General features: G+C 43.9%; 1 protein-coding gene across 2 annotated transcripts; it reads right to left on the reverse strand.

The window, feature by feature from the left end:
- Positions 1–32,244: 32,244 nt before the first annotated feature.
- On the reverse strand, positions 32,245–173,516 carry TRABD2A (TraB domain containing 2A). Of its 2 annotated transcripts, XM_040362331.1 has the most exons (7): positions 173,119–173,512; positions 136,932–137,492; positions 63,018–63,170; positions 61,614–61,788; positions 54,296–54,386; positions 50,954–51,208; positions 32,245–33,442 (listed from the first exon to the last, which is right to left on the reverse strand). In XM_040362331.1, the coding sequence occupies exons 1-7, from the start codon at positions 173,221–173,223 to the stop codon at positions 33,265–33,267; spliced, it is 1,518 nt and encodes a 505-aa protein (XP_040218265.1). In that variant the 5' UTR covers positions 173,224–173,512; the 3' UTR covers positions 32,245–33,264. The 2 variants fall into 2 exon arrangements, with proteins under 2 accessions (XP_040218265.1, XP_040218274.1); XM_040362340.1 differs by lacking the exons at positions 32,245–33,442; positions 50,954–51,208; positions 54,296–54,386 and having other exon boundaries at positions 61,603–61,788; positions 173,119–173,516.
- Positions 173,517–288,358: the final 114,842 nt, after the last annotated feature.

Genomic DNA, 288,358 nt, shown 5'->3' on the forward strand with positions numbered 1-288,358 from the left:
TAAGCTTTGACAATAAAACTTGGAAGCTGATTGGTTTCTATGCAGAGCTGCACCAGATTTTGCACTCTGGTACAATTTCCCCCTGTGTGTAGCCTCCAAGAATCAAAATAGTAGTTGCTGTCAGTTTTTTCAGGCTGATCTGAATGCTCCATGTACCTCCATGGAGCGTCAGATGTCAGCGGTGACATGTCCGCTGACACCCGATCGGCCCCGATCCCATTCTCTCCGCTAAAATGTGACGGACCCAAACCCTATTTTGCATCCGTCTGGCGGATTGGATTGGCTGAAAACGGACGGTTAGTTTTCATCCGATTTCCCCCCCCCCCCTCCCCATAGAGGAGAGCGGAGATCTGACTGGCCTCTCTGCACAGTGTGCAGTGACAGACCTGTCCTCTGCCGGCTCAGCAGGGACCAATGCAGCAATCCCCGCTGAGCAAGCGGATATCCAAAAATGGATCTTCCCGGGATCCGCATGTGTGAAAGAGGCCTGAAACTAAAGAGGATTGATAGATCTGTTTAACCACTTGGACCATATTGCTGGTCAAAGACCAGAGCACTTTTTGAGATTCGGTCGTGCGACGTGGCTCTCAAACAAAATTGGTGTCATTTTTTGCCCACAAATAGAGCTTTCTTTTGGTGGTATTTGATCACCCCTGCGGTTTTTAGTTTTTGCGCTATAAACCAAAATAGAGCGAAATTTAAAAAAAAAATTATATTGTTTACTTTTTGCTATAATACCCCCCCCCCCCAAAATTTTTATATATATATATATATATATATATATATATATATATATATATATATATATATATATATATATATATATATATATATATATATATATATACAATTTTTTCGGTACTGCGACATTATGGCGGACATTTCGTACTCTTTTGGGACCATTGCCATTTTTATAGCGATCAGTGCTATTAAAATGCATTGGATTACTATAAAAATGCCACCGGCAGGGAAAGGGTTAACACTAGGGGGTGGGAAAGGGGATAAGTATGTTCCCTGGGTGTGTTCTAACTGTAGGGGGGGGGTGGACTCACTAGGGGAAATGACTGATCGATGTTCATACATTGTATGAACAGACGATCAGGCATTTCTCCCCTGACAGGACCTGTGTGTTTACACACAGAGCTCCCGGTCCCCACTCTGTAACGGGCGATCGCGGGAGCCCGGCGGCGATCGCGCCCGCTGGGGACGGGAGTCGGGGGCGCGCGTCCCTATTGGCTGCTGGGCGAGGTGACGTATAGCTACGTGCTCTTGCCCAGCAGAGCCGACCTGCCGCCGTATAACTGTGGGGGCTGGTCGGCAAGCAGTTAAACCCATTTTTGATGAAAAGAGAACAAATGTTGATTATTTGATTTTTTTTGTTTTTCCTAATATTTTGGTAAATCTCTGCACAAGAATAACGAGCAGCCCCAGTGTTCCAACTTGGAGTAGACTCATACTAAAAGTTTAGCTGACTAATTGAGATTAATTGGTACAGTATGCAAAAAAGCAATATGTAACAAAGTAGTTTAGTATATATTTACTAAATGGGTGTAACAGGGCACTTCCACATGACCGTGCCTAGACATTCTGGTATTCTAGATGCACCATATCTGGAATATTCATGCCACTCTTTCTTCTGATTACATTGGTGTCCTCGGGGTCAGTTCTAGAAACAGGAATAACTACTATGGGGCAGTAGATGAAAAAGTGGGCTAGAGAGCAGCTGCAGGAAGCTTATTTAAAGTTCTATGAAATTCACAGATTTGTCTCGCATTGTATGAAGGAAAGGGTTGCTTGAGTCTGTTCACATTGCCCAACCATTTCATGTAATGGTATGAAAACCATGTCCTGTATTTCAAGCAAAGCTGTCTTTTTTTTGTTCATGCTTGCCCACCATTTACGTCTGTTGCGCAACCCTTATGAAAAGTAGTGGTGAGTCTTGGCACTACAGATAATGGGCAGATGTCTCCCAGCTTTTCACTTTCGGAAAGACATCTGTGGCTAGCCAAATATTGTTCAAATTAGTTGCATACATGGCAAAATTGTAATAGAGGCAGTACAGTAAAAAACACTGTCTAGCATTTGAATGATCTTAGTTTATTACGCAATTATGCTACATCGGAAGTTGTTAAGTCTTCTAGTATAAGGGGTCAGATAAAATGATTGCATTTGCTACAGATACAACTGTGACTCAAGTCTGAAAAAGCCCTGTTATTATGGAAGACTTCATGCAGAAGGAGCTTTGTGATATACGGCTACTTTGGAATGTCAGTGCTTCTCAAAATTTGTAAATTGAAAATTCCACCCAAGGTTCACAGTTATTACTGACCTAGAGTCATTTAGTTTTAGGAATTGACTATAGAGGCTTAGTGAAATATAGCTGCAATTTCCGTCCACTTAGGAGTGCTTAGAGCATTTATATTGTAGTTCCATATACAGTCATGCATAATGGATTAGGGCTGCCTCTCAAGCATTGTTCCTTGGTGTTCTTCTCTTATTTTGGCCTCCGATTGGGTATTATCTAGACCTAAACTGTCTTGGAATACATTTTCTGTAACAATTCAGCCTCTGCGGTCAGCAGTACTTAGCAAGGGATGTTGCAATCAGTAGTATGGAGATTCATGTATATATGATGAATGGTTATAATTTTGAACATAAAATGTAAGTTTTTTTCCACACAATTCTTCCAGTGTAAACAGAAGTGTACTTTTGTTAAGGAACTTGTAAATAAACTATTTTGAAAGAAATGTGCCTGGAATCTGCATCATAATAAAAATGTGTGTTTTTTGCCCAGCATTTATAATGTTCATAAACATAATGAAAAACCAACATAGCTGACAAAATACACCCCCTATTGAAACTCTTAATTGAAAATGACTTTAATTATACAAACACAACTTATGAGATTTTAGGATTTGGCTTAAATCTACGTTAACCATGAACATGTTTAAAGTGATTTCTAAAACCAGTATTTTAAAATGTACAGCTTTTTAATCAATTGCCTGGTAATGCTGCTATGAAGGCATATGTTCAGGCAGTTCCTGTTGTAGGGCCACCAAACTCTGTTACTGTTTCCCATGTGTGTTTCTGTGTTGTCACACAGATTTCTGATGGAGGCTACAAGTGGCTACAAGTTTTAACACACATTACACTGGCATGGTCACCATTCAGGAAACCCACCCTGAGAAATACCATGCAGTTATCACTGGAGTTCATGCATGCAGATATGAAGTGGCTGTAAATAGGCTGCAAGAGATTAGCAACACTGAAATGCAAAGGATCAAAAAGGTAAAACGGAATAATAAAACATGGAAATTGTTTGATACATTGTGCTTCTAGAAAAGTTAGGGGTCAATTCAGAAATGTTTACTGCATGCCATAATGTGGTCACGTGACTCATTTGACTAACTTTTGTTGTCAATTTTTATTCAGTTTTCTGAGTCCAAAGAAAGGTAAACCTTACAATCCATGAGTTAACATATACATCATGTAATGACACAGAATCATGGATGATATATTTGTACATCTACATAAGCAATGACCTAGATTACAAACGACAACCAAGTCTGGAAGCACCATCTTAACCCATCAGGCACCCCATTGGGAACTTATTGTGTCCTGGTAGGGGGATAGCACCTACCGGCCCTATTCCAGAGTAACGATCTCAAGTGGTAGATGTGCTTATGTGTATAACAGGTAAACAATGTACAAGAGCTTTTGGAAACTAAGGATAATTTACATCGACATTTAAGTAATGGTGTGTAATATTAGGTATAAACCAGAACGTGTAGCACTGATCCTCCTCTAGGTCCCTGGTAGGGGACGCAAGGAGGAGGGGGAAGGAGGGAGAGGGATGGGTATAGAGATGAAGGGAGGGTAGACAGGAAGAAGGCTGTTGGGTAATAGTTTAAGGAACTATAGTATAGTCAACAACTAGACCCCAACGCAGAAGGCTCAGTCTGTTGCAGGAGGGGGGGTATGTTTGTAGAAACTCTTCTAAAGAAAGAGACCTACTTTGGTAAGTAGTGCTTGGGTGTAAAGTCATGGGCAAGGTGAGGCTCTATGATCAGATAACCAAAATTGCCAGTGGCGATAGAATTTACCTAGTGTCAGCTGTGTCTTTGCGAATAAGAATTCCATTAATGGGTGATCATTTAGGATATCAATGATATTACTAAGAGGGTACAGAAGGTTGTCTTCAGAAGCGGGTAATCGATAAACGAGCAGCAATGAGTATGTGTGTGATGGGGTGGAATTCCAGGGGCCAATCTAAGAGGCCTAGTCCGAAGAGAGCCATCTGCAGGGTTATTTTGACAGGTAGGTTAGTAACTTCTTGGATGAGGGTTGATATGCCCGTCCATAGACTGGCTATGGACGGGCATTCCCACCAAATATAAAATATGTGTCATCCATGCCACAATTTCTCCAACGTTTTCTGGAGTGAGACGAGGTAATTCGAGACATTCTTACAGTGTAGTACCATTTATAGAGAATTTTCATCAGTTTCCCAATGAGATATGATTTTAGAGAAAGTGGAAGATGAGCGGCTAGCTCGGTACCAGAGGGGGGAAGGGACTTGTATTTGCAATTTGGACTCCCAATAGGCTATAGCTGGGGCGGTCACTTCTTGCTTTGGTTTTGTTAGTCCATAAAGGTGAGATATGCCACAGAGTTTGTTGAGAGGGGGGGGGGGGGGGTTGAAAAACTGCAGAAGGTCTTTGGTCCAGGTGTTTTGCGAGATTGTGATGGAGGTGAGTATATGGCGTATTCTCAAGTGTGTATATATAGAAAAGTCCTTGTTTGGAATGGCAAATTGATCTTGAGAGAAGTTGGTTATGTTGGTATATCACCTATCTTCTGTAGGCCTTGTGAGGACCACGACTGTAGTGGTAAGTTTGGTGACAGGAGCGATGAGGCTGCTATTGGCAGTTGATGAAGAGCTTGGGTGTGTATACCTCCTGCCGTTTTGTAGAACCGATTTTCCACACAGTTATTGTTGCGTTGACTGTTGGGAGGAAGGATCGTGGTGGATGGTGTTCCAACCATATGGCAGCTAATAAGTGTGAGGGGATATGGGCAAGATTTGCAGCATCTATCAGAGTCCAGGTTTGCGATGAGAAGTCCCATAGCTTTTTGGTCTGATCCAAGCTTGCAGCTTTGTAATATGATCTGAGGTCAGGAACTCCTAGACCAGCATACTTTGTAGGGATATTGAGTAAAGAAGCTTTAATACATGGTTTAAGTGAAGCCCATATGAATCTATTGATCCTTTGGAGCAAGGCAATGTCTGATTGTAAAACGGACACTGGCAGGGTCCTGAAGAAATATAGGACATGTGGCAAAAGAAAAATTTTGTACAAGGCAATTCATCCTGCCCAGGAAACATTCATGGAGAGGTGTGATTTAGCAATTTCCTGCAGTTTCTGACTTAAAAGAGAAATATTAGTTTGCAGTAGTAAGCTAGAAGGGGATGTCCGTTGAATACCCAGGTATGTCATGGAAGAGTTGGGGGGGGGGGAAGGAGATAAGGAAGTAATATTTTGATCTTGGTTGTGGGGGATAGTGAGATCCCTAGCATAGCTGACTTGGAGTGGTTTAGTTTATACATAGATACCTGGCTAAATTGTTGTAGAAGGTCACAGAGTGGGGGAAGGGACTCCAAAGGATTAGTGAGGGATATGATTATATCGTTGGCATAAAGGCCAATCTTATGGGCTACTTGATCAACCACGTGTCCAGCAATACCTGTCTTCATTCTAATTGCTTGTGCCAGCGGTTCAATCACTAGCGCGAAAATTGAGGGGGATAAGGGGCACCCCTGTCTGGTCCCATTGGGAAGGGGGAGGATAACATACCTGTTGTTAGGACTTTGGCACTTGGTGTAGAGTAGAGGCCAAAGATGGCTTGTCGAAAAGGGCCATGGATGCTAAACTTCTGCAAGACTAGGTCCAGGTATAGCCAATTGACCCTGATAAATGCCTTCTCTGCGTCCAAAGAGATCAGCAGAGAAAGCATCCGACAGTGCTCTTCCCAGTGGCTCAGGTCTATGAACCTTCTAGTGAAATCCGAAGCTTGCCTGGAAGGGATGAAACCTACTTGATCTGGATGCACTAAGTTGGGCATATAAAGGGTGAGGCGTGTGGCTAAGAGTTTTGTGTAAAGTTTGAGATCGGAGTTGAGCAGAGATATGGGATGATAATTGGCAGGGTCATGGGGAGGTTTGCCAGGTTTATGGATGGTGGTTATCACAGCTTCAAGGGATTCTGATGGGATCTCTCCAGTAGTTTAACTATTAAAGGTATTGCATAGGTGGGGTACAATTTTGATCCGCATATGTCTTGTAATATTCATTAATAAAACCATCCGGCCCTGGAGCTTTGTGTGAAGGGAGTTCTCTCATGGCTTTAGGGATCTCTTGATGGGAGAATGGCTGTGTTGGAGATATCGAGGACAATTGAAGAGGGGCAAGGAAATCTTGTATTGGCTGCTGAGTGGGAATGGGATCAGTTGGGGAGAGTGAGAGGTTGTATAATTTTGAGTAAAATGCACTAAATTAATTTGCTATATCTTTTGGGTTTGTTAATTTTATGACCTTTTTAATTTAGAAGGAATGGGGTTTTGTTTTGCACCACTCCTTCTTCTTCTTCTTCTTCTTTTTTTTTTTATTTATTTATTTATTTATATATTGCTGGGCCAGAAGTTGTTTCCCTGGGAGTACCGGGTGAGGCGAAGGTGCCTGAGATAAAAATCGTGACCTTTTTGGAGGTAAGAGCTAAGTTCATTTCTCAGTTAGAGTTCTTCTGCCCTGGCTAGGGTGGGGTTTTGTTTATTTAGGGACTCGATCATTTGGATACGTTGGAGGAAGGAGTTTATTGTGAGCTTTTTCTTTTCCTGGGCTCCCAGCTGCAGGTATATTCCTCTATGATAGATTTGTGGGCATTCCAGAGAGTAGCTGGGTTAGTAACAGAGCTAGTGTTAGTGGCAAAGAAAGACGATATTTCGGATCGGACCAGTTCTCAAGCCTCCGGTATGCTAAGAATTGCGGCGTTCAAATGCCATGGGGAGTGTCTGGGGGTAGAGGAGGACAAGGATATGGTAATGGATACTGGGGCGTGGTCGGACCACGTGATAAGTCCAATTGTGGATTTGGTAACTTTTTGAAGTAAGAGGTCAAGAACAGGTCGATCCTGGAATATGATTTTTGAGTGTTCAAATAGAAAGAGTAATCCCTCTCAGTACCGTGCCGACACCTCCATAGATTATAGAGATCTTCCAGAGAAATTATTGAGGAAAGGGCTGTGGACTTCCTACGTTTGGCGTTGGACGAATCCATCTGGTTGTCTATAACTTCATTAAAGTCGCCACAGATAATGGTCTGATCTTTAGGATAATGTTGCATTTTATGGAGAATAGATTTATAGAAAGATTTTTGATGGACGTTGACATAGATATTGACTATTATAAAAGGTTGGTTGTTTGAAAGTGGCTGACAGGATCAGATACCTACCTGCAGGATCTTGGTCAAGGTGGGTGAGGTTAAAAGATTGAGAAACGTGCTGCGATCATCACCCCCCTTGCCTTCCTGTCAGCTCGTGCCTGAAAGCAGTGGGGGAGTAGTTTGTGTGAGCATTTGGGAGCATTATGTTCAGAGAAATGGGTTTCTTGAGAGCATAGTACGTCTGCCTTTTTGTGATAAAGCTTCTCGCCATAAGAGTGATCTTTTAAAGGGGCTGTTGAGACCTTTAGCATTTAATACAATTGTGAGCATCATTGCTTCAATTGGAGGTGGTCCAGGAACAGACGATTTAGCGGTACCGAGTGGGTTAGACCCTGACTATGAGATAGAATAGGAAATGGGGGAGGGGATAGAGAAGGATTAGAGCTGCAAAGATGGTACTGTACACAGTATGTGTAGGCAGATCAGGACCCGCCATATCTGAAAGGGTCACGGTCACACAATGCCAAATCCACTCAAATACTTAAGTAATCTGACAGGACAAGCAATATAGTGACGTGGTATAAAAAGAAAAAAAAAATGATTAACGTGACTATCAAAACCAGGGGATGTGCTTGGCACATCAAAAACGGTGAAGCGAAGGGATAATAAAACTTCCACTCTTAGGCTTACGCTGTCATTAGCAAAAGTTGTAGGGCGACCTGCGTTTAAGACATGGTTTGTGGGACCCAGGGTTTGGTAATGCTAGACGAAGGCTTCAAATTGGGGGTGGGAGAAGGTGCCTGCGAGGCTATTCCCCAATTATGGAGCTGCTTGAGGCCATCCTTGGGTGTTAGAATAGCAACTTGTTAATTGCGATAGGTTACAAGTAGTTTTGTGGGGTGTCCCCATTTGTAAACGATCTTTCGTTCACTTAGTACGGAGGTGACCAGAGCAAAGTCTTTGCGTGCTTGGGAGGTAGCAGCCAAGATGTCGTTGTAAAGAGACACTTTATTAAAGGGGTCTGGGAGTGAGCGCAAGGATCTTGCCGCGCGCATGATCTCTTCTTTGACATGAAAGAAGTGTACTCTTGCTAGAATGTCTCTGGGGACGGAGGCTGGGAGGTGTTGTGGTTTGAATCCTGGGAGCGTGGTCTATGAGCATGTCTTTTGTTGTCAATGACTGAACAAGCTTGCGGAAGAGTTGGTGCAGATACGGTATTATCTCAGTAGCTGCTAGAGATTCAGAGACCCTCCTTATTTTAATATTATTTCTTCGTCCCCGATCTTTGAGATCTGCGACTTTTAAGCAAAGTATACGGATAGCACTAGCTTGTTCTTCCTGTATATCCACTATGGCATTGTGGGCTGAAGTGGCTGCAGAGAGGTACTGCTCAATATGATCAGTGCGTTGCTCTAAAGAGTTAACCTTATCTTGTATCTGATTAATAGACCTCTTTTAATTCGAGATTTTCCTAGCTTGTGACGGAAAATATTAATTATATGAAGACAGGAGGCGAGTATCTTGCATTAAAGCGGTTGTAAACCGCATAAACTTTTTTTTTTTCCCCCAAACCTGCAATGCAAAAGGCATAATAGGCTAGTATGCACCGCATACTAGCCTATTATGAAATACTTACCTCGGAACGAGGTGTGTACCACTTACCTGGTCCACGCCGAGCAGGATGTCATCTTGCTCCGGCGTGTCTTCCGGGTATCGCCGCTCCAGCGCTGTGATTGGCTGGAGCGGCGATGACGTCACTCCCGCGCGTGCACGCGGGAGATTTAAAATCGGCAGGGTCCGGCGATGCCGGTCCTTCAGCCGTGGATTCCCCCCTGCGCATGCGCCGCCCGCATTGCGGGGGTAATATCTCCTAAACCGTGCAGGTTTAGGAGATATTCCCCTTACCTACAGGTAAGCCTTGTTGTAGGCTTACCTGTAGGTAAAAGTCCAAATAGTGGGTTTACAACCACTTTAATCTTTCTTTTTAATGCCCATAGCAGAACATTTTTACATATTTTAAGTAAATCATAAAACTTTTCCACATGAAATGATGGAAGAAACTACATTTCCCAGCAGCTGTGTAAGCCACACCCCTCAGGTGGCCTGAACATATATATAGGACTGTCCTGGTGTATTTCCTCCTCTTTCTTGAAACGAATGCCAGAAACAGGATAAACTAGAGAAAGAACTCCACACATGACTCTTCGGCCAGCCGGCCAAACCTGTCTGGACGTCGGCCAAGGTGGTAAACGGACGACAACCATGTCGTTATACTCTCCCGGTTGGAGTTATTAACAGAAACTTCGTCCCAACGGGGGACCCAGGAATCAATTTGTTAAGCGCCCACAGGAGCCTGGTATGGGGGTTCAGTATCCTGAAAAGAGAAATAAATATCCGTAATAGGGTGGGTTGGGAGGGAAGATACTCGCCTCCTGTCTTCATATAATTAATATTTTCCGTCACAAGCTAGGAAAATCTCGAATTATATATCAGACAGGAGGCTCATATCTTGCTAGTTTAAAGCTATATATATATATAAATACGTCATGTAACACAAACATAACTCGGTTATAAATGCACATTATCTAATACACCCCCACGTAAATTGTGGAGCAGTAGGGATCACACAGTACATACGAGGTAAGGACAGATAAGGAGACATGATCCTCCGGTCTAAAATAAAATTGACGAAAGGTCGACTCTGATGACCAATCGGCCGCTAATAGGAGGTCTGACAAGGAACCCCCTGACGTAACCACCTTAGTGGCCATCGCCCCCCTGGTCGAGTGAGCGCCAAAGAGGGATACATCTATACCCGACATCTCCATCACCAATCTTACCCATCTGGCTAAAGTGGCTGAAGACACCGGATGGTGCGGTTGTACATATGAGACTAATAACTGAAAAGTCTGGAGAACGTAAGGTCGAAGTGCGCGATTCGTATGTCTGCAGACAGCGGACCACGCAAAGTCGCGGATGCGATTGGAAGAGTGGGTAAAAAACCGAGTGTAGTTTGGTTTTGGTCCTGCGTACTACTGAGAACCTAACCCCTTCTGGCGAGAATTGTCGCCTAGAAATATCCAAAGCTCTCACATCTGAGATTCTTTTTATGGAAACTAAACATAATAGCGTAGTGAGTTTTAGAGATAGACTCTTTAAGGACAGCCGATCGTTGTCTTCCCAAGAAGAAAACAATTGAAGGACTTTGGACACGTCCCAAGTCGATTGGTATCGTGGGCGAGGAGGACGTTTATATTTAACGCCGCGGAGTAAGCGACATACCAGTGGGTGTTTGCCCATAGGTACAGAATTTACTGGACAATGGTATGCCGAAATAGCAGATCTATAGACATTGAGGGAACTATATGATTTTCCCTTTTCGTATGACTCCGCTAAGAAGTTTACTACCGAGGAGACAGGGGCTTGAATGGGATTAACCTGCCGTTGATCACACCAACGGACCCATAACCCCCAGGCAGATCGATATGCCGATCTAGTCCCTGGGGCCAAGGCGAGGAGGTCTCTAGCCGATTGTGAAAGGTCTGTACCCGATTCTGGCACCCCGAAACCAACCAAGCAAGGAGAGGTAGTTTGCCTTCCAGCAGCAATGGGTGTAGACCCTTGGTCGGATTCGTCAACGGGTGTGTTGAGTGGGGGAGGAGCCTGGGGTAGTCGATCGACATCCCCAGAATCAGAGGAAACCACGGTTGTGTCGGCCACCAAGGAGTGATCAGCGCAACCGTCGCCCACTGATTGATTACGTGAAGGAGAAGCCTGGTGATCAGTGTGAAAGGGGGAAACGCATAATGTATCCCCTCGGGCCACAATTGAAGAAATGCGTCCACTGCTGCTGCTTCCGGATCCGGTCTCCAGCTGTAAAAGCGGAGTAGTTGTTGGTTGAGTCTTGAAGCGAAAAGGTCCGTGTGAAATGGACCCCAGAGATCTTGTATTGTTAGGAAAACCGATCTGTCCAATGTCCAGTCGCTGGCGTCGGACAGATAGCGGGAATTCCAGTCTGCCACATAGTTGGACACCCCTGAAATGTATTCTGCCACTGGGATAATGTCGCGGGATAGACAGAAAGTCCAGAATTCGGACGCGATGTCCGCTAGTATCTTGGATTTCGTGCCCCCTAGACGGTTGATATATTGCACCGCCGCCACATTGCCCATGCGTAAAAGAACGCAACAGTTGGACCTCTGAGAGAGAAAACTCCTGATGGCGAAGAATGCCGCCAGTAGTTCTAGCGCATTGATGTGGAGGGAAGATTCGTCCACGGACCATGTCCCTCCTGTGGTGTCCTGGCCACAACAAGCTCCCCAGCCCTGTCGGCTCGCATCGGATTCTAAGATGACGTCCGGCCGAGAACTGAAGATAGTCTTGCCGTTCCATTCGATGGCATGTTGGAGCCACCACCGCAATTCCTCTTCCGATTCCGAACAAAGGGAGACTTTGTCCGAATAACGGAGTCCTTGCCGTAGATGGAGGGCTTTGAGGCGTTGTAAGGCCCGATAATGTAATGGAGCTGGGAAGATTGCCTGAATGGAGGCTGATAATAGTCCGACTATGCATGAGAGGACTCTCCGTGATATCTGACCTTTGCGCAAAACTGCTCTGATTTCTTTTCGAATCAGAGTCAGTTTGGACTTTGGTAAGCGTAGGACTGCTTGTCTGGTGTCCACAGAGAAACCTAAAAACTCCATCTCTTGAGCTGGAAAAAGTATAGACTTTTTGTGGTTGATGAGGAAACCCAGTTCCTCCAAGAGTGACACTGTCCAACTTTTGTGTAGTTCGGCTTGTGTTTTTGAATGGGCCATGATTAGGAGGTCGTCCAGATAAATTATCAGACGTACTCCCCTGCATCGTAGAGCAGCCACTACTGGCTTCATTATTTTGGTGAAGCACCATGGGGCCGAAGATAGGCCGAAGGGTAGACAGGTAAACTGCCACATATGATCCCTCCATTGGAATCTTAGAAATTTTTGGGAAGAATAGTGCATTGGAATCGTTGGATACGCATCCTTCAGATCTATTTTGACTAGCCAATCTCCCTTGGTTAGAAGGTCTCTCAATAGATGTATTCCCTCCATTTTCAAGTGACGATATGTCACGTATTGGTTTAGTTCTTTTAAATGTATTATCGGTCGGTAGCCGCCATCCTTCTTCTTTACCAAGAAGAGGTTGCTTACGAACCCGGGGGATAAAGGATCTACCTCTATCACGGCTTGTTTCGAAACGAGTTCCTGTAATTCTTCGTCTATGAGACGTACATTTTGTTCTGAAAAATGTATGGGATATGGCTGAACCGACATGACTGGTTGTGATACGAAGTCTATGTGGTAGCCTGCTACTGAAGATAGTATCCAAGCGTCTGCTGTAATCGTGTACCAGACGTGGATAAAATGTCTCAGTCTGCCCCCTACAGGTATATGAGAATGGTAATTCATTGATACACTTACCAGTGGGTAGACGGGATCTGGGGAAACCTCTGCCACCGTGTCCTCTCCATGGGCGTCCTCTAGGAGGGAAAAATGGAGCCGGTTGTGCCACCGGAACGGAGTACTGCTGCTGCATGGGCGAGTAAGATTGAGCGGTTGCCTTAGGATAGGCCCTGTAATAGTTGCTTCGACCGGCAGATCTGCCTCTCCCTCTGCCGGCCCTATTAAAAACCTTTGGACAAAGCCCAAACCTCCTTTAAAGAAGTCAGGCTCTGGGCCTAACTATTAAATAGGCCTACAAACCTATTAATGTTTTTCATTAAGTCGTCTCCGAATAGGAGGCCTTCTGCTGAGGGACCTGGTTCCGACTACGCTAAATGTGAGAGTTGCGGGTCGAGTCTCATCAGGATCGACCTGCGTCGTTCAATAGCGCAGGTCGTGTTGGCTGAGCCTAACAGGCAGATGGCACGTTGTGCCCACCCTCTTAATTGTATTAAATCCACTGAACCTTCAGTGGCGGCTGCCTGCTCCGAGAGGTTCAATATTTTGGTCAAGGGGCCTAAGAGATCTAGAATACGATCTTGATACCATAAAACAATTTTCTGTATTGATGAGAGAATATAACATTCCAAATAAGACATTTTATAAATATCTTCAGGTGCGCCATGCCATCCAATCACAATTTGCCTCACAGACACTTATATGGACTCCGGCTCTTCTTAGATTAATTAAGGCAAGAACAGCGAAAGGCCTAATTTCAGTACTATACATCACTCTGGGGGTGAAAGCAATAAGCCGAGCGGGCCCCAATAAGAGCAGAGAAGGATGGGAAAGGGACGTCGGGACAGTAACCCCTGAACAGTGGGACAAGATCTTGCATCGAGGAGCTTTGGTCTCAATAGCTCCAGCGCAGAGACTGTCCCACCTGTTATTGCACAGGGTGTATTATACTCCCCAAAAATTGTTCAAGCTAGGGTGGAGGCAAAACAATGAATGCCCAAGATGTGGAGGTAAAGGTGATTTCCTACACATGGTCTGGAGGTGCCCAAAGCTCTACAGCTATTGGGTGGAGATAACTGAGAAGATTAATAGGGTTTTTGGGTCTTCCCTCGACCCAGTGGCGTTGACCTGCCTGCTTGGATGCATGGAGGTCAATCAAGTCCCACCCGGCAACCTGGAAGCAATATTAAGATGCCTATTCCAGGCACGCAAGATAATAGCTCAAAAATGGCAAGCACATGTCCCCCCGTCCGTAGAGAATTGGGTAGCGACCATTAACCTAACCATTTCCAGTGAGAGAGTGTCCTTTACCAGACAAGGGAACTATGGGAAATTTGTGAGACTCTGGGGACCCTGGATGAGGGCTGTGGGAGATCCCTCATAAAGGGACCTAGCGGTGGAGATGCCCTGGCCCATTGGGATATCACCTCCTCTGGTAACAAGGGATAACTACAGTTTAACTGCCCAACCGTCTCCTTTGGGGTGACTTCTGGGGGAGGGGCCTAGATAGAAGGCTCGTCAGCCAGACTTTTCTTGTCAATGACTCATAGAGGCAGGGAGGTTATTAGACTGACCCATGTCCTTAGCAAGGAAACAACGAGGGTGGCACGCTCCCTAGGATTGGGGGAGGGAGATACAAGGGAATAGACACAGGGGGGAAGAGTAGAAGGCAGTTAGCTCTTTTCTGTTTTTTCTCTGTATTTTTCTTTTTTCTCTTTTTTTTATTCTCTTTTTCTTTGTGGGTTAATTGCAATTGTATACTCTCTCCTCATGGCACAAGGTCGCTGTTTTTTATACAATTATTACCATGTAACAATGTTCACTAAACCTGTCAATTACTGAATAAGAAAAGCAAATAAAAATAAATGATATAAAAAAAAAAGAATACGATCTTGGATTGATCTAAAAGAGCGTTCTATGCCCTTTTTGGTATACTTGCCCGATTTGGTCAGGTACTTGAGAAGCACCGGGTCAATTTCAGGTGTTGATGCCACCTTTTTAGGAATAAATGGTCTGGGGCATTCCGCCCTCAGCTTATTCCTATTTGCCCTGTCCAAGCTCCTTCTTGTCCAGTGTTCCACGTATTGGGACACTTGTGGGAGGGGTGCCCAGTCCCCGGATCTGGGATGTGATATACTTTCCGGATTAAAAAATGGCTCCCCTAGTCCAAAATCGTTTCAGATGGTAATTCCGGATTGGCTTCAGTCTCAGTAGCCATTTGCCCAGCCTCCTCCAGATCGGATTCAGAATCCTCTGATGCTATGATCAGCGATCCTTCAGATGCTTCATCATCTGAGTCCTCATTAAATGAGTCCGGTTTAGCCCGGTGGACAGGTTTAAATTTCTTTTGGGGAATCTCCTTGGATATCAAGGGTCGCTCACTGTTAGGATGGCTGGGGCGGCAGGCCGAGGAGGGTCCTGCCTCATGCATTAATTCTACTTCCCCTGCCGGGGAGTCGGAATAAGCAGTCAGATGCTTACGTTTGTAAAGGGCCTTGCCCTTTTTTACCACCTCAGGTTGAGTAGTGTGAGGGTTAATATTAGAAGCCAGAGCAGCCTGGATAGAGCTACTTATGAGCCCTTGTATTTGTGCAGCAGTTAGCAGCTGCAGGTTCTCAGGGGTTAAGGCTGGACCTGTTAAAGCATTTTGGGGCACTCTAGATTCTTCTGCCATTCTAGTTAAGTACTAGGAAACAAACGGCTGAATAATTATATATAATAATAATTACAGCAATAGCAGTCAATTCCGTCTATGCACCGTTCTAAACAGACCACTCTAGAATACCAAGGAAAACAGACCACTCTAGAAAAAACGAGTGCTCCGCACTGATAAATTATATATATTCTATAGTAATAGTAATCGGTTCCTATACCGCTCTCCTCACCGCTCGGCAGCAGACTGGCGTTGCGGTGAGGAGGAGGTGACTGTAGGCTGTGATTTGACCGATAACTCGCGAGAGTTCGACGAGAGTGCAGCGATTGGCTGCAGCATTGAAGGACGGTAAGGAGAGAAGCGCGCTTTTTAGAATACGCCCCCTTCCCCCGCCGCCAGACACGCGAGATTACGGCCTGCGGCGGGAAGGAGGACTAGAAGGGGGGAAGAACAATGGCGCCCGCAGACAGCGACACAGAAGAAAAGGAAAACGGGAGAACAGCGCGAATTAGACTCGCGCCGCGTCCCGACTTCAAAAGGTACCACAGTACAGCAGAGGCATGAAGGTTAAATGAAAGAAAAATTTAAAGAAATGAAAGGTCAAATAATAAGGAATCAAATATAAATAAGATAAAAACGCACAGCAGACCTGCAGATAGTGAAATACTATACACAATGCCTCAGTTATTCAACATTACAAGAAAGTAACAGAAGCAAACAACACATATCAATACTTATCTCTGCCATGAGCAGAAAGAAAGAGGAGGAAATACACCAGGACAGTCCTATATATATGTTCAGGCCACCTGAGGGGTGTGGCTTACGCTGCTGGGACTGCTGGGAAATGTAGTTTCTTCCATCATTTCATGTGGAAAAGTTTTATGATTTACTTAAAGCGGATGTGCCACTAAAAAAATATATTAAAAGCCAGCAGATACAAATACTGCAGCTGCTGACTTTTAATATAAGGACACTTACCTGTCCTGGAGTCCAGCGGTGATCGCAGCAGATGACGAGCCGATCGCTCGTCACCCTGCTGCTCCCCCCTCCATCCACGGTGAGGGAACCAGGAAGTGAAGCGCTCCGGCTTCACTGCCCGGTTCCCTACGGCGCATGCGCGAGTCGCGCTGCGCCCGCCGATTGGCTCCCGCTGTGTGCTGGGAGCCGAGTGTTCCCAGCATACAACGGGGGACGGACGGGAAACGAGGAAAAAACCCGTCTTTTGCCCGTATCGTAGTCTGTAGACCGGTATCTGCACCCCCCTGAAAGGTGTCAAATGTGACACCGGAGGGGGGGAGGGTGCCGATCAGCGGGACTCCACTTTAGAGTGGAGATCCGCTTTAAAATATGTAAAAATGTTCTGCTATGGGCATTTAAAAGAAAGATTAATGCAAGATATGAGCCTCCTGTCTGATATATAATTCTCTATGCAGGTCTGACTGTAGGGACATCAGCATGGCTTTAAGAGAGTGCTCAGAGGCTGGGTTATCTGTTGTGTGGTAAGCTGCCAAGGAGTATGGAGCAGACTGATCAGGGATAGAACTACAGGTCTCAGCACCATGTTGTTTCTTAGTGGGAGGCTGTTTGTCAGGGGATTATGCAGGGAAATCTGCCAGCCTCTTACCTCTATGTCCCGGAGAGGTGGATTGATTCTCCAGCTGGTCCATGTCATCCTCTGCCTCAAGGCATGAGAAGAGCGCTGTAGCAAGGTGATCTGACAGCCGCTCCGAAATTCCTCGCTCCCCGCCGGCGCCATTTTGCTGTGCGGACTTCATCATGTAGAAGTCTAGAAGCCTGCGGGGGTCCCTCTGGCTTTGGTTTCCTCCGGGTCATAATCCGAGTACCGACCTCCGTTCTGGAGGGCATCTGTTCAGCGGCAGGCGGCTGGTATTGCTCAGCTGTATAGTGGAGGAGCGGAGCAACGGTCTCAGGCAGCCATCCTTATCAATGGCCAGGCCAACCCCCCCTCATTTATTGTATGGGTAAATAAAGTCCAATTCACAAAAAATAAATATGCAGTATTTACTGCAAAATAAAAAATGTGTGCGTAAATATCGTTTAACACGTTCCCTACCCAGTCATTGTAAAATAACGTCAGCGGGAACCCTCCTTCCCTCAGAGTGGACGTCATATGATGTCCGTGCATTCCTGGGCGGCTAGGGGGTGCGCGCTCACCCCCGCTGAATTGCTCGGGGCACAGTGCGCCTACCCGGTGGCTGCGATGTCCGCCGGGCACCCGCGATTGCCCGCAATCACGGCAGGACCATGGATCTGTGTGTGTAAACAGTGGTGAGGAGACCGATGTGTGTTCCCAGTACAGAGGAACACACATCGGTCTCCTCCCCTTAGGAGTCCCCCTCCCCCTATAGTTCGAACACACTTTAGGGAACATATTAACCCCTTCCTCGCCCCTAGTGTTAACCCCTTCTCTGCCAGTCACATTTACACAGTAATCAGTGCAGTTTTGTAGCACTAATCGCTGTATAAATGGGAATGGTCCCAAAAATGTTTTAAAAGTGTCCGATATGTCCGCTGCAATGTCATGGTCATAATAAAAATCGCAGATCGGCGTCATTACTAGTAAAAAAAACTAAATTAAAAAATGCCATAATTCTATTCCCTATTTTGTAGATGCTAGAACTTTTGTGCAAACCGATCAAATACGCTTATTGCGTTTTTTTTTGGTTTTTTTTTTACCAAAAATATGTAGAAGAATACGTATCGGTCTAAACTGAGGAACAAAATCGTTTTAAAAAAAAAAAAAATATTAAATTAAAAAGTAAAAGATAGTTTTTTTTTTTTTTAAATTGTCGCTCTTCTGTTTTATAGCGCAAACAATAAAAACCGCAGAGGTGATCAAATACCAAAAAAAGGCGTCAATTTTGTTTGGGAGCCACGTCGCACAATTGTCTTTCAAAGTGCGACAGCGCTGAAAACTAAAAATTGGTCTGGGCAGAAAGGGGGTGGAAATGCCCTGTATTGAAGTGGTTAAAAACCATCCGGTAAAGTCCAATTCAGAAACGGAACAGAGTAAAAAAATGCGTTTGAGAAAAAAAGGCATAGAGTTCTCCCCCAATACCAAGCCTTTTTGGGTCTGGTATGGATTTTAAGGGGAACCCCATGCCAAAATGAAAAAAATAAGACGTCCGGGCACCTCAAAATCCATACCAGACCCTTATCTGAGCACGTAGGTCAGGAAAGGGGGAGTCGCGAGCACCCCCCCCCCAAACCATACCAGGCATTATCCCCTTAATAAGGACCTCATCCCGACAACCCTTACCGGTGGTTGTGGGTGTCTGTGGGCAGGGGACTTATCGGAAGCTGGAAGCCCCCAGATCCCCCAGATGTTAAGTATAGGGTACATTGTCCCCTCTACTGACCCAAAAAGAAAACGCACATAGTTTTGGACAATTCCATTATTAACAATATGTCAAAAATAGGTAAAAAATGTGCAACCAAAAAATGTGCAAACAAACAGTGTACTGATGTAGAAATGTAAAAATATAAAATTATTGACCCAATTGGTAAATAAATACAAATGATACCAAAACAAATTGGTCCAAATTGAAAAAACAGCTGATGGTGATTTGCTATAATCACGGGGAAAAGGCAAAACTTCATACAATATTTTAGCCGTTGGCACACATTTTAAACAGAGGGGCAGCTTACCAGATCAGGTGGACCTCTATTACGGAGATCTTAGAAGCTCAGCAAACCCGGGGTCACTCCAGGGAATCCACGGTAGCTAGGCACTGATCCAGTAGTGTATCCGTTTTTTTCTCCAGGCTTCCAAGGGCTGAAATTATCAGAGGGGACATTAGGCCTATCAGGGTCATCAACTATTTTATTGAAAAAATCCTTTGCATTAATAAGCATATTGTCAGGGACGACTAAACAGCATGTTATACGTAATGACGACTGTGTCAAAAAGGATTCATGCGGCGACATGACTGTGTTTGCAGATATGTGGCTAGAATGTCTTCATATGAAGTTCTAGGTCCTGGCAACCTGAAGACACTGGCGTGCTGCCTGTATTTCCGGTGCCACTCTCCTGATGTTACCTATAAATAGCGTGGTGTGTGACGTCTGGGGTATTGCCTTCTATCCCTGTTGATGCCTTGTGAGGAGAAACGCAGCGTCGGGCGGAGCAATAATACCTGACTTCACCACGCCCCAGCTGATCGGCCCTAGCCGCTACTGGATGTTTTACCTGCTTTTAAACTATTCTGCCAAAAAAGTTTTTATCTGATGTCAGTAACCCGCTTTGTCAATAAAAGGGCTTTGATTGTTTAAATCTTACTGCACCATGAAGCCTTTTTTTTCTCTTCCTTTAATATCTCTGCACATCACGCTATCCCATTGGGAGTGGAGACTGCCTATAACAGGATTAGCTGCAGCCCTTGGAAGCCTGGAGAAAAAAACGGATACACTACTGGATCAGTGCCTAGCTACCGTGGATTCCCTGGAGTGACCCCGGGTTTGCTGAGCTTCTAAGACATGGGTCTTCAAACTACGGCCCTCCAGTTGTTCAGGAACTACAATTCCCATCATGCCTAGTCATGTCTGTGAATGTCAAAGTTTTACAAAGCCTTATGGGATGTGTAGTTCCGCAACAGCTGGAGGGCCGTAGTTTGAGGATCCCTGTTCTAAGATCTCTGTAATAGAGGTCCACCTGATCTGGTAAGCGGCCCCTCTGTTTAAATGTGTGCCAAAGGCTGAAATATTGGATGAAGTTTTGCCTTTTCCCCGTGATTATAGCAAATCACCATCAGCTGTTTTTTCAATTTGGACTAATTTGTTTTGGTTTCATTTGTATTTATTTACCAATTGGGTCAATAATTTTATATTTTTACATCAGTACACTTTGCACATTTTTTGGTTGCGCATTTTTTACCTATTTTTGACATGTATTTATAGCTGTTTATTCCAGCTATCTTTGCAGCACCAGTCAACTGATGATACCACCCCTTGTGACGTCACCGACCAAGCATGCACCAGGTGCTGTTGATGGGTGGCTCCGCCCCTTACCTATTTAAGAACTGTCACTGTGGCGCAGGCAGACCGTGGGAATGGAGCTCTTTTTTTTTTGTTTTTTTCTTTTGTTTTTTCGGGTCGGCGGTGGTGGCGGATGTTGTGATTGACAATGGATCTACATTTTATTTTTTTTAAGTAATTGTCAAACTACCCCCTGTTTTCACGGTTACACATTTTGGTGAATAGGTAGGGGTACATACTCCATTCACATGGGGGGGGGGCTGGAATCTGGGGCACCTCTTGTTGAGGGCATGTGGACTGGTATGATTTTAGAATGGGAGAGCTTGCATGTCATACCCCCCACTCCCCTTTCCTGACCTGCCGGGCTGCATGCTCGGATAAGGGTCTGGTATGCTTTGGGGCCCCATTATGACTTTTTTCATAATTGCCGGCATGTTTTTACATTCAGGGGGGGGGAGAGAACATCGTCAATTAAGGGTGAAGTGGCCGGCTACCCAGCCCACACCTTGGCAACAAGCTCAATGTGATAATTTACTGCATTAAATTATGTGGTAATTACCGCTAAATCGAACAAACACCACATTCGGTATTTACGGCAAAATTCTTAGTCAATTGCACTTTCAAAACTGATTTACCGCATGTGCTATTTTACCACATATTTGCGGTTCTTTATCTCTTAGAGAATTAACCCCTTAAGCTGCCCATGCATTAGTCAGTTTTTTGTGGACAGAGGATTTCTCACGCTTTGTCATTGTATTCTGAAAGCAGGGAGACCTCCCTGCCGTCAGAATACACAGATCAGTGCTGCAGTATATAGCGCTGATTGAGCAGCCACAGGCTGGTTGAATAGAAGTTGATGGTAGATCAACTTCTGTTCAATTCCAGTGGCCATACATGGAACAGGATTCAGCCAGTCCCTGCTGAATCGGCCTAATTTTGATCCATGGGTGATGGCCAGTTTAAATCAGCATTTTACATCTATTTTTAGGAAGATCTATACATTAAAAGCACCTTTTTACATGTTTCTTCATAAATTGTGAAACAGTATTTCAATTCAGCAGGTGCAATTTCCTAAAACCTATATTTATATTAAGTTGCCATTGGCTTCTATGTGCTTGTATGACTGTTGTTGGGTAATTAGAGTGTAAGCTTCTCTTGACAATAACTGAGGTAAATGGTTATGTGTACTCTGTAAAGTACTGCATCACATGTCAGTGCTAAAAAGAAGAGCGACAATTTTGAAAAAAAACAATAAATGTTTACTTTTTGCTATAATAAATATCCCCCCCAAAAAATAATATATATAATTCCTCAGTTTTGGTCGATATGTATTCTTCTACATATTTTTGGTAAAAAAAATCACAATAAGCGTATATTGATTGGTTTGCGCAAAAGTTATAGCGGCTACAAAATAGAGGATAGATTTATAGCTTTTTTTTTATTTTTTTTATTAGTAATGGCAGTGATTTTTATTATGACTGCGATATTGCGGCGGACACTTTTGACACTATTTTGGGACCATTCACATTTATACAGCGAACAGTGCTATAAATATGCACTGATTATTGTGTAAATGTGACTGTCAGGGAAGGGGTTAACACTAGGGGCGATCAAGGGGTTAAATGTTAATCCTAGTGAGTGATTCTAACTGTGGGGGGAGGTGACCGATCTGTGTCCTTATGTAAAAGGGACGCAACATCGGTCTCCTCTCCCTGACAGGACGTGGATTTCTGTGTTTACACACAGAGATCCACGGTCCTGCTGAGTTACTGGACAATCGCGGGTGCCCAGTAACATGCATCGGGTTCCCAGTAACGTGGCGGGTGCGCGCCCCTAGTGGCTCTGCAAGGCGAGGACGTCATATGATGTCCTCCCAGAACGAGAGGATTATCGTGCCACCGTCAATTGACGGTGGCCGGTAGTAAAGCGGTTAAACAATGCTTGATTGTGCCCCAGGCATAAAGGTGATATTCATCCCAAAAGAACCTTTATTATATTGCAGCTTACTGATTCCTTCCTAGGTGTCATGACTGCATTAGTTTTATTTTGTAGGCCTTCTTTCCTTTTATTTTCATCTGGTGAACCAGCCAGTAAGCCTGGCGTTTTTTGTTTTTCCACAGAAGCTATCCTGCAGATGTATCAGTTAAGAATGAAACAAACCATGTGTTACTGACAAGGATGCTCATCTTTTAGTAATGCAAAACCCTCATCCTAAAAGAAACAATGGTATCTGTAACTGCTTGTGTAATTGCAGTATAAGCTGGAGTTTGGCTTAAGTTTGTTAGTGTAGCTAAATATGCTAGTCCATGTAACACTCCCCTCCACCCAGAATAGCAATGCTGCTGTCTTCTATGCCCCTGTGCTTCTTCATCCAGAGTGGTATTCTAATACCCGATGTGTGTGCCTGGTCAGATCAACAAGTGCAAACAGAGGGGGGAAAGGCCTTTTAAAAAACAAATGTAGCCAACACATCTGAGAATTGGTAAGCTGCAATATTACATTTTGGGTTTAATACCACTTTAAGGTTTACTTCATACCTATGCCTGCTTAATGTGAAACACTAAAAGTAAAATATTCCTTTAAATTTCGTACCTGGGGGGGGGGGGTGTTTAGTAGTATGCCTGTGAAATAGCGCATGTTTCCCGAGCTTAGAACTGTCTCTGCACAAAGTGTAATTTCTGAAGGAAAAAAAGTCATTTAAAAATCACTCGCGGCTATAATGAATTGTTGGCTCCCGGCAATTCAGAGAAAATTCATTCATAAAACAAAACAAAACGTGGGGGTCCCCCCAAATTCAATTACCAGGCCCTTCAGGTCTGGTATGGATATTAAGGGGGAACCCCGCCGTCAATTATAAAAAAGACGTGGAGTTCCCCCCAAATATCCATTCCAAACCCTTCAGGTCTGGTGTGGATTTTAAGGGGAACTCCACCCCAAATTAAAAAAAAATGGCGTGGAGTTCCCCCAAAAATCCACACCAGACCCCTTATTCGAGCACGCAACCTGGCCGGCCGCAGAAAAGAGGGGGGGACGAGAGAGTGCCTCCCCCCTCCTGAACTGTACCAGGCCACATGCCCTCAACATGGGGAGGATGTCCCCATGTTGATGGGGACAAGGGCCTCATCCCCACAACCCTGGCCGGTGGTTGTGGGGGTATGCAGGCGGGGGGCTTATCAGAATCTGGAAGACCCCTTTAACAATGGGGACGCCCAGATCCCGGCCCCCCCCTATGTGAATTGGTAATGGGGTACATTGTACCTCTACCAATTCACTAAGGAAGTGTAAATAATAGTAAAAAAACACACACACCGTGGAAAAGTCCTTTATTAAAAAAGAAAAAAAAATCCAGCGGTGGTAATCCACTCTCGATCTCCGCTCCAACGTTGTCGTTATCCAGCGACGGGTGATCTCCTCTCCGCCGGGGTCCAGTGATGAGAAGATCTATCCAGGTCTGGGATCCAGAGCGTACGCATCGCCGGCCGCCTGTCTCCATCGGAGACAGCCCGGCGAATGACGCGGCTTGAGCCAGTGACAGCTCTTATATAGGTGAGGCGGGGCCACTCGTCACGTGACCCCGCCCCCTCTGACGCAAGGGAAAGCCTGGGCTTCCCCAGTGACTTAGAGGGTGTGTCAGAGGGGGACGGGTCATGTGACATCTGACCCCGCCTCACCTATATAAGAGCTGTCACTGGCTCAAGCCGCGTCATTCGCTGGGCTTTCTCCGGTGAAGACAGGCGGCCGGCGATGCATGTGCTCTGGATCCCAGACCTGGATGGATCTTCTCATCGCTGGACCCCGGCGGAGAGGAGATCACCCGTCGCTGGATACAGACAACGTTGGAGTGGGGATCAAGAGTGGATTACCACCGCTGGATTTTTTTTTTTAAATAAGGGACTTTCTCCATGGTGTGTGTGTTTTTATACTATTATTTACACTTCCTTAGTGAATTGGTAGATGTACAATGTACCCCATTACTAATTCACAGGGGGGGGGGCTGGGATCTGGGGGTTCCCTTTGTAAAGGGGTCTTCCAGATTCTGATAAGCCCCCCACCTGCAGACCCCCAGAACCACCGGCCAGGGTTGTGGGGATGAGGCCCTTGTCCCCATCAACATGGGGACATCCTCCCCATGTTGAAGGCATGTGGCCTGGTACGGTTCAGGGGGGGGAGCGCTCTCTCGTCTGCAGCCGGCCAGGTTACGTGCTCAGATAAGGTGTCTGGTGTGGATTTTTGGGGGAACTCCACGCCATTTTTTTTTTATTTGGGGTGGAGTTTCCCTTAAAATCCACACCAGACCTAAAGGGTCTGGAATGGACATTTGGGGGGGACCCCACGTCATTTTTTTTAAATTGACGGAGGGGTTCCCCCTTAATATCCATACCAGACCTGAAGGGCCTGTTAATTGAATTTGGGGGGACCCCCACGCTTTTTTTTTCATGAATGAATGTTCTCTAAATTGCCGGGAGCCGACAATTCATTATAGCCGCGAGTGATTTTTAAATTCCTTCAGAAATTACACTTTGTGCAGAGACAGTTTTAAGCACGGGAAACATGCACTATTTCACAGGCAATACTAGACAATGCAATGCAAAAAAAGTTTTAAAAACGGCTGTTTTTTTCGGGAGCAGTGAATTTAATAATGCTTAAAGTGAAACAATAAAAGTGAAATATTCCTTTAAATTTCGTATCTAGGGGGGGCTAGGTACGAAATTTAAAGGAATATTTCACTTTTATTGTTTCACTTTAAGCATTATTAAATTCAGTGCTCCCGAAAAAACAGCCGTTTTTAAAACGTTTTTGCATTGATACATGTCCCCTGGAGCAGGACCCAGGTCCCCAAACACTTTTTAGGACAATAACTTGCATATTAGCCTTTAAAATTAGCACTTTAGATTTCTCCCATAGACTTTAACAGGATGTTCCGCGGCTTTTTCGAATTCGCTGCGAACACCCCAAATTGTTCGGTGTTCGCCGAACAGGCAATGTTCGAGTCGAAAAATGGTGGGAGAGGGATTGAGGCTAAAGGTATATCATATAAATTCATATATTAGCCATGTGTGGTTCAGCCCCTAACTGCACAAAATATTTCAACCCAAGATGATTGAAAAAAGAAGGGGGCTACAGAACCACACTTTATATATAGTGTATCAAAAAAAATATATATTTTATTGTATAATCAATATGGTTGGTGAATAAATACAAACAGGAGGCTAAAAAGGTGTAATGAAGCCTGGGTAAAATTTAATATCCAGGTCTACACTAAATACACACATAACAAGGACATAAATAACATAACATATAACTGTGAACAAAGTCCAGACGCCAGGTAATTGGGGAGGGGGGCTTTTTACTCACTACGGAAAATCCTGTGTGAACACCAAAAGCTGTATAAGGAGAAAAAAACACCTCCTTTCTTTTTTCAATCATCTTGGGTTGAAATATTTTGTAAATGTTCGAGTCGAACATAAGTTCAACTCGAACTCTAAGCTTATTCCTACTGGAAAGGTCTTGGCAGGTGTAGGCAATGTAAAATAGCCCATGCTGCAGTACTTAGAGTGAGCAGACTCAGACTGCTGTAAGGCTAAACATGAGCATACTGCATCAGTAAGTGTATCAATGATATCCTTAAGAGCAAAGTTAGAGACCAACTTAGGAGGAAAGAACAAAGGGGCTTTTTTTTATTTTATCTATAGTCTTCAAGAACATTGATCCTGCCCATAAATGTCAGTGTTTGCTGCTGTTAAGGGTGAAGTCGTCTACCAGGCACTGTAGGCTGCTGAACACAGAACGGGTTCAAGGATCGCTCACTGTAATAGGGGGAAACAGGTGCTGACCAAGAAGCATGCCAAGAGGAAGCAGGGTGGTGTGTGCTTCTTGCAGTGGAGCCACTGAAACCCAGGCTGTACAGTTGCATTCTGTGTTGCCTGATGGAGTCAAGAAAATGGCTCCAATTTAAAAAAGCTGGTGCTCCAGCTCCATGGCTGTGACACAACGTGTCACAACCCAAGCTCTGCATTGGCACTCCCATTCCATAACTGCAACAAAACATTCATAGTGTTGCCTGCTGCGCTCCACTGTAGCTACTCCTGTATTGAGATGCTAGCACACTGGGGTTGATTTACTAAACCTGGAGAGTGCAAAATCTGGTGCAGCTCTGTACAGAAACCAATCGGCTTCCGTTTTTTTTTCTTGTAAAAGAATATTTGAATAAGCTGATGTTAAAAGTTGTTTGGCTACCATACACAGTTGAACTAGAGGCGAAGCTTTAAGCACTTACTGTGGCAGATTTCTTCAACTTCTGGGCAGGATAAGGACTAGCCCCATTCTGGCTTTACCCTCAACGATGGACATACTTCCCAAGCAGATTTCAGGGACAGGGCTCCACCTCCTGGCAGTCCTCAGTCCCGGACCTGTAAAGCACCATGCAGCTAATGCAATACCATGCACCAAATTGAGCTCCCTCTGTAGGATCCAGTGCCCAAAACAACTTTTAAGGGCTGGCCCTGTGTCTTTGTTCAGGTGGGGTCTGGGTATGGCACCCCAAGACTCAGATGAGGAGTCAACCATTCTGCAATGCTGTTTGAGAGCCACAAAAATGATGGTGGAGCTAGGAACATGATGGAAGAATCTTGAGAAAAAAAAACACAGCATGAGGTAGGCTTCTCTCAGTAGCGTGAAGACATCTATCACCTAAGGGCGCTAGTAAAAAATAAGGCTTGCTAGGAGTGGGATGAGAGGTATGTCCCTGAAGCTTATTTGACAATGTCCAATCACTTGATGGTAGATCGAAACCAATGACTAAGATCCTATGTACATATAATAGGTGTTTTTTTTTTTATCTTTTTTTTTTTTGCTAAGAACTAGTGTCTTAGTTGGAAGACCTTCCCTCTAATAGTTTTCTGGGGGAAATCCAAAATTTGGGATTTACTTTTACTTTCAGTGATAACCGTAATCGGGACAAGTAGAGAGGGTGAATCTCCCCAACGGTTACACAGACAGCAATAAATACCTAATAGGTGTCCTAATCCATCTCCACTGTCCAAAAATGCCTTTAGTTATACCTTAAGTTTTCATTTCCACACAAGGTTCTCTCCACTACAGCTAAAACAGTGACTTTGCATAGTCACTTTTGTCCCATTGGAAGGTTTTCCTTCACTTACTTTTCTGGGGAAAAACTAAAATTTGGGATTTTCTTTTGCTTTCACTTTTAATGATTATGGTAAAAAGGATAAATAGGTGAATCTCCTTAACGGGGCACAAACCGCAATAAAACCTGACAGGTGCTCTAATCAATCTCCATCTTTTGAAGAGTGATCTATGTACATTACAAGCATTTTAACAAACTTTGCTGCAGATTCCTACCTTTTTGTTGTTCTGAAGAAATCCTTGTGTTTGTCTGTGTCCATGTGGGAAAGTGAGTCTAATGTGAGTGGTTTCATAATTATCAATCAGCTGCAGCACCTGCAGAGCACCAATGATAGAAATTGTTGGGCATGCATCCCTTTAGCTGTGATTTGCTATTAGTATTTCACAAAAAAATATATTTTTGTTGCAGGGGATGCCTCTGGGAAAATCAGTGTGCCAATCACACAAGCAGGAAATTATGGGCCAGATCCACAGCCAGCGGGCTTAACTTAAATGTTCCTATTTAAGTTACACTGCCGCAAAATTTCTACCTAAGTGCCCGATCCACAAAGCACTTACCTAGAAATTTGCAGCTGTGTAACTTAAATCCGTCCGGCACAAGGCGTGCCCAATCTAATGGGGCGAGTCCCATTTAAATTAGGCGCGCTCCCGCGCCGGACGTACTGCGCATGCTCCCGACGCTATTTTCCCGACGTGCTTTGCGCGGATTTGCGTTGCGCCGAGTTTCGAGAATCGGGACGGGTGTAAAAGAAAAAAGAGTTGCGGTGGGAAAAAAAAAAGAATTAAAAAAAAATTTGACAGCGACGCGGGAAAGAAGGGTCTACTTTTACATGGTGTACTAAGTTTACACTTTGTAAAAACAGCCCTAATTTTGCGACGGCAAACTAACACTTACGGAAAAAAAACGAAGGGAAAAAGCTTTGTGGATTTCCGTAAGTGCTAATTTGCATACCCGACGCGGAATTTCGACGAGAAATGCCCCCAGCGGCGGCCGAGGTACTGCATCCTAAGATCCGACAGTGTAAAACTATTACACCTGCCGGATCTTAGGAATATCTAAGCGTAACTGATTCTGTGAATCAGCCGCATAGATAGAAACAGGGATACGACAGCGTATCAGTAGATACGCCTGCGTATCCCTTTTGTGGATCTGGCCCTATGTTTCTAGAGGGGGGGGGGGGGCATACTGTACATGCTCTGTGTACCGAATGACTCCATTGCAGTTTACAGAAAATTGGAGCTGCTGCATATTGAAAAGGAAAGGTAATTTTCGTTAACATTCAACCACGTTATGACTTGTGTCGCAGTTGTATTCGCTCTACTATTTTTTATTTCTTTATTTTCCCCACAAAAGTGGAGTTACCCTTTAAGCATTCACCCGTGTGATGACTGTGTTTTGTCTCCATGGGAACATTTTTAAATATAGCCAAAAGCAAAACGGTATGCCCATGTGAACGAGGCCTAACTGTATGAATTCTATAACTTTCTCATTGACAAACTAGGCCCAGATATTTCCAAAGCAGAAACACTATAACTCCTGTCCAAAGGAAGCCCACAGGCTCAGTATTTGGGTCTATAAAGCTTATACAGGGAGTGCAGAATTATTAGGCAAATGAGTATTTTGACCACATCATCCTCTTTATGCATGTTGTCTTACTCCAAGCTGTATAGGCTCGAACGCCTGCTACCAATTAAGCATATTAGGTGATGTACATCTCTGTAATGAGAAGGTGTGTGGTCTAATGACATCAACACCCTATATCAGGTGTGCAGAATTATTAGTCAACTTCCTTTCCTTTGGCAAAATGGGTCAAAAGAAGGACTTGACAGGCTCAGAAAAGTCAAATAGTGAGATATCTTGCAGAGGGATGCAGGACTCTTAAAATTGCAAAGCTTCTGAAGCGTGATCATCAAACAATCAAGCGTTTCATTCAAAATAGTCAACAGGGTCGCAAGAAGCGTGTGGAAAAACCAAGGCGCAAAATAACTGCCCATGAACTGAGAAAAGTCAAGCGTGCAGCTGCTAAGATGCCACTTGCCACCAGTTTGGCCATATTTCAGAGCTGCAACATCACTGGAGTGCCCAAAAGCACAAGGTGTGCAATACTCAGAGACATGGCCAAGGTAAGAAAGGCTGAAAGACGACCACCACTGAACAAGACACACAAGCTGAAACGTCAAGACTGGGCCAAGAAATATCTCAAGACTGATTTTTCTAAGGTTTTATGGACTGATGAAATGAGAGCGAGTCTTGATGGGCCAGATGGATGGGCCCGTGGCTGGATTGGTAAAGGGCAGAGAGCTCCAGTCCGACTCAGACGCCAGCAAGGTGGAGGTGGAGTACTGGTTTGGGCTGGTATCATCAAAGATGAGCTTGTGGGGCCTTTTCGGGTTGAGGATGGAGTCAAGCTCAACTCCCAGTCCTACTGCCAGTTTCTGGAAGACACCTTCTTCAAGCAGTGGTACAGGAAGAAGTCTGCATCCTTCAAGAAAAACATGATTTTCATGCAGGACAATGCTCCATCACACGCGTCCAAGTACTCCACAACGTGGCTGGCAAAAAAGGGTATAAAAGAAGAAAAACTAATGACATGGCCTCCTTGTTCACCTGATCTGAACCCCATTGAGAACCTGTGATCCATCATCAAATGTGAGATTTACAAGGAGGGAAAACAGTACACCTCTCTGAACAGTGTCTGGGAGGCTGTGGTTGCTGCTGCATGCAATGTTGATGGTGAACAGATCAAAACACTGACAGAATCCATGGATGGCAGGCTTTTGAGTGTCCTTGCAAAGAAAGGTGGCTATATTGGTCACTTATTTGTTTTTGTTTTGTTTTTGAATGTCAGAAATGTATATTTGTGAATGTTGAGATGTTATATTGGTTTCACTGGTAAAAATAAATAATTGAAATGGGTATATATTTTTTTTTTGTTAAGTTGCCTAATAATTATGCACAGTAATAGTCACCTGCACACACAGATATCCCCCTAAAATAGCTAACACTAAAAACAAACTAAAAACTACTTCCAAAAATATTCAGCTTTGATATTAATGAGTTTTTTGGGTTCATTGAGAACATGGTTGTTGTTCAATAATAAAATGAATCCTCAAAAATACAACTTGCCTAATAATTCTGCACTACCTGTAAATATTCAAATTAATTACAATAACATGATAGTGCAGCACATCTCGAGGTCCCTTTCACAATTATGTGTTCTATTAACACCTAAAAAAACATGCATGGAACCTTAAAGTGGAGGTTCGCCCACACCTAGAAAAATTAAGTCAGCAGCTACAAATACTGCAGCTGCTGACTTTTCATATATGGACATTTACCTGTCCAGGGAGCCCATGATGTCGGTACCCCAGCCGATCTTCAGATCGACTGTCGGGTGCAGCTGCTGCCATTGCCGATAAGGGAACAGGTTACCTACTGCACTTGCGCGAAGCATGCTGTACTTTCCAATTGGCCCAGCGGCAGAGGGTAAGGGGAGCCGAACTTCTGAGAGACAGCACTGCGACCACCTCCCCCGGAAAGGGACCTGTCAAAACAAAAACAGGTAAACCCCCCGAAAGGTGCCAAATCTGGCATCAGAGAGGGGGAGGCGATGAACAAGCGGAAGTTTCACTTTTGGGTGGAACTCCGCTTTAATGTACGTTAGTAGCTCATTCTAAATGAATGAGCTGCCTTAAAGCGGATCTTCACTCAATCTGAAAACCACAAACCAAAAACACTATTTAATTAATTTGTAATATTCAAAGCAAATTCCACCACCCCTTCATTCATTCATGTCTCCATGCTTTATTTTGTTGAGAAATCACTTTGAAAAACACGCCACTGGCCATCTTGAGTAAGGGCAAATGTTTCATGTAGCAATAACTTCCTGGAATCCATCTGCCAATGCATACAGGAGGGTGTGCTTATCTGAGAAAATACCTCTTCCCCTCCTGAAGTCTCCTGGGTAGCATGCCATCATTTGCCTAGGCAAGAAACCAGGAAGTAACTAAAATGTAAAAAAATAAATAAAATGTAATATACCTTTATATCTATTTACTGATGATAGCAGCATGAGGATTTAAAATGATCAACGTTGATTCGGGCGCAAAGTTCCTTTTTAATGCAGCACACATTTACACATGAAGTACATGTTAAATTTCATGTGGGAGATCACAGCCCTATCTTGAGCATCAGTACAATTTAATGAAGCTCCATAGATTCTGCATATAGCTAGTTAACATCATGTAACTCAATTAACATAATGTAATTCAAATTTTTACTCTTCCTAAATAATGTGACAACATTATTTAGGAAGAGTAAAAATTTGAATTCAACTGCTTCATTGTTATCACCTTTTTATGTTTCCCCATTCTTTCAAATCTGGTTTGGAAGCAATGGCTTCTACGTATAAGATTGTATTGCCAGTATTTCTAGAAAAGCAGGAAAAAAAAAAAAAAAAACGTTTTTCCATACATGATTTCACAATTCATTTAGTGCCTCTCAACCTCTCCAATAGCGTGAGCTGCATGGCAGCCATCCTGAAGTCAGGAACACTGTTAAAATCTACATTTCATTTGCTAGCAAAATAGAGTGATTTTATTTCAGATAGAACACAAAGCTGTGATATAATACATTTTGTTCATTGAAAATAATTTACAAAACAGTCAATCATATGTTCCAGTTTAGTAACTGCAGATCAGTAAATGAAGCACTAGGGCCCATTGAATACTTCCAATCCTGGTGTTACCAGCAACAGGAACACTAAAATAGTGCAGAGAAAATACTCTCCTGGTTCTACTATGTCGAGACTTTGCTCGTCTGGCCAAAAAGGGAGAGACAAGGTGGAAACAGGTGAGTGTGTATCTGCCCTGTAAAGGGATCCTGTCACCATCACAGAAGGATCACAAGTGTTACCAGACCCTAAACCCGAATGTGACAATTTTATGTTTAGTAACAACAAATGAAAATAGATCACATAAGTTTAAAAGTGTCACCTATTTCCCCACATTTTTTAAATATATTCATATAATTTTCTTTGCACAGAACTAGAACCGACGTATTGCCTCCGAATAAGGAAAATTAGGCATTTTCTCAACCTGCAATAGCACATCAGTACCACATGGTGGCAGAATTCTCATAGGGAACTGCCTGCAAACAAAACGAGCTCCCTTTATTTACAGTAAAAGTACCCTAGGTCTTAACGTTTTTTTTTCTCTGTGTAATGTATCATAGACTGTTATAGAAATAAAGTGATCCGTTAAATTAAAAAAAAAAATCTTATTAGAAAACAAAATAATATTACTCACATTTTATAAATCTAAGGTACATTTTACATTTCCCAAGTGCATTATGGGATTAATATGGAATCATTCTTCTTAAAAAGAAGAGAAAAATTACATATACTTTTCAAATAAAAGGCAAGGTTTTCCAAGTACATGATTTTAAAGGTCCAGTACAAGGTAAAACTGTTAGGGCATGGCCACCTGAGAAAGTTACTTGCATGCCATTAGATTTGCTTGAAAACACCTAATCATCCATTAACAAGCTTGCCCTTTCGTGTCAGTTTGTGTATTGGCTGTATTGTTTCTCATCCTCATTGCACTATTAAAAGTTGCTGTAAATGCCAAAGTAAAAACAACAGATGAGGTAGCAGTGGTGAAATGGCTGAATTGCTGCTTGTTGTGTGTATAGAGTGCACAAGTCCTCTGGGTTGTGGCTCCACTGTACTGTATCCATTCTTAATTCCGATTTGTGGAGGCGGATCTGTAACGCTGAAAAATAAGATTAGAAAAATGTAAATTCAACTGGCCAATAAACAGTCAGGAAATGATAACGGAAACTATCATGGTTTGGGGTTGTGTGTATATAAAAAAAAAATCATAATTTCACAAATAACATATATAATATATGACAGGTTCTCTTTACATAGCCTATAACCATTGCAAGTTTGCTAAAAAAAATTCAGCTGGCTGACTTGTAGAAGTGATTTTTAGTCTATTTACAGAGCTCTACTGCCAGTGATGTAATTCATAAAGTGACGCTATACAATATTCTTATTCTGCAAAAGAATCCATATCTGTATTAATTGTACTGGGGACAGGCAGCTCCCGCAGTCCCATTATAAGTCACTGATCACAGCCTTTACAAGTATAAAATATATATATATATATATATATATATATATATATATATATATATATATATATATATTCCAGTATAAACCATTGTAGATGCTATAACTTTCACACAAACCAGTCAATATACACCCATTTGTTTTTTATTTTCCACCAAAGACATGTAGCAGAATGCATTTTGGCCTAAGTTTATAAAATATATATATATATTATTGGATATGTTTTCAGGGCTTGACAAATTTGCATGGAATCTAGGTGCCAGCTAAAAAAGTTAGGAGCCAGGAATGCGCCCCGTCCTGCCAAGCTAGCGTGCAGAAGCCAACGCATACCTGAGTAGCGCCCGCATATTAAAGCAGTGTTCAAACCACACATGTGAGGTATCGCCACAATCGTTAGAGCTAGAGCAATAATTTTAGCCCTAGACCTCCTCTGTAACTCAAAATATGCAACCAGTAGAATTTTTTAAACGTCCCCTATGGAGATTTTAAAGGGTAAAAGTTTGTCGCCATTCCACGAGCGGGCGCAATTTTGAAGCGTGACATGTTGGGTATCAATTTACTCGGCGTTACATTATCTTTCACAATATAAAAAAAATTGGGCTAACTTTACTGTTGTCTTATTTTTTAATTAAAAAAACTTGTATTTTTTCCCAAAAAAGTGCGCTTGTAAGACCACTGCGCAAATACGGTGTGACAGAAAGTATTGCAACGACTGACATTTTATTCTCTAGGGTGTTAGAATAAAAAATATATATAATGTTTGGGGGTTCTAAGTAAAGGGAAGGAGAGGGGCGGACAGTGAAAACAGGCCATTAGCATTGCTGGTTGTCTTGTCATACCAACGGCCACCACAAGAGGGCGCCCCATTCCAGAAGGAAGCATAGGACTGCAGAAGACCGCAAAGTGGGCCACAATTACTGGCCGGTGCGGCCCAACGTGATCGCGTGGGGGGGGGGGGGGGTGTGGGTGTGCACGGAGACAGGATACCTCAGCTGTGCCGCACCAGGTCGCTAATTCTAGTCGCAAATGCCACCTGGCGCCCGGGGTTTGTCAAACTCTGTGGGCCAGATTCAGATATGAGATACGACGGCGTATCTCCGGATACGCCGTCGTATCTCTGAGTGTGGGCCGTCGTATCTATGCGACTGATTCAGAGAATCAGTTACGCATAGATTTCCCTAAGATCCGACCGGTGTAAGTGTCTTACACCGTCGAATCTTAGGCTGCATATTTACGCTGGCCGCTAGGTGGCGCTTCCGTATATTTACGCAAGGAATATGCTAATTAGGTATATATGCCGATTCAGAAACGTACGTCCGGCCGGCGCATTTCTTTTACGTCGTTTACGTTAGGCTTTTTTTGGCGTATAGTTACCCCTGCTATATGAGGCGTAGCTAATGTTAAGTATGGACGTCGTTCCCGCGTCGAGTTTGAAAAATTTTACGTCGTTTGCGTAAGTCGTTCGCGAATAGGGCTGGACGTCATTTACGTTCACGTCGAAACCAATACGTCCTTGCGGCGTAATTTGGAGCAATGCACACTGGGATATTCCACTGACGGCGCATGCGCCGTTCGTAAAATACGTCAAATACGCAGGGTCACAGTTAATATACATAAAACACGCCAACATCATCTTCATTTGAATTAGGCGGGCTTACGCCGGATCAAATACGTTACGCCGCCGTAACTAAGGGCGCAAGTTCTTTCTGAATACGAAACTTGCGCCCAAATTTACGCCGCCGGCACATAGACCATTCTATCTGAATCTAGCCCTGTATGTTTTATAGCAGAAAGTAAAAACTGTTTTTTTTTTTTTTTTATTGGTCTTTTTTTCGTCTGTATAATTAAAAAAAAAAAAAAGTGGTGATCAGATACCACCAGGAAAGCTCTATTTGTGTGAAATTTTTTATTTATTTCAGGTAGTGCAGTGCTGAATAGCAAAAAATGACCTGGTCATGAAGGGTGTTAAACCTTCCAGAGCTCAAGTGGTTAAAGTTCTCTGTGAGTTCCCTTACCTTTTCTTTTCTCCCCCATTTCCATTAATAGGAACAAGCACACTATAAATCCCAAAGTCCATATTCCCTAGTCAATTTTGGGAGTGAGCAAGAAAGGGTGGCAACATTCTTACAGTGGGACCATAGAAAACAAACATACCGTAATCATCCTCTATCAGGAATTCAGATCACAGCAGCAAAAAAAAAAAAAGAATTTGGAGAATTGGAGGAGGACGAAAGTTATAGAAGGTACTTTTTAAGTTAAAAATACATACTTGAATACCATTTTTCTTTCAAACCAGAGTTTAGTGGTTAAACATTGAGAAATTTGCATATTTTGCAAAGATGTACTACATATGGGTTTTTATTTTGCCCTGACATTTAAAGTTTTTAGTCTTAAGTCATCATATATGTAGTTTAGTGGTTGACCAAATGATATATTATTATGTTTGACTATCCTAAATTTTACTGATTTCATCACAAATACCTGTATGTGGAAATGTGATGTTCCTTGAAGCGCTTTTTTAGTTCTTGCTGCAGTGTTTTGAAAAGCGGCAGATACTTTTTTGGTTCAATAAATGGACAGCTGCAATTGACACCCAGGTATTATGTCACAAAACACACACACATGGCTATACACACAGCCATAATAGATTTAGCTGCTTTTCTGTTGGGGCATTTCACACCTTAGTGCTGAAGGTTTTCTGTTTGCTTTACCTGTTTGTCTCCTTTAGACTTTGCTAATGTGTAGCAATGACACCTACAGTCTGGTTGCAGGGTCAGTAGTAAAAAAATAAATAATGGAGTGATATATATTTTTGATCAGTGATTGCATGAAAAAAATCCAACAGGCTAGTTGTATTAAAGTTGATCATTGGAACGACTTCAGTACAACCAGCCCTACCCATAGATTGATTGGACCTTGACCAGTCCCTGCTCAACCAGCAGAGATCCATTCTATCTATTCTGTTTCAAAGAGATCTTTGTTTTGAATACTATGGGGTTGATTTACTAAAGGAAAATTGTCTGTGCACTTCAAATGCAGTTGCTCTAGATCTGAGGGGAACATGCAAGGCAAATGTAAAAAAAACAGCAATTGTGCTTGCACATAATTGGATGATAGAAATCACAAATTTCAGAGCTTCCCCTCAGATCTTGCACAACTGCACTTGCACTACACTTCAAATGCACTTGCAAATGCACAGAATAATTGCCTTTAGTAAATCAACCCATATGGCTCTTGGCCTTCACTATATTATTACACATTGGGGTTGATTTATTAAAGGCAAAAATACTGCACAAGTGCAGTTGCTCTCGATCTTAGTAAAAGAGGGGAAGCTGATTTATATCATCCAATCATGTGCAAGCAAAAAATAGGATTTTTTGTACTCACCGTAAAATCCTTTTCTCTGAGTCCATGGACGGACTGATGATGATTTCAGAGACAAGAGATTTTTACCACCTGGACAGTATTTCCCCTGGAAAACCCGAGTGTGGAACTGGGCATACAGTACCGCCTCAAAGGAGGCTACCCACAGGCCCCGGACCAGCGAGTGTCCGGAGAGAAGACCGATTGCGTGATACCAATACCTTCACCGCAGACTGAAGAGTGTGCAATTTCTCCAGGGGAAGAAGGACCTTTGCCACCGAGGAGTCCAGATCAACCCTAGATACTCCAACGCTGAGTCGGAACCTAGCATGCCCAGGATTTGAACCCTGGGTCGCACACATGGAAGGCAGGCTTGCTGCCACTGAGCTACACCTTCTGGCCTAAACATTTAACACCCACCCGAATCTTCGGAGGGTCTGAATGGGAATAACACATCCACTAGGTCTGAGACAGAAGCTGCTCTCAGAAGAAAGTTGTCCAAGTAGCCAATGAGGCAAAGCCTCGCTGTCCAAACAAAGTTAAGTGCGAGCTCCTAGCTGGTGCTGACGCCAGATCAAAAGGGAGAGCCACAGGCTGACAGAGACCCTCTCTCATCATGAAGCACAGAAAAAACACTGCACAAAACGGGACATGCAGTCCCCCGAATGAAGCGCAGCTACCACCGAACAAATGGATTCCATGCAGAACTACCCGACGTTCACAAAGGTATTCAGGGCCTGAGGCCCATAGAAAACCCCAAACCTCTCGTCCTGCAGGAAAGGTAAAATTACACCGCAGTTTAGAAAGTCCCACACTGCCCAAGGCAGACCGACGGGCCGGGAGAGGAAGACACGAAGAAAGAACTTTGTTCTGTGTATAGGAGGAAACCCTATCTAGTACTCCGAAGAGACCACCTCGCAGACCCACTGGTCGGAGAGCAGGGAGGTTTCACCGAATTGTGAACCTGCAAGCCGCCCCTCCCACCTAGAGACAGGGAGGGAAGGCTACATACATTGGCAGGATTTAGGTGACGCCGTGATCGACTGGGCCTTTAACGGCCTGGGAGGGTTGCCCCTAAACAATACACACACTTTGAGCTAGATTCACGTAGCTCAGCGTATAGTTTGGCCGGCGTAGCGCATCTCATATGTGCTGCGCCGACGTAAAATAGGGCGCCCAGACCAATATTAACAAAGATCTGGCGCCGTACGTTGCGCCGGCGTAGGGTAAATAGGCAGGCGTAAGCCCGCCTAATTCAAATGTGGAAGGTAGTGGGCGTGTTGTATACAAAGTAGCCGTAACCCCATGTAAATGTTTTTACTAACGATCCGCGCATGCGCGCGCATGCTCAGGGTCACGTCGCATATACTCCCTAAGATACGTCGGCTCAATGCTTTCGACGTGAACGTAACCTACGCACATCCCCATTCACGTACCACTTACGTAAACAACGTAAAATTCGACGGCTGTTCCGACGTCCATACTTTATCATTGGCTGCGCTTCATATAGTAGGGGTAATGTTACGCCGGACATAAGCCTTACGTAAACGGCGTAGCGGGCGCAAGTACGTTCGTGAATCGGCGCATCTAAGTCATTTACATATTCTACGCGTAAATCTACGGAAGCGCTCCTAGCAGCCAGCGTAAATATGCACCCTAGATACGACGGCGTACTGACACTTACGTCGGTCGGAGGAAGCTAGAATTCAGGCTTATCTAGCTACCAGAATGGCACGCATAGATATGACGGCGCATCTTTCTACTTACGCGGTGTATCTATAGATACGCCGACGTAAGAGCTACATGAATCTAGCTCATAGTGTGCATGTATAATATGTAGGTGTATGCACACATGCCTTTGGAGGAAACCGGAGTACCCGGAGGAAACTCATGCAGACACAGGGAGCGACAATGCAAGCTCCAGGCAGATTGGCGTCAGTGGTCGGATTCGAACCAATGACTCTCTTGCTGCCAAGTAATGGAGTTAACCACTACACCACCGTGTGCATAAAACCATTCTGAAACAGGTTTGATTGAACCTAATTGTAATGGTTTCTTAAACCCTCTTAGGTATGTTATATGGAGGATGGTTTTGAAGTTGTCCTCTTGTTATCGGGTTATTCTTATTATCTATTAAAAGAGAGGGGGGATGATAGGGGTTATTCTGCCTCTTAGGGCACAGAGTGATCCCATTAGGGGTGTCGGGGGGTGGAGTTTACCCTAGGCATCTATCCTCCTTATAGATCTAAACAAACAATCTATTATATTTTTTTAAATTTCATGGGTCTGGATTGGATTATACGGATTATAGTATCTCTGGAGGTTGGGGAGGACAATTGGGTTGGATTTTGTTTTCTTCAATATATTTATTCTTTTTTGTTATTCACAATTTCTTTTACGTTTTAATGGTACTTTGTTTCAATGTGGAATGGAAGGGCAGGAAATGAACTAAATGTACCTTGTTGTTTTTGACTGTATGCCACAATGTAATAATTTTAATTGATGTTCATTACATTGTACTGATTTATTTTTTCTGAAAATAAACTTAAACTTGAATGAAAAAAAAACAAAAAAACATTCTGAAACAGAAGCCCTGGATAACAAGGGCGCAGCATTCAATGAAGCATCACAGACCTATATGAGGCTCTGGACCAGCTGGTCCGCTAGCCTAATAACTTCAGGAGAGAGTCGGTGCTCCTCCACTGTCTGGTGCAAAATGCCCACTCCGAGAGTGACTGAGACCCCAGAGTAGTGGCCACAATAGACCGCAAGTTAGACCCCAGCATGGTAAACATGGAACGGGTCAGTCAGTCAGTCAGATCAATACAAGCAGGGGTTCCCGCAATAGGGAGAGTGGTCACCTATACATGACACCCGGAGGGTCCACCACCGGAGAAGAAGCCCACCTTTTGAAAAGGCTCTCCTCAAAGGGGCACTGAACTGCCCGGCGGTGAGGGACTACAAAAGCCCTCAGCGGCTTTTCTCATTCCGCCTCTTAGAAATTATCAAAGAAGGGCAGAGAAGGAAAAAACCTACACAGAGCGGTCTGATTTGTGTGATCCAAAAAAGACAGAGCCCTCGGCGGAAACCCAGCTGCACTATCCAGCTTAAAGCGGAAGTAAACCCATCAATGTAACACTTAAAAAAACTGTTAACATTCCCGGCATGCCGGGAATGCTAACTGCACATTGGTTGTGCTCTCAACCAAACTGTCAAACCATCCAATGGCTGGTGTCATAACTGATCACATGTGCAGCTTCATGGCAGTTGAAGGTTGAACAAAGGCCAAGATGGCAGCTTCCTTGGCTGAAAAAGATAGGAGGGTTTACAACCGCTTTAAGAGAGTCCCTTGCAGCAGTGAGAAGCGCACCCATAAATGCCTTATCCTGCTTTTTTTTTTTACTACCCAGGTACCTGGTCCATGGCTCCATAACAGAGCATTCCCCATGGGATAACGGGGGAAGGGGGCACTCTTTTACCACCCGTCCGCAGTCCACCCCCACCCTGTCACAAATGTGTCCAGGACTAACAATAAAACCTCTGTAGGAATCCCAGGTGCTAACACCTGCTGCCACCACCAGCATGTTGGGGAAGGACATAGATACTGACTCCAAATATTAATAACATTTACATAGTGTGTATGTATAATATGCACACCTGTCCTTAAAAATAAACAGAAGCTCCTAGAGCCCTATTCAGGGCCTCTCACCCACTTGCTGTGCTGACCAGGGCTACCCAGGGGACTCTCAGCACACAGCGTGTGAGAGGAAAAGAACCGTGAGGTAACTGTGCGGCATTTGCAGGGACCTGTGTGCGCCGTATACAGCACTAGGGGGTCAATGGGAGTTTTCAATGTAATTGAAAAACCTCCCAAAAAAAATGGCACCAGCGCTGGCCAAATGGCGGCAAAATGCTGCGTTTAAACAGGAAAAGCCTCCTAGGGCTTTTTAACAGTGAAAAACCCCTCACAGGAAAGCCCCATACAAAAAAAGAAAAAACACAGGCCAGATAACACAGTCCCCACAGGAAGGCCTCCCCCTGACAGCGGCAATGTTAGCAAGGGAAAAGGAGCAGGTAGGGGAGGAGAAAAGGACCCCCGAACCCCAGGAATGCCCAGCCGTACCAACCCACCGAAGCGGGAGGGACTGTACTTACCTGTCCGAGCGAGGACTCGCTGACGCATTCCTGACAGAACTACAACCACAATGGAGGTAGCTGTCGGCCCGGTCCACTGTGAGTGAGACAACACCACAGCCCAAAGCTCACTGGCCACCCCAGGAATCATGGGGTATGGCGTGGCAGACCCAGCCTCTTTGCAAAGGTGTGCCCACGCTTGCTGGTCGGACTGAGTAGACTACAAGGATCTATATTATCCAGCCTGTCTCTCAGCCGACAGTTGAAAGAAGATTCTTCAAGAAAAAGTAAAATAAAATAAAATTTCTCCTTAGGGCGCTGGGCCCAAAGGGAGCCATATGTCCTTCTCCTTACTAGGCAGAACGAAACTGGGGCTGCATGTTGCAGTGAGGAGGGTTATGTCTGGAGGGACCCCCCCTGGGCGGGGCTGTTCAACTCTGTTAATGTAACATGTATTTCATTATCTAACATGTTTCTGCCTAGTCCTCTCCTGTAAACAGGGAACATAACCCACTTGTCAAGATTAAAGGAGCTCTGTCCGTCCATGGAAGATAAGAGAAATGCTGTTTTTGTTTTACTTTCCTTGCATGTGATTGAGTATTCTTTGCAATATGAAGCTTTAAGCTCTGGAACAACTGCACTTACAGTGCACAGTATATTTGTCTCTAGTAAATACACCTCATTGTTTTATTTTAGGGACAGATGGGGCTTTGGTTCAGTAGTAAATTTGTGTGAATTTCTTTTTTTTTTGTCAGGGTTTTTTTTTTTAAGAAATTGTGAAAAATATGGAAAAAATTCAATTCTTCTGTAATCTTTACTATCGCAAGATTTCCATAATTTGTGAATTCCAGTAATCAACCTCCTCAGAAATTACCGCCAGAATATTTTTTTTTCATATAAGTGTGATTTTCATTTAACATAGTGGAAATGGTAAGTATTTAAATAAAATTTCCATTTTACTTTACCAGAGCTTTATCTCCCTTCTCATGCTACACTGTGACGTATGCAGGGGGGGGGGGGGGATTTGATCACTTAAATTCCAAATATATAAATAATTTTTCACCATGTGAGAAATAAGTGTTGTAACGGCTACCCACTGGTAGTGAGGGGTATCGGCCGTTGGAGACGTCCTTTTCCCTGGCAAGCTGCGATACTTCCTCCCCGGTGTTGGCCTTGCACCCTTGGACCCAAAGGGATGCCACCCTTTGTAACTGCTTGGCCCATTCCATGTGGGAGTCCACAGCCATCTTCTTGGACTCCCGGAAGCGCCGGCGGTAGGCTTCTGGCGTTACGGCATATCGGGTTAGCAGCGCCTTTTTAACTTGCTGGTATTGTAAAATATCCTCTGGAGCGAGAGCCCGAAAGGCTTCATTGGCTTTGCCCGACAATTTCCCCGACAAAATAGTGACCCATTGGTCTGGTGGGACCTGGTGTAGTGAGCACTGCCTCTCAAAGTCCGCCAAATATCCATCGATTTCCTCCTCACTTTCTACAAAAGCTTTGAATGCAGTGAACGGTATTTTCTTTCCTGTAGCAGCAGGTGGGGGGGGTAGGAACTGCAGGTGTAATGGGCTGTCTCGCTCTTACCAGTTCCAGTTCTTGTCCCCTCTTTGTTTGTATTTCTTCCCTTGCCTCCCGGAACAGCTGGTTGATAAGTTCCACGGACGTTTCTGGATACAAGGATAATCTCCGCTGTACAATCCCAGTAATTACATCTTCTTTGCTGACCGGTGCAAGGGGCTCCGTTCCTTCCATGGATCCATCCATTTCGTCCAGCTCCAGCAGGTCAGCTATCAGCTCCCTCCGTGGTCTGTTGCTGGCGCTCCTACCACGAATCTCCAATAGATCTTTCAGTGTGGATCTTTTCAGCCTGGCGTACTGCGACTCCATTCAGCACTTGCTCTTTGGATAAAAGGACCATCCCACTGCTACCAACCAATGTAACGGCTACCCACTGGTAGTGAGGGGTATCGGCCGTTGGAGACGTCCTTTTTGCTGACAAGTTATGATATGCAGGTACCGCCGGTATATCCCATCGAACGCCCTTCCAAGAAACGAGACAGGCTACGTTTGCAGAGTCAAGTAGACTGACTTTATTTGGCATATTTCACCTGCTTATATCTGGTTACAACTGTTACAAGAACAATGACAGTTTCCGCCCTCCCCTTTTCCCAGTAGGGGGCTTCAACACAGACCCCCTGAAACAATGACATCTCCTTGAATTAATCACTTGGCCAGTTTCTAGCCGCTTCGGCACCTCACCCCACTTAACATTTCCTGGCCAGGCACATAGAATTCAATTAACCTTTAAAACAATTGTCACTCACACATAATCCCCATCAGCATACACCTCACAGGGTGTATGCTGATTTACCTGCACACAAAAGAGGGTTCATTAGGTATGCGAAGGGAACATTAGCATTCCAGCAATGAAAGAGACTTGTCCAATTAACCCTTTGAGCTCAGCATACAATGTGGTACATCCACTTGTGACAAGCCATGCAGTTCCTTGTAGTCCCCCTGCACGAAGATTATAACTGTCTCGGCAGCATGCCTGTGTCCGTTACAAGTGTGTTGTTGCCACATCCCTATTATATAGGAAAAAAGGAGACCCCCCTCCGATTATTGAAAAATCTCTCCGGTACCCCAGATTTTTCAATAATCAGAGAGTATTTACAATACTATTCTATGCTTGCTCTGTCTTTTTGTCATGTTTTATGTTTTTTTTTGTCTTTTGATTTGTTATTGGTTTATATTGATCATTACATGTTTGGATGATCAAATTTTATGTGTAGTAATAAATACTTTTTACGTTTTTGCCTTTAACCACTTAAGACCCGGACCAAAATGCAGCTAAAGGACCTGGCCAGGTTTTGCGATTCTGCACTGCGTCGCTTTAACAGGCAATTGAGAGGTCGTGCGATGTGGCTCCCAAACAAAATTGGCGTCCTTTTTTTCCCACAAATAGAGCTTTCTTTTGGTGGTATTTGATCACCTCTGCGGTTTTTATTTTTTGCACTATAAACAAAAATAGAGCGACAATTTTGAAAAAAATGCAATATTTTTTACTTTTTGCTATAATAAATATCCCCCCAAAATATATAAAAAACATTTTTTTCCTCAGTTTAGGCCGATACGTATTCTTCTACCTATTTTTGGTAAAAAAAATCGCAAGAAGCGTTTATTGTTTGGTTTGCGCAAAATTTATAGCGTTTACAAAATAGGGGATAGTTTTATTACATTTTTATAATTTTTTTTTTTTTTTACTACTAATGGCGGCGATCAGCGATTTATTTTGTGACTGCGAGATTATGGCGGACACTTCGGACAATTTTGACACATTTTTGGGACCATTGTCATTTTCACAGCAAAAAATGCATTGTTTTCTGTGAAAATGACAATTGCAGTTATGGAGTTAACAACAGGGGGTGCTGATGGGGTTATGTGTGACCTGAAGTGTGTTTACAACTGTAGGGGGGTGTGGCTGTAGGTGTAACATCATCGATTGTGTCCCCCTATAAAAGGGATCACATGTGCCCAGCTGTGCCATTCTGCCGACGTATATGTGCAGGAGGCGGTCCTTAAGTGGTTAAAGTCCCAACCAGGGGGGGAGGTCTCCTTTTTCCTCTCACTTAAAATCCAAATGACATTGCGTTCATTTATGTAAATATTTGATGAAGTAAATACAAATGTCATTCAGATCATTCAACTTCATTGTTATGATCTAGGGACTATAAAAAAGTGTGTGTGTGTGTGTGTGTATATATACAGGACAGTTTCCACTCAGAACAGGCCTCGCCTTGGTTGACCAAAGATGTTGAGTACACGTGCTCAGCGTCATATCCAGAGGTTGTTTTTGGGAAATGGACGTATGAGTGCTGCCAGGATTGCTGCAGAGGTTGAAGCGGTGGGGGTCAGCTTGTCAGTGCTTAGACCATACTCCACACGCTGCATCAAACTTGGTCTGCATGGCTGTCTTTCTAAAAGGAAGTCTCTTCTAAAGATGATGCACAAGAAAGCCCGCAAATAGTTTGCTGAAGGCAAGCAGACTAAGGACATGGATTACTGGAACCATGTCTTGTGGTCTGATGAGACCAAGATAAACTTATTGGATTCAGATGGTGTCAAGCAAGTGTGGCGGCAACCAGGTGAGGAGTACAAAGACAAGTGTGTCTTACCTACAGTCAACCATGGTGGTGGGAGTGTCATTTTCTGGGTCTACGTGAGTGCTCCTGGCACTGGGGAGCTACAGTATATTGAGAGAACCATGAATGCCAACATGTACTGTGACATACTGAAGCAGAGCATGATCCACTCTCTTCAGAGACTGGGCTGGAGGGCAGTATTCCAACATGATAATGACCCCAAACACCTCTAAGATGACCACTGCCTTTCTAAGAAACAGAGGGTAAAGGTGATGGACTGGCCAAGCATGTCTCTAGACATAAACTCTATTTAGCATCTGTGGGTATCCTCAAACGGAAGGTGGAAGAGCGCAAGATCTCTAACATCCACCAGCTCCCTGATTTCATCATGGAGGAGTGGAAGAGGACTGCAGTGGCAACCTGTGAAGCTCTGGTGAATTCCGTGCCCAAGAGGGCTGAGGCAGTGCTGGAAAATAATGGTGGCCACACAAAATATTGACACTTTGGACCTAATTTGGACATTTTCACTTAGGGGTGTACTCAGTTGTGTTGCCAGCAGTTTAGACATTAATGGCTATATGTGGAGTTATTTTGAGGGGACAGCATTTTTTTTTCCTTCATATCTTTATTGAAACATTTTTCCATGAAGGGGGCAACAAATTTACACTGTTATACAAGCTGTACACTCACTACTTTACATTGTAGCAAAGTGTAATTTTGTCAGTGTGTCTTTGGCCATTTTTCTGAAAATATGAATAACACAAAAACTTTTCTTTCACTTATGGATAGTATTTGGTTGAATCCATTTATTATCAATCAACTGTGTTTACTCTTTTTGAACCAGAATAGCAAAAGAAACTACTCAAATGACCCTGATCAAAGGTTTACCCCAGTTCTTAATACCATGTATTGCCCCCTTTAACATCAATGACAGCTTGAAGTCATTTGTGGTATTTGTGGATGAGGCTCTTTATCTTCTCAGATGGTAAAGCTGCCCATTCCTCTTGGCAAAAAGCCTCCAGTTCCTGTAAATTCTTGGGCTGTCTTGCATGTTTAAGATCTCCCCAGAGTGGCTCAATGATATTGAGGTCAGGAGACTGAGATGGCCACTCCAGAACCTTCACTTTATTCTGCTGTAGCCAATGACGGGTCGATTTGGCCTTGTATTTTGGATTATTGTCATGTTGGAATGTACAAGTACGTCCCATGCACAGCTTCCTGGCTGATGAATGCAAATGTTCCTCCAGTATTTTTGATAACATACTGCATTCATCTTGCCAACAATTTTGACCAAATTTCCTGTGCCGTTGTAGATCACACATCCCCAAAACATCAGCGATCCACCTCCGTACCTTTCATCATAGGCCTTGTTGACTCCTCTCCAAATGTAGCGTTTATGGTTGTGGCCAAAAGCTCAAGTTTTAAAATGTCGCTGGGGACGAATATATTTTATATATTTTCTATTGGGGAATATTTTCTAGATTAAATCCCTGACATTTTAAAGTGACATATGTAAGAGATTGTAAGACCAGTACATGTTGATACAGGTTGCTGCTGGTCTTGTGTGATGTTCATCAGATTGAAGCAATATATTGCATATTGTTGAATTCTCTACTGTATATTGTTGAATTCTGCCATTGTATAGCCTGCAGCAAGGAATAATTTAAATAGAGATCTCAGGGTACACGACATGTGAGTTATTCATTGAGCTGCATTTGTCTCGAGCTAGCCAGTTTATTTTGTTTTAATAAATAATTATAATTTAAAAAAAGTTATCAAAACCCATCTAAAGCAAAAACTAAAAATTAGATACAGTGCCTTGAAAAATTATTCATACCCCTTGAAATGTTCCACATTTTGTTATCTTACTACCAACAACGTAAATGTATTTTATTGGGATGTAATAGACCAAACCAAAGTGGCACATGATTGTGAAGTGGAAGGAAAATGATAAATGGTCTTTCAATTTTTTTTACAAATAAATATCTGAAAAGTGTGGTGTGCATTTATATTCAGCCCCCCTGATTCAATACCTTGTAGAACCACCTTTCAATTACAGCTGCAAGTCTTTTTGGGGCTGTCTCTGCCAGCTGTGCACATCTAGAGTGACATTTTTGCCCATTCTTTTTTGTAAAATTAGATGGAGAGCGTCTGTGAACAGCAATTTTCAAGTCTTGCCACAGATTCTCAATTGGATTTAGGTCTGGACTTTGACTGGGCCATTCTAACACATGAATATGCTTTGATGTAAACCATTCTATTGTAGCTCTGGCTGTATGTTTAGGGTTGTTGTCTTGCTGGAAGGTGAACCTCTGCCCCGGTCTCAAGTCTTTTGCAGACTTGAACAGGTTTTCTTCTAAGATTGCTCTGCATTTGGCTCCATCCATCTTCCCATCAACTCTGACCAGCTTCCCTATTCCTGCTGAAGAAAAGCATCCCCACAACATGATGCTGCCACCACCATGTTTCACGGTGGCAATAGTGTGTTCAGGCCAGGGTGATGTGGTTAGGTGGATGGCCATGTCTTGGTAGGTTTACAGTTGTGCCATACTCTTTCCATTTTCAGATGATGGATTGAACAGTGCGCTGTGAGATGTTCAAAGCATGGAACATTTTTTTATAACCTAACCCTGCTTTAAACTTCTCCACAACTTTATCTTTGACCTATCTGGTGGGTTCCCTTGGCCTGCATGTTGCTGGTTGTTTACTAAAGTTCTCTAAAAAAAACTCTGAGGGTGCCACAGAACAGCTTTATTTATACTAAAATTCAATTACACACAGGTGAAGGCAATTGGTTCCTACTAGATTTTCATTAGGGATATCAGAGTAAAGGGGGCTGAATACAAATGCACGTCTCACTTTTCAGATATTTATTTGTAAAAAAGTTGAAAAACATTCATCTTCCACTTCACAATTATGTGCCACTTTGTGTTGGCCTATCACATAAAATCCCTCCCAAAAATACATTTACATTTTTGGTTGTAACATGACATAATGTAATGGGGTATGAATACTTTTTCAAGGCACTGTATATTGCAGCTTTCCAGTCCTTTTTTCAGGATTTTCCTTTATTTTCACCTGGTAATCCTACCAGTAACACACTCCCTGTCTGAGGGTGACAACACCCTCTCACTGTACCCTAATATATGGAGCGGCAAAGGTGTCAACCTAGACTGCTCTCCCGATTTGGCCTATAAACGTGTCCCCCTGTTCATCTTCATTACATAGGGGATGGGGCATTTGTAGGTTACAGAAGATGGTCTTGGAAGAAAAATAACCTTGTGTGAGATCGCACACAAAGTGACACCACATTTCTGGCAGGATAAATATGTATTTTTTGTGCTTTAAGAAAAATATACATAGCTGAAAAAAAATAAAAAATACTAATACCACATCTTGGGGACTGGTAAGCTGAAAAATATTATATATGTTATTCTGTTTTAAATCTGAATTTCAGACACAAAGCAAACTTTAAATACATATGTGGGAACTGTATTCTTCCATAGGATCGGTATTTCTGTCCATCCAGCCCTGAGATTTACGTACCCTTGTCACACAGCACAACCTGCCTAAAAACCTGACATTTCTTAACACAGCTAGGTCAACTCACTGCCTCTAGCTTGTAATTGGACAGTTAATAAGCAGCAAGAAACGGACATCTCTATCTTTTCTCCTCCTGTCAGCACAAGTGAATGTAGGAAACTGGATTGGCACCTAGTACTGTACCTCCTGTCTCAGTCTGTTTTGCTGTACAGCAGCGGTCCCAAATCTTTTTGGCACCAGGGACCAGTTTCACTGCAGCCAATTTTCCCAGGGACCGGGAGGCGTTGGCTGGTGGAGGGATCAGGGGATGGGATATTCACGGAGTTGGTCCTCAACCACTCTTTACAGCACATTTACATTAATGCAACGGATCAACTCTGTAAAGGGGGCTGCACTGTAATAGGGGGGCTTTGATGTAAAGTGGGACTGCACTGCAAAGGGGGTGCTGTAATGTAAAGAGGGAACTGTGATGCAAAGGGGACTGCTTTGTAAACTAGGGGGACTAATATAAAAGGAGGCTGCACTGTAAAGGGGGGGGCACTGTGATATAAAGGGAACTGCACTGTTATAATTACAGGGCCCCTCTACTGTGCAGTCCCCTTTATATTACAAAGCCCCTAGTAATCACAGCCTCCTCCATCACAGTGCCCCTGCGGTCTGCCCCCCCCTTCCTCGCTAACATCACACTTCCCAATTCTAATCTCTGCCTCCCCTGCACAGGACTCCTACCTTTGGCAGGACAGTGGCTGTGATCAGTCTATGTGTCATCTCCTGGCTCCCCGCCCTCCCGACTATGTCATCCTATCAGCAGGGCAGGGGGTGGGGGGAGCTCTCCGTTCTGATCTGCTGCTCCTCCCGTCCCCTGCCCTGCTAATAGAATGACATCATCGGCCGGGCGAGCAGAGGAGCCAAGAGGACACACAGGCATAGCCGCACAGCAAGCCTGTGACAACCCTGTGTGGACCGGGGTCACCGCTCATCTCCTGCTGTGTGGCCTTGTCATCAACAGGCTGCGGACAGGCACTGGTCTGTGGCCCGGGGGTTGGGGACCCCTGCTGTACTGGAAATTACAAGAGGCTAAAAAACAGTCAAATTCTGGTATTTAAAGTGGAGTTCCACCCATAAATATAACATTACATCAGTAGTTTTAAAAAAATGTCATTAATCCTTTAAAAAAAAAAAAATTTTTTTTAGATGCCTTCAAAGTGTTGTTGCTAGGCAGAATAGTTAATCTTCCCTCTTCCTGCACCTAGGTGCTTAAGCTTCCTAAGCTACACCGCACAGACTCCTGGGAATGTAGTGGGTGTAACTTTCCAGGAGTCTGTGCACTCCCTAGTCTCGAAGAATCATGTGACTTAGGTTTCAGATCAGGTTTCAGCACCTGTACTGTCCATTACACTGCTTGTGCAGCACTGAGCATGTGCGAGATCTGCAAGGCTGAAATCCAGGAAGTAATACAGTCTGGCTTCATGATGCCCACACTTGAGATGGCCCCAGTCAATTTCTATTTTATAAAGTGTCTAAATGCTGTAACAACCTAACAAAACGGACCTTAGTTTACAGACTAACTTTACTAGAATACATTAAGCTTGTGTATTACAGGGGTATTTATATATAAAAAGTTAAATTGTGTCCGGAACTCCGCTTTAAGCTAGATGCATTTAACAAACAATAATCATTTTTTTAAATGCATAACTGCGTTCATTGGTGTTTTTTAAATGTCCCACTTTACATGGGTTTATACAGCCGCTTGCACCAATACCATTACATATCTCCATTAGCAAAACCAGATAGTAGACTCATACCTACTAGCAGCCAAACAAAATGATATGCTAAGTAATTTAGGCCCCTGGTGCTGTATGAAAGTAAAGGCAAAATATTTAATCTCCCTCATTTTTATTTATCATGCACTTCTAATCTTGTATAAGTAATATTGTTATACCTTTTATCCTTCACCAACCCACCTTTCTTGAATGCGAACCCAGAGATCGCTGAAGTGGCGCTTATTTTCTTTCCGATGCTTTTTTTTTTTGTATTTTCTTTTAGTTTTATCCATTGGATGTGCATTGTCAGACATTGTCAGATCAGGTAACCGCTCCTTGTCTCTTTGTCTCTTTATTGGCTGCTTTAATTTGGAGCTTCTTGTAGAAGATGGAAGTCCTGATGATATTGGTGCAGGTGATAACTTTGAGGAGGATGGCCCCTTTTTACTTTTACCACTGCAAAAATACATTTTAAAATGTAACACTAAAAAAACAACAACAAACAGTCTTGTTGCCTATGGTTAATAAAGGATGAGATCTTATTGGTCACTATGGGTAACAACATTGTTACCACGTTCTTTTCTCTACTTTTCTTGCAAATATCCTCAACATTGTATGTTAAAGTATGTTGATGGCACTTCAAACTATTGAGGTCAGGTGTTTTCATAGAAGGTGTATGCTATAGAATACAAAGAGGAAACACCTTTGAGATGAACTGGAATGTTGATCACAAGTCAGGTCTTGTGTCCATCATCACTACTTGACCTCACAAATGCTCCTTTGGCTAAATGGGCACAAATTCCCACCAACACATTTTTATAATCTTGTGGCAAGCCTTCCCACAGAAAGGCTCTGAAAAAGTTCTGATTTAGTATAGTTAGTAAGACTAGCCCACAGATGATCTCAAGCTGTGAAATACCAAGATTTGCACATTGCTAGTGCATGTCAAGTTATATCCCATAAAACGATGGGTTTTTCATTTCAGTCATTTTCAATTGCAACAAACTGTGCTTTTAAAAACTGCAAGGTCACAGAGGGGTTCCTGCTTAATTGACCAAAATTCAAGCTATGGGTGGCCCCAAGGGCACCACATAGCTGGATTAACTTCAATCTAAAAATTGAAGGAACCAGGTAGAAAATTCCCAGCTAAACAGTGATTGCTTCCAATCAGATGCAGTCACTGTTCAAGCATTCTGAAAGCCACAGGCACTCCGGCTGGTCAGAATATACCAGCCAGATAGGGATATTCTTCCATCCATGCTGTTTAGTGGGGATGGGAAAATGTATTGTTTCTCGCTTTTAACCAATGGGTTGAGGCTGAGTAAAATATATCTTGATGTGTATGGCTAGCTTTGGACAGTGGTCATTAAATCATGTTCTATTTTTCCTCACGTTCTGCCCTTGTGACAGTGGCCATTGCAAGTAATAAAGAGAGTAAACCTCCCCAGTGAAGATGCTTCAAGGGGCTGCCTAACACGCTAGAATAGACCAAAAATGAGACCTGTTGTTTTTTTTCTGGTGCAGCACACTGTAGCGTACAGTAGTGTGTTAACATATGTTGTAGTGTGCTGCAACACAATGAATTGTACTACAGCACATTAACACATGTAACGTTCACAACCACAGTGCAGTGGTGTAGATGGCTATTAACCCCTTTGCACCAGTGCCTCCTGGCCCTTTAAGAGATTTCAGAAGCTGGGAGGTGGGGTTTATGATCATGTGATCACCCTAATTGGCTGTTGCAGCGATCGTATGATCAGAAAGCTCCCGATTGCTTTCCGTTAGCCACCAGTACCTTTGCCCGGAGCGCGCAGGGCTCTCAGCACAGCTGTGTCTGCTTATTGTTATGCAGGTATGCGACCGATTGGTACGGAGGCCCACTCGCCAGGAGGCTGTATATTTGGGTACTGTCGGCACTTAGGGGTTAAACAAATACACTTTGATCATAGGAAATGATAGAAGATTAACTAAACCCAAAAATACATATTTTGTATACTGAAGCTAACCAATCTTTAGATGTGGTGGGCCGTGTACAGACGACCAAACATGTACGATGAAAGCGGTCCGCCGGACCGTTTTCACCGTACATGTCTGGCCGGGGATTTCTGTACGATGGCTGTACTAACCATCGTACAGAAATCCACGCGTAAACAATACGCGGGGCGTGGCCGCGCCGTCGCCGCGACGATGACGCGGTGACGTGGGCGGGCCTGCCAGTTAAATGCTTCCACGCATGCGTCGAAGTCATTCGACGCATGCGAGGGATGGCGGGCGCTCGGACATGTACGGTAGGTCTGTACAGACGACCGAACATGTCCGAGCGGGCAGGATTCCAGCGGACTGTTTTAAAACAAGTCCAGGAATATTTGCCCGCTGGGAAAAGGCCCGGCGGGCAAATGTTTGTTGGAATCCTGCACGCTCGGGCCTACACACGACCGAACATGTCTGCTGAAACTGGCCCGTGGACCAGTTTCAGCAGACATGTTTGGTCGTGTGTACGGGGCCGTGGTTGCATCAGTTTCCTTATTTTAGTCTCAGGCTTTTCTTCCTTTTATTGCTTTGTGTTTACTTTGTGTTTACTAGGCTACTAAATGACAGATTCTTATTTGGTCAATGGCACCACTGCCTCTGTTTTTACTTTCTAGCAGTGCCAGTGAGCTGTAATTTGCTATGGTAGTAGCAACGAGACAGCATAGTTGTGGTAGCTCATTGGACATTGCTCATAAGAATTAAATGGGATCCACATCCGTGGACAACATGATTGATGTTGGATTTTTGTTAGGGAAAATTGTTTGTTTATTATTTTTTAAAGAATAGTGTGGGTGTTTTTATATACTATGTAAAAAATGTTTAACATGAGTAACATGAAGTAAATTGTACATCTTATTCATTCACCTGAGGATGGGGGCAGACCCCCACATCCCTTTTGGGAGACAGGATATGGGGATGAATGCTTTGTCCCCATCTACATACGGTAAGGACAAGGTGCCTTGCAAGGGGGAGAGGCTTGGCTTCCCCCCTGCAATGTACCCTTTCCGATGTTAAGGACATTAAGCTCATATGGTTTAGCAGTAGTGACGGGTGCATGCCACCCCCTCTTCCTTTCCAGTTTCAACGCCACCCCCACCCCACCTTGCAAGGTTCCCTCCCTATGTTGAGCATTGTAGATCTATATCAATCACAATGAGCACTGGACAATAGGCCTGACACCACAACAATGCTTGCCCCCCCCCCACAACGTCCATCACAAATAATAACTCCCCAGCACTGCTGGAATGTAAAAAACAGCACCAGGGTACCTGGGTGATATCATTGACCCAATATGGTCATGGCCATATTGGGTAAATTATGTTATCCAGGATTCCTTCTGGCTTCTTTACATTTTAAACAGAAACCGGCAATAATCTGTCATTTAGAAGTGGTATTCATACTGTCTCTAAACAACAGGCTTCTGGATGCATCAGCTTGAGAATTGGGTGGGCAAACTGGCCAAGTATAGACAATTTGTCTGCCCACTTGTCTGCATAATAACTTGGATCCTACCTTGTGATTGACCGCCCGGCAGGAGTGTGATGTACATCATAGCCATATCTTCTTAGCACCTCAATGACGGTGTTGTTTCCTATAAAATGCCCTATTCAAAAATTTAGAGGGTTTTTTGATTTTTTGTTTGTAAAAACATAAAACATTTGCTGTTACAACTTACATATATTTAACAATAACACGAAAGAATGGACATTGCTGCTGTCAAACAATAATGAAAGAATAATTCCATCAAATAAGTTTTGGGCAAAAATTTACACTGCTCTTCAACCCCTATAATAAATGAGTAATTTTTTTTGTTCTGAGGCCCCATATACACGAGAGGATTTATCTGCGGATACGGTCCACCGGACCGTTTCCGCGGATAAATCCTCTCGAGGATTTTGATCCGATGGAGTGTATTCACCATCGGATCGAAATCCGCGCCTAAATCCCATCGCGATGACGTGTCGCGCCGTCGCCGCGATGATGACGCGGCGACGCTGTCATATAAGGAATTCCATGCATGCGTCGAATCATTACGACGCATGCGGGGGATTGATTCGGACGGATTGATCCGGTGAGTCTGTACAGACCAGCGGATCAATCCGTTGGGATGGATTCAAGTGGATAGATTTGAAAGCATGTCTTCAAATTTTTATCCGCTGGAAATCCATCCCAGGGGATAAAAATCCGCGGAAAAAAACAGATCCGCTGGATCGTACACACCAGGGGATCTATCCGCTGGAGCCGGTCCGCGGATCAATTCCAGCGGATGGATCCTCTCGTGTGTATGGGGCCTGAGTTGTAAATAAAATACAAATTTGCAAATGATAGCAATCAGAAACCAGCTGCTATTTGTCTAGTCCATATACTGATTTGGTTGTGTTGGATGACATTGCTATTCCCTTTTCCAGATTTTACAGACATGATTAATTTTATTTTTAAACTGTTTAGTATCCTGGTATATTTAAAAGAAAAAAAAAGTATGATTGTAGAGTCCATTCCCTGGAGTTCATTGATGGACACAGGAATCGGAGACATTTCGGTTATACTGCCACCTACAGGGGGATCTCGACACTGGCAAATAAAAAACAGTTACTAGCCTGGTATAACCCATCCCATTACAAGTATGCATCAATTTTGTAACAAGCAGTGCCAAGTGTAAGACCATAAACACAAAAGCGTGGGACCTGTGTCCCTCAAAGAAGGCCAGGAAAAGGATTTTATGGTAAATACAAAAATCTTATTTTCTTTCTTGTTCCTTGGGTAACACAGGATTCAGAGACATTTGGGACATTCAAAGGCAGACCAAACGAGGGTTGGGCAACATAGCAAACAAAATACCAACATGCCAACTTTAAAACAACAGAATAAAACTCTAAACTACCTGCAACTCTGAAGGGACTTCTGCTGCCTGAATGACATAGTAAAATGTAGAGAACGAATGAACAGAAGACCAGATAGCAGCCTGGCAAATCTGGGAAATCTGCCTGATGCTGAAAGCCTCAGAAGCACTCACAGATCTATAACAGTGTGCTTTGATAGGGTGGAACCTAATCTTCAAGACCATAGGTTTAAATAATACTCTATTTGGAATGACAAAATGAGGTTTAGTTTTCCTAATAGAAGTAGTGGCTACAAGGTGGACACTTAAAGTATGACCTACATCCAGACAATGAAGGGAAATCTCCTTCTAATGTACTGCAGCCAGAGGAATGGAAGCAGAATGTTCTGGCTGAGGGGAATCCACCTTGCAATGGAAAGAGGCTCTAGGCCTTAACACCAACTTGTCTCTACGTAAAACACGTAAAAAATTCTGTACAAGACAAGGCCACCAGTTCAGCCACGCACATCACAGAGCTGACAGGGAAAGTAAAGGTAGAAATGGAAATATCCTGTGACAGTATGAGATGCTGTCACTGTGAAGTTGGTCCTTTGGGGGACACAGGGTGCGCACATTGGCTCAGTGCAGAACTGCAGAGCATAGATGTGGACTAGAGAAAACTGCTTTTGTAGCTTTCTCCAGGTTTTGGTATTCCTGCATGGGGCTCTGTAGTTTGGAGATTACATAGTGTTTTCGGTGGGATGGTATCTCCAACTCTGTGTCCAGGTTTGTGGAGGACCAGCAGGGTGTTTTCTCAAGTGAGCACAGCCCTTATAATGAAGGTATAGGAATGTCTCTTGGCTTGCAGCTGGAGACCGCTCCATCCAAGGGAGATAGGAGGTCTCAAGGTGTCAGAGGCTGCAGGTGGCAGTGAGAGCACGCGTGTGTCTGCAAGAGACAGGTAACGGCCTAAGGACTAAAGCCAGAGTGAAGCTGTTGGCTTCGAAGAACCTACGGTCTAAGGATCAGCATAAAGAGCAGACTGCTATATACACTCTACATCAGCACTTTTTTTAATGTGACCCTGCCGAATCAGCGTTTGAAACTGACCACTTCTTAATAAATTAGATACTCGGTTGCAAAACCTTTGGAAGGTTTATCAGGTCTTGGAGTAGCTGGTGCATTGGGAAAGTCTTAAAGCCTCCAAGGGATCCCAGAGTAGTAAGAGCACTAATAGAAGCTATAAGCATCTAAATGAAGAAATCATAAACAGGAAGGCAACGAGCTTCGTATCAATAAGAGCCAAAATAGTAAAATAGTGTCACTATGGTAGTTGCCTGCGACACCTGAGGGGCAATATCATTTGGCAAGGATTTTTTGAGACTTAACAGATCAGAGCCAATACAGCAGAAGGCTCAAACGTTGCTAAAGTTACAGTTAGATAGAATAATAATAATGGATAATTATTAATAATTAATACCCTTATAATCTCTGTGGTTATGATCTGCAATCAAAATTGCAAATTGACCCATAAAACCCTGCATAACTGCAATGAATGTGCCTTTTAGAGCTGCATAATGAGAATTCCCTTAACCAGCATGTTGTAAAGTCTTGACTGAATTAAAATATCTTGAGACAAATGGTTAAAAAAAATGGGTTAAACCTTTCTCAGCAGAAAAAAGGCGTCCATCCTAGAACACTAGCAAAAACTGTTGCATTCTGGGAATGGGCGGGGGGTATAACAGGCTTGTAATGTATTTTTTTTGTTTGCCAATGTATAAGTCCTCCTGTAGGTGGCAGTATAACCCTAAATGTACAGTATGGTAGCTGCGCTGTGAGGGATGGAATGGGAAGGGGAAGTGAAAAGGAAATGAGGAGTAAAGGGATCTTGGGTGAACTAAACAGTGAAAGAAAAAAAGAGGGTATCTGATGATACTACAATGAACAATACAGATGAAAGTGAACAAACACCTATAATCCTGTAAAGATTTAACAGTGAAAATACATAGTAAAATAGCTACTACATATACAAACACCAAAACTAGCATAAAATAAGTGAAAAAAAAGTGCAAAACTATCAAAAATCACACATGTGATAAAGTCCTGTCCATGAATAAGGATCAGATCTAGCAGTCCAGTAATTCCTCCACAGAACAGTGTCTAGATGAAACACCTCCACCCAAGATGCAACGTGCAAAAATGAAATCTTTAGTGATGACACCTCTGAGTGTGCTTAGCAGCTCACCTCACGGCTGTTTGTCCAAACAGCTAACAGAGTTCACTTTCATCTGTATTGTTCATTGTAGTATAATCAGATACCCACTTTTTTTCTTTCACTGTTTAGTTCACCCACGATCCCTTTACTCCTCATCCCCTTTCACTTCCCCTTCCCGTTCCCTCCCCCACAGCGCAGCTACCATACTTTACATTATTATCACTTTTTCTGTAAGGATCAGATCCACAGGTGCTGCTGCAGTCCCCCCCCCCGTCCATCAGACAGCGCCGGAGTTCTCCATTTCTATAACCCTAAGGCCTCATGCACATTGGACGTTTTTACAACAGCTGTTTTTGGCAGTAGACATTTTTTTCTACTGTCAATAAACTTTCCATCATGTTATCCTATGTGTCCATGCACACATAGGCTGTTATCAGCAGTTTTGGGCAGTGGTGTTTTTGAGCAGTAAAAAACAAAACAAAACTAGTGGGTTCTGAAAGACGTTTTTCAGCTGTAAAAACGCTCCAACGCTGATAAAACGTCAATAAACGCTGATAAACCCTCAAAGACGTCACTCACCGGCATTTAACGTTTTTGATCCATTGAAAAAGAAAAAAATATGTTTTTTTCTTCAACCAAAAAACGCTAACGCTAATAAACGCTAAAAAAACGCTATTGAAAAAACTTTGAAAAAATCTTAAAAACTCACTGCAAAGCTACTGGCGTTTGTATAACGTTATTTTAACGTCCAGTGTGCATGAGGCCTTAATGTTTTGTGTCCTCCAATGAACGGGAAAGAAATTACCTTTTTACTAAACTTTTGTAAAGCTTACATAATTGCTACATTTTGTAATGTAATGCTATTATAATTAACTTTACAATTCAGTCATCAGGCAAGTAAAATTTACTGAAATTGGAAAAAGATGTTAAAGTTACTGCTTTTTAACCACTTAAGGACCACCCACTGTATATATACGTCCTCTTTTTAAACATGGATATCTCAGTAACGGCAGCAGCTGCTGCCACAACTGAGATATCCATGTTTTCAGCTGGCGGCCGTGTAAACGATAACGGCGGTCTCCGCGGTGGATTCGCCGCGAGATCGCCGTTATCGGTGGCGGGAGAGGGGCCCCCCCCCTCCCGCCGCTTTTCCGCGCCCTCCGCCGCTTACCGGAGCCGTCGGTAGCGGCGGAGGAGATCCGATGCTGCCGCCTTGTGTGTGAGGACTTGAGTGAGGGCAAGATGGCCCCCACCCGTCCTCATAGCTCTGCTGGGCGGAAGTGACGTCAAAACGTCAGTCCCGCCCAGCCTCTTAAAGAGACAATTTTTTTTCTGTCATTTTTTTAAATGACAAATTTTCCTTTTTTTTTTTTTTTTTTTGCATTTAAGCCTAAATATGAGATCTGAGGTCTTTTTGACCCCAGATCTCATATTTAAGAGGACCTGTCATGCTTTTTTCTATTACAAGGGATGTTTACATTCCTTGTAATAGGAATAAAAGTGATCATTTTTTTTTTTTTTTATATTTTAGTGTAAAAAATAATAAAATCAATAAAATTAAATAAGAAAACAAAAAAAATTTTTTTTAAAGCGCCCTGTCCTGACGAGCTCGCGCGCAGAAGCGAACGCATACGCAAGTAGCGTCCGCATATGAAAACGGTGTTCAAATCACACAAGTGAGGTATCGCCGCGATCGTTAGAGCGAGAGCAATAATTATAGCCCTAGAGCTACTCTGTAGCTCAAAAAATGCAACTTATAGAATTTTTTAAACGTCGCCTATCTAGATTTTTAAGGGTAAAAGTTTGACGCCATGCCACGAGCGGGCGCAATTTTAAAGCGTGACATGTTGGGTATCATTTTACTCGGCGTAACATTATCTTTCACAATATATAAAACAATTGGGCCAAATTTGTTGTTGTCTTATTTTTTAATTCAAAAAAGTGAATTTTTTCCAAAAAAAGTGCGCTTGTAAGACTGCTGCGCAAATACGGTGTGACAAAAAGTATTGCAATGACCGCCATTTTATTCTCTAGGGTGTTAGAAAAAAAATATATAATGTTTGGGGGTTTTAAGTAATTTTCTAGCAGAAAACAATGTTTTAGTCTTGCAAACACCAAATCTGAAAAACACCTGTGGTCTTTAAGTGGTTAACCATGGCAACTTCAGGTGTTCTGTACACTGTGTATACAATATAAATTTCCTGGTTATTTGATTGACACATTACTTTTTCTAGATTTTTATCTCTTGTTACAACACTGGGGCTGATCATATGAATTTAGTTAGCATACTGCTCCACTCAGTACTCATAAAGAAGAAAATAATTGCCAGTATCTACATAGAAATAAACACAAATTTGTAAACTTTTTAAATGTATATAATGAAATTAGAGATGATTGTGTGTTTTTTTCTCCAAAAGATGAGTTTTACTTTACCCCAAAGTTTTTTTTTTTTGTGTGTGCTGAAGTAACACTAATCGTAAGGCTGAGCCCTTGCTCCGTCGGACCAGTTTCAGCAGACATGTTCGGTCGTGTGTAGAGCCGACCGGACAATTTTCCGGCCGACCGGACAGGTTTCCAGCGGACAACTGTTTCTTAGCATGCTAAACATGTCCGCTGGAAGCCTGTCCGCCGGACATGTCCGATGGTCAGTACGACTCATCGGACATGTCCGCTGGCCCGAGAACCCGCTCATCGCGTCAAAGTGATTCGACGCATGCGTGGAAGCATTAAACTTCCGGGTTCGCGCACGTCGCCGCGTCATCGTCGCCGTCACGTCGCCACCGCGTATTCTGTCCGCGCAGAATTTGGTCTGATGGTGTGTACAGCCATCAGACCAAATGATCCCAGCGGACATGTCCGATGAAAACGGCCCGTGGACCGTTTTCATCGGACATGTTGGGTCGTCTGTACGAGGCTTTAAAGTCATACTAAATTCTGATATTTATTTTTTTATCATTGAAGTACAGTGGGAATAGAAAAGAATCACCCCCTTTGAAATCAATTTTTTTGATTTTCCAACTTGTCCAATAACTGTCTTCCCTGATGAGTCTTAGCTGCTGGTGTCTGTGGGTTCATGATAGACATTAGCTCTTTGTCATCTATGAGCACCTTTTGAGGTTCCATTTGTTTGGAATAAGCAGTGCACATGAATTGGGGTTATGTGCACCACTCTATGCACACATCAAACCCCATAGTCAGCGGTCCATCTCGTGAGGAAGACAGGGTGGCTACATACAGTGGGACCATGGAGAACGAATAAAGCCACAGTAAGTTGGATCACAAAAAAAAAGGAATCTGGAGAATTGGCAGTGGCTGAGAGCAATAGAAGGTACTTTCTGAGTTAAGAATACTGTACATACAGTATGTATTCTTAGGCAACCACTATTATTTCTTGGTTAAACTCACACTGGAGGTGTCTGCAGCTTGCTCACTCCAACATCCGCAATCTACTTTCCAAAGTAATCAATAAAACCCAGGCAGTAAAAATCGGTATTTCATATCTAGATACTATTACTTTTTTTTGCACAGGTGCACAGAAGGTACACTTTAGTTTCTATAGTTTGATTTTATTCCTCTGTGCTGTTTCTTCCATTATTGTACTATTCAAATCTACAATATATTCAGCAAAATAGGTGCAGTTAGTTATCTACTACAATATTATTAAACATTCATATAATGTGATAGGATATAGTTTACTGACTTCTCAACCACACACTTTTCTATAGGGTACAAAAGATGCACATGAGATGATGTCACAGTTCAACTATACAATACAATATAAAATGATTACTTCTCACCAGCTCCAAATGCAAAGAAAAAGCTTTTCTCTGGAAACTCCTCTAGCAGGTTTTTCACTCTCCTCCCCATTCGCTCATTCCTCTTATATATAAGCTCTTGTCGAAAATAGATATCAATCTCCTTTGCAGTTATTCGGTCATGAGGTGGCAATGAAGAATTTAAAATATGAGGCACCTACAAAAACATTTTACAGTGATGGTGTTAGCACAACCACAAGACACACAAAAAACTAACAAAAATGAAAATGCAGGCCACCAATCTTCCACTATTTACTTATTATAGTGCCATCAATTTACACAGCGCTTGGAGGGGTGGTCTGTGCTAATGGAGGGATGGGGGGTGGTCTGTGCTAATGGAGGAGGGGGGTGGTCTGTGCTAATGGAGGGGGCTGGTCTGTACTAATGGAGGGGGTGGTTTGTGGGGGTTCTGTACTAATGGAGGAGGTGTTTGTCCTGGGGTATCTGTACTAATGGAGGGGGGAGGTTTGTGGGGGGTGGTCTGTACTAATGGAGGGGGGGTGGTTTGTGGGGGTTCTGTACCACAGGAGGGGGATGTCTGTACTAATGGAGGGGGGAGGTTTGTGGGGGGGTATGTCTTAATGGAGGAGGGTGGCTTGTCCTGGGGGGCCTGTACTAATGGTGGGGGCTCAGGTGGGGTCTGTACTGAGGGAGGGGGGTGACACCAACCCTAGTAACACCACTGCAGCCGCAGGCTCTCCCCCTCCCTCTCCCCCCCGCGATGCTGTACTAGTGAGCAGCGCTTGCCAGCACAGCTGCCCACTATGTTTCTTCCCCCGCCTTCATATCGGATCTTGGGTGGGAGTTCCCACACTTTTTCCCCAGGACTTGACCCCTGATTTGAACCAACAACCCAAGTGCTGCTAGGGTCCTCATTGACAATGGCATTACTGCATTTAGCTACATTTAACCAGCTGAGGTCCCAAAAAACATTAAGAGGCTGCTGGTATGAAAGCCGACCACAGCTGTAAGATGCCAGAAGGTAGAGCTCTAGGATACTTCCAGACAATCTTTTCTGTTTAATTTAAAAATGCCACTTGTTGACAGAGCTCAATAGCTAAAGCTTATATTTTCATACACAAATGACTGACTCATTCCTATTTGTTTAAAAATAAAAATGACTCCAAACCATTATAATTCTCTTTTAATCTGTCAGTTTGTGGTTACAAAACTGTTTGACTGTGGAATTTGTTTTTGAATTTTGCAGTTTGCATGCAATTAGCACATAGCATAGTTAATTGTTTAACTGTTTTTTAAATAGGAAAACTACTACATTTTACAATGCTGATGGGCCACATACATCTTTACCTCTCCCCTGGCATACAAAGGATTGGTAAAATAATGCATAAATACAGTGTTGTATATATATAGCATATAGTAACATACCGGTACTTGCGAAGAATCATGGTTAAAAATTATGGAATTCAGATCTCCACAATTGTAATGTTTAATGAGGTCCTCTGTTGTGTATGGAGCTTGGAGGCTGCCTGCTCTACGGCTCTCCTGTTGTAAGAGGGTCTGGTTTAGGGCAAATATAACCTGTAAAATAAAACAAACTATTCTGTAAAATTAAGTAACTAATTAGTTTGAAAGAAATATCTATAACATGTAAAAATATTACATTTTTATTAATTTTAAACAAAGTACAACATATAAAAAGTAGTACTGTGAACAATGTTTTTCCATTTATTTATTATAGGTATTTAAATAGTGCGCACAATCTGCACAGCGCTTTATATCTATATTCTACATTTACATCAATCCCTGCCCTCAAGGAGTTTATAATCGAAGGTCTCTAATGTCGGGTACACACAGAACGGTATTTTTTCGTTCGATGAAAAAAAAAAACTACAGCTCGCCACACTAACACATATGATGTTAGTGCTGTAATCACCCCACTGAGCTATTGTGTTCCCACCAGAACACTGTGATCAGTGCCCACAGCCATTGGCTGCAAGCAATGATTGAATGCTGGTTTTGCAATATGCTCGTTTAACAGAAGCCAGTCATGAGACCGGGCTTCTGCTGGAAGAGGAGCAGTACACACGGTCTGGAAGTTGGCCAGTTCCTGCCAAACTGACCAATTTTTGTCTGTGTGTATCCAGCTTAATTCACATTCATACATACAAGGGCCAATTTAGGCTCCATTCACATTAATGCTTTTTGCAGAAATGCAGGACATTTTTTTAACATGGGTTCCTATGGAACATGTTCATATCAATGCACTTTTGTGCCTCTGAGTTTTTGTGAAGAGTCAGGAACTTTTTTAAATGCAAATGCCTTTTTGCTTTTTTTTGTTCAATAGATATGAAGAAGCTGCAGAAAAACATGTAGTGCGTCTTTACAGTGATTTTGCTTTGATTTTCGTTTTTAAATCTGCCCAACAACTAATTTCCCCCCATAAAGAGCATGAAAAAAGTAAAATCGCGGTACAACCGTGGTATAAAAACACAGAAAGCATAGCAAAAAGCAGTGCAGAAACGCTCAAAAGCAACATGCATACATGTGAATCGAGCGTTAGGCCCCTTTCAAACATGTTGTTTCGTCAGGTCCGTCTGTCCGTTTTTCAGGCAGACCTGATTGGACAATCCATTCAACTCTATGGAGAGACGGTTGTCAGCTGTGACATGTCTGCTGACATCCGCCCCGGTCTGGCAAATCCAGATGGATAGAAACCTTATTTTCCATCTGTCTGGCAGGTGGAATCGGATGAAAACGGACCGGTGGATCAGTTTTCATCCGATCTCCAATATAAGACAGTGGGACTCTGACAGGTCCATCTCTGCACAGTGAGCAGAGAGGGACCTGTCATCCGCCTGCTCAGCGGGGATCAATGGATCGATCCCCGCTGAGCAAGCAGAGTCTGACAAAAAACAGATGTGCCCTGTGTGAAAGGGGCCATAGACAGGAGTCTTGGAGTGTGGAAGGAAACCCACACAGGCACAGGGAGAACATGTAAATTCCAGGCAGGTAATACTGTGGTTGGGATTCAAACCAATGACCCCAGTGCTAGCCACTTAGCCACATATTCAAGCTGACACATCGAAGCACAAACTGCTGCACAGTCAAATGTCTTCAATTTCTAAAAGTCTGTACATAATTCAAAAGAAGACAACAGCCTTGTGTTCCAGACATGCACTAAAAGCATTTTGATTTCTGGAGCTTGGCTCAACACACATCGGAATTTACTGAATATTCAGCTTTTCTTGTCTCCATAACATCTAAAAATGTACTCCAGTGACTTTGTGTGCTGACACTGAAGTAGTGCCCATTCATAAGTTCTGTACACCCAGATGTGTGCCTCCAGCTTTGAACACATTTGACAGTAAGCCTAGGTTCACACTGACAGCAGGAATGAAATCAGTGTTGCCAACCTACCAGATTGAAATTACTGACATGGCACCCAAAATTCACTGACACCACCAAGTTATTGCTGGCATTTCCAAAGTTACACTGTGCAAGCTAAAATGCTGTTTTTTATTTTCCTTGAATGTCCCCCTCTGATCTACACTGACTGCACTTCCAAGTGCATTTTCAAGTGCCCTTTGCACTTGTAGTGCAAAGTGGATTTGCCTTTAGTAAATAACCCCCATTATGTCTATACTATCTTTAACACTGGTAGCACAGAAGACACTTGTGTAGTGGAATAAAGACCATCTGTTGCTTTATACTTTGCAACCAATTTTTTTCTAAGATCATGCATTTGATGGACCTGTTTGATCGAAATGAAATGTTAAAAACATTTAGCATCCTGGCACTTGAAACTAAACAATAAATACTATTTCCCTACTTAGTTTTGAGAAAACACAGAGATTAACTTTCCAAACCATAATCTAATAAATGGATTTACTTGACATGCTGAGTTGAAAATGGAGAAACAGAGCGGCTAGGACAATTGATTGAACAGATGTGAGTGTTTTTGTTGTCAAGGTCTAGATACCGGTGGGTGAGGATTGGCTAATTTAGTTGCATAATACTATAAGTCTTTCATATGCAGATCACTTCTTTGATCCCATGTGGATAAAAGGGCAACGCAGGGGGGTCTTTTGTCTTAAAAAAAAAGAATTCAATGTCTGATCTCCCACCCCCTTGAGATAATGTGGGGCTTCACTACTATCATTGCATAGGGAACATGACAGCTGCAGAAATACAGCCAAAGAGCATTCAAGATTGTTTCCTTTACCAGACAGTTCACACATTTCCTTCTGAAAGGTCAACCAAAACTGTGCTGTATGTTGCGGACAAGGGTTGGCACATTGGAACTGGCTCTGTGGCAGAACATATTTTTTTATATCTGTTTTGTAAATGGAAAAAATAACTGTTGATTTTGCCAGAAATTGTGTGAGCTGATAATTTCCTGTGCTCTGTCCATGTGCACAAGTTGGGGTTATGGAGATGAGAAGGAGGAAGGAGATGAGGAGAGGTCTATGTTCCTTGTAATACATCCGAAATTAGGTAGGCAGGCGGACATCATGTGCTTTGGAGTTTCAAAGCCCAAAATGCACTTTGTCCTTTCAAAGAGAAAGATAGAAGCATCCATATTTGTGCACATCAACAGTAAAGCTAGCCATACACCAGTGGGATTTCATTTAAAATGTTCATTTTAAGAATACTCATTTGATTTTCTAATGGTTAGTGGGGTCATGCGCATGCACAACTCAGTGTACATATGATGCCAGCATCTGCTGGCTGCCAGGACAAATATACCCCCCTTGAGAAAGTCACGTGACTAGTTGTGCAACGCATTGGGAGGAGTCGTGACATCACTTACGGTGTCTGGTAAACCAGGAAGTAAGCAGTGAGGAGGCAAGCTCTTGATGTCTTCTTGATACATAGAATTATACAAGATGTTGTAAATGTGAGTGGGCAATTTTAAATAAAACTACTATTTTGAAGCAGTATTGCGCTATGATTGTCTCTTGTATTTTGAGTAATCTTTAAGGAGCAGATTTTACAGTATGCTACAAGGACTGCAGGCGATCCTGTATATAGTGCGTGTTTTCTTATGATCTTGGAAGATCTTCATACTTAAGGTGTGACTTGGCCCATGGGATCTCCCCCTGAGGTGAGCAGGCAATTCACCAAGAAGTGGGGTGGTAGTGAACATTTCACTGGATTTCTGCTGCATGGCACAACTTGTAACAGGAAAAAAATCACTCCCTCCCTCAGGTCCCTCCACTGGTTGCCTGTAAAAATAGAATCTTGTTTAAAGCACTCTGCCTGACGCACAAATGTGTACAAGGAAGTGCACCCCAATATTTATGTGATAAATTAAAAGGCCATAACCCCAATCGCGTTCTCCAATCTACCAACCAAATTTTACTTTAAATACCCAAGGCCCGCTACAAGTCCAAAGGAGAACGAAGATTTGAAGTCCAAGGACCTCGACTGTGGATCGCATTACCAACCAATATCCGATCGGAAGTAAAACAACAGGCCTTCAGAAAAAAACTCAAAACCCACCAAATCTCAAGGCAAAAAAATAGAAGGAAATGGATACCAAGCGCCTTGAGGTGATTCAGTTCGCATGTGTAGCTCTATACTTATACTCTATAAGTTTTTCACTCACTCACTCAGAGCAAGTTTACCCCAAGAAGTGGTCTCTTGTCTCATATATTAAAAGCTAGCCGGGACAGTTATACTGTGGCAGGTTAGGTCGGCTGCGCGAACTGCCGTAGGTGTACGTCAGGCTTGTACACGGCTTTCTGTGGGCGCGCTCCGATTGCCCAGCTGGGGAGCAGTGGCGGCCCGTCCAAAGGGACGCACGGGCGCCGCCCCCCCTCCCACAGTCACAAAAAAACAAACAAAAAAAAACGGGCCCTTTAAGAACTTTTATTCGGCTAAAATGTCATTTTGACATTTTAGCCGCAGTTCTGGCGGCCGTCTATAGAGGGCGCTGCAGCGCCACCCCCTCTCGCAAATAACACACATTCGTGCATAAATGCACAAATGTATGTTATTGTTGGTTGCCAGCGCTGCCTGGTCTATTCAGATAACCGGATGCGGGACGCCGGTTACCCGAATAGCGGCAGCTGGTTGGCTGAGGGGAACTGCCTATCAAAGCCAGCGGCTCTGATAGGCTTTTCTCCGGCTCTCAGCTGTCTATACTCTGAGCGCAGGCAATCTGCGCTCATTGTATAAGACAAACGGCCGTTTCAGCCAATCAGGTTCCCGGATTCTGGTTATCAGGAACCTGATTGGCTGAAGCTTCACCACAGCGGCAGAAGACATCGAGGGAGCACATGGAATCCTCAGGTAAGTGCTTTTTACAGGGAAAGGGGCACAGTGACATCATGGGGCACAGTGGTGACAAAGGGCACAGAGGTGACAATTGGCACAGTGGCATCATGGGGCACAGTGGTGACAAAGGGCACAGAGGTGACAATTGGCACAGTGGCATCATGGGGCACAGTGGTGAGTGACAATGGGCACAGTGGCATCATGGGGCACAGTGGTGACAATGGGCACAGTGGCATCATGGGGCACAGTGGTGACAATGGGCACAGTGGCATCATGGGGCACAGTGGTGACAATGGGCACAGTGGCATCATGGGGCACAGTGGTGACAATTAAAGGGCACAGTGGTGACAATTGGCACAGTGGCAACAGTTGAGGGGCACAGTGGCTGCGTTTGATGGCATGGCACAGTGGTGACAATTGATGGCACAGTGACTGCGTTTGATGGTATGGCACAGTGGTGACAATTGATGGCACAGTGGCTGCGTTTGATGGCATGGCACAGTGGTGACAATTGATGGCACAGTTGCTGTGTTGCATGGCACAGTGGTGACAATTGATGGCACAGTGGCTGCGTTTGATGGCATGGCACAGTGGTGACAATTGATGGCACAGTGGTTGCGTTTGATGGCATGGCACAGTGGTGACAATTGATGGCACAGTGGCTGCGTTTGATGGCATGGCACAGTGGTGACAATTGATGGCACAGTGGCTGCGTTTGATGGCATGGCACAGTGGTGACAATTGATGGCACAGTTGCTGTTTGATGGCATGGCACAGTGGTGACAATTGTTGGCACAGTTGCTGTGTTTGATGGCATGGCACAGTGGTGACAATTGATGGCACAGTTGCTGTGTTTGATGGCATGTCACAGTGGTGACAATTGATGGCACAGTGGCTGCGTTTGATGGCATGGCACAGTGGTGACAATTGATGGCACAGTTGCTGTTTGATGGCATGGCACAGTGGTGACAATTGATGGCACAGTGGCTGCGTTTGATGGCATGGCACAGTGGTGACAATTGATGGCACAGTTGCTGTGTTTGATGGCATGGCACAGTGGTGACAATTGATGGCACAGTGGCTGCATTTGGTGGCATGGCACAGTGGCTGCGTTTGATGGCACAGTGGCTGCATGTGATGGGCACAGTGAGGCTGCAATTTTTTTTTTTTCGTTTGCGCCCCCCCAAAAATTTTGAGCACCAGCCGCCACTGCTGGGGAGCCAATCAGCGGGTCCAACTCGATGTCCTCCTAAGCCCACGATCGGTCCCTGCAGAGACAAAACTGGGATCTGTCAAAGTAAACAAGGCAGATCTCAGTTCTGTCAGGGGATGACACAGAGATTCGGTCTTTCTGCTATACAGGAAGATGGATCTGTGTTGTCCCATGCAGCCCATCCCCCATACAGTTAGTAAACATACTCAGGGGAAACATTTAACCCCTTGATCGCCCCTGATGCTAACCCTCCCCTGCCAATGCCATTAGCACAATGTCAGTGCATATTTTTAGCACCGATCACTGTAATAATGTCACTGGTTCCCAAAAGTGTCAAAAATGTCAGTTAGCTGTCCGTTCTGTCCACTGCAATGTTGCAGTCAGCTAAAGTAACACAGTGCCATACCGCAAAAAAGGGCCTGGTCATTAAGGGAGTAAATCCTTTCGGGGCTGAAGTGGTTAAAATTTGTTTGGGACTTTATTTAAATTTTTCACGTAAGTGAGGTTTTCTGCCATATGTCACATACTGTATAAAGTCATTCATGAGCACTAGTTATTGACGGTAATTAGCAGTGTGTTATTCAAATATTTTTTCTTGCATAGGTTTATGTTTCACAGGTTGAATTAGCACACCATTATTTGACTTTATAGTATCATTGTAGGTGTGAGATCATTATTCCAATGGTTGCAGCTGTGCATATATTAAAGGGGGGGGGGGGGGTAAAGTGGCGCTCACTCAAATTAATCTAATATAATATATAACCAATGTTCAAGTGTACATAAATATATCCTTGGTGCATGTAAAAAAAGGCAAATAAAGTGCAATATTAATTCAGTCCCTTCTGTGCAAATACACAAATACAAATAAGGTGCAAGAATCAAGCAAAACAATGTGCAAACAATAATGTGCAAAAAAATATTGATAAATATGTGCATTAAAAACATTTAGTGCAAAACCAAGCAATTTTCAAAAAACAGCTGTGCATAGGTTTTATTTGATTCTTCTTACTGAGTTCACAATACTCACATTATTTACGCATAGTAGCGCTTAAGTAACATACATATACATTGTTAAAAGAAAGCCAGTTCCATCTGCAGTTTGCGAGAAGCCATGTGGGGGACACAGCAAACGTGGAAGAAGGTGCTCTGGTCAGTTTACTTTTTGGCCTAAAAGCAAAACGCTATGTGTGGCAGAAAACTAACACTGCATATCGCCCTGAACATTCCATCACCACCGTGAAACATGGTGGGGGCAGTATCATGGTGTGGGGATGCTTTTCTTCAGCAGGGATAGGGAAGCTGGTCAGAGTTGATGGGAAAATGGATGGCGCCAAATCCAGGGCAATCTTAGAAGAAAACCTGTAATGCCGCGTACACACGATTGGAATTTCCGAAAATAAAACCTTTTCCAGACTGAATTCTGTCTCAAACTTGTGTTGCATACACATGGTCACACAAATGTTGTCGGAAATTTCCGAACGTCAAGAATGTGGCGACGTACAACACTACGATGAGCCGAGAAAAATAAAGTTCAATGATTCAGAGCATGCGCAGGATTTTTGTACATCGGAATTGCATACAGAAGATTGGAATTTCCGACAAGAACTTTTGCCATCTGAAAATTTGAGAACCAGCTCTCAAATTTTTTCTGCGTGAAATTCCGACAGAAAATGTCCGATGGGGCCTACAAACGGTTGGGATATCCGACCAAAAGCTCACATCGAACATTTCTTGTCAGAAGTTCCGATCATGTGTACGCGGCATTAGAGTCTGCAAAAGACTTGAGGTTCACCTTCCAGAAGGACAACGACCTAAAACATCCAGCCAGTGCTATAATGAAATCATTTAGATCAAAGCATATTCATGTGTTAGAATGGCCCAGTCAAAGTCTAGATCTAAATCCAATTGAGAATCTGTGGCAAGACTTGAAATTGCTGTTCACAGACGCTCTCCATCCAATCTGTCAGAGCTTGAGCTATTTTGCAAAGCTGGTAGAGACATACCCTATAAGACTTGAGAGAATCACCTTATTTAATAAGCTCTGGGCAATTTTAATTGCAAAGTGCAACTTTCATGCAAAGTAAATAGCCTTTTTGCCTTCAATAAATCAACCCCATTGAATGACTAGACACTGCATTATCTAAATATTATCTAAATATTTGTGGTCACTACGCATTTGTTTGATAATCCAGCTATATCAATTCATTCTCTACATTTTAGTATTGTGCAGGTTGAATACCTTTTCTATGAAATAATAATATGTAAACAAAGGAGAAGATCAAAATTTAGTTAGGCCAAGGCCATAAATCCACACGTACAAAAACACCCACCTTAATTTGTTCTTTAATATGATGTTACTGCATTAATTAGTTTGCCTCTTTGAAACAAAAACAGTGCCAATTTTCAGTGTTTATTTGGCTGACATTTTCTTTCTAATATCGCCTGTTTGCCAAGTAATTAATAGTCTCAGAACCGTAGATTGTCCAAGGAATTTCTGCAGCAACACAAAAGAATGATTCTTTACATGCAATGCCAAAAATCAGACCCTGTACAAATTTGGCTAGCAATGTAATATGTATGAAAATGTAACCCACACCATTTTTATGTGGCTGCAATATTTGTTTTTCACATTACCAGAGATACAAAGCTTTTTTTTTTTATTATTTTATGGTAAAGGTCAGCCTTTCTCAGCCCTTTTAACCTACAGGGTAACTTGTAATACATTTTAGACCTTGGGAATAAAATCAATTCATCGGGAGTCCGTGGTAAGAATGTTTTTCTTTACAGTGATGGTCAGAAGGCCACCCTTATAAATTTATATAAATAAAAAAATCACTGGTGCCCCTGCCACGTGGTGTTGGCTCTGGAACGATGCAGGCACCATCACATGAGAGGTCAATCAACCACAGCTCAGGGAACCCTCTGAAGGAACCTTAGATGAGAATGGCTGGTATAGAGCAGCAGTCCCCAACCTTTTTTGGCACCAGGGACCGGTGTAATGGAGCCAATTTCCCTATAGCCCGAGGGGGGGGGGGGCATGTTTGCTTTGTTTGGTGGATGGGTCAGGGTATGGGATATTCACACAGTCTGTCATCAACCTACTTTAAACCACAACCCCCATTTATATCAGTGTCCTCAGTTCCCCTTTACATTACAGTGCCCCTTTACAGTGCAGTCCTCTTTACATCATCATACCCCTGGTATAGAGTATCTTGTCTTGGCCAACTACTGATGTAAAAGCACTTCCATTCTGCTAATCCTTATACTTGATGTTCATGGCAGCGCATCCCTTATCCAATTTTGCCATCCAACTTTATTTGCACCTTGCTGATAGTGTAGTGCTAAAATAATTAATAATAAATAATAATGGTGGTTTGCGAAAAAACAGAAAAAAATCAATAAAGTAAAACTTACCATACTGCAGATCCAGATGCAAGTTCATCTACTGTCTCTCTCTCTCTCTCTCTCTTACTCTCTTTCTTCTGCAAGCAATTTGGGAAGAATGTGGTAACACCACCAATCTAAGCTGGAGTCTCCTGCAGATGAAAGAGACACAGCTGATGAACTGCCTTCTGAATCTGCAAATGGCAAATATTACAAACACAAACCTCAGCATCATTTGCCACAAATTTTGGTAACTGCTTACCAGGCTTTGCTTTAACCAGCCTTCCCCTGATTTTAGTTTTTCTAAAATCTCAATGTCACAGACTTCAAAAACGTTTGGACTGCCAGTCAAACATTATTTATTTAGTATTTAGGTTCTAGATCTATTCTTGCCCTGTGTATTACACAATAGTGAAGTAAAATAGTGACAAGATGGCTTATAGGGGCTAGTGACATTAATCACTTGCCAACCCGCCGAAGTGCATATTCTGCAACATGGTGGCTCATACAGGCACCGTAACATACCTGCACATCACAGCTTTATTCAGGTTCAGGGAGCGTGCACAAGCCCCGCCTGCCAGCTCTGCTGTAATTGAACACAGCGGGACTTAGTATGCCCCAGCCAATGATCGGCTGTGTCTGATCACAACCCAGCGCCCTGTGTTGACAATCAACACAGGGCTTTGTACAGAGGGAATGATCTTGCTGCAACAAAGATACATTTTAGTAAAAATCAGCACACATTACACTTTGTTAGGCACACATTTAACCCTTTGATCAGCCAATATGTTAACCCCTTCCCAGCCAGTGTCATTAGTACAGTGACAGTGTATATTATTAGCACTGATCACTGTATTAAAGTGTAAGTTCACCTTTACAGAAAAATCTGTAAGGTGAACTTACACAGGTCCCCCTACTCGCCCCCCCCCCGGTCCCGCTGAACTGTACCACCGCAATCTTTGGTTCTAAGCCCTGGTATATCCGTGTCAAAAGCCTGGGGCTAGAAATCCTCTCTCCATCCTCGCGTCTTCTGCATAGCTCACAGGACAGGCTATGCGGCTGCTGATTGGTCGGCACCGCCTATGTGACTGACCAATTAGAATGCTCCAGAGGACTGCTCTCAGCTCAGAGGACTTCTAAGCCCCAGACTCCTGACGCGGATATACCGGGTCTTAGAAATGGAGATTGCGGCGGTACAGGTCAGTGGGACCGGGGGTGGGGGGTGAGGAGGGGGACCTGTGTAAATTCACCTTACAGAATTTTAATGTCACAGAAGATGTCAGTGGCAGTTAGTCAGTTACCACAAAGCGTTAGATTGCCTACTATCACAGTCCCACTTTAAGTTGTTAATCACCACCATTACTAGTATAAAAAAAATAAGTAAATCAAAATTCCAGTGTATATATACCATCGCTTGTAGCCGCTTTAACTTTAACACAAACTTCTAGTCATTATCCTTTGTCCTCTTTTATTAACTAAAAGTTTTGCCCACAGACCTATCACTCAACTGGGTAATTTAATTTTTTTGAACCATTCTCCATACATGCTAAAATGTCAACAATATACAGCAACTAACGCCTAATACTAGCTACCACCTAACTTTGTCTGCAGTTACACTGCAGACAAAATTAATATAAAATAGCAAAACCTTGTGTGAAAAAAGCATATATTTTTGGACAGAGAACAGTGGTGGGTTGGAAATCTCTCTAAGGGCCCTTTCACACTGGTGCGTTCTTGCCGCGTTTTTGCCGCGTTTTCGCGGTAAAAATAGTGCTATTAAAACGCTCCCCATGCCCCTCTCCATTGAAATGAATTAAAAACACAGTAAAATCGCGGTAAAAACGCGGTAAAATCGCTCCGTTTTTTAAGCGGTTTTTACTTCATTCCAATGGAGGGGGCATGGGGAGCGTTTTATAAGCGTTTTAATAGCGCTATTTTTACAGCGAAAACGCGGCAAAAACGTACCAGTGTGAAAGGGCCCTAACAATGGAATAGTCAAAAGCAAATACACATTTTTAGTAGCATGAGAAAGGGCTTAAAACTTTTAACACTGTTTTATTCATGTTTGTAGCTATTTGCGCTAGTGACTGACAGCTGCACAGCACTTTTTTTAAATGCTCTGCAGTGTTAGGAAGTCAGGGTAAATCTCCCCAATGAGGCCAAAGGTAGAATTAAAGACCCAAAAGAAATGTTCAATTTCCCATGTTCTATCCAGAACTAAAAAAGCAAAGGATAAACAAAGTCCTTACCAGCCAATCAGCTTTTAGCTCTCATGTTTGTAAAATGCAAACCTACAACCTACGGGGGCACTCTTTATGTCTAGAGGAAAAGAGATTTTATCTCCAAATACAGAAAAGTTTCTTCACAGTAAGGCCTCATTCACACTACGGGCCATACGGGTCCGTCTGTCACGGACCTGAACGACCGCTCTATGCATCGCTATGGAGCATCGGATGTCAGCGGAGACATGTCCGCTGACATCCAACCCGATCCGATCTGCTAAAAACAGACGTCCCCATCCGTCCATGCGGATCGGATCGAGTAAGATCTGATGAAAACGGACATGCTGTCCGTTTTCATCAGATCCCTCAATAGGGATGCAGCGGTGCCAAACAAACACCTCCCCGCTCAGTGAGCAGAGAGGAGCTTGTCATCCGTCGGCTCAGCGGAGATCTGCGGACTGATCTCCCGCTGAGCTGATGGGAGCAGGCAGACTGCGTAGCGACGGAGTCCGCCTGTGTGAATGAGGCCTAAGAGCTGGGAAAATGAGGAATATACTCCCTCCAGAGGTGGTTCTGGCCAGCTCAGTAGATTGCTTTAAGAAAGGCCTGGCCTAGATACTTTCCTAAATGTACATAATATAACTGGGTACTAACATTTATAGGTAAAGTTGATCAAGGGAAAAATACGATTGCCTCTCGGGGGATCAGGAAGGAATTTTTTCCCCTGCTGTAGCAAATTGGATCATGCTCTGCTGGCGTTTTTTGCCTTCCTCTGGATCAACTGTGGGTATAGAATTGGGTATATGGGATTGTATAATATTTTTTTTCATGGTTGAACTAAATGGACTTGTGTCTTTTTTCAACCTGACTAACTATGTTACTATGTATCTCTAAAAAAATCTTTACTTGGTTTTGAGGGCAGAATTAAAACATACAATTATATTTTCAAAGACTGTTTACAAAGTGCACTAGTAGAATATTTTAAACATTATATAATGTTGAGTAAATCAAGAAATCTGATAAAGATGCTAAATGTTTAGATATTCAAGTACTATGGGCCAGATTCACAGAAAAAGTACGCCGGAGTATCTGCTGATACTTTCAAATTTGCCGCGTCGTATCTTTATTTGTAATTCACAAACAAAGATACGACGGCGTTTGGCTAAGATCCAACAGGCGTACGGCTTCGTACACCTTCGGATCTTAGGATGCAATACTTCGGCGACCGCTGGGTGGAGTTTGCGTCGTTTTCCGCGTCGGGTATGCAAATTAGTTGTTTACGGCGATCCACGAAGGTATGTGCGTTCGTCGCATTCTCTTACTTCGTCGCTAGTCGGTTTTTCCCTTCGCAAACTAAGCCTGCTATTTCATGGCTTAGATTTAGACCAGCCATGTTAAAGTATGGCCGTCGTTCCCGCGTCGAATTTCAAATTTTTTTTTTTGCGTAAGACGTCCGGGAATACGAAAGGACGCAACGCGCGTCGCCGTTCAAAAAACACGGTGGGGCGCCGTAATTTCGCGCAAAGCACGGCGGGAAATTTCCTAACGGAGCATGCGCAGAACGTTCGGTGCAGGAACGCGCCTAATTTAAATGGTACACGCCCCATTTGAATTAGGCGGGCTTGCGCCGAATGCATTTACGTTACACCGCCGCAAGTTTACAGGCAAGTGCTTTGTGAATCAAGCACTTGCGCTGAAAACTTGCGGTGGTGTAACGTAAACAAGATACGTTACGCCGCAGCGCAGGTACCTGAATCTGGCCCAATGTTTCCTTTGCAATTATCAGTCTCATCAGTACTGTTTTTCTTTAATTTGTTGCATCTTATTTTGCTTTAAACACCACCAGCATGATGCATCATTAGCCACTTATTACTAGGTGAAATCTTGGCACAGGAGTCACAAGTTTCCAGATCAAGTGTTCTTCATTTAGAGAACAGCAAAACACTTACAAAAATTGACTTTTATAACTACAAAATGAGCAAATAGCTGCTGATTACTCCTAAGCTAAGTATTAATTGTCTCGCAAAGACATAACAAGTTGTTTACAACTCTCTGCTATGTGAGGTATAAAGATATTTAAAAAAATAAGTGCACCTTCGTCCTCTCATATGTTATCCTGGATTAGCACTCTTTATTCGCCCCCTTCGGCATAAGTTAAAATCAACAGGACCTTATCACCTTCATGTAGGATTCACAATGGAACCCAACATTGCTGTCATTTGTCACCCCTTATTTTCCTTTTACCTAACCTAACCTAACCTTACCTAACCTAACCAGTCTGAAATTTAATGCAGAAATTTAAGTTATGTGGTGAACTTTTAAACTTCCATAAAAAACTATAAAAAATTTGAGGTACTTAATCCCACCCTCACCAGTGCGTCACTGCTGAAGCTTCAATCTAACTTTCCTTTTAGATAGGCACCATCTCACATATGCTATTTAGGCATCCGATTGCCAAATGACTTGTCACTGCTTTATCCCTTGAGCTATACACTGCTCCTTTCCTCATTTAGAAGGGATCTCTCCCCTTGGTCATCAAAACGGTTTTCTTGGATGGGCAGGTGTAACGTCATCAGATTATTTTGCCTCGGCTGCTATACCTTATACAAACTGTACAAATGTAAAACTATATTATGCTGCTACACACCTAATGAGAGTAATAGACTGGTACCGCCACACCGCCGACAAACAATGGGTATGCAGGAGTTCTTATATACCGTGCTGACTGTTTTACCCTTGTGCCCATCACTCCCTTCTCCTGCCTTATTTAAACACCCTACCATTGCTTCCACATGGAGCAAATGTATGAAATCTTTTGATACTTACAGTATTTCACCATCTCCTTCTCCTCTCTTCCTAATGTTAGGGAATCCTAATTTTCCTCCTGGTCGAGATGACGCATCATTTTAGGGAATTCGGCATGAACACATATGCAGTGCCCATCATTATATATCAGCGCACAAGTGCTACACACCTTCCCAAATGTCCTCTAAAGGAAAGTTTACCTCCCTGGGTCTCTAACAAACTCTTCAGCTATACACATTTTTTTATACCTAAGGCAAGCCGCTTTTTAAGAGATCTCACACCCTTTGAACAAGAGCATAGAGGTTCTGGACCACATCATAATCTCTCTTGGGCGTTACAATTAATTCTGCAGGAGGCCTTACAGGCTACTCTTCCCTTCTTGGATCAATGGGAAACAGATCTCCAAATCAAACTGACACCAGAAGAACGCTCTAAGATACATGCATTGTCCTAAAAGTTATCCATTAGCAACAAATATCAAAAGCTGGGATGAAAAATTGTTTCAAGATGGTACCATACCCCCTACAAATTACAAGCTATGTACCCCTCTATCCCCACAACTTGCTGGAGATATGGCAAAACACCTAGACATTTTCTACACATTATTTTGGCCTTGTCCAATTATCTAACCCTTTTGGGTGCAGATTCACAATATTGCTCTAAAATTTACTGATAGAGTAGACCTGGACTTAACCAACCATCTTAATTTCTTCTGCATCATATTAAAATCCCTCTTAAGGCCTACAAAAAGTAGTTATTTGTCATTCACTCAATGCCGCCCATTCATGTGCAACCCCAATTCCTAAAAAGTTGGGACGTTGTGTGACATCTGCATAAAAACAATTTTGAAATTGATGGCAGCAAGAGGTCTCAAAAAAATCTGACAAAGTGGTACTCACAAGGAAGAGCTGGTTACAACTAGTTAGGTTAATTGGCAAGTTAATAACATGATTGGGTAAAAAAAAATAGTATTTTAGAGAGTCAGAGTGTCTCAGAAGTAAAGATGGGCAGAGAGGTTCACCAATCTGTGAAAAGCTGCATCTAAAAATTGTCCACTGATTCCAAAATAATGTTTCTCAACATAAAACTGTAAAGACTTTAAGAGGAACTGTAGTCTGCTCACATAATCTGTAATTATAAAATCTTTGCCAATCTGAAGCTTCCCTCCAACCACTTTAATATTATTTCATATATACTGTGAGTCTGTACTTGCCAAATATGCTGCAGAAATCTCCCTGCAAGTCTGGCTGCAGCCATTTTAACTGTGGGCAGCTGTAGCTGCTGCCTATTCACTTCCTAGATTTACACAGACACACATAGGCACACACACACACACACAAATACACATATATACAGACACACACATGCATACACATATATACACACACACGTATACAGACAGACAGACTCACACCTCTGCTTGCCTGCACATTTCTCATCGCTGGATGAATACACATGGATCTTTGCAGTTTCCTGTTATCTCTGACCTCATCCATCCCCCTTCCCTTGCTGGCAAACTCTCACGAGAGTTAGAGAGAGAGCTGTGCATGATGTCATAAGCCTGGGATTTTTTTTTACCAGACAAGAGACAGGAAGTGGGCTGTATAAGGTATTCACTGACAGAAAAAAAAAAATGTTTTACTATCCAAAGTTAAAACAACAAGGGCAGAAGATTTATTAGGTTGAAAATTTAAAAAATTACTGAAGGTCCACTTTAAATGTATCATCTACAGTACATAATATCATCAAAAGATACAGAAAATCTGGAGAAATCTATGTGCTCAAGGGACAAGGCCGAAACTCCAGAATGGATGCCTGTGATTTTAGGCCAGCAGACAGCATTGCATTAAAACAGGCATGATTCTGTGATGGAAATCACTGCATGGGCTCAGGAATACTTCCAAAAATCACTGTCTGTGAACACAGTTGGCCACGCTGTCCAAACATGCAAGCTAAAGCTCTATCATGCAAAGTAGAAGCCATATGTGAACATGATACAGAAACGCCTCCATCTTCTCTGGGCCAAAGCTTATTTAAAGTGGTTGTAAAGCCTAAACATTTTTTACTTTAATGCATTCCTTGCATTAAAGTGGATGTAAACCGATTCATGAAATTTTAGCTGGGCACATATATCTGCAGTGTTTTGTTATCTCTCTTCAAAACACTATGTCCCATAGCCGTCTCCTGCTCCGTTCTTCTGTTTATCAGCCTGATAACTCCTGACAAGTTCTCCGTCACATATGATAAATGCAGCCAGAGTTTTTGTTGGGCAGGATTCTATAAATAGATTAGCAGAGCCCTGAATGATTCAACAAACAGAACTGAAAACCTCTACCTATGAGGAGAGGGTGTGTGTGCCATCCCTCCAATAAGCTGGTATGGCTGTATGCCCAGGCTTCACTACAGTGCTAACCAGGAAGAGATAATCTCCTAACACGATGTGCACTTTCTAAACAGTATATAAAGCTGAAGACAGCAGATATACATGTAAAACTTATGTAGGGAGATTTGTTTCATCCCTGTGCATCATCTTAAGTTCACCTCACTGGGTAAATCTGAAGTTCACTTCACTGGATATTTGTGGGGGTTTATATCCTTTAATGTTACAAAAAGTTTAGGTGTCAGCACCCTCCCCCTCCCCTCACCCCTTCTGAGGCATCATTCGATCCAGCACCATGCAACTCTGCAGCTCTTCTCTCCCCTCACTTCCAGGTCTCGCTGGCTTTGCTGGGGCATCGAGGGCCATTAGTGCTATCAATCAAAGCCAGTGAAGAGGGAGTGGGGGGCAGGGCCGAGTCTCAGGTTCCCATGGGGGCACTGTACAGAGACGAGGGGCCAGAAGCGCTGGCGGGGGATTGCAATTCCATTGCACAGAGCAGGTATGTATAGACATGTTTGTGTTTTTAATTTTTTTTAATTTACACTTGCAATCACTTTAAAATGGTACCGTATTTTCCGGCGTATAAGACGACCCGGCGTATAAGACAACCCCCTAATTTTCCAGGAAAAATTTTGATTTTGGGATATACTCACTGTATAAGACTACCCCCTTCTTACTGTCTTTCTGGAAGCTGAGGGGGAGCCAGAACCGCTGACAGAAACAGGCTTTTTCAAATCTCACTGTGCCATTACATTACTCACTGTGCCATTACATTACTCACTGTGCCATTACATTACTCACTGTGCCATTACATTACATGCCCAGACTGTGCCATTACATTACTCACTGTGCCATTACATTACATGCCCAGACTGTGCCATTACATTACTCACTGTGCCATTACATGCCCAGACTGTGCCATTACATTACTCACTGTGCCATTACATTACATGCCCAGACTGTGCCATTACATTACTCACTGTGCCATTACATTACATGCCCAGACTGTGCCATTACATTACTCACTGTGCCATTACATTACATGCCCAGACTGTGCCATTACATTACATGCCCAGACTGTGCCACTGTGCAATTACATGCCCCCACATTGCCATTGTGCCATTACATGCCCCCACATTGCCATCACTTGCCCCCACTGTGCCTGAACTTGTTGCCCCCCCCAGTGCATTAACACTCACTTTTTTCCCCAGCGCTGACAGTCCCCCATGCTGCGATCGCGATCGTGAATGATTTCAAAGCCGCGCCTTCACTGCAGAGTGTTCTGTGATAGGATGAACAAAAATCTTCCCAGCAGCGCCTCTGTTATGTTTCCCGCCTATCACGGACGTCTTCTCATCTCGTCCGAGGATGAGAAGGCATCTGTGATAGGAGGAACAAAGAACAGAGGCGTTGCTGGGAAGATTTTTGTTCATCCTATCACAGAACACTCTGCAGTGAAGGCGCGGCTTTGAAATCATTCTCGATCGCGATCGCAGCATGGGACACTGTCAGCGCTGGGGAAAAAAGTGAGTACTTAGACTGTACCCGGCGTATAAGACGACCCCCGACTTTGGATGCATTTTTTTGCATCCAGAAAGTCGTCTTATACGCCGGAAAATACGGTATATTGCAAGGTGGAAAACTCTTCTGTGATTAAATGAAATCTGATTTTTTTTCAGCTACAGGCACAGCGTCCTCTGGACTAAAGAGTAAAGGGACTTGTCGGCCTGTTCAAAAGCCTGCATCTCTGATGGTATGGGGATACTTTAGTGTGTATGGAATGGCAGCTTGCACATCTGGAAAGGCACCATCAATGCTGAGGATATATCCAGGTTTTAGAGCAGCATATACTGCCATCTAGACAACGTCTTTGTCAGGGAAGGCAACATTCCTCTCCTGAATCTCCAGCAACTGGTCGCCTCAGTTCCCAGATGTTTACAGAGTGTTGTTTAAAGAAGAGGAGATGTTACACCATAGTAAACATGGCCTGCCCTGACTTTTTTTTAAACATGTTGCTGCCATTATTTGCAAATTGACCTTATTTTGTTTCTTAAAATTGTACATTTTCTCAGTTTAAACATTTGATATATTTTCTATTTCCTATTGTGAACAAAATAAGTGTTAATGAGATTTGCACACAAATCATTGCATTCTGTTTGTGGATTTTAGACAGTGTCCCAAGTGGGGGAGTAATACCAGCGAACTGGAAATCTACCCCCATCTATACAGCAATGGATCTTGAGAGTGGAAGACATCAAACGTATAGAGGAACTATCGTGCATGTTGAAGGGTAGGCAAAAGCAATGCAGAAAAACCTGGTTTTACTGGAATGAGTATTCTTTCCCAGAAGAATGCAAATTAATCTTAGCAGGTTAATGTGGCTTTCTCTGGTCCCTCCTTCTTATTCCTTAGTCCCCTTCATTCTAGGGTAGATGATTCTGCCGCCCCCTCTGCCTGACGCATTCTTCCTTTCTCTTCTTTACAATCCACCTTCTTTATAATCTCTTTTCTTTCCTAGTTTCTATTCTACCTCTCATTTTCTTCATCAAACATGGTTAAAAGTATATTTATGTTATCTCCTAGGGCTTGAATTGTCATAGCCACTCTGCAAGAATTATATTACATGTTCTTACAACTATGACATTCTAATGTACCTGGAAAATTATGTGTTGGTCTGATTAGTGCCATGACATTGTTATTATATATTATTACATTTTAATGTTTTCTACTGCCTCCATGGCCACCTCATTCTATTTGTCACTTTTCCTTGCACACACTTACTGTTCTCACTTACATTGATTCTTACTGTCTAAATGATCTCCCTTTTCCATGTAACGGTATTCATTTTTATTGACACATGTGTTTCATAATTCTTTTATTTATTTTTTTAAGTGTATTTTGTGCGTGTACTCGAGAGAGGAGCCGGACTGCAGGAGTTGGGAGAAGGCAGGCCTCCCCCAGAGGCAATCTGCCACCTTTCTCCATGCCCCGGGTGGCAATGGTGGGTGTGTGAGGGGGTCTTCCCACACAGCCCGCCCTACCTGCTCCGCTTTAAATCCCAACGGGGCAGAGGGACTCCGTATAAGGGAGTGAGAGGATCTAGCCTGCTCAACCAGCCCCATTAGTCCTTCGCCTCTCTTTTTAGAGACCGCGTGGTCAAAGTGCGTGCATGTTAACCCAATTTCGAGTCCGTGTAAGTGTGGTGGTTTTTGTGGGAGGGGGGTGGGCGTACTAAGCGCAGGCTTACCTCGCATAGCACACCCACCGGGAGCCGGGCTGAGACCACCAAACTCAATTCACATGTAGCTGAGACCGGGATCCGAACCCCTAGCTGCAGAGGTGAATGGCTTGTCACCGCAGTGCCAATCGCGTTGAGCCACCGCAGCTCCCCGTGTTTCATACTTCTAATGCTGAAAATGCTTTTCTGTGTCTTCTTTGTATTTTCCAAAAAATGTATAAATAAATAAACAAGTGCACTTACCTTTGCTCCTTCAAAATATCTTTTTGCTGCTTTTGTCCCTAACATGTTTACTTGTCTGTCATTTTTTTGGTTTTGGCTAGAAATTATCTTTCAAAGTACATTTACTATGCCCATTTAGCTACTTTTTAGGCTTTTTTTTTTTTGTGCATGTTATTAAAACAGTAGGAAGCTGCCTTGTGCTTGCCATATACTGGACAGCCCAAAAGCTGCACTCACACAGAGCATGGTGGTCGAGCCTGCAGCCATCTGACGCACCCCCTGCATGTTGATCCAATCAACAGCTTGGGGAACATAAGCAATGTTGATTGGAGAACTGTACAGAACACTGTGGGGCTGCTGGGAGGGTGTAGCAGATCAACTCTCCAGCAGTTCAACATATGCCCTTCAAAGAAGCATGAGCATTGTTGATTGAAGTACTGTGCCAGACTGATAATGACTGCATACGCTGAGCTCTGTGTGAGAGCAGCAATCAGGCTTTCTTGAGTGTTTCCAGCAGAGGGCAGCTTCTTACTGTCTTAATTAATCACAATCATAACTAACAAGGTTTCGATTTGGCTTCAAAAGAAATGTAGGAGTTGAGTCCTTTAGATAGTGAGCATTCTGTTAATGTGCTCTCCTACCAGTCATCGGTCTGCTTACTAGAGCTGGCCATTCACCTTTAGTTTTTTCTATGTTTAGCTAGCGGGCTTAAAGCAGAGTTCTACCTTCCGTTTCTACACATACTGTAGCTGATGACTTTTAACATTAGGACACTTACCTGTCCTGGAGTCCAGCGATGTCAGAACCGCAGTTGATGTTTTCATCGCCTTTCGGCTTCATGGCTGGGTCTCTACTGCGCATGTGTGAAGCGCACTGCGCTCTCCTACTTGCTCAACAGCAGGGGAAGGAGGAGAAGGCCAGACTTCTGACGTACCTTGCCTCGGTGAAGTCCGACGGAAGCGGGCACAGGGTACCTGTTGAAAAAAGGTACCCGCTTGCCCTCCCCTTCCCGAAATATGCCAAATGTGGCACCAGAGGGGGAGGAGACAGATAAGCGGAAGTTCCACTTTTGGGTGGAACTCTGCTTTAATGAATCCCCCCCCCCCCCCAATTGGACACTTTATATTGACAGCAGCACCTGCTGCTGTCAGAATACACTAATCAGAGGCTGCAGCTGTTTGTTGAGGAAAATTTTCCAACATTTTCTTTTCACAGAAGTTAAACAAACAATTGACTTCTGTTGAGTGAAGATGGCCACACGCTAATTGAAATTCAGCCTTGCTGGAACAACCAAATTTTGAACAGTGTATGGTCAGCTTATGTCATTTGTTTGTACAATGACTTGGAATTGCCCTTCTCAGAGATTGCATTTAACATGGACTATATTGTTTCATTTATATAATGATGGTCCAGAACTACTTTAACAATTAAAGTAGTGATGTATTTTATAATTCTTCCCAGTACTCATATGTAATACTTCCAGTGAGCCCTTGAGGGTTTCCAGTAGCTATAAATCTGAGCATAATATGAGCTTAATGAGCGTCTACCTTAGTGCTTTAATAAAAACACAAGCTTCTACATTTAAGAACATGGAATAGAGACATGGGTACTGAACTGACAAAGGAAATACTCAAAATGCAGTATTTACATATACACCATATTACCAAAAGTATTGGGACGCCTGACTTCACACGCACATGAACTTTAATTGCATCCCAGTCTTAGTCGGTAGGGTTCAATATTGAGTTGGCCCACTCTTTGCAGCTATAACAGCTTCAACCTTTCTGGGAAGTCTGTCCACAAGGTTTAGGAGTGTGTCTATAGGAATGTTTGACCATTCTTCCAGAAGCGCATTTGTGAGGTCAGGCACTGATGTTTGATGAGAAGGCGTGGCTTTCAGTCTCCGCTCTAATTCATACCAAAGGTGTTCTATTGGGTTAAGTTCAAGTATCTGTGCAGGCCAGTCAAGTTCTTCCACTCCAAAAATATTCATCCACGTCTTTATGGGAAATCCCTGGTGATCCTGCTAGTCCCTTTGTTTCCTACTAAAAAAATGACTACACTAAGCAGGAGAGAACACTGTGGTCAGTTCCCTATGCTGAGAACTCAGTATGCTTTCCTCCAATGATCAGACTTGTCCTGACACGCCCCTGCTGCACAGCCATTCGCTGGGAAGCTCAGTGTGCTGCTGCTTCTCCTCCTCCCAACTCTTATGCAGCTGAGAACAGAGGAATGTGATCACTTAAAAAAAGGGAAAACATTTTCTTTGCCTTTCGTTTCTATTTTAAACTGAATGAGTTGCTTTACAAAGTGATCGTGTACAATTACTTTGACTTCCTGCAAATAGGGTTGAAGAAAATTTTGTCCATGGCAGCAGGCTGTGAAAGAGGACACAGAGTAGCTAAAATCACTTTTTTATTTGAAAGGACAGTTGTGACTCTCCGACTCTGAAATGAACAGGGTTTAGCACAATTAGGGTTTATTTAAACAATTATGGACAGTCCTCTGGGCTGGTATGGCAATTCAAAGATAGGGTTAAAAATGAAAAAAAGAATTGTATGATTTTGGAAAGCATGGGTCAATACACAGTAAAAACTGCAAAACGTAGTCATCCGTGTATGTTATTTATTCAGCTCTTATTAATTGAGCCTTGTGTAATATGCAGTAGGTGGGCTGTGCTAATTTTAGACTGAATGATTATATAGCGGAATATTTTAGCGATGGTGTAAATTCTGACAGTAGTAACCCATCAAATGATTTCAAAGCATTTTTCTTGGTCATGGCTGTATTTTGTGGGAAAGGTTCTTGATTTTTATTTTAATATATGATAAAAATCCAACAATGGCAGTGCTGCACTGGAGCATTGGACTTGTTCTCATATGTCATAGCATGCTGATAACAGAGAAGCCCAAATGCAAACAGAGGGAGAACACAAAAAGCACCAACATGTGAGGCCCCATACACACGATAGAATTTATCCGCGAATACGGTCCAGCGGACCGTTTCCGCGGATAAACCCTCTCGAGGATTTCAGCAGATTTTAATGCGATGGAGTGTACTCACCATCGCATTGAAATCCGCGCCGAAATCCTCTGGCGATGACGTGTCGCGCCGTCGCCGCGATTATGACGCGGCGACGTGCGCGACGCTGTCATATAAGGAATTCCACGCATGCGTCGAATCATTACGACACATGCGGGGGATCCCTTCGGACGGATGGATCCGGTGAGTCTATACAGACCAGCGGATCCATCCGTTGGGATGGACTCCAGCAGATGAATATGGATCGGATCTATCCGCTGAAACCCATTTGCTGGGATTTATCTGCGGATGGATTCTATGGTGTGTACGGGGCCTGAGTGTTTTTACCAGGAGGTGCAGGTTGCTATGGAGGATGTAAAGAACACTTAAGCCCTGTACACACGATCGGATATCTGATGGAATCTAATCCGATGGATTTTTTCGTCGGATATCCGATGAAGCTGATTTTCATCAGTCTTGCCAACACACCATCAGGCAAAAATCCGACCGTGCCAAAACACGGTGAAATAAAACACTACGACGAGCCGCAAAAAATTAAGTTCAATGCTTCCGAGCATGCGTTGACTTGATTCTGAGCATGCATGGATTTTTCTCCGATGGAGTCCCACACAGACGATTAGATTTTTTTATCGTTTTTTTATCCATAGGAAAAATTTAAAACATGTTCTATTTTTTAACACCGATGGAAAAAAGACTGATGGGGCCCACACACGATCGGTTTGTCCGATGAAAAGAGTCCATTGGTCCGTTTTCATCGGACAAACCGATCGTGTGTACACGGCTTAACCGTTATCGTACAGTACTTGAGTCTGAAAAAACACTGCTACTACCTGTGTCTAACTATTGACACCCACTGCAATATGTTACCACACAAAAAAACACATTACAATGCCAAAACATACAATCCATATAGTAATATGTTGTAATTATGTTATATTATGATATGGATATTGGATATGCTGAAAGAGTATAAAGGAACTAGTAGAAGCCCACTTCCTTGCACACTAAAATACCAGTAAAAATCAAGCTGATAAGAGTAACACACAACTTTTCAAAGATTAAGCCCCATGCACACTGGACATTTTTACAGCTGCTCCTAGGAGCGTCTGGTGTTTTTATTCCTGCTTCTAAACTCCCCTGCATGTTAGCCCATGTGTCCATGCATGTGTTTAGCAGCATTCAGTGGCAGGAGAGTTTAGAGGCAGGAAGAAAAAAGTTTGAGCAGAAAAAACTCTTGTTAAAAAAATACAGATGTTGTGCGCTGCCATCACAAAATGTGTTCCCACATACAGTGCAATCGGTAAAGAAAAAAGCTGTGAAAGTTCTGCCCGAAAGGGAGCTGAATCATTCAATCAACTGAAAAACAAAGAATAGTGACTTCCTTAAATATTGGGTAACAAACTCTTGTGCTATAAACATTGATACATTGAAAAATACATAAACGCGTATTAGGAAAATAAATAGTCCCAACAGTCCACGCATAAAATGCTCTAGTGCAGTGTTTCTCAATTCCAGTCCTCAGGCCCCCCCAACAGGTCAGGTTTTCAGGATTTCCCTCAGATGAAAAGGCTGTGGTGATTACTAAGGCAGTGAAACTGATCAAATCACCTGTGCAAAATAATGGAAATCCTGAAAACCTGACCTGTTGAGGGGGCCTGAGGACTGGAATTGAGAAACACTGCTCTAGTGCCAGGGTCAGCAACCAGTGTTTGGGGGAGTCTATTCTACAATTGTCTTGTTCAATTTCCTTGAAATCTACCTACAACTATGTAGTACAGTTGAACCGCGGATTACGAGCATAATCCGTTCCAGGAGTATGCTCGTAATCTAAAGTACTCGCATATCAAAGCGAGTTTTCCCATTGAAATCAATGGAAATGAAAATTATTTGTTCCGCATTGACTTCAATTGGGTGCAATACTGAATCTGGGTAGGGGGCGCCAGAGAGCGCCGAAAAGGCCAGAGGACACTTTGGCTCGTTTCCTGCGCCCCCGTACCTCTGGACAAATGAGGTAGTGCAGGCCAACGTTCGGCTTTTCTCGGCTCCTGCGCCCCCATACCTCAGGCCAAATGAGGTATTGCAGGCCTATTTTCGGCTTTGCTCGGCTTCTGTGCCCCCATACCTCAGGCCAAATGAGGTACTGCATGCCAGTTTAGCTTGAATTCTGCTTGTCTTGCGAGTCAACACTTGCAAACCGAGTCAGAATTTTGTTTTAAAGGTTGCTCGCAAATCAAAATGCTCTCAAACCAAGTTACACTTAAACCGAGGTTCCACTGTACAAGGGCCTGCCTCATACAAATTTAAAGTGTTTAGATTTGACTTCATATTATGTTTTTTGTCAATCTAAAGGAAAATTGTACAAGAAAATTGTATGGCCAGCCGGAAAAAATAAAACTATCACAAACAAGATGGAACAAATGTCGCCCTATAGTGTGAGTTACACAAGAAGCATATAGGAGCAATCAATTACACATTATCACACAGTGCTCTAAATATGAATTATTAATCACTACTACATGCTACTTGTGTAGCTCAGATCATAGGAAGCTGATTATTTTACTGGAAGTGATTTTGGTAGCGCGTAACTAAGCTTCTATAAATATCCCTTGTGCTCCTGCACTTCATCTCTATTTCTATTACCCCACAGTGCCAGATTTTCCACAATCCTTATGAGTAGAACTGAAGCCTATCATCGCGTTTCTATATTGTGTGAACATCCTCTCTGAAATCTACACTGTAAAATCCTGGGATCACTTTCCCTGCATTTCTGTGGACGTTAGGACTATTCCAAAACTGAATATTCTGGCAAACATAGGGATTTAGTCAGTGGGTCAGCCAGCTGCACAAGATAAATGCCAAGATGAAAATTATAACTACTCAGCAGTTAAGCTGTATCCTCTGGGTGAGCTAGAATGTGAAAATGAAATGATATAGCAAAGGCAAACTCATTTTTTCATATTCAAATTAGTCTGTTAGCTATTTTTTTTTTCTTATCACAGCAACTGCACTATAAATGATGCCAGCAGCTAACTGCCTTATCGTTGTCTATCTGTGATGCATTGGCTTCGTTTCCGTGTGTTCAGGAGCTAAATCAAGCCTGTGTAAAATGAAGAATTACAGTACTTTGGTACTTTTCCTGCTTGATTAATTGCATATTCATCAGTGTTAACGATCTCTGGCAATTTGGAACTAAAAGCAGATATGCATTCCAAGTACCTCACGCATCTTTCTCTACCTTCAGATTGTACAGTCTATTGAAGTTATTTATAAAATGTCAGCCTGTTCCTAGGCCAATGTGCCTCAGATACACGTCTTATTTACACCAGAGGCATCTTTGAAAAAGCAGTTACTTCTTCAAGAAAAGCTGATGATACTGCAGAATATAGGACAATCTGGACGGCAAGGTCTGTTCTGAGGGCGGACAATTATTAACAACTTGGAAGTCACATTGAAAAAAGTGGTGACATTAAAATAACTATTTGAGGTCGGGTTCACATTAGCACAGCAAGGGGTCCGGTGCGTCCCTGTTGTCCATTTCAGCGGTGAATCAGGTCTGAATGTTTGCCTGAATTTAGACCTGAAACAAAGCTAAAGATGCACTGGTCTTCCAGTGCAGACCATGGCCGCCCCTGGGGTGTGTGAACCAGCTCCATTGAGAGCAGGTCACAATCTTCTGTCATGCGAATTGGATGCGGAAAACCCTCATTCAATTTGCATAAATGGGAACCCAGCCTTAGGAGGAGCAATCACCAAGAAGTTTTTTTTTTTTTTATGTAGAGAGATCAAAGTGATAAAGTATAAATTAAAGAAGTCCACCTTGTTTTTTTTTTTTATAAAAATAAAAAAGACCAATAGTAAATGCAACCATTCTCCAAAGAAGCAAAAATGCGCCAAATTCAGATTTGACAGCAGCCAGCAGAACCCCAGATTCTAGTAGCAGGGGCTGGGGGCGGTTTGAGGGTGGTGGTGGGGGTAGGAGATGTGGACTTTGACCATGTTTCATGTTACAACCTAAATATGAGTTTAACTTGAAATGTGGTCCAAAAGGTGCAGCTTAATTTTTTAAGTTTTCTGATCAGAAAAAGCGAAAGTAGCAAGCATTCCACTGAACAACCAGAGCTGTTTACTTGAACAAAAAAAAGTCAAATGATGTCTAAACCCAAGAACAAAATTGTATCTCGCCAATCCTTAAGATGCAGTGGCTACATTTGTTTTAAAGGAGAAGTATGGGTTTGGGGGTTATTGCTGTTTTGTACTGTCCCCCGCGATTGAACATCTCAGATTGCTCGGTTCTCTTGGCTCCCCGAACGGAGTGCTGTTGCCTGTCAGTCAGCAGCTCGCCTGCTCTGCTCCTCCACGCTCACTGGAGCGCTAAGCTGTGAAGAAGTGGGGAGAGGTTGTCTCGCTGAGACAGCTATCAGTCCAGGCACCTGGCAGATCCATAAATCAAGAAAGGAAGGGACTGTGGTGCTGTTCTATGGAGAAACCAGAAGTACTGGAAGTGACATATTTGCGTAACAAGCTGGTCCCATCTTACGCGTTTTGTCATTCGGACGTCATCTGAGGCGAAACACATAAGTCAGGACCAACTTGTTAAAGGTGCCTCAGATGACGTCTGAATGAAGAAACGCATAAGCCGAGACCAACTTGTTAAAGGCGCCTCAGATGATGTCCGAATGACGAAACGCAAATACATCACTTCCGGTACTTCTGGTTTTCACTACATGGACTGTGGAAAGCACGCTCAGCTTACAGAGAGCATTGCTTCCTTGTCCTACTTTTGGTCAATAGAGCACTGGAGCTCTTTGATTTTTAAGAAAATATTTTATGGATAAAAGCATAGCCTTACAAGAGTACGCTATGGGGATCTTTTTATTATATTAATTCACATGTGGATACCTGGTTGGAGTCCACACCGCAGAGGGGGATCTAGTAGGAAGTTTTACATTCTTATATTCGTGGATGGATTTTCTTCCTCGGCTGTGAGGTGGATGCCGTGAACGAGAGACACCATGCTTTGGAGTGGATTTCTACTACATGCTTTTACCCCTGCAGGGGTGAAGCACTCTGGTGAGTGCAAGCACTTAAGGGGAGCATGGAAAAGTCACCTCAAGCAATTCATTTCACAAATTATTGGCATAGACTGTCATGATTTGGATGAAGCACATTCACTTTTGGAATTTTCATGGACAATTGCATAGTTGATTTATTTATTTATTTATTTATTAATTTGAAAGGGACATTATTCTGAGCTGTAGCACCACTCACTTTATAAATAACTTTAGATTTTTTTTCTAGCACTTTACTAGCACCAGTCACTTTGTTTGATATAACAGTGCCATTTATGTTATATGGTTGAAGTAATCCATTTATGGATATTTGCTAGTGATTTGTCACTTTATACCAGTGTTTCTCAACTCCAGTCCTCGGGGCGCACCAACAGGTCTTGTTTTCAGGCTTTCCATTATTGTGCACAGGTGATTTTATCAGTTTCACTGCCTTAGTAATTACCACAGCAGTTTGACCTGAGGGAAATCCTGAAAACATGACCTGTTGGTGCGCCCCGAGGACTGGAGTTGAGAAACACTGCTTTATACATCAGGAGTTTGGTTGAAATAGCACTTTAGTAATTTATTACTTGATATACGGTATATGCTTTCTCCATAGAACAGCGCCATATTCCCTTCCTTTCTTGATTTATTTACTGGATTTCACCTGGGTGAAATCTTCATATAGGGAGGCAGCAGTTTCACTATCCTAAGCGCGGAATTTATTATACACCTGGCAGATCCTGAATCCCAGTCGGGATGATGTAGTACCCAGACTCATATTGGTGACATCAGCAGAGGGCGGACTTCAGCCCACTCTCTGCTGAAAACGGGTCACAGGAGTGCAAAACAAGTTGCACTCCTGTTACCCAGAGGAAAAGCTCAGCCAAATTAGCTCAGCTTCTCCTTTAACTTTTCAGTCTAAGGCATATAGATTACTCAATTTTCCTTCATAGAATGCATTAAGGTGAAAAACCTTTAAGCCTAAAAAAGGCACTATCAACATACAATAAAAATCAATGTACCCTCCAAATAAATGAAAACCCAAAAAATAGACACAAAACAAAATCCCATTTTTTAAAGGAAGCTTTGCAGCTATAAACACACAGCAGCAAAAAGTAACCGATGACCTCAAATCCACCATAAAACAAAAATAAGATTACAAAATAATAAGAACATAACAAAAAAGGGTCCACTGGCCAAAGAGCTACAATCAGAATTAACATACAGTTCTCCAACTGACCCTAATCTACCCCTATGCAGTTTGTTAGCTTTGTGTACTGTTTCACTACACCAGCTTCCCATTCAGACACTATGGGCCAGATTCTCAGTGGAGATACGACGGCGTATATCCAGATACGACGGCGTATCTCCTGATACGCCGTCGTATCTCTGCATTGCGCCGTCGTATCTATGCGCCTGATTCTTAGAATCAGTTACGCATAGATAGCTGTTAGATCCGACAGGCGTAAGTCTCTTACACCGTCGGATCGTAACTGCATTTTTACGCTTTCCGATAGGTGGCGCTTCCCTCGAATTCTGCGTCGAGTATGCAAATTAGCTAGATGCGCGAATTCCCGAATGTACGCCCGGCCGACGCAGTAAAGTTACGCTGTTTACGTTAGGCTTTTCCCGGCGTAAAGTTGCCCCTGCTATATGGTGGCATAAGTGTGGCGTAACAATGTTAAGTATGGCCGTCGTTCCCGCGTCGAAATTTGAAAAATTTGCGTTGTTTGCGTAACTCGTCCGTAATTGGGGCTGGACGTAATTTACGTCCACATCAAAACCAATACGTCCTTGCGGCGTATTAGGAGCAATGCACACTGGGAGATTTCCACGGACGGCGCATGCGCCGTTCGTGAAAAACGTCAATCACGTCGGGTCACAGTACATTTACATAAAACACGCTCCCCTGATCCAAATTTGAATTAGGCGGGCTTATGCTACGCCGCCGCAACTTACGGAGCAAGTGCTTTGAGAATACAGCACTTGCCCGTCTAAGTTGCGGCGGCGTAACGTAAATCGGATACGTTACGCCGCCGCAGAACTACGAGAATCTGGCCCTATAGCTGCTCTGTGCCATCTTTTTATAGTGAGAGGACTGATCTATCCAAAAGGCCCCTCTTCAGTCCTTCTAAGCCTGTTGGTACAGGGCCATGCAGTACATCATGGTTTGAGAAAAATCTGCACATAAATTCACAGGGATCATGAATCTCAAATACACACATGAAACCTACAGTAGCAAACCCAAACATCATCCCTACAAAGGAACACAGGTGTATAGTAAGAGTTATTACACATGTTTCTGTGTCATTTAATACAACCCATCTTTACTTCTGGCTAAGAATGAGCTCTGTCATCTGTACTGGGCCAATCATAAACAGCCGAGGCATTCTCTGTCCTACAGCTGGGGTGTGTAAACGCATGGCTACGGGGGGTTCAGACTACTTCTGGCCAAAAGACATGTGTATGTATGTATGCCTAAAATCAAAGTCACCCCTGACTGCACACGATATCACACTAGATGACTTGTTAGATTCTGCTGGCAGGAAGCATTTAACATTTTCACAAAATAAACATTAAATAATGACAGTTTTTATAAAAGCATTTTGCCCTTCAATATTGTTTCTTTTTTTTTTCATATGCCTCAACAGCATTAAACGATTTCTAAAGCCTGCGGATAATGAAATTCATTTAACTGTCTCAGATGTCTATAACATTTTTCTTTTCTTTCTGTTAGAAAAAGTACATTATTCTGTGATTTCTGGGCATTTGTATTGCCAATGGCGACAATGCAGCACACCAGCGCATGAGCAAAACAGATGTAAATGTCATTTTTGACAAGTGCAATTTGTGCCTGTAAATCAAGGTAAACTAAAAGAAAGACATATGAAAAGCACCTGTATTAAAGTGAAGTAGAAGTTAGACTGAAAATGAATTCCAAGGCAGCTGTATAAAGCAGATTTGACTCCTGCTGCTACTGAATCTATCTTTAAAATGTAATAGAAGACCAGTACCATTCAGAAGAAAATTATAGTGGTTTTGCACATAATGGCTTTCTTTATTTATTATTGTCAGTTCATTCTTTAAAATATATTTGTCAGGTAAATATTGCGTTATATTTATCATTTTTATTTTAAGCCAGCAGGCAAAACTTTAGTATTCTTTTTTACAGTTTTTAAGCTCTGCCATATTTGATATCTTTCTTCTATAAAAAAGAAGCCTGTTTACAGAACTTGATAGCTCAAGCTGAAATTTTCCCTGTGGTTGACTAAGCAGCAAAAAAAAAAAAGCATTTTTTATCTGACAAGCTTAGTCCTATGTTTCAATCAGACAAAACAGTTACGCAAAGCAAACTGATTATGTTTTTCTGTCTTTTTAGCTAACTAACCCTTGGATGATTTTGCTATTTGTATTAAAGAACAACTAAGGGCTTCTGTATGACAGTCTAAACAAGTCCGGAATCCAGGTACGATGCACAAGTCTCATAAAGTAAACAAAAAACATCCTTTTCCTACCCCGACTAAGACAAATCCTTCTTCATTTGTATCTCACACAGTTCCCTTACCAGACACTGCAGCTCACAGTGGGGGGTTTTAGCCACAAAATCAGTGCTATCAATCCAGCAGTGGGCACGATAAGGGGTTGCCAGATGCTGATTACCTGCTAATGCTACAGGCTAGTGAATCAGCAGTGACAATGCTGACAGCCACGACCCCTGCAATGTCTTCTTATCCTGCTGAAGTACAAGCAAAAGCAGTCTATGTGAGAATGGAAACTCAGTCTAAATTCAGGAGCAGTGCATCATCACTGCCACACCATCACAGTAAGCTTCGGTGGAGTTCACTGGGAGGACCAACAGGTATTTGTGGGACTTTGCAGGGTGACTAAGAGAAAACTGTATGTAAAGATGTAATTATAGTTAGGTATTGCAGCACATATTTTGTATTTATTGAGAGCCAATGTCCTAATTTAAATGTTTTTGTGTACAACCCCGATTCCAACGTGTAAAATCTACAGAAAAACAGAATGCAATTTGCAAACCTCATAAACCCATACAATATTCCCAATAGAAAACAGAAAACATATTAAATGTTTGAATTGAGAAAATGTACCATTTTAAGAAAAAAATAAGGTAATTTTTAAATTGATGGCAGCAACACAACTCAAAAAAGTTGGGACAAGGCAGCAAAAAGCTGGCAAAGTAAGTGGTACTAACAAGAAAGAGCTGGAAGAACATTTTGCAACTAATGAAGTTAAATGGTAACAGTTCAGTAACATGATTTTATATAAAAAGGGCATCTTAGAGAGTCAGAGTGTCTCAGAAGTACAGATGGGCAGAGGTTGACCAATCTGTGAAAAGCTGCATCTAAAAATTGTCAAACAATTTCAGAATAATGTTCCTCAAGGTAAAATTGCAAAGACTTTAAATATATAATCATCTACAGTATATAATATCATCAAAAGAGTCAGAGAATCTGGAGAAATCTCTGTACGCAAGGGACAGGGCCAAAACACAAGTTTGGATGCTCGTGATTTTTGGGCTTGAAGACAGAACTGCATTATAACAGGCATGATTCTGTGATGGACATCACTGCACAGGCTCAGGAAAACTTCCAAAGATCACTGTCTGTAAACACAGTTGCCCGTGCCATCTAGCAAAGTAAAGCTCTATCATGCAAAGAAGAAGCCATGTATGAAAATCATCCAGAAACACCTCTGTCTTCTCTAGGCCAAAGCTCATTTAAAATAGTCTTTTGCAAAGTGAAAAACTGTTAAGTGGTCAGATTAATCAAAATTCATAATTCTTTTTGACAACTTTGGGCACCGCGTCCCACGGACTAAAGAGGAGAGGGACCTTCCAGCTTGTTATCAGCGTTCAGTTCAAAAGCCGGTATATCTGATGGTATGGGGGTGCATTAGTGTGTATGAAATGGGCAACTTGCACATCTGGAAAGGCACCATCAATGCTGAAAGATATATCCAGGTTTTAGAGCAGTATATGCTCCCATCCAGACAACATCTTTTTTAGGGAAGGCCTTACATAATTCAGCAGGATAATGCTAAATCGCATACTGCGACTGGGTGCTTAACTGACCTGTATGCAGTCCAGACCTTTCACAAATTGAAAATATTTGGCGCATCTTGAAACAAAAAATACGACAAAGAAGACCCAGGACTGTTGAGCAGATAGAATCCTAGGTCAGCCAAGAATGGGACAACATTCCTCTCTCAAAACTCCAGCAACTGGTTTCCTCAGCTCCCAGGCGTTTACAGAGTGTTGTTAGAAAAAGAGGGTAAACATGGCTCTGTACCAACTTTTTTGAGACATGTTGCTCAAATTTGTTTCTTAACCTCTTCCTATCTGCGCTATAGCCGAAATACGGCTACAACCTGAATTGCCGGGAGGCCGTCTATATACGACCTCCCCTTTCCTTGTTCCCTGCGCGCGCTCCCGAGCGCGCATCGGGGAACTTCTGTGCTGCCCGTGTCCCTTGGACACAGCCAATCACAGATTGCGGTAAATAGCCAATCACAGCTGCTATTTACAGCGCGATCGTCGTGGCTATTGAGAGATGATCTCAAATGTAAACATATGAGATCATCTCTCATTGCCGGCTCTCCCTCTTCACACAGACACCGCGTGTGAGGAGGGAGAGCGATCTGTGAGTTTTATACAAAGTGACATACAGTGACAAAGTGACAAAGTGCCCAATCAGTACCCAATCAGTGCCAGGTAAACGCTTGGTGCCCACCTGTGCCACCAGTACCACCTGTGATCAGTGCCCATCTGCCGCCTCAGTGCACATCTGCAATCAGTGCGTATCAGTGCCCACCTGTGCCACCTCATCAGTGCTCATGTGTTGGAAATATGTTATCAATGGACAACTTTGTGTAAAAAAAATGTGTTTCCATTTTTTTTTCCACATTTTTCAAAAACTACGTCATTTGTGGTATGCACATGCCATGTGAGAGAAATAAGCTATTACAATGACAATTTTGAGAACATTTTTAAATAAAAAATAAAAATCTTAATTTTGCAAAGTATTGTGGGAAAAAATTACAACTTCAAATAACTTACCATGCCTCTTACTAAATACCTTGGAATGTCTACTTTGCAAAAAGGGGTAATTTGGGGGGCATTTGTACTTTCCTGGCTTGTTAGGGTCTCAAGAAATGAGATAGTCCGCCAGTACATCAGATGAGATACATTTATTATGATTTGCACTATAGCCTGTAGACTCTAAAAATTTTACACAGACCAAATAATTTCCACAAATTTTGGGTTATTTTTACCAAAGATATGTAGCAGTATAAATTATGCCCAAAATTTATGGAAAAAAAAGTACTACTTTGCTAAATTTTATCACAGAAATTAAGAAAAATGCGCTGTCTTTCAAAATGTTCGGTCTTTTGACCAAATACCACCAAAAGAAAGCACTATTTGTATGAAAAAAATTACACAAAAATCATTTGGGTACAGTGTTGCATGACATAGTAATTGTCATTCAAAGTGTGAGAGCGCTGAAAGTTGAAAATTGGTCTGGGCAGGAGGGGTGTTTAAGTGCCCAGTAAGCAAGTGGTTAAAATTGTAAAATTTCTGAGTTTAAACATTTGATTTCTATGTTTTCTGTTTTCTATTGTGAATAAAATACGGGTTTATGAGATTTGCAAATCATTGCATTCTGTTTTTATGTAGATTTTACACAGCGCCCCAACTTTTTTGGAATTGGGTTTGTAAAGCAACAATTATATATTGGACTGTATGGTACACTACCTAAGAACCTGCAAATAAAAGTATTTTAACAGGAGACTACTGCTAAGTTAGAAAAGATTACCAAGAAACCGGACACTAATTTTGAACAGGCCAGCCACTGAACCCTACCAGAACCTTAACTATAAACCTGTTCCCAGTCCACTGTGTGAGTAACCATAGGTACCTGACTCACTGTAGTGACTGAGCTTTAAATTAGTGAAATTGCTGTGACACTTAACGTGCACTGACTGTAGCTAAGTTTTTTCCTAGCGACAAAAACACTTTTGGAAGTGATTTACTACTAAAAAATAGTAATATATATCAAATATCTGCGGTTACTTTTTCGAAGATTTTTTTAATGTGATACTAGAATCATAAAAATAGATTTTCTAAAACAACTGATGTTTTAGAAATTGAAACCAAAGAACAATGGATATACAATGTCTAAATATGGCAATATGGCAGTGTTATTAGAATAGTTTTCATAGAAATTTGCCATTTTATTAAGCACAGCCCAACTGTTTTACTTTTGAAATACAGTGACAACTGGTTAGATTAGCTATTCAATTTTGTGGCTGTCTGAGATTGGAGGTGTTGGTTACATCTGCCCTGCCCTATAAAAAACACACACCAGTTCTGGGTTTGTTTTTCACAATAAGCATTGCCTGATGTGAATGATGCCTCACACAAAAGAGCTCTCAGAAGACCTACGATTAAGAATTGTTGACTTGCATAAAGCTGGAAAGGGTTATAAAAGTATCTCCAAAAGCCTTGCTGTTCATCAGTCCACGGTAAGAAAAATTGTCTATAAATGGAGAAAGTTCAGCACTGCTGCTACTCTCCCTAGGAATGGCCGTCCTGTAAAGATGACTGCAAGAGCACAGCGCAGACTACTCAGTGAGGTGAAGACGAATCCTAGAGTGTCAGCTCAAGACTTACAAAAGTCTCTGGCATATGCTAACATCCCTGTTAGCGAATCTACGATGCGTAAAACACTAAACAAGAATGGATTTCATGGTAGGATACCACAGAGGAAGCCACTGCTGTCCAAAAAAACATTGCTGCACGTTTACAGTTTGCACAAGAGCACCTGGATGTTCCACAGCAGTACTGGCAAAATGTTCTGTGGACAGATGAAACCAAAGTTGAGTTGTTTGGAAGAAGCACACAACACTATGTGTGGAGAAAAAGAGGCACAGCACACCAACATCAAAACCTCTTCCCAACTGTGAAGTATGGTGGTGGGGGCATCATGGTTAGGGGCTGCTTTGCTGTGTCAGGGCCTGGATGGATTGTTATCATTGAAGGAAAAATGTATTCCCTAGTTTATCAGGACATTTTGCAGGAGAACTTAAGGCCATCTGTCCACCAGCTGAAGCTCAACAGAAGATGGGGGTTACAACATGACAACGACCCAAAGCATAGAAGTAAATCAACAACAGAATGGCTTAAACAGAAGAAAATACGCCTTCTGGAGTAGCCCAGTCAGAGTCCTGACCTCAACCCGATTGAAATGCTGTGGCATTACCTCAAGAAAGCGATTCACACCAGACATCCCAAGAATATTGCTGAACTGAAACAGTTCTGTAAAGAGGAATGGTCAAGAATTACTCCTGACCGTTGTGCACGTCTGATCTGCAACTACAGGAAACGTTTGTTTGAAGTTATTGCTGCCAAAGGAGGTTCAACCAGTTATTAAATCCAAGGGTTCACATACTTTTTCCACTTGTACTGTGAATGTTTACACGGTGTGTTCAATAAAAACATGGTAACATTTAATTCTTTGTGTGTTGTTAGTTTAAGCAGACTGTGATTGTCTATTGTTGTGACTTAGATGAAGATCAGATCACATTTTATGACCAATTTGTGCAGAAATCCTTATCAATTCCAAAAGGGTTCACATACTTTTTCTTGCAACTGTATGTTGGCATGCATTTGGGAGACAAATTAAAGAAAATTTTCCCCAAAACAATCAACCCCAGTGGTTCTAAACCTTCCAAGCTCTATCTGAAGTTTTATAAATCTCTAAAATAATAATTTCATAAAAAACAATAACGATTTACAATATAGATCAATTATTATTTAATTGATGAGCTGTTAAAGTGAAGCTGAATGCCCAAACCACTTGCATATTTTGATGGACTTTGCTCTCCTACAGCGATGTAAGGTCACGCGACCTGCCTTGTCACACTGTCACCACCGCTGCCACCTTTTCCTGGTTTTCGTTGGGGTCTTGTTTTTCTTTCTTAAGTCGCTGGTTGGCCATTAAACATTAAAATGAATTCCTGTGCATACACAGAAATTACTTTGCCTCACTCATGGCATTGTACACTGCACTGTGCAAGCTCCAAAGTCAGTGTACAAATAAATTGGTACCAGGAAAGGAAAGATGCTTTTTGTCAGAAAAGATATATATATAAAAAAAAACTGCTTGATAACAGTTTTTATTTTTACGTTGAGGTAACTTGACCCAACAAAATAAAAAAAGGCATCAAGCACCCTCTGTGCTATTTGAATATTTTTTTGTTTATCCTGACGCTTTGCAACCACATCAACGTTTAATGGGGGAAATTGCTAAGCTTGAACACTGCAGGCAGCATTATTTTTGCCAGGTTTCCACAATGAATTCAGTTTTACTCGCTCCCCATTTTAAAATAATGAAGAGCATTGCTAGGTGGTTGTTGGAGCTGGAAAAACATGGCTAAACAGTCCTGTTTTTGCTGCCCGTGTGAACCGGTCCTTAAAGGGGTTGAAATGGTATATTTTTTTTTAAATAACAAACATGTCATACTTACCTCCACTGTGCAATTTGTTTTGCACAGAGTGGCCCCAATCCACTTATTCTGGGGTCCCTTTGCGGCTGTCTGGGCTCCTCCCTGTAAGAGCTAACCCCCTTCTTGGGAAGCGCTCTCCCAAGGGGGTTAGCTTGCGGGAGCGCTCCCGTGATATAGCCGGCCTCTGTAGCCGCCGACTGTATCACTCGGCCCCGCCCCCCCGGGTGTGCTGCGTCATTGATTTGATTGACAGCAGCGGGAGCCAATGGCTACGCTGTTATCAATCTCCAATGTTGAGCCGCCTCAAGCTGGGGAAAACCATTGAAGGAACGAACCCACCGAGTTTTTCGTGGCTTAGGTAAGTAAACCGGGGGGGCCGGGGGGCCCGAGAGTGCAAGGTGTTTTTTCACCTTAATGCATAGGATGCATTAATTAAGGTGAAAAAACACAAAGCTTTACAACCCCTTTAATCACTGACCAGGAATAAGTAGTATGCAGATTAGGAAAATTCTCCAGTCTCTCCTGGTACACAAGCTTGTTCTGGGTCTGAAGCCAGAGACAACAACCAGGTAACCAACAATTTCACAAGCAAATCAAAACTGACAGCCTCTATGTCTCCCTCACTACAGATTTCCTTTAACCGGACCAATGAAGATATCCCTACCCATTCAGTCTTGGAGGAAATGGGGGCTATATGTGCTAGATATTTTGGGTGAATCGCTATAGTTTCCAGTGGGGTAAGGTGAAGATGTCTATTGACATGTTTCATCATGTTTCCCTCAACCTAAATATGCACTTCTGAGCAATCCAAATGCACATGTTTATGTCAGACTGGCAAAAAAAAATGTATGGCCTTTCCAACCAACCAACGTTTATGATCATTTTTAAAGTGTTACTAAACCCAGGACCCTGCATTCACTATATCTGGTCTCCCACCGTACACAGAACATGGAAACGCAATGTTTTTAGTAAATAGAAACTGCTAAATATCTTTTCTCACCAGCAGTATATAGCAGTCTTGTGACTTCTAGTAATGTCTGGTTAAAGCTTGTAGAAGGAGTTTTCATTCTCCTTTGATTTACCAAGAGGCTGCAGGACCCCTGACCCTCAGTCTGAACAGTGCTGATTGGCCCTGTGCTGATCACATGGACATGCCCAAGAAGAAGAAAAAACCTCTCTAGCAATACACACAAAACAGTGCATGTGCAGAGTGACTCCAAAGACTCGGTCAGGAGATGAATTGGGGACAGTGGAAGAAGGGGAGGATCAGGTAAGACAGGCTCAAACAGCCTTTTTACACAATGAGCAAGATTCACCCCTTAGAATCCACAGTGATTATAACAAGCATGCATATACAGACACATTTTACTGTTGTGAGTTTAGTAACACTTTAAGTTTCAGAGCCTATGGTTTAATCCCTAGAACATTTGTTTTCAAACTATTGTGTTACGTGAAGAAAAGTGTAAAAAGTCAGCAAACATCCTTTTTAAGTTTTTGCTGGCAAGGCTCTAACAGACCAGTTAAGCTAGATACACATGAGACAAAATTCGCTCAAAAACAGTCGGTTTGGCAGTTACTGGCTGACTTTCGGCCCCTGTGTACAGCTCCTTGTCTGACAGAAGCCGGTCCCATGATCAGCTCCTGTTAAAAACAAGCATGCTGGAAAACCAGCAACTGCTCGGCATCCGATCAGCGCTTGCAGCCAATGGCTGCATGGTGCAGAATGGTGTGTTCTGATGAGGAAAGGGCAGTCCGCTTGTTATAACACAATAGCACAGTGGGGGAGATTACTGTACTACATCGCATAGCTAGCACAGCGACCTCCTCGTTTATTTATTTTTTCATTCAACCTGCTGGGTTGAACGAAAAAAACTTCTGGTGTGTGTACCAGGCTTCGCTCTGAATCAACAATGCTCCATCATCACAATGATGGGAGCTCTTAACCAATAGGTGGCTGCATATGAATAGCTGAGTGAGGCCTGGTGGGTTATTCTTCCTGTCTTCTTTCCTGCAAAGTAAAGGCATAATGTGCTAGTATGCATTGCATACTAGCACATTATTGACACATACCTTCAAACAAAGCCAGAGTCATCCCTGCTACAGGCTACATCTATCTTCGCCCATCTTACTTCTGGGGCTTCGGAATCCGGCCCTGTGACTGGCCGGAGCCGCTTGACGTCACTCCCGCGCATGTGCACAGGAGCCGCCGGTCATAGCACACTCGCCTGAAGAAACGGCACAGGCGGCAGTTCCTTCAGAGCGCATGTGCCGATGACATCGTTGGTGCAGGAAAGTGTAAATATCTCCTGAACGGCACACGTTTAAGAGATATTTACAGTACCTATAGATAAGCCATATTCTAGGCTTACCTATAGGTACAACTTCCCCATGGAGGTTTACAACCTCTTTAAGGCCTCATGCACTTTTACAGCTGCTGTTTGTGGCTTCAGGCGTTTCTGGCGTTTTCCGGTAAAAAAAAAAACGCTTCAAAACTCGTTCGATAGCTACAGCTTTCTACAGCTAACACTACTGGTGTTTTTATACCATCCAAGGCCTAAAACATATACATTATCCTCAGAGCCCTATATATTACGAGAAACTACAGGTTTCTGATAATATGGTTATGTATCAATTTCAAATTCACATTCCATATAATTTACAGAAACCCTCAATGTGTGCCTTTCCAGTGCCAAGTGTTTTTTATTTATTTCAATAGCATGCTTATGCTTCCATGTAGTTTATAGTGTGAGAGAATACTAGTCCACGATGCTTGCAATCATTGTTAGTTGCTCAAGCTAAGAGGGGGTGGGGATGGGTGAGAGTACAGCAGATGCCTTTTTGTCACAGACAAAAGACCCACTGCCACCATCTCCACTTTTCAGAACTTTCATCCAACTTGGATCAAAGCTCCACTTTACATATGAAAGCATTATAGTATTACGCAACTCAAACTAGCCAATCGCCACCCTGCTAGTATTCAAGTCTACACAACTAAACTCTAACATCTGCTTAATCACTTGACCCTATATTCTGCTCTTTCGTATTCCTAACGGTAGGTTGAAAGCCATTTAATTTCTGTAATTAGTGTTACAGAAACAAGCTGAACCTTGTGAAAACAACTTAAAGTGTATCTATAGTCAAAAATAAAACAAAAAACTGTATGTAATATGGCTTTGAATCTTCATGTTTTCTAGCATATCAGTTTTAAATAGAGAGCCCGTCATGCTCTGTAACTGTTCTGCAAAAAAAAAAACACCTTTGATCAATTTCCCTGGACATCTTCCTGGTGACACAAAATGATTTTGAACTTTCAGTATGCAGAGGTATATCACCAACTGAAGTGTGCTTCCTTTTTGATAGAACTAACATTGTATGTCTGGATGTTCTAGACCAGGGCTCAAAATTTCAAGTCCTGAGCTACTAGCCAGGCCTCAAGGGTTACTCGCCACCAGTTGCCCCACCCAGCCCGCCCCCCCATAATTTTGCCCCTAAACACGCCCTCATAAATCTCATGAAATGACACTTAAATGTTTTATGCAGAATTAAGTTATAAAAATAAATATTAACAACAAAAACCATGCCCACCAATGGAGGCTGCCTATGCCCACCAATGCAGCCTACCCGTGTCCACCAAATGCAGCCCGTGTCCACCATGCAGCCTGTGTTCACCAAATGCAGCCCGTGTCCACCATGCAGCCTGTGTTCACCAAATGCAGCCCATGTCCACCATGCAGCCTGTGTTCACCAAATGCAGCCCGTGTCCACCATGCAGCCTGTGTTCACCAAATGCAGCCCATGTCCACCATGCAGCCTGTGTTCACTAAATGCAGCCCGTGTCCACCATGCAGCCTGTGTTCACCAAATGCAGCCCGTGTCCACCATGCAGCCTGTCTTCACCAAATGCAGCCCGTGTCCACCATGCAGCCTGTGTTCACCAAATGCAGCCCGTGTCCACCATGCAGCCTGTGTTCACTAAATGCAGCCCGTGTCCACCATGCAGCCTGTCTTCACCAAATGCAGCCCGTGTCCACCATGCAGCCTGTGTTCACCAAATGCAGCCCGTGTCCACCATGCAGCCTGTGTTCACCAAATGCAGCCCGTGTCCACCATGCAGCCTGTCTTCACCAAATGCAGCCCGTGTCCACCATGCAGCCTGTGTTCACCAAATGCAGCCCGTGTCCACCATGCAGCCTGTGTTCACCAAATGCAGCCCATGTCCACCATGCAGCCTGTGTTCACTAAATGCAGCCCGTGTCCACCATGCAGCCTGTGTTCACCAAATGCAGCCCGTGTCCACCATGCAGCCTGTGTTCACCAAATGCAGCCCATGTCCACCATGCAGCCTGTCTTCACCAAATGTAGCCCGTGTCCACCATGCAGCCTGTGTTCACCAAATGCAGCCCGTGTCCACCATGCAGCCTGTGTTCACCAAATGCAGCCCATGTCCACCATGCAGCCTGTGTTCACTAAATGCAGCCCGTGTCCACCATGCAGCCTGTGTTCACCAAATGCAGCCCGTGTCCACCATGCAGCCTGTCTTCACCAAATGCAGCCCATGTCCACCATGCAGCCTGTGTTCACTAAATGCAGCCCGTGTCCACCATGCAGCCTGTGTTCACCAAATGCAGCCCATGTCCACCATGCAGCCTGTGTTCACCAAATGCAGCCCATGTCCACCATGCAGCCTGTCTTCACCAAATGCAGCCCGTGTCCACCATGCAGCCTGTGTTCACCAAATGCAGCCCGTGTCCACCATGCAGCCTGTGTTCCGCAAATGCAGCCCGTGTTTACCAAATGCAGCCCGTGTCCACTATGCAGCCTACCTGGTTCCTGTGTGCAGGGGAGGAGAGGAACAGGAGAGCCACCCGGATGTTTAGAGCGCAGCGCGGGCAACACATGATAAGAGTTTTCATTTTACTTGCGGTGTTCCCGCCGCTCAACGTCATATTCAGCCCCGCCCCCTGGCCAGGGAACTTTGATTGACGGATCACCCGTCACCAGGATTGGAGGAGTGATCTGTCTATCAAAGTTTCGGGACCAGGAGGCGGGCTGGATCTGATAGTGAGCGACGTGGAACACGGCAATTAAAATGAAAATTGTTATCCTGTGTTCCCCGCGCTGCGCTATAAACATCCGGGCAGCTCTCTCTTCCCCCTCCCCATTACACACAGGCTGCTGGCAGTGCTCGCCCCCCGGCTCCCAGGCAGCCCTTCCTCGCCAGACCTCAAAATCCACTCGCAAAATGCGAGCAGGCGAGTGGATTTTTTGAGGGCTGTTCTGGGCCACAGGTGCCCTCCTCTGGTCCTCCTCCATACCCCTGGTTTCAAGCAATGCATCCAGCTTCTTCCCAGCAGCAGCATAAGGAAAGGGGGGTGCACTGTGATGTAAGGGAGAGTAGAGGACTCAACTTCTGATGGTGGGGTGGCTCTTGACATCTAATGTAAAAGAGAGGGGATGCGCTGGACATCTAATCTTACAGATAAAACCGGCCCTTTTGAGGGCAATCATAATGCTGATGCGGCCCACAATGAAATTGAGTTTGACACCCCTGTTCTAGGCACTCAGGATGTTGAACAGTGCCATCAGCAGTAATCATATGAAAGCTCTGCCTCTCTTACAGCAGTATATTTGGAATACTCAAGAGCTTTTGACAGCCAGTGACAGCTGCAGTGACATTGTAGGCAGATAGCTGTACTGATGCTAGCATACAAACAGAAGAACTGACAACCTTGCTAAGCTTATAGACAACACCCCTTGTGCCTTGTATGATGTCATCACTGCTGGCCACAATGTAATGTGTGGAATGGCAGCATCAATGCATGCACAGAGTCCCCGAAAAAAGGTGATAGCACTGGTAAAAGATAGGCAGAAAGAACAAAATAAAAAAAGGCGTTTATTACAGTAGGGAAGCATTTTTTTTTTTTTTGTAATAGCTACCTAACACTGGAAAGGGTAAAATTGTACTGATATACTGCCAAAGTATACAAAGTGACTTTAGACCGCCTTTAAGAGCAAGTGAAACTTTTCAAAGCGCAAAACCGTTTCTTCATATTTATTCCCTTCTGGAAGGCATGTTCTGAGCATAATAGTTAGATATGTCTGATGTCTCTTTGCTACCTGAGCTGAATGTCCATGGGCTCCATGTCAAAGCTGAACTCCATGGACAATAGCTATGAAAGTCAATAATGTGACTTTGTCATGCTAATCTATCTGAGAAAAAAAAAGAGCCTTCTGACCAAGCAATAGCTTTGCAAGTTCCATGACTTAGGTCTTCTGATACTATTGAAGCTGACAGATGGGCATGCCCTTCAAGAACAGAGGCCACCAAAAAGACCCCTCATTTAACATTCTTCAAAGCTAGCAGTTATGAAGGCCTGTCACGGTTAAGGAATGCCTTTGTACAAAATCATTTCATGGTGGAAAAGGCAATGAAAACAAAGATGAACAAAGGTGATCTGTTATAAGCAAAACCATATCACTAACACCTGCAGTGCATAGATTCTTAGTCACAAATGAAATGTTAAAAAAACACACAATTAACATTAAATAAACTGAATGCTAAAAAAATTCAACATTGCAAATAAATTATATTATTTTCTCTGGCTATAGTTTTATGTGTTAGAAACAGTCAACATATAAATTGAGGGTTAACTAACAAGAAGCAATCTTTGCTTGTTACTTGATAGCAAGTGTCAGATACCAACTTTCTGCAACTTACAGGACTGATAAAGGTTAAAGTAATATTAAAAGTTATGCTTTAAAAAAATAAAAAAAAATAACAAAAAATGTCATACTTACCTGTTCTGTGTAGTGGTTTTACACAGAGCAACACCAATCCTCCTCTTTTCAGGTCCCCCACTGACTCTCCTGGCCCCATCTCTCCTGCCAAGTGCTCTCTCTGCCCATTCAAACACAAGGCGCCCATACAGACATGGAGCTATGGCTCAACCCCGCCCCTCTCTCTCTCCTCACTGACTCAAAGACTTTGATTGACAGCAGCGCCGTCTCAGCCAATGAGGAGGGGGAGTCCCTGGTGAACTTAGGCTCTCAAGCACATTGCTGGATTGAAATGGGGCTCAGGTAAGTATTAGGGGGGCTGGGGGTGGGAGGCTGCTGCACACAGAAGTTTTTTTATCTTAATGCATAGAATGCATAAGATAAAAAAAAAACTTCTGCCTTTAGAACAACTTTAAGATAGACGTCTTGCTATTTTTGTTTTAATGGGGCTGAGTTATAAAAAGTGATTTGGAATCATGCCTAGTACAAATGATCAGAAAACCGGACAAAAAATACAGCTTTCAAAGATCAGAACAGCAATACTCTTCTTTCTGTGAAGGATACAGGTTTATACTTTATAGAGGCTGGTTTTCTGAAACTTTGCTCTAATACAGACCTCTGTGTACCAATACTGACATAATTGTGTGTTCCCCTCACTGACCACTGTAGTCCCCTCTGCAGACCTCTAGTCACTGCTGAACAAAAAATTGATGTAGGGTTTGGTGGGAGAAACCACACCACCAGCGGGGCACAAATATTCCACAGACCCGGAAATGTGGGACAGAACTAAAAGAGCACATTTTCAATAAAGCAGATATCAGACACTGCTACTTTTGGAGTTCTAATTTTTTTAAATCCAAAACAGGGAGTTTAAAAAGCATAACCAGTTTGGAACACTATGCATATAAATTCAAGGCAAGGGATCCAGATGAAAGTTACTATTTCCCCAGCTTCCCAAGAACACATTTTCTACGCCACAGGAGTTGGAGGTCCAAAAATTTCAAGAAAATCATATTTATAAGTTTAAATGGCATTTTAATGCTAGGAAATGTTTTACAATTAAAATAAAAAAAAAATTGGGCTAATAAATGTGTCAGTACAATTGAATAAATTATTTTATTAATTATTTCCATGGCATATTTAAAGTTTTCATTACCCTAATATTTCCATATTCTTGACAGGTGTCTGCTGTACCATGTACTTGTATTAACCACTTGACCTCTGGAAGATTCCCCCCCCCCCCTTTGTGACCAGGCCACTTTTTGTGATATGGCACTGCGTTTGCGTGGTCATGCAACGCTATACCCAAATAAAATGTATGCAATTTTTCCCCCCAAAAATAAAGCTTTCTTTTGGTGGTATTTGATCACCACTGCATTTTTTTTTAAAAAAATAAAAAGACTGACCATTTTGAAAAAAAAAAACTTTATTATTTACTTATCTAATCTTATTTCTTCATAAATTTGGGCCAAAATGTATTCTGCATGTATTCTGCTCAATGTTATTTTGGTAAAAAAATCCCAATAAGCATATATTGACTAGTTTACGCAAACATTATAGCATCTACAAACTATGGGATATATACTGGAATTCCACTTGTGACAAGTGACACTGATATAGTGATCAGTGCTAAAAATATGCACTCACTGTACTAATGACACTGGGTGGGAAGGGGTTAAACATCTAGGGCAGTGTTTCCCAACTCCAGTCCTCAAGGCACACCAACAGGTCATGTTTTCAGGCTTTCCATTATTTTGCACAGGTGATTTGATGAGTTTCACTGCCTTAGTAATTACCACAGCCGTTTCAGCTGAGGGAAATCCTGAAAACATGACCTGTTGGTGTGCCTTGAGGACTGGAGTTGGGAAACACTGATCTAGGGTGATCAAAGGGTTAACTGTGTGCCTAGCAAGTGTATGTGTTTACTATGTGTGCTGCTTTTACTAGGGGAACAGATGGATTTTAGTTCCTTCCCCCCTGCCAGGCCAGAACTCTGCCTTGTTTAGGCAGTGCTCCTTTCTGAGTCTCTGCCCCATGATCTGCAGGTGCCCATAGACATCGAGTACCCGACACATGCAGAACAGCTTCTGCTGTGAATAATCAGCACGCCCCCCTGCACGCAGAAGTGCAGGATCATGTATATATACGTGATCCAGCCTGCAGCTGCCGCCCTGTAGAAGTAAAACTGCTATAAGGTGGTCGGCAAGTGGTTAAAAAGTATCCTGCTTGCTTTTCTTCTTTCTTCTTCTTTTCTTCTTTCCTTGTATAAAATACCTGGTGATTATGCCCGTCCCCCTGTTCTTCTATTCCAAACTGACCATGCTAGGCAGAGAAGCACATACGTCCCAGCGTGGTCAGTTTTCTGGCTGTGCTGTGAGAACAGCTTGACTGTCCTCCAATGACCAAGACTTGTGCTGAAACTCCCCCCAGCAAAGCTTTTCACTTGAAAGATTAGTGTATTGCTCTTTCTCTGCCTCCTGCTGACATACTCTCCTGCAGTCTCCTAATACAGCTGAGAACAGATCTGTTCGCTTATAAAAAAAAGAAAAAGAACAAAGAGTATGTGTATTTATATATAGTACTGTGTAAAAGTTTAGGTGTCTTTTATCTATTAAGGTAGCTCTAAACCACACCTCCAAACTTATTTCATTAATTGGACACCAGGTTTTTAAACTACAGTACTGACTCCAATTAGCTTTTGTTGAAAGCGAGTTGAATGAAAAAAAAACATAAGGATCGTCATACTAACACATTCGATGTCAGTGGTCGATCTCCCCCACTGAGCTATTGTGTTCTGACAGGAGGGACTGCCCCCTGCCAGAACATACTGATCCGCACTTGCAGCCTCTGGTTTTCCAGCATGCTCGTTCTACAGATGCACAGGAAATTACACATGGGCCGAAAGTCAGCCAGTTCCTGCCGAACTGACTGTTTTCCTCCAGCACTATAAATGTTTAACTGCTTCCCACCCAGCTTTTAAAACAGTAAGCACCGAACATTCAGCACTGAGACTTAGGCCTCATTTACTCAGCCTAATCAGCTAAGGTTTGTCAAGTATATTACAAAAACTTTACCTATGAGGCCAGGAAGCCAGTACAAAGCAAATAAAGTGAGACCCGTAGGAGAAAATGGATGGAGGGGCTGCATGACTAGGAGAAAGAGGGTCAGGGAACGGTCAGATAGGTCAGTGAAGGGGGCAGGGAAGTAGAGCTTACCTGATTGGAGGCAGTAGTTAGAAGGGGGCAGGGTCCAGTGGTGAGGGTCTTGCGTAGGGGCAGATTTATCATGATTTCAGGAAGATTAGGAGGAGAGACAACTTTCCACCCTCCTACCCTGGTATTAAGAGTTATCGCATTGCACAGTTCGGGGGATGTATTGGGGTTTTTAGAGTTGAGTGGGTTTTGGTTAATTTTGCTTTTAAAAAAAAAATATATATATAATATTTATATGTATTATTTATATATATATATATATATATATATATATATATATATATATATATATATATATATATATATATATATCTCTTTAAAAAAATGGAGATAAATAAAAAAAAAAAAATATTTTTTATTCTGTATATGTGTATATTTTACTGACTGGTGGATATTGCTCGAATTTGTCACAGCAGTCGGCAGTTCAAGGGGACTTTGGGGGGTCAGTGACGAATTACATGGTTACAGGATTAGTGGGGCCCATCTAAGGTATGGCGCTTCTACTTGGTTAGCGGTGGTTCTCCCAGGAGCTAGGTCCCCTGGGGGAAGGGAATAAGAAAGTATGTGTGATGTCGGGGGGTCTTCGAGCCGATTGGGCCACGGCTGAGGACATAGACCGTTCCAGTTATAAATTGGGCCTTAAAGACACCCAAAGACCTCTCATTGTTGGGCATTATTATTTTTGTTGAACATTTGCACTTAAAGGTATGTTTTTCGTGATGTTATTTTATTATTTGGTTAATAAAATTTGGCTGCTGTGGCCATACAAAACCCATGTCACGCAGTCTGTGTCTTTAATGTTATTGGTAAGGACCAAGGTTGGCGAATCCTTTAGTCAAGGCTGACGGTGGCCGCAGCTGTCCACTGTGTTTGGAAGTGATCACACAAAAAACGATTACCTATTGTAAGGGACAGATGATCGACCCACGAAAGCAAGTTCAGGGACAATCATCTGTTTCTAACTGCGGGTAATCACTGGCTGTGCAAAGAAGTGCTTAGCCTTGATGTCTGTAGTACACCACAACAGAACGTCTATCATTGGTGTGCAAAAAACCCTGATATTTGAGCCACACCTTTAAATTTATCACACTAATCCAACCCCCCCAATCTTTCCCATGGAATTTCAGGCTCACAGATTAACATCATGTCCAAGATTTGCAGGTGAATTATGTACAGTCTTTTTAAAATGTGACCTTTTTTGCCATTTCCCACAGTTCTAGTTACAATATGACATGCTACCTGTCCATTTTCTGTAAGTCAGCCCTGGTTGAGCAAAATGATCCAAAGTTACATTGTGAAGTTTAGAGAAAAGTGACGCAATTGTGTAATTTCTGTTTGGTATTTGATAGAACTGGATAACACTTTTGTGTTAGGCGGTAACCCTTGAAAATAATAGCTGCACCAGCCGACAGCAGACAGCTCATTTAAAAACTAAAGTCAAAAATGCCAAATGCCTGTAGGAAATAGTTTGGGTCTTTTTTCCAGGAGTCTAATGTTATCTTATATCAAACAAGGAAAAAATGAGTGTAACCTCAGAGGCACACATTACCAACAAGCACATGCAAGCTCAGGACGGCATTCCTCAGGAGCACTGAACATGAAGAATTATTGCTCCCAACCTTTGAAAACAGCAATAATGCATAAACAGTGGAGACAAATAAAAGATGAACAGGACTATAACCATCCTGTGTATGACACTGGGGACCATTCATCATGTTGTCATACTTATCCTCTGCGATATACAAATCACTTGTTATGGTGTAATATAATAATGATCAAGCAGTAACTGACTGTACACTGATTAATCAGCTAATAGAATAACACTAAAGACAGCGATGATCTTCTTATTATATCTGAGCATTTAATTAAAAATAAAAGAGTGAGGAAAATGTGCCAAGTAGGAAGCTTTCCAGTTACAGCTCTCTTCTAAATCCTCCTCAGCTAAAATCCTCTAGAACATAACCTGAGCCTCAATGCCAAAGCTAAACTCACTGTGAGTTTGTTCTATCCTCTTTTTTGTGTTTTTGTTACCACAGGGATGCTGTACTCAAGCACAGTTGTCAAGAAAATGAACCTGTAGTCAGGCTATAGCCAGAGAGTGATTCATAACAAGCATTAAGGGCTCATTCACACAGCGCCTAATGTTACAAAGCTCACATTTAGCCTGCGCCCTGCTGTCAGTTCAGCACCGTGCACTGCAAGAATTGCACTGTCTTCCAGTATGCTGTGCTAAAAAGCTCACTGCAATGAACCTCTTGGCTGCACTGCAGTGTGAAGAGACACACAGAAAACACTTGTTTTCTATATGTCCTAGCAATGACCCGTGCTGATCCACAGGTCACTGCATGTGTGAAAAAGTCCTAAATGAGCTATAAACAAATCCTACCTGACCTCTGTAGCTTCAGGTACTGTGGAGCAACTCATCCCTAAATTTGTGAAATAAGGCAGAAGGTTTTTCTTACCTTAAAGGGGTTGTAAAGGTTTGTTTTTTATTTTCTAAACAGGTTCCTTTAAGCTAGTGCATTGTTGGTTCACTTACCTTTGTACCTTTGGGCGTATTTGAGCGTTTCCAATTCCCATAGAAAGTAATGGAAACGCTTGATTCAAGCGGCTAGGGCGACAACGAGTGTTTGCTACGGGCGTTTCGTCGCTTTAATCAATAGAACTTGTCACCCAGGCAGAAGATTAAAAAAACCTACCAACATAGCAACAAGTGATGAAAAGATGATAATTTTTCCTATTGAAGTACAAAAACGTCGGACAAACGTATGTATGCAAACGTGCAAATAAGCATGAATACGTGCGACAGAACGACCGACGCTCAGGTGTGAATGCAGTCTAATACATATCCCAAAAGTAAATGAATAAAAAAACGAATTTATTCATCAGTTTAGGCCGAAATATATTCTTCTATATACTTTTGGTAGAAAAAAATCGCAATAGGCGTATATTGATTGGTTTGCACAAAAGTTATCACGTCTACAAACTAAAGGATAGGTTTAGGAAATTTTATTTTATTTTTTTATTGGTAATGGTGACGATCTTCAATTTTTTGCGGGACTGCGAAATTGCGGTGGACAAATCTGACCCCAAATGGCACTTTTTGGGGACCAGTGACATTATTACATTGATCAGTGCTATAAAAATGCACTGATCAATGTAAAAATTACACTGACAGGGAAGGGATTAACAGGAATGATCAGATCTTTAAAAAAAAACTTTTTTAAAGGCATGCGAACACAACACAACATTTCACCCAAAAAGCTGCTATACCACACCACCATCAGGTTCTTTGCCATCTCATGAAAAACATGTTAGTACTAAGAACTTTTACCTAGCCACCAACAATCCTTTAGAGCAAGGGTTGTAAACGTACTTACAATGTTGATTTTTTTCTGGAGAACTTTTTGTTAAAATGTGTTTACACTTACCAAACACAAGCGGCAGAAGAAAAAGTTTACAGTGTCTTTTTACTGGACATTTTTAAGTTTTATTTCCCCAAAGAAAAAAATCCCACTCTTCGCAATCACACCTTATTCATGTCATCAGTTTTCGGCAGCACCTATATTTGTGAGCAACTATTTTCAAGGATGAAGCACATGAAGGGCAAAATTAGAACAACGATATTTGATGAACACCTTGGGAATTAATTTAGAATTTCTACTACATTCTCCGAGACAGATAAATATCGCACTGGTTTTATGATGCCCTCTTTTAATTTTATAGTATAAAATATTACAAAAAAATAATAATTTTTATTTTAATTATTACTTATTACATTATTTATATCAGTGATTAATAACTTGTGATCTCCCGACTTTTTCTGCTCATCAGCTATCCTTACTGTTATGCTGCATACACGCGGTCGGAATTTCCGACAAGTCGACAACAAATGTTCGATGTGAGCTTTTGGTCGCATAGTCCGACAGCAAAAGTTATTGTCAGATAAATTAACGCAGTGCTGTATCGCAAAAAAATAGCCTGGTCATGAAGGGGGGTAAATCTTCTGGGGCTGAAGTGGTTAAGCATCACATTAATCTGTCTGTTTGCCATCGCTTGCTTTATTTTTCTCTGTGAAATCTAGTAGTGAACAATAGGCAACTGCTACCTTTCAAAAAGGAGAACAGAGCTAACCACATTTTTATCCTATTAACAGCAACTCAATAACCTTTTGCTTTTTATCTAGATAAGATTAGATATACAGAGTTGATTACATGCTGCTTCTTTACACTATATACACCATTATGCATGAAAGACAACAGTTCAAAAGTAATCATTAGTTTATAATTGGCTAATTGGCTTTTCTAAATAAGGTTGACAACATGTAGACATGAGAGATATGTCACCAGATACAGGTGATTAAAGGTATATGTAGACTTTAGAGGTGGTCAGAGACATAATTAACCTTACCTCTGGCACCAAAGTAGTATGGCTCTTTCACAAATGCAAGCACTAAACGTGGCTATCTTTGCTGCCTGCTTTTAAAACAACTGCAAACCTACAAGGTCTTGGTAAGCTAGCCAAGAATTTCCTGTGGGAACAGCCTGGCCTAAATCAGTGGGGATTAAAGCCCTAAACTGGCCATACATGGATCGAAATTCAGCTGGCTCAGCAGGGACCAGTCGAAGTCCGATCCATGTATGGGAAGGCTGATTGTACCCAAGTTGATCCATCGACTGACTTGGGTACGACCAGTCTAATTTTTTTAAATAACGATAACAGCAGGTGGCTAAAGTCGCTAACAACATTTATTGCTTTATGACAGCTGGGCGGACTCCCCACATCCCCCCTCCCTCCCGCCAGCAGAACACAATAGCGCTGCGGAAGGCATTACTCCATCAACACTGACTGTATTGATGGGGGATTCGAGAGAGTTTCTTTCCTTTTTTTTTTTGGTGGAAGGAAAGAAATTTGAATCATCTACGGGCTTCCTAAGTTTACGAAATAATCAAATGATTAAGGAAACTTGATGTATGAATGGAGGAGGGGACCTTTCAATCATCCAATTGTACTGTTTCTTTTAAAGAAGCTGTAGTACAACTTATATGAATGGAGGAGCTGGATGGAAAGGGTGATCATAATTGGGCATTCTTGTGCCTGTGACAGTTCCCTCAATTCTTTTAACCCCTGCTGCACCAGAAGATTATGACGGCAGGGTGGAGGCAATGGAGGGGGAAATTTTCTGCTAAATGAGGACACAGCAGCACAAGGGACAGGACACAGCGAAGGTAAGTAATATTCCCTGTGCTTGGGCTTTAACGCTGAGAGGCCGCATATATGTGACCCTATGCAAACACTGTTCCATGCTGCACACTTCCAGTGCGAGGATGACAACTCTCACTCACTCGTCTGTATCAGTATAATAAATACAAGATCAGACTACAAAACTCTGCCCCCCTCACTTCTCTATAACAGGGAGATGACTGAGAACTATGTAGCTGATAACAACCAGCCCTGGCAGACAGCACGGAAATTCATCAGATCACTAGATTTCTGGTTTGACCAACAAATTATATACCCTTTCAGGAAAAATTGTATCAACAAGACAGTCTTGATTTTTTTTTTCGATTTCAGTAATTTTCAACTTTTCATACTGTTTATGGTTAAGTGACAGTCACACAATTGTCACGGAACAGTCATTTGCAAGGTTCAGCATAAAAACACCAGAGTATGCCGCCTGCAGCTTTTCTCATAGAATTCAGAAAGCCTGAAATCTCTAGATGATGAGTTAAACAGTACCCCTGTTTGATTGCACCTGTCGAGTCTCATATCATTGGACTTACCCACATAGCAGCATATTGCCTCCTAGCATCATCAACTTACTGCCTTTATAAACAAGAGGTCAGGTGGCATTTATTAGGGAGACTGTCTTACATCATTGTATTTATAAAGTATTTTAATGAGTGTTAGCCCAAATAACACACACATAAGTATGTTTCGTATATACTCGAGTATAAGCCGAGTTTCTCAGACCTTTTTTTAGGGCTGAAAATACACCCCTCGGCTTATACTCGAGTCAGTGTACCTGTAGGGCCGCGGGCGTCCATTTTTAAAAAGTCGCGGCCCCCTGGTCCATGATAGGTATTTGACACTGTGTTTCGCTACCACCTATCACAGAGGTCCTCTCATCCTCGGACTTTCCCAGCAGACACTGTGTTCAATGTTCCGCCTATCATGGACGTCCTCTTTTCCAAGGATGAAAGAAGGTCCGTTATTGGCGGAACACTGAACACAGTGTCTTCTGGGAAACTGAGTCCAAGAATGAGAGGACCTCCTTGATAGGCGGTAGCTGAACACAGTGTCAAACGCCTATCACGGACCAGGAGGAAGCCACAACTTTTGAAAAATGGATGCGTCAGGTACACTGACTATCACGGAACGAATTGGACTTTTGAAAAATGGATGCCTGCAGCCTGTCAAGAATACAGGTACACTGAGGCTGCAAAGGGCACAGTAAGGCTACAATGGGCACAGTAAGGCTACAATGGGCACAGTGATAATGGGCACAGTAAGGCTGCAATGGGCACAGTGAGATAGGGCAAAGTAAGGCTGCAATAGGCACAGTAAGGCTACAATGGGCACTGTCAGAAAGGGCACAGTAAGGCTGCAATGGGCACAGTAAGGCTGCAATGGGCACAGTAAGGTTGTAAATGGGCACAGGGAGGCGTGCAAATGGGCACAGTGAAGCTGCAAATGGGCATTGTTGACCCTCTTTTCCACTTACAGTAGCTGCTGCATTCTCACCCTAGGCTTATACTCGAGTCAATACGTTTTCCCATTTTTTTGTGGTAAAATTAGGGCCTAGGCTTATACTCGAGTAAATAGGGTACTCTATGTGTGTGTATGTATGTACAATATATATCTACATATATATTCTTATGCCCTGTACACACGATCGGAATTTCCGATTGAATTTTCCGTCGGAATTCCGTTCAAGCTGTCTTCCATACACATTGTCAGACCAAATTCCAACCGCCCAAAACGCGGTGACGTAAAACACTACGACGAGCCGAGAAAAATGAAGTTCATTGCTTCCGAGCATGCGTGTTTTTTTTCTCCATCGGAGTTCCACACAGGCGATCGAAATTTCCGAATTTTTTTCCATCTATTTCTAAACTCCAACAGAAAAAAATCAGATGGGGCCCACACACGGTCAGAATACCCGATGAAAAAATTCCGCCTGACTTTTTTCATCGGAAATTCGGATCGTGTGTACAAGGCATTAGGGTGCTTGCTATACATATTAGAAAATATTCACTCCTGCTCAGATATACTTCATTGCTAGTGATACTGGCACATGTGGCCATCCATAATGGCGCCTTCAAAACATTTCTAATTATGTTAATTCTGCTGTACACCTAGTTGCTTCAATTTTGGAAACTGTAAAAGAGATTTCACACAGCATGTGACTATCAATCACCTAGCCTCCACCAAAGGTGCTTGTTATTCTTCCCACATATGTCCACGCCTATCTCTTTCAATGAAGGACTCCTCAGGTTCCTTACCGAGTCAAATATTTTCACAGCTGTGGCTTTTTACAAGGAACCTTCTGCTTCTTTTTGCTCACTGATAACATACAAGGGTAGAAGGTGACAATCTGTGATTACTGGCCATTCCTTTGTAGATAAAATTACCAACACTCATGGATATTTAATCATCTGGGCAAACTGACACACTTTGTGTTACCACTGATAACACTTGTAACGTTCAAAGAAGTGATTCAATCAAATGTGTGAAACCTGAAATCACCTAAAGTATTAATCTGATTCTCTCTAGCAATATATTCTGAACATTGTTCCCTAAATGTAGAGCTGAACGGCTACATAAATAAAAATGACATTCAGAAACAGATTTGATCCAGCTCTAGATGTTGCTGTGACTACCAAAATATCGGATATAGTAAATAAGGAGTACTGACGCACAAAGCTCTGGGCCACCAGATGGAAGAAAGGTCTTTGGCCTCGTACACACGACCGAGAAACTCGTCGTAAATGAAACATTGTTTTCCTCAACGAGGTTCTTGTCAGGCTTGTCGAGAATCTTGTCAAGCTTTCTTTGCATACACACTGTCAAGACAAAATCTCGTTGTTCTCAAACGCGGTGAAGTACAACATGTACGACGGCACTATAAAGGGGAAGTTCCATTCCACTGGCTTTTGCTAATTTCATGTTACTGCGTGTTAAAGGGGAGGTTCACCCTAAAAACAACTTTTTCTTATTACACTGGCCCCCCATATTACAATACGATTATGCCTGTTAGTTTTTTTTTTATGCTGTACATACCTTGATACAGCATATTCACCCGTGGCTTCGGGGGTTGCGAGTCCCGCGGGAGTGGGCGTTCCTATCATGCTGGTAAATGACGTTTTGACAAAAAACAAGCTCCTCCCGTCGCGTAAGCCGCGTCACGATTGGCGAATGAGCCAAACGCGAGTCGGCGCCTTTACTGCGCCTGCGCATCGCCGTTTGGCTCCTTTCGGCAATCGTGACGCGGCTTACGCGACGGGGGGAGCTCGTTTTTTGTCAAAACGTCAATCACCAGCATGATAGGAACGCCCACTCCCGCGGTCACCAATTAACCTGAGTCACTTTGGAATCACTTTATCTAATTGGACTAGAAACAGTGCTTTTTAAAACAATGTTATAGCACATATTGCTGTTTCCAGATCACTATTTCTGGACTTGTGTTTTAAGTTTTGGGTCCTATTGATAGTCATATTATTATTTTTTGGATTTTTTGGCAAAATCACCTTTTTTGCACTTTATATATTGGTTTTTGCACAGGACCAAGTCCTTCATTGGCCTTGATATTTTATAAGTATTTTCATAGTCACACTGCTTCATATTAAGCCTGCCGGGGCAGTCCATTTTTGTGGATTATACCAGGTTGGGAATCTTTTCTGATTTGATTTATGTTTGTTTTTTTGCCTTTTCAATCTAATTGCACTTACCACTACTAGAGCCTATAACATAGGACTATTTACTGATTTGCTGACACCCACAGCACTACAAACCAGGCAGCTTGCACAGAGTCCTTATTTTTATATGTTATTTATATTCTCTTCACTGAATTAGTGACACCCACACTTCATAGTGAATTGGACCTCACACCTGTGACACGCCTATCCACCGTGATACATATATCTTATTTTAAACTGCCATTCATGTGGCATAATCCTATTGGCATTATAAACGGGCAGTCTGTTGGTTTCATATAGCCCATAGGGGGCACAGGAAAAGGGGGATTCATTCAATTGGACCTACCCTTTATTCCAGACTACCCTACACCTGTTTGCATACAGGATTTTGGATTATCAGTCGGTGATCCAGCCCATTTCTTGCAACGCCACCATCCCCTTTTTTCTTTATATACCTATCACTGATCTCTTTTCTGAGAGCTCCTGGGGAGGCAGCAGCACCACTTCATCCTAAGCGCGTTTTTTTTTAAATATAGTAACACTTTAAGACCAGGCCTATTCTGACACTTTTTGTTTACAGGTAAAAATCTGTATTTTTATAAAACCCCAAAACTTTGTACATTTTTGTTTAGCAGGGACTCTAGAGATTAAAATGGTGTTTGTTGCAATTATTTATGTCACGTGGTATACAGTATCTCACAAAAGTGAGTACACCCCTCACATTTTTCTAAATATTTTATTATATCTTTTCATGTGACAACACTGAAGAAATTACACTTTGCTACAATGTAAAGTAGTGAGTGTGCAGTGTTATACAAAACAGTGTAAATTTACTGTCCCCTCAAAATAACCCAACACACAGCCATTAATGTCTTGCTGGCAACAAAATAAGTACACCCCTAAGTGAAATAGCTGGATTCAGAGACGCCGCCGCAACTTTAAGGCGGCGTAGCGTATCGTATTTACGCTACGCCGCCTTAAGTCAGAGAGGCAAGTACTGTATTCACAAAGTACTTGTCTCCTAACTTATAGCGGCGTAGCGTAAATAGGGCCTGCGTAAGCGCGCCTAATTCAAATTAGGATGAGGGGGGCGTGTTTTATGTTAATGGTGGGTGACCTGATGTGATTGACGTTTTTTTACGAACGGCGCTTGCACCGTCCGTGTACATATCCCAGTGTGCATTGTGCCAAAGTGGGCTTTCCTAATTGATTGACATGCTTCCGACCGTCGCATACAGCACGTCACGAGTTGCCGAAAGAAGCCAGTCCGGCTTCTTTTGGCAACTCGTGACGCGCTGTATGCGCCGGTCGGAAGCATGTCAATCAATTAGGAACGCCAAGTCCCGCAGATTATACCCGGAAGCCACGGTGAACTTATATATATAAAACGGTATGTACGGCAAGGATTTTAACAAAAACAGCCGATTGTCATTCTAAAAACTCGCCTGAATGTAATGTTAAAAAAAATGTTTTGGGTGAACCCCCGCTTTAAGGACATGGATTACTGGAACTATGTCCTGTGGTTTGATGAGACCAAGATAATCTTATTTGGTTCAGATGGTGTCAAGCGTGTGGGGGCAACCAGGTGACGAGTACAAAGACAAGTGTGTCTTGCCTACAGTCAAGCATGGTGGTGTGAGTGTCATGGTCTGGGGTTGCATGAGTGCTGCCGGCACTGGGGAGCTACAGTTCATTGAGGGAACCATAAATGCCAACATGTACTGTGACATACTGAAGCAGAGCGTGATCTCCTCCCTTCGGAGACTGGGCTGCAGGGCAGTATTCCAACATAACGACCCCAAAAACACCTCCAAAACGACCACTGCCTTGCTAAAGAAGCTGAGGGTAAACGTGATGGACTGGTCAAGCATGTTTCCAGATCTAAACTCTATTGAGCATCTGTGGGGCATCCTCAAACGAAAGGTGGAGGAGCGCAAGGTCTCTAACATCCACCAGCTCTGTGATGTCATCATGGAGGAGTGGAAGAGGACTCCAGTGGCAACCTGTGAAGCTCTGGTGAACCCCATGCCCAAGAGTGTAAAGGCAGTGCTGGAAAATAATGGTGGCCACACAAAATATTGACACCTTGAGCCCAATTTGCACATTTCAGCTATTTTGAGGGGACAGCAAATTTACACTGTTATACAAGCTGTACACTCACTACCTTACACTGTAGCAAAGTGTAATTTCTTCAGTGTTGTCACATGAAAAGATATAATAAAATATTTAGAAAAATGTGAGGGGTGTACTCACTTTTGCGAGATACTGTATGTTTTTCAAACTAAATTTCTTTGGTAAAAATTACACTTTAATGAATTTTAATGCAAAAAAAAAAAACACACAATATATAACCCTAATTTTGGTCAAGTATAAAAGATGGTGTTACACCAAAAATAGGTACCTCCTAACATGTTACGCTTTAAAACTGCGTGCACTCATGAAATGGGTTACAGAGGAGGTCTATAGAATTGATGCTCTCGCTGTAACATTCGCAGAGAAACCATGTGTGTGCAACCTACTTTTGTGTTCACTTCTGTGTGTGAGCATGGAGAGCTGGGGGCGTGTTAAAAAAATAATTATTTTGTTTTTTTCTACACTTTTTTTTATTTTTATATAAGACCCCAGACCTCTTCTCCTTGAAAAGCATAAGATCAAAAAAAAAATCTAATGCTTTCCAAAAAAACTAAGTGTTTTTAATCTGACCTAACCAGAGGTGATGTCATGACATGGCTTCCGGCCTCCTAGACCAGTGGGCTCCAAACTGCGGCCCGGGGGCCAGATGTTGCCCATTGCATGCCTTTTCAGGCCCTTGGGACACTATTCTTTCCTCTTATGCAAGGCACCATTCCTTCTACATCAACAATGGGTCAAAACTCCTGTCACTTATACCAACAATGGGGCACTATTCTTTCCACTGACACCAATGATGAGAAACTATTCCTCCCACTGACACAAACAATGGGGCTTTATTTATTCCAATGATGGTGCACTATTCCTTCCCCTGATATCAACAATGGGGCAATATTACTACAACTAATACAATGATGGGGCATTCTTTACTTCCTTTGACACCAAGGCATTTTCTACTCCCATTGGCCACAGTCTGGCCCCCTTAGGCCCCGTACACACGGTCGGACCGAACCGATGAGAATAAACCGAAGTTCAGTTTCATCGGACCAAACCGACTGTGTGTATAGGCCATCGGTCTGTTTTCCTTCGGTCCAAAATTTCTAAACATGCTTCAAAACCGAACCGATGGACCGATGCCACATCGGACCAAACCGATGGTTAGTACAGAAAAGCATCGGTTCAAAACCCGCGCATGCTCAGAATCAAGTCGACGCATGCTTGGAAGCATTGAACTTCGTTTTATTCAGCACGTCCTGCGTTTGACGTCACCGCGTTCTGACCTGATCGGATTTTGGACTGATGGTGTGTACACATATCAGACCGCACGGCCACTTCAGAGGTGAACCGATGAAAACGGTCTGACGGACCAGTCACATCGGTTTGGTCCGACCGTGTGTACAAGGTCTTAGGCCGAGTACTCACGAGCAGACATGTCCGATGAAAACGGTCCGCGGACCGTTTTCTTTGGACATGTCTGCCCGGGGACTCCCCGGGGACTTCTGTTCGATGGCTGTACACACCATCGAACAGAGGTCCGCGCGTAAACAATACGCGGGGCGTGTCCGCGGTGTCGCCGTGTCGATGACGCGGTGTCGCCGCGACAATGACGCGGCGACGTGGGCGGCCTGCCTTTAAAATGCTTCCACGCATGCGTCAAAGTCATTCGACGCAAGCGAGGGATGGCGGGCGGCAGGACATGTACGGTAGGTCTGTACAGACGACCGTACATGTCCGGGCGGACAGGTTTTGCACAGTCAACTTCCTCTAATTTGATGATGAAGTGAAAGTGGGTGTTTCACTACTGAGACAGGACTTGTACATGCTGTGAAGAGATTTGTTTGTGAATCTCTCCTGCAAGATTTGTTTTCTGCCGCTTGGATTCTACCGACTCCCGGGGATTAAAGGTTGACATATTGGAACGTTTTCCATCAACACCATCTTTGCCTAGGAGTTCGTGCATGCCTGATCGACATACCGTCGCTGACGTGTATGTCCACATATTCTGGTAAGAGTATCCATTTATTTATCTTTTTGGATATCACTGTCAATCGTTGATGAGGTTTTCACCATCTACACTGATCGTCTGATCGGCATACCAGAGAGGACAATCTTACATCAGTTCTTTTTAAGTGGCCGTTTTGTTTTTCCTTCATAAGAATTTCCGACCAATTCCATCTCTCAAAGACTGCACATATCAGTCCGATATCGGATTGCCATATATATACATTTTTTGCTTGGACTTTGTGATTGGTTCACCCCATTTGTTATCACCCACAGGTGTCACATCACCCACTTTAGTGTGTTGCACACATTTCTTACAGGAATACCACCTCCTAGTGGCATTCCACACCATTACATTGTTTCAGATATATTTTTTTCCTTTTTTTCACTCACCATATCATCTGGTGAGTGTCTCCTGGGTCCAATTCTATTTGAATATTTCATCGAATTGTACTACTTACCGTATTGTTTGAATCCCTTCACTCAATATTTAGCGCTGCACTTTTTCTTTCTCACCTTTCGTACACAACATTGTTTTTTGTTGGTGCTGGCCGCTACAGGTTTCACATTATTTATGTTTAGCGCAATTTTTCCACCACATTTCGACCTTACATGCTTGCTAATGTGACAGAACAACTCTGATTTTCACATTTAACTAAATGTGAAAATCAGAGGTATTCTGTCACATTAGCAAGCATGTAAGGTTTGCTGCTTTTAAAATTTAACATGTAAACAGTCTGTCAGAATTTCATATACCTTATTTAAGCACATAGGCCCGGATTCACAAAGCACTTACGCCGACGTATAACAAGTTACGCCGACGTAAGTGCAAATGTGCGCCGTCGTATCTGTGCGCCAGACCCACAAACTAAGATGCGCCTAAAAACAGGCTACACCCCGCCGACGTATCTTGCATACGCCGGCGTAGAGTGGGCGCACATTTAGGCTGGGAGCATGGTGCCGCTCCCATTGATTAGCCATTCAAACATGCAAATGAGGGAAATACGGTGATTCACGAACGTATGTGCGTCCGACGCGGGCTACGCGAGGTGCGCGTAAGTTGTACGTCCGGCGTAAAGTTATTCCCCATAAAGGAGGTGCAACCCAGCAGCAGACATGCAAAGGTCTGCACCAGGGAACACAAGCCAGCGTATTTTACGTTGGACCTGTGTCTGGCTGGGCGTAGGTTTTGTTCACGCCGTACGCAGTGATCCGGCGTAGTTTAGGCAGTTGTTCCGACGTGGTTGTGAGCAGGCACAGGGGGATAAGTCGGCGAATCCGCAGTTCGTGATACTACCCTCCCTTACTGAAAAGTGTCACTAGATTGTTAGCCGACTGGTCTTCTTTACCGATTTCCTGGTTTGGGAAAATAAATATAATAAAAATGGCTATACTCCCCAAATTTTTATATCTATTTCGAACCCTCCCAATTCACATTCCTGCTTATTTCCTTAGATTGATCCAACATAAAGCAACACAGTTCACGTGGGGGAAGAAAAAACCCAGATTGCCTAAAAAAACATTGGGCCAAATTCTCAAAAGAGATACGCAGACTTAACTGCTGTTCAGCCTGCGTATCCCTGTGCCTAACTTTGGAAACGATTCTCAAAAGGCTTTTTCCAAAGTTAGGCAGAAAATCTGACATGTGTAAGACACTTACACGGTCAGATTTTAGGATGCAGTACCGCATCCGCCACTGGGGGCATTTCTCATTGAAATGCAGCTTTGCGTATGCAAATGAGGACTTAAGCAGATTTTCAAAGCATTTCAGCACTTTGATTTCTGCCTAAGTTCCGAATTTGCCGGCGCAAAACTAGGGCTGGTTTTATAATGTGGAAAGTTAGCCAAACCTTGTAAAGGCCCATTCCAGCGACGGCATTTGGTATGCATTCCTGAGGGAGAACTCCACGGCAATTTTTAAATTCAAAACCGGCATGGGTTCCCCCCCAGGAGCATACCAGGCCCTTAGGTCTGGTATGGGTTGTAAGGAGACCCCCCCACGCCGAAAAATCGACGTAGGGGGTCCCCCTACAATCCATACCAGACCCGTATCCAAAGCACGCTACCCGGCCGGTCAGGAATGGGAGTGGGGACGAGCGAGCGCCCCCCCCCCCTCCTGAGCCGTGCCAGGCTGCATGCCCTCAACATGGGGGGGTTGGGTGCTCTGGGGCAGGGGGGCGCACTGCGGGCCCCCCCACCCCAGAGCACCCTGTCCCCATGTCGATGAGGACAGGACCTCTTCCCGACAACCCTTGCCATTGGTTGTCGGGGTCTGCGGGCGGGGGCTTATCGGAATCTGGGAGTCCCCTTTAATAAGGGGGCCCCCAGATACCGGCCCCCCACCCTAAGTGAATGGATATGGGGTACATCGTACCCCTATCCATTCACCTGGAGGCAAAAAGTAAAATTTAGTAAACACACAACACAAGGCTTTTTAAAATAATTTATTATTCTGCTCCGGATGCCCCCCCTGTCTTCGTTATTAGCTCAATTAGCAGGGGGGGCTTCTTCTTCCACTCTCCGGGGGTCTTCCGCTCTCCGGGGGTCTTCCGCTCTACGGGGGTCTTCTCCGCTCTCCGGGGGGGGCTTCTCCGGACTCCGGGGGGCTTCTTCCATCTTCTCCCCTCTTCCGCTGTTGACTCGGCGAACCCCGGTTCTTCTGCAGCTCTCCGGTGCCTTCTTCTTCAGCGCTGGCTGCCTGCTATGTTTGTGTGTTAGCTCAATTAGTAACAGGCAGCCGGCGCGGTCTTCTGTGACGTCAGGGTCTTCTGGTCTTCTCCCCTCTTCCGATGTTGACTCGTCGCCTGTTGTCGCTGTAATGATGGAAGCGCGCCTTGCATCCCATTTATATAGGCATCACCGTCCCATCATGCTCCGGCAGGTACCCACGTGGTGGGTGCCTACCCACGTGCACCCACCACGTGGGTACCTACCGGAGCATGATGGGACGGTGATGCCTATATAAATGTGATGCAAGGCGCGCTTCCATCATTACAGCGACAACAGGCGACGAGTCAACATCGGAAGAACAGAAGACAAGACCCTGACGTCACAGAAGACCGCGCCGGCTGCCTGTTTGAAATCGAGCTAACACACAAACATAGCAGGCAGCCAGCGCTGAAGAAGAAGGCACCGGAGAGCTGCAGAAGAACCGGGGTTCGCCGAGTCAACAGCGGAAGAGGGGAGAAGATGGAAGAAGCCCCCCGGAGTCCGGAGAAGCCCCCCCCGGAGAGCGGAGAAGACCCCCGGAGAGCGGAAGACCCCCGGAGAGCGGAAGACCCCCGGAGAGTGGAAGAAGAAGCCCCCCCTGCTAATTGAGCTAATAACGAAGACAGGGGGGGCATCCGGAGCAGAATAATAAATTATTTTAAAAAGCCTTGTGTTGTGTGTTTACTAAATTTTACTTTTTGCCTCCAGGTGAATGGATAGGGGTACGATGTACCCCATATCCATTCACTTAGGGTGGGGGGCCGGTATCTGGGGGCCCCCTTATTAAAGGGGACTCCCAGATTCCGATAAGCCCCCGCCCGCAGACCCCGACAACCAATGGCAAGGGTTGTCGGGAAGAGGTCCTGTCCTCATCGACATGGGGACAGGGTGCTCTGGGGTGGGGGGGCCCGCAGTGCGCCCCCCTGCCCCAGAGCACCCAACCCCCCCATGTTGAGGGCATGCGGCCTGGCACGGCTCAGGAGGGGGGGGGCGCTCGCTCGTCCCCACTCCCATTCCTGACCGGCCAGGTAGCGTGCTTTGGATACGGGTCTGGTATGGATTGTAGGGGGACCCCCTACGTCGATTTTTCGGCGTGGGGGGGTCTCCTTACAACCCATACCAGACCTAAGGGCCTGGTATGCTCCTGGGGGGGGAACCCATGCCGTTTTTTTCTTTTAAAATTGGCATGGAGTTCTCCCTCTCAGGAATGCATGCTGAGCGACGCTGACATTTTTTTTTATAATTATTTGTTTTCCCGGCGCGTCTTTTTTTTTCACCCGTCGCAACTTTAGTGTCCCGTCGAAATTCTCAAAGCCGACCGGCGTTAATTACGTTCGCGCGCTGCACGTCGGGAAAATTACGTCACACGCATGCGCAGTACGGCCGGCGCGGGAGCGCGCCTCATTTAAATTTTAAACGCCCCCAGGAGAGGAGGACCGCCTTACGACGGCGGCACTTAAGTTACACAGCGTGTAATTTCTACCTAAGTGCTTTGACGATCAGGCACTTAGGTAGAAATTTTAAGTCAGTGTAACTTAACTGCTGAAATTTAAGTTACGCAGACTTTTTGAGAATTTGGCCCATTAATCCTACTCAAATTGATGGGTGGGCTGGGATTTCCAGATTTTGCAACATACTACAAAGCAGCACAATTGGCGCAACTATCTAAGTACCATTGGTGCAACTATCTAAGTACCACTCAACCACAGAAATCCCATTGTGGGTACTTATTGAGGCAATAGACTTTGATCCTCTCCCTACTAACAATGGGCCAAATTCTCAAAAACTGTGCGTAACTTAAATTTCAGCAGTTAAGTTACACTGACTTAAAATTTCTACCTAAGTACCTGATCGTCAAAGCACTTAGGTAGAAATTACACGCAGTGTAACTTAAGTGCCGCCGTCGTAAGGCGGTCCTCCTCTCCTGGGGGCGTTTAAAATTTAAATGAGGCGCGCTCCCGCGCCGGCCGTACTGCGCATGCGTGTGACGTCATTTTCCCGACGTGCAGCGCGCGAACGTAATTAACGCCGGTCGGCTTTGAGAATTTCGACGGGACACTAAAGTTGCGACGGGTGAAAAAAAAAGACGCGCCGGGAAAACAAATAATTTTAAAAAAAAATGACAGCGTCGCTCAGCATGCATTCCTGAGGGTGAACTCCATGCCAATTTTCAAAGAAAAAAACGGCATGGGTTCACCCCCCAGGAGCATACCAGGCCCTTAGGTCTGTTATGGGTTGTAAGGAGACCCCCCCACGCCGAAAAATTGACGTAGGGGGTCCCCCTACAATCCATACCAGACCCGTATCCAAAGCACGCTACCCGGCCGGCCAGGAATGGGAGTGGGGACGAGCGAGCGTCCCCCCCCCTCCTGAGCCGTGCCAGGCCGCATGCCCTCAACATGGGGGGGTTGGGTGCTCTGGGGCAGGGGGGCGCACTGCGGGCCCCCCCACCCCAGCGCACCCTGTCCCCATGTTGATGAGGACAGGACCTCTTCCCGACAACCCTTGCCATTGGTTGTCGGGGTCTGCGGGCGGAGGCTTATCGGAATCTGGGAGTCCCCTCAAATAAGGGGGCCCCCAGATACCGGCCCCCCACCCTAAGTGAATGGATATGGGGTACATCGTACCCCTATCCATTCACCTGGAGGCAAAAAGTAAAATGTAGTAAACACACAACACAAGGCTTTTTAAAATATTTTATTATTCTGCTCCGGAGGCCCCCCCTGTCTTCGTTATTAGCTCTATTTCCAGGGGGGGCTTCTTCTTCCGCTCTCCGGGGGTCTTCTCCGCTCTCCGGGGGTCTTCTCCGCTCTCCGGGGGTCTTCTCCGCTCTCCGGGGGGGCTTCTCCGGACTCCGGGGGGCTTCTTCCATCTTCTCCCCTCTTCCGCTCTTGACTCGGCGAACCCCGGTTCTTCTGCAGCTCTCCGGTGCCTTCTTCTTCAGCGCTGGCTGCCTGCTATGTTTGTGTGTTAGCTCGATTTCAAACAGGCAGCCGGCGCGGTCTTCTGTGGCGTCAGGGTCTTCTGGTCTTCTGTTCTTCCGATGTTGCCTCGTCGCCTCTTGTCGCTGTAATGATGGAAGCGCGCCTTGCATCCCATTTATATAGGCATCGCCGTCCCATCATGCTCCGGTAGGTACCCACGTGGTGGGTGCACGTGGGTAGGCACCCACCACGTGGGTACCTACCGGAGCATGATGGGACGGTGATGCCTAAATATAAATGGGATGCAAGGCGCGCTTCCATCATTACAGCGACAAGAGGCGACGAGGCAACATCGGAAGAACAGAAGACCAGAAGACCCTGACGTCACAGAAGACCGCGCCGGCTGCCTGTTTGAAATCGAGCTAACACACAAACATAGCAGGCAGCCAGCGCTGAAGAAGAAGGCACCGGAGAGCTGCAGAAGAACCGGGGTTCGCCGAGTCAAGAGCGGAAGAGGGGAGAAGATGGAAGAAGCCCCCCGGAGTCCGGAGAAGCCCCCCCGGAGAGCGGAGAAGACCCCCGGAGAGCGGAGAAGACCCCCGGAGAGCGGAGAAGACCCCCGGAGAGCGGAAGAAGAAGCCCCCCCTGGAAATAGAGCTAATAACGAAGACAGGGGGGGCCTCCGGAGCAGAATAATAAATTATTTTAAAAAGCCTTGTGTTGTGTGTTTACTACATTTTACTTTTTGCCTCCAGGTGAATGGATAGGGGTACGATGTACCCCATATCCATTCACTTAGGGTGGGGGGCCGGTATCTGGGGGCCCCCTTATTTGAGGGGACTCCCAGATTCCGATAAGCCTCCGCCCGCAGACCCCGACAACCAATGGCAAGGGTTGTCGGGAAGAGGTCCTGTCCTCATCAACATGGGGACAGGGTGCTCTGGGGTGGGGGGGCCCGCAGTGCGCCCCCCTGCCCCAGAGCACCCAACCCCCCCATGTTGAGGGCATGCGGCCTGGCACGGCTCAGGAGGGGGGGGGACGCTCGCTCGTCCCCACTCCCATTCCTGGCCGGCCGGGTAGCGTGCTTTGGATACGGGTCTGGTATGGATTGTAGGGGGACCCCCTACGTCAATTTTTCGGCGTGGGGGGGTCTCCTTACAACCCATACCAGACCTAAGGGCCTGGTATGCTCCTGGGGGGGAACCCATGCCGGTTTTGAATTTAAAAATTGCCGTGGAGTTCTCCCTCAGGAATGCATACCAAATGCCGTCGCTGAAATGGGCCTTTACAAGGTTTGGCTAACTTTCCACATTGTAAACCCAGCCCTAATTTTGCGCCGGCAAATTCGGAACTTAGGCAGAAATCAAAGTGCTGAAATGCTTTGAAAATCTACTTAAGTCCTCATTTGCATACGCAAAGCTGGATTTCAATGAGAAATGCCCCCAGTGGCGGATGCGGTACTGCATCCTAAAATCTGACCGTGTAAGTGTCTTACACATGCCGGATTTTCTGCCTAACTTTGGAAAAAGCCTTTTGAGAATCGTTTCCAAAGTTAGGCACAGGGATACGCAGGCTGAACAGCAGTTAAGTCTGCGTATCTCTTTTGAGAATTTGGCCCAATATCCTTTGGCTGAGCCCTCAAGACCGTAGAAAATTTAGAAATCCAATCTTTAAACACTCGTTGTCACTATGGGATAGGTACAAAACCTCTCGTAGATTACAATCCCCACACATCCCGCTTCTTTCCTTTTATAAAAACCTGTCCTTTTATCCAGCATGGGTATTTCCAAGAACATTTAAGGCTTGGATCAGGGCTGGAATTACGTGCTTATATCACATAGCATCAACAACTACAATTCAACCTTTTCCAGACCTATGTGAGGCATCCGGCCTCCCTACTACAGAAATGTTCAGATATCTTTAAATCAAGAACTTTTATGGACCTTTCCTCAGCCTTAGTGATAACCTAAATACTATTACCCAATTTGAAAGGATATGTCTCAAAGATCCACATGCCAAAGGCCGTATTTCAACAATTTATTCACAACTGATCACTAAATCAAACACTATAATACCCTCTTACACTGCTAAATGGGAATTAGCCTAGGTTCACACTGCTGCGAATTCAAAATCGGCCGCGATTTTGCCGCGATTTGCCGCGATTTCGGCCGCAATTTAATGTAAATCGCGGCCCGAAATCGCAATAAGTAGTACAGGAACTACTTTTTGAAATCGCAGATGCGGCATCGCACTGATTAGGACAGTGCCATTGCCGACAATTGCCGCCGATTTGAGATGCGATTTGACATGTCAAATCGCATCTCAAATCGTTCCAAATCGTACCCAGTGTGAACCAGGGCTCAGACCTGGAATGTAAAATTAATAACAAAACCTGGGCAAGCTCTCCATCTATAAATGTAGCGGCAATGAAAACATCATATAAAGTGCTTTCCCGTTGGTACCTGGTTCCCAATAGAGTAGCCAAATTTTCAGCAAACTGCTCAGATCTCTGTTACCGCGGTTGCCCAGACAAAGGAACATATATCCACATCTGGTGGCAGTGTCCACTTATAAGGAAATTCTGGGAGGGGATTTTCCGGATCGCTTCTAAAATATTTAACTGTATTTTATTACCAGATCCAAAGGCGGCCTTACTTAACATTAAACCAGAAACCCTTTCTTTGGAATCAACATAAGCTATTTCTTTTGTTTATGATAGCCGCGAAAACAGGTAGTAGCTAGCGCATGGAAATCGCCTGCATTAATGTTACCGGAAGCCGAAAAGAGAATGAATCTTTCATTCGTACATGCTAAACTGGAAGCGCTAGACAAAAATGGGTTGGAGAAATTCGATAGTATATGGAAACCCTGGGCCATATACTATACGCCAGACACTTTTGACTCAAGAGTTCTCATGTCATGGTATTGACACCCTTTCATGGAAAATAGTGAAATAAAATAAGTGAAAACCCACCTTCGGAACACCACTACCCTCTCCCTTCCCTCCATTTGTCCCCATTTCCATTTATTAGTAACTACTTTTATTTAATGTTCATTTATATATGTATAATACTTCAACTCCTACAACAGTACAATTAATATTGCACTAATCTGTATTTCAATACTGTATTTCATTCTTAATTGTTGTCATCTGACATACTGTAACTGTTGTAATCTAATACTTCAAAATAAAAACATTTTACTGGAAGAACAAGTATATGGCATGTATAGTAAATTATGTGCAAAACACAATTTGCACAGCAAAGTTAGCATTGAGCACATTAAAAGGTCACAATCAAGCACCTGTAAAAATATGCAAAAATATGCAGATCTCCTTGGCTACCAGGTCAAATCTTTAAGTTAGTTATTACAGCTACATACTTGACCTTAAGAGCACACTAGGTATGACTTTTACAAGATACTATGCCTACAGTGCTTTATTGCTACAGATTTAATGTTGTTCAAACTCCAAATAAGAAAAACATGAATAAATCACATGTATTAATAAGGAATAGCATAAATGCACCTAGCACCAGATAATATTGTTTCTTATAAATGCATGCATGCTAAGTAACTAAAACAGGTAACTATTGCTTCTCACAAAGAGCAGAGTACACTTTCTGACAACACCTTCAACTGGCCAACTTTATTCAGGCATCACCCAAGGACATCTACTGTCTTGACTGGAATGCTGCCTCAAGGATGACACAACCCTCTAAAGTTTGGTGCCTGTGCAGTTCTTAGCTGAGTTCACAAACATCTGACACAGCTCATCTCCTTTTGCAGCCTCTCATCTTATCACTTAGTAAAATTGATGATCACTTGGGATAGGGAATTGAAAAAATGCTGCCTCCTATTTGCAGCAGACTGATGATGATGTCACCAAAGCCTATGCAAAGTCACTTGCCTGGAGCACAGGCAAGTGACTTTGTGCCTTTTTTTGGAAAATTATACTGTTGTATATGGTAATATGTCAGTAATTTATTATTGAAGAAGAGTAAAGTTACTGAAAGCTACTTTATTGATTTACTTTCATGCCTGTTTTGTGTCTTACAATGAAAATCACCATTATAAATGGTAAGTATGTTCACACTGATCCAACACGGAAGTCGCACAACTTCTGATCCGACTGTGCCCTGATGCTTCAGGTCCGACTTCCATGCGGCTTCAATGAATGGGATCCGATTTTCATTCTGACTTTGAGATGATTGCGACTACTTTGACCAATCAAAAAAATTCCTTTGGCTCTGGTATGGATGAAACCTCAAACCCGATTTATAAAAAAAAAAAAAAAAAAAAAACGTGGACCCACACCCGTCCATTTAGTCTGGTATGGATTTTGAGGAAAAATCCCACACCAAAAAAAAAGGCGTGGTGGGGTCCCCCAATGTCCATATCAGACCCTTATCCGAGCATGCATCCTGAGATCTCAGAAAACAGGGGGGGAATAGCGAGGACCCCCCTCCTGAACCATACCAGGCCACATGAGCTCAACATGGGGTGGGTGCTTTGCCTCTTCCCCACAACCCTGGCCGGTGATTGTGGGCAGTGGGCTGATCAGAATCTGGAAGCCCCTTTAAAAAGGGGGGCCTCCAGATCCTGCCTCCCCTTTGTAAATGTGTATGTACCCCTACCCATTCACAAACAAAAAAGCAGTGTAGTGTTATAAAAAACAAGGTTTTTGACAAGTCCTTTAACCTCCTGGGCGGTGTTCCCGAGTCTGACTTGGGGTGAGATTTTTGGGCTAGGATCGGTAACCCCGAGTCAGACTCGGGCTCGCCTCGCTGGATGTACAGGGAGTTTTACTTACCTTGTCCCTGGATCCAGCGATGCCACCGCGCTGTGTGAGCGAGCAGGACCTCGCTCGATTCACACAGTGCCTCCGTGTGACGCCGATCTCCGTTCCCTGCGACGTTACGACGCACGGGGACGGAGAACGGCGCCAAATTCAAAAAAGTAAACAAACACATTACATACAGTATACTGTAATCTTATAGATTACAGTACTGTATGTAAAAAAAACACACCCCCCTTGTCCCTAGTGGTCTGTCCTGTGTCATGCATGTCATTTTATATAATAAAAACGTTTCTTTCTCCCTGCAAACTGTAGATTGTCCATAGCAACCAAAAGTGTCCCTTTATGTCAAAAATAGTTTTAGATCAGCTAAAAAACAGCGATAATAAATTATAATCACTTGCAGAATTGTGCGATAGCGATTTGTGGGGAAATTCGTCATAAAAAAAAAAAATAATGACAGCAACAATTCTGCAACTGAGCAAATTTCAGTGATTTTGATTTGATTACATTATTGAATAATTTTTATTATAATTATATTATTATTTGTTATAATTATTTATAATTATTTATTATATTATAATTTATAATTTTGTTTTTAAAAAAATGTCATACCCGGGATGCCTATTAGAAGCTTGTTTGGTCAGATTTAAGTGAGTTATTTCTAAAAATGACAGACCTACAATATAAAACGCCAAATTTCCTTGCAAATAATGGTACCGCTTTCAGCATGTTTTTTCTGAGAGAATCATACCGCCAGGGAGGTTAATAAAAATGAATAATGTTCCAAGTCGTAGCGTCGTCAATCACAATGTCTTCTTTCTCCGATTCCTCCACTGATGTCTTCTTTCTCTGTTTCCTCCACCAATGTCTTTCTTCTATGGTTTCTCCACTGATGTCTTCTCTCTCCGGTTCCTCCACTTTTGTCTTCTTTCTCCAGTTCCTCCACTGATGTCTTCTCTCTCCAGTTCCCTAACCGATGTATTCTTCCTCTGCCATTGCCTCGCTAAAAATAAAAGAAATGCTTCTCCCACCATTCTGTGAGCTATGGTGTCTGATAGCTCTTATACAGCTATTGGGTGTGACCATCAGGTGACCTCACCCTGCAGCCCCACCCCTTGTGATTTTACAGACCCATCATGCCGGGTCCATGGCGTCACAAGAGGGCGGGGTCTCAGGGTGACATTACCGCATGGCCACACTCCATAGGTATATAAGAACTGTCTCACACAACTGTCAGCAATCGAGGAGGATCGTTTTTTTTTATTGGGGCGGCAGCGACAGAGGAAGAAGACATCGGTGGAGGAACCTGAGAAAGAAGACATCGGCGGAGGAGCCAGAGAAAGAAAACAATGGTGGAGGAACTGGAGTGAGAAGACATCAGTGGAAGAACCGGAAAAAGATTACATTGTGATTGACATTGGAGCTACGATGGGGGACATTCTTCATTTTTAATAAAGGACTTGTCAAAATCGATTCCTTCTTTTTTTAACACTACACTGCTTTTTCCGTGAATGGGTAGGGGTACAATGTACCTCATACTCATTCACATGGGGGGCGGGATCCAGGGGCACCCTTTCTTAATGGGGTCTTCCAGATTCTGAAAAAAACCTGTCCGCAGACCCCCACAACCACCGTCCAGGGTTGTGAGGAAGAGGCCCTTGTCCCCATCAACGAGGTGTATATTAAGGGCATGTGGCCTGGTATGGTTCAGAAGTGGGGGGGGGGGTGCTTGCTCGTCCCCCCTTTTTCTGAACTGCCGGGCTGCATGCTCGGTTAAGGGCCTGATATGTTCTTGGGGGAGGGCCCGCAAGCCATAAAAAAAAATTGCCATGGGGTTCCACCTCAAGATCCCTACCAGACTCAAAGGGCCTGGTATGGATTTGGGGGGAGGGGGGCCTGTGTCATTTTAGATTTTTTTTACATCCCTAACATTGCATACACTTGATCGCATGCCACAAGTCGGATCAGTTAAGATGATGATTCGACCTGGATGCGACTTCCATTCAAATCAATGGCCTAAAATCACACCCAAGTCGGACCAAAGTAGTGCAGGAACCTTTTTTAAAGTCGGACTGACACAAGTCAGACCAGTTAAGACTTTGATTTTGACATGTCATGCGACTTGTGCTCTCAAAGTTGGAGTGCATGTCGGACCAGTGTAAAACAGCTCTGAGTCTCTCTAGATTCAACTAGAAGTGTTAAATAAGGCAGGTAGCTAAACTGATGTCCAGATACAGTCAAATCTTCTCTTATACCATAATTACTTAGGGGCACAGACTCTAACTGACAAAGGCACTGTAAATTATATGGTAATATATGTTTCACAAAAATGATGGCAAATAAAAATTATCTAATGTCTAATGACTATTTTGTAGTAGAGCTTAGAAAATTCAAAATGACTTCTGATGGTTGCTATGGGCAATTGTATATTCTTCCTCTTCTCCAGTCTTATAAATTAGCTCAACTGTGAGTTTTTTATGTCCTGCCTATGCATCTATTGTCTTACCTGAGATAGGCTTAATCCATTAAGTGGATGGCATTGTTCTTCTACTTTCTCTACTGCTCCAGTCCTCTTTTTAAGACGTTCAGCTTCCTGGGCAAGATATAAATCCAGCACTGGGACTCCTCTTGACTTAATATCAACCTCTGTCAGTGAATTTACCATCAGCATGACCCATACAGGTCTCTTTCGCTCCCAGTTTCCTGCTATTGCATTAAATAAGTAGTCCGCATAAAGTCCTTTCCCTCTTTGATCTGGCGTCATCCATGAGGGCATCATGAGTTTAACATATTCCAAATGGCGCTTTAGTCTGCGGTAAATGTCCTTTGGAAGAACACTTTGTAGATTTTCACCATGAGGCAGCATTTGGCAACTGGTCAGAGCAGAAATTGTATATGGGTCTGTCAAATCCAGCTCAAAATACACAATATTACTCTGCTGGAAAGCTTTCTTAGAGTTTTCCGGGATAAAATCCCACACCCTTGTGTATGGGACATGAATAGTGCCAAAAAAGTATGCAGGAGGGTCTCGTTCAATGGTCCAAAGGAAGGAATTCAAATTACTTTGCTGAAGAAAGAAAGAAAAAGAAAAAATACTGAGTTTAAAAACACCATTTTTATTAACATTACTGGCATAATATTACCATCATAATGACAGGATGGCCATTTTTTGTTGATGTTTTATCACAATATAAAAATTTCAAATCAAGTTTAATGCTACATCATAATGATTATGAATGTCATTAAATAAATTCCCACGATTAACATAATTTCATATTGTAAGAGATTGCCACATCCCTGGCTGTGTCGAATCATTGGACTCCATCCAAAAAGTTCTACTTTTCTGAACTTTGCTTCAGTTTATTTTATTCCAAAACCAAACTGACACTCAGTCACTCACAAATTCAATACAGTATTGCAGGTCAGGTGAGAGTTCAGGTTTACTCAGATTCACATATCAAGGTCACCTCTTTAAGGTGCCCTTGCTACAGCTGCACTCCAGCCTCCTTCCTGTACAAAGCAGAGTTAATGCCCTGCATTGCATGTGATGCCAAGGGACCGTCCCCAGCCCCGAGCAGCAAAGCCAGGCGGAGCAGAAATAAGATAAGTAATACATTCTCTCTTTATCTACCCCTTATGCCTGGTACATGCAATAAGATTATTGGACGAATGCTCGTCTGTTTTTTTTTTGCCCCCTTCACAACTGAGCGTTCCTTTACTTCAGAGTCCACAGCATTACCCCTTACACCAGAGTCAATAGTGTTACATCTTATATCACAGTTCCCCCCTTAAATCAGGGTTCCCAGAGAGCCTCCCTTACACCAAAATCCCCAAGGTTCCCCTTTAAAACAGTGTGCCAGACAATAAGTATTTCAAGAAGAGGGTCAGGTCAGCCATAGCAGCCTCCTCACAGCACAGAGTATTTTACTTTATAAGACCCCTTCCCCCTTCCCCAGTATGTGTAAAAATTGCCCTCCCCTCCACAGGACTTCAAATCCCAGCATAGCAGGCTGGACTCCCATTTCAGCTGCTTCCCAGTGTCCCACACAGTGTGACTGATGATTGCACTACACCCCCCCCCCTGCCTGCTGCAGTGCTGTGCACACATACACACTGCTAGAGTCTATGCCCCAAACTCCCCCCTTACCAGTGACATATCCTCAGTCCCAAGTCCCGCGCATCCTCCTCACCTCAGCCCCGATTCTACCTCTATAGTTGTGGCTATAGCATCCTTGACAGAAGGCGGCAGAGTGATATTCAGCTGTCAAGGGATGCAGTAGTCGGAACTATAGAAGTAGCATTAGAGAATGCGGCCTCTTGCCTGCTTACTCTGCAGTCAGTGGCTGCACTCACAGGAGTTATACAGCCAAATGAAAAACAGTCCCACTTGCATAGTCGCAGCGTTCCAATTGTCCATCAGCAGAGGTGCCAGAATGGAGATCCTGCCAGGAAAAAGGCCCTGGGATGTGCCTGGGCATTAGGGTGTGCCCAGGCACACCCTGTGCACACGCCTATGCACATATCAAACATGAAGAGTTTACTAAACTTCCGAAAGTTCTCATATGACAAAATAAAAATTCAGAATTGATGTAATGTGTTATAGTGTATTTGTATTGTTTTTTCGAACAACTATACTGATTAAACAAAAATCGTACGATCTGGTATAGCACGAGAACATTTTTCTGCTTGTCCCATCGGATAATTTCGCATGAATTGTCGTGATCAGCTCTCAAAAGCTGTGTATTAACAATCAGATTATCGTACGATCGCTTTGAAAGCGGTATTTTTCATACAATTTAGCCTTAACAATGATTTAAAGTAATTGTAAGATCTCGTAACAAATAACAAACATGGTATACTTAACTGCGCTGTTGCAGTGGATTTGCACAGAGCAGCCTGGATCCTCTTCTCGGGTCCCCTCTTCAATGCTCCTGGCCCCTCCCTCCTGTTGAGTGCCCCCACAGCAAGCAGTTTGCTATGGGGGCACCTGAGCCGAGTCACAGCTCCCTGTATCCATTCAGACACGAAGCCCCACCCCGGCCCTGCTCCCTCTATCCCGATTCACTAACTGAATTTGATTGACAGCAGCGACAGCCAATGGCGCCACTGCTGTGTCTCAGACAATCAGGAGGAAAAATCTTGGATGGCTAAGACACTTGTGGACATCGCTGTACAGAGAAGGAACTCAGGTAAGTGATGGGGGTGCTGGGGGGACTGAATGCATTAAGCTAAAAAAAACTTCTGCCTTTACAACTCATTTACTTTGGCAGAGCAAGGGATACATTTTTACTTCCCAGAGATCTGCTTTAAGCGATACCTCCCAACATCAGCAGCTGAGAAAAATTCAAAACCTGTAAAGGAAAATACATACAGAGCGCCCTGCATTCCTGATGATAGATTGTTGTGGTTAAACTGGACTGGATTTTGGGCATAGTAAAAGAAAATAGGTAAATATAGTCTAAAGCCTCGTACACACAATCGGACTTCAAACAAACTTTTCTGTGGATTTTTGTCCGAAGGGAGTTGGCCGGGCACACCCATAGCATACACACGTTCTGACTTTTCTGCAAACTTTCCTAAAACTTTCCCAACATCACATGGTTTTTCTGCTCTTTTCTGCTCTTTACCACCACCCTTTGGTCAACTTCTGCTATTGTTGGTTGATTTTAACATTGGTTCTGCGTATTTGTACAAAAGCCGATGGCTTGCTGTACACACGGTCGGACTAGGCACCATCGGACTTTTGTTGCCAAAAAGTTTGTCTGTTTGCAGAGCGAACTTTTGTACGATGAAAACCGAAAAAGTTTGTCCAAAGGATCGTACACACGGTCGGATTTTTGAGAAAACTTGCTAATTTTGAAGTTTGTTGGCAAAAAGTCAGACCGTGTGTATGGGCCTTTGCTGCATTCTTTGTACCTATAAAATATTCCTTCACTATGTACCATACCACAAGTGAGGGTTTCACAGACACACATAAAACTGAAGGGACATCTTTAAAAAATAAATAAAAATATGGACAAACAGTTGAAATTTTGCCTGAGCCTATCTTAAAGTGGTTGTAAACCCTTACAGACCACTTTTACCTACAGATAAGCCTAGATTAAGGTTTACCTGTAGGTGCAAGAAATATTTCCTAAACCTATACGGTTTAGGAGATATTTGCAAAAAAGACGGTCACCGTTGTCTACGGCGCATGCGTCGTAGACAACGGCGCAGGCGCACTGTGAAAACCTTTAGAAATGTTGAGCGTGCTATTTCTAAAGCCGATCGTGCCGTGATTGACAGCTCCAGCTCGCATGCGCATCAGTGACGTCATTGATGCTCCGGCCAGTCACAGCGCCGGAGCCGCGATACCCGGCAGTCACTCCAGGAGAGATTGTGGGGATGGAGGAGGGGAACGAGGACCGATGTGGGGGCTTCGATCCCATGTAAGTAATTTAAAAAAAAAACACCCTGAAAGACAAAGGCATAATGAGCTAGTATGCATAGAATAACTCAGAGAAATAACTCCGGAAATAACTCCGAGAGACATGACGCCAGTCACATCAGTGTTTGGGGGATTGCTGCAACAGCTTCGATATAAGGTATTTCATAATGAACTAATATGCGATGCATACTAGCTCATTATGCCTTTGTCTTGCAGGGTTTTGTTTTCTTTTTTAATATGGGTTTACAACCACTTTAATGCATAGAATGCATTAAGGTGAAAAACCTTAAGGCTTTACAACCACTTTAAAGAACTTAATTGAAATAGTCTGAAACTTAGCAACCAGCAACTGCTAAAGCTATAAATACTTTCATCAGAAGTATGTAATGTACAGTGGCAAGCACTTAGTTATTTACAACACACTGTACAGAGCGCAGCGGTCAGCACTATGTGTCATAGATAGTGCCCTTTATATTGCTGATCAGCAGGAGAAAAATATAGCTTATGCTTTCATCAATGGGAAGAAAAAAGTGGAAGGCATTGGTGGTCAGCGGGAGAGAAAAAAAAGTCTAGCATTGATAGTCAGGGTGAAGAATTACTGGCGTGAGTGGTTGGGGGATAAAAAATATGCCCAGTGTTGGTGGTTAACAAAAGAAAGGAATGCTTACAGTTGGTGGTCTGTGGGAGAGAAAAAAAATAGTTATAAAAAATAGTTTCTTGCTGTTTTTGGCCAAGAAACTCGGTCGTGTGTACGAGGCCTGACAGACAGCAAGGGGGGCGGGGTCCAGGCGAGGCAGTGAAGGTTTCCAAAACGAAACTGATCCAAGGGAGGAGGTGCTGTGGGGTTTTAGACACACACAGTAATCACACCTCCTTGAAGTCTGTATGATGTACAAAGCGAGCTGACGCACAAATGTAGTCCCGAGGACGGGGGCGAGCACGTTACTGACCACAGCTAGAAACCTCCCGTGACTGTGGTTATCTCCAAACAGACAACCAGGAAGTGTCCAGAACAGAGAAGAAATACAGCAACATCAGAGCAAAAACGAACAATGAGGAAATGAAACGAGCACTGCAGTAAGGTAAAGGAAGCTATTTAGATTTAAAAAAAAAATCCTTTACAACCCCTTTAACTGCAAAATTTTTACAATCACAGCAGCACAAACAATCTAATCTATTCTTTCTAAAAAAGACATGTTTAGGCCGGGTTCATACTGGTACAATAAACACTCGACATTGGGAGCTCATGTCGCATGTTGACGTGTGAAAATCAATGTTTCCCTATGAGAACCTCCTTAACTGGTCCGACACAAGTCGGTCCGACTTTAAAAATGCTCCCTGTACTACTTTGATCCTACTTCAGCCCACTGAATATTACTGAAGTCAGATCAAAGTCAGATCGTTGTCTTGCTTAATCCAAGATTGGCATGCAACTTGTGCTCTGATGATCTTGAGGGGGAACTCCACACCAAATTTTAATGAAAACCGGCATGGGTTCCCCCTCCAAGAGCATACCAGGCCCTTCGGTCTGGTATGGATTTTAGGGGAAACACCTATGCTGGAAAAACAGCATGGTGCAGGACCCTTTTTTGGTCCGCACTGGAATCGGATCGCATGGGTGTTCACACTTATGCAATCCGATTCCTGCACCATTTCACAGTTCGCGCTGCGATCTGCTGACCAATCTCGGGGTGTCGTTAACTTTACATTGACACGCGCATCGGTTTGCAGATCTTAGTGTGAACCACTGTGCGATTCAGGTGCAATGCGGGAACACGCACTGGATTCGCAGGGTTCTCGCATTGCACCAGTGTGAACCCAGCCTTAAGCACAAATAATTTCCATAAAACGAAATCTGAACATTATCTCATCAATGATGTAATCTTCCTGAAGATAGCTGCAGGGATTAATCCATGGAAGAATTATAGGATTATTAACTAGATTTTGATACACATGTCCAGGTAATTCAGGCAGCTGAACAATTAAATGGATTTAAAATCTTAAAAAAAAAAAAAAAAAGTGGAATCAAGATATTTTGACATTTTTAATTTAGCACACATACACATCAATCTGTAAACACACATAAATAAAATATGCTTGCTAATGAGACCTAGGAAGAAAGCCCGTGAGAAATAAGCTATGAAGGGTTGTTAGTTTGTTGGCTACAGTAAACAGTACACAGTGTGCATAAAGGGTCATTTATATTTATGAGACCTACATATGTACAAAGCCAACAGTATCTAATCTGTGCCAAAGACTCCACTGCCTGGCCCAAAAGGATTAGTCGTCATAAAAATCATCTTCTTTATCCTGAAAAACTCTATATAACAGTATGAGAAATTAGAAGATAGTTTCTGAGCTGGATTCGCTATACATGGTAAATCTCTAACATTCCTTCTGCAAGAACTATTATTACATCATAACCACAGACTTTCCAGTACCTAGATGAAGCCATAGTGTGCCTGCCCAGCTACATGAATATATTTATAGCAACATACTGTACCATCCAAATACTCTATCTTCAGTATGAATGAACCCCGTCTATTCTCACACTTTAGAGCTTGAGGAATATTGTCCGATATTCACCTTTGTCCTCAATCCAGTAGCTCAGCTGGGCACCTCACTGAGTCCTCTTCAGCTTGCGATTGTGCAACCAATAATTCCTATAGGGATCTGTACTCATGGAGGCCCCTAAAAATTCTGCAGAGTATGACTTTCCCCATAGCAAAGACTGTAGTCTGCATGCACAGGCTGAAGAGGACCCAGAAGCAGGTTGCGTTGTGCCTTTTCTAAAGCTTGTACTAAGTAGCTTCCTCTCCCTCTCTCTGCATTCTGTAAGGTTTGAATCTGATATAATAGGATAGAAACTCTTGTCCTTGTGGAGATTTTCAATCTGCCTTGGGGTTGTAAAGGTTTGTTTTTTATTTTCTAAATAGGTTCCTTTAACCACTTTACATCCGGCCAATTGACAAAAGACGGCCACAAGGTGGCTCTCAATTGCTGGGAGGACGTCTATGGATGTCCTCCGCTCCTCCAGCCACTGGGGGGCGTGCGTGCGCCGCCGCGGGCGCGCGCACCCCCACCGCATCACTGAAGTGCCGATGTGCGTGCCTGGCGGCCGCGATGTCCGCCAGGTGCCCACGATCGGTGGTAACACAGACAAGGACGTGGATCCACGTCCTTGTCTGTGTTACCACCGATCGTGGGCACCTGGCGGACATCGCGGCCGCCAGGCACGCACATCGGTCAGGGAGAGGAGACCGATGCTGTGTCCCTTGTACATAGGGACACAGATCGGTCACCTCCCCCAGTCAGTCCCCTTCCCCCACAGTTAGAAACACTATGCAGGGCACACATTTAACCCCTTCCTCGCCCCTAGTGTTAACCCCTTCCCTTCCAGTCACATGTATACAGTAACCAGTGCATATTTATAGCACTGGTCGCTGTATAAATGTGAATGGTCCCAAAAATGTGTCAAAAGTGTCCTATGTGTCCGCTGTAATGTCGCAGTCCCAATAAAAATCGCAGATTACCGCCATTACTAGTAAAAAAAAAAATAAAAAAAAAATCATAATTCTGTCCCCTATTTTGTAGGCGCTATAACTTTTGCACAAACCAGTCGCTTATTGCGTTTTTTTTTTAACAAAAATACGTAGAAGAATACGTATCGGCCTAAACTGAGAAAAAAAATAGTTTTTTTTTTTTTTTATTGGGATATTTATTATAGCAAAAAGTAAAAAATAGTGTTTTTTTAAAAAAATTTACGTTCTTTTTTTGTTTATAGCACAAAAAATAAAAAACGCAGAGGTGATCAAAAACAATCAAAAGAAATCTCTATTTGTGGGAAAAAAAGAACGTCAATTTTGTTTGGGAGCCACGTCGGACGACCGCGCAAATGTCAGTTAAAGCGACGCAGTGCCGGAAGCTGAAATTTTGCCTGGGCAGGAAGGGGGTATATGTGCCCAGTAAGCAAGTGGTTAAGCTAGTGCATTGTTGGCTAACTTACCTTTTCCTTCGATTTCCCTTCTAAATGTTTTTTTTCTTTGTCTGAATTTCTCACTTCCTGTTCCTCCTCAGTAAGCTGTTCTGGCTGACTAACCACCGCTCGGATGATGGTGGCAAACTTACTGAGGAGGAACAGGAAGTGAGAAATTCAGACAAAGAAAAAAAACATTTAGAAGGGAAATCGAAGGAAAAGGTAAGTGAACCAACAATGCATTAGCTTAAAGGAACCTGTTTAGAAAATAAAAAATGAACCTTTACAACCCCTTTAAGCAGTGGTATAACTGTGTGATGAGACCCCATAGTAAAACTATTAGGAGGCCCCCTGCTTCCTTCCCCTCTATCTCAAAGGAAACTCTTCTAGCGAAAAACAATCCTATGTGCTTTTATTGCACTCTTATAGAAGTTATCAAACTATATATATATTGCATTCATATTTATATATTTGTAAAAAACTATTGCTTTCTGTAAGAATTACTATGTAGTCAGACAGACCTCTTAGGCCGGCCATAGACAGTTCATAATCTCGAACAATAAACTCGGGTACCTGCCAGATGTACTTGAGGTTATCACTAGCGGCTATAGAAATTTGCAACGTATGGCCTGCCTTAGGCCCCTTTCACACAGGCATCATGCGTTCAGTCATGTTTTTTCAAAGAAAAAATAGATTCAGTTTACATCGGTTTTCAGTTCAGTTTAATCTACATCAGTTTGCATCCATTTTTAAATCCACACATAGGAGTCCATACCAACCATCTTGACTCATCCCTGCTGTCCATGGTAGATTTCCCACTGACAGCAGAATGGAAACAAGCTGAAATTAGATTTTTAGGTGGACCTAGATGAAGCCCTGTTCTTTTTTTTTTTTTTAAAGGCCTGAATGGACATGGATGCAAGCGGATGATCACACGTTTACATCCGTTTGCCCATGGAAATGAATTGCTGTCCATTTTCCATAAATGAACAGATGGAAGAAAAATGAACAGATGGAATGACAGTGTGAGAGGGGACTTAAAACTGCAGTCTGGGATAAGCAAATGTAATCTAAATACAAGAGGCATATATGTATTCATACTTGAATCTTTGTTTTCTTTGTAAATAGCTTTCAGATCTGCGAAGGACACTAGTGTGAAACATTGCCTCTGTGCAGGAGCTTCCTGTAATCAAGACCAGTTCACTGCTGTTTTCCCTCCTTGTGCAGGGTGACTGGTTTTCTATCCACCTCCCTGTACTTTTCTGCAGACAGCCTGTAAAGAATGGGTCTGTTGGGTTCCTCCTACAGCTCTGCTGTCTGTGAAGTCTATGTACCAGCACATAGATGATGTCACTGCTTTAAAATGGTGTTTCACCCTAAAAAACAAGTTTCTATGATAACATCAAGCATAGTAGCGCGAGCTACAGTATGCCTTTCTTCTTTTTTTTTTTTGCGCCGTACTCACAGTTTACTGCCGTAATGAAGTTTCAGACTCCCCGCGGGGAATGGGCGTTCCTATGCACAGGGAAGATGATTGACGGCCGGCTATGGTGCGCCATGCTTCCTGAAGATAGCCAAAATAGGACTTGCCTCTTCACGGCGCTATACGGGGCCTGCGCACAGACATCGGAGCTGACTGCGCAGGCGCCGTGAAGAGGCAAGTCCTATTTCAGCTATCTTCGGGAAGCATGACGCGCCATAGCCGGCCGTCAATCATCTTCCCTGTGCATAGGAACGCCCATTCCCCGCGGGGAGTCTGAAACTTCATTACGGCAGTAAACAGTGAGTACGGCGCCAAAAAATAAAATATAGGCGTACTGTAGATCGCGCTAGTATGCTTGATAGCATGCTAGGAAAAAAAAATGTTTTTTTAGGGTGAACCCCCGCTTTAAGTTAAAGCTGAACTTTTCTGACAGTAAATACCTTATACAGCCCACTTCCTCTTTCACGTCTGCTAAAAAGCCTAGGCTTATGACATCATGCACAGCTCTCTTTCTCACTCTCATGAGAGTTTGCCAGGAAGGGAGGGGGTGAGTCATAAGAGGGTCAATGAGAGCTGCAGAGCTGGAGGCGTGCCTCTGTGTGTATCTGTGTAAATCCAGGAAGTGAACAGGCAGCGGGTTCAGCTGCCCACAGTTAAAATGGTTGCAGCCAAGTACAGAGTCACAGTATATATATAATAATATGCAAAGTGGTCGGAGGGAAGCTTCAGACTGGCAAAGATGTTTTTATTACAAATTATGTGAGCACACTGCAGTTCCTCTTTGATAGGTATTTCAAGTAGACTTTAGTGAAAGTTGCATGGAGTTTAGCTTAAAGTACCTTTAGATAAAAGATAATCTTTTGCCCTGGCTGATAATTCTTAAGAGATCAGTGGGCTGACCAATTTTAACTCTTTTAGCTTGGATTAGCCAGACCAGCATCAAGGAGGTTTATCCTCTACTGCATAAAGACATAAATACCTGGGGGATGCAAGCATGCGTGTTTACGTCACAATCATTTCAAACAACTAATGTCTATGACTGCGTTTAGGTGTTAGTGCCAATTCCAGAGTTTGAATTAGGGTTTTAACAACCCCTGGATTTTATACAATGCAGCCTAGAAAACCATATGGATCAACGGACTTTGACAACTAACGATTTGATTGCTAAGGCAATTTACTTGATTGTGTTTTCACGGCCGAAAAAGTCCAAAGCCTCAACAGAAACTGTGGGAAAGGTTAATGAGGTCAACCAAAACAAAGTAGGTCCATGCGGGTATACTCTGTGTACAGGCTAGATTCTAGTCACTAGAAGAAAAAGTTATTTAATGGGATAATATTAGAAACTAAAAGGTTACAGCCAACTTGATGTTTGACGTTGGTAAATGGAGTACTGTAAGTGTTTTTTATGTGAACATTTTACAAATGACATTGTCCAAACCATAAAACCTTACTAGCTTTTGTCCATGTAAATGCCTCTATCAACATTCTTTCACATAATAGGCTGAAGGGCTCAAGAGCAACATACAAAGGTTGATTTACTTAAACTGGAGAGTGCAAAATCTGGTGCAGCTCTGCATAGAATTCCGCTTCCAGGTTTTTTGGTCAAAGCTTCATTTAACAAGCTGAAGTTAGAAGCTGATTGGTTTCTATGTATCAGATTTTGCACTCTCCAGTTTTAGTAAATCAACCCCACAGATTAACAAAGGTCTCTATTTTTCCAACCCAAAACAGGCTTTGAATTAAAGGAAAAGTGTGGAATGTCCCAAAAATAAACATACATATTCACCTATATGGCTGCACCATCGGTCTGATGCTGCAGCTGTCCCCCACCACCTCTCTAGGACCAAGCACTGAGAGGACCAAGCACACGATGCGGCGTCGCACCAATTGGGACGGTGCCATTGCGGCAAATACAGCCGTTTTGACATGCGATTTGACATGCCAAATCGCATGTCAAAACACACAAGTGTGAACCAGGGCTAAATCCTAGTGAGCAAGAAGGAGTCTGCATTATATACCAATCTTTAGAGTAAGGCCTCGTACACACGACCGAGTTTCTCGGCAAAAACCAGCAAGAAACTTGCTGGGATTTTTTTTTTGCCGAGGAACTAGTCGTGTGTACATTTTTCGACGCAGAAACTGTCGAGGATCCCGTCGAGCCAAAAAGAGATCATGTCTTCTTTTTCCTCAACGGGAATGGAGAAACTTGCCTTGTCGAGTTCCTCAACAGCCTAACAAGGAACTCGACGAGGAAAACTACGTGTTTCGCCCGTCGAGTTCCTCGGTCGTGTGTACGAGGCTTAACCCTCCTGGCGGTATCCCCGAGGGTGAATCGGGGTGGGTTTTTTCTGCTATAATCGGTATCCCCGAGTCACGCTCGGGGTAGATATGCAGAGCCTGCAGCGTGCGCTGGCTTACCTTGTCCTGGATCCAGCGATGCCACCGCGCTGTGTGAGCGAGCGGGACCTCGCTCGATTCACACAGCGTCCTCCTGTGCCGCCGATCTCCGTTCCCTGCGACGTTACGACGCACGGGAGCAGAGATCGGCGCCAAATTCAAAAACGTAAACAAACACAATACATACAGTATACTGTAATCTTATAGATTACAGTACTGTATGTAAAAAATACACACCCCCTGTCCCTAGTGGTCTGCCCAGTGTCCTACATGTACTTTTATATAATAAAAACTGTTCTTTCTTTCTGCAAACTGTAGATTGTCTATAGCAACCAAAAGTGTCCCTTTATGTCAAAAATGGTTTTAGATCAGCTAGAAAACAGCGATAATAAATTATAATCACTTGCAGAATTGTGCGATAGCGATTTGTGGGGAAATTCGTCATAAAAAAAATTAAATAATGACAGCGACAATTTTGCAACTGAGAAAATTTCAGTGATTCTGATTTGATTACATTATTGAATAATTTTTATTAGAATTATATTATTATTTGTTATAATTATTTATAATTATTTATTATATTATAATTTATCATTTTGTTTTTAAAAAAATGTCATACCCGGGATGCCTATTAAACTCTGGTTTGGTCAGATCTAAGTGAGTTATTCCTAAGAATTACAGGCCTACAGTATTAAATGCCAAATTTCCTTGCAAATAATTGTACCGCTTTTGGTACGTAATTCCAGACAGAATCATACCGCCAGGGAGGTTAAGGGAAAAGCAAGCATTAGGGTTGATTTGCTAAAGGCAAATAGGCTGTGCACTTAGCAATAGAAGTTTCACTGTGCAAGGAATTTTCCCAAGTGAATGTGGTGCAACTTCAATTTGCAAAAATAAAATTATTTGCAAGGTAAAAAGAACCCAGCAATTTTGCTTGCTCGTGATTGGATGATGGTAGTCAGTAGAGCTTCATCTCATTTTCTAAGCTCTGGAGATTTTTTACTTTCTGCTATATCCCCCAAAAATATATAAAAACAAATGTATTCATCCGTTTAGGTCAATATGTATTCTTCTACATATTTTTGGTAAAAAAAAATCCCAATAAGCATGTATAGATTTGTTTGCGCAAAAGTAATACCGTCTACAAACTAGGGGATAGATTTAAGGCATTTCTTTTTTTACTAGTAATGGCAGCAATCAGTGATTTTTAGCGGGACTGCAACATTACGGCAGACAAATCAGACAACTAACTAACATTTTTTACACTTTTTTGGGAACCAGACACATTATTACAGTGATCAGTGCTAAAATATGCACTGACATTGTACTAATGACACTGACAGAGACAACATCAGGGGCAATCAAGGGGTTAAATGTGTTCCCTGTTTGTGTTTTCTAACTGTATGAGGGACTTTGTGACTGGGGAAACACATGAATCCGTCTTCCTGCTTAGTGTCATTCCCTGACAGAATGAGGATCTGTCTTGTTTACTTCAGCAGATCCCCGTTCTGTCTCTGCGGGGAATGATCGCGGGCGGCTGGCGGACATCGAGTCTGCCGGACCCACCGATTGGCTCCCCTGCTGGCCAGTCAGTGCATGCCCACGAAAGCTAATGCATGAATTTGCGCAGCTGAGCCAACTTGCCGCAGTACATCTACAATGGGTGGTCAGCAAGTGGGGACTGAATACAAATCCACGCCACACTTTTCAGATATTTTGCAAGGAATTTTCCCAAGTGAATGTGGTGCAACTTCAATTTGCAAAAATAAAATTATTTGCAAGGTAAATAGAACCCATCAATTTTGCTTGCTCGTGATTAGATGATGGTAGTCAGTAGAGCTTCATCTCATTTTCTAAGCTCTGGAGATTTTTTACTTTCTGCTATATCCCCCAAAAATATATAAAAACAAATGTATTCATCTGTTTAGGTCAATAAAACATTTATTATTTTACTTCCATTTAACAATTATGTGCCACTTTGTGTTGGTTTATCACATAAAATCCCAATAAAATACATTTACGATTTTGGTTGTAACATGAGAACATTTGAAAAATGTCAAGGGGTATAAATACTTTTTCAAGGCATTGTAAAGGAAAGGATATTTTTGATTGGACTCTGTACTGATACATTTAGTTTGCCAAATGTGTTTTAATTTCTAGAAAATGTTAGCATATACATTTCCAAAAGTGTGTTTATTTTGTGATTAGGATTATGTCCAACTATTAAAATCCCTGCTATGATAATACTGTACATAGAACATTTTGTATTATTTTGTATACGGCCTATAATTGAATTGTTACCCTAATGAAAGCATTACAAGACAATCCATGCCCAGTTAGTAAGTAGCTGTTAAAACGAAACTATGAGCATGCACAGTGTGTAAACTATGAGCATTCATGTTCCATTTTCCTGGCTAATCACAATTTACATGTGGTCCCAATCTGCACTGTTTACACACCAGGTGTAACTAATATAGGATTGGTATGCCATACACAGAAGAGAAGCTCACGGGTTTGGTTAAAGTTTTTCTAGGGTCAAAGTAAATTATACTAAAATGTCTACTCATTTCCATTCCTGGGATTTAGCTGGCTGTTGGCAATAAAAGGTTTATTTGATTTTGTTTAGTCTTTATATTAAAGTTAGTTGATTTATTTTATGTAGCATGCTGCTAGAAAAAGAGCAATTTCTTATAAATGTAAAACATTTGATGTTATATTATTACTTAAATAAAAAGCTGATGTTTTAAGCCATAAGCCATTTTAAGCCACAGAATTTAGCAAATTGGTAATCCAGAGTTTATCTGGATATTGAAAGGTTTACTAACTACATTTTAGCTAATTGGTTCCCTGCTGTCCTCATCCATGCTCTGTGTCCCCTTCCGTGATGCTGCTCTCCCCCCGAGTGATGCTGCTGTCTGCGCTCAGTGCCCCCCTCCCTGATCCTGTTGTCCTCCATGCTCTGTGTCCCGTGTCCTCCTCCGTGATGCTGCTCTCCCCCTCCACGCTGCGTGTCCCATGTCCCCCCTCCTGCTGCTGTCCCCCTCTGCGCTCTATTTCCCCTCCATGTCCTCCTCCACTCCCTCTGTCCTCGTCAGGATGGAGAGCGGAGGTAGGAGCCACTAAATCTGGCTCCTACCTGTTCTGAATGAACAGAATCAGTTATCATTGACTCTGTCCATTCATATAACTGAAACATCAAAACCTGTGTTTACAATGCTTCAGTTTATGAATGGAGAGGAGCCTCTGTCTCCTGTCAATTCATTTTAGCTGAGGCTGCAAAGAAGGGGACTGGGGAATCGGTGTCCTTAGTCCATTTCTCTGCCTCAAAGGTGAGATGTCAAGGGTCTGTTAAGACCCCTGACATCTCACCCAAGCCCCCCACAGTGCTAAAAAAATAATAATAATAATTGCAATAAATATTAAATAAATGAATTGTAAAAAAATAATAAAAATAAAAACAAACTGACACCATTCACCCCCCCCCCTAAAAAAGAAGAAGAAAGCATCGTAAAAAACATAACAAAAAATAGTAAAAAAATAAAATACTGACATATGTGCCACTGTCACATGACATTAAAAAAAAGTATCGGTAATCGGTATCGGTACTTGTACTTGGTCTTAAAAAAGTGGTATTGGGACAACCCTAGTGACAACTGTATAAGATGGCAATTCCCCTGACTTTCACAATTTCCTCACATGTCCTAAATCATCTCCAAGACAGGAAGTGCAGGAAAATCTCCCTAGAAGGGCTCAGTTAGTACATACGCTATAATATGACATTTTCAAATAAGACTGCACACTATACCTATTTATAAGAAGCTTTTAAGATATTAACAGCTATTGTTGCAATTAATATCCTTAAGCTGATCAAATTCATATTTACAGTGCCTTGAAAAAGTATTCATACCCCTTGAAATTTGCCACATGTTGTCATGTTACAACCGAAAAAGTAAATGTATTTTATTGGGATTTTATGAGATAGACCGACATAAAGTGGCGCATTGATTGTGAAGTGAAAGGAAAAGATAAATGGCTTTCGATTTTTTTTACAAATAAATATGTGAAAAGTGTGGGGTGCATTTGTATTCGGCCCCCCTGAGTCAATACTTTGTAGAACCACCTTTCCCTGCAATGACAGCTGCAAGTCTTTTTGGGTATGACCAGCTTTGCACATCTAGAGAGGGACATTTTTGGCCATTCTTCTTTGCAAAATAGCTCAAGCTCTGTCAGATTGGATGGAGAGTGTCCGTGAACAGCTATTTTCAAGTCTTGCCACAGATTCTCAATTGGATTTAGGTCTGGACTTTTCCTGGGCCATTCTAACACATGAATATGCTTTTATCTAAACCATTCCATTGCACCTCTGGCTGTATGTTTAGGGTTGTTGTCCTGCTAGAAGGTGAACCTCCACCCCAGTCTCAAGTCTTTTGCAGACTCTAACAGGTTTTCTTTTAAGATTGCCCTGTATTTTGATCCATCCATCTTCCCATCAACTCTGACCAGGTTTCCTGTCCCTGCTAAAAAAAAAAAGCATCCCCTCATGATGCTGCAACCACCATGTTTCACTGTGTGTTCAGGGTGATGTGCAGTGCTAGTTTTCTGCCACACATAGAGTTTTGCTTTTAGACCAAAAAGTACAATTTTGGTCTCATCTGACCAGAGCACCTTCTTCCACATGTTTGCTGTGTCTCCCACATGGCTTCTCACAAACTGCAAACGGGACTTCTTATGGCTTTCTTTCAACAATGGCTTTCTTCTTGCCACTCTTCCATAAAGGCCAGATTTGTGAAGTACATGACTAATAGTTGTCCTGTGGACAGATTCTCCCATCTGAGCTGTGGATCTCCGCAGCTTCTCCAGAGTTACCATGGGCCTCTTGGCTGCGTTGCTGATTAATACTCCCCTTGCCCCGCCTGTCAGTTTAGGTGGACGGCCATGTCTTGGTAGGTTTGCAGTTGTGCCATACTTTTCATTTTTGGATGATGGATTATTTTTTTATTACCTAACCCTGCATTAAACTACTCCACAACTGTTTCCCTGACCTGTCTGGTGTGTTCCTTGGCCTTGATGATGTTGTTTGTTCGCTAAGGTTCTCTAACAAACCTCTGAGGGATTCACAGAACAGTATTTATACTGAGATTAAATCACACACAGGTGGACGCTAATTATGAATTAGGTAACTTCTGAAGGCAATTGGTTTCACTAGATTGTAGTTAGGGGTATCAGAGTAATGCCCTGTACACATGATCCAAAAATCGGACGACAAATCGTCCGACCTTTTTCGCTAAATAGTTGCAAGTAGAAATTGAATAAGTTACCAAAGTCACAAAACTTCTCGTACGACAAAAAAAAAAATCGGAAGTGATGTCATGTGTTGTAGTGTATTGTATTTTCGGACAAATACTGTACTGACTAAACTAAAATCGTACGATCTGGTATCGTACGAGGAAATTTTTCATGCTTGTCCGATCTAATAATATCAGATATTGTCATGATTGGCTCTCGAAAGCTTTGTAGTAACGATACGATTATCGTACGATTCTTTCTCGGATGACAGTTTTCGTACGATATTTGGATCGTGTGTATGGGCCATAAAGGGGGCTGAACAAATGCACGCCACACTTTTCACATTTTTATTTGTAAAAAATTTGGAAAACCATTTATCATTTTCCTTCCACTTCACAATTATGTGCCACTTTGTGTTGGTCTATCACAATAATATACATTTACGTTTTTTGTTGTAACATGACAAAATGTGGAAAATGTTAAGGGGTATGAATACTTTTTCAAGGCACTGTATATATAAAAACTTCAGAAAGATTGCCTTCAAAGAAGAATCCATAACCTTAATTGTGAGATTTGTATAAAAGGGTAGAGCAAACAGTGTGAATCTTGCTTAATTAAAATGTAAATGGGAATTACAATAATGGAAAGAGGAGATGAACTAAAGGAAGCAAATGAAGCAGTAATGGTTATGTCTACAGACTTCAGCCTCCTGTGATCACTGGCTGCAGCAAAGAAGGGTCGGGTTGCAGAGAATAAGGTTCTTGGCAAAGCCATGAGAGTTTGGGTAAAATAAACAATTCCAAGTAAGAGCAAGACAAAAAGCAAACAAAAGCCTTGAACACACCACACAAGTCAGCCCTGGGATCTCATTAACTGGTCATAGACATCACAGGGCAGTTGTACATGAAGACACGATTTTACCACTGAAAGATCTGTTGTTATACATTCCTATAAACATAGGGTGGTACATTGGCTTAACCCTGCCAAACCCAGCCTGAAATTTGGTTGGTTTAGCAGGAATCGGGCGAATTTCGAGCTGTGTTTGGCAAGCGATATTAAACCATAATATTGCAGCATACCAATTATTAGATATGATGGGTACTTTAACCACTTCAGCCCGAAAGGTTGCATCCCCTTCCCGACCAGAGCATTTTTTGCAATTTGGCACTGCGCTACTTTAACTGGCGGGACTGCGACATTGCGGCAGACAAATTTGACAATAAGTGAGACTTTTTGGGTACCAGTGATACAAATACAGTAATCAGTGCTTAAAAAATGCACTATCACTGTACTAATGACACTAGCAGGGAAGGAATTAACATCAGGGGCGATCAACGGGTTAAATGTGCTCCTAGGGAGTGCTTTCTAACTGTGTGGGGGATGCTTTGACTGAGGGAAGAAAGAGATCTGTGTTCCTGTTTAGCAGAAACACAAGATCTCCATCTTCCACTCTGACAGAATGGCAATTTACACAGTTCTGCCTCTCTCAGGAGAGATTGGCAGACATTGGGTCCACGGGACTTGCTGATTGGCTTCTGCTGTGTCCAATCACAGCATGAGTGGGTCACTGGATGGAAAACTGGCAACCAAACAATGACTGAGGCTGGGTTCACACTACTACACTACTTTCATCCTACTTTGCTCTGCTACATTGGTCCTACATTTATCCTACATTGGTCCTACATCCATCCTACTTTCATGAACAGGATACTACTTTGGTCCGACTTCAATGATATTCAATGGGCCTGAAGTAGGATCAATGTAGGACCAAAAGTAGTACAGGGAGCATTTTCAAAGTCGGACCGACTTGTGTAGGATGCTACAAGACGCTCTCATAGGGAAACATTGAACACAGAGCAAAGTAGGATGAAAGTAGTGTAGTAGTGTGAACCCAGCCTGAATCGAAACAAATGCAGGCACTCTTTGGGTATGCTGGCTGTCAGAACATTATAACCAGCAGGGGAGATTCCTCCATCCACGCTGTTTAGCTTAGATGCAGGAACCTATTCGATTTCACCACTTAAAATGTATATGTGTTCTTAGGCCTCGTACACACGACCGAACATGTCTGCTGAAACACGTCGCGGCCACGTCACTGCGTTTGCTGTCCGTGGGGATTTTGGTCTGATGGTGTGTACACACATCAGACCAAAATCCGGCAGTGGACATGTCCGATGAAAACGGTCCGGCGGACAGTTTTCATCGGACCATCCGACCGTGTGTACAAGGCCTCACAGGACACTATCTGCAGGAGTTTGCATGTTCTCCCTGTGTTCATATGGGTTTTCACCAGGTACTCCAGTTTCTTCCTACACTCTGAAGACATGGTGGAGGGTTTATTGGCTCCTGTCTAAAAGAGCCCCAGTATGTGTGTATAAATTGGTTATGCACATGTTATCACATTCTGCCAAGCCAGGCAATTAGAGAGGGTTGAGGAAAGACCTTTCAACCAACCTCATAGAAAACTTGGCAACATATTATGGAAAAGGCTTTCAAGCATACAAGAAATGGTGCCCAGAGAGCTGGCTCATAGAACCGCAGATACAACTGTACGGGTATCATCACACATACATATAAATATGCTTTTATCTCAAGGCTAGACATGGACGGCAGGAGATGGCATTCAGGCTGATCATCACACAAATGTGTAGAACAAACGTGACATAAATGCACCCAATCATTCTAGTCAAGTAGGCATGTTTTCAACACTAAGCTGGCACGCCTGCTATTGAATTATCTTGAGGGAACAATACCAATCATCAGGAAAATCTGTTTCCAACTATTTGTTTTTCCCCTTTTCTGATAATAACTCAATATTCTTAGTTATCTTTCAATTTCAATCAGTGTGGATTTTATTAAAATCAAGTCGATTTAAATCAAGATTTAAATCATGATTCAAATCACTACTAAAAAGCCTTGATTTAAATCAACTCGATTTCAATCATAATTTTTATATAGCAACTGTCATCTCTGTCCCACAGCCGCTCCTCCTCTAAGGCCCCGTACACACGACCGAGTTTCTCAGCAGAATTCAGCCAGAAACTCGATCGGAGCCGTATTCTGCCGAGAAACCTGGTCGTGTGTACACTTTCGGCCGAGGAAGCCGACGAGTTCCTCGTCGAGCCAAATAGAGAACATGTTCTCTATTTCCTCGTTGTTCGATGAGGAAAGTTGGCTCGCCGAGATCCTCGGCGGCTTCACACAGAACTCGACGAGCAAAACGATGAGTTTTGCCCGTCGAGTTCCTCGGACGTGTGTACGGGTCCTAACTCGCTGTTGTCTTACCAACAGTCCTATTCACTTTAATGAAACGGCTGGTGATGCAGCAGTGACACAACAAGGTGAGGGAGGTGGGGGAAGCAGGTGAGTGGATTCTCACTAACAGGCACTCCCATGATGGATCTAAATTGACAGGTACTCTTTAATTATAAGAACTGATTCTTGCTAGTAGTAGAATCTTTAATATTTGCAAATAAAATTAAGATTTCCTATTTACAATAAATAATAAGCTGTCAGGTTAGTAACAACGATATCAGAACTGATTCAATCATACAGTTTGTAGTGTACATAGATTTGCAAAACAATGGGATAAAGGAATATTCCTGAACTTTGGGTTATCTCATGGTTACTGTGAAATTGTGTGAATGCATCAATGCAGTGCATGTTATGTCAGCTTGCAGAGCTTGGATTCATTGAATGAGTTTACAAAAATTAAAATATTGCAGAATATAAAGCCTCGTGCTACAAAACTAAGATCCATTTCATGCTGAATCTTAAATAGAAAACTATCTTTTAGATTTTTTCCCCCCTTGCAATCTTGACAAAGTATTTCACGATCTTTCTATGCAGAGAATTCTCTCTGCTCTGCTGAGCCACAGCCATCGTAAGAAATGAAGAAAAAATTCGGGCAGTCTGCCAAGTATTACAACATTCTAGCAGTGGAACTAAGTAGAAACATTGGGCCAGATTCACAAATGAGATACGACGGCGTTTCTCCTGATACGCCGTCGTATCTCTGTTTCTATCTATGCGGCTGATTCATAGAATCAGTCGCAAAGATATCCATAAGATCCGACATGTGTAATTGTTTTACACTGTCGGATCTTAGGATGCAGTACCGCGGCCGCCGCTGGGGGGAGTTTGCGTCGTAAACCAGCGTCGGGTATGCAAATTAGGAGTTACGGCGGATCCACAACGGTTTTTCGCGTTCGCTACGTCGTCCGTAGTCAAGTTTCCCGTCGCAAAGTTAGTCGTTTTTTTTGGTGCCCTAACTTTAGTCAGCAAGTGTATTGCTGTCTAAAGTATGGCCGTCGTTCCCGCGTCGAAATTCAAAATTTAACGTCGTTTGCGTAAGCCGTCCGGGAATACAGAAGTACGCTACGCGCGTCGCCGTTCAAAAAAATTACGTCACGGCGGGAGTTAGGAAACGGAGCATGTGCAGTAGGTCCGGCGCGGGAGCGCGCCTAATTTAAATGGCACACCGGAGGCCGCGGGCGTAGTTTTCATCGCAAGTGCTTGGTAAATCAGGCACTTGCGATAAAAAATTGCGGCGGTGTAACGTATCTAGGATACGTGAATCTGGCCCATTGTAACAATTTGTGAATTAGATCAAAGGAATACACTTCTGTGTGTAAATGAGGAACGTTTAACCACTTAAAGTGGAGGTTCACCCGGAAATAACATTTTTTTACCCTTAGATTGATGCTCATTTTGTCTAGGGGAATCGGCTAGTTGTTTTAAAATCGAAGCTGTACTTACCGTTGTAGAGAGCGATCTTCTCCGCCTCTTCCGGGTATGGGCTGCGGGACTGGGCGTTCTTATTTTGATTGACAGTCTTCCGACAGGCTTCCGACGGTCGCATCCATCATGTCACGATTTTCCGAAAGTAGCCGAACGTCGATGCGCAGGCGCCGTATAGAGCCGCACCGACGTTCGGCTTCTTTCGGCTACTCGTGACGCGATAGATGGTACCGTCGGAAGCCTGTCGGAAGACTGTCAATCAAAATAGGAACGCCCGCTCCCGAAGACCATACCCGGAACCGGCGGAGAAGATCGCTCTCTACAACGGTAAGTACTGCTCGGATTTTAAAACAACTAGCCGATTCCCCTAGACAAAATGAGCATCAATCTAAGGGTAAAAAAAATTTTATGGGTGAACTCCCGCTTTAAACACTAAGGGCCAGATCCTCAAAAGGGATACGCCGGCGTATCAACTGATACGCCGTCGTATCCCTGTGCGAACTGGAACTGATCCACAGAATCAGTTTCCAAGAGATAGACAGAAGATCCGACATGTGTAAGGGACTTACACTGCCGGATCTTAGGACGCCGCTGGGGGCATTTCGCGTCGAAATGCCGCCTCGGGTATGCAAATTAGCACTTACGGAGATCCACGAAGCTTTTCAGCTTTGTTTTTTCTCCGTAAGTTTTAGTTTGCAATCGTAAAATTATGGCTGCTTTTACAAAGTGTAAACTGTTTACACCTTGTAAAAGCAGACCCTTCTGTCCAGCGACGCGTTTTTTTTTTGTTTTACATTTTTTTATTTTTGCCGTATCTTTTTTTTTTCCCGATGCAACTTTATTGACCCGGCGCGATCCACAAAGCTCGGCGTGACGTAATTTCGCGCTATGCACGTCGGGAAAATGACGTCACAAGCATGCGCAGAACGGCCGGCGCGGGAGCGCGCCTAATTTAAATGGGAATCGCCCCCATTTGAGGAGGAACGCCTTGCGCCGGCGGAATTTAAGTTACACAGCCAAAAATTTCTAGGTAAGTGCTTTGTGGATCGGGCACTTAGGTAGAAATTTTAAGGCAGTGTAACTTAAATGGGAATTTTTACGTTACGCCGGCTCTTTGTGGATCTGGCCCTATACCTTTTTCTGACATTTGTTCGTTTCAATTTAAAATATTTTTTTTTGCTAGAAAATTACTTAGAACCCCCAAACATTGTATAAATATATATATTTTTTTTAGTAGAGACCCTACAGAACAAAATGGTGGTTGTTGCAAAATGTTATGTCACACTGTATTTCCGCAGCAGTCGTTCAAATGCAATTTTTTGGGGAAAAATTACACTATTATGAATAAAAAATAAAAAAATAAACCAGTAAAGTTAGCCCAATTTATTTTTTTGTATAATGTGAAAGATTTTACGCCACGAGAATTGTGATCTTTATTCTAAGCAAAAAAATCGTGATTCTCATTTTGGCCAGAATCGTGCAGCTCTAACGTGCACTTTAAAAGAAAAATAGAGGTTCTTTTTGTACACACTTGCCACCAAATACATGTTGTTTAGTCATTGTTATATATTGCCCAGTGCTATTACTCTCAAGCCTCGTACACACGACCGAGGAACTCGTTTTCCTCGTCGAGTTCCTTGTTAGACTGTCGAGGAACTCGACAAGGCAAGTTTCTCCATTCCCGTCGAGAAAATAGAGAACTTGCTCTCTTTTTGGCTCGTCGAGTTTCTCGACAGTTTCCTCAACGAAAATGTACACACGACCGGTTTCCTTGGCAAAAAAATATCTCCCACCAAGTTTCTTGCTGGTTTTAGCCGAGAAACTCGGTCGTGTGTACGAGGCCTCATAGATTGTAGAAGGACGATTGCACTGAGATACTTCCCGACCAAGTTCTGATTGAGCAGTTTAGTCATTTTGTAATTCAAGTAAACAAAGGCATTAAAAGATCTAAGTGATTTCAAAAAACGTTCTCTTGTTTAATAAATACAGATCTTGTGTTCTTGCTTGATATCAAAACAAAGCTTCAATAAAGTTTTTTTCACTGGAGTCTCAATTAGCCTTGTAATGTTAACGACTTGTGGCTATGATACTGCTGCTGGGCGAATGGAAGTGGGTGTTTTAGTCCATCAGTCAGCCTGTTACCATCATAGTGTGTAGAATATGCAACAAAGAGAAGATTCACAAGGAAGGGGAATAAACATTAATACTCAAGATTATAATATTATTTTTACCAAGCTGACAGCCCCCCCCAGCCCGGGTCCTGTACTTTGCCTGGCGGCCAGTATTTTGGTTCACCCCAGCAGCAGTGACACCCAGCATCCCCCCCCCCTTTTTCCCCTCCATAGCCGTCAGTCTTTTGATCCAGGGTTTTGAGCCGATCGCCTTCAGGGATCAGGAAGGAATTTTTTTCCCTGCCGCAGCACATTGGCCAGCTTGCCTAGGGTTTTTTTGCCTTCCTCTGGACCAAAAAAACCTAAACTCCCCTTGAGCTAGGATTCTCGAATCCTCTCTCACCTTACGCCCGCACTCCAGCCCTCGGTGACTGGCAACAATGGTTAAGTTGCGATACTCTGCAGAAACCATTTGGGGTCTGAGACAATTCGCAACTACAATACCTGCCGCCACCACAATAGCCTTAAAATCAGATCAACTTTTGAGGTTCGATCATCGATCGATCATCAAAAATTTCAATCATTCAATACAGCTCAGGCACATATCTTGTGCTTTGCTTAACACTAGATCAGCAGTTAAACACCGATCAGAAATCCATGATTTCTTACTACAAAACGATCTAGACTGCCTCTTTATTACGGAAAGTTGGCTGTCGGACGATTGCAACACCATTCTTGGAGAATTGGTGCCAGCAAACTATCGTATCTTAACGGAAAATAGAATAGGGCAAAGGGGAGGAGGCCTGGCGGTGATTCATAAGTCGCATATTGCAATCACTAAACCGGTCCTTCAAAATCCTCTACCTTTTATGGAAACCCTTACGCTTCAACTTCAAGCTCATTCTCAGGAGACCGTTCACATTCTCCTCTGCTATAGGCCCCCTGGGCCCAAATCGCAGTTGATTTCAGCATTAACGGAGTTCATTTCCACTTACTCCCTTAGCAGCAACCATCTTTTGCTGCTCGGGGATTTCAATTTGTGGGCTAACTCCTCACAGGATCCCATCGCGGATGCCTGCATCGACCACCTGGAAGGATTAGGACTTCAACAACTTATACGCGGACCAACTCATGCTTCAGGTCACACACTCGACCTAATTTTCAGACAAAATCTGAAAATAAACATTTTGGGAAATGAACCTTTGCCATGGACAGACCACCATGCAATTAGTTTCATAATCCCCAGAACTCCATTAGTCATGAAAGTACCCAAGCCGGTGACAATACACTGGGCTAGATCTCACAAGAAGCTCCACTCGGAACTCTTCAGATCTACCCTGGGAAACCGAATTGGGGCTATTCCTCCCCAGCTAGCAGCCTCAGATACTTTGGATGCCATTAATGCAGCTCTGCTACAGTCAGCCGACTTAGTAGCACCAAAGCGCAAACTCCGCAGCCGGGAAAAAAAGTCCAGCTGGTTCAACAACCAGCTGTCGCTATTGAAGCAAGAGCGCAGGAGGGCGGAAGCCGCCTGGAAAAGAAGTCCGTCAGAAGAGCACCTCAATTTCTACAAAGCAGTAACAACGCGTTATCACAAGGAAATTTTCAAAGCCAAAAAACTTCACTTCTCCAGGGTGATTAACAGCGCAATGAATCGCCCACGCGAACTCTTCAGGATGGTCACCCAGACCATGACCCCTGGATGTCTAGAAGTCCCCACTTCAGACACCCAAGAGTTCTGCAACGAACTATCGGATTTCTTCATCAACAAAATTGAAAAAATTCGGGTAAGTATTCGGCAAAACAATACTCCACTCAGCCCCGTCTTCAATCAAAACAACGACAGAACGCCTCTACAATCAACTAAGTTCACTTTGGAACCCATCTCCATTGATACAACAAAAAAATTCATCGGTGTGCTGCGCAACAGCACAGCACCAAATGACATCATTCCCACTAAGCTACTGAAGGAATGTGCCGACATCCTGGCGCCTCCGATCACGCAGCTTATAAATCAGTCATTTAAGGAAGGCATAGTGCCTTCCCTGTTGAAAGAGGGCACAATCTTGCCGATCTTGAAAAAACCTAATTTGGACCCTATGGACCCAACTCACCGCCGTCCCATAACAGGTCTAAATGCTCTGTCCAAGATAATGGAGAAAGTGGTGGTAAATCAGCTGCAACAGCATCTGGACACCCACAACCTACTCGATCCATTTCAATCCGGGTTCCGTCCCGGACACGGGACAGAAACGGCCTTACTGAAAATATGGGACGATGCACTCGAGGCCGCAGACGAAGGAGAATCCTGTCTCCTGGTTCTGCTGGACCTAAGCGCAGCTTTTGACACAGTAGACCATAAATTGCTACTGAGACGACTAACAGAAGTCGCCGGAGTCTCAGAAGATACCTTGCCATGGTTCTCCTCTTTTCTTGGAAACCGATCACAAACAGTGAAACTGGGATCCTTCACGTCAGAAAAACGCACGGTGCCATGTGGGGTCCCCCAAGGATCCCCCCTATCACCAGTGCTGTTTAATATCTATCTTCGTCCTCTCTTTGATATTATCAGTAGCCATGAACTACTTTATCACTCTTATGCAGACGACACGCAGTTGTATTTTCGCATCTGCCATAAAAAGGATCATCATCTCAGATTAGAGAAATGTCTCTCTTCAATAGAAAACTGGATGACTAAGAGTTATCTCAAACTCAATAGTGCTAAAACAGAACTCTTTATCTTCGATGCCAGTCGGAAGAAACCACCGACAACAAACTGGACACCATCTCCCATCCTGGGACAAATCATTGCCCCTAGCTCCAAAGTCAAAAGTCTGGGAGTCACGTTTGACACCTTCATGACAATGGACGCACAAATAGGGTCAGTAGTCAGCGGGGCGCACCATTTGATGCGCCTTCTACGCAGACTAATTCCATTTATCCCCAAAGAAGACGTAGCAGTCGTGGTGGGAACTATCGTGAATTCCAGACTGGACTATGCAAATGCCCTTTACCTCGGGCTACCCAAGTACCAAATCGCTCGTCTTCAAGTCGTACAGAATACGGCCGCTAGACTGGTGACTGGGAAAAAATCTTGGGAATCAATCTCACCTTCACTGAGATCCCTTCACTGGCTGCCAGTGAAAGACAGAATTGCATTCAAAGCACTCTGCCTGACACATAAGTGCATCCAAGGGAAGGCTCCTAGATATCTATGCGACAAGATCAAACCGCACAATTGCAATCGCAGGCTGCGATCCACCGACCAAAATCTGGTCAAGGTTCCTAAAACCAAATGCAAGTCCAAAGGAGAAAGAAGGTTTGCTTTCCAGGGCCCCAGGCTTTGGAATGCTTTACCAACCAGCATTCGGTTGGAGCAAGACCACCTGTCTTTCAGAAGGCAGATCAAAACCCTGCTTTTCTGAAAGGCATGAGACACAAACAACAAGCGCCCAGAGGCGATTCAGTTCGCATGTGCCGCGCTATATAAGTTTTTCATTCATTCATTCATTCATTCATATAATACTGAAGGTTGTCATAGCTCCGGGCACCTAAAAACTACAAGGTGTCATGCTAGCCATTCATTATGTAATTTATGGTAGTGATAAGACCGGGGATATCATTCCAGATGAGTCGACGTAGTGAATATTCCTAAATGTATACTGTCTTTTTTTTTTGATGCTTACAAGTTTATGAATTATGAAACTTATTTAAATTATACAATCTTCATTTGATAATTTAATAATTCTAAGACACACAGCTAGAATGATCCTACTGTAAATAATGGTCAGAATAGTATAAGAATTTGTTATCGCTATACTTCTTTGATATCAGTAGCTTAATTAAAAATGATTGAGCTTAAAAAATGGCAGCCAGGAAACTAATATACATAGAAGGAGAGGCCAGACACATCAGCCTACATAAATCCCTTATGAAATGTGTCCTTTAACACACGTATGTTCAGTTTAAAGCCTATCTCCAGGAAATCTGAAAATGTACCCCTGCAAGTGGACCAGCACTGCAAAGGTTCACTGCTAATTAGGTCTAGGGGAGAGTAAAAGCAATTTTAGTTGCCCAATCCTCCACTTCCCCCGGCAGATTCTCCGTCAGTGGACTGTCCCTTGGCTTCAACACGTCCAGTGAAGGGTTATAGATTCTCTATCCAACTTGATAACATCAGGACCTTAGACTGCTGGAGTATGGAAAAGTGTGTGGGCCGCTCAGGTTCAATGGGGATTTCACCACCCTATCATGCCATGGCCAGTGACGTCACAAGGGGTGGAGTCTCCGGGTGAGGTCATCGGATGGCCATACAAACAGCGGAACTCATACAACTGCAGGAGCTAGCGTCAGGAGAAGATCTGAGGAAGCATAGAGAAGAACAACCAGAGGAACAGAGGAAGAACCGGCAAGGGAAGAATCAGCAGAGAAAGAGAAGAACCGGAGGGAGAAGATATCGGAAAGAAAAGAGAAGCTGGAGCTGCTATAATAAATTACTTTGTCAAAAACCTGTGCACTGTTTTAAATTTTTTACACTTTTTTGGGGTAAAAGAGTAGGGGTACAATGTATGGGTGGGAGGGCAGGATCTGGGGGTCTGTTAAAAGAGGCTTGCAGATTCCGATAAGCCCCCCACAGACCCCAACAACCACCGCCTAGGGTTATCGGGAAGAGGCCCTTGTCCCCATCAGCATGGGGACAGGGTGCTTTGGGGTGGGGGGATGCAGAGCCCCCCTGCCCCATAGCACCCACCCCCCCATGTTGAGGGCATATGGCCTGGTATGGTCCATGAGGGTGCACTCTGTCGTACCCCCCTTTTCTGACCTGCCAGGCTGTGTGCTTGGATAAGGGTCTGGTATGGATTTTGGGGGGTCTACGCTGTTTTTTTTTTATATTGGCATGGGGGATTATCCTTAAAATCCATACCAGACTCTTCGGTCTGGTATGGTCTTGGGGGGGGAACCTACGCCGTTTTTTTTTTTTATTTTGTCAAGGAGTTCCTCCTCAAGATTTATATCAGACCCAAAAGGCCTACTATTGTCGAATCCCATTCATTGAAGTCGGATGGGAGTCAGACATAATGTCGCAGGGCAAAGTCAGATCCACATGCAACTATCGTGTCGTACCAGTGTAAACTCGGCCTTAGTAAATCAACCCCAAAGTCTTATGTTAAATCGGTTCTTCAAGAAAGAAAGAAAACATTAAAAGTTAGCAGCTACAAATACTGTAGCTGCTGGCTTTTAATAAAAGGACACTTACCTGTCCAAGGATCCAGCTCTATCCTAGCCCAGGTCGGTTCTTCACTAGTCTTTGGGTCCTGGTGCCGATATGTTTAGTGTGGTGACTCCTTGCGTCTTCACAGTGAGCTTCCCACTGCGCATGCATTAGCTGCACTTTGCTTTGTGAATGGTCCTACAGCCTGGGACCTGTGACATGTTTCAGAAGGCTGCAGGCAAAGAGGGGAGCTGAACTTACATTCGGTTTGCCTAGGCAATCCGAGTGTAAGTGGGAGCTGGTACCTGTGAAACTAAAGCAGAACTTCACCTAGTTTTAAATAAACATGGCCAGTCCTTGCACCTGAGAGCTCCCCATCGGCTTCTATTGTACCAAAAAATAAGAGATCGTAGAGTGCGAGCGATGGTCTGGAGTGTGTGGCACTTTAACCTCCCTGGCGGTATCCCCGAGCGTGACTCGGGGTGGATTTTCCATGCTAGGATCGGTATCCCCGAGTCACGCTTGGGGTAGCTGTGCAGAGTGTGCAGCGGCACGGCTTACCTGCTCGCAGCATCCACAGACAAGTTACTTACCTTGTCCCTGGATCCAGCGATGCATCCCCGCTGTGTGAGCGAGCGGGTCCTTGCTCGATTCACAGTGTCCCCGTGTGCCGCCGATCTCTGTTCCCTGCGACGTTACGACGCACGGGGGCGGAGAACGGCGCCAAATTCAAAAAAGTAAACAAACACAATACATACAGTATACTGTAATCTTATAGATTACAGTACTGTATGGAAAAAATACACACCCCCTTTGTCCCTAGTGGTCTGCCCAGTGCCCTACATGTTATTTTGTATAATAAAAACTGTTCTTTCTGCCTGAAAACTGTAGATTGTCCAAAAGTGTCCCTTTATGTCAAAAATGGTTTTAGAGCAGCTAGAAAACAGCGATAATAAATTATAATCACTTGCAGAATTGTGCGATAGCTATTTGTGGGGAAATTCGTCATAAAAAAATAAAAGTAATGACAGCGACAATTCTGCAACTGAGCAAATTTCAGTGATTTTGAGTTGATTACATTATTGAATCATTTTTATTATAATTATATTATTGTTTGTTATAATTATTTATAATTATTTATTATATTATAATTTATAATTAAAAAAAAAAAATCATACCCAGGATGCCTACTACACTCTTGTTTGGTCAGAGTTAAGTGAGTTATTCCTAAGAATTGCAGGCCTACAGTACAAATCACCAAATTTCCTTGCAAAATAATTGTATCGCTTTTGGTACATAATTCCAGACAGAATCATACCGCCAGGGAGGTTAAGGTGTATATCTGTGGATTAGACATACAGATGTAAAGGGAGCATGTGGGACCCAGCTGAACTTCTTACATTTCTAGCCAAATTGAGCCTCAGTTAACCTATCACTGTACAATTTATTGCTTTTCACCATGATGTTTACCATTGCCAGCAGGGTGTTTTGGAGCTCTGTTGTTCAAGGGGGTGGGTGTCAAACTGTGAAAAAAATCTCTTTAAATCCTCCTCTATTCTGCCTGGAAATCAACAGCTGAATAGTTTTAAAGAGGTGTACTGCATTGCACATGGAATCATTGCTAGGCCAACTGACTTTTTTCAAGATGTTAAAAAAAGCAGTAGAGTATTGTATCAGTCACTGATTAATACAGAACGTTTGGAGTTAAAGTGAAACCCTTCCTTGGCTAACTTAAAATGAACTTAACCTAAACTTATTAGGCTACTTGCACACCGACATGTTTAGGCAAGCAATATGCCTAGCTTTCATAACACAGCATTTTCCTGTGCATTGGTAGTCACATGTGGGGTGTACAGCTAGCCACTGAAGTGAATGGCTACGTGCCTCTGTCCTCATGTAAACACTGATTATTCTGTACATTCATTGACTGTAAATATGCATATGATGTATTTTCCCCCAACATGGAAGATCTGCATCATTGACAAAATACTGTACGTGCATGCAGGGGTAAACGCTGATGCACAGAATCAGTGGCATTTACATTAGTAGAAGGGCATACAGCAATTCACTTCTATGGTCATCTGTATCTGCTAGGCAATTTCTATGCCTGAAAATGCCTGAAAATGGCCGTAAAGTTGCAAGCTTTCAAGATGTTTTAGAGCTCCTGTGCAGGCTTTATACATTTCCCATCTATGCAAAAAGCCTTAAGAAGGCATCTAAGACACTCTACGGCTAGGTCCAACTTTCAGTGCAATTATGTAGTGCTACTTGAATACAACTTAAATAAAGTTTGTATATTCTATGGGGCCAAAATCGCACTGGAATCGCACCAAAGTAGTAAAGGGACCTCTTTCAAAATTGATCCATGCTGAGTCACATTGCTGTAAATGGACACCATTCAAAACAATGTAATTTCCATTGTAATGCGATTCTGTTCATCTCCAGTCGCTTCCGAAACCACACTAGTGTGAACCAGACCTAAAAGCTTAAAGCAGAGTTTCAGTCATTTGTTTGTTTATAAAAAGTCAGTAGATACAAAAAGTGCAGCTGCTGACTTTTAATAAACAGACACTCACCTGTCCCATGGTCCAGCAGTTTACTTACCACAGCCGTGTTCTCCCCATATCCTCTCTTGGCAGTGCCGGAACCCCTACTATAGGCACCGGACTGTGACAGCTTGCAGGTTCACAGCTGGGTGCCCACTGAGCATGTGCGAGCGGAGCTGCGGTCTGTGACTGACCCCAAAGTCTTCTAGGACCTGTCATATGTCCCAGAAGACCTCCGGAGGGAGATCTTCTGTTTCTGGTGGCCTAAGCGACCGGAGTGTAAGTGGGAGCAGGTAGATTTGGGTACCTGAGCCCCCCTCCTCCTCCCTTAAAGCTCAGTTTCACAAACAGGAGTCGGGGAGGAGGCCATAAAGTGGAAGTTGCACTTTTGGGTGGAACTCTGCTTTAATATCTTGAGTTAGCCAATAAACTAAAACTAGAGAGTGCAAAATCTGGTGCAGCTTTGCATGGTAGCCAATCAGCTTCTAACTTCAGACAAAAACAAAGGAAGCTTACTGGTTTCTATGTAGCCTTTCACCACATTTTGCCCCCAAAAAAATCCACCCATAAAAATATTTTTAAAATTTAAATCTGACTTTTTTGTTTTGTATCATATGTATTTTAATAAAATGCTTTTGGTGTAAAAATCTATCCAAAGATAGTTTTCTATTTAAGATACAATAATATTTTAGTTTATTCAGCATTAAATTGAGCTTAGTTATATAGCATGAAGCCTCGTACACACGACCGAGGAACTCGACGGGCGAAACACATCGTTTTCCTCGTCGAGTTCCTTGTTAGGCTGTCGAGGAACTCGACAAGGCAAGTTTCTCCATTCCCGTCGATGAAAAAGAAGACATGCTCTTTTTTTGGCTCGACGGGATCCTCGACAGTTTCCTCGTCTAAAAATGTACACACGACCGGTTTCCTCAGCAAAAAAAAATCCCAGTAAGTTTCTTGCTGGTTTTTGCCGAGAAACTCGGTCGTGTGTACGAGGCCAAGCTTTATATTCTGCCATTTTTATGGTTTTGGTAAACTCATTCAATGAATCCAAGTTCTGCAAGCTGAGATAACATGCACTGCATTGATACATTCACACAATTTCACAGTAACCAAGAAATAAAACAAAGTTTCTGGAATATTCCTGTATCCCATTGTTTTGCATATCTATGTACACTACAAACTGTTTTATGGAATCGGTTCTGATATCGCTGTTTTACTAACCGGACAGCTTATTCTTTTAAAAATAGGAAACCTCTTCATTTTGTCTTGTTGTGTCACTGCTGCATCACCAGCCGTCCAATTAAAGTGAATGGGACAGTCGTTAAGTCAACAGCGGGTCAGAGGTAGAGCCGCTGCAGGACAGAGATGACAGTTGCTTTTCAAAAATTATGATTTAAATCGAGTTGATTTAAATCAAGCCTTTTTACTAGTGAAATAAATCGTGATTTAAATCGACTTGATTTAAATCAAATCCACCCTGTTTTGCACTGTCCGGTTTTAGTAAATCAACCTCTATACAGTTTACTTTAAACTTGAAATGCTCTGTGAGAAGTTACAAAGCAAGAGAGGCTGTTTGTGCCACAAGTAATATGTATTTTTATGGCCTCTTTATTGGTTATACTGGTAGAATTTCGATCTGTGTTTAATCCTCTGTCCAATAGGAGCAGATCGTTGGACCAGCTTCTGTCGAACAGGCCTGCTGGAAAATCAGTATTCAAGTGGCTGCAGCACTGATCAGTGTATTCTGACAGGTAGAAAGCATGAGAGTGGGTTTACATCCACTTTAAGACTCAAGGATGTTCTGTTCCAGGACTGCATAAGTGAAGGACAGCTCATTCAAAACAAGGATGCTCCCCCTATTGACGCCTGGCACTAATGCACTACTGTTACTCCTAACCAAAATATAACAGAGCTCATTCCAGCAATAACCAATGAGCAATGTCCTTGAAGATACAGTGTTGATTAGATGTGCTTTCATACATAAGGAAGGAGAAGTCAAAGTGCTAAACTTCTGGAATGTTTGGTACCAATACTGCTGCAAATGTCTGTTAGTGAAGATTTTAAGCAAACACATCCTTTATGTATCATATATGTACAACATGACTTCCACACTGCCCGCTTTGATAACAACTCAAAACAATAAAGTAAGGAAATGGCGTACGTTTTGAAACAGTGTATATTTAACAATCCGTGACTTCAGAGGAAGTTTTAAAACACAAACAAAAATAAATACACAATATTTATAGTAAATGCATTCAGAGGACTAAATGCCATGAAAAACATGTAGCCTGAGTTTAAAGCGGAGGTTCACCCTAAAAAACAACTATGTACCATCCCATACAGCATACTAGCGTCAGCTACAGTATGCCTTTTTTTTTTTTTGCGCTGTACTTACCGTTTAATCCTTCAGTTTCGTTTCAGACTCTCGCGGGGAGTAGGCGTTCCTATGAAGAGGGGAACATGATTGACGTCCGGCTATGGCGCGTCACGCGTTCCGAAAATAGCCGGAGTAGGACTTGGCTCTTCACGGCGCTATACGGCGCCTGCGCACAGACTAGGAGCTGACTGCGCAGGCGCCGTATATATCCAAGTCCTATTTCGGCTATTTTCGGAACGCGTGACGCGCCATAGCCGGACGTCAATCATGTTCCCCTCTTCATAGGAACGCCTATTTCCCCGCCGGAGTCTGAAACGAAAGTGGACTATTGAACGGTAAGTACAGCGCAAAAAAAAAGGCATACTGTAGCTGACGCTAGTATGCTGGTTTGGATGGTAGATAAAGAAAAACATTTTTTTAGGGTGAACCCCCGCTTTAAACTGGTGCATGTGGAACACCGCATTTGATTCGCCCAGAAATTGCACTGCATTCCGGTGCACATGCGATGCCTGCGCGGTGCGATTTGAGCCATACACTTTGTATGCATCCGTACCAATAGGGTGCAGGACCCACTTTTTTTACCCGGACCTGAATCGCATCCTATTCTGGCAATCGCACTGCATTTTGCAAGCTGTTTCAGGGTGTCATTAATCTAACATTGACACCCGCAGCAGATCGCATGGACGTCATTCGATTGCAATGAGGTGAGGGAAACGCACAGGATTCGCTGCGTTTTCCACATTGCATCAGTGTGAGCCCAGGGTATTTTATGCTATGATTAGGACAGAAGAAAGAAAGAAAGAAAGAAAGAAAGAAAGAAAGAAAGAAAGAAAGAAAGAAAGAAAGAAAGAAAGAAAGAAAGAAAGAAAGAAAGAAGGAAAGAAAGAAAGAAAGAAAGAAAGAAAGTGATATAGAGAACATAAAGAAAGAGTGATATAAATAGAGAAAGGAAAGAAAGAAATAGTGATATAATTAGAGAAAGGAAAGAAAGAAGTAAAGAAAGATATAGTGATATAAGTAGAGAAAGGAAAGAAAAAAATGAAATAAAGAAAGACATAGTTATATAAATAGAGGAAGGAACGTAGGAAGGAAGGAAAGAGTGATATACATAAAGAAGGAAAGAAAGATATAGTGATATAAATTAAATAGAGAAAGGAAAGCAAGAAGAAAAGAAAGAGTGATATAAGTAAAGAAGGAAAGAAAGATATAGTGATATTACTAGAGAAAGGAAAGAAAAAAGAAAAAAAAAGAAAGATATAGTGATATAAACTGAAAAGGGGGAGAAAAAAAGAAAGATATTGTGATATAAACTGAGAAAGAAAATAAAGAAAGAAAGATTGTGTGATATAAATAGAGAAAGGAAAGGAAAAAGAAAGAAAGAAAGAAAGAAAGAAAGAAAGAAAGAAAGAAAGAAAGAAAGAAAGAAAGAAAGAAAGAAAAAAAAGATATAGTGATATAAACAGAAAAGGGGAAGAAAAAAAGAAAGATATAGTGATATAAACTGAGAAGGGGGAAGAAAAAAAGAAAGATATAGTGATATAAACTGAGAAAGAAAATAAAGAAAGAAAGATTTTGTGATATAAATAGAGAAAGGAAATGAAAAAAAAAGAAAGAATTAAAGATAAAAGAAAAGTAAGAAGGAAAGAAAGATATAGTGATATAAGTAGAGAAAGGAAAGAGAAAAAAAAAGAAATGAAGAAAGATATAGTGACATAAATAGAGAAAGGAAAAGAAAGAAACAAAGAAGGATAAAGTGATATAAATAGAGGAAGGAAGGAATAAAAGAAAGATAGATGTAGTGATATAAATAGATAAAGGAAAGGAAATAAAGATATAGTGTTACAATTAGAGAAAGAAAGAAAAAAAGAGCAATATAAATAGTCTATATAGATTGTATAATAAATATTTGCAGTATATGTATAAGCCATAATCTCCATGAAATTGACTGAGGGAAGTATATAGGCTATTTCCTTGTGGAAATGCTAGTTGCCTGGCTGTCATTAGTCAGTGTCCTGGGACAAGTACACAGAGCAGGATGTGGGTCAGTGACCCCTCCATAGATCTAATAGGTATGTGTGAGCTCAGCCCAGCAGACGGTGTGTCCCCCCAGAGCTGACAATCTATGAGACACTTACTTTGTTGTTGAGCTTGCAGTGTGCCGGGTCCCTGAGGCTCCGGTGGTTGGCTGTGACCAGTACCAGTAGAAAGGCATGTAGTAATCCATTGGGAATGGTGACCATGGTATCTGCAAAGCTCCTCCAGCAGGCACAGTGAGGGAAGTGTAGTGTATCCCGGGCTCTCTCTCTCCCTCTCACAGAGGACCTGAGCTGTGAGAATTGGCGGGGGTCTCCTGAGAGGAGAGGGCAGTGAGGACAGAGCGGCTCCGGGGTGCCATGCTGCTGTACAGACAGCCTGTAGACAGACTCGTTTATTGTGTAATGATGGGATTAGTCCTGAGTCAGTGTCCCGCTCCGATGTCGGGATGTGTGAGGCGGCAGTAGAAAGTTGTGGGAGGTGTCAGGAACTTTCCCTGTGTCCCTCCTCCTCCCTCCTGTACATATATAGAATGGGTGGTGCGGGCTGCCCTCAGGTACCAAGACTGTGAGAACTCTCAGTCCGCCGTATTTACCTCAACTATACACCCCGGTACTCAGGAACATGCATGACTTAGAAAGGAGGAATTCCCAGCCTCTTCCCATACACAAATATCATAATACATTCCAATATGTCCCGGGAAGCAATATTATGCATGCAGTGGCGTCACTAGGGTTGGTGTCACCTGGTGCGGTAAAATATGGTGTCCCCCCCCCCCCCCCCAATAAAAAATTTCAAATATTTTTTACCCTACTGTTTGCTCTCTGTTCTCCTTTCTTCCCCTTTTCTCTCTCTCCCTATCCATCTTTCTTGTTCGTTCTATCCCTTCTTCTTTCTCTCCATTTTTCTTTGTCCCCTCCCCCCACCTCTCTTTCTCCAGAACCGGAATTCACATCTCAGGAGCCTATAGGCCAGGGGCGTACCTAGAGCATTTGGCACCCGGGGCGGATCCAATATCTGGCACCCCCCCCCCCCCCACACGTTAAAATGTAAAAACACCCCACTGTGCCCCCTGCATACCTCTGCATCCTTCAATATCTTTTTTGTTACTACTGTGTACCCCTCTCCACAACTGCACCTCTGGACCACTTTACATTGCACAGTACCCTGCACCCCTTTACATTACACAGCCCCCTGCATCACTGGACCCCTTTACATTACACAGCCCCCTGCATCACTGGACCCCTTTACATTACACAGCCCCCTGCATCACTGGACCCCTTTAAAATTACACAGCACCCTGTATCACTGGACCCCTTTACATCTCACAGCCCCCTTCACCTCTGGACCCTTTTACATTACACAGCCCCCTGCACCACTGGACCCCTTTACATTACACAGCTGCCTGCACCTCTGCACCCCTTTACATCACATAGCCCCCTGCACCTCTGGACCCTTTTACACTACACAGCCCTCTGCACCCCTTTAAATTACACAGCACCCTGCACCTCTGGATCCTTTTACATTACAAAGCCACCTGCACCTCTGGATCCCTTTACATTACACAGCACCCTGCATCACTGCACCCCTTTTACATTACACAGCACCCTGCATCACTGCACCCCTTTTACATTACACAGCCGCCTGCACCTCTGCACCCCTTTACATCACATAGCCCCCTGCACCTCTGGACCCTTTTACACTACACAGCCCTCTGCACCCCTTTACATTACACAGCATCCTGCACCTCTGGACCCCTTTACATTACACAGCACCCTGCATCACTGGCCCCCTTTACATCTCATAGCCCCCTGCACCTCTGGACCCTTTTACAATACACAACACCCTGCATCACTGCACCCCTTTTACATTACACAGCCACCTGCACCTCTGGTCATGTCAGCTAAAAAAAAAAAAAAAAAAAATTTTTTTTTTTTTTTTTTTAAATCGGGATGGTGTCACCCCTCTAGTGGGTGTCACCCGGTGCGGCCCGCACCCCCCGCACCCCCCTAGCAACGCTACTGTATGCATGCATACCTCCCAACTGTCCCTGATTTTGAGGGACTGTCCCTGATTTAGAGCAATGTCCCTCTGTCCCTCATTCTCCTCATGTGTCCCTCATTTTGGTCTGTTCTATATAGATGTATATAAAATGCACTTTTTATCTATCAAAAAGTATTTTCCAGTGCTAAACCTTTCATCTGATTTCTAAATTGATACATTTTTTAATTCCAAGAGCCAATATAAAGGAATAGTAGTGGTAAAAAAAGCACTTGTGGGTTTAACCAATCGTATGTTTTTGTATAATTCTCCTTTAAGGGGGCGTGGCAAGGGGTGTGTCCTATGCCTGCATAGTTTTGCCGATAGGTGTCCCTCATTTCCATCTCAGAAAGTTGGGAGGTATGTGCATGTATACAAAAGTTCCTCAATATAGCAGACGCGGCAAGCAAAAACCTGTGTAAGAAGTTCTAACTAAGGTTCACATGTCATGGCTGCCCCCCTAATCTATGCGCCTGGCCCCCTAATTTACACGCAGGGCCCCAGTACTTATGGATTCCAATGGTTTAAAAAAAAAAAAAAAAACATTGATGGAGCCCAAGGCTCTAATTTGGGTTAAACAAGAGTGGGCTTGGGGCGCAGAGTACTGCGCCCTGAGCCCACCCTGTTTTGTGACAATTGCAAATTAATATTCGCTAATGTCTTCCTGTTTCTCCTCCTGTCCAATCTGGACTCAGGAAGCGGGTCCTGAGACCCAATTGGCCGAGAGTCGAGGTGATGCTATTGGCTGCCGAAGAGGAGACGCAGGGGAAGCCGCCGTCCAGAGGAAGCCTGCGACCTAGATGGGGTAAGTGCGGGGACCTATCGGCCGGCCGGGTGGGGTGTTACGGAAGACACGGGGGGTGACAGACAGATTGCCGTCCCCCATAAATATATCACCAGCTGCCACTGCTAAGTGGGCTGATACTAGGATGCTGGCAGTTCTTGGCATGCTTTTGTTTTAGGGCGCAGGACACTTCTGAAGGAAGACACCTAGCTTCCTTCTGTTCTAGGACACAGTCAGCTTCTGCCGGCCAGTGTCCTTCTGTTGCTAGGATACAATATGCTTCTGAAGGGCGATCTCTGGTGTACTTCTGTTCTAGGACACAGTCAGCTTCTGCCGGCCAGTGTCCTTCTGTTGCTAGGATACAATATGCTTCTGAAGGGCGATATCTGGTGTCCTTCTGTTGCTAGGATGCAGGCGGCTTTTGCTGCAGAGTGTCCTTCTGTTGTTAGGACAATGGCAGCTTCTGTTGTCCGGAGTTGTTTTGTTGCTAGCATGTTGGGTACTTCTAAAGGGAGTTACCTAGTGTCCTGTTGCTAAGGCGCAGGAATACTTCATACTTCACATAGCATACTTCTGATGTTAGGACGCAGACAGCTTCTGCTGTATGGCATCCTTTTGTTGCTAGGGCAAGGGCAGATTCTACAACCCAGTATCCTTCTGTTGTTCGTATGCAGGTAGCTTCTGTTGTCCTTCTGTATCTTCTGTTGTGTTCTTTTCTTGCTAGGAATGGATGTAGGACATTTCAAAAGGGAACTACCTAGTGTCCTTCTGTTGCTAAGCCGCCGGCAACTTCTGCCACCCAGCATAATTCTGTTGTTAGGATGCAGGCTGCTTCTGCTATATGGCATCTTTTTGTTTTTAGGGCCCAGGCAGCTTCAATCACCCAGTATCCTTATATTGTTAGTACACAGGCAGCTTCTGATGTCTAACATCTTCTTGTTGTTATGGCACATGAAGCTCCATCCATTGGTAGCATTACTGGTTGCCAAAAGGCTTCTCAGCCTACAGTGTCTTTAAAAAACAAAAGGGGAAGGAAGGGGAAAGGAAGAGGTAGTGGCAGTACACATTCCGGCGATTCCGCCATTTACATGCTGTACAGAGATGGGCACACTGCCTGTCTCTGTTTGTCAACTTACATTTGGTTTTAATTGCCTCCTGTTTCATTATCTCTAAACTGAAGGTTATTATTTTTGAATTTGGTGCAGTAATTGCACCACCATATAAAAGCAATTAGGCTATTAGGAAGCTATTAAAAATGACCTGAATCTGCTGCACGTGTTGGCAAAACTAACAAAACGGGCAGTAGTTTTAGATATGGTGCAGGCAATTGTAAAGGCCCATACTGCCAGAAACGTTTCATTAGGGCTTTATTGATTTCTCCCATATAAGTGAGAAATCTGCCCTTTATCTCCTGGGTCTGCCCACCTGTTGTGTCTATTGTGAGGAGTTCCACACTCTCTGTTGGGTTCCATTTATTTAACATTATGGAAAATGAAACAGGAGGAGTTGGAACATGCAAAGGTGGGCAGGAACACTTAGAAACTCATAGGTGGACAGAACAAATTTCGGATCTCTAGCAGGGATCATCACTTTTGGGGTATGCAAGACATATAGAAGCTAAGAGCTGATTCAGGACACTAGGTGCCACCTATAACTAAAATGTTACTCTTATGTGGACCTGCTGTATAAGTATGGATGATCCCTGACTGACTTAAGGGCAGTAGTGTATTTAGGTTTTGTGCTGCCCTAGGCCTGACTAAACTCGTGCAACCCCTAATTTAAATGTGACACACCCCTTGATGTCAAGGCCACACCCCTTGCTGTTTAAGACCCGCCCTGAAATTGTGGGGACACTAGTTCTAGAGGGCCTGGGGGGGTGGACAATGAATTCCCTTAATTTACATAGATTTCCTCTGACTTCCTGTTTGGCTATGGGGCAGGAAGTGAAGGAAAATCTCTGCAATGGGACAGGGATGGTAAAAAATTAACTGACAGGGGCTATAACCTTCCCTTACTCTATCCAAAATGAAAAAAAGTGTTGCCTATAGTTCTACTTTAAGCACACATTTCTGATAATTTTATGGAGAGGACTAAGAAGGTTTGTGGTCCAGGATGATAGGACAGTCAAATTAGAAGCAGCGCCCCCCCCCCTCCCCTAGTTGTGGAATGCTGGCCGCCTGCATACCGGAAGCAGTGCGGCCGCTTTATGGGGGCGCTAGACTCATTTGCCTCTTGGCCCAGTCCGCCCCATAAGACTGGTGCTACAATTACAGTGTAGCACAAGCCAACGGGGACACTTTCTTTTGCTGCCTCCCTGCAAAGTGCTGCTCTAGACCTGGGCCTTGTTTGCCTAGGCCAGGTTACAGCATTGCTTAAGCGTTAAGTTCTATGACTCTTGTAAAAACAAAAATATGGAGATGCCATTGTAAACTTGTTTTTACAGTGCATTCTCCAATGATGTTATCCTTATCCTTGAGTATTTAGTGAGTAACTGACCAATATGGTCCTAACTTCTGATATGCACATGTTTATTCCATGTCTTTTTTACTGAAGGAAAAATAAGGGTGCTTGCACATCCAAAAAACAACTCTCATATTTCTCATTAGGATACTTTACAGCCACATTGTAAGCAACCAGTTTACATGGCATATACTGAAAACTACATACCGTAGTACTTTTACTCAATACTCCTGCTTGAGGACTCATTTACTACCATTGGACTGTCAGTCATTTGTCTATAAGCAAGATGCACAGACAAAAGAAACCCCATTAGGCCTGATTTACTAAACAATATGTGTGTATTCTGTTGTATCAATGCACCTGCAAATAATACCTTAGCAAGCAAACCTATTGGTTTTATTTTTGTATGTGCTTCCCCCCCCCCCTTAATCTTAACCTCTACATTCCTAAGGCCTCGTACACACGACCGAGAATCTCGTCGTTAAAAAAACATTGTTTTCCTCTAAGGCTTCGTACACACGACCTAGGAACTCGGCGGGCGAAACACATCGTTTTCCTCGTCGAGTTCTTGTTAGGCTTGTCGAGAAACTCGACAAGCCAATTTTCTCCATTCCCATCGAGGAAAAAGAGAACATGCTCTCTTTTTGGCTCGTTGAGTTCCTCGACAGTTTCCTCGCTAAAAAATGTACACACGACCGGTTTCCTCTGCAAAAAAAATCTCCCACCAAGTTTCTTGATGGATTCTGCCAAGGGAACCGGTCGTGTGTACGAGGCCTGAAGCCTCGTACACACGATCGAGAAACTTGACGGGCGAAACACATAGTTTTCCTCGTCGAGTTCCTTGTTAGGCTGTCGAGGAACTCGACAAGCCAATTTTCTCCATTCCCGTCAAGGAAATAGAGAACATGCTCTCTTTTTGGCTCGTCGAGTTTCTCGACAGTTTCCTCGACGAAAATGTACACACGACCGGTTTCCTCGGCAAAAACATTTCTCCCAGCAAGTTTCTTGCTGGTTTTTGCCGAGAAACTCGGTCGTGTGTACGAGGCCTAAGAGGTTCTTGTCAGGCTTGTCGGGAATCTTGTCAAGCTTTCTTTGCATACACACTGTCAAGACAAAATCTCATTGTTCTCAAACGCGGTGACATACATCACGTACGACGGCACTATAAAGGGGAAGTTCTATTCCATTTGCGCCACCATTGGGGCTGCTTTTGCTAATCTTGTGTTGCTGCCAGGGCTCGAGTCCTGCGGGAACGCGTGGGAACGGCGTCCCTGCACTTTTTTTACAGCAGGAACGCGCGTTCCCTTTGCAGGACTCGAGCAGAGATTAGGATTGGGCGCCGGGCGGGTTTAGGCAGCGGAGCAGCAGGCGTCCCCCCACTGAAGAGACAGCGAGGCAGAGCGGGCGGGTTCAGAGACTGCGGGCGGGATTAGGCAGCGGAGCAGCAGGCACCCCCCCCCCGTAGCGTAAGCGAGGCTGAGCGGGCGGGTTCAGAGACAGCGGGCGGGATTAGGCAGCGGCGCGCAATTTCAGAAGACTCACAGAGAGAGGAACCAGAGGTAGTGGCTTTGCGGGGGCGGGGGGGGTGTGCGAGCCACACTGGAGTGACACCCGTCAGGTCCTGCCCTGCTCTCCGTGGTCGCGGCTCTGATCAGTTTTGGCACGAGCAGAGTGATGCCTCCCCCTCCTCCTGCATGTCTACACAGGGGACCCGACCAGTCCACTAGTGCTGTCCGTGCATGTCAGGATCATCTGAGGTACATTATGGTACTGAAGGGGGAAAATCTGTACTGTGGGGGTCTGTACTGAATGGGGAAAATCTGTACTGTGGGGGTCTGTACTGAAGGGGGAAACTCTGTACTGTGGGGGTCTGTACTGAATGGGGAAAATCTGTACTGTGGGGGTCTGTACTGAAGGGGGAAACTCTGTACTGTGGGGGTCTGTACTGAAGGGGGGAAATCTGTACTGTGGGGGTCTGTACTGAAGGGGGAAAATCTGTACTGTGGGGGTCTGTACTGAAGGGGGAAAATCTTTACTGTGGGGGTCTGTACTGAATGGGGAAAATCTGTACTGTGGGGGTCTGTACTGAAGGGGGAAAATCTGTACTGTGGGGGTCTGTACTGAAGGGGGAAAATCTGTACAGTGGGGGTCTGTACTGAAGGGGGAAAATCTGTACTGTGGGGGTCTGTACTGAAGGGGGAAACTCTGTACTGTGGGGGTCTGTACTGAAGGGGGGAAATCTGTACTGTGGGGGTCTGTACTGAAGGGGGAAAATCTGTACTGTGGGGGTCTGTACTGAAGGGGGGAAATCTGTACTGTGGGGGTCTGTACTGAAGGGGGAAAATCCGTACTGTGGGGGTCTGTACTGAAGGGGGAAACTCTGTACTGTGGGGGTCTGTACTGAAGGGGGGAAATCTGTACTGTGGGGGTCTGTACTGAAGGGGGAAAATCTGTACTGTGGGGGTCTGTACTGAAGGGGAAAAATCTGTACTGTAGGGGTCTGTACTGAAGGGGGAAAATCTGTACTGTGGGGGTCTGTACTGAAGGGGGGAAATCTGTACTGTGGGGGTCTGTACTGAAGGGGGGAAATCTGTACTGTGGGGGTCTGTACTGAAGGGGGAAACTCTGTACTGTGGGGGTCTGTACTGAAGGGGGGAAATCTGTACTGTGGGGGTCTGTACTGAAGGGGGAAACTCTGTACTGTGGGGGTCTGTACTGAAGGGGGGAAATCTGTACTGTGGGGTCTGTACTGAAGGGGGAAACTCTGTACTGTGGGGGTCTGTACTGAAGGGGGAAACTCTGTACTGTGGGGGTCTGTACTGAAGGGGGAAACTCTGTACTGTGGGGGTCTGTACTGAAGGGGGGAAATCTGTACTGTGGGGGTCTGTACTGAAGGGGGGAAATCTGTACTGTGGGGGTCTGTACTGAAGGGGGAAACTCTGTACTGTGGGGGTCTGTACTGAAGGGGGAAACTCTGTACTGTGGGGGTCTGTACTGAAGGGGGGAAATCTGTACTGTGGGGGTCTGTACTGAAGGGGGAAACTCTGTACTGTGGGGGTCTGTACTGAAGGGGGGAATCTGTACTGAAGGGTGATATGTACTGAATGGGGGGTGATATGTACTGAATGGGGGGATCTGTACTGAATGGGGGGGTCTGTACTGAATGGGGGATCTGTACTGAAGGGGGAGGGCTTTGTACTGAAGGGGGAGGTATTTGTACTGAAGGGGGGGGGATTTGTACTGAATGGGGGTGATCTGTACTGAATGGGGGGGGATCTGTACTGGGGGGGATCTGTACTGTGAGGGGAGGGGATCTGTACTGTGGGCGGGGGAGTACGTAAGTAAGTTTGCAGAGGCTAAAAACCTAACCTACCTAAGGCAGTGTTGTATCACAGTGGCTTAGCTGTGTTAACTGTCTGATGTTTTTAATGGTATTCAGCAATGAGGGGGATAATGTACTTCCACTGATGCATTGGTGACCAGTGGCAGTTTATTAACCCCTTTGTGCTGCATTAGTGACACCAGTGTCAGTGTTTATTACCCCTATTTGGTGCAGCATGAAAAGGTTCATAAACACTGACACTGGTGTCACTAATGCAGCACAAAGGGGTTAATAAACTGCCACTGGCCAGTGGTGTATTTTATACTACCCAACCCATAAAATCCGCACCCCTCTTATCTACATACCACCCACCCCCCATAATTTTTTTTTTGTTTTGTTTTTGGTGGGGGAGTGGATCTTGGGTGGGAGTTCCCACACTTTTTCCCCCAGGACTTGACCCCTGGTTGCTGCGTGTTGGTAAAAGTTTAAAGAGAGACGGTTCGCGCTTTTCAGTCTTCGTGCTTTCAGATCGTTTTCTGTGGTTCAGTTTGTGCTTGTGGGTTTGTATCTTGTCTTTCAGGGCGTGTGGTCAGGTCGTATTTGTTTTACAGTGCGTTCCTGTCAGCTCGTTTCTGATTTTCAGGTCGTTCTTCATAGGACTTGCTGTTCTTCAGTGCTGCCTTCTATTTATTTTATTTCTATTCTTTACCAGAATAAATGGTCATTTTGTTTTACAGTTCATACTTGCCTATGTGTTTTTAATCAACCCAAACATTTTGCTTGTGAGTAGGCAGGTTAACTTTAAAAAAAATACAAAAGGTCTAATTATAAAGAGACAGATCAGATAACACCAAACAATAATGTTACAATTGTGGTAACTTGACACAAAAAAAAAAAATCATGGAGATGACTAGAAATTAAATAATAATAAAAAATGAAGATCTGTATTTAAAAAAATAAAAAATATCTTGCTATATAAATTATTCAAAAATTTTCATGAGATCAGCATGAAAAATTTTACAAAAAGTTAGTCAGAACTCTGTGTGAATATCAGCAGCAAAAGAAGATCATTATTGTTCATTTTTGTACTATTCTAAAGATGATTTAAATGCGCAGCATTTAAACGATGCAATAATTTTTACAGCGTGACGAATGTGCTATCTCTATTACTAACGCTACTTTTACCGAAGATGCGCTCCCGTCTCATACTTTATTCTGAGCATGCGCGGGTTTCTAAGCATACACACGAACGTGTTTCTCGTCGTAAACCAGCCCGACGAGAAACATGACCAGGAAATTGAGACTCCCGACGAGAAAAAAGAGAACTTGTTCTCTTTTTTTCTCGTCGAGATCCACGACAGTTTTCTCGACGAAAAACATACACACGACCGTTTTCCTCGGCAAAAAAGCTCTGCCACCAATTTTCTTGATGGATTCTGTTGGGGAAAACGGTCGTGTGTACTAGGCCTTAGTTTACCTTATCTGCATGTTGGGCACATAAACAACATTATATTCACTGAAAACTGGGAATCCTGATGAGCAGGGCTTTTTTTTCAGGGGGAACGTGGTGAACGTGGAGGGGGCTGCTCACCACAATCACTTGTAAACACAGAAGTCCGATTTCTGTGTTTACAAGTGACAGCTCTGCAATCTGTGTGTAACCCCCCTGAACTCTGCACTCTGTATGTAATGCAATCCTGGTATTTAATGCCCCTTTAAGACCCTCCTACTGTTTGTGAAATTTGACTGACTACACCCACTATTTCATGTGATTTGGAGGGTGTGTGTGGGTGGAGGGGTTTTGGGGGGTCATGGTTGAGTTCCAGCACCTATTGTTTGAGAAAAAAAATCCCTGCTGATGAGTACCTTGAACATGAGTGTACACTTAAGCAGAATACTGTCGTTAATGGATTTTGCATTTGCAAACCCTCAACACAAACACACTGATTATTTTCACTTCAATCCTACTCAGCTCATGTGCATTTCCTTTTTAGTAGTTCAGACCCATTGCATTCAGTAATGCCTGTTTGTCCCAAAGCATTGCATTGCAGTACTATCTGGTGACAAGTTCGGACATTAGTAATCAGCAACAAAATGTTCCTAAAAACTCATATGAATCTTATATTAAAGATAATAAACATAGTACCGTTCCTCTCACCCCCATTGTCATTATCAGCATTGTCACTATTGTTTGGAAAATGCAAATCAAAAGAGTTAATCATGAAGAAGTGGAAACAGATTAAAAAAAATCACACCTCTGTTATGTTTATCCTTTGCTTTTGATCATCTAAACTGTTTGTAGTTTCCCTTTGATCTATTTTATCGTCCACTCTTATTGAACTAGCAGTCATCTTTATCAAAAGAAATGTGGGAAAGAAGTGATGGTGCAGAATTAATTGGACCCTACTTCTAGAAACAATGCTTGTTGAGTACATCATCCACTGGTAGTCACCGTTAACAGGCTGGCTTTTGATGAGAAGAGTTGGCTCATAAAGAAATGCAATTAATGTAACTGATTACATCAGGAAAGCTGAGCTCAAATAGTGCTCTGGTGTTTTCAATTCATGAAGTTCCCAGTATAGATGTTAACATTGTCAACAGACTCTCTGGGCATCCTATAAAGCAAACTGTCCTTGACTATTGACTATAGCGATACCATGCAGCTGATCGCTGACAGAGGTTCTTGGTAGACATGTGCGTTCCCGTTCGTAACAAATGGATTTTCGTACAAACTTGTTAGATCAATTCGAACATCCGAAAAGCTGAAAGAACCAAAATACGAAATTTACGGAATTACGAATAAGCAAAATAACGAACAAGTGAAAATACGAACGTATAATTGGACAATCTTACTATAATTCGAAACACCGAAAAAGCAAAAGAACGAACATGACATCTATAACGAACGATTTGCATTCCGTATTTTAAATCCTTTGTCTGTTCGTATTTTCATTTGTGTGTTTTGTAAATCCGTTTCTTTGTCTGTTCGTAAATTTGTGTACTTGTATCGTTCTTTCGAATGGGCACTGGGCAGTGTAGTTAGTGAGTGATGTATCTTACTTAAAGTGGAAGTAAACCCTCCTATCGTTTTCAGCCAAGGAAGCGGCCATCTTGACCTCTGTTTAATCTGCAACTGCCATGATGCTGTACATGTGACCTGTTATGAAACCAGCCATTGGATGGTTTGGCAGTTTGGTTGAGAGCACAAACAAATGTGACAGCTAGCATTTCCGGCATGCCGGGAATGTTAACTGTTTTTGTAACTATGAAATTTAAGGGTTTACTTCCACTTTAATATCTTAGCCAATCAGCTTATCTCTTTTGTTGCTGAGTCACATTGTACAGTGTAAAGCCTCGTACACAAGATCGGACTTCAAACAAACTTTTCCGTGGATTTTTGTCTGAAGGGAGTTGGCCAGACTTTTGAAACCGAAAAAGTTTGTCTGATAGAGCGTACACACGGTCAGATTTTTTGGAAAACGCTCATTTTGAAGTTTGTTGGCAAAAAGTCTGATCGTGTGTACGGGGCTTAAAGCGGAGGTTCACCCTAAAAATCATCTATATACCATTAGATCCAGCATACTGCTGACATCTACAGTATGCTGGCATTGTTTTTCCCGCTGTACTTACCCTGTTATAGATCTTTTCATCCGGCTCCGAGTTCTCACTCCCGCGGGGAGTAGGCGTTCCTATGAAGAGGGGTAGATGATTGACGTGCGGGTAAGGTACGTCACACGTTCCGAAAATAGACAAACTAGGACTTGGCGCTATACGACGCCTGCCGTGTAGAGCTGACTGCGCAGGCGCCGTATAATGATGAGTCCCAGATCATCTATTTTAGGAACACGTGACGCTCCTTACCCGCACGTCAATCATCTACGCATCTTAATAGGAACGCCTACTCCCCAAGACAGTGAGAACCCGGAACCCGGGTGAAAAGAACTATAACAGGGTAAGTACAGTGAAAAAAAAAAATACCAGCATACTGTAGATATCAGCAGTATGCTGGATGTAACGGTATATAATAGTTTTAGGGTGAACCTCCGCTTTAAGAGAAAGTATATTTTAATATGGATTAGCCGCGTGTTGCTATGTATTTACGAAAGTACAAAATTCCGAATCCATTAAATAAAAATTATTATCTAACAAAATTAAGAATTTCAAATCAACGAAAATAAAATAGACAGAATTACGAATCATTCAGTATAAACGAAAAAAAAAAAATGTTACGAAAATATGAACGGGTCCGAATAGGAAAACTTGCGTCTTACGAAATTACAAATCTTTACTAATCTACGGAACGAGACGAAACGAAACAAAAAAACATGAAAAAATGACATGTCTAGTTCTTGGATTACACATAAATTAAAGTGCATCTAAACCCAATTTTTTTTTTGCTGTCACAATGTAGGGTATACGATTTCCTATCATCTGTGCCCAGTCTTGCCACAACGAGTTAATCCAGCTCTGAGCAATCCTCTTTTCTTTTTTCAGTGAGATAAACGGACAAACAGGAGACAACTTTTGTCCGTTCTTCTTGCTGTAAATGACAGGTTATATACATATCTCATGCACTAGCCTGAGACAGGCATTATTTTTTAATTCCCACCCCCACTCCTTTTCTGAAGTCATGTGGTTACTTTTCTGGATTTTGACTGGATGTTAGTGATCATAGCAGAATTTAGTGTAAGGGGACTGTAGAGGAGGGCGAGGAGTCTACTGACATCAAGACTCCACCCACAGAGCTCCAGACAACAGACCCACCCACAGCCTCTGCAGTTTTTCAGTTCTTATAACAGACAGAGGGGAGACATTTGACAGGTAAGGATACATGCAGGAGACATGTATATCCTTATAGATCAGCACTATGGCAGTAGTTTAGAAAGGATGAGAGTGGGTTTACATCGTCTTTAAAGAATTAGAAAGTTGGTTTTACTAAGTATTAAAGCAGAACTGAATAGACTGGTCACTTCATTCAACCTTACCCTTTCACACTGGGGCGGGAGGTGCCGTGGCGGTAAAGAGCCACTAATTTCGCGGCACTATTCGGTCGCTAGCGGGGCGATTTTAACCCCCACTAGCGGCCGAGAAAGGGTTAAAACTGCATGCAATGCGCCTCTGCAGAGGCGCATTGCCGGCGGTATAGCCGACCTGTCCTATTGATTTCAATGGACGGGAGCAGTGAAGGAGTGGTATACACACGGCTCTTTCACCGCTCCAAAAATGCGGCTAGCAGGACTTTTTTTTCCGCCCTGCTAGCGCACCGCTCCAGTGTGAAAGCCCTCTGGCTTTCACACTTGAGAAACAGCAGTAGCTGTTTAGGGTCGGTTTTCAGGCGCTATTTTTAGCACAATAGCGCCTGCAAACCGCTCCAGTGTAAAGGGGTCTAAGGTCGCCTCGCTAGCGGCCGAATAGCGTCGTAGAATTAGCGGTAAAGCGCCGCTAAAAATAGAGGCACTTTACCGCCACCACACCTCCCGCCCCAGTGTGAAAGGGGCTTTACTCTAGGCAAGGATAATAAGATGTGTAGTGATGAGGAGAGCTGTCCCATTGCTAAACTGATCGTTCAATGCGGTTTTATTTCTGCTCAAATGTGAGTGCATATGATGTTATTTAATTAAAAGCAAGTATTTTTTAAAGTACGATGATTATATTTTATTTGCTTTGAGAAATAGATTTTGGAGAAAGAAATTGTCTATGGAGAAGTCCTGGTACCCCTGGTGACATTAGCTGAAAACACGTGTATGATCGAGCTGATCTGTTTGTGGATTATCACAAGTGCCAACATACCAAAAGGGGTCTTCATTTGAGGTGAGCAGGCATTGCACACGGAGGTGGTGGTGATTACCTGTCAGCACTTAGTCTTCGCGGAGACGTTCGCAGAGCACGGATTGAATTTTATTCACGTTTCTTCAACAATCAATCAAGAGTTTTACATATATTATTGTGCAGTTGGACTGTCACTTTTTTACACATATCCCTTAAGATTATGTTTTTTCACTTATTCACTGGAGTTTATTTATGAAATTTAGCGCACTATTAATTGTTTTTATTCATTATTACGTGTGGTGCCAGAACACATTTTAAATAGCTGCAGCTGTTTTTTGTTTATATAATTTTAGTTTTCAGGATGTTTGATATACTCCTATCAGCGCTTTAGTAATATACTTTATATAAGGATAATAAGATAAAAATTAATAGTCCGTTGAAAGATAAAACAACAAATCCAGATTATGGTGCGATATTCACCTTCAATCCAGGGATTTTTTTTCTGCCACTAGATGTCCTCAGTCTGTCCTGGATCCACTTCAGCCTGTGATTGGACAATGAAAGGAGAAGCAGCACAATGGTGCAATAATCTCTCCATCACTTTGATTTCTCCTACTATCAGCATGCTTTATATTAGCACATGAATTGACTGACTCCTTGTGTTGATTCTTCCTCTCTAACTCCAGCTGTATAGAGATTACAAGATGCAGATAATAGGTCAAATTCAGGTACTTTCACAGCTTGATTTTAAAACAATACATTTAAAACATAAGTTCACCTTTTCTTTAAAAATAAATGCACTGGAGCCTGTAAAGCATTGCACCCATGATCAGCAGATCACAGGTGTAATGCCAGGATCCTGAAGACTCTCTGTATACTGTCTGCCCATAACTCTGATACAGGGAGGTAGTTACTGAATTGCAGAAAGAGTCAATGAACTACCAGAGCACTCACCAGCGCAGTTCATTGAGAACTACAAGCTGTCATCCACAGTGGCCGATACTTGTAGTTCATGAATGATGCAGTCATGTGAATGCAGTACCCCATACCCATGGCCACGCTGTATTTAAATTGTGACAGTGGGTGTCGGGAGAAGATCCCCTGCCCGTTGTCACAGGGAGGGGATCAGAGGGAGAGGAAACAGGAGCTGGAACAGGCTACATGTTCCAAAGGTGAACTTAGCCATTATGATGTATTAATGAAAACAGAGTTGCAATGAGTGATGTCCTTGTGTTCAGCGTTAGAGCTCATTCACACAGGGAGGGCTGTGTTTACCAGCACGGGCATGCACAGGTGTTCCGTGCATCCCCTGCAGGCAGTCCCAATGATATCAATTAGTAAACAAGATGCGCAGACACAGCTGCTGCTCCCAAGCTGACATTAGTGTGGGTGCAGGTCCATGTCCCTAAACATTCCTTCACTCGTGTAAAGGGTGTAACATTGAAATCCTGTTAGGAAAGGTTATGTACATGGTAGGATATGCCTGTCTGAGGCCCCGTACACACGTCCGAGAAACTCGACGGGCAAAACACATAGTTTTGCTCGTCGAGTTCCTTGTGAAGCCGCCGAGGATCTCGGCAAGCCAGGTTTCCTCATTGAACAACGAGGAAATAAAGAACATGTTCTCTATTTGGCTCGACGAGTTCCTCGTCTGCTTCCTCGGCCAAAAGTGTACACACGACCGGGTTTCTCGGCAGAATACGGCTCCGATCGAGTTTCTGGCTGAATTCTGCCGAGAAACTCGGTCGTGTGTACGGGGCCTGACAGTTTTGTGTACTCACAAGTTGAATTATAGGGAGGTCAAGAAAAGGTGGCATGTGCTATCCTCAACCCACTTGATATGTTCAGAATAGAAGCATGTATCACAGTTCAAGGGATCACTGGTACACCTATAGGGCATCTGAATACAAAGCCAAGCTGTATGTGAATACCTTTAGTGCCTGCTTATAGTGTCCAAAAAATGGTAAGGCACTTTAAAGAGGAAGTAACCCCTGGTTTTGTAAAGTAAAAGCATAATGGGTTAGTATGTATGCCAGTCATAGCACGAGCCCCTTAGATGACGTCACCGCGTTCTTGCCTTTCAAGAGAACCGCGGTTCTTTTGAAAGGAGTGTCTGTACACTCGGGCGGCAAGAGATTCTTGCCAAGAATCTCGTCAGGGAAAATTATGTTTTTTTCCTGACGAGATTCCTGCCCGTGTGTACAGGGCTTTAGGTTGTACCAGTGTTGAAAAAGCTAACAGTTTGGCTTCCTGCCCTTTTCAGAAACAATTTTGGCGATCCCAGACTTTAGCTCAAAACAGGATATTTTTTTCATCCAATTATACATTTAATAACTTCCCTCTTAGCTTATCTCAGTATTTGTTAGTTACTACATGAAAGGTTTTTTAAGGCTGAACTACAGGAATAATTTGTAATGGATGCTGGTCCAGCTTGGCACAATGTAAGTGTGCAGATCTCATTCCTAATATACCATCAAGGAAGCTGGAAATCACTGTAGTAGTCTGTGCTACTAAAGTGATAGCTATTATCTTCTGGGTTCTGCTCAGGTTCTATTTGAGCAGCTGCCTCACTGCACACTGACCACAAGGGGAAGCTTGCTTGGCGCTATCATTATTCATAGAACGCTTTGTATTTTTTTTTCATGATTACACAGTATTCAGTGATGGGGCAGGGTGGCAATTGTAACGTCACCCATTCTTTTCCAACTTGTCCAATCAGACAGTTGCCTACATACATAAGATACAAATGTTCATTCTCGCTGTGGAATTCAAAGCTAGGGTAAAAAAAGTTTCTGGCATATAGTATATGTGATTTTTGCAGTCTTTTACAATGACGTGTTTTCAAGTTGAACACCGCTATAGTTAGCCTCACTTATAAAATTGTTCTCTATTAAGCATTTTCTGTGCACTGATTGATGGCTTGCTCTATCATGTCCATACATAAACTCCAATTGTCAATTATTATAATCTATTGCAAATATGTGATATGCCTGGAGTGAAAACAAATGCAACAGAGTCAGACCCCGTACACACGTCCGAGGAACTCGACGGGCAAAACTCATCGTTTTGCTCGTCGAGTTCTGTGTAAAGCCGCCGAGGATCTCGGCGAGCCAACTTTCCTCATAGAACAACGAGGAAATAGAGAACATGTTCTCTATTTGGCTCGACAAGGAACTCGTCGGCTTCCTCGGCCGAAAGTGTACACAAATGCCGGGTTTCTCGGCAGAATTCAGCTCCGACCGAGTTTCTGGCTGAATTCTGCCGAGAAACTCGGTCGTGTGTACAGGGCCTAAGAATAGAAATATTGATTGAGAAGACTGAAAGATTTTATGAACAGTCAGATATTGTTCTCACTAATGGCGCAATGGTAAGCTGGCAGTGTGCAGTACAGGCTCTGAAGTATATACAGAAATATACTGCAAAAAAAAAAAAATTCTGAGGATAGGCTAATGTTTATTCTAAAGTCTAGTACACAGGGGCCGAATGTCGGGAGGCATCGGCCGGTTCAATAGACATTCAACCCGTCTGACAGAAGCCGACTACTGTCAAAGGTTCATGACCAAAAAGGTTTGCCGACTGGCTTGAAATCAGAACTCTCAGCCAATGGTTGAGAGTTCTAACAGGAATGTTCTGGCGGGGAGCCATCCCCCTGTCAGAACACAATAGCACAGCAGGGAAGATCACTGTACTAACATCAGATTGTTAATTCAATGGCTCTGACCGACCTGAGTTGTCAGTTTTTTTTTTCAACCCAGTGTGTACGAGGCTTAAGAACGTTTAAATTCAGGAAGGGCCATTTCACATGGATACCTAAAGTGTGGTAAAAACAGGTAGTTGATCTCTGACTAACCTCACCAACAATGCAGTGAGATGGTGAAGCACACATGCCACAGCCATGATAATTTGCTGTGCAGCGGCAGGTAATTTAACTCGGCTTGCTGAGTTTGACAGGTGACACAACCTGTCAGATTCCCCCATTGAGGCCAATGGGAGCGAGCTGCAACCGTAAGCTAGCCACTTGGCTTGCGGTTGTAGCACAGTATTTCAGTATTTGAGATTTAAAAATAAAAGCCAAGAAAAAAAACACGCATTCAGGAGGTAGCAGTATCCCCTCCTGATTGCCTACCAGTCCACTGGAAAATGATCCACCATAGAGATTGCTATCCATGTGAAAAAGTCCTTACTGTTCACTGACTACCTCTGCCTGAAGACTGTTCTTAGCATCAACAATTTTTTTTGGTTAAAGCAGAGTTTCACCCAAAAGTGGAACTTCTGCTCATTTGTCTCCTCTCCCCCTCCAGTGCCACAATTGGCACCTTTTGGGGGGGAGGGGGGACAGGATACCTGTCCTTGAAAGGTATCCTGTTCCCATTTCCAGGAGTACGCGCTGCAGGCAATGACGTCATTGCGGGGCTCCCTTCTCCTTCCCCTGTCGCCGGGCGAGTAGGAAAGAGGAGTGGAGCCTTGTGCATGCGCAGTAGGGTTCCCGGCGTGAAGCCGTAAGGCTACACTGCCGGGTTCCTTTACCCGCAGTGGCTGCGGCAGCACCCAACATCGCTGGACTCCAGGACAGGGAAGTGTCCTATTAATAAAAGCCAGCAGCTGCAGTATGTTTTTTTTTAGGCGGACCTACGCTGTAAATAATAACTTCTGACATTACTTATGGACTTTACTCCTGCTAGTTTGAGGTCATGTCCCCATGTTTTTGATTTCACCTTCATGTAGAAAATACTGCCCTCATGAACCTTTTTCACATCCTTAAAAAAGAACATCTTCTAAAACATGGCTTTTCCTGTATGGATGATTACAGACCCTATTGTATGTGCTGCTCATATTTATGCATGAGTCACATCCTGTCACTTTACCTAAGTAGCATACAGGAGACAGAGAGGTAGACAGGGTATTTTGTTAGCTCAGATGTTGGATGATCCTCTTTTCTTTAGTGTTCTGGCAGAATGAGTCACACGGAGCCACCCAGACACACAGGAGCCCCAGGTAGATTGACCTTTCTGGCCCCTTGGCTGATTTAATCTCCTGTACATACATACTTCGACCACTAGGGACGGGACTCACTTGGGACCTTTATGCCCCAAGCTATAATTCCATCCATATCTATTATATGCTGACCCTGTTGATCATGGCATGTTATTTATTATTTAGAAATCATTGCCTTAAAGGTGCTCTACACAGTCATTCTTGCCTTTATTGCTTGCTTTCTTGATGAGCAGAAAAGACCAAAAAACCCTGAAGGCTTTGTGGACACTGGTGTTTTCAATTTTGTATTTTCACACAGCAAAGAAGCACAGAAAGTGATACAGGCTAAATTTTTCAAGCTTAAGAGCATGCTTGCCTTTAGGCTTGGTTTACCTTTATGTCACAATGACATCTAAGAGAAAATAGTTTATATCGTTTTTTTTAAAAGCGGACCTTCGCCCTCCCTAGTCAATTTCCACCATGCCATTCCTCCCCCCTTCCACCCTTTCAAGATCACAGATTGCTTTTTTTTTTTCTTTTTTTTTTACGTTTAATATATTTTGTTGCTGGGGTTACATTCAAACATTAAAGCAATAACCAATAATATTTACTAAAACCAATGCACAAAGTAACCTATCAGCTTTCAGGTTTTATTATCAAAGCTTGATCGAACAAGCTGAAGTTAGAAGCTGATTGGTTGCTATGCACAGTTGCACCAGATTATGTGTGTACTAATTTTAGTAAATCCCCCACCCCCCAAATGTGTCGGCTATAACCCAGTTTTTTTTTTTTTTTTTAAATTGAGTGGATATACAGAAACCATTAAATCTGGAATATTAATTAGGAATCAAAAAAGTCAGTAGGGGGGATTCCACATTATCAAGTCTTGCAATCAGAGGGTTTTTGCCATAGGGTTATTTTATAAAATCAGAGACTCTATTAAATGCGCATGGAAAAAAGAGGTCTGTCCATGGGAACCTGGTAGCCACAAATGTAGTCATGTACATATTGACATTAAGTTTATTTTTTCAAAGAACATTGTGTTGTGCTATATTAGTAAAAAAGTGTCAGAGGGAGAGTGTGGGAGTTTTTCAGAAATGCACTATAACTTACTTTGCAGCTCTGAAAATGTGCATAAGTAATTTAAATAGCTTAGTACAAATGTTTTTAAGTTATTCTTTAGGTTTCATAAATGCTTCAAAAGATACAACCGGAGAATTAGTTTGAAGTTCATGGGAAAATAAGACAAAAAAGACTGGGCCAGATTCAGGTACAATTGCGCCCGTGTAACGTAAGCTGTTTACGTTACACCGCCACAAGTTTTCAGTTTTAGTGCCCGATCCACAAAGCACTTACCTGGAAACTTGCGGCGGTGTATCGTAAATACGTCCGGCGCAAGGCGGTCCAAATGGAATGGGCGGGTACAATTTAAATTAGGCGCGCTCCCGCGCCGGACCTAATTTTAAATTTCGACGCGGGAACGACGGCCATACTTTAGACAGCAATACGTTTGCTGTCTAAAGTTAAGGCACCCAAAACGACAACTAACTTTGCGACAGGGAACTAGACTAGCGGCGACTTAGCGAACGTGAAAATCCGTTGTGGATCGCCGTAACTCCTAATTTGCATACCCGACGCTGGTTTACGACGCAAACTCCCCCCAGCGGCGGCCGCGGTACTGCATCCTAAGATCCGACAGTGTAAAACAATTACAACTGTCGGATCTTAGGGATATCTATGCGTAACTGGTTCTATGAATCAGTCGCATAAATACTCTGAGAGATACGACGGAGTATCTGAGATACTCCGTTGTATCTCCTTTGTGAATCTGGGCCACTGTCTCTAAGGGGTTGATTTCCTAACACTGGGGAGTGCAAAATCTGGTGCAGCTGTGCATGATAGCCAATCAGCTTATAACTTCAGCTTTTTTAACCTCCCTAGCGGTATGATTATGTCAGATTTTAGGTGCTGAAAGCGGTACAATTATTTTGCATGGAAATTTGGCGTTTTGTATTTATAGGCCTGTAATTCTTAGGAATAACTCACTTAAATCTGTCCAAACAAGAGTCTAATAGACATCTCGGGTATGATAAAGTTTAAAACACAAAATCATACATTATAATATAGTAAATAACTATAAATAATTATAACAAATAATAATATAATAATAATAAAAATTATTCAATAATGTAATCAAATCAAAAACACAGAAATGTGCTCAGTTGCAGAATTGTCTCTGTCATTACTTTCAGTGTCTGAAGACGAATTTCCCCACAAATTGCTATCGCTCAATTCTGCAGGTGATTCTAATTTATTATCGCTGATTTCTAGCTGGTCTAAAAGCACTTTTGACATAAAGGGACACTTTTTGGTTGCTTTGGACAATCTCCAGTTTGCAGGCAGAAAGAATAGTCTTTATTATATAAAAGTGCATGCAGGACACTGGACAGACCACTAGGGACAAAGGAGGTGTGTATTTATTTCATACAGTACTGTAATATGTAAGATTACAGTATACTGTATGTGTACTGTGTTTTTATTTTTTAGAATTTTGGCGCCGATCTCCGCCCCCGTGCGTCGTAACGTTGCAGGGAACAGGGCTCGGCGGAAATCGGGCACTGTGTGAATCGAGCCAGGAGACAGCTCGCACACACAGCGGGGAGACATGAAATTCCTGCTTGAGCCAGAGGCCTCGTACACACGGCCGAGGAACTCGACGTGCCAAACACATCGAGTTCCTCGACCAGTTCAGCCCTGAAGCCGCCGAGGAGCTCGGCGGGACGAGAACTCCCATAGAACAACGAGGAAATAGAGAACATGTTCTCTATTTCCTCGTCGAGCTCCTCGTCGGCTTCCTCGGCCGAAAGTGTACACACGACCAGTTTCCTCGGCAGAATTCAGCCAGAAACTCGGTCGGAAGCTGAATTCTGCCGAGGAAACTGGTCGTGTGTACGGGGCCTGACTCGCGAATGCCACTAGGCAGGTTAATTAAGCTTTGACAAAAAAAAAAAAATGGAAGCTGTTTGGTTTCTATGCAAAACTGAAACAGATTTTGCACTCTCCAGTTTTAGTAAATCAACCATTAAGGTTCTATTCACACCAAGTTAGGTAAGTTTGAGATGGTGTGGCACTGGTCAAAACCTTACCAACTGCACGCATCACTCATGGTGCCAGGCCAAATGCCAGAGCCTGTATTGTACCCAACTGTCAGCAAAAAATGCAAAGACTGGCCACACTGCACAAACATCAGTGTTCAACCTAACTTTAGATAGAGAATAAGAATAAGTAGTAGGACTTTAAATACCCAGATGATTACTCTGCTGCGAGTATGTATGACGTTTGGTTGAGGTATAGAAATCACATTGACGCGTAACGTGGAGATCATCACTTCTTCAGGACCTTCTATCTCTCACATAGGTGCAAATGATCAGAAGAATAACTTTTAAAACTAGAGAAACATATATCATTTTACAAAACAAAAAAGCATAATTAGAATGACATTTCTTCACTCAAAAAAGTTTTGGCTATCTATATATATATATATATATATATATATATATATATATATATATATATATATATATATATATATATATATATATATATATATATATATATATCAAAACTCATGTTATTCAGCACTGTCAAAAACTGTTCCTGTTAGCATACGTAACAAAGCCCCTAAAACTTAATAACATTGCACCAATGTTTAGATGAAGGTTATGGATGACCTACATTTTTTAATGAATAAACTGATTATTTTCTAATTTATTAAAACCTTCATCACCGAGGAATGACTTCCCAAATTAGAAGCTCACAAATGCATTGGATGCACCAGCTCTGAAAATGCCAATGCCAGATTTCCAGCGAGAAAGAAAGTCTTCACTTGCCATAGTCCATCATATGTTCCTTGCAGAAGCATGAAACAGGTGAGCTAAGAAAAACAAATGCTTGTGTTAACAGCTTGAGAGTGACTGGCGACAGTTCTATTTCCATCTTCTCTAGTTTTTTAAGCATACACAAATAGCAGGGGGTGGGACATAATAAACTGTATTCACCTTTTGCATCTTTGTGAGTAGCAGCTGATACAGAGTGGGCCACAGCTTTCTACAAACCTGAATGAATGATCAGAAGCACAGGAAATATTTTCTGAGATTGTAGCTTCATTCATCAATCCCCCTGCTCCCTGCTGATCAAAAGTAGCATTGCTCCAGTTAGACCACATGCCACTGACTCCATTCAAGTGCATTTGTTTTAACTACTTGCTTACTGGGCACTTAAACCCCCTTCCTGCCCCGACCAATTTTCAGCTTTCAGCGCTCTCACACCTTGAATGACAGTTCTTGCACTGCTGTACCAAAATTTTATTTTTATAATTTTCACACAAATAGAGCTTTCTTTTAGTGGTATTTAATCACTGTTGGGTTTTTATTTTTTTGCTAAAAAAACTAAAACAGTTTCATAATTTGAAAACAGGTAACATTAACTCCTTCATTCATGTGCGCTGATGAGGCTGCACTGATGAGCACTGATAGGTGGCACTGATAGGTGGCACTGATGGGCACTGAGAGGTGGCACTGAGGCCCCGTACACACGACAGAGGAACTCGACGTGCTTGGCACGTCGAGTTCCTCGTCGAGTTTTGGGATGAAGCCGCCGAGGAGCTCGGCGGGCCGGCTTCTCCCATAGAAGAACGAGGACAACGAGAAAATAGAGAACATGTTCTCTATTTTCTCGTCGAGTTCCTCGGCGGCTCCATCGAGCCAAAACTGTACAGACGACAGAGATTCTCGGCAGAATCCGGGTTTTGACCGAGTTTCTCGGCGAATTCTGCCGAGAATCTCTGTCGTGTGTACGAGGCCTGAGAGTTGGCACTGATGGATGACATTGATGGGTGGCATTGATGGTTGCAGTGCAGATCCTGACCTCCCTGGGGCCCTAAGCAAAATTCTGCTAAGGGGCCCTCTATGGCAGCGAAAAATGGGAGTGGTTTACATGGAATAGTGGGCGTGGATTCTATGGGAGTGGCTCTGAGAGAGAGAGAGAGAGAGAGAGAGAACAAGAAAGAAAGAGAGAAAGAAAGAGGGATGGACAGACAGCAGGCCCAGATCCTACACCACAATAGAAATGTGTGTATTCCAGAAAGTTTAACAAATCAGCAGATAAAGATCCTCCAAACACCTGGTGTTAGCGCTTCAATCATCCCGGCACCATTGTTGTTATGGTGTCAGGATGATTGAAGTGCATTATTTTTATTATTACATTGTAATATAGAATGAAATAATTCAACTCACCATAATGCAGAATCAGTGGTGTCCCTCCTTACATCAGGTGTCCCCAGCGAAACCCCTCCTTACATCAGGTATTCCCATCGGAGTCTCTCCTTACACCAGGCAATCCCAGCAGAGTGCCCCTTACACCAGGCATTCCCAGCGGATACCCCCCTTACACCAGGCAATCCCAGCAGAGTCCCCCTTACACCAGACATTCCCAGCGGAGCCCCTCCTTACATCAGGTGTCCTCAGCGGAGCCCCTCCTTACATCAGGCATTCCCAGTGGAGCCCCTCCTTACATCAGGTGTCCTCAGCGGAGTCCCTCCTTACATCAGGTGTCCCCAGTGGAGCCCTTCCTTATATCAGGTATTCCCAGCGGAGTCCCCCCTTACAGCAGGCATGACCAGCGTAGTCCCCCCTTACAGCAGGCATGACCAGCGGAGTCCCCCCTTACACTAGGCATGACCAGCGGAGTCCCCCCTTACAGCAGGCATGACCAGCGGAGTCCCCCCTTACAGCAGGCATGACCAGCGGAGTCCCCCCTTACACTAGGCATGACCAGCGGAGACCCCCCTTACACTAGGCATGACCAGCGGAGTCCCTCCCTTACACCAGGCAATCCCAGCGGAGCCCCCCTTACACCAGGCAATCCCAGCGGAGTCCCCCTTACACCAGGCAATCCCAGCGGAGTCCCCCCTTACACCAGGCAATCCCAGCGGAGTCCCCCTTACACCAGGCAATCCCAGCGGAGTCCCCCTTACACCTGGCAATTCCAGTGGAGTCCTCCCTTACACCAGGCAATCTCAGCGGAGTCCCCCTTACACCTGGCGTTCCCAGCGGAGTCCTCCCTTACATCAGGCGTTCCCAGGGGAGTCCCCCCTTACACTTGGCAATCCCAGCGGAGTCCCCCTTACACCTGGCAATCCCAGCAGAATCCCCCCTTACACCAGGCAATCCCAGCGGAGTCCCCCTTACACCTGCCGTTGCCAGCGGAGTCCCCCCTTACATCAGGCGTTCCCAGCGGAGTCCCCCCTTACATCAGGCATTCCCAGTGGAGTCCCCCCTTACATCAGGCGTTCCCAGTGGAGTCCCCCCTTACATCAGGCGTTCCCAGCGGAGTCCCCTCTTACATCAGGTGTTCCCAGCGGAGTCCCCTCTTACATCAGGCTTCCCAGCGGAGTCCCCCCTTACATCAGGTATGATGCCCAGCAGCAGAGACTCTCTCTGCCGCCATTACAGAACAGAGTGGACAGTGGTGCCATTGGTCTTCAAGAAAATGGCGGCCGGCGGAGACATTGGCCCGGATTCACAGAGAACGGGCGCACATTACGCCGCAGTAGCGCATCTCAATGTACGCTACGCCGACGCAGCACAGAGAGGCAAGCATGGAATTCACAAAGCCAATGATGCCTAAACTGCGCTGGGTTTCGAAGGCGTAAGTCGGCGTAGGTGGAAGTGGGCGTGAGCCATGCAAACCCATGCAAATGAGGCGTGACCCCATGCAAATGATGGTTTGAGAGCCAGACAAGTACGTTGAACGAACTGCGCAATTAAGACCCACGCTGTAGCCGTCATAGCTATAGCGCGGGTGGGAGGAGGTTAAATATTATAATGCAGCCTATCCAATCTAAACCCAAATACAAAAATGTAATTTAACCTCCCTGGTGGTATTCCCGAGTGAGTCTCAGGATTAAATTTCACTACCATTAGCTACCGCGAGCCCAACTTACCTTGTCCCCAGCATCCTGTGATGTCCCCCGCTGTGTCTGCGGGCTGTGTCCTCTGCCTGATGCTCTGCTTGCCGGGCTCCGTTCACTGCGAGCGTAGCGACGCATGGTGGCGGAGCCCAGCGGCAAATTCAAAAAGTACACAAAACATAACGCATACAGTAATGTAATCTTACAGATTACAGTGTACTGTATCAAATCATTTCACATCCCTTTTGTCCCTAGTGCTTTGTCCAGTGCCCTGCATACACTTTTATATTATATATACTGTTCTTTGTGCCTGGAAACTTGAGATTGTCCATGGCAACCAAAAAGTGTCCCTTTACATCAAAAGTGGTTTTAGACCAGCTTGAAAACAGCGATTGTAAATTAGAACACTTTCAGAATCGAGCAATAGTGAATTGTGGGGAAATACATTTTATTATTATTATATTATTATTTTTTATAATTATTTATTATATTATAACTTATGATTATATATCAGACAGGAGGCTCATATCTTATGCATTATCTCTCTTTAATAATGCTCACAGCAGAAAGTGTATTTAAAACATTCAGTGTAAAAAACTTAAAACAAAAACCACCACCCCCCGCAGCCCATATAGTCACTAACCACGCCCCAACGGGGACTCCATAAAAGGGGGCTGCTTGTGGTGGATCCTCCTCTTTCTTTCTGCTCACAGGATCAGATAAGTATTCACTTGATTGTTATTATCAGACTAATATATAGATTATATATATATATATACATATGGATGTTGGCTAGGGATATACACTCCTGTGTTTTCCCCCTGGCTTTTTCTCATCATTGTTCCCAATTTATGTTGATTCATATAATTTTATATGCCTATATAGTTTATTTTACGGATTAACTCCCCATTTCCAGTCCCTGACTAAAATTCTCGTGTTCCTGTGCCTATCGCACGGTTTCTCTGGCGCTCAAGACCCTCTCCCCCTCGTCACATCACACACCTCTTACGCTGTCCCTTTTCAGCACACTGCGCGGCTTGTCACCATTCTGAGGGAAGCCTCGTCTCCCTCTTTCTCTGCCGCACGGAGCGCGCGTTCGGAGGGGGCGGAGCTTCGGCGCCATCCCATCATCCAATCAGCACCCAGCGGCCGTAGTCTCGCGAGACTTCGTTCCCGGGCCGCTGGGGGAGTACAGGTTCCCTTCCCCTCTGTCGCCATTCGGCGCCGACGGAGGGGAAGAGTCTGGAACCTGGAACTGATAAGTTTACCCCAAAACGATTTACCCTAAAACGATTTATACAATCGATCCATACCTACTAGCTTACACCCTAAAGTAATTATCTGGTCTGTGATATTCAACACAGGTCCAGAGATAAACACAGCACACAGCTACTGCTTATGCTGCTTGTACTCCTACCTTTATTATTTTGATTGAGGAGTAATATACCTAAGTTCACATCAGATATGTCTGAGATAAATCCCCTCAATGGAGACTCCTCTCCCACTGCTTCCTCACACATGCTGAGTGCCACACAGTTACAGGACATCATACAAATGTCCATTCAGGCAGCACTGGCTTCTACAGCCTCACCCGCCTGGGCGTTGCAACCCAATGTGGTACAACCACCACCGCCGCAGAGCGGCGAACCACCTCTAAAGAAGGGTAAAGTTCTACATAAAAGGAAACACACCTTGGTGGTAATTGACTCCCCGGCAGGGGAAGAAAATAGTGTGCAACAGGCAGCCCCTAACACGGGCTACCATCCCCAGCAAATATCCGATTCTGCTCGACCCCTGGACCCCAGGGAGACACGCCATAAGGGGTATAGAATTTCTAGAAGAGCCAAACCAGATTCGTACGACGATTCCTCCGCGGAGGAGTCGGCTGACTTTTCTGACGGCTCAGAACTATCAGATGCTGAATCTGTTAATCAAGATGCTGGGGCCATGACGACCGACACAGTCGCCAATCCTGCCACGCAGGACGATGTCCTATTGGACGCTCTAGGGGAACCTTTTTTCCACCCGGACGCGATTACCCACCCGCGTTCCGGAGAGTGGACACCCCTGCCACATGTGGCACAATACGTAGAGCTTTGGGTCAGGAAGTCCCTGGACAGAACGGCCCGCAACAAGCTTAGAGCCGAATGCCCTAGACCCTCATTGCCCAAGAGAGTGGTGGCTACCCCAGAGGTAGACCCGGTCCTCACTAAGTACCTGATTAAAACAGGTAAATTCCAGAAAAAGGGCATTGAGAGGTCCTTCCGGTCAATACAAGACCGAGTTTTGGATCTTATCGGTCCATTGACCAAAATCCTCAATTTGTCCGAACAGGCAGCAACTTCAGGACAAGCGGTTGATTTACCGCAACTGAGAGGGTGGGCACAAAGAGCCTTATGTCTAGCGGGCACTGCCAACACGGCATGTTCTGTAGAACGGCGCAGATCCATTCTCATGCGCCTGGATCCCCAACTCTCACACCTAGCTGAGACTGAACCCGGCCCTTCAGCCGAGGGCATGCTATTTGGGGATTCAGTCATTAAAGACATAAACAAATTCGTTGGCCTGTTTTCCAGCCTGGACAAGGCTCAGAGCTCTCTGAGACGTACTGGAACCAATAAGGTTTTCAACAGGGCTGGCAGAAGTAGAGGCCGTTCTGCCGGCCGCGCAAATTATTACAGGCCACAGGGTAGGAACAATACCCAATATCAGTACCAGGCTCCAAGCTTCTCCGCCCCGGTGGCTCAACCGGCACCGTTCTTTCCCCCCAGAGGCAGACCCTGGCGCGGACGCGGGGGACGCGGTTACCCTCGATCCAGACCCTATACCGGTGAGTATGCTTTACACCACACTCGATCTCATCCCAGTGGGGGGTCGTCTGAGATATTTTACCCACGCCTGGTCTGCGATTACGGCAGACGCGTGGATCTTAAATTCCGTAGAGGGGTTCACGATAGACATCCTCTTCCCTCCTCTACTCAATATAATCCCTCCCCCCATCCGCTTTGCAAAGAGCAGTTGCCTTCTCATAGACAGAGAGGTGAGAGATCTTTTTATCAAGCAGGCCATAGTAGAGGTAGACCCTTCTTCCCCAGGTTTCGTAAGCAACCTTTTTCTGGTTCGCAAGAAAGGGGGGGGCTACCGCCCAGTTATCAACCTCAGGGGCCTGAACCAACACGTTCATTACCGCCACTTCAAAATGGAAGGAATTCACTTCCTACGAGACCTTCTCCAACCCAGAGATTGGCTCGTAAAGGTAGACCTCAAGGACGCGTACCTGACGGTACCCATACACCCGGATTCCCAGCATCTGCTGCGTTTCCCGTGGAAAGGCAAGATGTGGCAATTTACTTGCCTCCCCTTCGGCCTATCATCCGCCCCATGGTGTTTCACAAAGATCATGAAACCCGTAGTGGCAGCTTTAAGGAGCAGAGGGGTGCGTCTGATTATCTATCTAGACGACATTCTCATCATGGCATTCTCAAAAGCACAAGCCCTGTTACACATGTCATGGGCCATGTCCCTTATACAGAATCTGGGATTCATAATCAATCGCGAGAAATCGATCTTAGCCCCATCCCATCAGATGGAATTCTTAGGCTTCACGGTGGACACCGTCCAATCTACCCTCAGTCTCCCCAAATCCAAACTTACACTTATTCGCAAAGAGATTCGCTCCGCACTTCGCAAGAGGTATCTCTCACTACGTACCCTGGCCCGACTGGTGGGCTTACTGGCCGCCTCTATCCAAGCCATATTCCCGGCCCCCCTACATTACAGGGCCCTTCAGAGACTCAAGATTATGCATCTGAGGCAGGGCCTCGGATATTCAGACGAGATTCCCCTGTGTCAGGAGACCACAGAGGAACTGAAATGGTGGCTACACCATGCCGTCGAGTGGAACGGCAGGACTATATTCAATCCCAGTCCAGATGTGGTTATAGAGTCAGACGCCAGTCGACTAGGCTGGGGCGCACGGTGCGGCGTAGCCTCTACAGGGGGGACTTGGTCCCATTCAGAATCCTCCCTGCACATCAATGCACTGGAACTATTGGCAGCCCTGTTCGCTGTCAAGAGCTTCATGCCTCATTCTCCAGCATGCTGTATTCTTTTTCGCATGGACAACGTGGCAGCAGTGCAGTATGTCAACCGACTGGGGGGCACCAGATCCAAAACTTTGGCTTATATCGCCAAGGACTTCTGGCATTTTTGTCTGTCCCACAACATCACGCCCTTAGCGGAGTACATCCCGGGAGTCCTCAATTCCGTGGCCGATTGGAACTCTCGATATCTTCGAGATTCCAGCGATTGGAGGCTGGATCGACCAATCTTTCTCCTTTTGCAGAAGCTTTGGGGTCCGCTATCTTTCGATCTATTTGCCTCTCGGCTCAATCGTCAGTTACCCCGCTTCTTCAGCTGGAGACCAGATCCAGAAGCCTATGCTGTAGACGCTCTTCGCCAACCTTGGCCGAAGGGGATTCACTACGCTTTTCCCCCCTTCCAGATACTATCCAGACTCCTCCTCCGGATAACCAATCTGGGAGCAACGGTGGTTCTGATCACACCATGGTGGCCAACCCAACCTTGGTTCCCTCTGTTATTAGCAATGTCGGTGGACTCTCCCAGACACCTCCCACAATACTCACACCTCCTCACCAACCCGAACGGGGAACCCCATCCCCTAGTTCTGGAGGGCAATCTCACGCTTCTGGCGTGGTTAGTATCGGGATCCCTACCTCTGATAGAATCCTTTCAGAGTCAGCTCGAAACCTCCTCGCCCTGGCCTGGGCCCCCGGGACTAGGTCGGCATATCGATCAGCCTGGGGGCGTTGGGTTCGTTGGTGTGATCAACGGCAAGTTGATCCCGTGCGCGCCCCTGTACCCCTAGTGGTCAATTATTTAGCCGATTCCTTCGATTCCGGTAGCTCGTATAGCTCCATTAATATCTATCGTTCAGCCATTTCAGCATATCACCAACCTGTTGATTCTCTACCCATTGGCAGACACCCTTTAGTATGTCGTCTGTTGAGAGGTGCAAAATTCCAACGTCCCCCCAGGCCTAGATACCAAGCGACCTGGGATGTTTCCAAGGTGCTGGATATGTTCGCCAGTTGGGGGGACAACATTAACCTTTCACTTAAACTATTATCCATTAAACTGACGGTCCTTCTCTGTCTCCTCTCTGTCAAGAGAGTGTCTGATGTTAGAGCCCTGGACATCTCCAGACGCCAGTTTTCCCCACAGGGAGTCGAATTCTCCATTGTACGCAGGACAAAGACCGGCATCTCCTCGGTCTTTTACCCCTCTTTTCCGGATCACCCATTCCTTTGTGTCGTCCGCTGTCTTCAGACATACGAATCTCAGACTTCTGCTCTGCGCCCCGCGGGCTCTTCCCAACTTCTGCTGTCCTATGTAAAACCCCATTTTCCAGTTTCCCCCGCGTCTCTGGCACGTTGGGTTAGGACCGCCATGGACATGGCGGGGATAGACGTCACACTGTTCGGGGCCCACTCCACCAGGGGTGCCATGGCCACGAAGGTGCTCGTCACAGGAGGCTCTCTCTACGATTTACTGAGAGCAGCGGACTGGTCCTCGGAGACCACGTTCCGCCAGTTTTACTTCAGACCTACAGATCACATATCCAGATCAGTTCTCCCTTAATGAATATCTTATGTTTTCTATGTATTAAAATTGTGATTGCTACATTAGCTTTGAACTTGCATAAGATATGAGCCTCCTGTCTGATATATAATTTGAGATTTTCCTAGCTTGTGACGGAAAATATTGATTATATGAAGACAGGAGGCGAGTATCTTCCCTCCCTACCCTCCCTATTACGATTGTTGTTTCTTTCCTTTTTTCAGGCTACTGATCGACAATCTGCGTTCGATAGACAGACTATCCAGTCGGAAGGAAGACGGAATCCCGTCCGTTGGATGAAACACATCCAGATTTAGTTTCCCCGTTGGGATCGTTCGTTCCCGGACCGCTGTTGGGTCATGGTGAAAAGTCGTCTCTTCCCCACAGAAGACGCCCGTCGTCGACCGGCTGGTCTAGACCTCAAGATTACATTTTTTTCATTCTCCGTCGATGCCGTTCTATACTCTAAGCGTCGCATCAAGAAAGAGGAGGATCCACCACAAGCAGCCCCCTTTTATGGAGTCCCCGTTGGGGCGTGGTTAGTGACTATATGGGCTGCGGGGGGTGGTGGTTTTTGTTTTAAGTTTTTTACACTGAATGTTTTAAATACACTTTCTGCTGTGAGCATTATTAAAGAGAGATAATGCATAAGATACTCGCCTCCTGTCTTCATATAATCAATATTTTCCGTCACAAGCTAGGAAAATCTCAAATTTTGTGTTTCAAACGTTATCATACCCGGGATGTCTACTAAACTCTTGTTTGTACAGATTTAAGTGAGTTATTCCTTAGAATTACAGGCCTACAATATAAAACGTCTAATTTCTTTGCAAAACATTGTACCGCTTTGAGACGCAAAGACCTGACATAATCATACTGCCAGGGTGGCTACTGTAATTTAGCAATCCTTCGATGCGATGGCTACATTTGTTTTCATTTTTTTTGTTTTTAATTTATTTCCACCTGTGACACACTTCCTGTTTTAGGGTAGCTACATACCTCCCAACATTTTGAGAATGGGAATGGGAATGAGGGACACCTACTAACAAATGTATGTAGGCATAGGGCACACCCCCTGCCACACCCCCTTAAAGGAGAATTAGCCAAAAAAAAGGTTAATTCAATCCACAAGGATTTTTTTTTTAGCACTACTTTTCCTTATATTGGTTTTTAAAATGTACAAATGCAGCAATTTAGAAATTGGATGAAAGGTTTAGCACTGAGAAACACTTTTTTATTGATAAAACGTGCATTTTATATACAACTATATGGATCAGACCAAAATGAGGCACAAATGGGGAGGAAAGAGGGACAGAGGGACATTGCTCCAAATCAGGGACAGTTGGGAGCTATGGTAGCTATACTGTATCAATGGAGGAACAGTGTAGTCACCCTTGGACAACCGCATTGTTAACCAGTAGAGCATTTGACAGGCAGTAGAGAAGCGTTGTATTGCCTCCTTTTAACAACCCAAAAAATGTTTCACTATCACACTGCAACCATTGCAGGGCAGTTACAGCACTGTCTCATTCACTTAAATGGACCCTGCTCAGCAAATGTGACAGGGAGTATACTTATTGTCGTAGCAGCAAAGCAAAGTGACACGGCATGTATAAACCCTCATCCTCTGCCTTTCCAGCTAAAGGGAAGCCGCAAAGCTTTACCACCCGCCAACCATTAGTGTAAACAAGCTCTAACTGACACTTTTGCTGGACAGCTTACTCTGTTAAAGGAAGTTGAAAAATATCAGACTTACTGGCAGGATCACCAGGTAATAAAAACAAAGACTGCTGTGTTAATGCTAGTGACAGGTTGCATCATCATGCACATATGATGTTTTGATTTTTCCTATAGTCTCACTTGAAGAGTATTTATTTTTGTTGCTGTCTAGACAATTTAACCACTAATCCCATAATAGATAAAGACACAGATGGATTTACACCAGATAGATATATGACTCTATCCCTGTCTTAAGAGATAAATCTTCCCCAATAAGCACTGACACAGGAGACATGGGAACAATTGATTACATAATATATTATTATAACTAAGCCTCATTTTTTATACAAACTTTTACCAAACTATTTACGTAGGGTAATGGAATGATACAAGTGAGACTAAAATAGAATAAACTATTTACTTAGAAAAGTAAATGTTTGAAAAATACAGTGAAGCTTTGTTCACCTTTATCATCCAGTTGTGTTCAATAAAATATCTATCTATATATATATATTTATAATATATTTTGATTTTGTATTGTACCTAATTAGGTATCGAAAAGAAACTCATCTTCACCTTATTTATTAATAGGGCAAATAGAGTGAAAAGAAACATTCTGGCACTTATTTGTGGTTACAGAATGTAATGAACTCCCTATGTTTTTTAAGTCACATGCCTTTATTTCTATTTTTCCTCTACATTTACATGCAGATGAAGCTGTCTAGCAAAAGTGTCAATTACGGGGGTTAGGACAAACAATGAAACACTGCCACTGTCAGCTTTAATTTGCATGGTTTAAACCTAAACCCTTTTTTCCTGCTTAAAAAAGTATTAAATGGAACTTTACTTTGTCCATTTAAAACTACATGTAGATCCATGACTGTCCTTGTCCATAAGATGACAACATTGCTGTGCAATTTCATGTAAGAAAGGACAGCAAGAAAGGAATGGGAAAAAAATATTTAAAATATAACAGTTATACAATGCAGTCTGCTTGATCTTTGTATCGGAGTGCCTCTTTGCTGAAGTCTACGTATAGGCCTTCACCTCCTTAGATGTTCTTATGGATCTTCGTTAAGAGTCTTCAAGCAATACGGTATGTAAAAAATTATATCTAAAATGGGAAATTTATTATGAGAAATATGGAGTTGCTGTGACCCATTTTGCACAAATGCTAATGTTTTTCATATATTTTATTTGTATAGTCTCTGCTGCCTGAAGAGGCAGAGTTTATGTTTAACACGTGTCCAGCTACAGTTTATCATCTACCTGTATCTTTAAGGTTATACTTTTAAAGTGATTTTAAATCCATAGATTTACTTTTTTAACAAACATGTCATACTTACCTGTACTGTGCAATTGTTCCCCTGCCTGCACTCTTGACTCCTCCCCCCTGTCGCGTGCCCACCATAGCAAGCAACTTGCTATGGGGGCACTCGAGAGGGCTCGCTCCCGAATTGCGCTGTGTGTGTCAATGGGTACACACAGCGCAATTCAGCGCATCTTCCCTCCCTCCTCATTGGCTCCTGTTGCTGTCTCTGAGCGTATGAGGGGGGAAAGAGCACAAAGAGCTGCTGCTCTTATGCACAACGCTGGATCAAGAGCAGACTCAGGTAAGTATAAGGGGGCCTGGGGATGCACTTTTTTTGTTTTGGATAGAGTGGAGAGAGATTAGAACACCTGACAGTTTTTATTGCTGTCTGTGTTGCTATTTGGCCTGTATACTATTATTATTGAAAGTGAAACTAAAAGAAAATGCCACATTTTGGATTGTCCCCAGAAAAGTAATGGGGGGGAGGACCTTCCAATGGGGACACTAGCTCTGGTGAGCTGGGGGTCCCAAAATAATTCCCTTAATTTTACTTTAACTTCCTGTTTGGTTATGTGAAAAGAAGTGAGAGGAAATCTCTGCATTGGAACGCAGATGGGGAAAAAAAATCTGACTCTATCCAAAAGAAAAAAAAACAAAAAAACTTTTGCCTATAGTTCTACTGTAAGGTAAGAAAAAAAAAAAAACTTTAGCCTTTAGAACCACTTTAAGTTGATCCTGATGTAACTACTTTGAGATCTGTACTGTATGACATAGCTAATGGGTAGATAAACTGTATATGAGAAAAAAAAAAGAACTGTACAAATGTAATATGACTGTAACATTTGTGAATTTATTGATCAAATCAAATGATTACATAGGCAACCAAAATAAAAAAAATTGCTCTTATGTGACCAGGCTGGACAATAAGCCCCTTATGTGCCCTCCTTTTCTCTCTACACTAGATTGGGATGTGGTGCCATACTACCATTTAAGGGAATACAGTACCTTTATTTGCTTCATACTGTAGCACATATTGAGACTTCAATATTTGGTAACTCGGCCCTCTTGACAAATGTCAGAAGGGTTGGTGTGTTTAAGCCTACCTATAGATAGGCAGATGTCTTACCCAGTCCCAAATCACTGGGCAGTGAGACATATCCCTGTCCTGGAACCCATAGCACTTTAGTTTGTAACTTAGCAGGTAGTTTCAACTTTCTTTCCCTTTTCCCAATAAAGGTGGACAAAACACTTTCATCTATGTGGGTTTAGGCAGGTTTTAGCAGAGAATTTTATCAGGGAAGATTATTATCTCTCGTTGCACAGTATAAATAGTGGGAAACTGAAGTTGTTATGATCAAACTTCCTGTTGGGGAGGTGGCTATGTTTGCTTTCCTTGGTCTCACTGTGTGTAGGAACATAGCCAACCTTCTCTCGCTTGCTCCCAAGGTGAACTTTGAACTATAGACTATGGGATTTGTAATGTCCATAGAGCAGTGCATATGGTTGTAGCTAACGTTCACTGCTTGTTCCAGACAAGCAGAAGTTACATAGTAGGTGAGTTTGAAAAAAGACACAAGTCCATCACGTCTAACCTATGTGTGTGATTATATGTCAGTATTACATTGTATATCCCTGTATGTTGTGGTCGTTCAGGTGCTTATATAATAATTTTTTGAAACTATCGATGCCCCCTCGCTGAGACCTGCCTGTGGAATTTTCACTTTAGGTTTCAGACCAAGAACAGGTATGCAACAACTGAAAGTCTTAGCCAAAGTACTTATTTCTCTAATTCCAGGTCAGAGACACAGAAAGAAATGAAGCCAAAGCATCAGCATAACAAGCCAAGCAATTATCCTTTTCAGATGAAGAGGTCAGTGATGACCTATATGCAGTGCCGATCCTGACCTCCATTGGGCCTAAACAAAATTCTGCTAAGGGGCCCCCTATCTGACCTGTGATGCCGTATATAGTGTCCATGGTATAGTATATGGTATGGTATAGTATACAGAGTCTATGGTATAGCATGGTACAGAGTCTATGGTATAGTATATAGTATTGTATGGTATGGTATGGTACAGAGTCTATGGTATAGTATATGGTATGGTATGGTACAGAGTTTATGGTATAGTATATGGTATGGTATGGTACAGAGTCTATGGTATTATATAGTATATGGTATAGTATGGTATGGTACAGAGTCTACGGTATAGTATATGGTATGGTACAGAGTCTATGGTATAGTATATGGTATGGTATGGTACAGAGTCCATGGTATAGTATATACAGTCTATGGTATGGTATACAGAGTCTATGGTATAGAACAGTCCTCCCCAAACACTGGACCTTCCATACCCAGCACAGACAAAAGGCCATTTTGCAGCCACAATGCCAGCATTGCCCAGGCTGACATATGTCACGGTAGCAGGCACGCTCAGGCCTGTGGCCCTCCTCTCCTCCCTCCCCCACACAGCCCCCGGTGTTCCAGGCGGAGGAGCCGCTATGAGGAGATGAGGCGACCAATGGAGGAGATATATTTACGTGAAAACAAAAAACAAAGTGGTGGAGTCCACTAATAAGGCAGCTGCAGTGGAGACTGGGGTGTACTTGGTCGGTTTAAACCTTTTTGTGGTGCTGCTGGGCATTCTGTAGGTTACACATCACTAGTCAGATCCCACGAGAGAGGTATCGGGGGGGGGGAGCGCACACACGAGTGATGTCACCGCGCCCGTGACATTAATTGACGCGCTATGACACAAGGGGGAGGCGGAGCCTCGAGTAATTTGCGGGGCCCTACGCAGCTTGAGTAGTGAGCGTATAGGGCGGATCGGCTCTGCCTATATGGTTCCCAAATGACAGGTTTAATGAAACTGGAGATAAAACAAGTCATTTTCTAAAGAGCAATATCTGGATATTGATGAACCATTAAACCTTTCTGTAAGTGTACATGGTCAAAAGTCTCAACCAAAGTTATAAAGGGCAATCACTCAGTATATACTGTATGGGTGAAAATGAAGTGTGATTTTAATAGGAAATAGCAACATGTTGACTTGTAATAACTAATCCTGCACCAAATCCCATACACTTGTAAAGGTAGGGCAAGTAGGCAGTCTCAAAGGAAGGAAATAAGCTGAGGTGTGTAAGTCCATGTAAGTAAATGATTTAATTAACTGATTTCCTCTTTTGAATAGCCCTTCCATTTAACCTTAAAAAGGTAATGATTGCCTTATAATGAACATGCTAAAGATGTGCTAAAAGGGCCATCTATTTAGCCCAAAGTAAACTGATCATCTATTAGCACATACATTTGCTGCCACTCGTTCCTATTTGGGATATTTGCACAGTAATTGACCAGCTCGTGGGGTGTGCTATTGATGAGAGAAGTTCAAGCTGTGCGATGTTTAGGAAATGAATAAAAAGCTGTACTTGTACTATATTTCACTCTTCAGCTTTAAACCTAATAGCAAACTACAAATGTATGTTCGTTTGTCCTTGCTATTTTTTATTAAATAATAATATACTATAATGTATACTGTACCTTTCTTTCAATGGTTTCTTTCATTGAAAGCTATTCTCTAGAATTGCTATGTTCCATAATAAATCATGAAAACATATTTAAAACAGTTCCTAAAGTGACTTTGTGTATGTCTTTAAGCGTCAGGCATTCCAGCTTGGTTGCACAGTGAAGCCTCGTACACACGACCGAGGAACTCGACGGGCGAAACACAAACACAGTTGTAATCCCCCCTGTTAGCGAAATACACAAAAGGGTGTTTATTAAAGTGTTTGTTACCCCCAACATTTCATATTCCTGATATGTGCCTGCTGTACCATGTACTTGTCTGAAAAAGTATCCTGTTCTCTTTGCATTGACTCCTTTGTGTGAAATCCCTGGTGATCCAGCAAAACCCTCTGCTTTCCTATTAAAACTGACCATACTAGGCATGAGAGCAAAGGGTGAACAGTTCTCTAGCTATGCTCAAAACTCAGCTTGCTCTTCTACAGTGAAAAAAAAGGTATTGATAATGTTATTTTTATTTATAGCTATACACAAATGTTTTGCTTTTCATTTCTATTTTAAACAAAATGGGCTGTTTTACATGGTTTACAATCACTTTACCTGGGGAACTGTAAAAATTGTGACAGATTTGAGACTGCCAGATTTCATAAATTCCATCTATACCTTTTAAAAATAAATGGCTAGCCTTTGAGAAAGCAAAAAGGCAGCTTCCACTCAGCCAGGGGCGGACTGACCATTGGGACTCTCGGGCACTGCCCGAGGGCCCCATGCCACTAGGGGGCCCCATCAGGGTTGCCAGGCTCAATAAAACCAGGGACAGTATGTAAAAATCTGTGTTTTTTTTTACATCTGTCCCTGATATGTCCAAAACCGACATGCTTTTGATGTGAAAATCCTGAGATTTTAGCTGCCTGCCTATGCAATGCCTCCTGGCGTGGTGGCCATCTGTAAGCCCAGGGGCCCCATAATCTTCTATTGCCCGGGGGCCCCATGAGTTGTCAGTCCACCCCTGTACTCAGCTCTTGTCCAGCACTGTACCCCATCAAATGTGAGAGCCCAGGGCTTTACTGACGCAATCACTTCTCTAGAGACAAGTCATTGTGACAGGGGATAAAGACCATGGGTTGTTTGATTCAAAAGTATATAATTACTGTAAAGGCAATCTTGCAGTATAGCAGAAAATTTGGAAGAGCCAGACCTTACATTAAAGTGTTACTAAACCCACAACAGTAAAATCGTTCTATGTTTGCAGTAAAGCATGCTTGTTATACTCACTGTGAAACCTAAGGGGTTAATCCTCTGCATTGTGTAAAAAGGCTGTTTGATCCTGTATGCACAGATTCTCCTCATCTTCCACTGACTGCAAAACATATCCGGATAAGACAGAGTCTATGGAGTCAGGCTGCACATGCTCAGCTTGGTGTGTATTGCTAGAGAGTTTTTTTTTCTTGGGAGGGTGCATGCAATCAGCACTGTCCAAACAGAGGGTCAGGGGTCCTTGATCCTGATAGGACAGCTCAGTGCAGTATCAAAACTCCTCCTCTAAGCTTTAACTAGATACTGATAGACGTCACAAGACTGCTATGTATTGCTGATGAGAAAAGGTATTTAGCAATTTATATTTACTAAAATGATTGCGTTCCCATGTTCTGTGTACTGTGAGAGACCAGATATAGTGAATGCAGGGTCCTGGGTTTAGTAACACTTCAAAGCTCCTCTCCAACCTGCTGCTGTGACACATACTCCCTTCTCTCACCCACACACCAACTGGGGATGGGGTCCTCTCAGGGTCCACAAAAGGAATCTCAGCAGCAATGTCAGTGTAAGAAGACTGCTGGTGAGTAGCCGGCATGGGCACTTCTGTAGCACTGGATTACCGGTCCCCTTCATCCGGAAACAGCACCGGCAAGGGACCCAAGCAGCACCCACTTTCCACCTAAGATCAGCCCCCTTGTTCCTTAACCCCTTTGGGCCTCAGATCAGCTTCCTCCCTTCCTCCTTAACCCATTTTAAACCTGAAATCAACCCCCCCTTTCCTCCTCAATCCCTTCAAACCTCAGATCAGCCCCCTTTTCTACTTAACCCTTTAAGATCTGTAAGGATTCAGGAGGAAGAGGGGGCTGATCTTACCAGCATTTGGCACCAGCATTTGGTGGGGCAGCCCATCAACCATGGTGTTGAATCTACCTCTAATCCTTGGGACCCTGGCCACACCTCTTGCCTGGGTGCCATAGTAGATGCGTAGGCTGCTATGGCTTTAGTTCCACTAGTAGATGTATTGTAAAAATAGCATTTATTTGTTATTTTACCCAAACTGTATTGCAAAATGGTACAAGAAAAAAATATTAAGTTTTCAGTAAGGTGGGTTTTTATTGATAATGTTTTATATTCACAATATGGCATTAAAAACAGCAGCCCAACATTCATGTAAGCAATTCTGATTTATGGGATACTTGCCATGTGTTCCCTATTTAGCGAGGTGAAGAAAACGGGAGTCTAATTTGCTAAAATGTGAAGCGAAGTAAAACTATGTGAACTTCAAATACAATTGTGTGTAGAACAATTTCAAATTCTACTGACAATAACTGGATGTTTAAATGAAATTAACACACATTTCATCACCTCATACAACACTTTAGAAAAACATTTTATTTGTAAAAAATCGCGAATATGAGAATATGTACAATGAAATAACTCGTAATTAAAAAGAAAATCACTCAGGGTCCACAGTTGTTGGAATGTTACATGCATTTAAATAACTGATAAATAATGAATTTGGCTTTCCACTATTGTAAATGTAAAATGCATCTAACAGGATTTATGGTATTTTTGCAGGACTGTGCCCGATCAGCTTCTTCCCTGGCAGCCATGTTTGACAGCTTTGAACCCAGAAGTGCTCAAAGCTTTTCCAGGTTCATACTACACATGAGAGATCAGTGATTTTCTATGTTCTCCTGTTGCTCTTTATCCTGATACCTGCCATGATGATCCCGGGAAACCAGGAAAGACAGTAAATATGGGACACATGGCGGTAAGGGCAGGGGTTCAGGTGGGGAAGTGGCACCTTACAGTACATGGGTGGGTGGCTTTACAGCCTGAATCACTTATACAAAAAATCCAGCAGCCAGGATTGAAAAACCTAAATGAACTCCCAGCTGCTAGAATGGCAGGGGGTCTGTTTACATGGAACTACCACCAGCTTAGTTATGTTGGCAGCAGGGAAGGGTTAAAACAAGCTTTTATTCATCTATGTATATTGTAAGGTAATTAAAGTTCTATGGTCACAGCTTACACTTTTATCCTGGAACATCAAGTAATAACAATACAAACAATAGTTATATTTGACAATCAAATTTGCATTCTATGCATGAAGGTAAAAAAATCTTCTGTGTGCTGCTCCCCCCACAGCCCCCCAAATACTCACCTGGGCCCCCTCTCGTTCAAGTCGTTTGCTATTAGGGGCACTGGTCAAGGGGGAGGAGCCAGAAGTGCAGGCGGGGGACTCAAGAAGAGGAGGATCGGGGCTGTTCTATGCAAAACCATTACACAGAGCAGGTAAGTAGAATATGTTTTTTTTCTTAAATAAACCGTTAATAGCACTTTAATCAGCACACATTGATAACATTATTTATATTATGCTGATTACATTCTACAGTATGCATTAACGTGATTGTAAGACTGTAACAAACGTGTCATACTTACCTCGCTGTGCAACTTGTATTGCACAGAGTGGCCCCAATCCTCGACTTCTGGGGTCCCTCGGCAGCTTTCACGGCTCCTCCTCTTATCAGATAACCCCCAAAGTGTTCCCTTGCGGGCGTGCTCCCGAGTCCAGCATTTGCATCCATAGACATAAATGCCACACTCGGCCCTGCCCCTGGCGACCGTGTCATTGGACTTGATTGACAGCAGCGGGAGCCAATGGCTATGCTTCTATCAATCTATCCAATCAAGAGCCGAGAACCCTGGGCAGAGGAAGAGCGCGTCTCTCCCGGGTGAAATTCCAGAGCTCAGATAAGTAAAACTGGGGGGGGGGGGGGGGGTGAAAAAACACAAGTGTTTACAACCCCTTTAAGGTAACAAAACATTCCACTACTGAAAGGGACTTTAAAGGGAGTTTAAAAAGACATGTCGCCATTCACTGAAATTGGAAAAGAAGCAGTTTAACCTTAAACTGCGTAGAGGGCTCTTTACTGTCAGAATGGTAAGGATGTGGAATTCTCTTCCACAAGCAGTGGTATCAGCAGGGATTGTCGATAGTTAAAAAAAACTGGATGGACTGGTGACTTTTTTCATTCTTACCGACTATGTATGTACTTGTCCCCCCATCATTAAACACTTACCTGCTTCCTCTCATGACGCAGCACTGTCCTTGTTGCAGCACCGCTTCCCACTTACTGGTCTCATAGTAGACACAAGCGCATAGGCTCCCGCTACTGTCAAACTCCTGTGAGAAATGGGAGGGTGCTGGGCTTACTGTGGACAGCCCAGATTGGGAGCATGCCCACATAGGTGCCTCCTCAGCACTTAGCTTACTGAGGGAGCAGTGGAGATTGGCAGTGGGGAACTCCAGAAGGGGCAGTAAGGGACTAATCTGTGCAATATCTTCGCACAGAGCAAGTAAGTATAACATCTTTTTTATTTTAATTAAAAAATAAATTAGCCTTTGAAATCACTTGTATGTATGTATCATCCTTATACCCAAACTCCTTTAAACAGGACTCCGCACCTGCAAAAAAGACTTCTTAACTTTGTTAAATCATGATGTGAAAAGTCATAAACAGTTACCTTCAACAGTCATGTCAAAGGAATATTGAGGAAAAAAACAAGGAACACCACTCAGGTGGGTGAATTCAGATAAATGAATGAGTCAAGTGAATTGAAGGACTCGTCTCAAGGGTGCTAGCCACGGCTCGTTCGCCGTACAAACTGCAAAAAGGAAAAAACGGCTGCACTCCAAGATGATGAATATGAGTTCTTAATTAATCCATCTAAGTGACACACCACAGGAAAAATGACAATCAAGGCAGACATGTTTCACACAGTATCATGTGCTTAATCAAAGGAATTTGGAGATAAACTTGAAAAATATATATTTTTAATGTGCTAGGGCAACCTAAGAAGTTATTTAAAGTGTTACTAAACACACAACAGCGTCTGTATATGAAGTAAAACAAATACAAAAAGATTTCCAAGCTCAAACCTACCAACCAGCCAGCGACCAACCGAATTGACCTAACTCTATGCGTTAAGAACAGGGGTTTAGTCTGCAACGCTGCACACATTTGTAAATATATGCGTAAGCTGCAGGCCCTGTCAAGGCACCCTGTTTTCTGTAGTCCCTAAGGGCACCTTCACACGGGCGGATCAGTAATGATCCGCCTCCATGTGTCCGCTTTGCTCAGCGGGGATCCTCCGTAAAATCCCAGCTGAGCCGTCGGCTGACAGGGCGGTCCCCGCACACTGTGCAGGGACCGCCCTGTCTTTCCTCCGCTCTCCCCTATGGGGGATCGGATGAACACGGACCGTATGTCCGTGTTAACCCAATCCGATCCGCCAGACGGAAGAAAAATTGGATTTTCTTCCGTCCGAAAAATCGGATCATTGCGGAGGCGGGTGATTACGGGTGTCAGCGGATGGTCATCCGCTGACACCCGCAATCACATAGGGACCAATGTATGTCCCGTTTTCATCTGCAACGGATGGATGAAAATGCGGACATACGGTCCGCACATGTAAAAGGGGCCTAACGCTAACTTCAGTGAGTCTCCACAATGAGAGCACATGCATTTTAATGGATAAGCAGAGGGCAGGTGGACCAGGAAGGAGCCCACCCCTGCCTTAAAGGTACAGGGGCACACTAGACACATAGCACTATGGCAGCAAAGATGTCAGTGCGTTGCCTGACCAATATAATCATAATACAAACAAGTGGCCACTTGTAAAAGAACAAGTGGCTACTGCCCCCTCACTTATAACTAGTTATACCAGTTATAGGTGGGGGCAGTGGTCACTTGTTTGTATATGCAGTAAAGCATGCTTGTTATACTCACTTTGGAACCTAAGAGGTTAATCTTCCATATTGTAGAAAAATGCTTTTTGATCCTGTCTTCTCCGATCCTCCCCTTTTTTTACTGTTCCAATCCATCTGCTGATAGTACATAGCCTTGGAGGTATTCTTTACATGCTCATTTTGGTGCATATTGCTAGAGTGTGTGTGGGGGGGGGGTGCATGTGACCAGCACAGGGCCAATCAGCTCTGTCCTGACAGAGGGTCAGGCGTCATGCAGCCTCATAGGACAGTCAGAGGAGAATGAAAACTCCTCATACAAGTTTTAACCAATGTTCAGCTGAACACTGATAGAAGTCACAAGACTGCTCTATACTGCTGAGGAGAAAAGATATTTAGAAGTTTATTTTTGCTAATTGCATTTCTATGTACTGTGTACTGTGGGAGACCAGATATAGTGAATGCAGGGTCCTGAGTTTAGTAACACTTTAAGCTCTATGCTGTCTTTAATGACCACATCAGTTATTCGTTTGCAACTTCAAGGGGTTGTAAAGGTTTGTTTTTTATTTTCTAAATAGGTTCCTTTAAGCTTGTGCATTGTTGGTTCACTTACATTTTCCTTCAATTTCTCTTCTAAATGTTTTTTTTCCTTTGTCTGAATTTCTCACTTGCTGTTTCTCCTCAGTAAGCGGTGGTTAGTCAGCCAGAACAGCTTACTGAGGAGGAACAGGAAGTGAGAAATTCAGACAAAGAAAAAAAACATTTAGAAGGGAAATCGAAAGAAAAGGTAAGTAAACTAACAATGCACTAGCCTAAAGGAGCCTATTTAGAAAATAAAAAACAAACCTTTACAACATCTATCAGACTTCTGTATCACCAGATGTTTTCCATCAAAATACACAATGGTAAGCTAACCATAACATCTTCTCTCATTGGTGTCTGGTACCTGCCAAGATTGCTAAGCTCTACTCTGATGCCTCCCTGACTTGTTTTAGAGCCCGTGGACAATTAGGAATGGTCTACATTTGATTGACCTTTGCTAAAATCAAATGGTACTGGAGCTCTTTTGAACAAACTGGTTGTGTAGATTCCCAGACCTTCTCAGACTCTCATCTTCTACATAATTTTGGCATTGAAAGTCTCTATTGCCAAAGCATGTAAATCACTGTAGATTTCCTGGATTATACCACATGAATGGCAGACATAGTCACATATTACAGAACAAACAAGAATGTTTTAAGAGGGTCTGGAATCCATGCATATGTTATGTACTCAATAAGACTCCAAATAGTTCCTGATCCTGAATGGATTGAAAAAAGTTCCTTTTCTTTTTTGCCTCTTCTTGTTCCTTTTCTTTGTAATCACACGTCCTTCATCTGGTGTTCCTTGATTTTCTATTGTTCTGGATATTACATTATTAAAGCCAGCCATACAGGGATTGAAATTCGACCGGTTCAACTGCAACGGCCGAATTTCAATCCATGTATAGGCATCCTGGTGGTACACAAGTCGAGCTATCGCTCGACACGTGTACAACCAGCCTGTCAGGTTTTTCCCTAATGTTGAGTGCTGCCGTCTATAGCTAGCCACACTAATCATTATGTTCGGCCGGCAGGGAAGGCTCCCAGCCAGCAGAATACAATAACGTTGTGGGAGGGATTTCCCCATCAGCACTAACTGTGTGGATAGGGGAATCAAGCAGTTTTCTTTGTGGAAGGAAAGAAATGGCTTAATCTATGGCTGTTGTAGAAAGAAATGTTTGGACAGCCGCACTCTGGAAAAACCTTCTCGGTTGCCTTTTATTGGTAAAAGTATTCAAACACCACACATCACAGCAAAGACAGGGGCATACAGCTGACGTTTCGCACTATCAATCAGTGCTTACTCATAGCTGGCCTAACACTCTGGTGGCATTGATAATATGAGTATGTAGGGTGGGCTTCTGGATCCCTGGTGAGGCCGCTGGCACACTTTGACTTGATCTTCTCCCACTGCATTACAGTCTGCGGTGCCTGGACTTAGAACCTGCCCTCCAAACCTGGGATTGATTTGATGACATTGTGTAAAACCTTGCTACAATAATTTGTACTACTTTCCCTAACATCTGTGATGTGTCCAGAGAGATAAAACGCCAGGCACTTGTCTGTGAAACCCCTTTTATTATAACCAATATGTCAGGTCACCTGTGGCCAGGTGACAAGTGCACCCCGTTGGGGTCAGGGATGTACCACAGGGTAGTGAACCCTATAGACGACTGCTGCTATCAAAGAGGAAGCGTGAACCCAAGATCCCCCAGGGTGCAGAGTCTAAGGCCGGGTACTCACGAGCAAACATGTACGGTGAAACCGGTCCGTCGGACCGTTTTCACCGTATATGCCTGCCAGAGGGCTTCTGAACGATGGTTGTACTAACCATCGTACAGAAGTCCACACGTAAACATTACGCGGGGCGTGTCCGCGTCGTCGCCGCGACGATGACGCGGCGATGACGCGGCGACGTGGGCGGGCCTGCCATTTAAAGGCTTCCACGCATGCGTCGAAGTCATTCGACGCATGCGAGGGACGGCGGGCGCTCGGACATGTACGGTAGGTCTGTACTGACGACCGTACATGTCCGAGCGGGCAGGATTCCAGCGGACGGTTTTAAAACACGTCCAGGAATATTTGCCCGCTGGGAAAAGGCCCGGCGGGCAAATGTTTGCTGGAATTCGGCCCGCTCGTGCCTACACACGACCGAACATGTATGCTGAAACTGGCCCGCGGACCAGTTTCAGCATACATGTTTGGTCGTGTGTACGGGGCCTAAGACCCAGCTTTGTGTTCACCAGAGCCTCTAGTGGTGAGGATGGCCTTCGCCGCAACTGGATCCAGGTCATGACCCCTGGGATCCCCTAGGTCACGCTCCGCAGGGAGAGAGGGGAAGCAGCAAGCAGGACAAGCGATAGTGATGGGTAAGCCGAGGTCAGGGCAACAGGCAGACAAGGGTAACTGAGGGACAGGCAAAAGGTCAGGGTCACAGGCAAACAGGAGAAGTCAGGGACGAGCCAAAAACGGTACACAGGAAGGTAATCGTAGCACACTGCAGGCAGTAACTAAAGTAACAACACGGTTGAACAACACTGCAGACCTGTAGTGCAACAGTTAATATAGACTTCCTTGGATGGCCTGGGTGGGGCCATACAGGAAGGAGAGGTGATAAAAAGGCAATCAGAACAGAGTCAGGCCTCTAATGAACAGATGAAGACAGGTGAGCTGCCAGACTTTATTGCATACCCATGACACAATAAAAATGATTGGTACAGAGATTCAAGCAAACACCACTGTCTTCTCAGTCAGCACACCTGGAATCCAGTTAGCAGTGAACAACCTAAGGAATTTGAAAGAATATTTTGGCTCAGTGATTATGCAAGAATATTTATTTCTTTACAAGTTGACAGTAGAATTAGAATAGACTTGTCAAGAGGTTCCTTTAGCTAACTAGAGGGGCTAATCCACCTTCGCTACCATGTCTTGCAATCTTGGAAGTGACTTAATACTTCCATGAGCTGCCCTGGCTGTTTCAAGATTACACCGACAAACATAAATCTCAGAATTCATGTAAAGCATATGTGTGAAACACAAAGCCTGTGGGCCGAATCTGGCCTGGAAGGTCATATTATGTGGCCCTCACACCTCTCCTGCATCTGCAGCACCCCTCTTGTCTCACTCCCAGCAGCCAGCAGCAGAGAGGAGGACAGAACTCCTCCACCAGATCTTGTGCTTCTCTGTTCAGCTGCGGAAAGGCTCGTCTCTGCTACAAGCCCCACTCCCCCATCTCAGCAGTCAACAGCAGAGAGTAGGACAGAACTCCTACAGATTCTGTGCCTCTCTGTGCAGTCACAGCATCCCCTGGTCTTAGACTCAGGCAGCTGACTCCAGCCCTCCTCTGGTCCTCATCCAGACCTTGCACTTTCTGCTTCCCAGCTCCAAACCCTAGCTTCTTCCCAGCACCAGCACAATATTACGGGGGTGCACTGTGGTGTAAGGGAGGGTGGGGGACTCTTGACTTCTGATGGTGGGATCTTGACTTTGGATGTAAGAGGGGAGAGATGCTCTGGACAACTAGTCTTACAAATACAACCAGCCCTGCTGCTCAGGTTGGGGCATATTCTGAAGGCCCAAGAACTTAAACAGAAGCTGTAATAATTTTCCAAAAGAAGCTGGGCTTACAAAGGATCTTCTTACTGAAACTTTAGAGGAGTTGGGGAAAGCTACCATCTGGACTTTGAAAGAAAGATTTATTGGCCGCAAAGTATTTGACTGCTTCCAAAAGAAACCACAGACTGCTCTGACGGCATACCTCCCAACTTTTTGAGATGGAAACGAGGGACACGTAGTAGCAAAAGTATGTAGGCATAGGACACACACCCTGCTATGCCCCCTTAAAGGATAATTACACAAAAATATGATTAGTAAAACCCATTTGTTTTTTTTCTACTACTATTCCTTCATACTGGATTTTGAAAATGTAGAAATTGAATGAAAGGTTAAAAAATTTTTTTTTAAAAGATAAAAAATGCATTTTATATACCGTATTTATCGGCGTATACCGATCAGGGCAAAATCGTGGGTGCGCGGTATACGCCGATACCCGCTTTCCTGCGCCGAGTTTTGAATACTGCGCCGACATATATATAGTCGGGCAGTCTCGGCTCTTTCCGCGCTCACGTCCTGGACGTACAGGACGTCAGCGCGGGTAGCCGAGCATTGCCGACAATACACTAGTATACTGCGCTCTGTATATGTCGGCGCAGTATTCAAAACTCGGCGCGGGAAACGAGCGGGGAGGACGCGAAGACATCGCAGAAGGACGCCGGACCCGACGAAGAGGACACCCGAAGCCGCAGAAGGACGCCGGACCCGACGAAGAGGACACCCAAAGCCGCAGAAGGACGCTGGACCCGACGAAGAGGACACCCGAAGCCGCAGACGAACGCCGGACCCGACGAGGCCGCCGATGGACGCCGCGCAAGACACCAAAACTGTAAGTGCAGAAAATTTTTTTTTTTTCCACAGGATTGGGGGCAACTTTAGGGGTGCGCGGTATACGCGGGAGCGCGTTATACCGCGATAAATACGGTACAACTATATAGATCAGACCAAAATGAGGAACACATGAGGAGGAAAGAGGAACAGAAGGACTTTGTTCCAAATCAGGGACAGTCTCTCAAAATCAGGGACAGTTGGGAGGTATGCTTACAGGGTCATAGATCTGTGTGACTTTTCCTCTATTTCTAGGATTGATCAAGAGTCTAGCACTGCAATAGTTGTGAGTGTCTGCGCTGTGATTAAACTAGTGGAGAATGGACAGGGAAGCAGTGGTGGTGGAAAAGGGGAGGGGAGAGGGGGGTGTTTGAATCAGGGGAGTCAAACGTGTACAAATGCAACAAAAAGTGACCTACAAAAAGGTGAATCTGATCCTAGCTGGACTGGGTGATAAAACACAAAATAGACAATGGATAGGTAAAATGAGTGATATACCTAATGTATACTACAAATGACTGTGAAAAACATGCAATTGCAGTGAGTGGGAACCCAAATCGATGGGATTCACAGTGAGGTAAGAAAAGTGACTTGAATAAACAATAAGGTTGAATGCCAGAGTCCAATAAGTGAAGGAGTGCAACCCAATTCAATCCACGGATCGTGCAACCCACACCGTTAGGTGAAATAAACGGCTTACCTCCTGGTTGTCACTCACACATAAGGTAAATTGCTGGTACTTCAGCCTCTAGTTTGTTGAATATCCTCTTAACAGATCACAATTTTTGACCATACATGTAGAGAAAAAGATAAATGTATATTGTAGCTTGGCCTCCTGCCACTCAAAGGAAAGAGAAAAGGTTTCTCAAGGATGCAGTGGGTAAGTGTACACTTACACAACTCACACTGTGTATAAGGGGAAGGTGCCTGTCTCCACGAGCGCCGCGCTCGTATCCCGGTCTTCTCACTGTCAGCACTCAGCTCCTCAGATATCCGTGGAAGCGGCCGCTCATAATCGGGTAAAGGAGCAGAGAGGGGAGAGGAGAAGGAGGTTGCTCCCAATCAGTACTGATTGGGAGCAACACCTTAACGGACGGCAGACGAGTGCGGTGCTCGTAGGAGATGCGACCGTATTTTCCCTGCTCAATGTGAGTTTTTCATTTTATTGGTTATTAAAAGTTTTGCTGTGCTGTGCAGTCTCACGCGATACGCCCCCTCTCCTCCTTCTCCTCTCCCCTCTCTGCTCCTTTACCCGATTATGAGCGGCCGCTTCCACGGATATCTGAGGAGCTGAGTGCTGACAGTGAGAAGACCGGTATACGAGCGCGGCGCTCGTGGAGACAGGCACCTTCCCCTTATACACAGTGTGAGTTGTGTAAGTGTACACTTACCCACTGCATCCTTGAGAAACCTTTTCTCTTTCCTTTGAGTGGCAGGAGGCCAAGCTACAATATACATTTATCTTTTTCTCTACATGTATGGTCAAAAATTGTGATCTGTTAAGAGGATATTCAACAAACTAGAGGCTGAAGTACCAGCAATTTACCTTATGTGTGAGTGACAACCAGGAGGTAAGCCGTTTATTTCACCTAACGGTGTGGGTTGCACGATCCGTGGATTGAATTGGGTTGCACTCCTTCACTTATTGGACTCTGGCATTCAACCTTATTGTTTATTCAAGTCACTTTTCTTACCTCACTGTGAATCCCATCGATTTGGGTTCCCACTCACTGCAATTGCATGTTTTTCACAGTCATTTGTAGTATACATTAGGTATATCACTCATTTTACCTATCCATTGTCTATTTTGTGTTTTATCACCCAGTCCAGCTAGGATCAGATTCACCTTTTTGTAGGTCACTTTTTGTTGCATTTGTACACGTTTGACTCCCCTGATTCAAACACCCCCCTCTCCCCTCCCCTTTTCCACCACCACTGCTTCCCTGTCCATTCTCCACTAGTTTAATCACAGCGCAGACACTCACAACTATTGCATTCACTTTTGTCCTTCATTGGAAAGACTTCCCTTTCTGTTTGCTGCAGTTCCCACCCCTAGTTTAACATTTTTCCCTCCCCTCTTTTTCCTTGCCACTCCATTACCTCTACACCTATCCATCACAGCGCAGGAGTATCACCCAGTTCCAAGAGTCTAGCACTATTTTATTTATTATTGTTTTATATATAGTGTGGTCAATTTACACAGCACTTTACATATATATTGTATATAAACATCAGTCCCTGCTCTCAAGGAGCTTACAATCTAAGATCCCTAACTCACATTCATACATACACATACTAGGGCCAATTTAGAAAGAAGATAATTAACCTACCAGCATGCCTTTGGAGTATGGGAGGATACCCACGCAGGCACAGGGAGAACATGCACTCTCCAGGCAAGTAGTATTGTGGTTGAGAGTCAAATCGACAACTGTAGTTATGCTGCCCACTAATAGTATCTTAGATTTTTGTGCTATTTTTGGGTATCTTGTACTCCTAAACCTTCTCTCTTCTTGTGGAGCAACACAGGGTAAAAAAGATTAACTACTTGCCGTCGCCGCACCGTCATAATACGTCCACAAGGTGGCTCTCCTAGGCGAGATCACGTATTATGACGTCCTACCCTTTAGCCGCCACTAGGGGCGCACGCGCGCCGCCGGAGGCGCGCGCACGCGCCCCCCGCTCGCCCCCGACTCCCGTGCGTGTGCCCGGCGGGCGCGATCGCCGCCGGGCACACGCGATCGCTCGGTACAGAGCGGGGAACGGGAGCTGTGTGTGTAAACACACAGCTCTCGTTCCTGTCAGCAGGGGAAATGCTTTTCTTCGGTTCATACACTGTATGAACCGAGGATCAGTGTTTCCCCTAGTGAGGCCACCCCCCCCCCCACAGTAAGAACACACCCAGGCATACTTAACCCCTTCCCCGCCCCCTAGTGTTAACCCCTTCACTGCCAGTGGCATTTTTATAGTAATCTAATGCATTTTTATAGCACTGATCGCTATAAAAATGCCAATGGTCCCAAAAATGTGTCAAAAATGTCCGAAGTGTCCGCCATAATGTCGCAATACCAAAAAAAAAAATCGCTGATCGCCGCCATTACTAGTAAAAAAAATATTAATAAAAATGCCATAAAAATACCCCCTATTTTGTAAACGCTATAACTTTTGCGCAAACCAATCAATAAACGCTTATTGCGATTTTTTTTTACGAAAAATATGTAGAAGAATACGTATCGGCCTAAACTGAGGAAAAAAAATGTTTTTTTATATATTTTTGGGGGATATTTATTACAGCAAAAAGTAAAAAATATTCATTTTTTTCAAAATTGTCGTTCTATTTTTGTTTATAGCGCAAAAAATAAAAACCGCAGAGGTGATCAAATACCACCAAAAGAAAGCTCTATTTGTGGGAAAAAAAGGACGCCAATTTTGTTTGGGAGCCACGTCGCACGACCGCGCAATTGTCTGTTAAAGCGACGCAGTCCCGAATCGCAAAAAGTACTCTGGTCTTTGGGCAGCAATATGGTCCGGGGGGTAAGTGGTTAAACTGAATGCAATTATTTTTCTCCCCACTATACACTAAGGATCAGGCTCAGAAATACTAATCCACTAAGCCACCAGGGGGGTCACCAACACTGCTCAGATTTAGGAGGTTGCTACACTTCTATCTCTACCCACACCAGGTAGGTAGTGTGCTATCGCTAGCAGCTCTCTTTATGCGTTGACGATTGCTATGTTTTATGACTGGTACATTCACACTTACTTCTTGGGGAGTTGAAGCTGTCTGTGGACCCTGGCAGGTCAGCAAGTTGACTGTCTACATCTGAAGATAAGAGGACACCTGCTCCAAAGATAGCTGTTTAAGAAGGACCTTCCTCTCCCTTTGGAGAGATTTGCGCTCACTTCTGGCTGTGTCTCCAGCGCAGGAATTGAAAGAAAATACCCCATGCAGGGGGTAGTCCGCAAAGAAAAGAACAATTACAGGGGTTATAATAATTTCTTTCAAAACAACAACTAACTTGTGGCTAAATACACTTATATTATTGCCTAAAAATTCTGTGTACTGGGTCCATGGTAGGTGTCTTTAATAACAAGATTTTATGGAGCTGAGGTTAACCTTTAGTTTGGGGCCCAGAGGATTTCAGATTAATTTCTGATGTGTAGATAATGGAAAGGGCCAACAGCTGGGGTCTGACATTGGCTGAAGGAGTTCTGGTCTCCTTTACCCTTCAGGCTGTCTGAGTTACCAGGATTTGCTACCCCAGTTCTTAATAATATAGATAACATTAAAAAAAACTATTTAGTGAATGAACACTTGCTAGTCTCATGATATAATTTTTTTTTCAAAGCAATGGATACAAAATATAAATTAAGTTTTAATAATATATTTACATTATCTTCTGTCCTTTTTTTTTTTCTGTTATATTGCAAATTTGTTTGTAGAGTTTTCTTTAACAAAGTAGAGGTTCAGATTTTGATTTTGTGGTTCCTTCAAGCTAATTAAATAAAGATCTGATATTAAGGGAAAGGTATAAAATTTTAATTAAGCTGCTCACAATCCACAACATTGCTCAGAGCTTTATTTTTTATTGCTTTACTTTCGATTTTCATGTGATTAAGTTTTAAGGTGACTTTTTTTCTTTTAGTACTATTATATATACAACTACAAATTGACAGAGCTCACTATTGCCATCATGTGGTGCTTTGATGGAAGTAAAGCCTTTCTTGGATCCAAATTTTTATTTTTTTGCTCTGTTTAAATAGAAAGTCTCATCAGACGGCTAACACTTCTCGGTGTCCCTGCTGTGCGTGTCTCAGTGTCATTTTGCAGTAGTGAGATTTGCTAACCAGTGTGCCGGGTTACCAACAGCTTAGATGCTATCAACTGGCATATAGCAAATCTGCCTCCTCACAGGAGGTCAGTTTATTTATCAAAGTAAATTCAGTAAAGAATCTTTGGGGTGAATTTTTCTACAGGCATATAAACTGTGGACTTTGCAAGTGCGGTGTGAAAATCAAGCTTTTTACAAAGCATTTGCAGAACTTTCAGCAAGATTTGCTGAAGATTTTAAAGTACCATTCAGCACCAGTTTGTAAATGTGAAACACAGATCCTAATGAGAGCGCTGATTGACACTTTAAACGAGCTGCTAGCAGGCTTCAGTCTGACAAGGTTCAAGGTGACAATCAGCATTCATGTTAAGATCTGTGCATAATATTTGCAAAAGGGAACCAAAGGGCGCTTTAAATGCTTAGAGAAAGGTATTCAAAGCTTGCCGAAAGCTTTACAAAACCTTGCTGAATGTTTCTTAAAAGCTTGCCGTTCAAACTGCTATTATACAAGCTAAAGCCCAAGTGAAAAAGGTCTAAAGCTCTGCTGATTTCCATAATCCATTTATGTGCAAGCAAAAATGATGCTTTGATGTTTTTTCAGGTTTTTTATGCTTGTACCTGATTGGGTATTCTTTATAAAGTGAAGCTTTACCATATTTACCTAGGTCTAGGGAAAATGAGTGCAACTTGGTCATAGCTATGACTAAGCACTGTTTGTTAGTGTGAAACGCGTCAGTTCTTCTGTCCATTCTGCTGGGGCATGTATTTTTGAATTTTTTGAATAAAAGGCAAAAACTTTTGTGGAGTGCGGCTGTCCATAACTTCTTTCTGTTTCATTGCCCAGTTGGAGAGCCACTCTCCTTTGGGGCACTTGTGCGGCCGCACTCCCGTGTCCTGCTGCTGCGTCCATTGACACAGACAGCAGGACTCGGCCCCGTGCCCGGCTACCGCATCATTGGATTTACTTGACAGCAGCGGGAGTCAATGGCTGCGCTGCTATCAATCTATCCAATCAGGACCTGAGAAAGCGGCTGGAGCTGGTATGCTTGACCCCATCACTGGAAAGACCAGGTTCAAGTAAGTAATAGGGGATCTCTGGGGGGCTATTGCATCACAGGAGGTTTTTCACCTGAATGCATAGACTGCATTAAGGTGAAAAACCTTGAGGGTCTACAACCTCTTTAAGCAACAGACAGCATGGATTCATGAAAGACAGAAGTTGTCAAACAAACCTGATTTCTTTTTATGAGGAGTACATAGTAGTATACTTGGATTTTGCAAAAGCTTTTGACACAGTTCCCCACACACGACTAATATGTAAGCTTAAGTCTACAGGCTTGGAAAGATCAATTTGTAAATGGGTAGAAAACTGGCTAAAAGACAGAATTCAGAGAGTAGTGGATAATAATTGATACTCTGAATGGTCTAAGGTATTCAGTGGTGTACCCCAAGGTTCAGTGTTGGGACCCTTACTTTTTAACATATTTATAAATTATATAGGGCCTGGGATTAAAGTACCATTTCAGTGTTTGAAGATGAAACCAAGCTATGGAGTGGAATAACATGCAATTTACAAGCCAACCTCAATGCTCTGTCTAATTGGGCAACTGAGTGGCAAATGGGGTTTAATGTTGATAAATGTAAAGTTATGCACTTGGGGGCTAAGAATATGCATGCATCATACTTACTAGGGGGAATACAACTGGGAAAGTCAATGGTGGAGAAGGATCTGGGGGTTGTGGTAGATCATAAGCTTAATAATAGCAAGCTGCAGTTTACAAAGTGAGCAAAGTCCTTTCTTGTATTAAGAGAGGTATGGACTCAGAGTGCAAGATATCATTTTGCCACTGTACAAATCATTAGTAAGACCTCATCTGGAATATGCAGTTCAGTTGTGGGCACCAGTTCTCAAAAAGGATATCGGAGAACTGGATAAAGTGCAAGAAGGGCAACCAAACCACTACACCCTGTTCCAAATTATTATGAAATTTCTATTTCAGTGTCACAAAGATTAAATATTTTGTTTTTCAGTTTAACTCATGGATGGCATTGTGTCTCAAGGCTCTTTTGATCACTGAAAACAATCTCGGACACCTGTGATAATTAGATTGCCAGGTGAGCCCAATTAAAGGAAAAACTACTAAAGGAGGGTATTCCACATTATTAAGCAGAGCACCATTTTCAAGCAATATGGGGAAAAAAAAGGATCTCTGCTGCGGAAAAGAGTGAAATAGTTGGACGAGGTATGAAAACATTAGATATTTCACGAAAACTTAAGCGTGATCATCGCACTATTAAAGCGGCTGTATACCCGCATATGGATTTGGATTTTTTTTTTTTACACCTGCAAGGCAAAAGACATAATGAGCTAGTATGCACCGCATACTAGCTCATTACGAAATACTTACCTCGGAACGAGGAGAAGAGAACTTACCTGGTCCACGCCGAGCGAGATGTCATTTTGTCTCGGCGTGTCTTCAGGGTATCGCCGTTCCAGCGCTGTGATTGGCTGGAACGGCGATGTCGTCACTCCCGCGCTTGCGCGCGGGAGACTTCAATTCGGCAAGGTCTGGCGGCTGCTGGTCCTTTAGCCGAGGATCCCCCCTGCGCATGCGCCGCTGCAATCAGCGGCGCATTGCGAGGGGAATATCTCCTAAACCGTACAGGCCGGAAGTATCGGGCCTTCAAAAATGCCTGTTCACTGTATTTGGCTCTCCAACCCAGAACTTTTACTTCCGAAGCCGTAAAGGTCAGGTTCGTGATTTTTCTCCTCTCTGATGAGCCCCAAGCATGGGCGCACACCTTGATGGAACAACGAAGTCCGATACTGGACACCATCGATACCTTCTTCACCCACATGGCCAAATTGTATGACGACCCTCTGCGTTCAGCCACAGCAGAAGTCACTCTACACAACTTAAACCAAGGGAGAAGACCGGTGGAAGATTACACCGCTGAATTCAGAAAATGGTCAGCTGACACAGGCTGGAATGAGGTGGCCCTCAAATATCAGTATCGTCAAGGCCTCTCTGAAGCCCTTAAAGACGAGCTTGCAAGGTCAGAAACTCCTGCCTCGCTGGAAGGGTTGATCCAAGCTGCCACCCAGCTCGACAGGCGCCTTCGTGAACGACGTTCTGAGAGGTTCCAGGCCAACCGTCCCAGCTGGACCCCGCTGAGATATGCTTCAGCACCTCCTCCTCTCTCATCTCCACCGACCACTTCACTACCTGAACCGGAGCCTATGCAGCTTGGCCTAGTTCGGGCCCCTCTTACCCCGGAGGAAAAGCTCCGGAGACGTCAAGCCAATCTTTGCCTGTATTGCGGAGCAGCCGGCCACTTCTTGCGCACCTGTCCAGTGAGACCCTGTAAGTCGAAGCCTCCACCTGCTCTCAACTACCATAGTACCAGTTTGCCACAGACTTACGTTGTCCTCTTTCTTTCCCTACAGCTCCCGGAAGGGGCAACCCGCCTGCCGGCAATTATTGATTCTGGGGCCTGCAGCTGCTTCCTGGACTCTTCCTTGGCCCAAAAGCTGCGCATCCCCTGCCGTACCAAGGATTTCCATCTGCAAGTTCACTTGGCTGACGGCTCTCTTCCCCGTTCAGGACTGATCACCCAAGAAACCCTTCCTATCCATGCCATCTCTGACTCTGGACACCATGAATTTCTCCGGTTGGACCTTATTCCATCCCCCATGTTCCCCATTATCCTGGGTCTCCCGTGGTTGCAAGTCCATCTGCCCTGCATCGACTGGCTCAAAAGAGAAGTCAGTTTCTCCTCCTCCTACTGCTCTCAGCACTGCCTTGCACCAGTTACAGCCACTTGTTCTACGCTAACCACTCCACCAGAAGACCTTCAGCACGTCCCCTCAGTCTACCTGGAATTTAAGGACGTCCTCGACAAACAACAAGCTGATAGTCTCCCTCCACACCGGTCATATGACTGCCCCATCGACCTCCTGCCTGGGTCTGAAATTCCTTTTGGGCGCATATTCCCCTTGTCAGAGACTGAGTTGAAGGCCCTCAAGGTCTATATTGACGAGAACTTAAAAAAAAAGTTAATTCGCCCTTCTTCCTCACCAGCTGGGGCGGGGATCTTTTTTGTCGAGAAGAAGGACGGATCCCTTAGACCCTGCATTGATTATAGGGAGTTAAACAAAATTACCATCAAGAACAGATACCCGCTGCCTCTTATTCCCGAACTGTTCCAACGATTCCGATCGGCCCAGGTCTTCTCTAAACTAGACCTCCGGGGCGCCTACAACCTCGTCCGAATAAGAGCAGGTGTCGAGTGGAAGACAGCTTTTAGGTCCAGATTCGGGCACTTTGAGTATTTGGTCATGCCCTTCAGGCTTTGTAACGCTCCCGCCACATTCCAGCACCTAGTCAATGACATTTTCCGGCAATATCTGGATGACTTACTGGTAGTATACTTGGATGATATCCTCATCTTTTCAACCACAATGGAGTTACATCGGCACCACGTTAGGAAGGTTCTCACTCACTAACTTAAGACAGCACAAGCTTTATCTCAAGGCAGAGAAGTGTGAATTTGAAAAGACATCGGTACAGTTTTTAGGATTCATCATCTCCGTAAATGGGGTAGCCATGGACCCCCAGAAAATCAGAGCAATCCAGGAGTGGTCACCTCCAATGGACAAGAAAGGCGTCCAGCGCTTCATTGGCTTCGCCAACTTTTATAGACGATTCATCATCGGCTTCTCGTCTATTGTCTCTCCTATTACCAAGTTGACCCGCCAGGGGCACCATTTTCAGTGGCCACAAGAGGCCCAAGAGGCCTTTATTAAACTTAAAGCAGCTTTCTCCTCGGCACCTGTGCTATGTCATCCGAATTCAACACTGCCTTTTGTCTTAGAAGTTGATGCCTCGGAATCTGCTACAGGCGCTGTTCTTTCTCAAAGACAGGGGCTGAAGTCACTCCTTCACCCGGTAGCCTATGCTTCCCAGAAGCTAAGCCCCCCTGAGAAAAATTATGATGTCGGGGATAGAGAATTACCGGCCATAAAGTTCGCATTAGAGGAGTGGAGATACCTGCTGGAGGGGGCAGCTCATCCCATTATCATTTTCACCGACCACAGGAACCTGGAGTACTTACGGTCCGCAAAACGTCTAAGACTCAGGCAGGCCCGCTGGGCTCTCTTCTTCACTTGCTTCAATTTCCATATTACTTACCGTCCCGGCTCAAAAATGGAAAGGCTGACGCCCTCTCCAGGATGTTTCCTGAAACACCCAACACATCCGAACCCAGCACTATCCTTTCGTCTCAAAATTTCTTGTTACTCCCTCAAGCAGACTTATTGACCTCTCTGAAAGCAGCTTGTCGACGGTGCCCTGACCATGAGATCTCCTCTTTTGAGAAAAGGGATGACCTGCTGTGGTCACGAGGAAAAATGTTTGTGCCAACGGAAGCTAGGCAGTTGATTCTGAGCACTTTTCATGATCGCAAATTGGCAGGCCATTTTGGTACACGTAAAACCTCCGAGCTAATCTCCCGCTCTTTCTGGTGGCCAAAATGGAGTTTCCGACTGTAAAGATTCCTGCATTCGCTGCCAACGGAATAAGGGACCAAACACGAAGACCTGGGGCCTGCTTAAACCTCTACCCATTCCGGAGCGCCCTTGGGCTGAAATCTCTATGGACTTCATTGTTGATCTGCCCCCATCAGCAGGGTTTACCACGATCCTAGTCGTGGTTGACCGCCTGTCCAAAATGGCGCATTTTCTGCCTATGATAGGTACGCCCTCCGCGGCAGATACAGCCAGAATTTTTTTCAAAGAGGTCGTCAGGCTTCATGGGGTGCCCAAAAGCATCGTATCTGACAGAGGTACTCAATTTACATCCAAATTTTGGAAGGAGCTCTGCAAAGCACTGGAAGTAAAAATCTGCCTTTCCTCTGCCTATCATCCCCAAAGTAATGGCCAGACAGAACGGACCAACCAAACGCTGAAACAATACTTACGTTGCTTTTGCTCAGTCTCCCAAGACGATTGGTCCTCCTTGCTATCTTCAGCCGAGTTCGCCTATAATAACTCCGTACATTCCACCACTAACCAAACTCCATTCTGGGCTAACTTTGGTTTCCATCCTTCCTTTCTCCCAGACTCCATCCCTGAAGCACCTGTGCCAGCTGTCCAGAAACATGTAACCTTCATTCAGCGGAATTTCCAGAAATTACAGGTGGTCATGCAGCAAGCCCAGGAGGATTATAAGAGGTTCTATGACCAAGGGAGGAAGGATTGCCCAGCTTTCGAAGTGGGTGAGAAGGTCTGGCTGTCCGCCATCAAACTCAAATTACCTGTCCCCTCACGGAAATTGGGTCCGAGGTTCATCGGCCCATTCGAAATCAGGCGGAAGATCAATCCAGTGGCTTTCGAACTGGCACTACCCGAGTCTTACAGGGTCCATCCTGTATTTCATGCTTCCTTACTTAAACCCGTTGTGTTGGATCCCTTCAACGGAAGAGAGGAACTGCCACCACCACCAGTGGAGATTGAGGGGGAAAAAGAATTTGAGGTGGAAGCTATCTTGAGTTGTAGAAAAAGAGGAAGGCAGCTACAATATCTTATTAAATGGAAGGGGTATCCCCCTGAAGATAACTCTTGGGAGCCTTCCGGGAATCTCCATGCCCCTCGTCTGATTCGGGCCTTTCATCTGGAACACCTAGAGTTAATGACCAGTTTGGGCGTCCCGAGTCTGCCCCTTGGGGGGGCACTGTCAGGGTACTAGTCCCATCTCTGACAGACTGCACATGCTAGGTGGAATGGGGCTTTGGCGCGTACCTGTGTGCAATTTGCGCGCCCGCATGCGCGGTACAGCGGCGCGTCGTGTGCGTGGACGCGCGCACGGGCGCGCACGCGGCAGCCCTGGGGCCAATCAGAGGACTGACACTCCTATTTAAACCAGCAGCATTCCCTGAACAGGTTGCTGGTTTGTCATCAGCTTTAGTGAGTCTACCTGTTGCCATATCTTCTTGTTTTGACCCGGACTTCCTGACCACTCTCCTCTCACCGGAACCTCTGACCTTTTGGCTAACGTATCTCGGATTGCTGCTGTCTCCTGCCCTTTGACCTTGGCTAGTACCTACGGACTTCCTCTGCTTTCTCCAGCCCTTGACGCACGGCCTGTGACCCGGACTTGTCTTTGTCTCCTGCTTGGTTCTTCTGGACCTCCTGCCAGTAGCTGCCTGATCTCCAGTTGTTTCCAGTCTTCCACGCCTGCTCAGCTACCTTCAGACACACCAAGTCTACCAACCTGCTTCCGGCACCGGTGCCTCCTTGTGCCTTCCCTCCTCTGTCTCAACTCCAGAGAGTGGACTGCGCAGGGTCGCAAAGGTGAGCCGTCCTCAGCATCTCGGCCTCGGTGAGTACAGGTTCCTGATACCCCTATATAATCCCTCCCCTACAGGAAGTACTCTAGTTTTTTCCGCCAGTGTCTTAAATGGTGGATGGTCACTTTTAAGTTCTCTGTGAGCCTCCATGCTGTAATCCCACACAGGTTTTTAAAAATGTATAGATCAGGTCCATTTTAAAAATCTACAATGGTAAGATAAATGGTACCCCAGCTTCATAAAGAAGATTAAAGGACCAACAACAAGGTTTTGCCTGTAATGCAACCTTCAGGTGCTGAACCCTACAAAGTGAAATCGTGGACACCACAACGCTAAGGCATTCCTGCAGGGTGCTGTACAGGTCCAAGGGAGTGGACCCTCATGCTAAAAGGGTACCCAGTCCTTGTGTGACAGAACCCACCGTGACGGGTGAAGGCTGGACCTCTGGCTTAGGCTATTGTCCTGCAGCGGGAGTGGTATGTGGCCCTGTAAAAAACCATGGTCCAATTATTATTTGTTCCCCTGCAACAATGTATGTTTAGGCTGACATGTTTTTAAAAAAGAAAAAAAAGAAAAAAAAGTTTTCATTGCTATGCTTGTTTTGCCCACTAGAGGGCATGGGTCTGGTTCTCTTCCCAAAACTGCACAAGCTGTGGGAAGCTTTTTAAAAAAGAATAAAAACAAACAAACAAAAAAAGGCGTTTTGCTTGCAATGCCCATAAGACCCCTTTCACACTGGAGCGTATTGCAGGCGATATAGCGTTAAAAATAGAGCCTGCAATACGCCCTTAAAAATCTGTTCCCATTTACTCAGTAAGAAAAGTCCTGCTAGTCGCATCTTTGGAGCGGAGAAGGAGCGGTGTGTTTACCATTCCTTCTCCGCTGCTGCCCATTGAAATCAATGGGACCGCGCGGCTATACCACCCGCAATGCGCTGCTTCAGCGCATTGTGGGCGGTTTTAACCCTTTCTGGGCCACTAGCGGGGGGGGGGGTAAATGCGCCCCGCAAGAGGCCGAAATGCGCCGCAAATCCACCCATAGCGTCGGTGGTAAAAATAGCGGCGTTTTACCGCCGACGCTTTGGGCGGCACAGTATAAAGGGCTCTTAGAGGTGGTAAGTGGCCCTGTGAAAAAACAGGGTCCAATTATTATCTATTTTCCCCTGCAACATTGTTGCTGGCCAGTGGAGGGGACACAGAGTAGTCTGTCCTGGGACATGTGAGTCCAATGGGTGATGACAGACACAGCCTAATTATGTTGCAGTAGCTGGAAGAACAGTTCATTGGATAAGATTCTTCCAAGTGGGCATTATGGTACTGAGGAACTTGTGTGCTGTCACAAAGTCATTGCCATTTCAACAAGCTATGTCTTCCAAAGAAGCGTTCTGCGGGGGAGCGCTGCAGCAAAAGGGCACATGTGTTCCATCAGTGGCCCCTGTAGAGGCTAAACGGAACTCAGCAATAGCCTCACTTGAAAGACCAGATGTCACCGGGAAATCTGAGCCGCTGCGTCTATCCGGCATTGTGGCTACTACCAGTACTACTACCTCAGTAGTTTATTACTAAAGAGGACCTGGCATCAGCTTTGGCTGGTTTAGAGGCAAAATTGCTGGAATGATTGCTTCTGTCACACAAAATGTGAGGAAGCGTGACAGGTCCCCTTCCCCTATTCCTCCTATATTGGAGCAAGACTGGGTTGATGAGGTAGAGGTAATGGCCGGTCAGGCAATTGATTTCTATGCAGAGGAATCTCCCTCAAGTGATTCAGAGTCTGAAGAAGCTCAGATTATATCAGTCTCTCAATCACAAAAGCTTCTCATCCATTCTCTGTACATGTACAGATGGCCCATACAGCTTTGAAGTTACCTCCAATAGAGGTCCCTGAAACACCTTGTTCCTCCCTGGGTTCCTTGAAATCACAGCAGGTTACACAGGTTTTTCCTTTTCACCCACTCTTGAAGCAGGTGGTATATTCCGACTGGGAGCACCCAGACAGGATATTTGTGTCTCCAAGGAGATTTTCTCTGTTATATCCTATGGAGGAAAACTTTAGTAAGACGTGGAGCATAGCAGTTGTTGATAAAAGCAAATTTCCTCCCTGAGCAAGACCTTAACTTGTCCTCTGCATAATACACAGGTCTTTAAGGATCCTGCAGATAAGAAGCTGGAAGCCTTGTTAAAGGCATCCTTCGCCCTTGCAGGTTCCACTATTCAGCCCACAGTAACAGCAATTGGGGTCTGTCAAGCCTTGTAGGATCAGGCTAGACGACCCAATAGACCAGCGGATTCTGTTCAGGATAAAGCAGATCTGCCCCAGGCTCTTTGTTTTGTTATAGATGCCCTTGAAGACTCCATGCAGCAGATCTCCCGTATGGAACTTTTGTCTGTGCACATGCGCAGAATTTTACGACTAAAAAGCTAGTCAGCAGAGCTCACTTGTAAGAAGATGCTACCTGGTTTTCCTTTTCATGGAGAACGTTTGTTTAGGGATAATCTTGATAAGTACATCCAAAAGATATCTGGAGGAAAGAGTTACCTCCTTCCTGTGAAAAAGGTAGCTACACTGCCCTTTTTTAAGGTGCCACATGCTAATTCCTCAGGTTTTTCAGGCCCTAGGCAGTTCCGACAGCACCAGGGATCTGCTGCCAAAAGTAAACAGCAGGGCCAGGGCCAGGGCCAAAAGACATTGTGGGTCAAAAAGTCCCCTAATACTGGCACCAAACTTTCCTTGTGAAGCGATGCCCCCACTCATGCGGGTGGGGGGAAGGTTGCTGCAGTTTGCGGGATTGTGGGAAACGCTAATTCAGGACAGGTGGGTCCTCTCCACAGTGTCTCAGGGGTACAGGTTGGAATTACAATGTTACCCTCCTCAAAGATTTGTGAGGTCCAGCATTCCCACGGACCTTTCAAGAAAGGGCCTATTAAATTTCATACCTGGGGGGTGTCTATAGTATGCCTGTAAAGTAGTGCATTTTCCCCATGTTTAGAACAGTCCCTGCACAAAATTAAATTTCTAAGGCCCCTTTGAGACGTACGGATCCCGTGAGGATTCGTACCTTTCTTATCCGCTCTCCGCTGAGCCGGCAGATGACAGGGCGGTCCCTGCACACTGTGCAGGGACCGCCCTGTCAGATCTCCGCTCTCCCCTGTGGTGGGGATAGGATGAACACGGACCGTCTGTTCGTGTTTACCCAATCTGATCCGCAGACGGATGGAAAAATAGGATTTTCCTCCGTCTGCAAAATCGGAGCATAGTGGACACCGATGAGATCGGGTGTCAGTACATGTATGTCCCTTTTTCATCCGGAAAAACGGACATACGGTCCGCTGGTGTGAAAGGGCCCTAAAGGAAAGAATGTCATTTAAAACTACTCATTGAAGTCATTGAAAAAAAAAAACGCATGGGTTCCCCCCCAGTCCATTACCAGGCCCTTTGGGTCTGGTATGAATATTAAGGGGAACACCGAACCAAAAAAAAAAAAAAAATGTGTGGGGGTCCCCCCAATTTCCATACCAGCCCCTTATCTGAGCATGCGACCTGGCAAGCTGCAGGAAAAGAGGAGGGACAAGAGAGCGCCCCCCTCCTGAACCGTACCAGGCCACATGCCCTCAACATGGGGAGGATGTCCCCATGTTGATGGGGATAAGGGCCTCATCCCCATAACTCTTGCCCCGTGGTTGTGGGGGTCTGCGGGCAGGGGCGAGATTCGCAGTGCCAGCTCTTAAATAGCCGAGGGTGGGGCCACCCGTCACGTGCGCGTGTGACCCGCCCCCTCTGACGAATCAGGGGTTTCCGGTGGTTTCCTTGTGGCGTCATGGGTGACCCCGCCCCCTCTGACGCAATGGGAAATCGTATTAAAGAAGGGGATGCTACCTTCTGCCGTAGATCAAGCTAGAATGCAGCAGATCCTGAGAGGTGCTTTACGCTCTGATCCAGTTTGGATTCGGCTGCAGACTTCAGCTGACACCATGTCCATGAAGTATCCTAAGCTCATTAAGTTAGTGTCAGAGGAAGAAGCCATGCCGGAGGATAAAGGAAAGAGCCAGGGTTCAGAATCTGTTGTCAGAGTGGCCAGCACAGCTGACAGAGATCCAGAGATCGGTGTTCTGAAGACTCAGATGTCCAAGATAATGGAGATGGAGATGGTGACTGGGTCATTGGATGTCAGGTCTGAGATAGCTGCACTGAAGATAAAGGTACCCCAGATGTTGGAGGTGATTAATTGGCTGACAGAAAAACATACTGAGCTGTCCAACAATGGTGCTATGTGTCAGAATGTACCCCCAGTCTCACCTGCTGCACCTTGTCAGAGGCCATTAAACCAAGACGTCTGTTTAAACTGTGTAGGTGTAGGTCACTAGCAGCGAGAATGTCCTAGTCCACCGAGGAGGACAGAAGACTGGTGTAGACCTCAGAGAAGTGGAGGATGGAGAGAAGATCTGGGCCTTCAAGAAGAACTTTCCCTGAACCTGCAAGGGGACAATGGAAAGCACCTGCAGTTTATGCCGTCTCAGTGAGAAATGTTTATCAGCCTCCAAAACTATGCCAGAAACGGCATTCCCAACACCGGAGGCTGAAGAAAGCACGAGTCCAGTCACACCAACCTACTGTTCCAGATGCTTCCAACAGACCTCCTGCCCAGTTGGTAGGCCCTCTGCCTGTAGTGCCTGCTCTGGTTGAAGGGATTTATACCAGAGCCATTCTTGATTCAGGTGCCCAGGTTTCCTTGCTGACCAGAGACTTTTACAAGAGATATTTGTCATACATGCCCCTGCAAAAGTTGAAAGATATAGAGATTCTGGGTATTCAAGCGGAAGATTACCCTTGTGATGGATATCTGCAGATAAAGTTGTCATGTGATTCATTGAGGGCTGGGAAGCCTCAGAACTTTAAGACACTGGCCATCGTCTGCCCTTGGCTGCCAGTGTCCACAAGAAGTTCACTGATTGTTGGGACCAAAACAAATCTCATGAAGCGGCTGTTAGCCCCTGTTGTCCCCAGATGTTATCCCTTACCTTCCCTGCCAGCAGGAGGGCTAGAGGTGTCTCCCTCTTCCATAGTGGATAGAGAAGGATCCACAGCAAAGGCAAAAGGAACCAATCTAAAGGAGGCAAAAGCGGTTAAACAGGAAAAAGTGGCCAGTGAGCCTACTATGTCAGAACCAGTGAAGCAGAGGAAACGAAGAGTCATTTCCAAATTGAAGAGACCAACCTGTAATGTGTTGGATGAACGTTCCAAAGTAACTGTCCTCTCCCCTCAAGGGATGAGCCGAACACCCCCCTGTTCGGTTTGCACCAGAACTTGCGAACACACCAAATGTTCGTGTGAACTTTTGAACCCTATTAAAGTCTATGGGACTCGAACATTTGAAATCTAAAGTGCTATTTTTAAAGGCTAATATGCAATTTATTGTCCTAAAAAGTGTTTGGGGACCTGGGTCCTGTCCCAGGGGAGCAGTGAATTTAATAATGCTAAAAGTGAAATATTACTTTAAATTTCGTACCTGGGGGGGTGTAAAGTTAGCATGTGAAATAGCGCATTTTTCCCGCACTTAGAACTGTCCCTGCACAAAATTACATTCTGAAGGAAAAAAAGTCTCTGACGCACCCTCTGCTACATCACTGGGAAAGCCCAGCAAGGGGGAAGACTGGGCTTTCCCAGTGACGTAGCAGAGGGTGCATCAGAGGGTGCGGGGGTCACGTGACGGTGGCCCTGCCTCCCCTATATAAGAAATGTCACAGCTTCAGCCGCTCATTTGCTGGGCTGTGTCCAGCGGAGAGGAGGTCGGCGATGCTGCGCTCTGGATGAATGGATCTTCTCATCGCTGGATCGGAGATCACCCGCATCCGTCGCTGGATACAGACAACGTTGGAGCAGGAAGCCAGGAACGAGTGTCACCGCTGGATTTTTTTTCTTTTTTTTATTAATAAATGACTTTTTTCTACGGTGTGTGTGTGTTTTTTTTAACTATTTACACTTGCTTCGTGAAATGGTAGGGGTACAATGTACCCCATTACCAATTCACATAGGGGGGGGGGCAGTTCGCAATTCGCATAGGATCTGGGGGTCCCCTTTGTTAAAGGGGTCTTCCAGATTCTGATAAGCCCCCCCGCCCGCAGATCCCCACAACCACCGGGCAAGGGTTGTGGGGATGAGGCCCTTGTCCCCATCAACATGGGGACATCCTCCCCATGTTGAGGGCATGTGGCCTGGTACGGTTCAGGAGAGGGGGGGCCACACTCTGTCCCCCCTCTTTTCTGCGGCCGGCCAGGTTAACGTGCTCGGATAAGGGGCCTGGTGTGAATTTTTGGGGGAACTCCACACCATTTTTTTTAAAATTTGGGGTGGAGTTCCCCTTAAAATCCACACCAGACCTGAAGGGTCTGGAATGGATATTTGGGGGGAACCCCACGTCATTTTTTTTAAAATTGACGGCGGGGTTCCCCTTAATATCCATTCCAGACCTGAAGGGCCTGGTAATGGAATTTGGGGGGACCCCCACGCTAATTTTTTTTTTTTAATGAATGAATTCGCTCTGAATTGCCAGAGCCGACAATTCATTATAACCGCAAAGCCGGTTTTAAAATACTTTTTTTCCTTTCAGAAATAACACTTTGTGCAGGGACAGTTCTAAGTACTGGAAACATGTGCTATTTCACATGCTAACTTTACACCCCCCCTAGGTACGACATTTAAAGGAATATTTCACTTTTATTGTTTCACTTTTAGCATTATTAAATTCGGCCTTTTATAGTGTGGGGCGTGTACTAAACCCCCTGAGCCATAATTGGCCAAAACCACCCTGGCTTTGGCCAATTATGGCTCTCTGTTTTTTGTGTGCTGTGATTGGCCAAACATGCGGATCATAGTGCATGCTTGGCCAATCATCAGCCAGCAATGCACTGCGATGCCGCAGTGAATTATGGGCCGTGACGCGACACTCGGATTTGGCACGAACGGCCCGTAACATTCGTATTTCGACGAACGGTCGAACATACGATGTTCGAGTCGAACATGGGTTCGACTCTAACACGAAGCTCATCCCTATTCTACAGTTACTGTTCTTGTTGTTTCCTTCGGATTACAAACAAGTGCACAAGTCAACACTGCAGTATAATATAAGCTATCTGAACACAACTGAATTTAAGGAACATTGACCACTCCATTCGTCTTCAAAGCTTCACTGCTCTACATTGGAGAACTGCTCTGAATTGCAACCTAGGGGGAGCCATTTAGTGAAATATAGTTAGAACTTGCATTGTATTACTGTATTCACTGGTTGAGCATTTTTGGTACTGGTCTGTGTGCTGAGGCCTCGGGGAAAGGTATTCAATACATGTGTTAAAGGTATTGAGGGCCTATCTCCCTGGGCACCTGTTCACATATACCATCTCAGGTTGTCATCAGGTTACAAGTACATATGTATGTGCACTGAATAATATTTTGTTTGTCAATCATACATTGTGTCCATTTATATCTTTGACCGTGTTTATTCTTTATTCTTTTGCCTCAGTAAACGTACCCGAATAGTTCATTGATATTGTGTTGAGTCTCTATTTACTACCACAGCTGGTAATGTGATGGAACCCAGGGCCTCTGTAAATATACTCCATGGTTTATCATTTCTGTGTTTTCTCTCTATTGCTGGGTTCCACACCAATATTATCAAGCAGGTGTGCCAGAGGGGTTGAGACCGTTCTTGGGGTTGAGGAACAGTCTGAACAAAGAAAAGCAGCTACTGCGGGGTAGTGCTACAAAAGCAAAACAATATGTCTACATGAAGTTGTTTTGTACACAGAATATGTACTGACCACTCTACCAGAAACATAATTTCCTGCTTGTGCGATTGGTTCACAGATTTTCCCAGAAGTCTGCCTAAGATACAAGTCAGATTTCAAACATCCCCTGCAACAAAAAATTTAATGTTTGGTGAGATATTTCCAATAGGAACATGTCTACAGGGATGCAGGCCCAGCAGCTTACCTCAGTAGTGCACTGCAGCTGTCATGGCTTAGCTTCAATCTGCCAAGTGACACAGACAAACACACAGGTTTCTTTAGAATAACAAAAGGTAGGAATATGAAAAAAAAAGGTTGTTATAAGCCTTGTAATGTACATAGAGGGAAATGTTTTTTTCTCAACAAAAGTGGAGTTACACTTTAAGTCTGTTGTTTTTCAAAAGATGTGTCAGTTAAAGTTGAGACAAAGCATTTACCACTGACAAGGGTGATTACAATGATCAGCTTTTATTTATGTAAAATATTTATCCTAAAAGCATTAGCCAAAGTTTGGCTTCAATTTGTGTAGTGTATTTAAAGCGGATTCCTCCCTCCCTCTGGTGTCACATTTGGCACCTTTCAGGGGGGAGGAAGGAGCAGATAGCTGTCTAATCCAGGTATTTGCTCCCACTTCCGGGCATAGATCGCTGCAGTATCTGGTTGGGCACTTTAATACAAGAGGTGTGTTACTGGCCTGATCACAAGGTGAGAACAGAGGGGAAAATACTATAAAAAGAAATTGAATGCAGCCACCACGTCTAATGATTGGTAAGCTGCAAAATTTAAAATTTTTGGTTTTGAGTTTATAACGCCATTAAAGAGAAACTCCAGCCATTTGCAGAAATATTAAATCAGCAGCTACAAATACTGCAGTTGCTGACTTTTAGTAAAGAGATACTCACCAGTCTAAGAATCCAGTGCTGCCATCTCCTGGGCTGTGGGATTGTGGGAAACCGGTTGTGACTCCCTGCAGCTCCCCAGTCGGCACCCCACTGGACATGCTTGAGTCCTGCTGCACTTTCCGAATGGACCCACAGCCTTCCGGGACCTGTGACGCATTCAAGGAGGTTGTGGGTGGGTTGGGGAATTAAAAGTGGGAGCGTTTACCAGTCAAAATTACTTCCAAATATGGTGGGGACGAGGAGGAAAAGCCAAACTTAATTTTTTCGGTGAAGCTCTGCTTTAAAAATAAAAAACATTTAGAAAGCTTTATGCACACTTGGGAAAAGAAAACATGTATTACCTAGTTAATCCAAAGCACAGTGGATAGAAAGATAATTAATTTCTTGAGTAAACATGTCTTAAGTGTCTCAGGAACTGAGAATGTACTACTGTATATTTGATGTGTCTTAACTAAACATAGAGATCGATAGTCTGTTATACCAATGACACGTGTACTAGCCACAGCTAACAGCACCAGAGATTTAGCATGATTGTTTTACCTGCTGTGTAAAGCTTTGCTACGTTGTGTCATTATTTCTGTACTGAAAAAATTGATTATATATCAGACAGGAGGCTCATATCTTGTGCATTAATCTTCCTTTATTAATGCTCACAGCAGAAAACATTTCTAATAACTTTAATGTAAAAACTTTTTTAAAACAGACTACCCCTACAGTAGTCCATACAATCCTTAACCACGCCCCTGTTAGTGACCCCATAAAAGGGGCTGTCTGTGAATGTTCCTCCTCTTTCTTTCTGCTCACAGATCAGATAAGTACTCATTTATAGTGTATCGTTTATTTTTATAGGATTTCTAGAGAATGTCTCCTATTTTTCACATATTTGCGACTTACATATATATATTTATGGATTTTCTCCCTTATTACTTATAACCTCTTCAATGTTATAGCTCTTAGCTGTCTCAATTTTTTCCTGTGCTCCAGGACCTTTTTATTGTACCTTTACCTTTAACTCTTATGCTTCATATCGCAAGGTGTCTTTTTCTACACAGCGCGACACCAATCAACAGGGTGTCGGGAGCGTTTCTCCTCCCGACATCCTGCACAGCTGTTTACCTGGCACGGCGCCATTAGTGTCCTCTTCTTCCTCACGACACTCGCGCGCTCTTAGGGGGCGTCCCCGCCCACGTGCGACGATCAGCCAATCAGCGCGCACCGGACGAAATCTCGCGAGATTTCGTTCCCGGGCCGCTGCAGTTTTCTGAGGCTCCCCTCTTCTCTGTAGCCACTCGGAGCCTACGGAGGAGAGGATAGGACAGGAGCCTGCCAACACAGCACTTAGCTAAGTATCTGCCATATCCTTAGCTAGCCCCAGCGCTGATTACTCCTCAGTCACCTTAGACCCTGTGCTGATCACATAATACCAATAATATATATCCAAGTGGGAAATAAATAAATAAATAAATAATATAAATATATATTCATATCTAAACGGAGCCTATCTAGATAACACCCTTTACTGGCATACTGCCTTAAGTCACTCACAGGATGACTGATAACAATCCACTGAACCCCAGTGGGGAAATGCAATCTACAGGCACCTCACACACCCTGAGTGCCACCCAACTCCAGGACATCATACAGATGTCTATTCAGGCCGCCCTGGCCGCCACCACCCCATCCCCCTGGGCATTACAACCCACGGATGTAACACCGACCCCGCTTCAGTGCGGTGAACCGCCTAATAAAAAGGGAAAATCCTTACAAAAAAGGAAGCACGCCCTTGCGGTCCATGACTCCCCGGCAGGGGAAGTAACTAATATGCTACAGGTAGCACCCACCTCAGTCTACCAACCCCAGCATCATTTAAACACAACTCGACCCCTGAATCTCAGGGAGACCCAGAAAAAGGGACCTAATACCACCAGAAGAGCAAAACCTGACTCTTACGTGGACTCCTCTGAGGAGGACTCTGCCGACCCTTTAGAGGGATCGGAAGGATCCGTTTCTGATTCGGATACTGAAGATGCTGGGGCTACGGCTCTTAACACAGCAGCCACTCCTGCCACGCAGGACGAAGTCCTTTTGGACGCCCTCGGCGAACCCTTCTTTCACCCAGACGCCATAACACACCCGCGCTCTGGAGAGTGGACCCCTTTACCACATGTTTCGCAATACGTGGAACTATGGGCAAGGAAGTCTTTAGACAAGGGTAGCCGCAATAAATTGAGGGCCGAATGCCCCAGGCCCTCCATTCCCAAGAAAGTGGTAGCAACCCCGGAGGTTGATCCGGTGTTAATGAAATACCTGCTAAAAACAGGAAAATTTCAAAAGAAGGGCATTGAACGGTCTTTCCGAGCCATACAGGACCGCGTCCTGGATCTGATGGGCCCGTTAACCAAAATACTCAACCTCTCAGAACAGGCGGCAGCTTCTGAACAACCAGTTGACTTGCCGCAGCTGAGAGGTTGGGCACAGAGAGCCCTGTGCCTAGCTGGCACCGCAAACACAGCATGCTCAGTAGAAAGGCGCAGGTCAATCCTGATGCGCTTAGACCCCCAGTTATCCCACCTGGCGGAATCCGAACCTGGCCCGGCAGCCGAAGGCATGCTCTTTGGTGACATGGTCATCAAGGATATTAATAAATTTGTTGGACTGTTCTCCAGTCTGGATAAGGCTCAGAACTCCCTAAGAAAAACGGGCACAAACAAGGTTTTTAACAGGGCCGGCAGAAATAGAGGCCGTTCTGCCGGCCGCTCTTCCTTCTTCAGGCCACAGGGCAGACCCACTGCCCAATATCAGTACCAGGCTCCGTCCTACACCACTCCTATGGCACAACCCGCACCGTTCTTCCCTCCTCGAGGCAGATCCTGGCGCGGACGTGGTGGACGAGGTTACCCACGATCCCGACCTCATACCGGTGAGCATACCTTACACCACACTCGATTACACTCCTGTGGGGGGACGCCTGAGGTATTTTTTCCAACATTGGTCTGCGATTACGGCAGACGCATGGATCCTACACTCCGTTACGGGGTTTATCATAGAACTACTATTCCCTCCGACTCTCAACATTATCCCCCCACCCATTCGGTTTGCAAAACAAAAAGAACACCTCATAGACAAAGAGATTCTAGATCTGGTCATGAAACAGGCCATTATAGAAGTAGATCCCTCTTCCCCAGGTTTCATAAGCAACCTGTTTCTAGTAAGCAAGAAAGGGGGAGGCTTCCGCCCAGTGATAAACCTGAAGGGCTTGAACCAATATGTCGAATACCGGCATTTCAAAATGGAAGGCATCCACTTTCTCCGAGACCTTCTCCACCCCAGCGATTGGCTGGTGAAAGTGGACCTGAAAGATGCATATCTTACGGTTCCCATTCATCCCAATTCACAACATCTACTTCGTTTCCCGTGGAAAGGCAGAATGTGGCAATTCACTTGCCTTCCGTTCGGCCTCTCGTCTGCCCCATGGTGTTTTACCAAACTGATGAAACCAGTGGTGGCAGCTCTAAGGAACAGAGGTGTTCGTCTGATTATCTATCTCGACGACATCCTCATCATGGCTTATTCCAGAGATCAGGCCCTGCTTCACATGTCTTGGACACTTTCCCTACTCCAAGAACTGGGATTCGTAATCAATTACGAGAAGTCCAGCCTAACTCCAGCCCAACAAATAGAATTCCTGGGCTTTACGGTAGACACCATCCAGTCAACCCTCAGTCTACCCAAAACGAAACTTGCGCTCATCCGCAAAGAGATTCGGGCAGCACTGAACAGAGGTTCTTTATCCCTCCGCACTCTAGCACGGTTGGTGGGCCTGCTCGCGGCCTCCATCCAGGCCATCTTCCCAGCTCCCCTACATTACAGAGCCCTCCAACGGCTCAAAATTATGCACCTGAGACAAGGCCTCAGGTACTCAGACGAAATTCCCTTATGTCAAGAGACTACCGAGGAACTGAGATGGTGGCTTCATCATGCCGTGGAATGGAACGGCAAAACCATCTTCAACCCCTCTCCGGACGTCGTGATAGAGTCAGACGCCAGTCGCAGGGGTTGGGGTGCCCGGTGCGGGACGTCCTCCACAGGAGGGACGTGGTCCGCTACGGAAACCTCCCTGCATATCAATGCACTGGAACTTTTGGCGGCCCTGTTCGCCGTCAAGAGTTTCATGCCTCACACGTCCACTTGCTGTATTCTATTTCGCATGGACAACGTGGCAGCGGTGCAATATGTCAATCGACTGGGTGGCACCAAATCCAAGACGCTGGCATATATCGCGAGGGACTTCTGGCATTTCTGCCTATCTCACAACATCACCCCTATAGCGGAGTACATCCCGGGGGTATCCAACTCGGTAGCCGACTGGAACTCTCGGTATCTCCGAGATTCCAGCGATTGGACATTGGATCGATCAATTTTTCTTCGTTTGCAGCAACTTTGGGGTCCGCTATCTTTCGATCTCTTTGCCTCACGCCTCAACCGTCAGCTACCTCGCTTCTTCAGCTGGAGGCCAGATCCGGAGGCACAGGCGGTGGACGCTCTCCGCCAGCCCTGGCCAGAGGGGACACACTACGCGTTTCCCCCCTTTCAAATGATCCCCAGACTTCTCCCACGGATAACCTACCTGGGAGCGACAGTGGTCTTAGTTACCCCATGGTGGCCGACCCAACCATGGTTTCCGCTGCTTCTGGGAATGGCTGTAGATTACCCCAGACTGATCCCCTTCTCTCCTCACCTCCTCACCAATCCGACCGGGGATCCTCATCCCATGGTTCTGGAGAACAACCTGCCACTTCTAGCGTGGTTAGTCTCGGGATCCCGATCGCAGATAGAGACCTTTCAGTCTCGGCTCGGAATCTCCTCTCCCTGGCCTGGGCCCCCGGGACTAGATCGGCATATCGATCAGCCTGGGGACTCTGGGTTCGTTGGTGTAATCAACGACAGGTTGATCCCATACAGGCCCCTGTTTCACTAGTGGCTAATTATTTGGCAGAGTCTTTCGAATCCGGCAAGGCATACAGTTCTATTAATATCTATCGATCGGCTATTTCAGCCTATCATTGCCCCGTGGATTCTTTGCCGGTGGGCAAACATCCTTTAGTATGCCGGCTGTTACGAGGCATAAAATTTCAACGTCCCCCTAGGCCTAGATATCAAGTGACCTGGGATGTTGCAAAGGTACTTGATATGTTCGCCAGTTGGGGGGACAATTCGGACCTGTCCCTGAGATTTTTATCTATAAAATTGACGGTCCTTCTTTGTTTAATTTCCATCAAGAGGGTCTCAGATGTTAGAGCTCTTGACGTCTCCAGAAGGCAATTTTCGCCACACGGCGTTGAATTCTCCATTGTACGCAGGACCAAGACTGCGATTCACTCGGTTTTCTACCCTTCTTTTCCTACACATCCCCTCCTCTGTGTCGTTCGGTGTCTTCAGACATACGAATCCCTCACGGCTAATTTACGCCCTACAGGTTCTTCTCAACTCCTTATATCCTATGTCAAACCACACCTACCTGTCTCGTCTGCCTCCCTGGCACGATGGGTGAGAACCGCCATGGAAATGGCGGGGATCGACGTCACCCTGTTCGGAGCTCACTCCACCAGGGGCGCCATGGCTACCAAAGTAGTCACTTCAGGAGGCTCTCTCTCCGATCTCTTGAGAGCGGCGGATTGGTCTTCCGAGTCCACGTTCCGTCAATTCTATTTCAGACCTCAAGACCATGTATCTTTAGCGATTCTCCCTTAGAGTTATGACTTGTGTTTTTTATCATATCTATTTATGTATTTGAGCTTTGAACTTGCACAAGATATGAGCCTCCTGTCTGATATATAATTTGAGATTTTCCTAGCTTGTGACGGAAAATATTGATTATATGATGACAGGAGGCGAGTATCTTCCCTCCCGACCCTCCCTGTTACGATTGTTTTCTCATTTTTCGCAGGTTACTGAGGGCCGAGCTGGTAATGGCGGACGGATAATCCGGTCTGGAGGTTGATCGTATTCTGCTTTCCCGTTGGAAGACAGCTCACTAGACAATCCTCGTTGTGGATTTATTGCTCCTGAAACCCCTGTTGGGTCATTGTTGATGGTGCACTCCCCGTTGGAAGCCATTCAGAGGTCGACCGGCCGGTCGTCGCTCCAAGGACACGCTCCGATCCTTCTTTCTGGTACCATTTTATATGAAGATTATCGCATCAAGAAAGAGGAGGAACATTCACAGACAGCCCCTTTTATGGGGTCACTAACAGGGGCGTGGTTAAGGATTGTATGGACTACTGTAGGGGTAGTCTGTTTTAAAAAAGTTTTTACATTAAAGTTATTAGAAATGTTTTCTGCTGTGAGCATTAATAAAGGAAGATTAATGCACAAGATACTCGCCTCCTGTCATCATATAATCAATATTTTCCGTCACAAGCTAGGAAAATCTCAAATTAAGCTTGACATGATTTAGAAATACACTTTACAAGAACATTTGCAGGTAGACACAGTATAAGCTACTTCCGTAGTACTTTTGCCTACTCTGCAACCAGTTCTCTAAATACGCAGCCTCTAAATACGCAGCCTCTAAATACGCAGCCTCTAACTACGCACTTCAGTGAATTCCAATAACAGGTTTAAACTTTCTAATTACTTATTTGCTAGGTTAGCCTCATTCTGTGCCGTTTTCTTCCAAACATACATGATTTGCTCCCCAGCATCATCTCTAAGCCTGTCAACTAAGAGTGGGAAGGTTGAGTGGTACAGAAGTAAGGGCACGAGGCAGTGGTCCGGTCCAAAGACCCTTTAAGCATTAAGGTTAGTGTAAAGGTAAAGTCTGCAGACTTTCTGAGCTTAGCATAGTGACAAAATAGAAATGATAGGTGCAACAAATGATTTTATTTGCTCTCTGCAGATTTTTTTTAGAATAATCACATGATGACTGAGTGCACCAGATGGTACCATCACTTGACTTTTTTGTGCTTTTTATACTCTGTGGGCCATATTCTCAAACAAGTTACGTAGGCGTATCAACAGATACGCCTACGTAAGTCCGTTTCCTATGTTTAAGTGTATTCTCAAACTGAGATACACTTAAACATGCCTAAGATACAACAGCCTGCGCCGTTGTATCTTAGGCTGCAATATTTACGCTGACCGCTAGGTGGCGGTCAGCGTAGAATATGCAAATGACTAGTCACGCCGATTCTCGAACGTACGCTTGCCCGCCGTAGTGTTTTAACGTCGTTTCCGTAAGCGATACGCGGCGTAAAGATAAAGATGCCCCCTAGGTGGCGTACTCAATGTTAAGTATGGCCGTCGATCCCGCGTCGAAATTTCAAAATTGAACGTCGTTTACGTAAGTCGTCCGTGAATGGCGCTGGACGCCATTTACGTTACAGTCAAAACAAATGACGTCCGTGAGACGTCATTTAGCGCAATGCAAGTCGGGTAATTTACCCGACGGAGCATGCACATTACGATCGGCGCGGGAGCGCGCCTAATTTAAATGATCCACGCCCCCTGCCTGGATCATTTGAATTAGGATGGCTTACACGGGTGGACTTTACGCGATGCCGCCGCAAGTTCACAGGTAAGTGGTTTGGGAATCCGGCACTTGCCACTTAAACTTGCGGCGGCGTAACGTAAAGTACATACGTTCCGCCGCCTGAAATGTTTAAGAATATGGCCCTTTGTATTCTGGAAAACTTGAATAAACAGATATTTTCCTAGGCTTATTTTCATATTAAAAGAAGCTTGCAATTTACCTGTTTATATCTGCCAAACTTGCCATAGCCAGGGCCTTGGAAGAAGTCTTAATTTTGGTTTGCAGCAGTGAAGAGCAATTTGACCACCCTGATGGTTAATGGAAAGATGACCCGTATTTTACAAGATTCCCACTCCAAGTTTCTCAAAATGTGGGCACCTTGGGGGTCTTATGTTTTCCCCACCCTACATCCGACCAGCCTGGGCAACCTATAATTAACTTCACCTATACCCAAGCCAATGGGAACCTACCTGCTCCCTTCCTTCCCCATCACCACTCCTTCACTCCCCTTTTTCCCTTTTTATTTTATTTTGGCAAACGGTCTTGCCTGTCCACACGCTATGTCTCCTTACTGTTGTAGCGCCCCCTTACTGTTCTGTGCGGGCGCTACGCTAAAGTTAGTGGGGAATGGGAGGATTAACTTACTCCCATTTACAGTTTATGGAAATTGGGCTGTTGCCATTTTCAGAATTTGTCCTGTGGGTCAGTCTGCGCTCCGGGGGGGGGGTGCGTTATTACCCTCGGGCGGCAGCTGGCGCTAGAGGGGTTCTGACAGACCCACCTTCTCCCAGCAGCCAATCAGAGGAGTTCTTCCCTCGTTGGGCATGCTGGGAGGGGGGATATATCTGGGCAGACGCCTTTGGGCCGTTCTGTTCTGTGCGAGGCCCGAGTTCCAGGTGCGGCATCCACCTTCAGGGTGTGCGCATCCATGGGCCCCCGCCACCGTGGCCTACTCTACTGAGGTCATGCACCATGTGGAGACTCATCCCAACTTAGAGAGGGGCCCCAGCGACTGGCTGGGTCACAACCTTCTGCTGAGAGGATCCTAAGCTGGGAGCTGTGTGATGGGGGGTTGGCTCGGGAGAACCTAGAATCAGAGGTTGTCCAGGAGGCCTAGATGAACCATCGGGGATCCAGTCACCACACTGCATGACAGGTATGTTCAAGCTGTCGGTGGGTGACACTATCTGAATTGACTGGGAGGATTCGCTCAATCTAGTTTTGCAAATCTCAAATTTTCAAGCCTGTGGCAGAGGCCTGTTTCCTCCCAGTGATCCCTAAGTGACGCTCCGGCTGCCAGGCCTGTGATAGATGCCTGTCCAGGGGCACTTTACCCACCCTGATTGTGGTGGCGACAAATTGGGTTACGCTATTGCTGAGAGCAGGCTTGCTCTCTCTTTCATATCCAGGGCCTGATACTAAAGTTTCTCTACGCTCATCAACCTTTCTCTACTGTGTGTCATGTTGATGTTGGCCGTGTTGGGCCTTGGAATAAAGCATTGAAAACTCAATTGACGCCTGGACACTTGCTCTTTACTCACACTCACAGCTATCACCCTAGACCAAGTCAAGAAGGTAACTTAATAGGCCGATCCCAAACTAAAATCAGCGGCTCCTTCGGAGGTGAGCGCTACACGTGGGGGTTCGTCCGGGATTCGGCTGTTGCCGTTGACAACCAGAGGAAAAAATAGTGAGTGTAATTTACTAAAGAGCGAAGAGTGTTCGGTGTTGTGTGAAGGGAACTGTCCGGTGGCAAGGGAGTTAATCTTGCACCGCTAAGCTTGGGCGTACGTGCAGCTCAGCACGTGCCTGCAAGGTGCCTGGACAAGTTTCCTAATTGGGAGGAGTCACCCTCCCCTGCGTGCCGTGTGTGGAGTGGTTTCGCGCCATCTAAAGAAGGAACGCCCATTGGCGCGCCAAATCATCAGAACCATTTTTCTTCTTGACAAGAGCGGTCGGATGATGGAGATGTCTGAGACTCCAAGGATCCGGACTGCTCTGAGACGCCCCATCACTGCGCCGGGGTTGCCTGCCGAGTCCACGGGACTTGGTGTACCTGTCACAGACACAGGAATCCGACTGTCCACAGCAGGACAGTTTGTTTTGTTGTCATCCGGGGGGACCGAGATGTTGGGCCTCCTGTGTCCCAGGTGTGAGAAGCTGGCCGTCTATCCTTTGCCTTTCGCCCGATTGCCAGGAATGTCATGCACCTTTATTTACCACTATGCCAGTGGTTGGACCTCCACGGGACTATCGTGTGGATGGGTCCTCCGGAGCTGTCACCGCGGAGGTGGAGGCCTCGTGGTCAGAAGTTTCCCCGGCCTAGGAGAACGCGGCCTTAGAGGTTTCGGATGATGGGGATGCTGTCGATCCAACCGTGAAGGTCTCCCTGCCGGCTGCCTGGGCCGCCCACCCCCAGGAGGTGAGCCATTGAACGAGACGAGGAGGCCGACACCTCTGATTGGGAGTTCTGGTCGGGCGACTCCACTATTGAGGGAGATGATCTGCCCGATTATCTATTCGAGCCTCGATTCCCGGAGCAACAGGGCTTCGGGGGATGTTGGGGCCCCAGACGGAGACGAAGGAAGAAGCGCCTGACTCAGAGCGTATCCTGCGGGCCTACTGGCCCATGTTTACCTTGAGGAGCTGGTGAGTTTTTTTTTTTTTTTTTTTATTGACTCACCGCTCCTCTAACATGCCCGGGACATGCTGTTATGCACAGGGCCCCAGTGCTCCCGCTACGGGCCCTGTTTAGGATTGGGTGGGGTGCCCAGTTGGGGTATTCACCCAGAAGAAGGGAGGTTACGGACAAGTATGCCCACTCTTTTGACTCTTTTATTGTCCCAGTTCCCCTATTCCCCCTGCTCCTCCAGAACCACATAGACTTCCTTGTGCAGAACTCTTTGGGGGGGTGGATTCAGTCAGTTAGAGTGGTATTTTGTCAAATTTGGAGGTACAGCCTTGGAAGATTTAATAGGAAAATAACTATTTTTTTTTCACCTTTTTTTTCTTTCTCTCATCCTTTTTGCAGCTACTTCCGCATTTTTTCTTATGGAACTGTGCCAGTACCAGCGCACTGACCGCTAGGGGCAGTGTTCTGCATCGTTACTACAAAGGACAATTTTTCTTTTTTTGCACTTATAGATTTTGAACTAATTGGAGAGGATTGCACACTCAGGCCTGATAGCAGGGTTGTGTATGTGTGTATGTCATATGTATATTTATGGACTGTAATGCCATGTTTGCAAATGTTTTTCTTTTCTCACTTTCCTGTCTGGTTCAATATCAGGTCAGCATTCGGGCTCGAATGCCTTAGGACACTGGGGACAGTGTCAATTTAAGTGGGGGCAGTATGTAGCGCCCCCTTACTGTTCTGTGCGGGCACTACGCTAAAGTTAGTGGGGAGTGGGAGGATTAACTTACTCCCATTTACAGTTTATGGAAATTGGACTGTTGCCATTTTCAGAATTTGTCCTGTGGGTCAGTCTGCGCTCCGGGGGGGGGTGCGTTATCACCCCCGTGCGGCAGCTGACGCTAGAGGGGTTCTGACAGACCCACCTTCTCCCAGCAGCCAATCAGTGGAGTTCTTCCCTCGTTGGGCATGCTGGGAGGGGGGATATACCTGGGCAGCCGCCTTTGGGCCGTTCTGTTGTGTGCGGGGCCCGAGTTCCAGGTGCGGCAACCACTATCAGGGTGCGCGCATCCATGGGCCCCGCCACCGTGGCCTACTCTACTGAGGTCATGCACCATGAGGAGCCTCATCCCAACGTAGAGAGGGGCCCCAGCGACTGGCTGGGTCACAACCTTCTGCTGAGAGGATCCTAAGCTGGGAGCTGTGCGATGGGAGGTTGGCTCGGGAGAACCTAGAATCACAGGTTGTCCAGGAGGCCTAGACGAACCATCGGGGATCCAGTCACCACACTGCATGACAGGTATGTTCAAGCTGTCGGTGAAGTTTCGCAAATCTCAAATTGTCAAGCCTGTGGCAGAGGCCTGTTTCCTCCCAGTGATCCTTAAGTGACGCTCCGGCTGCCAGGCCTGTGATAGACGCCTGTCCAGGGGCACTTTACCCACCCTGATTGTGGTGGCGACGAATTGGGTTACGCTATTGCTGAGAGCAGGCTTGCTCTCTCTTTCATATCCAGGGCCTGATACTAAAGTTTCTCTACGCTCATCAACCTTTCTCTACTGTGTGTCATGTTGATGTTGGCCGTGTTGGGCCTTGGAATAAAGCATTGAAAACTCAATTGACGCCTGGACACTTGCTCTTTACTCACACTCACAGCTATCACCCTAGACCAAGTCAAGAAGGTAACTTAATAGGCCGATCCCAAACTAAAATCAGCGGCTCCTTCGGGGGTGAGCGCTACACTGTATTCCCCTGGGTCATTGGACTCAGGCAGTCCGCACAGACCTGCAGCTCAAATCGTGAAGTCGTCCAGTTGACATCTTGTACTATAAAATTGTTATGTTGCATGAGATCCTACTTATACCTCTTCAATTTTTCCATTTGTTGTGAACCCCCCAACGCAGGTGACCAACTTTTTTTTCTTTCTCATAATCTTAAACTAAAATTATGGAATAAAGATAGTTTAACTAAAATGTGTTTTTTGACCTGTGCTTTAGTGTTCTTGATAAAGAGAGGTAGTATTCATAAGGTGAAACCTGCAGCCATGACCTTTGGCAGAAAGGAAGCATGTGGTGTATAACTGTTTAAAGCTGAATTTCAATCAAACAGCTAAATACTCAGATTAAACACATATATGAGAAATGTTTTACCTGCTAAAAGATCTGCATCTCTGTCCTTCAAGGCCTACAATTTACACAGCTCTGTCACACAGCACAGCCCTCTCTGATAGGAAAGGTGACTTTATTTTTCTCTTTTTTTCCCCTTACCCAGCCCGTGATTGGAAAATGAAAGGAGAAGTACTACATTGATAAGTTTATGTCTCACGCTGCTCTCTCCTCCTAACAGCATGTTCAGCACATGGTTTCCAAGGTTACCAGTAATCTTTTTCCACTTTAGGCCACATTCACCTGCTAATAAATGAAGATAATCTGGACCCCTTTACATTACACAGACCTCGCACCTCTGGACCCCTTTACATTACACCACCCCGCATCTCTGGACCCTTTGCATTATAAAGTCCCCCTGCACATCACACAGTCCCCCTTACCAAGCCCCCACTGCATATTACACAGCCCCCTACATATTACACAGCCCTCCCTGCATATTACACAGCCCCCCCTACACACACCACCTACATATTATACAGCCCCCCTGCAGCTCTGCCCTTAGCTACCTTGCCTCATGCAGAGAGGGAGACAGAAGAGCAGAGCAGACAGCATGAAGCTCAATGAGAACACGGGAGAGACACACAGCAGAGCTGATAAGAAAGCGGGAGCTTCCAAAGTTAATTTTTCATATTAACAAGCTGGTGATTGGTTGCCAGGACCACCTAGCAACCAATCCAGTTAACTCCTGAAGCTCCCGTTGTCTTATCAGCGCTGCACTGCTGTGTCTCTCTCGTGTTCTCCTTTAGCTTCCTGCTCCCTGTTCCGCTCTGCTCTTACTTAAAATGTCCATGGGCTGGATGCACGAGAATTCATCACGTGCACTGACGGGACAGGTGGGTTGCCGACCCTGCTGTAGAGGGACTGCAAGAGGCTAATACAGTACTTACATACCATGAGTCTTCAGGAGGGGAGGATGGGGTTTTCTGAGCTAAGCACACTCTCCTGCATTCATGCCTGAGCTAAGAGCAGATACAGTATATTCTAGGAAGTAAATGCTACATGAATCATATGCCCTTTCTCAAGATGGCCATGGCCATATATGCTAGAGGAGTGTTTTTCAAAGTGATTCTCAACAAAATAAAGTATAGGATGGAGCTTGCTTTGAATATTAAAAATGCAATAAATCGTTTTTTGGTTTGTGCAGCTCAGAAGCAGTGATGATCCGTTTTTCAGTGCCTACTTTAGTGATTTTCAACTTCCACAGAGATTGGCCAGGTATGGACCATGCATATTTACATTGGTCCAATGTAACTATGAAAAACATCTATCCCTACATTTCAGTTTTAAGCCAAAGTGTTTTTATGTTTGTCCTTTTTTAGTCCCTGCCTCCTATTGGGTAAAATAAAAACAAGAAAAATAAAGGTAATGAATAAGCTGTGACTTCATGTTTCCAGATTAGATTTCTACTGTCAATATGTCATCACAAGAATGAGCCTGTGCTATCTATAGCTCCTTTTTGATTACATCTTATCTGCCAGCGCTTGCCAGCTTTTGGGATAATTGCTATAATAAAATCTAATGATGTCCTATTTGGAACATGGATGTATGTCCTATAAAATCCCTTGAATTAATAACACTGGCGCCTTTTTCTTGTAATTGTAAAAAAAAAATCTTTATGATAAGAAGTACATGTTTAATAAATTTACAGAGTTTGCAGAGAATTTTCCAGAACACGTTTAAAAACCGTTTAAAAAATAACACTCTAAATACAGTCCTAAACATATGCTATGTACTATATAAAAATATTTAGACACTTTGGAAAAATTTTCCTTGACAGTGGTTGAAAAAAGTCTGTCTAATGTAGTGATAACAAACATCATCATGTATGAAAAAAGGACATGATGCATATGTGTGTGATGATGACTCTTAGGCCGCGTACACACGGTCGGTCAAAACCGATGAGAATGGACCGAAGTTCAGTTTCATCGGTCCAAACCGACCGTGTGTACGGCCCATCGGTCTTTGGTCCTTCGGACCAAAATTTTAAAACTTGCTTTAAAATAGAACGGATGGACAGCTGACCGATCGGTCCAAACCGATGGTTAGTACACAAAAGCATCGGTTCAAAACCCGCGCATATTTAGAATCAAGTCAACGCATTTTCAGCACTTTGTGTGTTTTACGTCACCGCGTTCTGACCCGATCGGATTTTGAACTGATGGTGTGTACACACATTAGACCATCAGGCCACTTCAGCGGTCCATAATCATCGGATGAACCGGTCGTGTGTACGCAGCCTCAAGGGAGCTACTGGAAATTGGATTCTTTGGTTACCTGTCCTGTATCTGCGTCAAACAACACACGACAATTCCTCTGGCAAAAAAATCCTGTGGGCTCTAATCGGCTTCCAAATGGTTAAACAGAGGGCGCACGGCTGTGTTCCCTGTTTAAACCATGCTGTGTTAAGGAAATGGCTTCCCTAACACTGACCCGCCTCTCAGCCAATCAGGTGCACCGGATCTGGTTACCGGTAACCTGATTGGTTGAATCGTAATTGAGGACAGGAGAAGACATCAAGGGAGCGGAGGGAGCGTGGAGGAGGACAGCGCTGACCCGAGGAAGGTTAGTGCCAGGCTGGGGACAAACTGGCTGCATTTGTGGACAAACTGGCTGCATTTGGGGAAAAACTGGCTGCATAAGTGGACAAACTGGCTGCATAAGTGGACAAACTGGCTGCATTTGAGGGAAAACTGGCTGCATTTGGGGACATACTGGCTGCATTTGAGGGGGCAAACTGGCAGCGTTTGATGGGCACAGTGGCTGCATTTAATGGGCACAGTTGCGGCAATTGATGTTTTTTTTTTTTCAGTTTGTTTGCGCCCCCCCAAAAATTTTGAGCACCAGCCGCCACTGGTGACCTCCAAAAGATAATACTTAAAGACTGAGGACAGCTAGATAGGTTTGTGACCCTTTGTGAGCATTCAGTGTTTCCTTTCTCCTGAAACTGAGTTATGTCCTTCTGTAAGCAGATGTAGCGCTACCCACGTGAGGGCTGCTGGTAGAATCTGTACCCCACTGGTTGCCCCGACTCTGTAAGTCCTCCACCACCTCTGACACCCTGGGTTCAGTAATTGTTGTTACCGTTGACACCAATAACAAGAAACCCACAAAGTATTAATGAAACAGTTCAGGTTTGTTTACTGAGATAAGAATGACACATAGAAATGCACAACATAACAATATAGGTATTGAAGATATTTTATCTGAACAATATAGCACTAATATGAAATGCTATGCTCAGCTTCCTGCCTGATTGCCTGTTGCCAAGACCCAGCCTGGACTCTGACTATTCTCTGCCTGTCGTTTATGCTGTGTACCCTGATGTATATGACCCAGCTTGTCTGACTCCGCTGCTCTGCTAACCTGCATCTGCTACTCTGCAAACCTGCATCTGCTGACCTGCATCCGCTGCTCTGCTGACCTGCATCCGCTGCTCTGCAAACCTGCATCTGTTGACCTGCATCCGCTGCTCTGCTGACCTGCATCTGCTGCTCTGCAAAACTGCATCTGCTGACCTGCATCCCCTGCTCCCTGTTCCAGCGGTTCCAGTTTCTTCTTGGCTTCACTACCCCAAGCAGTGAGGACTGAAAAGGCACCCTTACCTCACCGTGCTCTTACCACCACTGTCTCCACTCCAGTGGTCTCTGAGCCGGGGTTGTACGGGAGGTCTCCCTCTGTGCGTCAGGCTCACCCTTAAGGTACGTAATACAACACTTAAACACTTGTGACACTAAGGATAGTATAAAAGGGGTTAATAGCAACCCCACAGAATCCGGCAAATCTTCAGCTAGCACTTAAAGTATGATGAAGAAAATAATAATTGATGTTAGAGCAAAGCAACTTTAACTGGTACGCGATTGACCCCTTTAAGAATGCAGATTTTTCCTGTGTAACGTAAACACAAGTGGTCACCATGTAGACTGTTTCACTAGTATTGTATCCACTATATCTACAAGTATCAGGAATGTAAGCAAAGCACAGATGTCTGCACACCGTGTCTTTGGGATTGACTGAACTTATATCCAGTAGAACTACAAGTATCAGGAATGCGAGCAGGGACAATGATGTCTATATGTAGTGTCCATGGTATCAATGGGCAGATTGCCTCTCACCCACAGCACAACAGATGTTGGTGGTAGCGATGCAGATGATGAAGACTCTTTCAGGAACTTCCTCTGGGTCCTGGCTGAAGGGATGAGGTCTGACCCCCCTCACATCTTGCCGTGGCCTACCCGGATCTGAAGAGTAGGTAATGCTGAAGGATCAGGAACTGCCCCCCGACTGTGGTATATAGAAAGCAATGCTGTCCACAGATGTCCCTCTGTATGCAGCTGTAGATAACTCTCTCCTTTGCAGGCCGCGACTTGGCCACAACTCACACTGGCACAGAACTCCTGCTGGTAGATCCAAGCTGACATCCCAAGAGAGCGAGCTAGGGAAGCGCCAGCCTTTATATATCCCTTTCCAGCATTCTGTTCTTCTCTCATCAGCATTCTGGTAGTGGCAGATTAGACCAGTCTTGCTGTAATTTTAACTCCAGCATTCTGAATTACACATCCCAAGATGCTTTGCTCTGCTCTAAGTTCTGTTTTTAGAAAATGACAAATGGAGTCCAAGCCAACACTAAAGGGAGACAGCTGTACATTAATAGCACTACACACTGGTCCCTGAATTGCAGGCACAATGGCCAGCTCCTGGCTACACAAACAAAAACACCTGAGCCCCTAAGCAGAGATGCCTCTTCCAAGGTCCAGATGGCAGCTTGCCTCCCAGCTCCTCTGCAGCCCTCTCAAGGTGAAAGCATCTCTGTTCATCCCAGATCCAGCTACAACTGGGTTTGCAAAGCTGTCATGGCATATTCTGAAGTCTTCATACATTGCACTCTTTCCCTGGCTTTCCCAGGTTGAAAGCCTCAGGGGTATAAGAGTTCTGGAGAGGTGCTCCCAGACATTTGTCAACTTCTGGGACTACACCTATGAACAACACCATCATAGAGTAAAGCCTCGTACACACTAGTAGTTTTTACCGTTTAATCCAGCAGAGCTGAACAAAAATAACCCGACAGCTCAGGAGAAGCCGCTGTACTAGTTATCCAACGTTTATATAGTGTTATCCCCTGCTGTACCATTGTGTTCTTTCAGGCGGATGCCCCTCCCCCCCACCAGAACACTCCGGTGTTGGCCATTGGCTGAGAGTGCTGATCAGGAGCCAACCTTTTCCGGTCATGCCCCTTCAACAGAAGTCGACCGTATTGCTGGCTTCTATCGGACTGACTTTAGTACACACGGGCCGAATGTCTTCTGGTTTCTTTTGAACCGGCTAATGCCGACCGACATTCGGCCCATGTACCAGGCTTTAGATAAGTATTCATATCCTAGTGGTTAATTCGACCCACAATGATTACTATAACCTCCTTCTAGCAACAGGGTGAAGTAACCAATCCACCAGGCATAGGGGAATCCTATATTGCAAAAAAATCAAAAACCCAGTGGTGATCAAATACCCTCAAAAGAAAGCTCTATTTGTGTGTAAAAAAAACATATACATTTTATTTGGGTACAGTGTTGCATGACCACGCATTTACCAGTAGTGCAGTAGTAAATAACAAAAAATAGCCTGGTCATAAAGGTGGTAAAACCTTCCAGAGCTGAAGTAGTTAAAACATTTCCTTATCTGTTTATATACAGAGCTTGAAAATGACACAATACACAACTTAATTTGCAATGAATTTGTATGATGATAAAAAAGGTATGTATTTGTAGAATTTTATAGAGATTCCTCCTAATAATGAAATAAAATCAATTAACAGATAACACATCTTAATTCATGCTACTAATGACATAAAATCAGTTAATAGATAACACATCTAATTCAAGCAACACATCAACTAAATATGCTGCACGGCTGCACTGCAATTAGCTCACAAGATGATCTGCCAAAATGTTTTTTTTTTTTGCTATGGCATTCACTACCACGCAAAAGTTTAAAGTGACAGCAAGATTTTATTTATTCCTATGTAACATGTGAAGTCAGGGTAATGTATCATCTTTCTTTAACCATACTCTTGGGATTTGAGTTGCAGTCTTGTTTGATTTGGGGATCTTAAAAAAATTTAGTCAGACCTGGACAAAGATGGCCGCTTAAGTCGACAGCTCTGGAACAATGTGGTCCATTACCACAGTTCCTGAGGGTGACAAGCCACATCAACATGGGTAAACCGGAGCGCAGCTCCTCTACACTTAGCTCCCGCTCACCCCAGGAGTCCTCTCCAGCCTCCGAAAGAACTGCCCGCTCCATGAGCAGGAGCCCGATAAGATCTCCCCGCTAGCATCCAGTAACTGACACTCCAGACTGCCATAATGTTATGCCTGGACGATCTCCAAGCAGGGGCAGCAGACATTAAAAACACCTTATCGGCTGCAATCTCAGACCTCCGACTAGACATCCAGGTGACGGCCACGAGGCTGGAGGAGGTGGAGGAAATGACAGCCCGCCATGACACAGCTATACAGGAGGTACAACAAGCCACCACTTCAGGAGCCCTGCTTCTGTAAGATTTACACAGACACATTGAAGACCTGGATAACAGGGGTCGTCGCCACAACCGCAGGGTGAGAGGCCTCCCTAAATCCTTTGAACCAGGCCAGCTCTCACAGGCTATAGTAGCCATTTTCAATGACCTCCTGGGAAGACTCTTAGAAACACCAATCAAGATAAAACGCGCTCATAGAGCTCTCAGACCTAGAGGAAGAGACACAGACCCCCCTAGAGATGTAATTTGCTGCATCGTAAATTTTAAGCTAAAAGGAGATTCTCCAAAGAGCTCGAAACAGAAGCCGCCTTCTCTTCCATGGCCGTGGGATCAAACTATATCAGGACTTATCCCACATCACCCTGCAACACCGCAAAGCTCTCAAGCCCCTACTTAAGCTCCTTTAAGAACGTAATATACCATACAGGTGGAAATTCCCTTTTTGTCTATCGGCTGGATCTGCGGGTTGTACAGCACAGCTGAGAGTCCCCAAAGAGATCACTTCTTTCTGCGAAAGCCTGGATCTGCTAGTCATAGAACTACCTGACTGGTATAATAACCTTCGCCTACCCTCGCGTGTGTTCAAAGTCCAACCATACCAAAGAGGCTCCCATGCTCCCAGAAGATGCCGCTCTCCTTTTTAGGTTTCACTTCCACCAGCGAACTGTTGCTCTTCTGGAGAAGACAGTGTCCCGGCCTCCCCAGCTCATCGCAGAGTGAGATTCAAGTAATGATTCCATCCACCAAGATAACCAGGTGACTGCCGCAGCCCCCCACAAAAATATTTGTCTTACCTATACTGATCAATAGTGTTCAAGCTTCCCCCTGGACTACCAGACATCCAGGGTGTGTTTTTTCTGGCCTGGGTTTCTTCAGTGTTGATAGTCCTATACTTCCCTTGGCAATATAACACATTTGACTATATCTTATCTTGCTTCTGTATTACTTCTCCAGAAAGTTATGTGGAGTTCCCCATCTTGTCTGTCTGGCTACTAGGCAGCAGTGTTCCGGATGACTATGATGAGATACTCATCACACCAACAACGTACGTAGAGGCAACTGGAAATATCTAGTGGAAGAAATGAGGATCATACTCCTATTCCCATTGAATAGTGCTGTTGTGTTTCTTTTTTATCAGGAGGTTCCGGCTGGTACTAAAACTTGTTTGTGGAATATGTTCATCCACCTTAAGACTTTTATTGTTATTGTTATTACAAAGTCAAAGACCACAATTATACTGTGCCTTCATATTTAGATTGCACACTGTTGTTTTTCTTTCTGTCTTATAAACATAGCTACTAACTACCTCAGAAAATTAAAACCAGATTAGGGGTAGTAATCTCATCACACCTCGAAACAGACAAGACCTGAAACCACTCCTCTCGAATGGAGATACCTATCAAAGAACACCCCTACTTACAGTCCTAAACCAGAACAGGTCAACAGGACCCATATACCTAGAAAGCCACAAAAAGGGGACATCATGCATAATCCCACATGTGCACCACAATATACCTTCTAGATATAGTCTCACTCCCACTTTCTACCTATTTCGCAACGACAGTCTACATTCTTTGTCTCTTCCTTAAAGAATCTAAATTTACACCCCAGGTGCTTTCCAATCTGGTATTCTCATTGTAGGAGGTGATTTCAACATAACGCTTAATCCAGTAGAAGACACCTCATCAGGTACATCCTCCTTACCATTTCGGGTCCTTAAACAAATCAAACTCCAACTACGCAATCTTTTACTTCCTGATACCTGGCGCACCCTACATCCCGGGGAGAAAGACTGTACTTTTTTTTTCCCCCGCCGCATAACCGCTACTTTAGAATTGACTATGTCTGTCTCACACAGAAAGTTCTCCCTTCTTCTTAAAGCAGCCACAATTGAACCCATGTTCTTATCTGACTATCACCCTATAACAATAACCCTAGAGTTTCAGCATAAGATTACCTTTACCAAAACATGGAGATTTGACCCAACACTGATAACAGACCCAATTCAAGTGAACACAATCCGTAATCACATTTCCAAATTCTTTGTGATCAATAATGTACCAGATACCAATCCACTCACCCAATGGGAGGCTCATAAATGCATCATGAGAGGCTCTCTACTCGCATTTGCAGCGGCACGTAAACAAGCTAAACAAGCTACTATTAACGCGCTGGTGAGAAAGATCCACTAGAACAGACGCATAAGAAAACAAGCTACACAGACTTGCTCCATACACACACCCAACTCTTAGAAGAACTAGGCCGAAAGGTCAAGTGGAAATTTATCTTGTTTCAGAAACTATTAAATGAACAAAGTAACAAATGTGGAAAACTCTTAGCTAGGGCTATCCAGGCCAAAAAAGCCAGCAACACCGTGAGGTGCATTTACACATCCCAAAGTAAACCTCTTGTTTCCAGTAGCAACATTGCAAACCATTTTGCGCAATACTATTCTACCCTCTATAACCTTCCCCAGGAACAGCGTCCTCTAAACAATGTCAGGACCCGCCCTGAGATAGTAGAGGAATTCATTTTAAAAATACAGCCCTCCACCTATCGCTCGCCAAACAGCCCAAAAATGTAATGGCCCACTTACATTGGAAGAATTTACACTTGCCCTGAAAAAAACTAAGCTAGCAAAAAGCCCAGGTCCAGATGGATTCTCAACATCCTACTAAAAACTTTCTATGATCTTCTGGCTCAGCCATACTTACGCGCATTTAATCAGCTATCTCAGTCAAACCCACCTCACAAATAACTTACTTGAAGCCCATATTTCAGTCATCCTCAAATCAGACAAAGACCCTACTTCCGCTTCCAATTATCGCCCGATTTCGTTACTAAATGTTGACATAAAACTATTCGCCAAAATCTTAGCAAACCGCCTAATCCCATTACTTCTCAGTCTAATCACGACAGACCAAGTGGGATTTGTCCCAGGCAGGGAAGCCAAGGACAATATCATTAAAGCCCTAAATATCCATCATTGGCTCACCAAGTCCAAACAACAAGGGTTTTTCCTGTCATTATACGCGGAGAAGGTGTTCGACAGATTGGCCTGGGACTATCTGGAAGCGGTTCTCCAGGCTCTGGGGCTGGGGAGCCGCTTAATACAATTCATCATACCCGTCAGCAAAGGTTAGGGTGAACGGCCTCCTGTCGAACGCCTTCTCCATCTGAAACGCAACACGTCAGGGATGCCCTTTATACTCACACTTGAACCCTTCCTACGTCAAATACGTGCAAATGAAGATATCAATGGAGCTGGACACCAGTACAAGTTAGCCACCTTTGCGGACAATATCTTGCTTTTCTTAACCAAAATCATTATCTCCCTCCCTAACCTAAAAGACTTCCAATTCTTTCAATATATTGCAAACTTCAATTTTAACAAATCCCATGCTCTGAATATTTCATTGCCACCATCGCAGGTAACTCAGTGCAAACAGAATTTTCCATTCTCATGAAAATCTGATGCCATCACCTACCTACGCATTCAAATCCCAACCCACATATCTGAAATTGTACGAAAGAAACTACCTACAGGTTCTACACTCCATCACAACAGACCTCAAAAAATGGCATAAACCGCTCTTCTCTTGGTTTGGGAGAGCAGCCATCCTCAAAATGAAAGTTTTACCTCAAATACTCTACATACTCCAAGCTATCCCCATGCAATTGCCTCAATCCTTCCTATGCTCCTACAAGAGAATATGCTCCACCTTTCTTTGGAGCCATGGCCACCCAAGAATAAGTTATGAACAATAAGCTACGCCTGAACTACAAGGGGGAATAGGTCTCCCAGACATCAGATATTATTACTGAGCATGTCACCTGGCTTGTTTACTAGACTGGCATGCTCATAAACAAGTAAAAGACTGGGTTAATCTAGAAGCCTCATTCTCCAATATACCTATACAATATCGAAGTCATCCCGTGTCTCAAAAAAGGCCATATCCCAAAAGAACTTCAAGATCACCCACTGATTGGACCCACTTTAACTTGCTTTAAAACAGTATGTTCAAAATTCAACTTGTCCTCAAACCCTGGCCCTATGACCCCGATTCTATCAAACCCAGACTTCCAACCGGGATTAGCAGACACATTTTTCATTGGCACAGAACCTGCATCCAAGTTACGTATACATCACCTTATTTAAGGTAAAATATACACGCAGGAACACATTAACGACCTCTGGCCAAAAGCCATATGACCCCATGGACCTACAGGCAACTCTATCACTTCTTTTTCTCACTCGATCGATCGGTCTCAGTATCCCGTCCTCTCACTCCTTTTGAAATGCTTGGTTTTTAATCTCAACCTCAACAACATGCTATGTCAACTGTTCAAAACCTCCTTTGGACAAACAAACCTTCTAACACTGGTAAAGCATGTACATCCTGGACCCGTGACCTAAAACTCGATCTTTCGTGCGAAGACTGGAAATGCATCGATCGATTCATTCACAAAAGGTCAATTAATGTTTCAATACAAGAAAATTGCTTAAAAATTATGTCCCGATGGTATTGCACACCTGATTTACTGCACAAATTTAACCCTTCCCTACCTAAAAGTTTCTGACGATGCCATCAAGCAGAGGCTACCCTACTACACATTTGGTGGAACTGTCCACACATCCAACCTTTCTGGAAAGCAGTTCACGAAAAAATAATAAGTTGAGTGACAACATATAGCCTAAACTTTTCGCCTGCTCAATATCTTCTACACCAAAACCCAGAAACTGACGCCTCATACTTTAAATCATTAACTATGATGATAGTAAATGCTGCCAAAATGTCACTGCATACCCACTCACTGGGGAACTCCTCAAATCCACACTCTACGGGAATGGTACAACAGAATAAACAAGATAGCTGAGCTGACATGGAAGATCTTATTGCCATTACAAAAGACACACCTTCAAATTCATCCACATATGGGGCTGTTGGCTTCAATTTAAATCAACAAATGAATATCTCCTAGAATGAGGAATAACTACCCTCAACCACACTCAACGAGACACATAAATACCATTTGCTGTCACATTAACTACACCCAAATTACAGCCTTCTCCCAATTTTCTATTGCTAATACCTTCAACAAATCTAGCCCCCCCCCCCAAATCTTCTAGGATGTCAGCTATTCTGTTTCCCCTTTTTTTTCTTCTTCCCTGCTTCTTCCCTTCTTCTTCTCTCTTACTCTTCTCTCCTCATCTAACCCAATCTACACCCAAATCTGAGCAGACCTAATTGAGTACCCAGACCTGTCAATAATTAAGAGGACTTCATTGGCCTGAGTACCTATTATTTAACCAGAGCACCCTCACAAGCCAAAAAGTTTCAGCCGTATACCACCTGGGGACAAAGTTAGGTCACCTGGATAATAAGCATATTGAGCATATGTTCTGGCAAATATCCATACTCCAAAACATAGTGATGCAATTTTTTCTTACTAATCTGGTGTTACCAGTTTCGAGGAAACTATAGGCTAGTTCAAGAATCACACTGCTCACTCAATACTAATATACACATAATTTTTCCTTTGATGTACACAATTTGAATTTTGCATATAACCCACTAATAATATTGTTGAATACTGTTTAGATTGACTTCAACTCAATTGTTATACCGCTGTAACCCATCTTTCTTACTCTTTTCAATAAAAATTTGTTTGGTAAAAAAAGAAAAAGTAGTCGACAACTCATATATTGTAAACATGATTACAGTCATCAAGGTTATGTGCATTCTTTTCACTACCACAAAGCTTAATAATGACTAAAGGAAGGAAGATGGTTACTTGGACAACCAAGATGACTCTAAATTGAATAATTGTAAAATCTTTTATTTAAATGCCATTATTCATGACATTCATTATAGAAAACAGAAATGTTAACGTTACCAAGAATTGTGGTGGTTCCAGACTTGTTTATCTCTGAGGCCCCATACACACGATAGAATCCATGCGCTTGAATTTATCCGCGGATCGTTTTTCAGCGGATCGGCGGATTTATCTGTTGATCCGCTGTCACGTACACACTAGCGTATAAAAATCCCCGCGAACCAGAACGTATGCAGCGTAAACCACGTAAGACGTCACTATAAAGGGGAAGACCAAAGTCAACGGCGCCGCCCTCTGTTCCGCTTTTGCTAGTTCCGTGTGACCGCGTGCTAGTGAAGGTTTGGTTAGAGCCGATTCGTGCTTTTCAGTCTCCGTGTTTTGACAGGTGGTATTCTTGGGTTCAGTGCGTGTGCTTGCGGGTTTGCAGTTGGCATTCGGGCACAGGCTTTCAGCACGTTTCCGCGTACTGTGCGCTCGTATCTGTGTGTCGTGCGGGCTTAGCAGGTTGTGCTGGATTTGGGGGTGCTTCTGTTGGAGTGTGTTCTTGACTGACCAGCCTGTCGGTTTGAATCCATGATGGAGCAGCATCGTCGATTCTCGCGAATTGGTGGTGTTTATGGGTTTGCTTATGGACAGGCTCAGCGAATCAGTTGTTTGGGCAGGAACACTGGGAGGAGGCGTTTCTGGACCAAGAATTGGTTGCGCCAGCGTGACCATTTTTCACATATGCCTCTGCTTAGGGAACTCCAGGAGAATAATCCTGATGATTTCAGGAATTTTCTCCGCATGACGGACCCCGTATTCAACCGTCTGCTGGAACTTCTGTCCCCCTATATCACGAGGCAGGACACTGTGATGCGGGAATCCATCACGGCCGAGCAGAGGCTTATTGCCACGTTGCGGTACCTGGCGACTGGGAGGAGCCTGCAGGACCTCAAGTTCTCCACAGGCATCTCTCCGCAGTCACTTGGGGTCATCATACCGGAGACGTGTACTGCCATCATACATGTTCTGCAGGAGGAGTATATTAAGGTAAGTTCCCTAATTTTAACATCACCATGTTTTTTTTTTAAATGTGTGATAAAGTCTAATTTATTTTTCTTCCATAATAACCATGAGATTTGAATCTGCTGTGTGTGGGATGTTCCCTTTTCTCCCCATGCATGTTGTTAACCTTAAAAAATTTTTATTTGGGCCTACCTGCATATTTTGTCCTTACCCACCATAAACCTGTCCAGCATGCTTTGCTAGGCCCAAACACACCTAGCCAATTTTTGCATTTGTGGCTAATCAATTGTAGCTCTGCCCCTCCCCCTCCTCCCCCCTGAAATTAGTTTATTGCTCTATCATCAGAGGGATGTGGAGTCTGATAATTAAGTGGGCCTATATTGTTTTAACTAAATACTCACTTCACAATGATGTTATGAAATTAGAATCCTGTTTTTGAAGTTGCACAATGTGATGGTTTTTGTATTGTGATTGCAATGTTTATCTGATAAATTACTTAACATTTTTTTTTGGTTTGTCCCCACAGCTACCCTCCACACCACAGGAATGGCAGTCTGTGGCTTCCCAATTTGCCCAGCGTTGTGATTTTCCGAACTGCGGTGGAGCAATAGATGGGAAACACGTCCGCATTGTGCCCCCACCCCACTCGGGGTCCGACTATTTTAACTACAAGGGTTTTCATAGTATCGTGTTGATGGCGGTGGTGTCGGCACAGTATGAGTTTCTCTATGTGGACGTGGGGAAGAACGGCCGGCTGTCAGATGGGGGAGTGTTCTCACGGACTGAATTCTACGATCGTCTACAAACTGGTGGTCTGGCATTGCCACCAGATGAAGATAATGTGGAAGGACTTCCGTTTGTGTTCCTAGCGGACGAAGCTTTCGGGCTTGGACCTAACCTAATGCGGCCTTTTCCCCAGAGGACCCTCACCTACGAGAGGAGGGTGTTCAATTATCGGTTGTCCAGAGCTCGGAGGGTAGTCGAGAATGCCTTTGGGATTCTCTCCAACCGGTTCCGCCTGTTCCTGACAGCTATACATCTGGCGGAATATAAATTGAACACCATTGTATTTGCCTGCTGCATTTTGCACAACTTTTTACGCAGGCATTCCCAGACGTACCTACCCGACAGCGTTTCTGAGGCAAGACTACTCTCAGATCCTCTCCCTGGGCTGGTCACTGGTCGCGCTGGCATTGGCACCCAATCTGCTCGTGAGGTACGCAACAAATATGTTGAGTACTTCATGGGTCGGGGGGCCATTGCTATGCCAGATGATATAACTTTCTAATTCGGCCCCCAAAAGAAAGGAATATTCACAGAAATAATAAATAATTAGACCATTGGACTTTATACAGTTGTTTGTCATTACTGCTTTTTCTCGTTTTATCTGTCTTCCTGGTTCTCATAAAAAATAGTTCACTTCTAGTGCCAAATGTAGGGTTCGGGTTTTAGTAAATAAACACAATTGTACATTATTCACTCATCTACAAACTGGGTATCCAGCATATAAAAGAAGAAAGCCACTCATTGTTTGTTTTTTGGACAATCTTTTTTTATTTTCAGCTTTTTCATTTTCCTTGCTGACTCAATCAAATGTTTCTTAACAAACATGTCAACTTTGATTTTTTGCCTAGATTTTTTTTATTTTTATATTTTTGAGTTCTCGAATTCTTGGAGTTTTAACAATCATTATTCTCCTATATTTTTGGAGTTCACCAATGTATTTAAAATTGACATTTTTCCCACAACTAGAATATTTCACAATAGTAAACAGAACACAATTTTTGTGTGTGAAATTTTTTAGAAACAAATTTTTTTTTTTTCTTTGATTTTAATTTTTTTTTTTTTTTTTTTTTTTTTTTACTTTTTCGGCTTTAAGATTGAAGCCTTTATTTATTTAAAAAAATATAAAATGTGTAAAACATGTAAAAGACAAAAATGTTTCACTTGTACATCCCAGTCATGGTGTGAGTTCACACCTGAACACGCCAAAATTTGAAGATGCACACACCAATGGACAAATGTCAGTTCTACAACATCTAAACAACAACAAAGGGCGAAATGTGCTATCTGCCATCATGAGTGATCAATGTCTGTGTTATGTGGGAGCAAACCCTTCCTCCAAAACTACTTGAGAATGGAGGAGGGGGTTGTACCCACAAAGCACAGCTAATCCAGATTCTGTGATGGCAGATAGCACATGTTGCCACACTGTGTGTGTGCATCTTCAAATTTTGGCATCTTGCTGACTAAAAAAATAAAACAGGTTGGGGGATGGGCGGGTGGGGGGGGGGTGGTCAGTCTTTGACCCGGCCCATCATGTCAATGATGTTTTTATATTTCAGTTCTATGGCACTCATTTGTTGGCGCATAGTTTCCAGCTCGGTGCAGCACTCTAAAAAGTATGATTTAACATTTTGTTCCATGAGATGCAATCTTTGGCGCATGTTGTCCATCTCACTGCTGCACTCCATCACTTGCTGTATTATGATTCCAGCACTGGCGGCAGAAAAATGATGACCAACATCTTCATCCCCTACAAAATGAAGCCAAAGAAATACAATGTCAGAAAAAGCCTGTCTAGATCTATATAGGGTTGCCACCTCATCCCTTTAAACCACAACACATATTAATTTTACATGTTCTGTGGCTGATTAAGGTGGTAATTAAACTCATCTGGTGCCATATCAGCATTACACTAGCCACAGAACATGTGTAATCCATATGTGTTTGTGAATAAAGGGATGAGGTGGCAAGCCTATCTACATCTGTTTTTCCATATCAAGCTGGTGTGACACTGACCTGATGGTGTGCTCCTTCCAACCTCCACATCTTCGACATCTTGAATCACTCCTCCTTCTTGCACCACTTCCCCATCATCCTCCACGACTCCTCCTTCCATCAATCCACCATCTTCTAAATTGTTAAAATCATCCTCATCAAATTCCCCTTCCTCATCCACAAGTACCAGATCCAAGATGACTCCATCCTCCTCTCTTCCTTGCACATCCTCCTCCTCCTCCACATCCTCCTCTCTTCCTTGCACATCCTCCTCCTCCTCCACATCCTCCTCTCTTCCTTGCACATCCTCCTCCTCCTCCACATCCTCCTCTCTTCCTTGCACATCCTCCTCCTCCTCCACATCCTCCTCTCTTCCTTCCACATCCTCCTCCTCCTCCACATGGCGAGATGTTTGATGTTGGCCTTGTCTGGCCCTCTCAGCCTCCTCAAACTGCAGGCGTCTTCTTTCCCCTTAAAAAAACAATGACAAAAAGGTATACTCATCAACACACAGATATTGTAGAGCAGAAATCGCATACATTGCTTTATTAAGGAAGAGGCTTTTTTTTGGGGATAAATTGGGTCTTCTCCCCCCCACTCCTACATTTTGGATGACTTCTATGGCAAGCTCTGATTCGGGCCCTTTTTGGCAAAGTGACACACATGGATGTCCCCCCCTTAAATTTTAACACGGACACCATACAAATTTCAATCATAATATTTAGGTGGAGACACAGGTGCTCTGGATTTCAGATATGAAAACACCAGCTTAGTAGCACTGTTGGCATTACACAGTCTTGGATTTGCATTTTCAACAACTCTATTTGTACACAATGTTTACAAACCATGTTTTTGGCCAGAGAGGCATGTCCAGGTGTTTTGTTCCTGGGCTAACATCGTATTTGGGAGAAATAAGCTGATGTCAAAGATGTTTACTATTAACAGTCGTTGCCCATGAAAAATGTTGGAGAACAACACCTTCTATTTCAACATGAGCTCAGAAGTACAACCAGGCCAAGGAGACAGATGTAGAAATGTACCTGACCAAGCTAAAATTCTAAAAAGGTACCCCCCCCCCCCCAAATAATATAATTAACTTACTTTTCTTTAAGATTTTTTTGATCCTCTTGTACTGATGTGGCTCCCTCAGTTTCAAATCAGACCACCGCTTCCGTAGCTGCTCCTTGGACCGGGTGATCCCAAACATTCTCTTCATTTTTCTTGCCACCTTCTCCATTATTTTCCCCTTTCTGCGGTTGGGGGTCTTGTATGGCCCATATTTGCCATCATAGTCCTTCCTCCGCATTATATCCACCAGCTCTATCATTTCCTCAAAAGCCATATTAGTGGCCTTATACCGTTTGGGACGGGATCGGGACGTTCCTGCCTCTCTCCCCTCACTTCTGGCCTGAGAGCTCCGTGCATGGTCGCCTGTCATCGCCATCTTTCATCCCCACAGAGATTAGGGGCGTGGAAACCAGGAAATGTCCCGTCATGGGCGTGTACGAGGGCGGCGGTTCATGCATACGCGGAGTGTAGAGAATGAATAAAACGTAATTACGTAGGTTACGCGGAGATTCTTCGCTCGTTTCACAGAAGTTACTCACTTAACGCCAGATATTTTGAGTTAACATTGATTAGGGGGCATGGCAAAGGCGGTGTGTCACGCACACGCGGAGTGTCTAGAAAGGAAGCCATGTGGTTACGTACGTTACGCGGAGCTGATTATCACATTTGACAGAAGTTACCCACTTAACGCCAGATATTTTGAGTTAACATTGATTAGGGGGCATGGCAAAGGCGGTGTGTCACGCACACGCGGAGTGTCTAGAAAGGAAGCCATGTGGTTACGTACGTTACGCGGAGCTGATTATCACATTTGACAGAAGTTACCCACTTAACGCCAGATATTTTGAGTTAACATTGATTAGGGGGCATGGCAAAGGCGGTGTGTCACGCACACGCGGAGTGTCTAGAAAGGAAGCCATGTGGTTACGTACGTTACGCGGAGCTGATTATCACATTTGACAGAAGTTACCCACTTAACGCCAGATATTTTGAGTTAACATTGATTAGGGGGCATGGCAAAGGCGGTGTATCAGGCACACGCGGAGTGTATAAAAGGGAAGCCATGTGGTTACGTACGTTACGCGGAGATTAATTGAAGGTGCTTCACGAGGAGCTAGAGATAGTAAGGTAAGAAAATTGGAACATTGGATCAGCAGAGGCCTAAAAAATATAGAGCCATGGGATTGGGGTTTGGTCTGTTGTTTGCACCCTTTTAACGCTACTTATGTTTCTTGTGTCCCCAAAACGTTAATTCCTTCTCACAATGCTTTCACACATCACTTTAATGTAGATGTGAAGAATGCTCTACGTATTTGTAGTTTCTGACAGGTGTATTGTGATCATGCAAGTATTGTTCTGTGTTGGTTGGCCAGAGGTTATTATGAAGTGTATTTATATGTCAGGAATGATGAGGGGCATGCTAGGTACACATGAAATAGTGCCTTGAGGAATGGTCAAAATATAAAAAATGGAGGATGGTTAGAGATGACACGTATTTAGGCAACTTTTTGGTAAAATGGGCTGCATATGAAATAATTTTTGGTCACAACAATGGGGCAGAGCTGGGCAGCATTTTAGCTGCAGGAGACACTGTGTTTGCATAGTAGTTTTGAAATCTGGTGCCACATATTCTTACAATGTGAATGCTGTGCATTTTTTAATGCTTCTTAATTGTTATTTTTACAGTGTGTTAATTGTGTTTTTTGTGAAAAAACATTCACCAAGGAAATGGACCAGATTGTGGGCCAAGAGGCGATCAGTATGCTTATAGCGAAGTTTCGGGAGACGCCCCTACTTTGGGATAGAAGACACCCCCTCTATAAAAGTCGGGCGCGCAGAAGGACAGCACTTGCTGACATTGCAACATACATGCAGACATGGGTTCCCGACTGCACAGGCAACATGGTCAAGAACAAATTGAACAACCTGAGGGCCGCATTCCGCACAAAAAGAAGACAACTACGGGCGCAACGATCAGGAGCAGCAGCAAGACAGTCCACGGAGCCAAGTCTGTGGTACTACCAGGAGCTGGAGTTTTTGGGGGAACAAATGGATGGCCGGCAATCAATGTCAAGCCTTCCACCCAGACAGCAGGGCAGCAGACCTTCCACGGATCACCCTAGACAGGAGGAGAACAGTGAGGGGCTGGCTGGCATGCGTCCAGAACTTCGATTGAGCACTTCTTCAGATGAGGTAGAGTATTTTACGCCAAATTTTTGGGCTGCTAATTATGGTTTAATTCTTGAGTTGATATTGTAAGCACAAACTAAAAAATGGCAGAGAAAATTCGGGGACTGAAAAATAGGGGTCCTGGATGACAAGTACAGGGATCAGAAGGAGAGTAGATTAAACATTAAAGTAAGCTAAAACAAACCAGTCTAGAGCCTTGAAAATGTGTGTGATTTGCTGGTGTCAAATTGTAAAAAATGTCCCTTTTTTGCCACAGGAAGAAGAGACCAGCCTGGATTTGACGGCTACTGAGCCCGAGATGCATGGCAGCCAGGAGGAAGGGGTCATTGCCAGCCAGGAGGAGGAGGCCGGGCCAAGCACTAGTCAGGAGGGCCCCAGGCCCAGGGCTAGCACAAGCCCACATGTCCCTCCCCCCCAGGTCAGGCAAGCAGGCCTAATGAGGCGCAGGAGGGAAGTGGAGGATAGGAGCCTTGAGATGATAAGGGAGGCAAGCGCCATAATGAGGGCCCCCCTCACCCGCACTGAGGCCTACAGTGCCTATGTTGCACACGAACTAGCAACAGGGGGGGAGGAAGATCAGAGGCGTGCCAGGAACCTATTTAATCAGGTCATTCTATGGATGCAGAGGGGCTGGCTGACGGATGACACCGAGATCAGTGACCCGGCCCATCCTGCCCAACATCTCTTACCTCCTCCTGCTGCCACATCCTCCCCATCTGCAAGAGGCCATTTCAGGATCCGTGGAAGATCTGCTGCAAGGAGGGTTAGAAGGAATAGGAGACGATGATTCCCGGCCTTCCATTTGATCCCCCAAAAACTTTTTGCTTTTTGGACTACCACAGCCTGGGCTCCATTGGCTCGCTTGCTGCTGCTCCTGGTTTTTGTTTTTTGTAGTTGTTCTCTTTAGTTGTCGGTATGCGGTCCTCAAGGTTTGCCATTTTGTCCTTGACTATGTTGCCTGTGCAGTCTGGAACACAAGTCTGCATGTATGTTGCTATCTCAGCAAGTGCTGCCCTTCTAGTTATTTTTTTTTTGAATTATGTTTGAAATAAATGGTGAGTTTATTTTCATAAATACCTTGTCTATTGTTTTTTTACACTGTGTTGATTAGGCATGAAACATTTTTGGTAATATGTGTCATTTATAAAGGACACCAACTCCTTGTGGGGGGGGGGACATTTGGTGTACCAACTTGGTGAAACAAAAAAGGAAAAACACACGCATAACAAAAATGGTGACATAACCTCACCCAAAAAAATACACAACAAAATGTGCATGAAAAAACAATGGTGCCAGAAATTGCACAAAAAAAAATTAAAAAAAAAATATGTGCATGCAAAAACAATGGTGCCAGAAATTGCACAAAAAAAAAAAAATAAAAAAAAATGTGCTTGAAAAAACAATGGTGCCAGAAATTGCACAAAAAAAAAATAAAAAATAAATATGTGCATGCAAAAACAATGGTGCCAGAAATTGCACAAAAAAAAAATATAAAAAATAATGTGCTTGAAAAAACAATGGTGCCAGAAATTGCACAAAAAAAAAATAAAAAATAAATATGTGCATGCAAAAACAATGGTGCCAGAAATTGCACAAAAAAAAAAAAAAAAAAAAAAATGTGCTTGAAAAAACAATGGTGCCAGAAATTGCACAAAAAATATTAATCAAATAAAACACCAAACAAAAAAAAATTACATTTAAAAATTAAACACAAAACATAGACATGTGGAGGACTACAATAAAGTTACAACATCTGGATAGATAGCATTAGCAAGAAAACGGGTTTATTCTAGCAAGAGAACGCAGAGAAAAAAAGAGGCAAGAAACAACACAATAGAGCTTTAACAGGACGAATGTGCCATATCAGAAACAAACGAGAGTTTTACCTGAACGAGTGCTCCCATCCCCTTATTTCGTCTGAGCATGCGCGGGATTTTTATACGCGGATAATGTGTACTAACCAACGGATATATCCGTCGGATAGCTTCACAGCGGATATATTTGTTAAGCATGTCAGCAAATATTTTATCTGCTGAAAAGCGATTCGACGGAAAAATATCCGCGGATAATTATCCGCTGGAGTGTACACACCATAGAATATATCCGCTGAAACCCGTTTGCACGGATTTATCCGCGGATGGATTCTATCGTGTGTATGGGGCCTAAGTATTACAGGCCTACAATGTAAAACGCCAAATTTCCATGAATAATAATGGTACCGCTTTCAGCACCTAAAATCTGAAATAATCATACCGCCAGGGAGGTTAATCTAAAAGACTGAAAATTAGGATAAAACATGACTGATAAAAGCAAATCACTCAAATAAGAAAAAATTACAAAAATTCTTATAAATAAAATCATTCCAAAGTAAGATACCCTTAATTAAAAGGCAATATCAATATTTACAATAGCACTATGTCCAACGTCATTTCCGCTCCAAGGCTAGTAACTATGAAGTTTGGATGATTATATACCGTAAAACATTATATAACAGCTAGATAAAGCATCTCAATACTCATTATGTTAATAGTCACTAATGAAGCAATTTATATCGAGCTCGACGTTTAACCACTTAGGGGTGATACCGCGTACACACGATCATTTTTCGGCATGAAAAATGATCGTGTGTGGGCTTCACATCGTTTCTCGGCTTCTGAAAAACGACAAAAAAAAAATTCGAACATGCTGCATTTTTTAACGTCGTTTTAAAAAATGCAGTTTTTCGGGTTGTAAAAAATGATCTTGTGTGGGCTAAAACGACGTTTTAAACCCGCGCATTCTCAGAAGCAAAGTTTGAGACGGGAGCGCTCGTTCAGGTAAAACTACCGTTCATAATGGAGTAAGCACATTCATCACGCTGTAACAGACAGAAAAGCGTAAATCGTCTTTTACTAACACGGAATTAGCTAAAGCAGCCCAAAGGCGAATAGAACTTCCCCTTTAGAGTGCTGTGTTGTACGTCACCACGCTTTTTTCATCATTTTTTAAAAACGATGGTGTGTGGGCAATGTAATTTTTAATAAAGAAGTTGGAAAAACTTCGTTTTTTGGACATGCTGAAAAACAACTTTTTTTTCATGCCGAAAAATGATCGTGTGTATGCGGCATGAGTGTATCTAATAAATAGATCCAGAGAGTTTCATGTTTGGACAGCTCCCTAACCATATTGCATCCTCTCCATGCTGGCTTGATATGGTCCACACCCCAAAACTTCAACCCAGTGGGGTCCTGATCATGATATATTTTAAAGTGGAGTGAGACATTGTGGTCCTTAAAACCTAATCTAATGTTTTTAATATGTTCCCCTATTCTCACTTTTAAACATCTTTTTGTTCGACCTACATACATCATCCCGCATGGACACAATAAGACATACACCACATGTGTAATATTGCACGTTATAAATTCCTTAATGGCAAATTCCTTTATATTCACAGTGGATATGAATCTGTCAATTCCTCTCACTGGTTCTGCTACCTCTCTACAGGCTTTAGGCCCCGTACACACGACCGAGTTTCTCGGCAGAATTCAGCCAGAAACTCGATCGGAGCCGTATTCTGCCGAGAAACCCGGTCGTGTGTACACTTTTGGCCGAGGAAATCGACGAGGAACTCGTTGAGCCAAATAGAGAACATGTTCTCTATTTCCTCGTTAGTCAATGGGGAAACTTGGCTCGCCGAGATCCCCGGCGGCTTCACAAGGAACTCGACGAGCAAAACGATGTGTTTTACCCGTCAAGTTTTTCGGACGTGTGTACGGGGCCTTACACTTTTGACAGGCGAAAAAAACTTTCTTATCCCAGAAGGATAGTAATCTTGTAGGTGGATCACCTTCTTCACCACTTTATCTCCCACATTTGGTGCCTTGCGGTATATGAATTTAGGAACTTCAGGGAGGACTGGTTTCAAGGTCTTATCCAAGCATAATATCCAAGCATAAATGTATGGATTGTCCAGGGTATACCTTGCACCTCTAGCTATGGTTAGGTTTACGGAACATCCTAGTTTAATGACCAACGTTACATTGGTATCCTTTAGAACAAAGAAACAAACTCTTCTATGTCCCAAATAGTACACAGGTTCCTTCTCTGCAATGTTCTCCCCATCCAGAAGCATCTTCCCAGCATTTCTCATTCACCACGTGTACTGACCTGGCATAGAAGGGGAAGGGATCACCGCTCCAGGTGGATGTGTGGAAATGGCACACACTGCAGCAGGCATTTTGGCCCACTTCTCCATACAGAGCTTATCCAGATCTTCCGATTTCGTGGCTGTCGCTGGGCAATACGGACTTTCAGCTTCCTCCAAAGATTTTCTATTGGGTTCAGGTCTGGAGACTGGCTAGGCCACTCCAGGACCTTGAGATACTTCTTACAGAGCCACTCCTTAGTTCCCCTGGCTGTGTGTTTTGCGTCGTTGTCATGCTGGAAGACCCAGCCACGACCCATCTTCAATGCTCTTACTGAGGGAATGAGGTTGTTGGCCAAGAACTTGTGATACATGGCCCCATCCATCCTCCCCTCAATACGGTGCAGTCGTCCTGTCTCCTTTGCAGAAAAGCATCCCCAAAGAATGATGTTTACACCTCCATGCTTCACGGTTGGGATGGTGTTCTTGGGGTTGTACTCATCCTTCTTCCTCCAAACATGGCCAGTGGAGTTTAAACCAAATAGCTATATTTTTGTCTCATTAGACCACATGACCATCTCCCATTCCTCCTCTGGATCATCCAGATGGTCATTGCCAGACTTCAGACGGGCCTGGACATGCGCTGGCTTGAGCAGGGGGACCTTGCATGCACTGCAGGATTTTAATCCATGACGGCGCAGTGTGTTACTAATGGTTTTCTTTGAGACTGTAGTCCCAGCTCTCTTCAGGTCATTGACCAGGTCCTGTCATGTAGTTCTGGCTGATCCCTTACCTTCCTCATGATGATTGATGCCCCACAAGGTGAGATCTTTCAGGAAGCCCCAGACCGAGGGAGATTAACCGTCATCTTGAATTTCTTACATTTTCTAATAATTGCACTTTTATTGCACTTTACGTGTCGTGCTGCAGGGTGAGCTGTGTAGGACTTTAAAGCCCTCACCACATTGAATTTGTGCAGTTTTGAAGAATCCTGCACCTTTGGAAACGCCGGACACCAGGAGCTGACACTCTGGGAAGGCAGCAACATAGCATAGTTACAAGATCTGGCCATTGGACCGGGAGCCCTGGAGTCTGAGCGGAGGAGCAACAACCTGGCATAGAGCGAACCAACACACTCACTTTCGCTCATTACCCCTGCAGGGGTATCCGGATCTGGTGAGTGGGGTATAAAAGGGGAGCACAAAAGTCACCGTGATCTGTACACTTCAGGATAAAGTCTTCATAGGACACCGAGGGCAATCACAAAAGTCACTTGTCTGGAAGATCCAGTGAAATTATATTTTCTCTACTTATCTTATGAATATTGGACACTGCAGCTGAACTTATATCTATTGAGTATACATTTTCTTTGTGGATTTGCCTATCAGTGGATATTCCTTGTAATTTTTGGGATATATACAATTCCCTCCGTTGGGAACATATATACGGGACACATTCACTAATTGATTTATTTATTTATTTATTTTTCATCTTGCATTGCCCACAGGTATTTGAAGAGAGGGCAACTATAATGTATGTTTTTGATGTTGTGACATATAACACTAGTTGTCTAAATACCTGGTCACATTTTGGATACATCTAGTATTTAGTGCACCTGAGCATTTATATTTAACTTACATGGGTCGTTATCACCCACAGAAGGGTCACAATAGCGTGGATCACTTTTTTAGGATATTTGTCAAGATTAGGCAACTCTGAGGATTAAGCCTGCTCTAAAAGCATTAAAAGGGAGCATTGATCTAGTATTAACCACTTTGAATACTAGCTCGCTCTTCATAGGGGGCAAGCAGCTACGAATTTCACCTGACACCATTATTTTTATTTTTTAAATAATTCATTGAAGGTTCACTACCAGTTTGGACACAATCACTTAAAGGGTCACTAAAGGATTTTTTTTTTAGCTAAATAGCTTCCTTTACCTTACTGCAGTCCTGGTTTCATGTCCTCATTGTTCGTTTTTGCTTTGATGTTGCTGTAATTCCTCTCTGTTCTGGACACTTCCTGATTGTCTGTTTCCTGATCACCACAGTACTGGGAGATTGCTCACTGTGGTGACTAATCAAGGAGGTGTGATTACTGTGTCTAAAACCCCTCAGCACCAATCCATTTTCGTTTGGCAAAACCTTCACTGCCCTCTATTGGCTCTCTGGCTCTGTACATCAGAGAACCAGGAAACAACAGCAAAAACGAAACTAAACTGTAGGTACATTATATGATTGTTTTTTATCTATTTTTAATCATTTTTCAAAGGAATCAGTTAACTATTATGTCTCTATACCCTGTAAACAGTCATTTCAGCAAAACATTTTTTTTTCCTTTAGTGTGGTTGTTAGGTGGTTGTTAATAACAATACTATTATAAATTTAACCACATCTCTACCCACACTATGATTTGAGTGAAAGGCAGTGCCACATACCCCAACATTATATACATTTTACACATTACTGCATGTCACTGCATTGAAATGTGTCATTTTGTAAAAATGTGAATAAAGTTAAAATAAAAGTGTTAATGGTGTGATGCACCAGTACAATGCGCCACACCATCCCTTACTGCTCCTACACAATGCACACCAGCAGCCACACATTGTAGCGCAGTGCTGGCGTCAACCAGCCCTTAGACTCCTCCCAGAGAGGCCCGGACATGAGTCTCAGTGAACTGGAAGGACACAATTCAGCTATTTGAGCCATTTCAAAATTTCAGGAGTCTTCTAATGACTTAGTGGTGTAGATCCTCAGAGGTGTCATAAGACTGAGAACACCAAGGAAGTTACTTTCCCTATATTGGATCTTCTGTTAGTCCTAGACATTCTAGCTTCTGAGATTTTTTATATAGACATAGCATCTTACCTTTAAGACAGCTTTTCTGGTCATGGTCACTTTGGGCTAAAAAATAATCCTTCATGATCTTTATATATAAAGTGGCACTGATACATATAAATGGGTTCACCCCCAAGGTTACCATGAATCTCTATTTACATTTAACATTTCAAAAAACGAGGTAAAACAAAAGGAAAACAGCTGATCACAGCTTCCTGGTGTGTTCCTATAGTAAGTCCGTCCCTTACATGTTACGCCACCTCTGATGAAGCCACGTGACGTGGCGTAACATGTAAGGGACGGACTTACTATAGGAACACACCAGGAAGCTGTGATCAGCTGTTTTCCTTTTGTTTTACCTCGTTTTTTGAAATGTTAAATGTAGCGTTTTTTACAAATAAACCAGCCCTTGTTTACTACACTATGGGAAGCTATCTTGTTTATTCTTTCATGCTGAGCACCATCGTTGCCCACTAGAAGTCTGGAGCTTACAAATACAGGATTATACAGGACGTCTTGGACATCTACAGTCAGATGCAGACTTAACAGCACCCCTGATGGACATCCATATAATCAAGGTTTGATTACTTCTTTGGGAAGGTAAGCGCTTTGTGAGCACATATTCTTTGAAGATCTACATTGGAAGATCCCTGAAATCACCACATCACTGTTTTGGAGAGTTTTTGTTATGGAACTTTTTCAATCACATTGAATGTTGTTTATTTATTTTTGCACATGTTATTCAAAGGCTTCATTATTAGCCCACGTTTCTCAGGACTTATTGAGATTTCATTTGTCTGCTGACATTTCACAACATCACAGCTGTTTGTGCATGTTTTTTTCACTTGCCACTTGCTGGCTAGGTTAATCATTTATTATTTATGTTTTTTGGCACTGTGTTTTATTTCTAGTTAAACATCAGTTTGATTCACTGATCAACATTTTTGATACACAGTCACTATTATTGCGCTCATCACTTTATCTTTCATCACAGTGTATATCCTCCCTTGCGATGCAACGAGGGAAGAAACGGCGTGCATGTTGCAACCATCCCCTACACTGATCTCCTGTAATATCCTCACAGGCAGCATCCATTGTATGGATCAGGGACCTCTGATCTTGAGCCCGATGCTCATACACTCTCCACCTCCAAGCGGAGAAAAACTCCTCAATAGTATTGAGGAAAGGAGAGTAAGGTGGTAGGAACACCATATCCATCCTTGGATGAGCAGTGAACCAGGCCTTGATAAGCGGGCCATGGTGAAAATTCACATTGCCCCATACAATTATATTTTGTGGTAGGTGAGGCCCTATGAGACCTCTCTCATTTTCAGGGATCAAATGCAAATGAAGGTGGTCCAAGAAGATGAGGAGCTTCTGTGTATTGTATGGGCCAAGACTGGGGATGTGAGTGGCCACACCATTCTCAGAAATGGCAGCACACATAGTTATATTGCCCCCTCGCTGGCCTGGCAATAAAATTACGGCCACGTCTTTGGCCCTTGGCCAGGTTGAAGCCAGCCTCATCCACATACACGGGTATGTGAGAGGTCTCGTTTCCTTCCAGTGCCATTATTCTCTACAATAGAGTAAAACAAGAAAACATCAAGTCAGTCATACAGAAGAGTCATACACTAGAGTTACAGACAGCTACATAGGAATGTTCTATGTTCCACAAGTTCAATATACTACTGGCCAGTATTCCAGTGGTTCCAAACCTGGGGTACATGTTCTTCTCAGAATTGGGGACCCAGTCGAATACTGGGGCCCCGCCACAGCTTTAAATGTTCTGGGCCAACATGGTCCCGGAACCAGGAACACCGCGTGGCACGCGCACCCCTGTCTGGTAGGCCATCTCGCTGCCTGTCTGGGTGCCACCTCAGGTAAAGAACCCCGCCTCAATGGCGTCTGCTCCAGAAGTACCCTCCCCCAGCATGCCCCGTGAGATAAACTCCCTCCCGATTGGCTGCTGGCAAGAGGCACCCCAGCCTGGACTCCACTGTCGCCCCGGGGTGGTATGACACCCCAGCAACCACAGAATGGACCAGCAGCACAGCCCAGCTGAAACAGAGACCCTTTGTAAAATTGCAATCAGAATCAGAGTCAACTACACTCTGATTATCCCTTAACTTTTACAGTAATAGCACCGGTACTTGGAAGTACACATGCGCTACATCTACAATATTTTTCTTGTCATTGTTAGTATCATACGTAACATCCCACTGAGGTAAGATACTGTTATACTGTAGGCCTATCACACACACACTAAATGAATATGTAAATGAATAAACATATTTGTTGCTCTATGCACAGTGTCCTGTCCTATACATTATATAATTCCATCATTGATTGTGAGGCCATGGTTGATGACATGGTCTATAATTGTGGCCCGAATTTCATCAGGGACAGCATGGTGTCTTCGTGCTCCTCGGCCTCTTCCCCCTATTCCACCACCACACACCCTTACTCCTCCTCCTCTTTTTCTTCCTCGAGCAGACAGTTGCCATTGTTCATTTACTTGGCCAGGTGACTCCATGTTCAGAAATTGTACTGTTCCTGCATGGTCAAGCTCTATATATACATGTTTGGCAGCATTCACAATCATGGACAGCACCTGTCAGGTACAGTAACTAAACATACTGTTTGATTGGTCATCTGAGACCAACTCCAACTCCTTCGTTAGTTAAGTTCTAGTTGCACCTGACTATCAATTGCTGTAATCATTTTATCAAATGTTCCAAGAGATTCATATATGGTATTCATGGTATTATGTTCCTGAATAATTTTGACAATTGAACAGACTATTGTGCATGTGATGACTTAAACAATGAAATGACGCTGACATGTTTTGGAGAGAACGACCATAAGACTGAAGAAATGACAATCAGTTTAGATCAACAAGATCTATTCAATTGGAAATTGTGCTAAATGTAGGCTACTTGTACTAAATCATTTGAAAAATGTACTGAGGAAGTGAGACATGTACTGAGACATTTGCAATTTGATGAAATGAATGAGAAATGCCATTCAGTTGTGAACAATTGCGAAGTGGTTTGGAGATTTGTCCATGTTGTTGAGAATGTCATTTCTGTTTCAAGAAATGAGCCAAAACAATGGAGAAAAACTGTAAATCAAGATCACCAGGTGAGCCAATTTGAGATCAGCAGATCTCTTTGTTATTCCATTGGGTGCAAATAAGGAAACCAAGGCTTTCAGCAGATGCTTCATGTTCTGAATGATAAAGACTATAGCACTGGCCTACAAAGCTAAAGAGTTAGCTATTCCACAGGGTGTAATGGCACGCTCTATGCTTAGTGTTTCAGCGCCAGCGGCAGAAAAAGCAAAAAAACTTTAGCCATACTTTTCTTTTATGTAACTGTGTTTAGTAGGCAGTGAAGCAGCCAAGGACCCTAGTTCAAACATTTGCAGCTTTACTTAAGCTTTTTCTCACTGACATGGGTTGACTCCTTCACAGTTTGCTTATTTTGGGGAAGGTAGCACGATAGTCTTTCCACCTATTGGTATCAGAAGCCAGCTGTATACAATGCTGGCAAACCAATTTTAATAGAAACAGTGGATCAGTCATGTTTAGTTTTTGCAAGTGACCACTATTGTATCCTCATCAAATTAATGCGTTTCTATAAAAGGACTAATGTCTTTGACTAGCTTTTTTGTTTTCTCATTCTCTTTAAATGCTGGGGGAAAGCCATATAATTTTTTGAGTTCTAATATAGTAAACCTTTTTTAACAAGTATCATTATGCCGACCAAAGCTTTATACAGTGCTGCCTGCCAACATTATTACTCAACAAACGAGCTGGAAAATATGGGCCAGAGAATGAAATACATTAATCCACCTGTAAATATTCATCTTATAGAAATTAACAAATGTTCTTTGCTTAAGGCCAGTATTAACAAAACAATTTATGTTACCTAGAAGGGAAATATATACACAAGACTGCCTGAGCAGCTAACATGGATAAAACAAGCTCCTTCCCCTTATTTTTCTTTTTATACTTCTCAGACTTTCCAAATCCATAATTGAGCTTTAAAATGGTGTGAGTCATTAGCATTTCAGTACTGCCTAAACTCTTATGCAAGTTCTGAAAATGACCTTTAATTTGTCACTGGGAAAAAAATGATTGCACTTCCTCTGCTGGGAAATATTCTTTTGCTGATAGTGGTTATTATGTTTTTTTATTTCCTTTCTTTCTTTTTCCTATTGTAAGCATATTCCATGAAGTAATCTTGTTCTGTCCTCATTCTATATTTGCACTAACTATATGTGAAACTCAGTGGCCAGTTAAATGACCTCCCTCTGCACAATAAATCAATACTTTGCAGAAAGTGGCTATTTTCATAGGAACCAGGGATAGTGTGGAGAGAGAGAAACAGTAAACTGTGCACTCAGAACATAAAATGACTGAACCCAACCTTTCTTGACATTAATGTGCAGTACAAATAGAATACTGCAATATGTAAATGAACTATGGCAATCGATAATTATGCATGACTGTGTAATTGACATATAGTGAAAGAAATGTTATTGCTTGCTTATATAAAAAAAAGGTTACAGGTCTCTTTATAGGAAATGACACTGGCCTCCGCTCATCCTTGCACTGGCGCCCTTTTTTGTATCCTTTTACCATCTGTTTTACCCAAAATGTTTTCGTGAGATCTGTCCTACCCTCCAATTTGAACCAAAACGCTAAAGCTGCCAGTTTTTTCTCTAAAGCAGATACAGACCCTCCCTTCTCTATATGTCTAACCACAAAATACACCACTAACAAGCCCATATCGCCTTCCCCCATCTCGGCGTCCGCCAGCCGTCTGAAAATGGCCCATTCCTCCCATACTTTCGAGTATGCGGCCCATGTCTGCCCACTCACCGACCTCCTGATCCAGTCTGCAGCGGCTCCAATGCAAGCCCCCACATCCACCCAGGGCAAGGAACCCCTTCTGCATCCGCCCCTGGCGCCAGCTCCCTGAACTTGTCCCACTGAAATCGAGACAAGGCGTCAGCGAGTCTGTTATCCACCCCCGGGATGTGTACAGCATACAAGAATATGTTCCACTGCAAACAACGCAACACGAGATGGCGCAGTAATCTCACCACCGGTACTGATGAACCGGAAATCCGATTAATGACTTGCACCACCCCCATGTTATCGCAATTTAGCCTGATCTTCAAATTTTTGCATTCTTCCCCCCACAACTCGATTGCCACCACCACCGGGAATAGTTCTAGCAGCACCAGGTTCTTCTCAAAACCCGCTGCTATCCAGGACTTAGGCCATGCCTCAGCGCTCCACCGCCCCTTAAAAAAGGCCCCGTAACCCGTGGACCCGGCCGCATCCGTGACCAAGTCCATGTCAAAGTTGCTGACAGGCCCTGACATCCAGATCGCCCTTCCATTATACGTTTCCAAAAACGTATCCCAGATGTGCAAATCTGCTTTCAGCTCACCCGTCAGGCGGATATAATGTTTCGGAGCCTTCACCCCCGCTGTTGCTGCCGACAGCCGCCGGCAAAAAACCCTCCCCATAGGGATGATGCGGCAGGCGAAATTCAACTTTCCCAACAAAGACTGCAGGGACACCAGCTGAACCTTGTCCCGCCCCAGCATCCCCCGAATCTCCATTCTAAGATTCTCCACCTTGTTCATTGGAAGCCTACACTCCATAGCCTCGGAATCAATCATGATTCCCAAAAAACTCAACGCCGTGGTTGGACCCTCCGTTTTGTCGGCTGCCAAGGGCACCCCAAACTTTTCCGCCATGTGCTGCAACGTTGCCAACAATATTGCGCACACATTGGACGACGGGGGACCAACACACAGGAAGTCATCCAGGTAGTGGATTACTGAATCCGTTCCCCCCCACATCCCTGACCACCCATTCCAGGAAAGAGCTAAATGTTTCGAAAAACGCGCAAGAAATCGAGCAGCCCATCGGCAAACATCGATCCACGTAGAACTCATCCCGCCACCGACAACCCAACAGCCGAAAGCTGTCCGGGTGAACTGGCAGTAAGCGGAACGCGGCCTCAATGTCCGACTTTGCCATCAGGGCCCCCCTTCCGTACCGCCGCACCCATCGTACTGCCGCGTCAAACGACGTATACGATACCGTGCATGCTTCGGGATCTATAGCGTCATTCACCGACCCCCCTTTGGGAAGGACAGGTGATGAATGAGGCGAAACTTGTTTGGTTCCTTCTTGGGAACCACCCCCAGAG

This window comes from Rana temporaria, chromosome 1 (assembly GCF_905171775.1).
Source record: "Rana temporaria chromosome 1, aRanTem1.1, whole genome shotgun sequence".
NCBI classification, from domain to species: Eukaryota; Metazoa; Chordata; class Amphibia; order Anura; family Ranidae; genus Rana; species Rana temporaria.

Bases quoted from the DNA above. Each gene is read 5' to 3' on its own strand.
- TRABD2A (XM_040362331.1), bottom strand. From the start codon at position 173,223: ATGGTCACCATTCCCAATGGATTACTACATGCCTTTCTACTGGTACTG. The intron at 137,493-173,118 runs GTAAGTGTCTCA...TTCTTTCTTCAG, and splicing joins ACTGCAAGCTCAACAACAAA to CAAAGTAATTTGAATTCCTT. The intron at 63,171-136,931 runs GTAAGACAATAG...TTTATTTTACAG, and splicing joins ATGGATTAAGCCTATCTCAG to GTTATATTTGCCCTAAACCA.